The following is a 288,358-nucleotide window of genomic DNA, read 5'->3' on the forward strand; positions in this document are numbered from 1 at the left end:
CATGGGGCTGGTGATTACCCTGAAGGCTGAATAGCTGTAAATGGTACCACCCGGTTTTATCATAGTCTGCTATGACTTTGTAAACCGAGGGATTTGTATTGTCTACTATAGAATGTGGTCCACTATTTATGGGCAGTTTCTTGTTTGTGAATTTGGACAAAGAACAAAGGACAATACAGCACAGGAACAGGCTCTTCGGCCCTCCAAGCCTAACCTTGGCCAAAACCCTCAGCACTTCTTTGTGCTATATCCCTCTATGCCCATCCTATCCATGTATTTGTCAAGATGCCTTTTGAACGCATGACTTTTTTCCCAATCTCGTACTCCACAGTCTTGAACTTCTCATCAAAATGTGCTTCGCCACCTTTCTTTTCCTGTCCCATTTTCACTGCATCAGCTATAAGAGCAGCTTGGATATTATCCATCAATTGTTGTACAGCCTTCTCGTGGCTGACAGCTGCCAATTGTGGCTCTGACACATCTGACCCCAACAAAGGTTCCACCCCTCTCACGGAGCGTCCTATCATCAGGACATTGGGAGTAAAACCTGTTGAGCTGGATATTGCACTGTCTTTCGGACAAAGGGCAGGACTACATTCCAAGTGGAGGTATTTTGTTGGACAGTTATCCGAATCATGTTTTTCAAATCTGATTCCAATCTTTCCACTGTACCACTATACTGTGGGGGATAGGCTATGTGGAATTACTGTTTCATTCCGAATAGGGTCATTACATTCTGCATCAGCTGAGCAGTGAAATGAGTTCCTTGGTCTGATTCAATGCCACGGGAAGTCCCCATGTAGTGAACACCTGCTGTACCAGCACATTGGATGTTCCCTCTGCCGTGTTCGTCCTGGTAGGAATGCTTCAATCCATTTACTAAAGGTATCAATGATGACCAGAATGTATTTGTAACCCCCCTTACATGGTGGCAAGGGACCTACATAGTCTATTTGTAAATTTGTCCACCGCCCATTTACCGGCCTAAGGTGTCTAAACTCTCCTTTCTTGGCTTATTGGTCTGGATTATTTTGGGCACAATCCAGACAATTCTCCACATAATGCTTTCCATCTCCTTCTACTTTGGGCCACCAACATAAACCTTTAATTCATTCCGCAGTTGTTTCCACACCTTGGTGTCCCTGGAGGGAAACCGTGTCTTGCCTGCTGTCGGGGTGCACGACATAGGCGTATCGGGGGTTCGCATGTAGCAGTTGGACCCTCTCGACCAGGGGGTCCGTTTTATGGCTCCTCGCATGCCTCCGGAGAAGAACAGGTGCCGGAGTCGTCAGCCAAGGTGGAAGCGAGATCCCAGAGATGGACTTCCTGGGGAAGACAAACAAGCGGTTGTGAGGGGTCTCATTCGTGGCCGTGCAGAGGAGCGACCTAATGGAGTGGAGGGCATCGAGTGGGACCTCCTGCTAGCGGGTGGTTGGGAGATTCTTGACTGTAGGGCCAGAAGGACAGCCTTCCACACGGTCGCGTTCTCCCTCTCCACCTGCCCGTTTCCCCGTGGGTTATGACTGGTCGTTCTGCTCGAGGCGATGCCCTTGCTGAGCAGATACTGACGCAGCTCATCGCTCATGAACGATGTACCCCTGTGGATATAAGCGGGGAAACCAAACAGGGTGAAGATGCTGTGCAGTGCCTTTATCACGGTGGCCGAGGTCATGTCGGGACAGGGAACGGCGAATGGGAAGCGGGAGAACTCGTCGATGACGGTTAGGAAGTAGGTATTGCGGTTGGTGGACAGGAGGGGACCTTTGAAGTTCACGCTTAGTCGCTCAAAGGGCCCCGTGGCCTTTACAAGGCGAGCCTTGTCCGGCCGGTAGAAGTGCGGTTTGCACTCCGCGCAGATCTGGCAAGCCCTGGTCATGGCCTTGACCTCCTTGGTGGAGTAAGGTAGGTTACGGGACTTGATAAAGTGGGCGAGCCGGGTAACCCCCGGGTGACAGAGGTCATTGTAGATGGCCCGACGATCCTCCTGCGCGTTGGCGCACGTGCCGCGGGGCAGGGCATCTGGGGGCTTGTTGAGCTCCCCTGGATGATACTTAATATCGTACGCGTAGATGGAGAGTTCGATCCTCCACCTCAAGATTTTATCATTTTTAATATTGCCCCGTTGTGCGTTATCAAACATGAAGGCTCGGTAACGAGGGTGAACCTCCTACCGGCTAGGTCGTGCCGACAGTGCCGCACAGCCTCCACAATGGCCTGTGCCTCCTTTTCGACTGCAGAGTGTCGAATCTCGGAGGCGGTGAGGGTCCGGGAGAAGAATGCCACTGGCCTGCCCGCCTGGTTGAGGGTAGCAGCCAGGGCGATGTCTGATGCATCGCTCTCTACCTGGAAAGGGATGGTTTCGTCCACCACGTGCATAGCGGCCTTGATGATGTCGGCCTTGATGCGACTGAAGGCCGACTGGGCCTCAGTCGTCAGGGGAAATGTTGTGGTCTTTATGAGTGGGTGGGCTTTGTCCGCATATCTGGGGACCCACTGGGCGTAATTGCAGAAAAGCCCCAAGCACCGTTTGAGGGCCTTGAGGCTATGGGGGATGGGGAGTTCCTTCAGGGAGCGCATGCGGTCGGGGTCGGAACCTAGGACCCCGTTTTCCACAACGTAGCCAAGGATGGCTAATCGGGTTGTGTGGAAAACACATTTTTCCTTGTTGTAGGTCAGGTTGAGGGCCCGGGCGGTCTGGCGGAACCTTTCAAGGTTCGCGTCATGGTCCTGCTGATCATGGCCGCAGATGGTGACATTGTCCAAGTACGGGTAAGTAGCCCGCAGGCCATACTGGTCCACCATTTGGTCCATCGCCCTCTGGAAGACGGAGACCCCATTTGTGATGCCGAAGGGGACACTGAGGAAGTGGAAGAACTGGCCGGCTGCATCGAAAGCAGTATAGAGGCGGCATTTCGGTCGGATAGGGAGCTGGTGGTAGGCAGATTTTAGGTCGACAGTGGAGAATACACGGTATTGAGCGATCCGATTGACCATCTCTGCTATGCGGGAAAGGGGGTACGCATCGAGCTGCGTGAAACGGTTTATGGTCTGGCTGTAGTCCACGACCATCCGTTTCTTTTCCCCGGACCGCACTACCACCACTTGTGCTTTCCAGGGGCTGTTGCTAGCCTCGATGACCCCCTCTTCCAGTAAACGCTGGACCTCTGACTTGATAAAAGTCATGTCTTGGGCACTGTACCGCCGGCTCCTGGTGGCGACGGGCTTACAGTCGGGGGTGAGGTTCGCGAATAGTGAGGAAGTGTAACTTACAGTGTTGCAAGGCTGCATACCGTGAGGGGGGGGCAAGGGTCCGCCGAACTTCAGGGTCAGACTTCCGTGGCTGCATTGGAAATCCAGACCGAGCAGCAGGGGGGGGCGCAGAGGTGAGGGAGGATATAGAGCTTGAAACAAGCGTATTCGGCGCCCTGGATTGCGAGATACGCAATACGATACCCCTTGATTTTGACCGAGTGGGACCCATAGGCGAGGGCTATGGTTTGGGAAGCGGGATAGGTGCGCAAGGAGCAGCGCCTTACCGTTTCTGGGTGGACAAAGCTCTTACCTTACATACGGCTCCCTTGTGGGTGTAGTCCCCCAGGGTTCCAAACCCGGTCTTAAAGGGGCATCACCTCCATGGTGTTAAGGGTATAGTAACCATTCATCACTAACAGAAAGCAAGTTTTCTTAACAGAATTAGAAGAAAGAATGGTCATAAGATTTTCAGAAGACATTTTGAACAATTGGTGGAAACATGCTGTCCAGATAGCACAACTTCAGCAAGGCGTTTACATCAACAAATACTGTTCTGGAAGTGGACTTTCTACCAGCAAAAACTTGATATAAAAATTGTCACAAAAACATGAGAACAGGACAGGAGATTGTGCAGATTTAAAGTGCCTGCAGACCTTAGACTTTATAATAATTCAGAGAAGTTGTGGATTTTCATGAACTGCATGAAATATATGCACTGAGGGGAGGTTTACAGACACCTTAAACACTGCCTTGATGGGCGCTTTAATAAAGACAAGGGAGTCCACACCGAGTGAAATAAAGAAATGTTGTTTTATTTACAATGCACTATGTACACAGCCTGGTAGATCCGTACCGTGCTCCTTCTCTGGCCGACTTTATACAGAGATTAATCGAGATCTCCTACCCATAGTGGGGGAGCTCGTACTCTGTGAAGACCGTGGAGGAGATAATCATTCCCATCCCTTAGGTCTGTGCAGGCTATTACATTCCTCCGCCTCAAAGTCTGAACACCCCCGCGAAGACCGATGAGGCGGAGAAGGATAAGCAGGCAGTGGATTAGGGCTTGTTTCGGCCCTGGCAATTCATCATGCAGCTGATGCGCTGGATTAGTCGGTGTATACCATTCTGGGGAAAGCTGTCTGATGCAGGAACGCCGTGGTGGATCATCAGGAGAAAGTGGCTGATCGGTGTCCGAAACCTCAGGAGTCCTCATCTCCTTTTCAGAGTCTAACGATACGACGTCAAGAGAAACTGGAGGCATCGCAGCATGTCGGCACGGTAGCACAGTGGTTAGCACCGTTGCTTCACAGCGCCAGGGTCCCAGGTTAGATTCCTGGCTTGGGTCACTGTCTGTACGGAGTCTGCACGTTCTCCCCGTGTTTGCGTGGGTTTCCTCCGGTGTGGTGAACCACTGTAATAGGAGATGTAAGGTAGGACCTGCACTACAGGTTCGCCGGTAGCTCCTGCCTGCTGGCTCCGCCCACGGAGAACTGTATAAATATGCATGACCTCCAGTGCCCTGCCATTTCGCCAGCTGCAGCAGGAGGCCACGCATCTGACTGTAATAAAGCCACAGTTGTACCCAACTTTAGTCTTTGTGCAATTGATCGTGCATCATCCGGGTTCTCCAGTTTCCTCCCACAAGTCCCAAAAGACGTGCTGTTAGATAATTTGGACATCTGAATTCTCCATCCATGTATCAGAACAGGTGCCGGAATGTGGCGACTCGGAGCTTTTCAAAGTAACTTCATTGCAGTGTTAATGGAAGCCTACTTGTGACAATAAAGGTTATTATTATTATGGAGCCGGAGGATCCAGGAGGTATCTTTTGAGGAACTTCACAATGTTGCACCCTCCACAAGTGAAGGTAGTCCAAATGCTGTTGCATCAGTTGACCCCGGACCCGAACCCAGACCTGTTTGGCAGGCAACGATCCCAGAGAGCCAGCGAGCATCGTCATTAAAGTTACAAATGAACACTGCATCGTCAGTTGCAGAGTGTTTAAGAGATTGATGTGGAACTGGGCGACGTCCTTGCAAATCTTGGTTATGGCGCACCTTCACGCCAATGTCCGGAATAATCAAACTCAGTCATGTACAAAGCCGAAGACCCATTAACATCTCAGCGGGGGCCACCCCAGTGACTGCGTGCGACGTGGTTCTGGCTGAGAATAGAAATCTTGCCAGCCTGGTTTCCGTGGAGCCGGAAGTCTGTTTCTTTAGACCCGTTTACTTGTGCGAATGGCCCTTTCTGCCAAGTTATTTGATGCCGGATGGTATGGGCAGTGTGGACATGGCAAATCCCATTGCCCTTTACAAAAGCTGCAAACCTTTCACTGGACAAGAGGCCTGGTTGTCCATCATGAGCACCTCAGGGACCGTGGATGGAAAAAGAAATGCGCAATTGCTCGACAGTTGCTAGGGGGATGATTGTCACCATCTTGCGGACCTCCAGCCACTGAGTGGGTGTCCACCAGGATGAGAAACATCGAATGAGCAGTGAAATCAGCATGTACGGGAGCCCAAAGATGTCCCGGCCACTCCCAAAGGTGAAGGGGTGCCTCTGTGGGAGCTTCATGTGCTCTTGACAGATGGAGCACTGTTGGGTCAATGTCTCGATATCCATGTCTAAACCAGGTCACTAGATGTAGCTTCTCGCCAGCATCTTCATTTTAAATATTCTGAGGTGCCCGTTTTAAAGGTCCTTCAATGCGATTGCCTGTCCGTTCGTGCCCACAGAAGGACACCATCTTCCATGGACAGCTCTGAGAAGTTAGAGAAGGGCCCGGGTTCAATCCTGACCCCGGGCCGTTGTCCGTGTAGAGTTTGCACATTCTCCCAGTGTCTGCGTGAGTCTCACCCCCACAACCCAAAAGATGTGTAGGGTAGATGGATTGGCCACACTAAATTGCCCCTTAATTGAAAAACTGAATTGGATACTCTAAAATAAAAAAAGGAGCCCATAAAATTCAGGGCAGCGACCACTTTGTCTGCTGGGGAGGTTAGTGGTTTCAGTCTGTGGGGGAAGACAGCTCAATGTATCAGTGTGTGCAATCTGGGTCCCTGAGCGGTGCTGAAAAGAGTACTCGTAAGCAGCCAATAATAAGGTTCAGGGCTGAATACTTGCAGACACAATTGGCAGGATCATCTTGTCTTCATGGAAGAGGCCCAGCAGTGGCTTGTGATCCATGACGATAGAGAAATGGCGGCCATAGATGTATTGATGAAACCGCTTTCCATCGAATACGACCACCAGACCTTCTTTCTCTATCTGGGCATATTTTCTCTCATCCACGGCCAGCATCCAGGAGGCAAAAGCGATCGGCTGTTTACAACCATCGCTCATCCGATGAGACAGGACCGCCCCAATTCCTTACGGCAAAGCATTGCACGTGACATATAATGGTTTCAAGGGATTGAAATGCGTCAACACCCCTGAAGAGGACAAGTGCCGTTTTACCTTCTCAAATGCCTCATCCTGAGCCTTGCTCCATTTCCAGGGCTGGTGCTTCTTGAGGCGGCACGGTAGCACAGTGGTTAGCTCTGTTGCTTTACAGTGCCAGGGTCCCGGGTTTAATTCCCGCTTTGGTCACTGTCTGTGCGGAGTCTGCACGTTCTCCCAGTGTCTGCGTGGGTTTCCTCCGGGTGTTCCGGTTTCCTCCCACAAGTCTCGAAAGATGGCGGCATTCTCCGCCCCGCCACATTTCTGCCCCAACCCGCCGGCGGGATTCTCCGTTCCGCCAGCCGGTCAATGGGGTTTCCCATTGTGGGGCAGCCCCACGCCGTCGGGAAACCCCCGGGCGCCGGCATAACGGAGAATCACGCCGGCCGTGTTGTTGGGTAAATTGGACATTCTGAATTCTCCTGCTGTGTACCCGAACAGGCGCCAGAGTGTGGTGACTAGGGGCTTTTCACAGTAACTTCATTGCAGTGTTAATGTAAGCCTACTTGTGACAATATTAAAGATTATTATTATTGTAAAAAAGGAGCAAGTGAGGGGTTGGGGTTGAGTTAAAGTGTTGTGCCACAAGTACCACGAGCTGATCCAACGACTGTGTATCAAGTGCAGCCGGGTGTGTGAGACTTCGGATCACTCTGAAAGTGTGCACTCCACAGGCCGGCAACAGTATGATCGTCTGGCACTCATTCTCCGTGATGTTGTTGGCCCGGAAGAAGTAACGCATCCTTTCTGCGTACTGGTTCCAGTCTTCAACACAGGCGTAAAATGGCATCTAACTGCCCAAACAGAGGCATGGCGAATAAAATAAATTCAAACCTGGGTCCTGACAATCAGGGAAGTGGCTCAGTCGAGTAGGTTGCAACATCGACAGCAAACAGTTTACTTCTCATTGCCAGTTTAATAAGGAGAGTCCACGCTGGTAATAGAGATCCCTGCCCCTAGCCGGGAGCTCGTACTCTGCAAGACCAGTGTGGCCCTTTTAATTTGTCCCTGAGTTAATTTCTGTTATTCTATTGTGTTGATTGGACCTTGAAGCACACCACCGTGCGAGCTACTATAGGTTCACTTTCTCTAATCACAGATACCAGTATATAACTTGTACGAGTTCTCAAATTGCTATGTACTTTCCAAAAACCCATGACAAGAAGCAGATTGCTATGGGTGTGGCTCCTTGTCCTCTGTCGCCTTGACACGTCTCTTCCGAAGTTCAGCAGTTAAAGTGGGTGAAAATGGAGCAGCTTCAAAAAAATGACAGTTTTATTTAACTTTGAAAGAAAAATGCTTGGGCTGAAGTGGTTGATGAAAGCACATCATTTTTTAAAAAACAATTATTTGGCATTTTCAATGGAGCGAAACTGAACGAGGGAACTATCTCTTTAAACATTTTTTTTTTAAAAGCAAAAAAAAGATCAACAGATGTATTTGGGGGGAGGTTGTCTCAGGATGTGACATCATTGACAAGAGAATAGCCAGCCAGTTCTTATGTAACCCTCTCCTATCCCAGCACTGTGTCAAATGCCTTCTGCAGAGGAAAACGCAAATAATGGCTGTGTTAAATTGAGCCTCCGAACAATGTAAATCCCCCACAGCTGCAGCTTCCTGTAACAACTGGGAAGATCCTGTGTGCAGAAGAGAAAAACACTTCTTCCAGTGCGCGTGTGGGGTAAGTGATGGAAGTTTCAATTCTTTTCAAATAGCCCTCGTCCCAAACTTTTATTCTCTGATTTTTGGAGAAAAAAAACTTTAGCGTAAAATCTTGCATTCTTTTTCCGGAAAATGATCTGCCCAGTTCAACTCTGAATATCGGGAGGCTGGAATCAACTGTTCAGTGATCTATGGCCTGCCGGCTAAACAGAAAGACAGCTGTTTCAGTGCATTCATACTGCTGCAATGGAATTTAAACAACTTCTTTTTGGACTGTAACGAAAAAGGTTGGTGGGGGAAAGTGGCAACTTGCTTAAAACGGTTTTTAATATGCTTTATTTTTTTTCAATGAGGTTCATCTCTAGGATATTACTAACTATTAAAATTGGATTTTTGCCCAAGGGCGACTCTAGACAAAACACACGAGAGGAGACAGGATAGATAGGATCCAAATTCGGGATGCTAAACAATTCCTGACCTTCCACACTTGTTCAATGTTACTTATTTTACAGACGTGCATAAGCATTTTTCAAAGTTTCTGGGCTGCATTTTATGTGCTCCTGCTAGCTGTGTTTTTGGCGGGGGTGAGCATATAAAATAGGGTGGGTGCTCATCCCACAGGCCACCCCCACTGCCCCATAGTGTGTGTGTGTGTGTGTGGGGGGGGGGGGGGGGGGGGAGGTGCTGAAATTGGCAGCCTACCCACCATAACCTACCCACCAACCAGGGGCTAGTTTAGCACAGGGCTAAATCGCTGGCTTTGAAAGCAGACCAAGGCAGGCCAGCAGCATGGTTCAATTCCCGTACCAGCCTCCCGAACAGGTGCCGGAATGTGGCGACTAGGGGCTTTTCACAGTAACTTCATTTGAAGCCTACTTGTGACAAGTGATTTTTCATTTTTCATTTCATATTTAAATAGATAGTCAAGGGTTAATTCAGCTGGTTGTCAAGTCAGTTGACCTGATAGCATGCTGCCCAAGCCATAAAGCATGGGTAGCTGGGTGGGAGTGGGCAGCCTGATTTTTTTTTTTTTTTTTTTTTAATCCAATTTTAATAGTTAGTAATATCCTAGAGATGAACCTCATTGAAAAAAAATAAAGCATATTAAAAACCGTTTTAAGCAAGTTGCCACTTTCCCCCACCAACCTTTTTCGTTACAGTCCAAAAAGAAGTTGTTTAAATTCCATTGCAGCAGTATGAATGCACTGAAACAGCTGTCTTTCTGTTTAGCCGGCAGGCCATAGAAATCCCGGGGCTTTCTCCCTCTTGCAGGACCTACTAAAACATTCCTGGTGCTGCCAGGATGTGATGGAGCTGCTAGCCAAGCTGAGTGGCCGACAGCCCCCGAGGACAGGACTTCCTCCTCAGTGATGGGCAGAAGTCCATTTGGTCCTTGTTTAGCCCACCCAAGTGTGTTATGTCTACACCCACTTTGCTTCAGGGGAGGGGGTGTGGAGGACCCTCCCCAGACTCGCTCCCTGTAATATTAAGCTCCCTGAGCCTTGTCGGAGAGGAAATGTAGTTGTGCTGTAAAAATGAAAGAGAAAATTGACAGAATGCATTGATGGTTTTAATTTAAATAAATATATATATTTATTCAAATTTTCAACAACCACCCCCCAACAAGAAAAAAGAAGCAAAAACACAACAATCAGAAATTATACATTGGATTTCCCCCATATACAATAACCCCCCATATAACATTTTAATAGCACAAAATAGGGAAAAAAAACCACCTTCACCCAAACGCCCCCCCCCCCCCCCCCGCCCCTGGGCTGCTGCTGCTGCTGACCTCCTCCTAACGCTCCGCGAGATAGCCTAGGAATGGTTGCCACCGCCTGGAGAACCCTTGCACAGACCCTCGCAAGGCAAACTTTATCCTCTCCACCTTAATGAACCCTGCCATGTCATTGATCCAAGCTTCCACACTAGGGGGGCTTCGCATCTTTCCATAGTAGCAAAATCCTCCGCCGGGCTACCAGGGATGCAAAGGCCAGAATACCAGCCTCTTTCGCCTCCTGCACTCTTGGCTCATCCGATACCCCAAATAATGCCAATCCCCAGCTCGGCTAGACCCGGGCGTTCACCACCTTGGACATAGTCCTCGCAACACCCCTCCAAAACCCATCCAGCGCCGCACGACCAGAACGTATGGACGTGATTTGCCGGGCTCCCCGAGCACCTCCCACATCTGGCCTCCACCCCAAAGAACCTATTCAACCTCGCCCATGTCATATGCGCTCTGTAAGTAACTTTGAACTGTATTAGGCTGAGCCTGGCGCAAGAGGAGGAAGAATTAACCCTAGTCAGGGCATCAGCCCACAGACCCTCATCTATCTCCTCCCCAAGCTCCTCCTCCCACTTGCCCTTTAACTCCTCCACCGAGGCATCCTCCTCTTCCTTCAGCTCCTGGTAAATCGCCGAAACCTTGCCTTCTCCAACCCATACACCCGAAATCACCCTGTCCTGAATCCCATGTGCCAGAAGCAGCGGGAATTCCCTCACCTGCTGCCTCACAAACGCCCTCACTTGCATGTACCTGAAAGCGTTTCCCGGGGGTAGCCCAAACTTCTCCTCCAGCGCCCTTAGGCTCGCAAACGTCCCATTGATGAACAGGTCCCCCATTCTTCTAATCCCTGCCCGATGCCAGCTCCGAAACCCCCCATCCATCCTTCCCGGGACGAACAGATGATTCTCCCGAATCGGTGACCAAACCGAGGCTCCCACTTCACACTTGTGTCGCCTCCACTGCCCCCAGATCTTCAGCGTCGCCGCCACCACCGGACTTGTGGTGTACCTTGTCGACGAGAGCGGCAGCGGTGCCGTCACCAGCGCCCTCAGGCTCGTGCCCACACAGGACGCCATCTCTAGCCTCTTCCACGCCACCCCCTCTCTCTCCATTACCCACTTATGGATCATCACCACATTGGCAGCCCAATAATAGCCACACAAATTCGGCAGCGCCAGCCCCCCCCCCCTGTCCCTGCTACGCTCCAGAAACACTCTCTTCACCCTCGGGGTCTTATTCGCCCACACAAATCCTATGATGCTCCTGCTTACCCGTTTGAAAAAGGCCTTGGGGATCAAAATGGGAAGGCACTGGAACACAAAGAGGAACCTCGGGAGGACCGTCATTTTGACCGACTGCACCCTACCCGCTAGTGAGAGTGGCAGCATGTCCCATCTTTTAAAATCCTCCTCCATCTGCTCCACCAACCACGTCAAATTGAGCTTGTGCAGGGCCCCCCCAACTCCTAGCTACTTGGATCCCTAGGTACCGAAAGCTGCTTTCCGCCCTCTTCAGCGGTAGCTCATCTATCCCCCTTCCCTGGTCCCCTGAATGCACCACAAAGAGCTCACTCTTCCCTACGTTGAGTTTATACCCCGAAAAGCCCCCAAACTCCCTGAGGATCCGCATGACCTCCGCCATCCCCTCCACTGGATCCGCAACATACAACAACAGGTCATCGGCATACAACGACACCCGGTCTCTTCCCCCCCCCCACCCCGCACCGCCCCACCCCACCCCCCGCCAAACCAATCCCCTCCATTTCCCGGACTCCCTCAGTGCCATGGCCAGCGGCTCAATTGCCAGTGCAAACAACAAGGGGGATAGGTGGCACCCCTGCCTCATCCCCCGGTACAGCCGAAAGTACTCCGACCTCCGTCGGTTCGTAGCCACACTCGCCACCGGGGCTTTAGATAGCAGCCTGATCCAACTGATGAACCCCTCCCCGAACCTAATCCTCCGCAACACTTCCCAAAGATACTCCCACTCCACCCGATCAAAGGCCTTCTCCGCGTCCATAGCTGCCACTACCTCCGCTTCCCCCTCCACCGAGGGCATCATAATCACATTGAGGAGCCTCCGATTGATGGTTTTAATATGATGTGTCATGCTTCCTCATGGGTGTTAGTTCTACTAACATGCTTAATCTAAATTGAAATTTAAACGACCTCAACAAATAGCCTCACGCTGTGTTAGATGCTAAGCAGGGATTAGTTGAAGTGTTTTGATCAAAGAGCTTAATTTTGAAGAGATTTGCTAAAGGTGGGGAGAGATAAGAGGGCCTTAAGCAGAGAACTCCAGAGCACAGGTCCCGATAGCTTAAGCTCTGGTGTTAGTAGCAACGTGGGGAGAAGGCCATGCACCCTTGACCAGAGTTGGATGAATGGTTAATGTGAATTGGGGCAACAGGATGGGAGAATGGAGACAGAGGATGAAAATGTGGATTTAGAAGTCAAGGTGTTGGTGGCTAGACAGTCAGTGGAAATCCGAGATTAGAATGACATATGAGCCAGAATCCTCCAGCCGTTGGGATTCTCTTTTCCCACTGGCAGCGCACCCACACCCGTGGGTTTCCCGGTGGCTTTGGGGGGGGGATCGGTGCAATGGAAAATCCCATTGACAAGTGGCGGGAAGAGCAAATCCCGCCGCCAGCGAACGGCGCGCTGCAGAGAAACATGCGGCTGGGAGACAGGAGGATCTGACCCATGATCCTTCACAGAGAGAGGTAAATACCCATTAGTCCACCCAGCCTGTCCCACACAATTGTGATACCTTGTGTACAATATATACTCGGTCTATTCAATGCGGATTGATACTTCATACCAACATACCTGCTCTAAAATTCCAAAGTGTCTATTTTGCCCAACTTTCCTAACTCAGGTCAGATAAGATTCAGGCAGCGCAGAACGCCCCTAGCTCCAGCAGTGGTGTAAAAGAAGTGGAGCAAAGGAGGATATACCCTTTTTTTACAGCACTAGCTGTAGTGAATGGGATGTGGTGGGCCAGGGTCTGACATCAGAGGGAGGTGGAGGGGTCAGACACCTGGGGGTTGTGGAGCTTTAGACATTTGGGGGGGGGGGTGCTGGGTTTGGGCCAGGCTGTGGAGGTGTTGGGGATTGGGTTGGGGCATCTGGGTCTGGTGGGGAGTCGGTTTGGGTCTGGTGGTGGGGAGAGGTTAGGGGATGGTCTGTGGGGAGGGGGCAGGGGGGTGGTGAGGGGTGTCCAGTTGGGTCAGGGGATCAGGTTGAACAGGAATAGGTGGGAAATCCCATGCAGGCTTCCTAGGCCAGAGGTTTATGCTTCCCCACTGATGGGTTTTTAGATCCATGGGGGTGGCAAGTGTGAAATTGAAGGGACTTAATTCCCTCGAGGTTCACACAGCACCGCACAGCAATTTTACACAGATGGGAAAAGGCCTCAGATGGGAAGCCCATTCTTGCTCTAATCGAGACCCTTAAGTGGCCAACTGATGGTGTCTTGGTTTGCTCCAAAGGTGCTTTGTAATTCATACACAATAATTAAGAGAAGAACGACAGAAGTTTGTCTACTCTACTTTATTAGCAAAGAATAATACAAATAAGAATATAATATAATAAGAAGATAACACCAGAATCTCTTGCCCATCTGCTTGTCGGGGACCCCGGGGTCGACAGCGGCTTTGAGATTTGGCTCCTGGCACCTGTCGCAACTCTGGTCCGAGGTGAACTCCAACGAATGAGCAAAAAGGCCTGCTATTTAACCAGTGAAGTAAATAAGTCTAATAGATAAGATAAGCAGTTAGGAAAGTCAGCAAAATACATGAGACTGCCTGAGTTTGGACATCTGATGCCTCGTGTTCAAGTAAACATCCTGGCCCTGTAAGGCTGCCAAGTGAGCAGAATTAACCCATCCCTTATAGATGGCCTTTGGAGGGCCATTACCTGTCCAGCCTCAATTTTTTTAGGCTGGTGGAAAAATTGAACCTCCTTCGGGAACCCCAAAGTACAACAAATTTACAATGAGTCGGGCAGATAAGGGGATCCCGGATGTCAAATTGGAGGAGCTTTAGCCTTTGCCCTTAACCAACAGGTATGAGGTTCATGCCGCCTGTATGGATGAAGGCAAAAATCTGCAGGCTCTAAGAACAAACTGCCATAGCACCATTGTACAGGGGACCATTTAGGTGGGACTGTGAAAAGAAATTTAGTGCTGGGAGGGGACCGTATAGTCAGGGAATCTTTACTATTCTCTGTGGCCATGACCAGGATTTTCAAAGGTTTTGTTGCCTTCCTGGTGCCAGGGTTGAAGATATATCCTCATATCTGGAGAAGAACTTGGAATGGGAGGGAAGGATCCAGTTATTATGGTCCAAGTTGGGACCAATGACCTCTATCAAAGGAGGAATGAGGTTCTGCTAAGGAATAATATGAAAGCAAAATACTGCAGATGCTGGAAATCTGAAATAAAGAAAAGAAAATGTTGGAAACACCTATGATTTGATGAAACAGGCCTGAAATGTTAACAGCCTCTCTCTCTGCTGCCAGAACTATTGAATTTTAGGAGCCAATTCTATTGTTTTTATTTCTGCTGAATGAGTTTGAGGAGCAAGGTTCCGGAATATCAGAAGGTAATAATCTCGGCATTACTACCTGAGAAATGTGCAAATTGGCATAGCGTCAAACATATCGAAGTGTTGAATGTATGGCCCAGAGAATGGTGTGGAGACCAGGGTTCTGATTGATGGAACTGGCACCACTACAGGGGAAAGAGGGAACACCACTGTTGGGACAGGCTCCACTAAAACAGTGTCAGGCAAGTCATGTAACTCAGGTAGTAGATATGGCTTTAAACCAAAGAGGTTGGGTGAGGCCCTAGTGAGGAGAAAGGCATAAACTAAAGGGAAGGTCCAGGGCAGAGAGCAGTGTAACAATTTGAGTAAAAATAAATGTTATGACCGCCAAAGGGGCTTGAACATGCATTGTATTAGATTCCCCTCCTACACCTTGGAATATGAACTCCCCAGGTGAGTAGGGGGCGGAGCTTCCTCCCAATTAGAGGATCCTTCACAGGATATAAACCGCTGCCCGCGTTCAGGTCGGGGAAGTGGACCCTGAGGGGCAGTGGAGAGTGAGAGAGTATTGTGTTGAGGAGTAGTAGAATAAACTTAATTGTATCCTGTCTGTCTGGCTACGTGTGGATGTCCTTGCCTTCGGTCACAACACTTGGTGATGAGGATTAAGTGGAGCTGCCGCAACCACTGGGCTCTGCGCTTCCGGCCTACCTCCGATGGGCTTGGAGAGGCCTCCACTGCAGACAAACCAATGGCACTCATTGCTATGCTTGAAACCTTTGACGCTGATACTGACGATTGCGGAAAGGATGCAACTGTTTTTTCAAACCAATGCCTTTGTGAACAGCGAGTGGCAGACTGTGACTTTGCTAACTGCCGGGGGTGGCCCTACCTGCGCCTTGATTAAGAACCTTGCTTACCCAGACAAGCCTGACGAACTAGCATTCAAAGAACAAAGAAAAGTACAGCACAGGAACAGGCCCTTCGGCCCTCCAAGCCCGTGCCGACCATTCTGCCCGACTAAACTACAATCTTCTACACTTCCTGGGTCCATATCCCTCTATTCCCATCCTATTCATGTATTTGTCAAGATGCCCCTTAAGTGTCACTATCGTCCCTGCTTCCACCAGCTCCTCCGGTAGTGGGTTCCTGGCACCCACTACCTTCTGTGTAAAAAAAAAAAAAAAAAAAAAAAAAACTTGCCTCGTATGTCTACTCTAAACCTTGCCCCTCTCACCTTAAACCTATGCCCCCTAGTAATTGACTCCTCTACCCTGGGGAAAAGCCTCTGACTCTCCACTCTGTCTATGCCCCTCATAATTTTGTATACCTCTATCAGGTCGCCCCTCAACCTCCGTCGTTCCAGTGAGAACAAACCGAGTTTATTCAACCGCTCCTCATAGCTAACTAATGCCCTCCATACCAGGCAACATTCTGGTAAATCTCTTCTGCACCCTCTCTAAAGCCTCCACATCCTTCTGGTAGTGTGGCGACCAGAATTGAACACTATACTCCAAGTGTGGCCTAACTAAGGTTCTATACAGCTGCAACATGACTTGCCAATTCTTATACTCAATGCCTCGGCCAATGAGGGCAAGCATGCCGTATGCCTTTGTGACTACCTTCTCCACCTGTGTTGCCCCTTTCAGTGACCTGTGGACCTGTACACCTAGATCTCTTTGACTTTCAATATTTTTGAGGGTTCTACCATTCACTGTATATTCCCTACCTGCATTAGACCTTCCAAAATGCATTACCTCACATTTGTCCGGATTAAACTCCATCTGCCATCTCTCCGCCCAAGTCTCCAAACAATCTAAATCCTGCCGTATCCTCTGACAGTCCTCATCGCTATCCGCAATTCCACTAACCTTTGTGCCGTCTGCAAACTTACTAATCAGACCAGTTACATTTTCCTCCAAATCATTTATATATACTACAAACAGCAAAGGTCCCAGCACTGATCCCTGCGAACACCACTGGTCACAGCCCTCCAATTAGAAAAGCATCCTTCCATTGCTACTCTCTTGCCTTCTATGACCTAGCCAGTTCTGTATCCACCTTGCCAGCTCACCCCTGATCCCGTGTGACTTCACCTTTTGTACTAGTCTACCATGAGGGACCTTGTCAAAGGCCTTACTGAAGTCCATATAGACAACATCCACTGCCCTACCTGCATCAATCATCTTTGTGACCTCCTCGAAAAACCCTATCAAGTTAGTGAGACAAGACTTCCCCTTCACCATGCTGCCTCTCACTAATACGCCCATTTGCTTCCAAATGGGAGTAGATCCTGTCTCGAAGAATTCTCTCCAGTAATTTCCCTACCACTGAAGTAAGGCTCACCGGCCTGTAGTTCCCTGGATTATCCTTGCTACCCTTCTTAAACAGAGGATCAACATTGGCTATTCCCCAGTCCTCCGGGACATCACCTGAAGACAGTGAGGATCCAAAGATTTCTGTGAAGGCCTCAGCAATTTCCTCTACAGCCTCCTTCAGTATTCTGGGGTAGATCCCATCAGGCCCTGGGGACTTATCTACCTTAATATTTTTTAAGACGCTCAACACCGTGTCTTTTTGGATCTCAATGTGACCCAGGCTATCTCCACACCCTTCTCCAGACTCAACATTTACCAATTCCTTCTCTTTGGTGAATACTGATGCAAAGTATTCATTTAGTACCTTGCCCATTTCCTCTGGCTCCACACATAGATTCCCTTGCCTATCCTTCAGTGGGCCAACCCTTTCCCTGGCTACCCTCTTGCTTTTTATGTACATGTAAAAAGCCTTGGGATTTTCCTTAACCCTATTTGCCATTGACTTTTCGTGACCCCTTCTAGCCCTCCTGACTCCTTGCTTAAGTTCCTTCCTACTTTCCTTATATTCCACACAGGCTTTGTCTGTTCCCAGCCTTTTAGCCCTGACAAATGCCTCCTTTTTCGTTTTGACGAGGCCTACAATATCTCTCGTTATCCAAGGTTCGCGAAAATTGCCGCATTTATCCTTCTTCCTCACAGGAACATGCCGGTCCTGAATTCCTTTCAACTGACACTTGAAAGCCTCCCACATGTCAGATGTTGATTCGATACATTGGTTGATCTGGTTGGCCATTGCCTGAATCCGCAGCCCCCATTATAGCCCGCCGTTACTGGTTTCGTTCAGCTTTGCAGACCCCGACACCGTCGAACGGGGATTATTTGGCACGCCTATGGCATCCCTCTGCCCCCTGCGACTTCTGAGTCTCCCTGGATGAATCCCGAAGGCACTGCTTAATTTGTGGATTGCTGGACCTGGAAACTCAGCGAAATGGAATCACCCATAACCCTGAAGTGGACCGGAGATGTGGTGATTTCCAGGGAGAGCATCGAACGTGGGCTCCAGGGCATGGCAGTCCTTAACATCGGTGCTGGTGAGAACACCAGCAGGCAGCTACTGGAAATGAGCAAACAGGTTCATCGCAAGTTGCAAAATTGCCGCCGAAGCAACCCAACATGCCCAGCCAGTGGCAACCCACGTAGAGCTAGGAACAAGGCTCCTGGATGTCACATGAAGGAGCCTTTCCGAGGCAACAGACCAGTCATCATCCCTTCCCGAGAGGCAGCACGCACTTCGAGGAAGACCAGGAGGCTGAGGAACCACCTCTACCCCTACACTATGTCATGGGCCCCAGGATCGCCGAGTCCACATTTGGTCACATATCCTTGGTCACATATCCTGCACTGAGGAGCTCCAACGAGCTGAGTTCAGTGCAGGAAGAGATTGGGGTGCCATTTCTAAATGGTGTCCTGATCTCTTGACCCCCTAACATCCTCCAACTCACCTGTTGGGGGACCCTCGAGCCCCCCTGCATCCCACCACATAACGGCAGGGCGCACCGGTGCGAGCAGAATTCAGCCTAATCCCTGGTGCGAGCAGAATGCAGCCTCGCATCTTGGCACTCTGGCAGTGCCACTTGATAACTCTGGCAGTGCCAGGTTGACACCCAGGTGATAATGTCAGAGTGCAAGGTTGGCAGTGCCAAGGTTCGTGGGTGATATCAGCAGTGTCAGGGTGCCACGTTGCCAAGAGGCTGACCACCTGGGGGCCTCTGGTCACCTGAGAGACCCCCTCCCCAACTGCCATTCCACCTGGTCCTCATTTGTGGGGACCAGTGCTAAACAGCACCTAGCTGGTGTCTCCTCGGTGAGGCTGGTAGGTGCCGGATGGCCATTTGATCTGTAGCAGAATGTTAAGTGAGCTTTTAAACGCACTTAATTGTGCGAGACTGTGGGTAGGATCCAGATAGTGAGATCCCGCGAGACATAACAACGTTTGAGAATCCAGAAGAGGCCTCACCCGGCTGCCTCCCATCACGATTCTGGCGATAAGTGGCCGGTAGATCGCGCCCATTATAATCCCGCCCATTATAATCCCTCCCTAACAACTCTCTCACCCCTACCTTCTGAGTGACTGTGACCCATCCCTCTGTGACACACCTAACGACTTCCCCGCCCATTCTGGGGTCTGCGTGCATCCCCTTCCAGTCACAACTCTATTATCCCTTTGACTCCCTTGTGTGTCAGCATTTCATGTGCCTGTATTGAGCTCCAGCTTCCCACCCTTTGGTCTAGCTCCTGCCTTCCATTGTTCCTCGTCCCCCTCCACCTCCTGCCCCTTAACCTTCCATCGTGCCCACTTTTCCCCTTGCACAGTCTTCTTTCCCCATTGACCCCTTCTGTTCGTCATCCCTGATCTCCCCTCCTACCTCGTCCTCGGTTGAAATGCTCATTTCTGAAGGTGGAGTTATGTCTTGGTACCCATAGTCACTCCACGTCTGGAACATCCCGGGAGATTGTCCAGTTCATACAGTCAAAACTGCAGGTGCCTCATTCACGTTCCAATTGGCAGTGAGAAAAGCATGTTCTCTTCAAGAGCCTTCACAGAATTTAATATTTTTATTTTTACCTTGGGATTACACCATGTGAATGCAAGTTCTGATATAACGGAAGCTTTAATGTAAGTCGGTGCAACAATTAATCGGGGATCTTGATAAGTTTTGGAACCCCTTGAACAATAAATGCTTCTTCTCTCTTACAGAATACTCAGGTTGCTGAAGTACATTGTGGAGAACAAACTACCATCAAGATATCTGAAATTCATCAACGCTGTCAACTTAATCAAGAAAAATACACCTTTTTTGTATTAAATCGTGTTTAAGGAAGAGACGGTCGCAACTCGGTCATTTATGAAAGATGGCCCTTTGCCTGAAGCAAGTCTTTAATAAAGACAGGACTTTCCGACCCCGAAAGCGGTTTGAGCCTGGAACCCAACGCTTTGAGTTGTACAAAAAAGCACAGGCCTCACTTAAATCTGGTGTCGATCTCAAGACTGTGGTTCAGCTGCCTGCTGGGGAAAACCTGAATGATTGGATTGCAGTCAACACTGTAGATTTCTTCAACCGCATCAACCTAATCTACGGCACCATTTGTGAGTACTGCACCGAAAGGAGCTGTCCTGTCATGTCAGGTGGGCTGAAGTATGAATATCGGTGGCAGGATGAACACAAGTATAAGAAGCCAACCAAAGTAACTGCACCACGGTACATTAATTTGCTCATGGACTGGATTGAGGCCCTGATCAATAACGAGGACAACTTCCCCACTCGAGTTGGTAAGATTTCTGAGAGAAAAATAAGAATTTGTGATTGAAGAGATTAACGTTGATTGAGCTGTACAATTAGCTAAATGGTAAATAAGAAGCATAATGTGAATGTTTTAACGCCTTTGAAATAGAACTGCTGCTGGGTTACTCGGTGCTAACTATTAGTGGCGTGAATGTGATGAGAATGACAATTTCTGCCCAGGTTTTGGCTTGGTTCTTGCACTTTAAAAAAAAAAAATTCAGTCGTTATATATAGGTAAAGCCTGTCCTGATAAAAAGAGGGAGACTTTCAATTGACGGTTACCCATTTCTCACCTGATAAATGTATGACCAGCAGATGACTACCTGGTGGACACCTTGTGCACTCGTTCGCCCGCCTCAACAGAGTTTCAAACAGACTTCTTAAGTGGTCACATTTTACCTCTTCCCAAAATGGACAGAAGGACAGATGTAAATGAGGTTTCTACACCTGTTGGGTCCCGATTTATAGGGAGAAATACAGGAAACATGCCACAAAGTTAACAAACATGTTTTTCTATCTCAACCTAAGGACCAGACAGGTCCATTAGGTGGTTAGGGAGGGATCCATGGAAAGCTGAAGAGTAGATAACACTCGCTCTGCCCGGGTACACATGGCTTGTTTCATGTAAAATTTAAAATGGTCATGATCTAATGTAAACAATATGTTTTACTTGTGTAACCTATGTAACCATATTTGGTATAAATGTTACCTGATGCTGTACGCTGGCAGAGTCAGCTCCGGAGGTCTATCTCTGAAGCTGGGCTCTCCCAACGCGATGCTCAGTAAACAATCGTTCTGCACCCGAGACACCTTGTTTAGTGGAAAAGTGAAAGACCACAACAGAAGGCAGCCTCTCCCAATAGGTAGTTTTTTGTTATTTTACTCTTTTGTGGGGCCTGGAGGAGCAGGAGTGTCATCAAGCTGTTATTGGGCACCCATTAAGTACCCTTAAATATTTAAATTGCACTTCTGAATACTGCTGATCTGTTCTGCATGACTACATAGCTGGCAGCAACTTCTGCCATGGGACAGGGGTCACGCCACAGCTTGGGCATTTAGATGCCAATGAATTCCTAAGCTTCATTGCTTTTATTAAATCGTGGAATGTACTTCCAAAATTTTAAAATAGGTTACCTTAACTTCACAGAGTATGAATTTTGTGTATTGACTAAATTTCAGGTAGACTCAAAGCAGGCTATTTTAAATGTGAAAGGTCCCATCCCTGTTGTCGGACCCTGATCACAACTTCCAAGGAGAAGTGAGCGGAGCATGCTTATAAACCCTTCCTTCTCCAAATATCGAAAAGGGACACTGGAGGCCTCTTCCCACAGGCGGATTTTAAAAACAATTGTTTTGAGGGGTCAGAGAAAGTAGGAATGTTCTAGCCCCCTACAGTATTCCAGTCCACTGCCAAACTTTTCTCATTCCTTGGCATCTGTGTCCTTCCATTAGGCCTTTATCTGGCAACCATCTACGCGCATCAGCTAAACAATTTTCCCTCTGCAATGGGCATTGCTTTGGCAACTGTGGCTTGCTGAGAAACTGCTGCTGAAGCTAAAACCACAAAGTTATTTTGACTGCCATAGCCACTCCACTCAACCAAGGGCCATCCTCAAAATCATCTGCGGAATACAGTCTGAATGAATAACATGGTTTGCAGTTTGAGATTGCAATTTTAGAATTTCACTTCACTTTGCTATGGGTCACCTGGGAGCCGTATCTTTGTTCATTTGGGAATTTAAATAAATTGGAGAGTATATTTGGGAATTTGCTTCTTGGACAAATAGGCCTGGTACATGACTTATCTTTGCTTGTTCCATATTTAACTCTTGTATCTCTAAATCGAGCAACGTCAAAGAGTGACCAGAGGAAATAATACAAAACCACCTCTACTTCATCTCTTGGTTAGCCTATCATTTTCCAGTTGCATGTCATGGCACCATTTTATCAATGGAATTGTGTGCATAACTCTCCAGTCTGTCCAATGGTTTTGCAGACCTGATGCTGGCAAGCTACGTGTAATGACATTTGACCAAAGCAGAACGGAAAGTCTGTAATTTCTTTAAAATGACTGTGGAATCTGTAATCGTTATTCAGAATCTTTGAAAAGGACACTTAAAGTTTGCACCAATTGTAAATGGATCAATAGTAATTATTGTAGTCCGTGAGAAGCCCTGAAAAGGTGAGTTAAAAGTAATTTATTTGCTACCCCCAGCTAGAAAAGGAAATACAGCAACTGAGCAACAGTTCTAGCCCAAGCAAGGACCATCCTGAGATGCCGGCTTTTGTCTCGGAATTAATGATCCCGCTGTTGGCCTGCAACCCTCAGTGGGGAAGCGTACTCTATGAGCCCCACGGGGAGATCAATCGGGTCATCCCTGTGGGTGTTGTGGGGGCTATAACAGTAATTTTCTTGAATAATAAGGAACACTCTGATGTGTTAGGCAGGTAGGTTCGATGTGGACTGCACTCGATGCAGGGAAGATAGAAACAGACGTCTAACACTGGAGAAGATCCAACACTGTTTTATTCAACGATAGAATTGATATACATATTCAGCTGTGAGTCGACACTGTACTGAACTGACTGGAGACCTTGTAGTAGCCTGACCAGACTTACTAGCTACCGCATGGTGTTTGCACTTGCTAACTCGTGGACTCTGACTGTCTCAGTGGCTGGGTCCCGAGAGAGCGGGAAACCTAGTGGCCCTCTGGCTTTATAGTGGTAGTGACCTGTCTGGTGATTGGCTGCACTGTGTTGTGTGCTTACTGGTCATCCTGTGTGTCAATCACTGCCTGTCTGCATCTCATTATATACATGAGTGGATATTATGACCGGGGAGGGAGAATAAAAATTAGCAGCAAGATATTCTGGCTGTTCACACCAGTGGGATCTTCCAGTCTTGCCAACGTGTGCGCGTGTGTGCGCGTATCGACTACTTAAAGAGAAATTGACCTTTTTTATTTTGAAGTGATATTTGCCGGTCATGTCCATATGTTAATTCCTCTTCACTTTACATTGGTTCTGAATCATTGTCACGATATCCTGGCCTAGTGCACAGTCAATTCCAGCTCCACTTGACCCGGAGTCACAAGGATGCGAGGTTCCGGGGGTGGCGACAGGCAGGGATCGAGTGGTTTGGGGACCTGTTTGTGGGGGGCAACTTTGCGAGTTTAGAGGACTTCGAGGAGGAATATGAGCTGCCCAATGGGAACGGCTTCAGATACTTACCGGGACTTTGTGAGGAAGCAGGTGCCATCCTTTCCCGATTTGCGAGTGGGTGAGAGCAAGGTGTCTGCGATCCAAAAGGAGCTAATTGACTGGGGGTGGGGGGGGGGGGGGAATGGAGGTTCTGAGGAAGGTGAATGCATCCTAGTCATGCGCGAGACTCAACCTTATCCAGTTTAAGGTAGTTCATAGGGAGCACATGATGGTGGCTAGGATGAGCAGGTTCTTTGAGGACAAGTTTGAGCAGTGAGCAGAGAGGCCCACAAACCATGTTCACATGTTTTGGGCATGTCCGAAACTGAAGGGGTTCTGTCAGGGCTTGCAGACGTAATGTCCGAGGTGCTGAGGGTGAAGGTGTTCTGTCAGGGCTTGCAGACGTAATGTCCGAGGTGCTGAGGGTGAAGGTGGTCCCAAGTCCAGAAGTGGCGAAATTTGGTGTGTCGGAAGACCCGGGAGTCTAGGTGGCGAGAGAGGCCGATGTTCTGGCCTTTGCCTCCCTGCTAGCCCGGAGATGGATTTTGCTGGAACAGAGCCACCGAAACCAGGGGGGTGGGTGAGTGACCTGGCAGGGTTCCTAAGGTTGGAGAAAATAAAGTTCATCTTGAGAGGGTCGGTTGATGGGTTTGCCCAGAGGTGGAAGCCGTTCATCGACTTTGTCCAGGAGAATTTAGGAGTGGGGGGATAAAAGGGCTAAAATGGGGAAGGCAGGATGGGAGGAATTGAATGGCGGGGGATTGGGGCTTGGTTAGTTTATCATGAGGTTCCTGTTTGTTGTTGCTCGTGTTGGTTTGTATTTACTGTTCATACAAATGCCTTAAAAATATTTAATAAGACTTCCGGGTGCGGCGATGACCAGCTAAGTCGCACATTTCGGCAGCTCCCGGTGGAACGGACTTTTGGGCTCTTAATAAGAGCCCCAACGGCAAATTTAACGGCTAAAAGCACTGTGCGGTAAACCAGAAGGGAATCCCCCCTGGATACGGATGGAAAAAGGAGAGGAAAGTGGCCGGATTGCGGTGGATCCTTTAGAGCAGCGGCAAGGAAGGCAAGCAAAAACCAAGATGGCGTCGGAAGGTGGCAGTTTAATATGGGGCCCTGAACAACAAGAGTTCTTGAAACGCTGCGTGGAAGAGCTTAAAAAGGAGATGAAGAAGGAGCTGTTGGCCCCGATATTACAGGCGATTGAAGGGCTAAAAGATGAGCAAAAGACCCAGGAGCGGGAGCTTCGGGTCGTGAAGGCAAAGACTGCCGAGAACGAGGACTATATACAGGGCCTGGTGGTGAAGACGGAGATGCACGAGGCACACCATAAACGATGTGTGGAAAGGCTGGAGGTGCTGGAGAATAATGCGAGGAGGAAGAATTTAAGGATTCTTGGTCTTCCTGAAGGTGCAGAAGGGGCGGACGTCGGGGCATATGTGAGCACGATGCTGCACTCGTTAATGGGAGCGGAGGCCCCGACGGGTCCGTTGGAGGTGGAGGGAGCATACCGAGTGATGGCGCGAGGACCGAGAGCAGGAGAAATTCCCAGAGCCATAGTGGTGAGATTCCTCCGTTTTAAGGACAGAGAGATGGTCCTCAGATGGGCAAAGAAAATTCGGAGCAGTAGGTGGGAGAACGCGGTGATCCGCGTATATCAAGACTGGAGTGCGGAGGTGGCGAGAAGGAGGGCGAGCTTTAATCGGGCCAAGGCAGTGCTTCATAAAAAAGATTAAATTTGGAATGCTGCAGCCGGCAAGACTGTGGGTCACATATCAAGGGAAGCACCACTACTTTGAAACGGCGGATGAGGCGTGGACATTTATTGTTGAAGAGAAATTGGAATAAGCGGGTTATTAAAAAAGAACGTTTGAGACAAAGTGGTGGGGCGAAGAGGGGGGAAAAAGGGGGGAGAGATGATTTTTATGTTGTTAATCCTGCGACCCGGTAACTTTTCTCTCTTCCACAGGTTGTGGGGGAGGGAGGAAGGGAGGTGGAGGAGCTGGGGGCATTGGCCATTGGGGGCGGGGCCAAAAGGGAAGCGCGGGCTTTGTTCCCGCGCTATGATAATTATGGCGGGAATAGGGAAGCAGGAAGGAGGGGGCGTCGCACGGTGCGAGCCAAGGTCACGGGGGGAGGCCGAGGTCGGCCAGAGTTTGCTGACTTCTGGGAGCAACATGGGGGGTGTAACTACGCTAGTGGGGGATCTAGCGGGGGGGGGGGGGGAGGGGGGATTTACTGGGTTGCTGCTGCTGGGGAGAAGGGGGAGCTGGTATGGGGTGGGGTGGGCGGGGCGGGAGGGCACCGCCTGGGGGGGGGCACAGCTGCGTGGGAACCGGGTGAGGAGCTGGATAAAAGGGGATGGCTAATCGACAAGGGGGGGTGGGGGGGTAAAGAGCCCCCCAACCCGGCTGATCATGTGGAATGTGAGAGGGCTGAACGGGCCGATAAAGAGGGCACGGGTACTCGCACACCTAAAGAAACTTAAGACAGATGTGGTTATGTTGCAGGAGACGCATTTGAAACTGATACACCAGGTTAGACTTCGCAAAGGATGGGTGGGGCAGGTGTTTCATTCGGGGCTAGATGCGAAAAACAGGGGGGTGGCTATACTAGTGGGGAAGCGGGTAATGTTTGAGGCAAAGACCATAGTGGGGGCAGATACGTGATGGTGAGTGGCAAATTATAGGGGGAGGTGGTGGTCTTAGTGAACGTATATGCCCTGAACTGGGATGATGCCAACTTTATGAGGCGCATGTTAGGGCGTATCCCGGACCTAGAGGTGGGGAAGTTGGTAATGGGTGGAGATTTTAACACGGTGCTGGAACCAGGGCTGGACAGATCGAGGTCCAGGACTGGAAGGAGGCCGGCAGCAGCCAAGGTGCTTAAAGACTTTATGAAGCAGATGGGAGGAGTAAACCCATGGAGATTTAGCAGACCTAGGAGTAAGGAGTTTTCGTTTTTCTCCTATGTCCACAAAGTTTATTCGCGAATAGACTTTTTTGTTTTGGGAAGGGCGTTGATCCCGAAGGTGAGGGGGACGGGGTATACGGCTATAGCTATTTCGGATCACGCTCCACACTGGGTGGACTTGGAGATAGGGGAGGAAAAGAACGGCGTCCACCCTGGAGAATGGACATGGGACTAATGGCGGATGAGGGGGTGTGTCTAAGGGTGAGGGGGTGTATTAAAAAGTATTTGGAACTCAATGATAATGGGGCGGTCCAGGTGGGAGTGGTCTGGAAGGTGCTGAAGGCAGTGGTCAGAGGGGAGCTGATATCAATCAGGGCACATAAAGGAAAGCAGGAGAGTAGGGAACGGGAGCGGTTGCTGCAAGAACTTCTGAGGGTGGACAGGCAATATGCGGAGGCACCGGAGGAGGGACTGTACAGGGAAAGGCAAAGGCTACACGTAGAATTTGATTTGCTGACAACGGGTACTGCAGAGGCACAGTGGAGGAAGGCACAGGGTGTACAGTACGAATGTGGGGAGAAGGCGAGCAGGTTGCTGGCCCACCAATTGAGGAAAAGGGGAGCAGCGAGGGAAATAGGGGGAGTGAGGGATGAGGAGGGAGAGATGGAGCGGAGAGAGTGAATGGAGTGTTCAAGGCATTCTATGAAAGATTATATGAAGCTCAGCCCCCGGATGGGAAGGAGAGAATGATGTGTTTTCTGGACCAGCTGGAATTTCCTAAGGTGGAGGAGCAGGAGAGGGTGGGACTGGGAGCACAGATCGAAATGGAGGAAGTAGTGAAAGGAATTAGGAGCATGCAGGCGGGGAAGGCCACGGGACCGGATGGATTCCCAGTTGAATTTTACAGGAAATATGTGGACTTGCTCACCCTGCTACTGATGAGAACCTTTAATGAGGCGAGGGAAAGGGGACAGCTGCCCCCGACTATGTCAGAGGCAACGATATCGCTTCTCCTAAAGAAGGAAAAAGACCCGCTGCAATGCGGGTCCTATAGGCCTATTTCCCTCCTGAACGTAGACGGCAAGATTCTGGCCAAGGTAATGGCAATGAGGATAGAGGATTGTGTCCCGGGGGTGGTCCATGAGGACCAAACTGGGTTTGTGAAGGGGAGACAGCTGAATACGAATATACGGAGGCTGCTAGGGGTAATGATGATGCCCCCACCAGAGGGGGAAGCGGAGATAGTGGTGGCGATGGATGCCGAGAAAGCATTTGATAGAGTGGAGTGGGATTATTTGTGGGAGGTGTTGAGGAGATTTGGCATTGGAGATGAGTATATTAGATGGGTACAGCTGCTGTATAGGGCCCCGATGGCGAGCGTGGTCACGAATGGACGGGGGACTGCGTATTTTCGGCTCCATAGAGGGACGAGGCAGGGATGTCTTCTGTCCCCATTATTGTTTGCACTGGCGATTGAGCCCCTGGCAATAACATTGAGGGGTTCCAGGAAGTGGAGGGGAGTACTCAGGGGAGGAGAAGAACACCGGGTATCTCTGTATGCGGACGATTTGTTGTTGTATGTGGCGGACCCGGCGGAGGGGATGCCAGAGATAATGTGGATACTTGGGGAGTTTGGAGAATTTTCAGGATATAAACTGAACATGGGGAAAAGTGAGTTGTTTGTGGTGCATCCAGGGGAGCAGAGCAGAGAAATAGAGGACTTACCGCTGAGGAAGGTAACAAGGGACTTTCGCTACTTGGGGATCCAGATAGCCAAGAATTAGGGTACATTGCATAGGTTAAATTTAACGCGGTTGGTGGAACAGATGGAGGAAGACTTCAAGAGATGGGACATGGTATCCCTGTCACTGGCAGGGAGAGTGCAGGCGGTTAAAATGGTGGTCCTCCCGAGATTCCTCTTTGTGTTTCAGTGCCTCCCGGTGGTGATCACGAAGGCTTTTTTCAAAAGGATTGAGAAGAGTATCATGAGTTTTGTGTGGGCCGGGAAGACCCCGAGAGTGAGGAAGGGATTTTTGCAGCGTAGTAGGGATAGGGGGGGGGGCTGGCACTACCGAGCCTAAGTGAGTACTACTGGGCCGCCAATATCTCAATGGTATGTAAGTGGATGGGAGAAGAGGAGGGAGCGGCGTGGAAGAGATTGGAGAGGGCGTCCTGCAGGGGGACTAGCCTACAAGCTATGGTGACGGCGCCGTTGCCGTTCTCACCGAAGAAATACACCACAAGCCCGGTGGTGGTGGCTACTCTGAAAATTTGGGGGCAGTGGAGACGGCATAGGGGAAAGACGGGAGCCTCGGTGTGGTCCCCGATAAGAAATAACCATAGGTTTGCTCCGGGGAGAATGGATGGGGGATTTGGAACATGGCAAAGAGCAGGAGTAACACAATTGAGAGATCTGTTTGTAGATGGGACGTTTGCAAGTCTGGGAGCGCTAACCGAAAAATATGGGTTGCCCCAAGGGAATGCATTCCGGTATATGCAACTGAGGGCTTTTGCGAGGCAACAGGTGAGGGAATTCCCGCAGCTCCCGACGCAGGAGGTGCAGGACAGAGTGATATCAAAGACATGGGTGGGGGAACGGTAAGGTATCAGACATATATAGGGAAATGAGGGACGAGGGGGAGATTATGGTAGATGAGCTGAAAGGGAAATGGGAAGAAGAGCTGGGGGAGGAGATTGAGGAGGGGCTGTGGGCTGATGCCCTAAGTAGGGTAAACTCATCGTCCTCATGTGCCAGGCTAAGCCTGATACAATTTAAGGTGTTACACAGGGCGCATATGACTGGAGCACGGCTCAGTAAATTTTTTGGAGTAGAGGATAGGTGTGCGAGATGCTCGAGAAGCCCAGCGAATCACACCCACATGTTCTGGTCATGTCCGGCACTACAGGGGTTTTGGGTGGGGGTGACAAAGGTGCTTTCGAAGGTGGTGGGGGTCCAGGTCGAACCAAGCTGGGGGTTGGCTATATTCGGGGTTGCAGAAGAGCCGGGAGTGCAGGAGGCGAAAGAGGCTGATGTTTTGGCCTTTGCGTCCCTAGTAGCCCGGCGCAGGATACTGTTGATGGGGAAGGAAGCCAAGCCCCCGGGTGTGGAGACCTGGATAAATGACATGGCAGGGTTTATAAAGCTGGAACGGATTAAGTTCGTCCTAAGGGGATCGGCTCAAGGGTTCACCAGGCGGTGGCAACCGTTCGTCGAATACCTCACAGAAAGATAGAGGGAATGGAAAAGAAGAAGACAGCAGCAGCAACCCAGGGGGTGGGGGGAGGAGGGAGGAACCAGAAGGACTCTCAGGGATGTTAGTGTATAAGTATAATATGTATAGGTTGTTGTTATAGGTAATTGTATACTGGACTGCTGAATTGTATTTTTGGAGAGTATTTATTTGGGACAAAGCAGTTGCCATTTAGTTTTGTTTTTTAATTTTGATGCTGTTTATATATTTATTTCTTGTTTAAAAAAAACTGGCCATTGTTATTTATATTGTTATATTACTGTGTAAAAGATACACAATGTACTGTTATGGTTGGCCAAAAATTTTGAATAAAATATATATATTTTAAAAAAAATATTTAATAAAACAAAATTAGATATTATTTATAAATAACTGAGGGCCTTTGCTGAGCCCAATAAACTGCAGTCTCCAGGGACGGGATTCTCCGACCCCCCCCCCCCGACCGGGTCAGAGAATTGCTGGGGGCTGGTGTGACTCCCGTCCCCGGTGGTTGCCGAATTCTCTGGCACCGGATATTCGGTGGGGGTGGGAATCGCACCGCGCCGGTTGACGCCCCCCCCCCCCCCCCCCCCCCGGCGATTCTCCGGCCGCGATGGGCCGAAGTCCCGCTGCTGGAATGCCTGTCCCGCCGGCGAGAATCAAACCACCTCTCTTACCGGCGGGACAAGGCGGCGCGGGCGGGCTCCGAAGTCCTGAGGGGGGGGCGCGGGCCGATTTGGCCCGGGGGTGCCCCCACGGTGGCCTGGCCCGCGATCGGGGCCCACCGTCTTCGCCATGGTCTCCACTATGGCGGAGGCGGAAGAGACCCCCTTCACTGCGCATACGCGGGGATGCCGTGAGCTGCCGCTGATGCTCCCGCGCATGTGCTGCACGGCAAAGTCAGTTTCGCGCCAGCTGGCGGGCACCAAAGGCCTTTTTCCGGGGCGTAAATCAGTCCGGCGCGGGCCTAGCCCCTCAAGGTTAGGGCTCGGCCGCTCAAGATGCGGAGGATTCCGCACCTTTGGGGCGGCGCGATGTCGGACTGATTCGCGCCGTTTTTGGCGCCGATCGGCGGACATCGCGCCGATTGCGGAGAATCCCGCCCCAGGTTTGCAACTTTAACACAAAGTACAGAATACAAAACCTAGGAAGACCCTGACAAGCGTGCTACTTTAGCTGGAGTCCTCTGCTTAAAGGCACATTCCGAATATGGGTCCACGGAATAAAAAGAAAAGAAAATGAGAACAAAGGAAATAAACAGGAGGACACTCGCATCATGCTAAAGTAAAAGCTACAAACGTTGAATTTTGTTGGTGATTTCTTCATTTTACAAACTTTGTTATTTGGGTTACGGTTCCCCAATGGGAACAGTAAGAAAAATCTGTGTCTATGCTGTTGACTCAATGTTACCAGCTCTCTTCCCCCCCCCCCCCCCCCCCCCCCCCCCCCCCATTAATGTTGGTGAGCCAGGTCGCGGCATGGTGGTGCAGTGGTTAGCACTGCTGCCTCACGGCACCGAGGACCCGGGTTCAATCCCAATCCCGGGTTACTGTCCGTCTGGAGTTTGCACATTCTCCCCATGTCTGCGTGGGTCTCACCCCCACACCCCAAAAAGATGTACAGGGTAGGTGAATTGGCCACACTAAATTGCCCTTAATTGGGGAAAATAAAGAATTGGGTACTCTAAATTTATATTTAAAAATAAAACTGTTTGTGCCAGTGTAACACAACCAGGATGAACCACAATGCATACTCTGGACTGGGAAGACCCAAATGGACATGACAGTACAGCAAAACACAAAAGCAATTTGGTGCAGTAGCGATGATTCCTGGACCCATGGGTTGAGTTGATTATGAAAATACAAACACTGGCATCAGAAATATAACTTTAATATTCTTAATAAATAGGCTTGTATATGATCAGAATTCTGTATATTGTGCCATTTAAACTGATATAGGGCACTGATATTTATCAAATAATTGAAAAGGGAATGGTTTAGAATCATAGAATTTACAGTGCAGACGGAGGCCAATCGGCCCATCGAGTCTGCACCGGCCCTTACAAAGAGCACCCTGCTGAAGCCCACATATTGACCCTATCCCCTTAACCCAGTAACCCCCACTTAACATTTTTTGGACATTAAGGGCAATTTATCATGGCCAATCCACCTAACCTGCACATCTTTGGACTGTGGGAGGAAACCGGAGCACCTGGAGGAAACCCAGGCAGACACAGGGAGAATGTGCAGACTCCACACAGACAGTGACCCAGCCGGGAATCTAACCTGGGACCCTGGAGCTGTGAAGCAACTGTGCTAACCACCATGCTGCCCTTTAGAATTTGTGTAGATGCAATGGTTTTTTTTTTGTTCATGGTATTGAGAGATCAGGCAAATTGGGTCGGAGCACATGTTAATAATTTCATTTGGCAATGTAGATCTAATTTAATGATTGTCCACCTGGCAAGCACCTGACCTGAACACGTGTAAAGTTGCACTAGATGCCATCAGGTGTGCGAGTCATCCAAGGAGGTAAAGGCGCTCGGAGCACAAGCACATTAATTTTATTTGTTATTTTTGCTGCTGTCATATGCGTTTTGCCAGATTTCCTTTTGATCACATTAGCTTTCCAAGCTGGTTCACCTACAAGTGCCAAAGTTCTCACAAAATAGATCAGTCTGTGCAAACCATGGCGAGCACTGATGTTCACAAAAGATATTGGCTTGAAGTTCCATGGCCATTTAGTGTATTGCCAATTATATGAGGTGGGATAGGTAGTTGAGCTGAGAGTTGGGGCTGTCTGAACGTCACACTCCCCCATGAGCCAGGCTTTCATTATGACCCAGCGGAGGTGTCCCAATTGACCCAGTAAATGTAGGCTATGACCTGATCCCTGCATAATTTTTTTTTAAAAAGGATTCCCTTACAAAAGAGAACAACCATACTTTTTGTTTGCAGCCTCCAGAACCCCCTCCCTCACATTGCCATTAGCCCTAGCTGGGCAGACCAGACTGGCTTCAACAGCAGGTCGACCAGATGCACGCTTTATGGCATGGAGCATTTGGCTCTCTGGAGTTCAGTAGGTTATGGGTTTAAGTCACACTCCAGAGAGTTGGGTACATGAGCTTACAGTATCAATGTAGTACCAAAAGAGTGTTGCATTCTCTGTTCTACTAGTGTTCAGGTGAGATGTTAATCTGAGACCACCCTCTCAGGCAGATGTAAAAGATCCAACATGGCTGTCCACGGATGCTTGCTGTGTGCAAATTGGCTAACCGGCACATTTTCTGCATTATAGCAGTGACCACACTTCAAAAAGCGGTGAGGTAGTCTGGGACATACTGAAGTCATGAAAGTGCTGGAGAAATGCTTATTCATTATTTTGTCTTTCTTCACTGATTAGGTACATGAAGGGAACGCCCTCCTCAACTCTTTTTACCCCCTCTCCTATCCATAGCTTAGTTGGATCAGTGGCAAATGCTGGGTCGGACCTGTAGATTTTCGAAGGATATTTCAGAGCTGTTATAAACAAATACATTGAGTCAGTGTAGGTTTTAGTCAGGATCAGTTCACAGTCGAAAAGCCTCCGTATTAACACCAAATTTGTTTCCGTGGAACATAAGAAGCAGGAGCAGGCCATTCGGCCCTTCGTACTTGCTCCAATATTCAATATGATAATGGCTGAGCCTCCATCTCAATGCCATCGTGCTGCTTTCTCTCTCTATCCCTTGATGCCAATAAAAATCTAGAAAATTATCTATCCCTTTCTTGAATACATTCAGTGGCTTGGCCTCCACAGTCTTCTCTGGTTCACCACCCTCTTGGGTGAAGAAATCTTTCCTCATCTCAGTCCTAAATGGTCTACCCCATATCTTAAGACTTTGTCCCCTGGTTCAGGATTCCCAAACCAGGGAAAACATCCTCCCTGCATCTGGTCTGTCCAGACCTGTTAGAATTTCACATTTTGCATATCATGGTGTAACTGTGTAGACAGATCCACACACATCCTGTCACCAACACCAATCCTATGTCCATAATGTGTCTCAATGATATCAATCAGAAATCCTACATCATCCAACAAATCACAGTCAATAAAAAAAATCATAAAGGTAATTGTTTTTTAAGGCTCCCTAAAAAAAGAATTTAATCTGGTAGATTGAGAAAAACTTGGGGGGTGGGTTGGCAGAAAGACAGGGGATTGGCTCTCCTCGCAAACTCCTCACACAAACACTCCTCACCCCCTCCATTCCCCCTGCCAGGACCCTCGATCAGCCACTGAGTTTCAGCGAGGGACCCACTAAGTGGGCATTATCCATGAGGCCTAAATTGATGGCAGGGTGGGATAGCTGTTCACGGGCCTTCCTGACACTGACTTAATGGGGGTTGGTGACAGGAATGGACGGGGTCCCAACTAATATTCTCCACCTGATTAATTGTCTCCCACCACCAAACTTGCCACAGACTGAGAGAATTAAATACCATTCAGGGTCTGTCACTGTAGAAGTTTGTAAGGTTCCTTTTTCGGATGCCCTTGTCTCGCCTGCACTGACCTTGGTGATGTTTGCCCTGAGGCACATCCCCACGGACGATCTGCTTGGGGATTCTGTGGTCATCCATTCGGGAGATATGATCTGCCCCACTAAACAGATAAATTAAAAAAAGGAAAACTAATTCTCCATGTGATAATCACATTGAAGATCTCCCTCTTCCGCTCGGCAAATGTAATTCCACAAAGTTGTGTTGAAAGAATGTTATCTCAACGCAGCTCACAACTTGGAATTGTATTAAACTTCAACAATAAGCTTTGGATAACCTCAAGGATCCCCAGAATCGACCTTAATATTTTGAGGTTATTGGACCTAACCAAACGGTGCTTAAACCCCCCAAATCTGGAGAAATATCCTCTGTATCCTGAAGGCAAGGCAAGATCAAGCCATGTAGGCAGGATCAGACTATGTTGTGGGACTTATCTGTTTTTCCACTGGACATTTAATTGAATTTATCAGTGTCCCAGGGGACACCACTGGACTTGGTGTCCAACATCCTCCTAACCCCCCACCCCCTCCCGTTCCCATATCTTGTTGCACAGACTCAGCCAGCCGGTGTGTTACACACTGGGTGGGCCTTAATATGTCCTCCAGCGTGTTATCAATTTTTTTCAGGCATGTTGGGTGGAAATGGGTTTCGCAGCCACTTCCACTCCCTCGAGCACATGTCCAGAACCGGGGAAATTCAGCCTATAAATCCCAGAAGACAAATTTTGGAATCTCAGTATTTTTAACATGTCTGTGAACAAATCTGTTAAATGGCTGGAATTCCTTTCCTCCTAAGGATCGAGTTGTTAATTGAATCATTGTAGTTAACAGAGAAAGTAAAATCACCGACATTGTTTAAGTGGAGTCAATGAGGATTTCCATTCAGTAAATAGGCAAACAAAAATTTCTTGAATGCATGGAATATGGGATCCAAAATTGTACTGTGCTTGCTTGGCAGGTCTTTTGCCATGCATTTTGACAGGGTTAAGCAGGCTGGCGTCCTGGCCTCTGGTCATTACAACTATGAACTCCAGTAATAATAGCTTCATTGAGAATTTGGAGGCCGTTTTGCCAGCACTTCGGGTTGGGGGCAAGGTCAAGGGAAATGCCGATTCGATAGAACCACAGATTTGCCCAGGGAGGTGGGATGGAAATTTTCAGAAATGGGAGGAGAAGGGGATTAAGACACTAAAAGATTTGTTTCTTCGGGGTCGGTTTGCAGGATTGAAGGAGCTGGAAGCGAAGTATCGGCTGGAGCAGGGGGAAATGTTTAGATACATGCAGGTTCGAGATTTTGGCAGAAAGGAGATACAGATCTTCCCGGTGGAGCCGGCCTCCACATTGCTGGAGGAGGTGTTGACGACAGGGGGACTGGAGGAGGGGGTAGTGTCAGCGGTGTACGGAGCTATTTTGGAAGAGGAGAAGGCACCACTGGAAGGGATCAAAGCAAAGTGGGAGGAAGAGTTGGGAGAGGATATGGAGGAGGGGCTCTGGTGTGAGGTGCTCCGGAGAGTGAATGAAATGAAAAATGAACGAAAATCGCTTATTGTCGCAAGTAGGCTTCAAATAAAGTTACTGTGAAAAGCCCCTAGTCGCCACATTCCGGCGCCTGTTCGGGGAGGTTGTTACGGGAATGCCTCCACCTCGTGCGCGAGGTTGGGGCTGATACAGCTGAAGGTGGTATACAGAGCACACCTCACGAGGGCAAGGATGAGCCGATTCTTTGAAGGAGCAGAAGATGTGTGTGAACATTGCAGGGGTGGGGGGGAGGGGTGGGGGGGGGAGGGGTGGGGGGGGGGGGGCGCGGGGCGCTAATCACATTCATATGTTTTGGTCCTGTCCAAAGCTAGAGGATTACTGGAAGGAGGTTTTTAGGGTAATTTTTAAAGTGGTGCACGTGAAACTGGACCCGGGCCCCCAGGAGGCCATATTCGGGGTGTCGGACCAGCCAGGGTTGGAAACAGGTGCGGAGGCAGATGTTGTCGCCTTCGCCTCGATCGCCCAAAGGCGGATCCTGATAGGTTGGAGAGCTCCACCCTGTGCCCTGGCATGGCGGGGGGACCTGTTGGAATTCTTGACTCTTGAGAAGGTTAAGTTTGAACTGAGGGGAAGAATGGAGGGGTTCTACAATTCATGGGCATTATTCATTATGCACTTTCAAGAACTGGATAACATTGAACATTAGTTGGAGTGTGTGGGTGGGAGGGTTGGGGGGGGGGAGGGGGGCTGTGTGTGTTAATGGCGACTATGGGTGATCCCTAATTCCTTTTTTGTCATTTGTTTGTGTGAACATGCGGGCTAATGTTTGGTGGGAGGATGGGGTCGTTGTTATTGATATGGAGATTGACATATTTGTTCCTGATTATTGTTTATTGTTGGTGGGTGTAAATTTGGGAGAAAATGTGAAAAAGGAGGAGAATAAAAAAATATTGAAAATAAAAAAAACTCCATGAACTCCTACAAATAGGTGTGTGAGAAGTTTTGAAGTGACTACTGTTGTATTATGCTGCTTCGGATAACACTGGCTGCTACTTGATGCAGTCTTAACTAAAGGATGCTCCAGACTCTGAAATGAGTTCAACGTGTTTATTGAACTCCGTTCTCAAAGGAGTTCGACTCTGCTAATCTAACTGTAGTAACTCAGTCTAACTGTACCAGCTTGCTCTAAGCCACGTGCTGGGGTGTGATGCTGCTGATCAACCCTGTCTAACTCTCTGGATGTCTGCCTGTGGAAAGAAGCAGGGTGTGAGTGCCTCATCCCTTTTATAGTGTTTATGTCATGCCCCGTTGTGGTGATGCCACCTCAGAGTGTCCTGACTGCCCATTGGTTGTGTCCTATTCTGAGTGTTCATTGGTTGCATGTTTGCATGTCATGACAACTGCTACTTCAAATGGTCTTGCATTATGCTTTCCCTTTCTTAAAACAAAATGCTTGTCCTTTGCTCAGCTCTTCTAAGATTATCAACCAAAAGTGATGTACCGATGAGAATGCAGTCACTCGTCCTATTAATCTCCCTGTATAGCATTGTATCACCTAGCAGAAGTTCTTAATTCTTTCCTTGTTTCCACGCTAGGTGAACCTTCCTTACAAACACAATTGTTTTCAGCAGAACACCATCTCTGTGAACTTGCCCTGGGATTGAATCTAGTTTGTTTTTCATATCCTTTCTGGAATGATATTTTTTAAGTGATGGAATTCCAGTAATTAGGTTTGGCAGGAACCATATCAAGTGCCAAATTCTGATATTACACAAGACGCTGAGGATTTCCACTGTTACGTAGGTTTATAAAGTTATGCAAACCGCACATTAATTATTTTGTCACTGAGATTTCAGACAAACTGTTTGTGTGGCAGAAAATGACATCTGTAATTTTGAAAGCAATTCATCTTTCTGATTTCAAAAGTGGAATCAAATTAAATCTAATACTTGAACACAACTGCTTCCCTCAGGCAATTTAAATAAATTAGGTGGATTCCATAATGATATAAAATTGAACATGTTTCATGGAAGGGGCAGCTAGATGGCCTGAATGACGTTTGTTCTGTCTTCCAAATGGTGCTGTTTCAGGAGCAAAGTTGACTCCCCCCATCCCCCACTGGGCCATCTGTCACTTGTTCTTTAGTTTTGCTTTCACTGAGCACTGATCTTTGTTCTCCCATTAACCATTCTGATATCTCGCCTTTATGCCGCTACTAGAATATTCTAGCGCCCTTCACACTGCCATTAACATTTCTTCTGCCCCATGACCTACACATCTTTGTGGCAATCTCTCCTAGGTCCCACCTTCTCCTCTGCTCCACTCCCAATTATACAGCATGTAATCCATCACATTCCTCGCTGTCTTTAAATTTGAAGAATAGTCATACGAACTTGAAACATTAACTCGACAGATGCTGCCAGACGTGCTGGGTTTTTCCAAAATTTTCTGGGCTTTTTTCCAACTTCCAGCATCTGAAGTATTTTGCATTTACTTTACTTTGGGGATTCTGTCTCGTATGAGTGTGTTGTCTTGAGCCTTAATTGGCCACTGAGGGATCATCAACCAAGAGATTACACTTTGGAAGGCAAGAATAGCGTTCACCCACTATAAACACATATTTTTCCTTTATTTTTATGAACTAGTCCTCCTCAGAATCTGTTCAAAAGCACCTTGCTGTCCAACCACCAGCATAATCCACTTCTTTATGGTACCGAATTATTTCCCTGCCACTGTTCACTGCCCTTGAAACTGGCCTCTGCCAACTTCAACCGCTGCTGTGTAAATTGTGCAGTACAGTTGTTTGTTTTCTTCTCTGACAAGTTAATACTTTGGTATTTAAAGAAAAAGAAAGCAGTGTGATTAGTCAAGACAACATTGAGACCCGTGTTCAAGAGAAGAAGACTTATTGCAGGTGTGTGCCTGTTTCCCAGGGAGCGTCCACAATAGCTCCCAGATCCCAGCCATTTTCCAGGGTGACCAGCGGTTGGAGGGATGGCTCCTTGGGGACAAAGGGTACCCACTAAGAAAGTGCTGATGATACCATTGCAGAGACTCCAAACTCGAGCTGAGACCCAATATAACCAGGCTCATGCATCTATACATGTCGAGCAGGCAATAAGCCTGCGAAAGATGCGGTTCCAGTGCCTGGACTTCATTGCAATGTTCATGTGACCCTAATAAAGATAATTATTGATTGGACCAGTAAGGGAGAACCCTCCAGTAAGCCACCAGAGGGTGTCGCACATCATAGTGGTCTGCTGCGCTCTGGACAACCTGGCACTGCAGTGGGGCGAGCTGCTGGACCAGGAGGAAATGGAGGAGTGCCACATATCCTCAGCTGAGGAGGATGTTTAAAAGGTAGCAAGGAGCAATCTCCCGGAGGAGGTAGAGAAGGACCTTGTGCAATGACCAAGGGCCACAGGGCTATGGACACTAAGATTGTCTCCTGCTTTGGGGAGGATTGGGACTAAGAGTCGTCCGATATGTCTCCCCATGGGTTGTAAGACCATCTCATTTGCATCCTGCCAGGGGGAGGTCATCGTGTTAATCTTTCCTTTCATGGAAAGGGTGTAAAAATGATATGACTGAACCAGGATGACTTCAGTGAGGACTGACCAATGCTCCTCTTATCCTCTGCAACTGCTGACTCCTGCGCGACTGAAAGCTGAGCGTAACCTGCCACTGTACAGGGTGTTTGGAGGGTGATGAGATGCTGAATGATACATCTTGGCTGCTGCTGCTGCCTTCTCCAAGGTCAGGGTTGCCTCATGATGAAAGAATGCTGCTACAAATGAGAGGCCTGAGTGTTGCCCTGGTGTGTGGGCACAGCATCAGCATGACTGCATCGTCACAGTGGGAGGGGGGAGGGAGAACCATTGAAATGCCAGAGAAAATGGAGAATGCACCAGCATTGCTTAGGGGCTGGCAAAGCGTGCTGCTATGAAGAGAGTGGGGAGGCACTTTATGGTTGTCAACGTGACGCTTATTACAATTAATGGTGCTAACACCAGTGATTACCTCTACTTGTGTCTAAATTCACCCATGCCCACCAAGTGACTACCTGTTCTTTACCTTCCTCACCCTTGCACCACGTCTAGGTGTCTCCCAAGGAACCACTGCTAAGGTTGAGGCTGCCTGCTGACTTCTGTGCCCTGTTGCTTGAGATGACCTTGGTGTGCGTCCCCTGGAGGGCCAGGACCTTGAGAGTCCTGGCTAGCTTTTGGGCAGCATGGGTGTTGTTGTGCTGCCCTCCCCGGTGTGCAGGCTGGAGGTGTGTCAGTCAGAGTGAGGGGGGATTCAGATGGGCTGATCACCCCCCAGGGTCTCCTGGGTGGATGGCTGGACACCTACCAATCCTCTTCCCTGTGGGTGCCTGGGGGTCCCTGGGCTCCTCTGTGGGAGGGAGGGACAGCTGGAGTGAGATCCGGAAAGCCCACTGTCCTCTGGTGCTGACACTCCTGGATTCTCACCACTGCCTGAACCATGCAGCTCTTGCCCTCCGAAATGAAGTGCATGCCCTAGACCATGGAGTGGACATCCCCCTAATTGTGCTCACATCCTGTGCCAAGGTCTCCACGGCAGATGTCACCCTTGGACTGTTGGCCTTGTTGCTTTGGAGTGACACTACAATCTCACGGACAGAATGCAAAGGGATGACTCCAGCCTTGCAGTCCAAGGAGGGGTGCAGGTGCCACATCACCTGACCAGGACTCAAGAGTCCTGAGCTCTAGCATTCCTCGAGTGCCCGATCCCTGGGACATTCTGCCTGCTCTGGATCACCGGCTGTGACGTACTCACCATTGAGTGACCCAAGAGCCTTCCTATTAAATGTTTCCACTGAGATGTGAGCTATGTGCTCGTGGAGGGTGCGTGTGACTGCTCGATAATGCTGGCCTCCGAGATGTCTCCCTCAAAGCTGCTCGGGTCTGTCGTCTCCAGAAGGTGCAAGGATGGTCTGGTGGACTGATTGACCAACAGGAGAAGCAAGATGGCATTGGTCCATGACTGGGGCAGACTGATAGAAGAACGTTAACTCCTGTGAGGCTTGCGCCATGGCTGGGTGTGTTGGATTCTCACCTCACCGTCTGCACAGATGCAGTCCTACTCCTCAACGGTTAGCTCTCTCTCGAACGGGATGAAGGTCTTCAGCTCCGGCGTCAAATCGGCCGGCTGTGACAGCTCACGCCGGTTGTGATTGAGTTTATCCTGCAATGAGACAGATGGGGAGAAGGTAGGTAGGACTCGTGCCAGGTCAGGTGGTGATGAATTCTGGCTGAGTGGGAGCGGGGATGTGAGGCAGAAGGAGCCACTGGGAGGATAATGGGGGACGATGGGCGGGTGAGTGCTGGGATCCCATTGGGTAGCTGGGAGTGAGATCACCGTGGAAGTGTGATGGGTGTGTTGAGGGGTGCAGCTGGACATGAGGGGAAGACTTGCCCTGGCTGCACGAACAAGGTCATTCATTTTCTTTCAACGCTATCTGCCCGTCCTCTAATGGAGTGAGCGGGCACTCTCAATCGCGTCCACAGCCTCCCAGGCAAGGTTGGTCAATGTGAGAAATGTGCGGCTGTCATCCTGGCTGCTATTCACCCCCGAATGGACTTGGAACGAGTACTGGGTTTAAAAGAGCTCCCTCACTGATTGCTGAGATTAAGTAATTACAGGCGAGCATATCGGGGGCAGACTGCCATGAGAGTGGTGTGAAATTTCTTTTTCCCCAAGTGGCCGAAGGTATGGTGCTTTTTCAGGCCGGAGGGATTCTTTCTGGGTTTTTTCGTCAAAACTGACACTTTATCAGAAAATACTATCTGTAGTGTCAATAGGCTCAGACTAGGCAGCACTAATATGACTTATGAAAGGAAAATAATGTTTTAAGATAAGATTATCGCTTATTGTTAGAAGTAGGCTTCAATTAAGGCTTCCTCAGCTAGGAATGCCCAACTGTTAGAAGACAAGAGCACAGTAAGATTGGAGCTCCAAATCTAGAAATTCATCTGGTCTTATTTCCTATCCCAGATTTGACATATAAAAACAGAAAATGATGGATAAAACTCTGGTCTGACAGCATCTGTGAACCGAGAAATAAAGTTACCATTTCTAATCCATAGACCTCTTCAGAGCATTGACATTTGACACTGTGAGTAGCATACACAAGAACTAAAGAGACCTGAGCATGGGTGGAAATTGGTTCTGGGACTTCATCAATGTATTTGGGCTGTTGTTGAGGCAGCAATTGCTCGGGCGACTATCGGCAAGGTATGGGCATGAAATTGGTCGAATGCGACCCCTGTGGGATCGGCAGATCACTGTTCCTCCTGGTGTTTCTGTGACCTGGGTCCAGAGTTGATAGAACACCATTGTGAGCTAGGGCGAGTGGAATATTTGGATGTGGGGGACATGATCTGTTTATAATACGTTAGAAATCCAAATCTCAAGTTGATTTGTTTTTTTTTAAAAACGTATTAAAAATTGTTAGAGCATTTGAAATTAATCACAAAACATAATTTTTAAATGCACAAATTGAAAGTTTTCTAGGGAAAATGCCCCCAGACATGTATGCTTATCTTGGCTGTTCTCCCACTGTAGAGTTTCTTATTCGAATTCCTGCCAAATCCTTAGATTGGTGGAAATATTCAAATATATCGTAATGAGTGGATGCACGAACATGGGTGATCAGCCTCTATCTCAGCAGCCAATTACCCTCCTTGAGCACCTTTTAACTCTTTAACAACTTGACTTTGTTTTTTCTTTATATTGTTATCCAGTAATTTTCTAATTAGTGAATCTGTTTGCTTGACACATGCACTACAGGCGACATGACTTCATCTCATGACAGTTAAGGCGCTAAAATGTGATTATCATTGTCACGCTCTGATGAGTTAACTAAGTGTCCAACACCTACAGATCAGAAGATGGCACATTCTTGTGCGAATGGCAGTTGCATGGAAAATGACCTTGTAATGGATCACCCTCTGTAATATCAACTCAACTCCACTACATTTAAGTATTGAGCTTTGTAAAGTTAAAGTTGTTATTAACCAGATATCCAAATGCTCAATATATTTTGTGGATTTTTAAAGATGTTGAACTCAAATGTTCCATCCTGTAACCTGGAGTGAAATTTGGTATTGAGGAAATAATTGAAGGTTGCTATAGTGCGGTGTGTCATTTGTCAGAGTGGAGTGCCATCAGCCTTTCTTCATCACAACCGCCTGGCTAGATTTGGTCAGTGGATCTAACTATTTTATTGTCACATAAATGTAGCTTCTCATAGCTATATGCATTACTTGAAATAAATGTACTTGTTCAGGAAAATGTGCATTTAGCATTTAGTAATTAGAGGTGGTGGAAGCAGGGGCAATAGTGACGTTTAAGGGGCATCTTGACAAATACATGAATAGGATGGGAATAGAGAGATACGGACCCCAGAAGTGTAGAAGATTTTAGTTTAGACGGGCAGCATGGTCGGCGCAGGCTTGGAGGGCCGAAGGGCCTGTTCCTGTGCTGTATATTTCTTTGTTCTTTGTTAATTGGCTCAGGCTTTAAACTAGGGCATTCTGTCTCACATAATGTTGTGGGAGCTGTGGCCTAATGTTACTCACTGCTGGGCCACAGCTCCCATCTCATTCATGGGTGATTCAGCTGAAAGGCTGCTACTCCTACTTCATTCATTTGTGTTACCCAATACCCCAACACAAGTTCCTGGATAGCTTTGGCACCTGGACAAATCCTTAACTTTTTCTTGGCAGCTGGACAGTTATCCGGCAGCTGGATTGTTCCCAGACAGCTCCTTAATATTTCTTTGACAGCTGTACAGTTGCTTGACAGCTGGACAGCTCTTTAACAATTCCTGGACAATTTGACAGTTAATGAGTTTATGCACAATCATGATCACTACTATATATTTTCCTGTTAAACTGTTTAAAGATGAGTTCTCATACTCCTCAGAAAGTGGGGGGATGTATTCCATAGAGAGCCCGCATGAATCTGTTGAGCTGAATGCCCTCCTTCTACCTCATAATTTTTAAATGTACAAATTGAAAGTTTTCTAGGGAACATGCTCCCAGACATGTATGCTTATCTTGGTTGTTCTCCCACTGTAGAGTTCCTTATTAGAATTCCTGCCAAATCCTTAGATTGGTGGAAATAATCAAATATATCGTAATGAGTGGCTGTGATCGCCCATGTTAATTTATCTGATAACTTGGTAGGGAGTTACAGAAACATGACAGGGTGTAATTTAAACCCAATTAAATAGTTAGTTTGGGGCCAAATAGGGTGTTAATTTTATACCGCTGTCTGTATGGAGTTTGCATATTCTCCCCATGTCTGTGGGGGTCTCACCCCCATAACCCAAAGTTGTGCAGGGTAGGTGGATTGGCCACACTAAATTGCCTCTTAATTGGAAAAAGAATGAATTGGGTACTTTAAATTTAAAAAAAAAAAAAAAAATTATACCCAAACCTAACCCACCTCAAACCTGGAAGCGAGGAGGGGGAGTGTCCACCTAACTGTTTTTCGGAAGCAAGAACATCATTTTAATATTTTAATGAAGGCTTCCTGCCAAGCAGGAGATCTTCCCTTAGACTCCAAGCTAACCTGCTTCCCTGTTGGTGTTTGGATTCCTCCGGCTCTGCACACTGCAATGATCAGACAGTCACCTAATCATGTTCATTATTATATATTTTTCTGTTCGCTGTTTAAAGAAGAGTTGTCTTGCTCCTCAGGGAGTGATTGGGTGAGCCGATTTCTTCTGGGTGGGGAATCTAGGATTAAGGGCATGTATCCATGTCCATAGCATATATATGTAAAGTAATGGTCCTTTTGGGGTGAGGTGGTAGCACAGTGATATTGTCACTTGACCAGTAATCCAGAGACCAGGGTAATGCTCTGGGGACTCAGTTCGAATCCCAGTATTGCAGATGGTTGAGTTTTGAAAATCTGGAATGAAAAGTCTAATGATGACTGAAACTATTGTCAATTGTTGTAATAATAAAAAATAAAAACAACTGGTTCACTAATATCCTTTAGGGAAGGAAATCTACTGTCCTTGCCTGTTCTGGCCTACATTAGACTCCAGAACTACAGCAATGTGGTTGACTCTTAAATGCCCTCTTAAATGGCCTAGCACGCCACTCCGTTGTATTCAACTGCTTTAAATGGAACAAAATGAAATGAAATTGGACAGACCACCTGGCATTGACGTAGGCACTGGGAACAACAACGACAAACACAGCCAAGTCAATAATGCGAAGTCCTTCCTCCATACATCTGGGGCTCTTTGCCAAAATTGGGAGACGTGTGTCTAGTCAAGCAACAGCCTGATATTGTCATACTCACGGAATCATACCTCACAGATAATGTCCCAGACGCCACCATCACAATTCCTGGATATATGCTGTGTCACCAGCAGAACAGACCCAACAGAGGGGGTGGCACAGTGGTTGACCTGGGAGTCCTAAACATCGACTCTGGACCCCATGAAGTCTCAAGGCACCAGGTCAAACATGGACAAGGAAACCGCCTGCTGATTACCACATACCATCCCCCTCAGCTGATGAATTAGTTTTCCTCCACGTTGAACACCACTTCGAGGAGGCATTGAGGTTGACAAGAGCACAGAATATACTCTGGGTGGGGGATTTCAATGTCCGTCACCAAAGGTGACTCGACCGAGCTGGCCAGGTCCTAAAGGGCATAGCTGCTAGACTGGGACTGTGGCTGATGATGAGAGAACCAACAAGAAGGAAAAACATACTTGACCTCATCCTCGCCAACCTGCCTACCACAGATCCATCTGCCCATGACAGTATCAGCAGGAGTGACCACTGCACCGTCCTTGTGGAGACAAAGTCCTGTCTTCATATTGAGCATACCCTCCATGTGTCCCACTACCACCTTGCTAAATGGGATAGATTTTGAACCGATCTAGCAGCTCAAAGCTGGGCATCCATGAGGTGCTGCGGGCCATCAGCAGCAGAATTGTACTCAATCACAATCTGTACCCTCATGGCCCGGCATATCCCCAACTCCACCATGACTGCCAAGCCAGGGGATCAACTCTGGTTCAATAAAGAGGGCATGCCGGAAGCATCACGGACGTACCTAAAAATGAGTTGTCAACCTGGTGAAGCTGCCAAACAGGACTACTTGTGTGCCAAACAGCAAACGCAGCAAGTGATGGAGCTAACAAATCCCATAACTAATGGATCAGATCCAAGCTCTGCAGTCCTCCCACATCCATTCGTGAATGGTGGTGGACAACTGAACAACTCACTGGAGGAGAAGACTTCAAAAATATCCCCACCATCAATGATGGAGGTGCGCAGCATACCAGTGCAAAAACCAGGCTGAAGCGTTCACAACAATTTCAGAGTTGCAGGGTGGATGATCCATCTCGGACTCCTCAAGAGGTACCCAACATCGCAGGTGCCATTCTTCTACCAAAGCCATTCACTCCACGTGATATTAAAAAAATTGTTGAAGGTACTGGTTACTGCAAAGGTTACGGGCCCTGACAATATTCCGGCAATAGTACTGAAGACATGCTCCAGAACTTGCCGCACCCCTAGCCAAGCTGTTCCAGTACAGCTACAACACTGGCATCTACCCGGCAATGTGGAAAATTGCCCAGGTGTGTCCTGTACACGAGAAACAGGACAAATCCAACCCAGCCAATTACTACCCTATCAGCCTACTCTCCATCATCAGCAAAGTGATGCAAGGAGTCATCAACAGTGCTATCAAGCGGCTCTTACTCAGCAATAACCTGCTCATGGATGCTCAGTTTAGGTTCCGCCAGGGTCACTCCATTCCTGACCTCCATTATAGACTTGGTTCACAGAAAATGAACTGAATGTTAGAGGTGAGGTGAGAGTGACTGCCCTTGACATCAAGGCAGCATTTGATCAAGTACGGTATCAATAAGCCCTAGCAAAACTGGAATCAGGGGAACACCTCTGCTGCTTGGAGTCAAACCAGGCACAAGGAAGGTTGTGGTAGTTGGAGGTCAATCATCTCAGCTCCAGGACATCACTGCAGGAATTGCTTGGGGTAGTGTCCTAGGCTCAATCACCTTCAGCTGCTTCATCAATGGCCTGCCTTCTATCATTAGGTCAGACGAGGGGGTGGGAATGTTCACTGATAACTGCACAATACTCCGTATCATTCGTGACTACTCAAGTGCTTTAGCAGTCCATGTCCAAATGCAGTAAGACCTGAACAATGTCCAGGTTTGGGCTGACGAGTAACATTTGCGCCACACAAGTGTCAGGCAATGACCAACTCCAACAATAGAGGATCTAACCATCGCCCCTTGACATTCAATGGCATTACCATTGCTGAATCCCCCATTATCAACATTCTGGGGGTTACCATTGACCATAAATTGAACTAGACTAACCATTATAAATACTGTGGCTACCAGAGCAAGTCAAAGGCTAGGAAACATGCGGCGAGCAATTCGATTCCTGACTCCCCAGAGCAGTCCACCCTCTACAAGGCACAAGTCAAGAGTGTAATGGAATACATTCCACTTGGATGAGTGGAGCTCCAACAACATGATTAGTAAGTTTGCGGATGACACAAAGGTTGGTGGAATTGCGGATAGCGATGAGGACTGTCAGAGGGTACAGCAGGATTTAGATAGTTTGGAGACTTGGGCGGAGAGATGGCAGATGGAGTTTAATCTGGACAAATGTGAGGTAATGCATTTTAGAAGGTCTAATGCAGGTAGGGAATACACAGTGAATGGTAGAACCCTCAAGAGTATTGAAAGTCAAAGAGATCTAGGAGTACAGGTCCACAGGTCATTGAAAGGGGCAACACAGGTGGAGAAGGTAGTCAAGAAGGCATACGGCATGCTTGCCTTCATTGGCCGGGGCATTGAGTATAAAAATTGGCAAGTCACGTTGCAGCTCTATAGAAGCTTAGTTAGTGTCTCTGGTCGCCACACTACCAGAAGGATGTGGAGGCTTTAGAGCGGGTGCAGAAGAGATTTACCGGGATGTTGCCTGCTATGGAGGGCATTAGCGATGAAGAGAGGTTGAATAAACTTGGTTGTTCTCACTGTAACAAAGGCGGTTGAGGGGCGACATGATAGAGGTCTACAAAATTATGAGGGGTATAGAGAGTGGATAGTCAGAAACTTTTTCCCCAGGGTAGAGGGGTCAATTACTAGGGGGCATAGGTTTAAGGTGCGAGGGGCAAGTTTAGAGGAGATGTATGAGGCAGGTTTTTTACACAGAGGGTAATGGGTGCCTGGAACTCGCTGCCAGAGGAGGTGGTGGAAGTAGGGACGATAGTTACGTTTAAGGGGTATCTTGACAAATACATGACTAGGATGGGAATAAAGGGATATGGACCCTGGAAGTGTAGAAGATTTTAGTTTAGACGGGCAGCATGGTCGGCGCAGGCTTGGAGGGCCGAAGGGCCTGTTCCTGTGCTGTACTTTTTTTGTTCTTTGTTTTTTAACACTCCAGGTTGACACCAAACAAGGCAAAGCAGCTCACTTGCCGCCTCTTCCACAAACATTCACTCCCTCCACCACTGACGCAGAGTAGCAGCTGTGTGTACCATCTACAAGATGCACTGCAGGAACTCACCAAGGTTCCTTAGGCAGCACCTTCCAATCCCACGATCACTACCATCTAGAAGGACAAGGGTAGCTGATACCTGGGAACATGACCACCTGGAGGTTCCCATCCAAGTCGCTCACCAGCCTGCCTTTGAACTAAACCGTTGTTGCTTCAATGTCACTGGGTTAAAATCCTGGAACTCACTCCCTAACAGCACTGTGGGTGTATCTACCTACAGCATGGGGACTGCAGCTGGTCCAAGAAGGCAGCTCACCACCACCACCTTGAGGGCAACAATGGATGGGCAATATATGCAGGTCTAGCCAGTGACACTCACATCCTATAAATGAATAATAATAAAAATCCACCCTTGCGAATTCCCATCAATAATAATAATCTTTTATTGTCACAAGTATGAAGTTACTGTGAAAATCCCCTAGTCGCCACATTCCGGCACCTGTTCGGGTAAGTTGGTACGGGAATTGAACCCGCGCTGCTGGCCTTGTTCTGCATCAGAAACCAGGTCTAGCCCACTGAGCATTACATCCATTTCTCCAGTCCAGAAAACCTGTTCACCAGCACTCTCTGCCTTTATATCCCTGAACCAATTATGTAAGCAAGATACCACTGTCTTTTTAATAACAAGTGCTTTGAATTTCCAAATAAGTCTTATTTATCAATTTAAGAAATGCTTTTTGAAAGTCCATATCTACCACTCTCAACCCTACCACCCTCAACCCTGCCTGTTACTTCAGCGTAGAACTCAATAACGCACAAGCCTTTCCCAGCCATCAGTGAAATCAATAATTGCACCTTGTGAAATGGATCACCTTGTTTACAGGATGCGTGCTTTATTTAATAATGTGTGAAAATTAAACGTCACATGACAGTAATGATGAAGGAGGATTCATCCTATTATCACCGTCTGCTCAGTAAGTGTGAAAATATCCTGACCTATTTATTTTCTACATGTACTGTTCCCATCTGCACGTTACAATGTGGTCTCCACATCAGCACAAACAAGATAATAAATGTAAAAGCAAATAACAGTATTTGCACAAAGTGTGTCTGGAGGCACTGATTAAAATTAGTAGTTTAAGACGGGCACTAACTAGATTCTGAAAGAGGGAATAGGGATTTTTTTCCCCTTTGTTTAGATTATAGATGGTCATCTGAGATCTTGCAATTCATGTACCATGGGGTCACTACCCGGAACAACAGGGAGGCTGGATGCTTCCTCGACTTGTGGTCCAGGAAGTAGCCATTCCGCAGGGAGAATGAATTTGGGTTAGTAGATAAGTAGCCATGCAAAAGAGTAGGGAGCGTCCAAGTGTAGGAGTGCTTGCCACTCTCAAATCGGTGACCCAGCTTTGGAGACTGCAGGAAGTGACAACACCTTAAAGGAAATGCAGTCTGGACCATGGCACCATTGAACAAGGGACTGCACAATGGGGAACAATCAAACTTCGAAATGCAATCATTCTAGGAGATTCCTGAATTGGGAGACGGACAGATTTTTCTGTAACAATCCTCGTCAGCCTCATGTTGCTTCTGTGGTGTCAAAGTGAAGGACCACACCGGTGCAAAATATTCTGCAAGAGGAAGGAAGCAAGTCAGAAGTTGAGGTACATGTCAGTATCCGTGAGGGCAGGTATTGAGACCCCATGGCCAGACTTTCAGGAATTGCGGAGGAAGTTGGCAGCAATCTCTGGGTTACTCCCAGGGTCACGATTGAAATTATTTGGATACTGGAATATTGAGCAAAATTTCAAAGTTCGCCAATGATAACATATTTGGAGGTGTGGCAAACGGAGTATTTTAATAGTCAACTACAATAGGACATAGTCGAGCTGGAGGCAAGTGACAGATAGAATTTAATACCAAGAAACGCCATGAATTTTAACAGAATGGGTAGAAACACAATACAGACTTAGGCTACATTTCTAAAAATGTTCTGTGTTAGAGGTACCTGTGTATTCATGTGCATAGACATAGAATTTACAGTGCAGAAAGAGGCCATTCGGCCCATCGAGTCTGCACCTTTCCATGGAACGATCACCCTACCTAAGCCCATACCTCCACCCTATCCCCGCAACCCAGTAACCCCATCTAACCTTTTGGGCCAATTAAGCATGGCCAATCTGTCTAACCTGCACATCTTTGGACTCTGGGAGAAAACCGGAGCACCCGGAGGAAACCCAAGCAAACACTGGGAGAATGTGCAGACTCCATACAGACAGTGACCTGGGAATCGAACCTGGGACCCTGGAGCTGTGAAGCAACTGTGATATCCACTGTGCTACCATGCCGCCCCTCTTTGATCTTTGAAGGTGACTGGATGGAATGAGAGTGGTTAGCAAACCCGATGGGATCTTGAGTAAAAAAGGAGTGAAGTTATGCTGAATCTTTATAAAGTCCACAACTAGGGTGTTAATTCCAGTTTTGATCACCATGCTTTTAAGGAGGATGTAAGGCTCCTTGAAAGGATGACGCACAATGGTTTAAAAATTAGAATCTAGCTGCAATGTTACATTGGATAATCTGGGTTGTTCTCGTTGGACCGAAGGAGGTTAAGAGGAGATTTGATAGAACTATACAAGATTATGATAGTTTTCGATATGACAGACAAAAGAATATACAAGATTATGACAGCATTTGCTGATGGTATAAAGACGAGGGTACATAGATTAAATGGAAGGAAATAGATTAAAGGTACACAAAGATTAAATGGAGGGAAATAGATTAAAGGTCGACAAAGAAAAACTATTCTCATTAGCTGATTGTACAAGGATGGTTGATACAGATTTAAGATTTTTCACGCAAGTTACAGGCACATGTGAGGACAAATATTTTTATGCAGTGAGTGATACTTATCTGAATTGTGCTGCCATTGAGGGGTCTGGAAGTGGAGATGATCAATAATTTCAAAAGGAAATTGAATGGGCACTTGAGGGAAATAAAACTACAGGGCTATGGGAATAGAGCAGGAGTGTGAGACTGACTGGATTGCAGTAGAGAGCACAGGCATGGACTGAATAGCCGCCTTCTGTGGGCAGAATTTTATAGACCCTGCCAGCAGGCTTATGGGTGGGTGCAAGGGTGTGAGTGAGTGCCTGTAAAATTTCCAAGTGGTCTTCCCACCGCCTTCCCACCTAACCCCAACATGTCCATGATTTTATAGAGAAGGATGAGGCTGAGTACGACAGGAAGAGTTCGGGGACAGTGGGGTGCCCAGCAGGTAATCTGGTTCTGACTCGCCTCCCCCAGGTGGCCTTGCCACCATGGCTACCATCCAACTGTCCTCCTCCTGAGCCTCTCGTCCTCTACTTCCAGCAAGACCCTGCACCTACCAATGTACCCTGGCACTTTGACTGTGAGACTGCTTAGTCCCAGCAGTATCCAGCGCTCCAGGGTGGAGATTGGCCAGCAGCCCTCTGAGGCAGGGGCTTCTCACTGTGTGAGGGACAGACGTCCATACAGTGTTGCAAGGCTGCTGTGATTGGTAGGGATGCGTTCCCTGGCGACTGTGGGAAATTCCACTGTCCGAAAACCTTGCTCTATGACTCTATTCCAAATAAAGCAATTTGAAAGAGTCAAGTCAGAGCAAAGGCAATGACCTAGATTTTATACTGTCGTACTATGTGTAAAACTCTGATTAGCTCCATAGGAATGCAAGGGCATTTTTTTTAGGATCTTCTGAATGCTCACTCCTACCACTTTGATAGATGTCTAATATACGCACTCAATAATTAAGTGCAAATGACGAGAAAACGCATAATTGATTTACCATTGTTTACACCTTACCCGTGCATGTCGGTAATATTGTTACCGACAACCAATATTTTGATGGAATGCAGAGATCTCCAGTGGAAATCCAAGTCCAAATTTTCATATGGGTGAACCTTAAAATGACATGGACACAGGTTCCCTGTCCAATTAAGGGTGGCGTGTGGACCCTCGAAACTGGAGACCCAAACTAGATTTGGAGAAGCTCTTGGAGGGACCTTCAACATGAAGTTTAATAGAAAAAATGTAAACATCCTTCGGCCATCATTAGAGAGGAAAGGGGGTATGGTGGGAGGGGCCTCTCTACAGGACGTTCTATGGTTGTACCTCATCCAGAAAGGTATATAGTCCTGCCAGGAGTGCTGCAACCCCAGCTTGCTGCCCAACAACTGCCAGTTGATCACTGGTTAGCACTGTCGCTTCATAGTGCCTGGGACCTGGGTTTGATTCCCGGCTTGGGTCACTGTCTGTGCGGAGTCTGCATGTTCTCCCCGTCTCTGCGTGGGTTTCCTCCCGGGTTCTCCGGTTACCTCCCACAAGTCCCTAAAGATGTGTTGTTGGGTGAATTGGACATTCTGAATTCTCCCTCAGTGTGCCCGAACAGGCCAAAATGCAATGCAGAGTTTTCTCTTGTGAAGAAGGACAAAAGTAGCGACCATCAGTATAGTCATCTGCAAGAAATAGAGGGAATTCAGAAGATATTTCCTTCCTCGGAGAGTAATGAGAATGTACCACTTACTACCACAGGAGGTAGTTGAGGTTCGTAGTATAGATGCATCCAAGAAAAAGCTATATAAACATCTGAGGAAGGAAAAATGCTGATACAACGAGGAAGCATGGGAGGAGGCTCAAGTGGAATAAAAACGTTGGCATGGATTAGTTGGGCTGAATGACGGATGTAATATTAATTGATTTAAAAACCAGAACCAACCTCATCCTCCCTCTGGTTGACATCCTGGCAGACTTATCAGAAAATGGCTCTTGAGCTTGGAATATTGACTGGGTCAGTGGCAGGCCTGAGAAAGTTAGTGGAATACTCTGCACATGTTTGTGAATAAAGGGAAGCTACGGAATTCAATTTTCAGTTGTAGAAAACGGTAATGGACTTGCTCATTACAACCTCAAAAGGACACCAAGTTGTTTTTCATAGAAATAAGAAATGTGCTAAATCTGTATCTTTATTCAAGATATGAACCTGCCTTCACACTGGCATACACCATTGCCTCACGGTAATTCTATGGGAGCTCTGCCCACTCGATGTGTCCATGAAGTTGCAATTGGGTCTTCCTTTCTCACTTTTCCACTCGTAGCATTTAGCACGAGTTATCTATGTCCATGCCCTCACCTCCTCTTTGGGAAAAATCATGGATTGTTGTCTACTTTTAATTTATGCTGTGGGACAGCAGGTATGGAGGGTGTACACCCCCACTGATACTTCAACAACTTGCCCAGCTTCAGTACTGAAAATTAAGTCCAGGACTGCTTCCTCTCTTGTCGGTCCTTCTACGAAATCAGGGATCATGCTAAAGCCAAAGAGGATGACTATAAATTGGCCAGAAAAAGCGGCAAGCCTGAGGACTGGGAGAAATTTAAAATTCAGCAGAGGAGGACAAGAGGGTTTAATTTGTAAAGGGAAAATAGAATATGAGAGTAAGCTTGCAGAAAACATAGAAACTGACTGCACAAGCTTCTATAGATATGTGAAGAGAGAAGGACTGATGAAGACAAATGTTGGTCCCTTAAAGTTAGAATCAGATGAATTCATAATAGGCAACAAAGAGATGGCAGACCAGTTGTTCAATTACTTTGGATCTGGCTTCACTAAGGAGAACACCAATAACATTTCAGAAATACTAGGGGACAGAGGGTCTAGTATGAAGAGGAACTGAAGGAAATCCTTCGTAATCAGGAAATTGTATTGGGAAAATTGGATGGGATTAAAATCCGATAAGTCCCCAGGGCCTGATGCTCTGCACCCCAGAGTACTTAAGGAAGTGGCCCTAGAAATAGTAGACACATTGGTGACCTTTTTCCAGCATTCTATAGACTCTGGAAGAGTTCCAATAGGTTGCAGGGTAGCTAATGTAACCCCACTTTCTAAAAAAGGAAGGAGAGGGAAAACTGGGAATTATAGACCAGTTAGCCTGACATCAGTGGTGGGGAAAATGCTAGAATTCAGTATTAAGGATAAAATTACTTAGCATTTGGAAAGTGGGGACAGGCTCAGTCCATGGATTCACTAAAGGGATATCATGCTTGACAAATCTTCTGGAATTTTTTGAGGATGTGACCAGGAGAGTGGTCAAGGGTGAACCAGTGAATGTTATGTCTCTGGACTTGACAAGGTCCCACATGAGATTAGTGAGCAAATTCAAAGCTCAGGATATTGGGGGTAATGTATTGACATGGATAGAGAACTGGTTGGCAGACAGGAAGCTGAATTACTGAATTATGTTTGGTAGTACAGAACATGTACATTACAGTAACACCTTTTCAGCTAAACAGAATAAGTGACAGCCATTTGCTGGTTCATTTCTCAGGGCAATGCCTTGACCAATCGAGGTCAAGCTGCCTGGTTTAAATTTCAAAGCATGCTTGGTAGTTAGCTGTCAGTCACCATCAACTGGTGCATTCTCCATGGCAATGTCTCTACGAATCAGAGTCCACTTTCCAACCAATCAGCATGCTCTTCTCATAAAGTATAAATCTGTTGTTTCATTTGACATTGGCAGCACGGTAGCATAGTGGTTAGCACTGCTGCCTCACAGCGCAAGGGACCCAGGTTCAATTCCGACCTCTGGTGACTGTGTGGAGTTTGCACATTCTCCCCATGTCTGTGTGGGCTTTCTCTGGGTGCTCGGGTTTCCTCCCACAGTCCAAAGATGTACAGGTTAGGTGAATTGGCCATGCTAAATTGCTCCTTAGTGTCCAAAGATTAGGCGGGTTTCTGGGGAAAGGGCCGGGTATTGGGCCTAGGTAGGGTGTTCTTTTGGAGGGTTGGTGCAGACTTGATGGGCTGAATGACTTCTTTCTGGGCCGAATGACCTCTTTCTGCACTATAGGGATTCTATTCTTGCAAATTATCCTGATGAGTGCAAGATGAAAAGCTTCAACAAGAAAGGTCTCCTTTTTTTAGCAATGTTTACTGACATTTGTATGTATGCTGTTCCACAATCAACTTCAAATGATGTCATTAAAAAAATTGTCCATGAAGGTTTTTTCCAACAAAACAATTTTTTTTAACTTTGCTGTCTTCTTTTCTATAGGTGTCCCGTTCCCTAAGAATTTTATGCAGCTCTGTAAGAAGATTCTCACTAGACTTTTCCGAGTCTTTGTTCATGTTTACATCCATCATTTTGATCGGATTACCACCATGGGAGCTGAAGCCCATGTCAACACCTGCTACAAGCATTTTTACTACTTTGTGACAGAATTTAACTTGACTGACGAGCGGGAACTGGAGCCACTGGTAATGTTCGTTTACATGTATGGTTGTGTTTCTGTCCGTGAACTCCATGTTTCTGATGGCTTCAATGTATTGTATTGCCTTGTATTTTAGCCTTTTGTGAATCATGGATGTCATTCTCAGTTGCAGTCAGTGGTGGCTTTTTTTCAGTTAGAAGATAGCGTAATCCACAGCAGTGAGCTTCCATAGCAAAATAAGACATCAGAAATGTCCGCAACTTTCTCCCATCCAACCAATTCTCTTGGGTTAAACAAAGAACAAGGTAAGTTATGCACAGACCTACACACACACCTAGTACCCCTCCCCCTCAGTACTGGGTACTGCCTGGCCATGTCCCCAGCCCTCTGGGGGCTATTAATACCCGTGTGCCCACGGCGGGTTCTCTTTGCCTGGTTCCGGTTTCTCCAGAGCTGTTGTAACTCCTGCCGACCTGAAGTCACACCAGCGATGGGGGAAATCTGAATGTGGGGGAACGATACAGCAGGGAAATCTTTTTAAAAAGCACATCCTCGCATCACAGGCCAAGATAAAAACAAATTTTAAAAGGAGGGAAGACTGGAAGACTTCAGACAGACATACTTCAGGTGATTCAGAGGCTTTATATAAATCCAGGCGCTGGTTTAGCAATGTTGCTTGCCAATTACAAGCCAGTGCAAACATGGCAACAGTAAACTCACCAGATTCCCCCGACCGTAAATCAATCCAAGGATAAAGGAAAGTGAACCCAAGGAATGCTCCGGCGGTAGAACATCACAATCAATCTCCAGAAACTTCCATCCCTGTCCTATCCATTTGACCAGTATATTTTTTAACTTCCTGTTGTGGAACACATTCTAGTATCGGCATACAGAAAACTATGGGGCCAATTTTACAGTCCCTTGCAGGTGGGGGGTTTGGGTGGCTGTAAAATACCTTTGACCGACCTTCCTGTCCACAATTTGGCAAGGAGGTGTGAGGGCAGCCTCCATCACGGGGCCTCCATTTCTATGTCGTGCCTCCATTTCTATGTCGGGCGTCCCCCATTCCCTACACCTAGGACTCCACCACCTCGCTCCCTCGCCCACACCCCCTTTCCCACTCGGCCTGTTATCATGACTGCCACCCACCCTTGCCCTGGGCTTCCCCTCCTTTCCCTGCTGTGAGACCTTGCACCTACTTGGTCTGGGGGAACCTGGCACAAAGTGAGGGGAGAATGTCCTGCCTCCAACCAATTAACCCACTATGGAACATTAAATGGCTGCGGGACTGCCTTGATTGATAAGATAATGCCCCCGCCAACTCCTCAGGTGGCTGTGTGGGGAGCCCCACCATCTGAAAAATCTTGCCCTATACGTTTTCACACAAAGAATAAAAATATAGTTGTGGGGGCAGCTGTGCAAATCGAATGGCGCATTCAAGCTAATTACACGGTTGAATTAGCTGGAATTCAGTGAAAAGAAGGTTCCAATAACCCCATCAGAATTTAGACACACTGCACTGTCACCATGGGACAAATTGTTCAACCCATTCCCTGGTGCACTATTTTAACACTCTTGTTAACCAATTTAAAACAAATGGACTAACAACAGTACACAGGGGAACCCTACATGAATAATTAAACAGTGCACGATCAAGGGAAGTTATTGCAGTGGTTGCCGTCCACTCCGCACATAAACTATCATCAACAAATAATGGTACATTACAGTAGGAATATCTTTAACAACAGTACTGAAGTTAATCTAGGGCTGGAATCTCAAGTCTTCCAGCCATATGTAAGATCCTGGCATGGATAAAGGATTGGCTGACTGGCAGAAGGCAGAGAGTGGGGTAAAGGGGTCTTTTTCAGGATGGCAGCCGGTGACTAGTGGTGTACCTCCGTGGTCTGTGCTGGGACCACAACGTTTCACAATACACGTGCATCCGAGTGGGGAATCTTTGCTTCCGAATGGTGTTCAAGCTCATATGTGGCAAGTAACAGGGCCCAACGCTGGATCCGAGCATGGGGTAATCGCCCAATCCTCCACAACAGGTCTAATAAAGCCTTATGGTTTGTGAAAACCGTAAACACATAACCGTAGACATACTGGGGAAATTCTTTTACTCCAAAGACGACGGTCAAACCATCCCTTCTCGATTTGTGCGTAATTCTTCTCCGCGTCGGCGAGTGTCCTGGATGCAAACGTAATGGCGCGCTCCGGTCCATCTTTCTGCATTGGGCAAGGATGGCCCCAACCCGTCAAGGTAGCACAGTGATTTGCATTGTTGCTTCACAGCTCCAGGATCCCAGGTTCGATTCCCGGCTTGGTTCACTGTCTGTGCGGAGTCTGCACGTTCTCCCCGTGTCTGCATGGGACTGGTTGAGCACATAAATAGCGCAACTGCGCTAACGGATCAACACTAATCCAGGCCACTGTCCCCTTTACGGTGCCCAGGCCCTCCTAGAAAATGTTGGGGAATTTTGCTCAGACCTCTTCCGGTCCATGTGCGTATATGTGGAAGATCCTCTGCCAATCCAGACAGAGGTGCCGCAGCCAGTCGTGGCCCAGTAAACTCGGTTCGCTTCCATGCACCACTGCTAGCGGTAGACTTGCTGAATGCTGCCCATCTGTAACTGGGACCACTTTGAGGTACCAATGGCTCCCCAATGTATATGGCAAGTCGGGCGTCAGTGTCTCCGCTACGCAGTGTAGCTGCTTGTAGGACGTGTCTTCATTGTCCACTTAGTAAACCAGATCACGAGGGGGGGCGGTCGCATCTGGCGGAATGCGGGGGGGTGGGGGGGGAGATGGACCTTCACGGGATCATCTGTCACCTCGGTCTCGGCGTCCTGTTGCTGCTGGCCCATACCTGACATCCATGTCCCCTTGGTCAGGGGAGGCTGCGCGGCGGCTCTTTGGGCCTCGACCTCGACGGCCTGCATCCTTGTGGTAATGTCCCCATCATCGGGGGCCCTTCTCTTCCGGTCTCGGCAAGGCAGAATGGCATTCCGCCGGGCGGCCTAGGTTCAGGACCGCCATGCCTTGGAGTTCCTGGACTCCCGGCTCAGCGATTTCGAGGGAATGGCTATCTCGCCCAACCACTGCAATCCAGATGGGTCTCCACTAGGAGTTTGCATTGCATTGCCGTGTTGCAGATTCCACAGACCAAAAGATTTCTTAGGGCTCCATTCAATGTCACCCCAAACTCCAGTTTGCACAATCGGGGCAAGAAGTTATTAGTAGATTCGCCTTGGGCCTATGTGGCTGTATGAATCTTGAACCTGTGAACGATTATAGGAGGCTTGGGGTTAAAATGTTCTTCTAAAAGGGCCACTAAGGCGGCGAATGATCGTGTATCCGGGGCATCCGTGTGGGACAAACATTTTATACTGTAGGTTGGTACGCCACAAGTCGTAAGTAGTATTACCATTTGGTGTTCGTCCCCAATGATTGCATTGGTCAGATAAAAGTACTGCATGCTTTCGATGTACTGCCCCCAATCACCAGTACCTACACCAGATGGCTCCAAATTTTCCAATGGGAGGCATCTCTGCTAGTAGGTGGGAGGTCTCTTCAGGCCTAAAGGAAATGGTTCGGGTACGCCGTATTCGGCGCTCACGGCAAATCCATTTAACCATTGTCGCCAATGTAGAATCCGCGACAGAGTGAACAGACTTGGAATTGTAGGTAGGATGCAACAAATACTGGTTTATTTTTACACACAAATACACTCTGCTCCCTGAGGTGTCTCCTTCCCCAACCAAGGTGCAGGTGTACTATGAGGGCTCCCCTTGTTAAAACGGAAGCCCCGCCCCGTTACCGGGGAAGTTCGTATTCCATGAAGGTCACAAGGAACCGATGGTGCACACCCCGTGACCCCAGTGGGATTGTAACATGGCACATTTTTGGGTACTAAAGAGTAATTTACCATGGCCAATCCACCAGTTCATTGCTAGTGCAGGGAAGAATCTTAGAGGATATTTCACCCAGTGGGCCAGAGGAAGACAGGGTAGTAGTACAGGCGGCTGACTTTCAATCTTCGTGACAAAGAATCAAAGAATTATAGAATCCTTCAGTGCAGAAGGAGGACCTTCGGCCAATCGAGTTGACACCAACCCTCTGAAAGAGCACCCTAACTAGGCTCACTCCCCCACCCTATCCCAGTAACCTCATCCAACCTTTGGGCACTACGGGCAATTTAGCATAACCAATCCACTTAACCCGCACATTTTAGGATTGTGGGAGGAAACCGGAGCACCTGGAGGAAACCCACGCAGACTCTGGGGTGAAGGCACAAGCTCTACTGTCACCCAAGGTGGGAATTGAACCCTGGTCTCTGGCTCTGTGAGGCAGCAGTGCTGACCACTGTGCCAACTCTGTACATAATCGGTGTTTTTCCTCCATCATTAGTGGATAAGACATGGGAGCAGAATTAGGCCATTCGGCCCATCGATTCTGCTCTGCCATTCAATCATAGCTGATATGTCTCTCATTCCCATTTGTCTGCCCCCCCAATAACCCCTGATCTCTTTTCTCTGTCTTAAAGACACTCAGTGACTTGGCCTCCACAGCCTTCTGCGGCAATGAGTTCCACAAATTCACCACTCTCTGGCTGAAGACATTCCTCCTCAGCTCAGTTTTGAAGGATCGTCGCTTTAGTCTGAGATTGAGTCCTCTGGTTCTAGTTTTTCCTACAAGTGGAAACATCCTCTCCATGTCTACTCTATCCAGGCCTTGCAGCATTCTGTAAGTTTCAATAAGATTCCCCCCCCCTCTTCCTTCTAAACTTCAACGTGTATAGACCCAGACCACTCCTCATATGACAAGCTCTTCATTCCAGGGATCATTCTTGTGAATCTCCTCTGGACCCTTTCCAAGACCAGCACATCCTTCCTTTGATACGGGGCCCAAAACAGCTCACTTTACTCCAAATGGGTTCTGACCAGGGCCTTGCACAGCCTCAACAGCACATCCCTGCTCTAGTATTCCAGCCCCAAATCAGAAGCACAAAGGGAATTAGGAGTCCTTGTTCAAGATAGGTTAACGTGCAGGTTCAGTCGGTAGTTAGGAAGGCAAATGAAATGTTAGCATTCTATTTCCGAAGCCTTTTCCCATTTAGAAAATAGTCCATGCCCCCACTCTTCCTACCAAAATACATAACCTCACACTTTTCCACATTGTATTCCGTCTGCCACTTCTTTGCCCACTCTCCAAGCCTGTCCAAGTCCTTCTGCAGCCCCCCCTGCTTCCTCAATACTACCTGTCTTTGTATTGTCTGCAAACTTAGCAACAGCGCCCTCAGTTCCTCCTGCCAGATCGTTACTGTATATTACATAGATTACATAGAACATACAGTGCAGAAGGAGGCCATTCGGCCCATCGAGTCTGCACCGACCCACATTAATCCCTCACTTCCACCTTATCCCCGCAACCCAATAACCCCTCCCAACCCTTATGGACACTACGGGTAATTTAGCATGGCCAATCCACCTAACCTGCACGTCTTTGGACTGTGGGAGGAAACCGGAGCACCCGGAGGAAACCCACGCGGACACGGGGAGAACGTGCAAACTCCGCACAGACAGTGACCCAGCAGGGAATCGAACCTGGGACCCTGGCGCTGTGAAGCCACAGTGCTAATCACTTGTGCTACCGTGCTGCCCTATTGTGAAAAGTTGTGTTCCCAATGCTGACCCCTGAGGCACATCACTAGCCACCAGCTGCCATCCGAAAAAGACTCCTCTATCCCCACTCTCTGCCTTCTGCCAGTCAGCCTTATCCCCACTCTCTGCCTTCTGCCAGTCAGCCTATCTTCTATCCATGCCAGTGTCTTACCCTTAACACTCTTAACTTATTCAACGGCCTCCTATACGATAGATCACGTCCACTGGTTCTCCTTTGTCTAACTTCCTTGTTACCTCCTCAAAGAATTCCAACAGATTTGTCAGACATGACCTCCCTTTGACAAAGCCGTGCTGACTCGATCCTATTTTATCACGCACGTATCGGGGAGACAGTGGTGTAGTGGTATTGTCACTGGACTAGTAAACCAGGGGCCCAGAGAAATGTTCTGGGGACCCAGGTTCGAATCCCGCCATTGCAGATGGTGAAATTTGAATTCAATAAAAATCTGGAATTAAAATGGATGACAATGAAACCTTTGTCGATTGTTGTAAAAACCCAACAAGTTTACTAATGCCCTTTTGGGAATGAAATCTGCCATCCTTACCTGGTTTGGCCTACATGTGACTCCAGACCCACAGCAATGTGGTTGACTCTTAACTGCCCCTTCAAAGGCAATTAGGGATAGGCAATAAATGCTGGCACAGCCTGCGACGCCCACGTTCCATGAACCAATAAAAAACAAACTTCCAGGTTCTCCGCAATCTCAAATGGACTCCAGTCTTACCAATGACCGAAGTCAGGCTAACCGGCCTATAATTTCCTGTCTTCTACCTCCCTCCCTTCTTAAACAGCGGTGCTCTATTAGTCATTTTCCAGACATCTGGACCCTTCCTGCCTCCGTGATTCCTGAAAGATCACCACCAATGCCCCCACAATCTCCTCTGCTATCTCCTTCAGAACCTTGGGGTGTAATCCATCAGGCCAAGATGATTTTTATCCATCTTCAGACCCTTTCGTTTTCCCAGAACCTTCTCCCTAGTGATGGCCACTACACAAACCTCTGCCCCCGATTCTCCTGAAGTTCTGGTATCCCACTGGTGTCTTCCACCGGAACTATTCAGTTCCTCTGCCATTTCTTTGTTTCCTATTACAACTCCTCCAGCCTCATTTTCCAGTGGGCCAATGTCTATTCTTGCCCCTCTCTCACCTTTTTATATATTTTTTTTTAAAAAAATCTTGCTATCTTCTTTTATATTACTAGCTAGCTTATACTCACATATTTTATCTTCTCCCCCCTTATTAGTTTTTTAGTCATCCTCTGCTCGCTTTTCAAGGCTTCCTAATCCTCTGACTTCCCTTTAATCCTCAACACCTTGTATGCTTTTGACAAAGAATATGAGAATTTGGGGGATCAAAATCCTTTAGTGGATAATTTTACAAAGTGCAAAATTCCACTTTATCCTTGTTGTGAATGACTGGGATAATCCCAGTTTTTTTGAGTGTCACCATGCAAACAGCGTGCCATTAGTTTCTGAGCAATGATGCAAGCATATGGTTAGACAAAATACAACGATTGTGAAAACAGTGGCAGACTTCATTTCAAGTACTCCACTTCCTGCTCATTCCTTCAAAGATTTCAATTGAACTGTTATTTACCATTACCACTTTCTCGAAGGCAAACTACTTACCGTGCACACTTAATTTAAAAGCTTTCTGCACCAATGTCACTTATTCACTCATTGGCTCATTAATATTCAAATTTCCTCTATGATTTCTCAATCCGCTGCTAAAACTCGTTTCATGTGTGGGAGTTGTATGGCCATTGGGAGCAAATTAGTTCTGGTGGTAAAGATATTGACAGACAGCTTACTTGAAGAGATGCAAAAGGTGCACACTTTAACTTTTGAATATTCCATCTGATTTACTTTATGATGCTATTTTTAAAAAATATATATAATTTAATAGGATGTGGGCCATGTCCAATTGTCCTCAAACTGAGTGGTGATTTCAGAGGGCAGTTTAGAGTCAACAACGTACTATGGGCCTTATACCCACATGTAGGCCAGACCAGGTAAGGATGGCAGATTTCCTTCCCAAAAAGGTATTATTGAACCAGGTAGGTTTTTACGACAATCTGTGATCGTTTCACGGTACCGTTACTTAAACAAACTTTCAGTTCCACTATTTAACTGATTAATTACTTTGGTAACATTTGAACCCAGGTCCCAATATTAGACATTGTTAGCCTGGATTACTAGTCCAGTCACATGACCACTACACTACCATTCATTGGGTCAACATTAGGCCAATATACCTCCCAATACAATGCAACATTCTAGTAAACTTCCAGTAAACCTGTTCACCCCAAGGAATGGCTCGGCCTATTTGTTCACAGGATGGAAAGAAAACTAATTCATCCCAATCTCCACCCTCAGCTAATTGGATTGGATTGGTTTATTGTCATGTGTACTAAGGTACACTGAAAAGTATTTTTCTGCGAGCAGCTCAACAGATCATTAAGTACATGAAATGAAAAGAAAATAACAAGAAAATACATAATAGAGCAACACAAGGTACATAATGTAACTACATAAACACCGGCATCGGGCGAAGCATACAGTGGTGTAGTGCTAATCAGGTCAGACCATAAGAGGGTTGTTTAGGAATCTGGTAACAGCGGGAAGAAGTTGTTTTTGAGTCTGTTCGTGCGTGCTCTCAGACTTTTGTGTCTCCTGCCCAATGGAGGAAGTTGGAAGAGTGAGGAAGCCGGGTGAGAGGGGTCTTTGATTATGCTGCCCGCTTTCCCAAGGCAGTGGGAGGTGTAGATGGCCAATTATTGCCGATTACATGAAATTTAATCTTTTGGTACATTAAAATCACAGGGGTAATAATAACCATGGGCAGATGTAAAACATGCATTAGTTATTCAGCTGCCCATTATACATCTGTCCCTATCTTAATTTCCATTTGATATCACCCATTTTACGTTATCGTTCAAAGTCGCAATAAACCCCTTTCAGGTCCTCATTTGTAGTAAGATATTTGTTTTCCTGTTTGAATGCACAGCTGAGGATGGCTACCTGAGTTCGCAGGTAATGGTGTTGGCAAGCAAAAAAAAACTAATTGTCACTAATCCATATTGATACATTTTTGAAAAGAAAAGACCCCCCTCACACCATTTCAAAATCTAAATAAATAATTATTTCATGCATGGTACACATTGTGCATCACCACTCATATGTGCTAAAATAAGCAGGAGAGGAGGACGTGGACCAGAATCGTATGAAACAAAGTTCGGTCTTTTATAATTGACAGGTGTCAGCAACTTTATTAGCACCTGCAGGTACAGCTGGAGGAGTGCAACCGCCTTCAGGCTTAGGAGACGGTGCCGGCAGTGTGTGGGACCCAGGCCAACACTGAACAGGTGGCGTCTGTGGTGGAAGCCTTGGGTTTAAAAAGTCACAGCCATGGATCAAGATGTCCAAGGCTTGGGACACACCATGCAGTCGATGGCTGAGGCTCAGGACAGGGCAGCCCAGTCACAGGCAGACGTGTATCGGGACCACATGGATATTGTTGCAGAGCCTTGTCCCAGTCACAAAGGGTCATGGCTGAGAGTGTCGAGAGCATTGGCCGGGCACTGACTGACCTGGGCCAGGCACAGAGAGACAGGACCGAGATGCAGAGGGACATGACTCATTCGCTGAGGGAAGTGGCTCAGTCTTTGTGCTCCATGGTTGAGGGCATTGAGGCTCTGGTTGAAATGAGAGCCAGCCTCCAGGATTGGCACCAGCAGGTAATGATGGAGCCTTGGAGCTCTCTCCGGCCTCGTCTCCATCTCATGGAGTACCCCGAGGGAGGAGGAGGACGTGATGGGGCCTGTGGCGGGAGGTGCTGGTACACCTCAGCGCTTCTGAATCTCTTTTCCCCCACCTGACCCTGGCACATTTCATGGGCAGCGGGCAGAAGATGGTGACGCCTCATCACCTGTGGCACCTGAAAGTCAGCCAGGCCCATCCAGATCCAGACCCTCAAGAGGATGGCTGCAAAAGGCATCTCGGGTCAGAGGCGAAGATACGCTGCAGGCTGTCTCCACGTCTGATGTGCTGTCTCGGGTCACACCTAGAAGGAGTGGTAGGCCACGGAGGGTTTCCAGAGTGTCGGCCTGGGAGGGCTCCCAAATGACCAGAGGCTCGATTAACATTTAGAGGATACAGTGAGCAGTCAGCAGAGTTGAGCAGCCAGGGGCCTGTAACTTGTACCAAATCAGTGTGATAAGAACACTTTCTGCAACAATGGCAGGAGTCACCCCAATCTCAAGGGGGACACCCTGAATCCACAGACCCGTCAACAAGTCGCTCCCCGCTACTTCCTGCAGCCACGCCCTCCCCCAGCAAGCGTTACAATTTTAAAGTTTTTCATCCTTTGCTTATCTTCTCTCTCCCCCTCCGCAGCCATGGCGCCTAATCCCCATTTGTAAATACCTAAAGTAAACTGCTCCTGCGTGACTTCTGCCTGATCGGGCGCAGCATCACCGACCTCGATTTCGACTAGACACTCGATTCTCCGCCCAAGACCGGTTCCGCTCGCGAGGTGTAGAATTGCACCCAATATAATTGAATATGCTGCTTGAGAATGGTCATCTCTGAAAGTATATTTTCAAAGTTTTATATAGTGATACATGGGTCTGGTATTTTTAAAACAGGAAATAATTGCTCGTAAAAAGGTACATTTCGAAACCAGGCATTTCCAAACTTTCATTTGTTTCTTGCTGAGGAAAAACGAGCATTCTTCCATTGCCATTGTGGAATTTCAGACGTTGTAATTCTTTAGCAGGAAGGCATTTATTGAAAATGAAAAACCAACATCACACTAAAGTATAAACATAAAGGAATTCATCTCCATACCTGGAAATTACTCATCGGCGTTAATGATCTTCTATTAAATGGCGTAAGCTGAACCATCCAGTAATTGTTAATGAGATCAAAAGTGGCCACAAAACCCCAAACCAAGTAATTAATGTATAAAAGGTTACGTTGACTGTGGATAATGAGTAGTAATTGGCAAAGGGCTTCAATCAATGAATCCCTCTTTTTAAGGGGACAATCATCAAACCGTGGTGGATAAAGCACAAATGGCAGAAAACAACATCATAAAAGGGAAACCTGACGGAAACCTGACAATTTAAATAATAAATCCATTACCTGTGTTGACTATATACTTCAGTCTCTGTTTCAGCCTATGCTGTAGTTGACTTATTAATCACGCTGGTAATTTTTGAAATTTGTTTCACTTTTTTAAAATTCTTCTGTGAGCTTGTCAAACTGAAGAAGAATATTTTGCAGCAGTTTATATGATTGTGTTGGACAGCCACAATGTAACTAGTCTACCACATGAACAAATCTTTAAAAACCTCTTGGGCATAATTTTTGCCCCCATGGTAGGGCATATCTGGAAGCTGCTGGGTGCAAATATTTATTCCACCAACCGGTCTGCCAGGTTGCCGGCAGCATCACGCTCCGAGCCATCTCACCGGATGACTGTATCCCACATATTGCAGGATCAGGATTCCCAAATAACACTAACATCTGGGCTTCAACCCAAAATGGAGGTTGATGTAGGTTTCGGTGAATTCTTTTTAATCTAAGTTTCTGAGTGGTAGTGGTATAATCATATTGTAGTTGCTAAATATATTAAATGCCTTGGGATGTTTTGGTACATTAAAAGCGCTACCAAAATGCAAGCTGTTGTTGGTTGTGCAGTGACATTCATAGCATCCACTCCGATGCAGAATTTTCCAACGGCTTAGTTGCCCCAGAAATTGAATGTGCTTGAAAACACCCCGAACTGTAAAATGCCCCAGTTAATAAGAAAAAAAAAACTTAATTTTTCTTTTTCTCTCCCTTTCTCCCTAACAGAAAGTGATGACAGAGAAAATTTGCCACTAATTCCAGTTTGAGAGCTGCCAAAGCGCAACTCTCCCCGGTGCCAGAAAACCCAACAGCTGAGCCATGTACTCCCTCGTGCAAAGAGGGTGACCAAAAAATGAAAATCTACACTCCCAAGTTCCGGCAAAAGTTCACCAAGAGAAATCATTTCAAAGCCTAAATCAAGAATTCATTAATCTCTTCATGGAATCACATTGATGGTGATGGAATATACTCTACAATCAAAAGACCTTCATCTGAGGGAGATCATCCCCGATCTCCTCCCTTTTTATTCTCAAAGCGGATTCAATCCAGTCAACTGAAGGCAGTTGAGCAACTTCTGTGCAATTTTATTTGGATTCATCAAACAAAATACACTTGCTCCAAATCAAGGGAACTGATGTCTCTTCATCATGACTGTTTGGTTCACAAAAAAACTCTTGCTCAATCAGAGAAACCTGTGACCACATATTGTAGCCTAATTGGCCGCCATTATTCATTCTCCATAGTCTTCCTGGCCCGTCATATTGGCAGTGAATCTACATTTCATCACAGTACTCCATGGTCCACTCATCTATTACACAGCAAGAATATACTGCTCCAGAACCAGGGTACCACGAAGCAGAAAACCACATTAACTGCAAACCAAAAGATGTCAGGCATATTGGGTATATTCTGCCCCAGCACTGGACTAGGCATATAGCAATAGGATTAGACTGGACCACCAGGTATCATACAGGGGCTGTTTAGCACAGGGCTAAGTCGCTGGCTTTGAAAGCAGATCAAGGCAGGCCAGCAGCACGGTTCAATTCCCATACCAGCTTCCCCGAACAGGCGCTGGAATGTGGCGACTAGGGCCTTTTCACAGTAACTTCATTTGAAGCCTACTTGTGACAATAAGCGATTTTCATTTAATTTTCATTTTTCATATATCATATGAGCCTTGGCATTAAATACCAGCAGCATTATATCATCAGTGACTGGATAGATTGGTGTTTACACTGTTAATATGATGACTCAAAACATCTGATTATTTTTTAGTGTATAAACTAATTCTGTATGTCTCCCAAACAGTGAACAGGGTAATGTAGTACCATCACTGGTGGTACAGTGGTCTTAATGTGGCCTTCCTTGTTTTACAAGTAAAATAACATAGTAAAGACACAAGAGATACACAAGACATACGTTGCTGGGTCATGAAGAAAAATCACTCACCTCTGATAAATCAAGACTTGATGAGACGTACACTGAAATAATACAGTTTAACATGAGTGAAATGTTTGCTTTTATCCAGTATGTATTGTACTTTTACAGGATTTAAAATTGAGGCAATTTAGTCACGCACCACCAGATGAGAGTGAAATGCCAGTTTTTGCATTTTCTAAATCTAGAAAATAACTGCATGAAAGCACTTAGTATGAAACTTAAAATATCTACCCAACTTTTGAATTGGATAAAAGTCATTTCTTAAACTCTTGTTTTAAATGTACTGACAAGTGACATTCACGTTACACAAGCTCCAGGCAATGACTATCTCCAACAAGAGAGAATCTAACCATCGCCTCTTGAAATTCAATGGCATTACCATCGCTGAAATCCCCCACTATCAACATCCTTGGGGGGGTTACTATTGACCGGAAACTGAACTGAACTAGCCATATAAATACTGTGGTCAGAAGTTAGGAATCGTGCAGGGAGGAACTCGCCTCCTGACTCCCCAAAGCCTGTCCACCATCTACAAAGCACAAGTCAGGCGTGTAATGGCATATTCTCCATGTGCTTGGATTATTGCAGCTCCAACGACACTCAAGAAGCTCAGCGTCATACATGACAAAGCAGCCGCTGGACTGGGACCCTATCTGCAAACCCAGCCCCCCCCACCACAGATTCACAGTAGTAGCCGTGTGTATCATCGATGAGATGCATTGCAGGAACTCACCAAGCCTCTTTAGGTGACACCTTCCAAACTCATGACCACTACTATCTAGAAGGTCAATGGCAGCAGATACACGGGAGCACCACCATCTCGAGGTTCTCCTCCAAGCCACACACCACCCTGAGTTGGAAATATATCGCCATTCCTTCATTGTTGCTGAGTCAAATTCCTGGAATTCCCTCCCTAACAGCACTGTGGTGTATGTACACATCGCAGACTGCAGCTGTTCAAGAAGGCAGCTCACCATCACCTTCTCAAGGGCAATTAGCGATGGGCAATAAATGTTGGCCTAGCCAGCGACACCTAAATCCCATGAATGAATAATAATAAAAAATTGGGCTTCAGACCGCCCTAGAGCCTGGATTCAAAGTAGCTACAGGACCTTGTGAAAACCTGGCAATGATTGTGTCAGAATCATGCTTTTAGATAAATATCAACCAATAAATTCCAATATTTTAAAGAAAGAGAAATGAAATAAAATGCCAGTACTACTGTTCATTATTTTATCTTGGAATATTTTATGATTATTTCTAGTGAAACACCTAAACGAATTGCAGTTCTTTTAGAATGCCATTTAATCAAAATGCCAAATACATTAAAATGTTTTTCTGTACAATAGATTGAATGGATAATATAGGAAAAGCATTGGACCATACGACTCTTGAGCTTACTGTAACAGTCAGTATGATCAAAGCTGATCTTCTGCCTTCAACTTTACTTTCCTGCCTACTCCCCACATCCCTTGATTCCTCGAGAGAACAAAAGCTGCCTATCTCGCCTTGAATAAACTCACAATGGAGCATCCACAACCTTGCGAGTTGGACAATTCCAAAGATTCACAACCCTTTTAAGTTCAGAAATTTCTCTTCATCTCAGTTCTTAATGATTGACCCCTTATCCTGAGATTGTGCCCAGGTGGCCCAAGCCTGCTGAAACGGGTTTGTGTCTACCCCGACAAGCACCTTTGGAATTGTGTTTGTTTCAATGAGATCACCGCTTATTCTTCTATAATCCAGAGGTAGGTCTAATTTTCTCAGCCTCTCATCATAGGACAACCCTCTTATCCCGACAATGTTCAATGTACTGCCAGATACGCAATGTTGCTTATAACCAAGCTTGTACACAACGTGTAACTATTTGTTCACTGAAAATGAGATCCATACAGTCAGATTGCTGTGAATTCTAACATTAACCTGATTGGGAGGAAAAGCATCCAGATTACTTTGCAAGTGTGTCCAACTTGCTCAAATTTTTAGATACTGCATCAAATGATCCAGTTTACCCAAGGAGCATATCCAGGAATGTCTCCCCTTATATTCTTAGTCAGACATCAAATAACTTTGTTTAATATATTTTTGATGTAAAGTGAGACTTCTCTGACTCAAAAGCGCTTCGGCGAACTATGTTTTCTGCATCATTACAAATGACGTATCATCACAACAAAATTAAGTGACTTTGTTGGTTCCTTGCCTTGCTTTCTTTTGTTTTTGGTTGAGGAAACCATATTGCCCAGAATAATGGGAGGACTCTGTCATTTTTTATGCCTATCTGAACAGCCAGATGGAGCCCTGGTTTACTGTCTCAGTTCAGAGACAACACCTCTAACAAGGAAGCACTCCATCAGTACCTCACAGAAATCTCAGTCAAGGTTATGTGGTCAAGTCCTGTGGTGTAGTTTGAACCAACAATCTTTGGCTTAAAGATGAAAGTGATACAACTGAGCCATGCTGAAAAGATAATACTTTTCCAGTCCTCTATACAGAATTATTGATGAGACCAGGTTTGGCAAAATGATAGACACCTCAATGTTTACATAAGTCAAGCTGTATGATTTAATCATCTTCTGTGAGTCCAGTCATGACTGAAGAGTGTGATGTAGGATCACCATAGACATTCACAGATATGGCAGTGTTAGATTATCATAGAATTTACAGTGCAGAATATCTCATTATAGGTGAGATGTGGACAGCGATAGATTGTCTCAGACCATCCGGTAAAAAATAATTTGGTGAGAATTCCACACCACGTTAGTGAAATACTTACATTTGAAAAATTAGCTAAGAAAGATCCTCAACATGCACCAATCACACCCAATAAGTGTTATGGGGCACATTGGTGAAGAACCAGTTAGATTGTCAGCTAATAAGGTTTAACCTTGTTACTTATTTATACTTTTGAGTTCAGTTCAAGAGAACTGCGATGTGTACACCAGTCGTTGACAGGCTCCAATTGGTGATCATACTACATTACTCAATACGTGTCTTATCTGATGACTGAGCCTTAACTAAATTAGTCCCAGTTTTAAAAGAAATATCCATTTATCTTGGGACTTCAAGCAGACATTCAAAGAATCGCATTTTTAAAAAATGCATGCTTTATTTCTTATTCAAGTTTTATAATTTTATACGAGTAAATGCTTAGTAATTATTTCTGACTTTTTAAAACTATTAGTGGTTGAAAGTTTTAACTGTTTCTTTAATTTCAATGTTGTTGTGATGAGCTTACATAGATCACTTTTTAAAAAATAAATTTAGAGTACCCAATTAATTTTTTCCAATTAAGGGGCAATTTAGCATGGCCAATCCATCTACCCTGCACATCTTTGGGTTGTGGGGGTGAAACCCATGCAGACACAGGGAAAATGTGCAAACTCCACACGGACAGTGACCCAGAGCCGGGATCGAACGTGGGTCCTCGTTGCCGTGAGGGAGCAGTGCTAACCACTGCGCCACCATGCTGCCCTACATAGACCACTTTTAAAGATGTTTTTACTCACCAGTTTTCTCCCTCCTCCCAAGTTCTTGATTCCTTGATGGAATCATGTAGTCAATATTTAAATGCAAACGTGGAAGTAGATTGTTCAAGAATGGGGAAATCATGGCCAAGCCAGATACAGTCCTTACTGAATGACTATATACGTGCACAGATTTGAGAAATCAAGCTGGGAACCTTTCTGGTGTAAATAACTCTGGTGTGAATGACTGATATTTTGTATATGAACTTGCTGAACTATTAGTGAAATTCCACTATCTTAGTTTCAAAAGCTAATTTCATGTTAAATGTTTCAAAGGACAATTAGGGATGGGCAAACGTGCTGGCTTAGCCAGTGATGCCCACATCTCAGATGAAAATGTAAAAGAAATAGGAGATTTTTTCTTTTGATTTAAAAAAACTGACATGATCCATTGCAAAATCTTGAACTTTCAATGCATGCATACATACTTTCCATTTCTCTGTCAAACTCCTGTAAGTTAAAATCAGGTGAAACTGTATCTGTTTAATTTGATTTTATGCAGAATATTCACCTATAGAAATCTATTATTCACGAGGTTTTTTTAAATTTGAAATGCAAAAGATGCCATTGTCCAGAAATATTGCTTTTTATATCAAAAGTGAATGTGATTGTGAATGACTTTCCTACAAGAACTTCTGCTGGATTGGAGAATGGATAGAATTTGCAGCATGTTGTAAAAGACTTAAGGCAGGATTCTATGGTCGGCGACACCAAAATTGTGTTCGGCGATTGGGGCTGGAGAATCCCCGTTTGCGCCGGAATCGGGGGCGCCGCCGCTTTTGCAATGCTCCGCCCTCTCAAACGGCGTGCGCATGTGCGACCACAGACCTGGCAATTCTCCGGCCGTATCTGCAGGTAAAGCCGGGGCCTTTACGCTGCGTATCTGCTAGCTCCCCACCAGATGGAGGATTGGTGCAGCTTATGCCCCGTTTTTTTTTTCGGGCGTTAAACGCCACTGTTCCCACGTTAGTCTTCAAATCGGAGAATCCCGCCCTATTAGATTTTGTAATGGATAAAGATGTATGGACTTAAGACATTCTCATTATGTTTCCCTTACTTGTGCATTGTACAGATATTCTCATTATGTTTCTCTTACTTGTGCATTGTACTTTTAATACTGCTTTTGAGCTTTGTTATTCTGTTTGTTTGAAAATAAAGTTGTTGGTAACTACTTTGTAAATCATTGGTTTTCTCTGCCATTTTAAAGAGAATTGCTTAAAACTATGTTCTGTCGAAATTTACTGCATGTGGAGTAATATTAGGTATGACCCTCTGTGGGGAGAGATCATAGAATAGGTACAGTTCTCAAATCATATGTGCTTCCAAGTATCATTGTGGGCTGTTGTAGGTGGAGAGGGTTAAAACCTCCAGAATTGCAGCACTTAATGTACAATTCATTACAGAGTGGCTATCCAGTCCTCCAGTAAAATGTTCACCTAAAACAGCAGTCTATTAAGTCCAATTTGGGGTTAACGTGTGTTCCCATTGTCATGTTGTCTCCAGCTTCCCATATTCACCTGGTGTCAGCAGAATTTCACACCTAAACATTTGTCACCCAATTCAACTGAAAACTCTAGCAATTCTTTTTTAGCTGCTTACTAAAATAATTCACTTCAAAGAAGGTGTGAAATATTGCTTTTTTCCATATGACTAAAAATTCAATCTGCTGTGATTTAAAAGACATACATCAGTTTTACAGCTTGAACAGTCACAAGCTGTTTTCTTAACGCCTGTTTGATAAAGGCTATCTGCATTTCAAAACCTTCCTTTGCAGCTGCTGTTAACCCTTCGTGGGATTTTTCCCTACATTCTCTCATGTACTCTTAGGTCAGGTATTGCCAGATTTCCATGTTTCAAATGACATATTTCCCATTTTTTCTTTTACAGTACTCAAAAAATGTTGTGTGAAGGAACAACGTCTTGTCTTAATGATTGCCCAAACAATGAGTTCTGAATTACATTCAAGCTATCAGGGAACGTGTTCAGTAGTGACCAAGAATGTTTAGGGCAGCATGGTAGCACATGTGGATGGCACTGTGGCTTCACAGCACCAGGGTCCCAGGTTTGATTCCCTACTGTCACTGTCTGTGCGGAGTCTGCATGTTCTCCCTGTGTCTGCCTGGGTTTCCTCCCACAGTCCAAAGACGTGCAGGTTAGGTGGATTGCCCATGATAAATTGTCCTTAGTGACCAAAAAAGGTTAGGAGGGGTTATTGGGTTACGGGGAGAGGGTGGAAGTGAGGGCTTAAGGGGGTTGGTGCAGACTTGACGGGCCGAATGGCCTCCTTCTGCACTGTATGTTCTATGTACTCACGGAAGAAACAACATAACAGATTCACATGGCCAGTGGTGATATTTGTCCTGACCACATGCCCAATTAGGTAATTTGGTGACAACGTTCCAATAGGGGCATATAATGACAATTCCGGCTGCAACTGGGGACGGGGCATGCGGTGGCTGCCAGAACACTTGAGGACTTCCATAATTGGCAGGCAAAGAAGGAACTGGAAACTGGAGTATGTTGCGGAAGTTGTAAATAATAGTTCATTAATTAGCTTTCCTTCAATTTTACTTTAATTTGCATCCTATTATTATAAATAAAAGGTGCACTTTTTAAAACTTTGATTTCTGATTGGTGACACACAGGGTCACCAAAATTTCCAATCAAAAGAACAGAAATATCAGCGCATGAATCACATTGGGCCATTTGTTACACCAGGTAGCAATAGATTAGAGTGTCATTGCCTGCCCTATTGACTGTGCTCTTGGGGCTAAAGAATTATCAACGTTTACAGCACAGAAACAGACTTTTTGGCTCATTTTGTACAGGTTTCCAGTTTTCTAGAGCAACCCAAAAATTAATCTTCTTGGCCACATCATTGCTATTGGGGTCCTGGGGGGTGGGCTTCCACCCGCCTTGTCAATAATGACCCAGCAGTAGTTATTTTCCCAATTTGGGTGTGTTATATTACAGAGATGTAATATATATATTACTCATTTGTCTTGCCGAGTTGTATTTAACTTGATGATAAATAGTTGAAGTCTTGCAGTTGATGACAAATTATTTATTGAGTAACAATATAATATACTTGTGAGTCATTTTACTTTAATACTTTGACTAGTAATAGAATTAACTAAGATTAAATTAAATTAACAATTAATATAATGCACTACACTCTGAGCTGATCATTTCTATCCTCCAGCTGCAATACACACACACTAACCTAAAGAAAGAGCAGGAAACTCCTTATATAGTTCCTGTTATTATTGCCATCTAGTGGTGAACAGAACTACGGTTAATTCGACTCCGGGAGCTCAGAGAGCTTCATTCACCCGGACATGGTAAGACTTTGTTCGCTCCCAATAGTCCCGACGCGACAAACTATCTCCCTCGCCTCTGGGTCGCACTCGGTGTAAATCCAAGGGTGCACTGCTGCAACCCTCGCGATCCAGGGGGCTGAGTACGCTAATTTTAAACTATATGTGCTCCCAGACCTCTGTGCTCCCCTCCTCTTAGGACTTGATTTTCAGTGCAACCGCAGGAGCCTAACTCTTAAATTCGGGGGGGCCCTGCCCCCGCTCACTATATGCAGCCTCGCGACCCTAAAAATCGACCCTGCCCCCCTCTTTGCGAACCACACCGCCAATAGCCACCAGAAGCAGGTGGTTATAATATGCAGGACAGGACGTTCATTAGGTCCGAGGTCCAGCGTCTTTTGCGGGAAGGGGTCATAGAAGCCAGCAATAGCCCCTGGAGAGCTCAGGTGGTGGTCGTTCAGACCGGGGGAAAGTTCCGGATGGTGGTTGATTACAGCCAGACCATTAACCGCTTTACGCAACTCGATGCGTACCCCCTTCCCCGGATTGCAGACATGGTAAATCAGATTGTGCACTACCGCATGTTCTCTACGGTAGATCTGAAGTCTGCATATCACCAGCTCCCAATCCGCCCGGAGGACCGCCACTACATAGCGTTTGAGGCAGATGGCCGCCTTTTCCATTTCCTCCGGGTCCCCTTTGGCGTCACAAACGGGATTTCGGTGTTCCAACGAGCAATGGACCGAATGGTGGACCAGTACGGGCTGCGGGCCACGTTTCCGTACTTGGACAATGTAACCATCTGCGGCCATGATCAGCAGGACCACGACACCAACCTCCCCCGATTTCTCCAAACCGCCAAAAAACTCAACCTCACCTACAACAAGGAGAAATGTGTTTTCCGCACAACCAGGCTAGCCATCCTCGGCTACGTCATGGAAAACGGGGTCCTAGGGCCCGACTCTGACCGTATTCCAATTTCCTCCAATTCCCTCTCCCTCACTGCCCCAAGGCCCTGAAGAGGTGCCTTGGATTTTTCTCCTATTACGCCCAGTGGGTCCCCCAGTATGCAGACAAAGCCCGCCCACTATTTAAGGCCACCATTTTTCCACTGGCAGCCGAGGCTCGCCAGTCCTTCAACTGCATCAAGGCGGACATCGCCAAAGCTGCAATGCGCGTGGTGGACAAGTCCGCCCCCTTCCAGGTGGAGGGCGATGCCTCAGAGGTACCTCTGATACATTAACCAATCATGTATTTACATATACAGAGATCATTACACCCCCCTTTTTGTGTTACATTTTTCTATATATTACAAAGAAAATTGTACATAAAAATGAAGTATTCTGTCATGCATTGTACATCAGTTATGAATCAATCAGTCAACTGTTTATACATTTAATCTCTTAGGTTTCTTTCTTTCTTCTGTTTTCAAGTACTAACAAGTCATCATGAGGTGTTCAAATGGTTAAATCACTTTTGTTGTCTGACCTTGATTTTATTTCTGTGATTGTGGTATTGATTTTTTAATGTCATTTGTCTTAAAAACTGTTTTGCTTCTTTGTCTTGGAGCAAATATGAATGTAGAAACTTTGTTGGCATGACATTTATTTTGTCTGAATCATGTCCATGTTATGTTTCTACTCTTGCCATTATTTTGGACTGTACTGTTACGTTGCCCTTCAGTTGCAGAGTTGCACCATGTTGTACAGAACTGTTGTTTAAATAATTTCCAATTTAAATGTAAGTTAACGGTAATTTTCAGCTGCCATGGAGCTTGAACGTGGTCCAATCGAATCGATTTGTTGTCGAGGATTCATTTGCTGCGAGGACTTCCACAGTCAAACAGTCTGTATCGGAACTTTTTCTTTTCCCTCCTAATCTTACTACTTGTTGCTGTTAAAGCTTTTTTTAATCTGGTACCATGTTACATTACAACTCCTCGTAACATGTTATATTACAGAGATGCAATATATATATTCCTCATTTGTCTTGCCAAGTTGTATTTAACTTGGTGATAAACAGTCAAAGTCTTTGAATTGATGACAAATTATTTATTGAGTAACAATATAATATACTTGTGAGTTCTTTTACTTTAATATTTTGACTAGTAATAGAATTAACTAAGATTAGATTAAATTAACAATTAATATAATACACTACACTCTGAGCTGGTCACTTCTATCCTCTAGCTGCAATACACACACACTAACCTAAAAGGGCTGGAAACTCCTTGTATAGTTCCTGTTAGTGTTGCCATCTAGTGATCATCTGACTGTACATTAACCAATCATGTATTTACATATACAGAGATCACTACAGGGTGGAGAGGTCCTGTAAAGTTTCTGTATTTGCTCTCATGGTTCTTTCGGTCAGGGCAGTTGTGACATAGAGACTTTAATCTGTCTCCCTGGGTTGTGTTGAGCATATATCAGGCATTGCTGAAAATATGCAGCTACATCTCTTCCCATTCCTTGCCAGCACCAGCATCTACCTATCCTTCCTATCATGGCTTCTCCCCAGTGGTGAGAGTTCCTGAGGTATATTTTCAGAAGTTGTTCTTGAATGCAACGGGCAGCACTACATCCCCCTCCCTTTGCCAACTCCATTGGCGTCTTTGACTATCCCTTGCCTTTCCCACTGGCTCTTTTCTTCCTCTTCAATGTCCCTGTGCAAGTTCACCGTGGTCACCTCTTCCGACTCAATTGCTGCTGCCACCACTTGATACCCTAGGCCGGTTGTGGCTGCTTCTTTAGCTGCGTCATCTGCCCACTGGTTACCTAATTGGATGGAGCCTTTCCTCTCCGGCTTGCCTTCCCTTTTAATTTAGAACACCCAATTCATTTTTTTTCCAATTAAGGGACAGTTTTAGCGTAGCCAATCCACTACCCTACACATCTTTGGGTTGTGGGGGTGAGACCCATGCAGACACGGGGAGACCCTGGGGTCTACTTTGACCTTTATTACTGCCACCTCGAATGGCAGTTTTGTGACCTCCACTAACTCTTTGATTATTGTCTCATGCTGTATGTGGCCTCTGCCTGATGTAATATATCCCCTTTGGCTCAAGGCTACCATGCAATCGCACAACCCTGAAGGCGTATCTATTGTCGATATAAATGCTAACCCGTTTCCTTCCATGCACAAGGCCTCTTTTAATGCTACCAGCTCTGCTACCTGGGCTGAGAGGTAACCCATCAATTCTCCTTTACTAAGGACCTGTCCCTGGTCACCAACCACTATCCACCCAATACACAAAATTCCATCCACGTACCTGTGAGATCCGTCTTCAAATAGGGTCATGTCCTCCCCTGCTAACTCATTCTCCTTTAACGTTCCTGGAGTCTCTTTGTCTATCTATTGCAAACAGCTGTATTGTGGTATGAAGATATATGCCTGTCATGATATGCACACAGAGGGTAGTGGGTGCCTGGAACTCGCTGCCGAAGGAGGTGGTGGAAGCAGGGACGATAGTGACATTTAAGGGGCATCTTGACAAATACATGAATAAGATGGGAATAGAGGGATACGGACCCAGGAAGTGTAGAAGATTTTAGTTTAAACGGGCAGCATGGTCGGCATAGGCCCTCTGCTGTACTTTTCTTTGTTCTTTGTTCATACAATCAATGAACACTCAGAATAGGACACAGTCAATGGGCAGTCAGGACACTCAGAGGTGGCATCACCACAAGGGGCATGACATAAACACTATAAAAGAGATGAGGCACTCACACCCTGCCTCTTTTCACAGACAGACATCAAGAGAGTTAGACAGGGTTGATCAGCAGCGTCACACCCCATCACATGGCTTAGAGCAAGCTGGCACAGTTAGACTGAGTTACTACAGTTAGATTAGCAGAGAGTCGAACTCATTTGAGAACAGTGTTAATAGTTCAATAAACACGTTGAAGTCATTTCAGAGTCTGGAGCATCCTTTAGTTAAGACTGCATCAAGTAGCAGCCTGTGTTATCTGAAGCAGCATAACACAACATGATACCAGGAGTGACTGTTCAATCTATTTAGTTCAATTCAGCAAGATCCGTGACAACCAGCTCCTGAATACAGGCACAATGGACAAGATTCAGGCTCCTCAACAGCTCAGGACCACCGGCAATCTTAGTGCCAACTGGCGATCATTCAAACAGAAGCATCCGACCTCAATGGCACGACCGATGCTCTGAAGATAGCTCTTCTACTCACCACTGCGGGTGACCATGCGATAGAGATCTTCAACTCCTTTCACTTTTTCGAAGGGCAGGACAAAACAAAGTACCAAACCATCCTGGACAAATTCGACAGCCACTGCGAGGTGGACACCAACAAAATCTTCGAGCGTTACATCTTCAAGCAGAGGATGCAAGGTAAAGACGAATCCTTCAACTCTTATCTAACTAACCTTAGACTGCTAGCGCAATCCTGCAACTTTGGTGATATCACTGTATCACTGACTCCATGATCAGAGACCAAACCTTTTTTGATGTCCGCTCTGATCCTCTGCAAGAGCAATTGTTGAAAATCAAGCACATGACCCTGCCAGTCGCGATTGAAACGTGTACTGTGCATGCGCACTCTAAAAATCGCTATTCACAGTACAAAATGGCAGAAAGTGAAAAACAAGCCTCCCACAAGGTGGAGAGTGTTCAGGACATCTCCCGGATGCAGCGCCTCCACATTGACAAAAGCGGCCATTTTGCGCGCTCTTCCCAGGGCCCGAGGCATGCGCAATGCGATCGGGAACACGAAGCGGCCTAAAACTGCACTGCGCCGGTGCAGACGTCTGAGAACTGCACCGCGCATGCGCAACAACGCACTGTGCGTCATGACGCCGACATCATGACGTGTGCGCTCTGCGGCACTTCCCATTTTTTTAAAAACTGCCCTGCAAGAGGCAAACTCTGTTTAAATTGTGGGAAACCAAACCACTATGCAGCCCTGTGCAGAGCTGCACCACCAGTCAGGAGCCAGCACTCCCAATTCCGACAGCGGCACATCAGAAGTGTGCAACACCGAATGCATGACTCTGACCCAGGCAGTGCAACCGATCCAGATGATGAATACCTGGACAACACTTACCGAGTGGGCATTATTACAAAGTGCGAATACGCCACACCGGACACATCGCGAGTCCAGTCAATCCTGGCCGTGGATTCTGAGGACGAATGGCAGGCAGTGATGAAGGTCAACCACTGCCCCATCCAGTTCAAACTGGACACAGGTGCCTCCACCAACCTGATTTTGCAGGTGGACTTCAAGAGAATCAAGAAACCCCCCACAATCCTTCCAGCTGCCTGCAAACTCCTGGACTACAATGGAAACGCAATCAAGGCACTGGGGTCCTGCCATCTGCAGGTGTCCAGCCGACACACACAAGCAAGCTTACGCTTCGAGATTGTTAAACCAGACAGGGCGTCCCTGCTAGGTGCGCATGCCTGCAAGCAACTGAACCTCATTCAAAGGGTCTACACTACGATGCCGTCCCATTCGGATCTTCAGGCCAGCATCGACGACATCCTAACCCAGTATACAGATGTATTTAGCGGGATGGACACGCTGCCGTACGAGTACAAGATTCTACTGCGGCCTGATGCCAAGTCAGTGGTCCACACACCACGACCTGTCCCTGCCCAACTGAGAGAGCGCCTGAAGGCAGAGCTCACGAGTCTACAACAAAAAGGCCTCACCTCCAAGGTCACTGAACCAACTGACTGGGTCAGCTCGATGGTGTGCGTAAAGAAGCCTTTGGGGGACCTACGCATCTGCACTGACCCCAAGGATCTGAACAAAAATATTATGCGGGAACATTACCCCATCCCAAAGAGGGAAGAAATCATGAGCGAGATGGCACACGCTCGCTTCTTCACAAAATTGGACGCATCGCAAGGATTTTGGCAAATCCAGCTTAAAGAATCCAGCAGAAGGCTCTGCACCTTCAACACGCCTTTTGGCAGGTTCTGCTATCAACCGAATGCCATTTGGCATCATCTCAGCATCAGAGATTTTCCATCGCATCATGGAACAGATGATGGAGGGAATAGAAGGAGTTTGTGTCTCCGTTGACGATATCATAATCCGCACTATCCGCAGTCCAATGGCAAAGTCGAAAAAGGGGTGCACATCGTTAAGCAGCTCATCCACAAGGCCTCTGACTCTGCTTCTGACATACACCTTGCACTCCTTGCGTACCGGGCGACTCCCTTGTCCACTGGCATGTCGCCAGCTCAACTGCTGATGAACAGGGACCTGCGGACGACGCTTCCAGCCATACACCTGCCCAACCTTGATCACCTCTCGGTGCTGCAGAAGATGCAGCAGCTTTGCGACAGCCAAAAGCAGGGCTATGACGCACACGTCTGGACGTGCTATCCCCGGCAGACACGGTCAGGATCAAGATACTGGATGGTGGGTGGTCTGCTCTGGCTGCCGTTGTTCGACAGGCCACGCCCAGATCCTATGTCATACGTATGGCTGATGGCTCCATTGTGCGAAGGAATCGAAGGGCACTGCGAAAAGTTGCTTGCCCACAACCACTTTCCCCTCCATTTCCACATGTCGAATTGCCACCTCCAGACACCTCGAACCACGAGGCCACCAGTCGTGCCTCCCACTCGCCTGTCAAGACACCGTCATCCCTCCAACACCTCTCCGGCGGTCGACGAGGATCAGATGCAAGCCTCAGAGACTGGGCTTATGAGCATTTGTTTTGTTTGTTCTGTTCTGTATTCCTCAGTCAGTCACATTAGACAGACACATTCACATATATATATACACACATCTAAAAAAAAGGGAGATGTCATGACATGCAAACATGCAACCAATGAACACTCAGAATAGGACACAACCAATGGGCAGTCAGGACACACAGAGGTGGCATCACCACAACGGGGCATGACATAAACACTATAAAAGGGATGAGGCACTCGCACCCTGCTTCTTTCCACAGACAGACATCCAGAGAGTTAGACAGGGTTGATCAGCAGCATCACACCCCAGCACGTGGCTTAGAGCAAGCTGGTACAGTTAGACTGAGTTACTACAGTTAGATTAGCAGAGAGTCGAACTCCTTTGAGAATTGTGTTAATAGTTCAATAAACACGTTGAACACATTTCAGAGTCTGGAGCATCCTTTAGTTAAGACTGCATCAAGTAGCAGCCTGTGTTATCCAAAGCAGAATAACAGAACAATGCCTTCTCTCCTGGCAGAATGCCCTCTGCTGGATTAGCCCTAATATCATGAATTATCACAATTGATTTGTCCTTTGCCAACAACATAGTTTCCCATGCTGCCCACCTACTATCTGATACTGTTCTTAGCTTTTCTGTGTTAAGCAGCTCAATTGTGGTGTGCCTCATATGCAGGATTAATTCTCCTGTCACCCCAAAGGTTCGCAGGCCTTTACTGCCAATGACACAATCAATAGCTGCCACGCATCAAGACATCCCACTTACTACAGGGGATTGTCTCATGGATAAGTGGCCTACAGGTCTCATCTGGTCTCTGTGTTCCTACATTAGTACTGTACTGTCAAACCCCTTCCTCATTGTGAACATACAGTTTTCCCATACAAATTAATCCCAAAGTAGGTGCCCAGATGAGCGCTTGTTTTAATGCAATATATGATTGTTCCTAGTCCCCTCCCTATTCTATATAATTCTGTGATGATTTCCCCCCCCCCTTTTCTACGGGTGCTGCAATCCTTGCAAATTTATCCACTAAAATTCCTGTAGTAATTAAACAAGACATAAAACCTGCCCCCCCCCCCCCCCCCCCCCCCGCACATCTACGGGCCTTGGCATCCTTTCTATGGCCTCCTTCTGGCTACGGGGAGCACCTGTTTACCTTGTGTTATCAGGTATCTCAGATACTGAACTTCCTGCTTCTCCATTTGGGCCTTCTTTAAGCTCACTTTAAAGCCTGCTGATTCCAGCAACATTTGGATATAATAAAGCCCCAATGTGTCCCCTGGCCATTTCAGAGGTGATTAGGAGGTTGGGTCATCCACATATTGAATGACTGTACTGCCTTCACTATTGGTGTCATGCTAACTCTTCCACAATTATGTTTGTGTCATGCCCAGACCCTACTGATTTGCTGGCACAGTGTTCTCCATGCCCATGACGTTTCCATGGGTCCATTGCTTAGTTCGACATTGCTTAGTTCAGCTATGTTGCATAAGAGCATTGGTGTTTGATTCCTCTTGTTTTGTCAGAGTATCTGTCCCCATGATACTTCCCTCAGTAGTCTGACACACCCAGTTCCGATAGGCAACACTAGGCTTCCTACTTCTAGGGGAGTTATATCATGGATGCTTTTGGGACTTGTCTTTCCTCACACATCAGTGCAGTGGATAATTACAAGGCTTCCCTAGTTAACTTAATTAGTATCAATGAACATTGCAGTCACCTGCTGGCGGACATTCCCTCTAATTTGTTGTGTATGAGCATTTACTCACCTACACTACTATAAGTAGAGGGTGGTAATGATCACCATTCATGTATGCTCTTTCCCTTTTCTGCCTCCTCTCCTTGGCGCTTCCTGTCCTGAGTCCTCCTTTAGTTGTTTAGACACTCGGCCAGATCGTATTCGGGTTGGCTTACTGCTCTACCTAGATAACTGGACTCACCCATTGGCACGTCGCCCCAATGATACGACATGGGTATCCTGCTGACTATGCCAAACTGTTGGGGCGCAACATGACAAACAATCCGGAGGCTTAGGAACATGTTATCGGTCATTCATTCAAGCAAACACAGGGAGAGCCAGCTGCCTTAGGCAGTCTAAGACAAAAATGTTCTACTTCCAAAGATTTTCTTCCATTAATACACCTGGTGGTGTTTTGTAAGGGCCCCGAAGAATCCAGCACGAGTTTTAAGGATACAAAATAATAACGTTTATTTACTATAACAATATATACATAACAGTAGCAGTAACTTCCCTTGCTACCTTCTCCTTCCTCCTGGTTCCTGGACTGGCCAGCTTATTTATAGTAGGAGTTTCTCCGCCCCCCTCATTGGGGAAGTTCATACTCCCATAGGATTGTGGGATAGTCATTAGTCCCCAGCCAATCGTCAGTAGGCAGGTTATAACATCCCTCCCCCCCAAAGTCCAAGGAATCCACCATAAGCCCTGGCGAAGGAAGGCGTCAAACTCGTTTGGCCGCAGGCCGAACGCCATTTGCACGCGGCGCTGGATCAGGCGGCGTATAACGAGACAGAGACCGGCGCTTCCGCGATGAACGGCGCGGTTGTACATCCACGGCCTGTGGACCCGAGGATTCCCCCTCTGATTCATCCTGTGTCTCCATCTCGGAGTCAGAGTCTGCTGCCTCCGTCATGTCAGCGTCTCTATCCCCATTCGGTCCCGTCACGACCTGCGCAGGCTTCGAGTGAGGCACCAGTGGAAGATTTGGAGGACTACCTTCCCTTGTTTCTGGTCTTTGCCGCTGTTGAACTGAGCTCCGGGGGCGGGGAATCTTTTGCGGGGATGATCTTCTGGACCGGACGTGGTCTACATGTTTTCGCTGGAGACGACCCTGGGCTTGCACTTGGTACGATATAGGGCCCGTTTGGCGAAAGATTACACCAGGAACCCATTGGGCACCACCAGCAAAATTCCGCACGAATACTGGGTCACCGGGCGCAAACTGCCGAATCGGACGATGCCGAGACAATCCCGGTCCCTGCCGTTCTTGTGTGCGGCGTACTTTTGCGCCAATATCCGGGAAGACCATACTAAGGCGGGTGCGAAGTCTCCGGCCCATTAGGAGTTCTGCGGGAGCTACCCCAGTCACTGTATGGGGGGTGGTCCTGTACGTAAACAGAAACCGAGCCAGTCTCGTGTCCATTGATCCGGAAGACTGCTTCTTTAGGCCTCTTTTGAATGTTTGCACTGCACGCTCTGCCAACCCATTTGAAGCCGGGTGGTAAGGGGCAGTGCGGATATGGCGGATGCCGTTCGTCTTTGTAAACCTAGCAAACTCCTCACTCGTGAATGGGGTGCCATTATCCGTGACCAGCACCTCGGGGAGGCCATGCGTGCAAAATGATAAACGCATTTTTTCAATTGTTGTGCAGGACGTTGTCCCCTGCATCTTATGCACCTCCAGCCATTTGGACTGGGCGTCAATTAGTAGAAGGAACATGGATCCCTGAAAAGGGCCTGCGAAATCTGCATGTAAGCGTGCCCAAGGCCGCCCTGGCCATTCCCAGTGATGTAGGGGCGCGGCCGGCGGAAGCTTCTGATGCTCCTGGCAAATGGAGCAGTTTTGGGCCACCTTCTCAATGTCGGTGTCGAGGCCTGGCCACCAGACATAACTCCGGGCCAACATTTTCATCTTGGTCACGCCCGGATGCCCATTGTGCAAGTCTGATAATATCAGCTCCTGGCCTTTTTCCGGGACAATCACACGCGTCCCCCACAAGAGGATGCCGTCTTCCACGCTGAACTCTGACAGCTTGGAGGAAAATGCCCGCAACTCGCCTGGGAGCTGTCTATGCTGCCCACCATACAGGACTATGTGCCGAACCTTTGACAGGACTGGCTCCGTCTGGGTCCACTCACGGATCTGTGATGCCGTGACAGGCAAGGTGTCCATAAAATTTAGGGTTGCGACCACCTCACCGGTCGTGGGGGTCGACATGGGGCCGGTTGATAAAGGCAATCGGCTCAGTGCGTCGGCATTTGCTATCTGCGTACCTGGTTTGTGCTCCAGAGAATACTCATATGCAGCAAGCAACAAAGCCCAGCGCTGGATCCGTGCAGAAGCAATGGGCGGTATTGGCTTATCCTCTCTGAAGAGTCCCAGCAGGGGCTTATGATCAGTCACGATAGTGAAATGGCGGCCGTACACATACTGGTGGAAGCGTTTCACCGCAAAAACCACTGCCAGGCCCTCCTTCTCGATCTGCGCGTACTTTTTCTCCGCTGCAGTCAATGTGCGGGAGGCGAAAGCTATCGGTCGCTCGGCCCCGTTCTCCACCTTGTGGGACAGGACAGCCCCAATACCATACGGGGATGCATCACATGTGACGAGCAAAGGCTTTCCCGGATCATCGTGGGTTAGTAACCCAGACGACGACAATTGTTGCTTTACCCGCCGGAAAGCGGTTTCTTGCGGCTGACCCCAAACCCAGGTGTGATTTTTCTTTAGCAGCAGGTGTAAGGGGGCCAGCGTAGTTGCCAGATTGGGGAGGAACTTCCCGTAATAGTTTACGAGACCGAGAAAAGAACAAAGATGCGAAGTGTCAGTCGGGGGCATGTTGAATTGCACGCACCTTCTCTGCGACGGGGTGCAGACCCTCGCGGTCCACCCGATAACCTAGGTCGACTACTTCATTTGCCTGAAATACGCACTTTGTGTGACGTAAACGGACTCCAGCCTCCGAAAGGCGTTTAAGGACAACCTCCAGATTTTCCAAATGCTCTTGCTCCAACGTCCCTGTAATCAACACGTCATCTAGGTAGACAGCCACACGTGGTAAACCTCTCAAAATGCCCTCCATAACACGTTGAAAAATTGCGCAGGCAGAGGATACTCCAAAGGGCAACCGTGTATATTCATACAGGCCCCGGTGTGTGTTAATTGTTACATATGGTCGGGAGGCAGAGTCCAGCTCCAACTGCAGGTAGGCGTGACTCATATCTAATTTTGTGAATGAGAGTCCGCCTGCAAGTTTCGCGTAGAGATCCTCTATGCGAGGCATTGGGTATCGGTCGAGTCGGGAAACTGTATTCACTGTAAGTTTATAGTCGCCACACAAGCGAACTGTGGCACCTGGCTTCATTACTGGTACAATTGGTGCTGCCCAGTCAGCAAAACGGACGGGCCTGATAATACCCAAACTCTCCAAACGAGTGAGCTCCCCTTCTACCTTCTCGAGCAAAGCGTAAGGCACTGGGCGCGCCCGGAAATAGCGCGGCGTGGCTCCTGGTTCAACTTGGATACGGGCTACAGCCCCTTTTATTTTCCCCAAACCAGGCTGGAATACCTCTGGGTATCATCCTAGCACCTCAGTCAACCCTCCAGAAACTGTTTGGAGGATGTGCTGCCATTGCAACCGCAAATGGCGCAACCAGTCCCGACCCAACAGGTTGGGCCCATGGCCACGCACTACGATAAGTGGGAAACGCCCCTCCTGGCGTCCATAGACAACAGGGGTTATTGTAGTTCCTGCAATGTCCAGTGGTTCCCCCGTGTAGGTGGCCAACCTGGCCTGTGAGTCAGTTAATGTAAGGGTCTGTATACCCTGCTTGATGCGGTTGAATGCCCTCTGGGCGATCACGGAGACCGCTGCGCCAGTATCCAACTCCATCTCCAGCGGGTGGCCATTGACCCGTACTGTCACCTTAATGGGGGCCACACGGGGAGCTGCCACACAATGCAGCTGCAGGCAGTCGTCCTCCGTCTCCACGTCCTCAGGAGTGGTCGCCGCAGGTTCATCCACATGGAAGGTACGGCCTCTGGGCTGGTCCCAGTTACGGCCCCTGGGCTGGTCCCAGTTTCGGTCGGAACGACGGCGCCTCTGGCGTCCCCAGGACCGCCGTCCGCGACGGGGTCAGCGCCTACAAGTCTGACACGGACACGGCTCCTCATCCATTGGCTCTGGAGAAGGCTCCCTTCAGGGAGGAATGTCCGATGGCCACTGGCGTCGGTCTGGTCGTTGCCTCGCCCAAGGTACCGCAGGAGTGCGGGGGGACGTTTTTGGGCGGAAAGGGTTGCGCCCCAAGGCATGCACTTCCATTCCCTGTAGCTCCTGTACTCCTCGCTCTGCGCTCTCTCGGGACAAGACTATTTGTATTGCCTGTTGAAAAGTCAATGTTGGCTCCGCTAACAACTTTCTCTGGGTGGCCGCATTGTTAATACCGCAAACCAAGTGGTTGCGTAACATTTCTGACATGGTCTCACCATAGTCACAGTATTCCGCAATCCCGCGTAGCCTGGATTAAAAAATCGGCAAGGGATTCTGCAGGGGTCCTCTCAGCGGTATTAAACCGGTAACACTGGACTATCGTGGACGGGGTTGGGTTAAAGTGTTGCCCCACTATATTCACAAGTTCGTCAAACGTTTTGGTGTCCGGCGCAGCTGGGTACGTAAGGCTCCTAATCACCCCAAACGTATGCGGCCCGCAGGCGGTGAGCAATATGACCACCTGGTGCTCGTTTTCAGTGATATTGTTTGCCCGGAAATAGTAACGCATCCGTTGTGTGTACTGGTTCCAGCTTTCCAGCGCAGCATCAAAAACATCCAAACGTCCGTACAGAGGCATGGTATAATAGAAAACAACTTCCAACCTGTATCCACTGCTTCAGCAGTGTAGACAGCTATTCACTTTTACCTTCGTCGCCAGTTTTGTAAGGGCCCCGAAAAATCCAGCACGAGTTTTAAGGATACAAAATAATAACGTTTATTTACTATAACAATATATACATAACAGTAGCAGTAACTTCCCTTGCTACCTTCTCCTTCCTCCTGGTTCCTGGACTGGCCAGCTTATTTATAGTAGGAGTTTCTCCGCCCCCCTCATTGGGGAAGGTCATACTCCCATAGGATTGTGGGATAGTCATTAGTCCCCAGCCAATCGTCAGTAGGCAGGTTATAACATGGTGGTATGTATTAGGGGTAATACGGTACACCACGTGTCGACAGGCTATTGGTGGAGGGATGCCAGGTCCTGATAGGATCTGCCACCTACTGGATTCCACCCAGAAATGCCGGTATAAGAACCCAGTTTTTCCCTCCATTTCCCTCAGCAGCTGCATTCTGTAACCACGCTGCTGGGGATAAAGTTCTGCTTAATAAAGCCTTCAATTGACATTACCTCAACCTGCCTCGCGTCATTGTGACGGTGCTACACACCTTTGGTCATGTCAACCCCTTATTACTCAGTTACAGACTTGTCATATGCTGACCAGGTGTCTCCTGTTTGTCCGTTTCTGCTAATTGTGTAGTCTTGGTTATCTCTTATCAGTAATATTAATAATCTTTATTATTGTCACAAGTAGGCTACGTTAACACTGCAATGAAGTTGCTGTGAAAATTCTCTAGTCGCCACATTCCGGCGCCTGTTCGGCTACACAGAGGGAGAATTCAGAATGTCCAATTCACCTAACAAGCACATCTTTAGGGAATTGTGGGAGGAAACCGGAGCACCCGGCGGAAACCCACGCAGACACAGGGAGAATGTGCAGACTTCGCACAGACAGTGACTCAAGCCGGGAATCGAACCTGGGACCCTGGCACTGTGAAGAAACGGTGCTAACCACTGTGCTACTCGGTCTGTTTGTCTTTGTCATTATCTAGATCGAACATCTGATAATCTCATTCATTTGCTTTACAAATCACTTCATAAGACCCTCCTAGTTTTTGCTAATATGCACAATGACCCTCCGGGTTTCTGCTGTCATGTCCTTGTTTCTATTCGAACAGGACCCTTACAGACTTTCAGCTAAGTTTTCCTTTGTAGCCAACTAATTTTCCCATTTAACCTTTCCACTACCCTACTAGTTACATCCCAAAATAACTCGAATAACATTTTTTGTTTTGAAAAACCATGTTGACTTTGATCATCCAATGATTTTCTAAGTGCATCATGAAGACTTCCTTACCAATAGATTCCAGCACTTTCCCAATGGCTGATGTCAGGCTAACTGGCCTGTTGTTCCCTCTTCTCTTTCTTTGCTTTCTTGAATAGCGGTGTAGCCCATCAGGTCCTGGGGATTTGTCAAATATTAGTCCCTTATGTTTCTTCAGGACTTTTTCTTCGTGATATTAATTACCTTCATTTCCTTACTCTTTTTAACACCTAGATTTCCCTTACGCAACTTGTATTTTTGACTGTGAAAATAGATACAAACCTTGCTTTTTGTACATGACAGTGTTGAAAGCAGACATTGGACCTATTCTTTGATCCCATTCGCATTAATTAATTCCTCTCTTGCTCGCTGATGGAGAATCCACAGATTGATACTTAAGTCCAATTGTATGTGATTAATGTTTGCAACAGTGAGGTTGAGTGGACACACACAAGTGAATGAATATGTTGCAGGGGGTTTATAGTGAGTTTGAAAATGGCTTCCTGAATTGTCTATAATCCATTTTCTTGTCCACCATCTAAAACAAATGTGTGAATCACAGTGAAGGATTTCAACGTCATGAAATTGGAGACATATATTTTGATCAATAGTATGAACAACAAACTTTCCTAGCTCAGGTCAGTATGGTTTAGGTGAAGGTTAAGACTTTTTTTAAAGAAAATAATCGCATTGGTGGCAGCAATGAGCATAAGATTTTAATCATACATTTACAGGAGATGTTTGGAACAGTGCTTTCTGATGATACTCTGTGAGCTGAGCAGAACGTGTTGGCAATAACACTGTTAATTATCATTAGCCCGCAACTCCACACATTAAAATTTATTTTTCTACTTTACAAAGCTGTATATAGTAGATTCCATTATAATGAAAAGACAAACAAACTAGTTTTATAGCAGTCTTCTAATATTAAAAGCAATAAAAAATTAATATATTTTATTCCAGAGGTGGGCTAATTTATTTTCTCAAAGGTGATGGAAGTAGGGTAATGGGAAACCATTGATTTTGATTACTGCAAGGCTGATGATTTTTTTCTCTTTACTTGGTTTATGAGATGTGGGCACTGGGATCTGGAGTCACATGTAGGCCAGACGAGGTAAGGACAGCAGATTTCCTTCCCAAAAGGACATTAGTGAACCAGATGAGTTTTTATGACAATTGTTTCATGGTCATCGTTAGACTTTTTAAATTCTAGATTTTTTTATTGAATCTGCCCTGGTGGGATTTGAACCCAGGTCCCCTTGGTCGCTGGGTTACGAGTCCAGCGACATACCACTACACCACTGCATCTCCTGTGCTATTGGCTCTCGGAGAAGAATAATCTCCCAAAGGAAAATAGGTAAATTATTGAGTGGCTTTTTGTCATTATTGGCAGGGATCGGATTGCCTTCTTGTATTCTTAGGTTAAAAAAAAGTATGACTTAAAACTGCAATTCAAATGTAATTATAGAGTAGGGAGTTCAAGTAATAAGAAACAGGAAATCCTGTAAATACTCTGGCAGTACCTATGGAGATAGAAACAAAGTTAACAGGTGGAATTTTCCAGTCTTGCCTGTGCCAGGAATTGTAGTGGTGGGAGGGCAGAATTGGGCATGAGGCTAAATGTCAGATATCTGCCAGCAGGAAAACAAGTTGGAATTTTCCCCTCTGGACTTTCAAAGCGGTGTAATGGCGGCTTCAATTTCCTGTCAATCTATGTCAGAAAGCACCTTTGCATGCACTAGCATGTCATGAATACTCATCAAAACCACAACTCGCCAGAGTCGTGTTCTCCCTCTGAATTAACTGCCATGACAGCAGCAAACTGGTCTGATTCACATCAGGATATAAGTGGGGAATGCACCTCCCCCACTCCTTCATTTCATTCACAACTTTGAGGCGTGCACAACATTCAAAGCCTACTGGCCATCTCTCACCACTGCTCTGACTCACAGCACTGACCAAGCTGCTCTCAGGCGAGAAACTGTTGGGGTTCATATTCGCAGGTTGGGCTTCAGTGCCTCAGGTGAGAGTTTGGGTGAGATGGCAGGGTGCACTCTACCAGGCTAGGCAGGACGGGGAGGGGGGAGAGAGGGAATAGCGTGGAGCAGGGACAGCGAAAGTCATGCCAGGTGGGGGAAGGTTGGTGTGTGTTTGAAGGGATAAGGAGGAGGCAGACAGAGAGACTCACATGCACAGGAATAACTGGGGTGGCTGAGATTTGGTGGAACAAGAGAGGGAATGGCAGGTACAGGGATGACTGGGGGTGGAGTAGCTGGAGTTCGACGTGGAAGGAGTGCATGCAGACTAATGAGGGGAATGGATGAAGGTTAGTATTGCACGAGAGAGAAGGGTGCACAAAGACTCTTGATGTGGGAGGGGGTGGTCTGAAGGAAGCTGGGGGAGGGGGATAAGTGTCAGTCAGTCACATATTTGAGGAACTGTTGGCAGATGGGTGGGGTTAGAAATAGAAGCCATTTCAGAGACCAAGGCCATATGGTCATGGTTAGAAGTGAAAGCCAGTCTTGGGGCAGCATGCTCCATGGTTCTGGTCCAGGGAGGAGGAAGGTCTGTCTGTTCAACAGCGGTCATGCACAGCTTAGTATGCAGAATGTGGTCAGTCTTCCACACACGGGAGCCTTGCAGGTGAAGGATTGGTACTGAGCTGTGGATGGTACAGTCAGTGTCAGGGGAGGCATCTGCAGCCTGCAAATGAGAAACTGGTAATACAATGGGGGGTGGGGGGTTCATAGCTCTCATGCAGGGGGTGCACCAGTCGCTGAAGGTAAGTATGCAGATGCAGCAGGCGGTAAAGGAGGCTAATGGTATGTTGGCCTTCATTGCGCGAGGTTTCGAGTACAGGAGCAGGGATGTCTTGCTGCAATTATATAGGGCCTTGGTGAGGCCACGCCTGGAATAGTGTGGGCAGTTTTGGTCTCCTTTTCTGAGGAAGGATGTTCTTGCTCTCGAGGGAGTACAGTGAAGGTTTACCAGACTGATTCCAGGGATGGCGGGACTGTCCTATGAGGAGAGATTGACTAGGTTGGGATTATTCTCGCTGGAGTTCAGAAGAATGAGGGTGGATTTCAGGGAGACTTATAAAATTCTAACAGGACTAGACAGGGTAGATGCAGGGAAGATGTCCCCGATGATGGGTGTGTCCAGAATCAGGGGTCACAGTCTGAGGATTCAGGGTAAATCATTTCAGACAGAGGTGAGACATTTCTTCACCCAAAGAGTGGTGAGCCTGTGGAATTCATTACCACAGGACGTAGTTGATGCTAAAACATTGAATATATTCAAGAAGCAGCTAGGTATAGCACTTGGGGAGAATGGGATCAAAGGCTATGGAGAGAAAGCAAGATTGGGCGATTGAGTTGGGATGATCAGCCATGATCGTGATAAATGGTGGAGCAGGCTTGAAGGGCCAAAAGGCCGCCTCCTGCTCCTACCTCCTATGTATCTATGTAAGTTACAGTGCATACAGTCTCCAAGTGAGGTCCACAAGGGGAGGACAAGAATGTTGACCACAAAAGCTATGGTCTCCAGGGTTGAAGGGGGAGGAGCCTGGACAGTGACTGGAGGAAAGTATACTTTCAAGTCATGGGGTTTCAGGAAGTTGGGAGGGATGTGCATGATGACGGGGAGAGGTTCGAAGTTGGCCTCATGGTACATGGGCAGCACCACCATGTTGTTAGCCCGGTAAAATGACGCAGTTCAAAAACAACTTTGGCAAAAAGTACCAGGGGAAGGGGTCTGAGGTGTGTGGGAGGAGTCCATGCACTACTGGACAACTGGGTCTATTCAAGTGGCACCCTAATCCTTTTGGTGTGAAACCTTGGTCACCAAGGCTCAGTTATGAAATGTCATGAAAAGTCAAATGCAATGTATCTGATTTGGCCACCATGACTCATGGTGCGCTTTCCTATAGCAAGATGTCAGGGTTGGGGCAATATGTGAGTAGCTCTGGTTAGCCATATAACCAGCACCGAGTAACTGGAATATGGAGAAAATATCAAATGGAGCACAGCTGCAGGACAATGTTCCAGGGTGGCCAGCACATAGCCTTTGGGAATCACTTAGCTAATTGAGCAGAAGGCTTACAAGCATTAGTGTAAGGCACAGCTGTACTCACATCAAAAGGGGTCAGCCTGCCAGTGTCTGGAATGGGGCTGCTCTCACCCCTCTCTAAGATCTTTCATGCTGGTGGGGGAATGCTCAAGCACCTGTGATCCTTCAGGATGTGCTTCAGCTGCAAGTGCGAAACAGGGAGTGGCCTGCATGGATGAGCACAGTCCAGCATCTGGCTTGGCGATGGAGGATGATCATTGCAGGGTAAACTGCATTTATGTGTCTGACCTATTTGTCCACAGGGGCAAGGGTGAGTGAAGAGTGGAGGTTGCCTTCATGATGGTTTTCATGTGGCCCAGAAGGGCCAGTCATCGTCTGGCAGAGCTTAGACAGAGCTTCAGCCCAAGGTGCATAGTTCAGGGGGCCCCCAGGATGTCCCAGAGGCTGAGGAGCTCATACCCATTCCAACCAGGCAACTGGCGTGACCCAGGTTGTACTGAAGATGACTGTTATATTTGGAGATGAATGAGAGACAGTTTTGCAGATGCCTTAGTCTGTCAAGGGATGTAGTGGTTCACATCTACCACATTCTTTGGGAGAATCTGACGCTTCAAAGGGGACATCACTTGACAGAGGGAGACATTGAGGAGGCAGATTTTGTTGGACGAAGAGTAATTGGAATGGCTGGGATCTGGAGAGGGCCACGATGGAGACGTTCCACAGAAGGATGCCATTGCAGTGGCATGACATGGAAGACGTGTCCGTGACACATTGATTGACGCTAGGTTCCAGCAGGAGTAAGGTCCATAAGTGGCAAGTGCACAGTTCTTCCCAACGTAAGACGCATGAAGGTGATCAGGAAGTTCATCCCAATCATTCACATCTCCAGCAAGCTCATCATTCAGCCTGGGACCATAATTCTCAAGGATAAAGAGGGGATTAACGCTGGAAAGATCAGCATCCAAATGCTGCATGTGGCACCTGGACGATGTGAATACAGCACACCAGTGTGCAGCCTAAATCAACTGCACATTGTGCTATCATTTCCACCAGCAAGGGACACTTTCGGCAGGCACTGAGATGTGGATTTGATTGCAGTCAACATAATGCATTGAGGACAGGTTCTTTCAGATTCACAAGGAACACAGCTCAGTGCTGATGCCACAGTGCTAGATGTCATCCTCTAAGACACAGGAACATGCATATCATTCAGTTGTCTGTTGGTGGACTTAGAAGAGCATTTCTCTCTCCATGCACTTTCAGACTCTGGCTTGACACATCTCCCTTCGATGACACAAGGGGAGTAACACAACCTAGTTAAACATAACATGAATCTGAGACGCACAAAGGCAGACCATTGGGAGAGTAGATGAAAATGAAATGAATGAAAATCACTTATTGTCACAAGTAGGCTTCACCCTTGAAATAAGATGTTACATTGAACCATCTGCAAGAGACAAAGGCAACCTGAGACGTTGGGTCATGAAATAAAATTGTACTTACAAAGGTGCAGTTTATACACAGTGAAGGAATACCCATACCACCAGTGCGCAATCATAGTTTCTTAACATTATGCACTCTACCACCATGTTTAGGTGCAATCACGACATCCACAGCAGAGGTGGAGGCAGCCTGCTGACTGCTATGCCGTGTTGTCTGAAGTGGCTTTGACTGGTGTCCTCTGAAGACCTGGGGCCTGGAGGTCCCTGGTCTGTTTTGGGTCTCCTGTTGTGGGGCAGGTGCACCTTCCACGGCCTGAGAAGCTGTAGCTGATGGGGTCACATGCAGAGGGGATTGGGAACGGCTGGATACCCTTGGAGTGACTTGGGTGGAATACCCCAGCTTGTCTGGCAGATACTCCTCTTCCCTTTTGGATGCCTGAGGGCCCCTCCCTCCCTGACTTCCTAAGGTAAAGGGGCACCTGAAGGGAGATTGAGGTGCTTGTTCCACGTTCCCTGTTGCCGAGCCACTGACGATCTCCCTAAAAGCCTAGAGCGATGCAAGTGCAGGACCAAATACAAATCTAGCTGAAACAGTTGAAGTGTGGTCTCCAAGACAGCCACCACCGTTCCCCTGGAGATCTTGACGCCAGAGCCATAACATCAGAAAGAATATGGGCAGACTCCTCTACCTTTCATTCTAGTATGGTGATTGTCTTCGATAACTCTACCTGATGCCCCCCATGCCTTTCTTGGCATCTCCAGCACATGTGCAATAGCTGCTTGCAAAGGCTCATCATCAGACTCAGACTCATCAGAGGACTATTTTCCAGCAGTCCACTGAGTTCTCATGACCTGGGGTGTCACAGTCTTCGACTGCTGGGTAGACTCATCAGTGATTGTGACCCTGAGCCTAATTTAGATCTATCCCACCAAGGTGTGTGTTTCTGCGCTGGTGGAGGGTACAGAATGCAATGATGGCTATAGATCCATAGGCAGAATCCAACATTATACATAACTCACTGTAAAGGTCATGATATTTTTGACGAATGAAGGCGTCATCTGGACTGGATTGCTGGGGGAGGCTGACCTTGCCTTCAGTACAGGAGCTTTTCCCCTGGCAACCCAGTTGCTTCCTTTTCGAAGGGAGTCAGTTCCTGAATCTTGACTGTCCCACCATTAGTGGGATCTCTCCCTTTTCATGCAGGTTATCTTTGCCTGCATGTAGACAGATGGAATGTGATGAAAACATATGGAAGGGTATATTGAAGCTGCGCTCTGCCCAATAAGGGCGGATGTTGTTTACGCAGGATGATACGTGAGATGGCGGCGATGTTCAGTGCACAAATGTCCCTTCTGCTAATAATGTGTGAAATACCTGTGGAATATAACCCTTAGGGCCTGATGCGCCTGTGAGAGTTTAGAGTGATTGGAAGGTAGATTAACCCTGGAGGAACAGATGAGACCATTCATCCTGTGCCACGGGATGTTTCATTTTTCTGTGCCAAGCAGGCACAGACCTCCCTGGTGACCTCCTCCAGTAGTCACCAAAGTCAGGTTGGCCAATCTCCTGCTGCCATGTCTTGGGAAGAGGACATTGTGGCATTCTCAGATGTCCTGGAGCAGAATCACTGGGGAGCCGAGGCTGCTCATGGCACACTGGGCTTTGTTGTTAACTTTGGTTGGCTCTTAATTCGTTGCCCGTTGAGTCTTTACTGAATTTGCTCTGTTTCTATAGCCTTTGCTCTAGAGTCGCCAGGTATCTTTATGATACCGCCACAAGGTTCAAGTTCAAGTACTGATCAATAACTTAACACACCAATTAGTAAGATTCAAATTAAAACACATTTATTATACACAGTAAATCACTACTCATGCATAAACTCTACTTTCTAGACTATTCTCTATCACTAAAAGGCCTATACTTAGTTTCGGAATTGGCCCACCAGGTCAGGGGAACAAATGGCCTTTCATTCGATCTGAGTCTGCAGGATTCAAAAGCTGGTATGGACTGGTAGCTAGGAGCGCCTATCTCGTAGCGTGCATTGACTGGAGACTTACTTGGTTGATTTGGCAGCTTAGACAGTTCACTCTCAAGGGTTGATTCGAGTTGCTGAGTGACCCTGCCAAGAAGACCGAATAGAACTTGGGGGCTCTACTTTATAGTCCCCAGGGGCTTCCCGCCGTTCGGGGCTGACCCCGTACCTGGTTCCAAATGATTGGACTACGTTCCGATCACTTGGACCGATTTCTCCAATATTGGAGTTGTTCCCTGATCGCTGGGCGGTCCCTGGGTGTCCGTTGGCCTTCCTTTGTCTTGGCTCCTGCTAGCGCCGAGGAGTCTGGCTTGGCCTTATTCACCTTAAATGTTTTGATTGTTCCCTGGGGTCGCTTATTAGTATGCAGATGGCTGTGAGTTTCAGTGCTGTCTGGGCTTTTGCAAGTTCTAATACACAGGGTTTCTGCACTTGCTAGTTTTTGCCTGTGTTGGCTGTATTTCCCTGCAGCCTTTGCGGACCTCCATTTTAAGTCGGGAAGTGGCCAACCCAGGTGGCTACAGCTTACTTCTCTGGGAAGACAGTTCTTTACCACCACACAATGGGACTGCAGAGAGTGTATGTGTGTTTGGGTGCTGCTTAAATATTGTGCCACAGGAATCTCAAATCCATGAGGTAATTGCGAGTGAACAAATCAGTGCCTGCTCCACCACATGATTCAGCGAGCAGCTCCCTGATGCATATTTAATGCGCTGATTGACAGGAGACCTTGCCCTGCCATCCAGCGCAAGACACGCTGACTATTCTGCCCGTCACCGTACTTACTGAAAATTCCACCCAACTGTCTGATTGTGATCAGCATCCACAGTATTTTACTTACGGAGCTTAAGTGTTCGTCCCTGGGGAAACAATGTTGTAAACTTCATAAGTCAGCCTGTGCCACCCACATGTAATACAATATTGCATAATTAGTCAGAAGCTAATTTCCTGTTGTGGCAAGATTAGTCCTAATGATTTGTTTTGCCACTGTTGAGAAAACTGATGCGGAGCATTTAGTATTGGGGAAATGTTTCGTCGACAATTATCTACAATGACTCAGATAATAGCGACTTAATTGCAGTTATTATTTTAAAGCTCCATATACTGCCCTGACAATTCAATCTGTGTGCTTCTTCGAAAATCAGATGCATTTAATATTTTCAGAAATGTTATTCTCAGATGTTCCAACCTGAGTAAGTATTTGAAGGTGGAGATGCATACAACCAACTAGAAAAGGAAAGCGGGGGACCCACATGTATCATACTTAGAGCAATGGGTTGTTACGGTCCTAGTGTAGTGATATAGATTTTAAAAAGTCTAATGGAATAAATAGAATTGAAGGATTATTGAAATAACTTTACAGTGAGACCCAAAGAAATGTGGTCCCAACAACTGCTTGATTGTTGTCTGGGGCAGTCGACCTTCACGATATGGCGTTGCAGAGCGGTCCGCTTTGGCTGACTGACCTCCCCAACATGGTGGCGCTACGGCGGCTGACAGGCGCGGGGATCGGTCCAGAATTTCGAAAAGCCACCGGCGGTCGGCTCGCTGGAAGGAAGATGAGGGAAGCTGCGAACGCGGGGCCGAGTGCTCACGGCTGGGGTTTCAAGGGGGGGGGGGGAGTCGGGAAGGAGTTGGGAGTCTGCTGTCCGAGTCGCCGGTTCAGCGGGGAGGTGTAGCTTTGTGTTGTGTGTGGGATCGGGACGGAGGGAGCTGCAGTCCTGGCGGGAGCCGCCGCCGCTCGTCAACTTTCCCTCAGAGAGAGAGAGAGAGGCGCGGACGAGAATTTAAATCAATATGGTGAGGAACTTTCATACTCTCTTCCCTAACTTGCGTCGATCTGTTTGATTTAACGGTTGCTTCGTGTCCTGACTAGTTTGGGTCAAGTGTTCACAGTGGGACCGGTGAACAAGGGGGAGCTTTTTGGGCCGAGTCAGCGGCCAAGTGGCCCTCGAGAGAGAGAAAGCAGCCTTCAGTTTACAAACTGCTCCCGCCAAACGTGTAAACTACCGGGGGGGGAGGGGCGTCTAATTTTAAAATGCCCCCCCCCTCCCTTTGTGGAAATGGATGGGTTTTGCTTAGCCTGTTATCGTTGCCAAATCCCGGGTGATGCAACCCGCTGGGACAGTTGCAACATCCACTTAAGGAAGGAAGGGAATTCTGTCACTTGAACAGCCGGCGGAATTGGATTATTTGCCGCTCGGAGTTGGGGAGCGCGCTCTGCACATTGCAGCCGGACTGCCCCCCCCCGGGTGAAGCTGCCGGTTTTGTTTGAAAGCTATTTCGGTTGGGTGCTGGATCTATCCGCCCGGCGATGAACTCCCCCGGCGTGTGAAACTTTGTCTCGCACCCACACGGGGTAAGTGAGTGGCTGGCAAAGGTAATGTTGAGTTCTGCCAAACGGCAGGTTGGGCAAAACCCAAAAATAAACTCGTCCGCTTGGGGTCCGGTGCTTGGGTATTGTTTGTATTTACTCGGAGTGTTAAATACGCTGCCAGGACATGTACTCCGCCCAGCAGTGAATCTAAAGGGCGATAGGACATCTCCAACCACCGCCTGAAGCGATGTAGTCGAGGTGGAGAATTCGAGGACGTTCAAAAACCACCCAAGATTTATTTATACTGCAAACACGCGACTGTTGAACTGGCTGCAGTTCAAGTCTCAGCCAGACAATACAATGCCTGCATTTCTTGGCTTTTTCCTGAACTAATATCCTGCCCATACAAATAACCTGGCTCCAACCTCCAAACGTTAGCTCTGTTCTCTCTCCACAGATGCTGTCAGACCTGCTGAGGTTGTCCAGAATTTTCTGCTTTTGTATTCAGATTCCACAGTATTTTGCTTTTGTATTGTGTGTCTTGCTTTTTCATTGCCCATAAAGTTGTAGGATATATGTCAAATATATGAAAACGTATGTGTATTTATATGAACATTGGAAGTGTTGTGCTTTCGTTATGTCACCCCCCCTCCCCCCCCAAATCTTCACGATCAGCATTGGGATGGTGGAACTGTCAGCAATGGCACGGGAATGTCTGCTCGCAAATCCAGCATGCAAATCGATCTCCTTTCAGACTTTTATGAGCTGAAGCCAGGATTGCAAATCTTATTTCTGAGTGACCGTTTAAATCAATGGTACTGCTGGAGGGTACACGACTCCAAGGGGTACTTGTGTAATGGTGGATTTTCAGGGATGGGAAGTTGTTCTGACTTCCACCTCCCTCTGTAATCCAGGAGTTCCCAACTGCAAATGTCTCTGATAGTGTGGCTCATGCGCCACCATTCACCCACCACCCTGCTGCTTGCGTGAGTGAGAAGCAGTTGTGCCCATCAGCAGCAAGCACAATAACGACCTGTGATTCGGAAGAGCAGTGAGCAGCAGGAAGGTAAGTGAGGGAACATGAACCTGACCGGTGTGTGCGGGAGTAGCAGCTGCTGTTAAAATATTGGCCAAGTGGGAGAGGTGGTTGGGAAGAGGGCCTAGTGAGGGAGAGAGCTAGGGGAGCGGGGTTCGGAAGATGGGACTGGGAGTGCTGAGTAAGTGAGTGGGGGGAAACGGGGTTGAAAAAATGGGACTGTGACAAGAGAGGATCTAACCATCACCCCATGACATTCAGTGGCATTACCAATGCCAAATTCCTCACAGTCAACACCCTGGGGGGGGTTACCATTGATCAGAAACTGAACTGACTAGCCATATTGATACTGTGGCTACCAGGGCTGGTCAAATCCTAGGTACCCCACGAGGTAACTGACCTCCTGACCCCCAAAGCCATCTACAAGGCACAAGTCAGAAGTGTAATATAATACTCCACTTGCCTGGATGAGTGCAGCTCCAACAACAATCAAGAAGCTCAACACCACCCACGACAAAGCAGCCTGATTATTCCCCCTGCCACAAACATTCAAATCCTCTACCACCAACGAATGGTGGCAGCTGTGTGTACCATCTACAAGATGCCCTACAGTAACTCGCCAAGGTTCCTTCGACAGCACCTTCCAAACCCACAGCCGCTACCATTTAGAAGGACAAGAGCAACAGATAGCTGGGAACCCCACCAGCTGGAGGTTCCCCTCCAAGTCACCCGCAACCTGACTTGGAAATATATCGCTGCCCCTTCATTGTCGCTGGGTCAAAACCTTGGAACTCCCTCCCTAACAGCAGGGTGGGTGTATCTATACCCCAGGGACTGCAGCGGTTCAAGAAGGCAACTCACCACCATCTTCTGAAGGGCAACTAGGGATGGGCAATAAATGCTGGTCTAACCAGCGACACCCACATCCTGTAAATGACTAAAAAATAACTGGTGAGTTATGTTGGGGGGGGGGGGGGGGGTGTAACTGGGTTGGAAAGCTGGGACTGCTGAGTGAGTGGGGGGGGGGGGGGGGTGGGGTTAGGAAGATGGAACTGCTGAGAGAGTGAGTGTGGAGATACGTGGTTGGGAAGATGGGGCTCCTGAGTGAGCGATCAGGAGTCCGGGTTGCAATAGGGGTTGCTAAGTGAGTAAGGGATGCGGTGGTGTTGGGATGAGGGGCTTGTGAGTGAATGGGGTCGGTAAAGTGGCTGCTGAGTGAGTGAATTGGGGAGGGGGGGTCACATGTATGGGAGAAAGATTTGAGTGAGCAAATGGAAGGGGTTGGGAGGGCTGCTGAGTGAGTGGAGGTGGTCCAGGTTTTGTGAGTGGGGTTGCTGCCTGAGTGAAGGGGGAGAGAGGCTGTTGATGAATAAAGGGTGTTGGGAAGAGGGGTTGCTAACTAAGTGATATTGTAAAGGGAGGCGGTTCAGTGATATATTGTTGCCTCTATTCTCCAGGCAAGGTACCCCAATTGGTTATGATTCTGGACAAAATGCCCCCAAATTGTTGTGCTCCCATGTGAGAAGGGATGAAGTGGCTCCCCTTCTTTATTCAACCCCCTCGTGTGGTCACAACAAGGTTAGTTTGGAAAGGATCCCTTTCCTCTTGCATTCCAATCCCTGTCTGAATGTATATGTTTTAAAAGGAGCCAATTTAACCAGGGTTTCTTGAGTTAAAGAAAGAGTGAGTTTGTTAGTTACTAAAACTTTTAAAAACACAATAAACATACGCACAGTTTAAAAATGAGAAACAAATCCAAAAATAAAGGTAAAACATATACAATCAGTCTTTGCCTCGTCTGTGGAGTAGGTAGTGAAACATTGCGGCCGTTAAGTTCGGTGATTCCAGTAGCACTGACCTTTGCAGTTGAGCAGGTGGTTTGGAGATTCTTTAGTCTGCAGGTTAGCTGAAAGAAGTTGTTCTGTTTCCTTTTCATGATGTGGAGATGCCGGTGTTGGACTGGGGTGTGCACAGTAGAAGTCTTACAACACTAGGTTAAAGTCCAACAGGGTTTATTTGGAATCACAAGCTTTCGGAGCTTGTGATTTCTGATAAGCTCCAAAAGCTAGTGATTCCAAATAAGCCTGTTGGACTTTAACCTGGTGTTGTAAGACTTCTTACTGTTTCCTTTTCGACTGTGTCTTTGTTGACTTGTGACTAGCTTCCAGCAATTAGAGAGAGAGACATTTTTACCTGCAAGCGTAGAGATGTCTCATAGATGTCTCATCGATTTCGGTGGCGTGAGAGCAGCTGGTTAGTCAGTTTCAGCGGGAGCATTGCGGAAGGAGGGTGCTGGGAGGTAAGTCAACCTTTAAAAGCACTTCTCTTTGCAGGGGCAGGCCAGTCGATTTTGGTGGCGTGAGAGCAGCTGGTTAGTCAGTTTCAGCGGGAGCATTGCGGAAGGAGGGTGCTGGGAGGTAAGTCAACCTTTAAAAGTACTTCTCTTTGCAGGGGCAGGCCAGTCGATTTCGGTGGCGTGAGAGCAGCTGGTTAGTCAGTTTCAGCGGGAGCATTGCGGAAGGAGGGTGCTGGGAGGTAAGTCAACCTTTAAAAGTACTTCTCTTTGCAGGGGCAGGCCAGTCGATTTCGGTGGCGTGAGAGCAGCTGGTTAGTCAGTTTCAGCGGGAGCATTGCGGAAGGAGGGTGCTGGGAGGTAAGTCAACCTTTAAAAGTACTTCTCTTTGCAGGGGCAGGCCAGTCGATTTCGGTGGCGTGAGAGCAGCTGGTTAGTCAGTTTCAGCGGGAGCATTGCGGAAGGAGGGTGCTGGGAGGTAAGTCAACCTTTAAAAGTACTTCTCTTTGCAGGGGCAGGCCAGTCGATTTCGGTGGCGTGAGAGCAGCTGGTTAGTCAGTTTCAGCGGGAGCATTGCGGAAGGAGGGTGCTGGGAGGTAAGTCAACCTTTAAAAGCACTTCTCTTTGCAGGGGCAGGCCAGTCGATTTCGGCGGCGTGAGAGCAGCTGGTGAGTGGTGAGTCAGTTTCAGCAGGAGCTGAGACTTTTTCTCTTTTCTTTAAATTAGTTTTTTAGGCGGGATCAGGAAGTCGACCCGCGGACGTCTGGGAAGACCCTCACCAATAAATTCTGGTGGAGAGGAAACCCGAGACACTACACGTGTAGTGTCTCCCACCCGCCCTCCTCCTCTAACCTAATAATAAAACCCATTGGTCTGAGGTAAGTACCATATTTTTATTATATTATTATTATTTTTTATAAAAATTTAATTTAGTTGTTAGCCAGATCTTGGTAGAAAGTTAGAGGAATGGCAGGGAAGGGAGTACAATGTTCCTCCTGCAGGATGTTTGAGGTGAGGGATGCAGTTAGTGTCCCTGCTGATTTTACCTGCAGGAAGTGCTGCCATCTCCAGCTCCTCCAAGACCGAGTTAGGGAACTGGAGCTGGAGTTGGAAGAACTTCGGATCATTCGGGAGGCAGAAGGGGTCATAGATAGCAGCTTCAGGGAATTAGTTACACCAAAGATTGGAGATAGGTGGGTAACTGTAAGAGGGACTGGGAAAAAACAGTCAGTGCAGGGATCCCCTGCGGTCGTTCCCCTGAGAAACAAGTATACCGCTTTGGATACTTGTGGGGGGGACGACTTACCAGGGGTAAGCCATGGGGTACGGGCCTCTGGCACGGAGTCTGTCCCTGTTGCTCAGAAGGGAAGGGGGGAGAGGAGCAGAGCATTAGTAATTGGGGACTCTATAGTCAGGGGCACAGATAGGAGATTTTGTGGGAGCGTGAGAGACTCACGTTTGGTATGTTGCCTCCCAGGTGCAAGGGTACGTGATGTCTCGGATCGTGTTTTCCGGGTCCTTAGGGGGGAGGGGGAGCAGCCCCAAGTCGTGGTCCACATTGGCACCAACGACATAGGTAGGAAAGGGGACAAGGATGTCAGGCAGGCTTTCAGGGAGCTAGGATGGAAGCTCAGAACTAGAACAAACAGAGTTGTTATCTCTGGGTTGTTGCCCGTGCCACGTGATAGTGAGATGAGGAATAGGGAGAGAGAGCATTTAAACACGTGGCTACAGGGATGGTGCAGGCGGGAGGGTTTCAGATTTTTGGATAACTGGGGCTCTTTCTGGGGAAGGTGGGACCTCTACAGACAGGATGGTCTACACCTGAACCTGAGGGGCACAAATATCCTGGGGGGGAGATTTGTTAGAGCTCTTTGGGGGGGTTTAAACTAATGCAGCAGGGGCATGGGAACCTGGATTGTAGTTTTAGGGTAAGGGAGAATGAGAGTATAGAGGTCAGGAGCACAGATTTGACGTCGCAGGAGGGGGCCAGCGTTCAGGTAGGTGGTTTGAAGTGTGTCTACTTCAATGCCAGGAGTATACGAAACAAGGTAGGGGAACTGGCAGCGTGGGTTGGTACCTGGGACTTCGATGTTGTGGCCATTTCGGAGACATGGATAGAGCAGGGACAGGAATGGATGTTGCAGGTTCCGGGGTTTAGGTGTTTTAGTAAGCTCAGAGAAGGAGGCAAAAGAGGGGGAGGTGTGGCGCTGCTAGTCAAGAGCAGTATTACGGTGGCGGAGAGGATGCTAGATGGGGACTCTTCTTCCGAGGTAGTATTGGCTGAAGTTAGAAACAGGAAAGGAGAGGTCACCCTGTTGGGAGTTTTTTATAGGCCTCCTAATAGTTCTAGGGATGTAGAGGAAAGGATGGCGAAGATGATTCTGGATATGAGCGAAAGTAACAGGGTAGTTATTATGGGAGACTTTAACTTTCCAAATATTGAATGGAAAAGATATAGTTCGAGTACAATAGATGGGTCGTTTTTTGTACAGTGTGTGCAGGAGGGTTTCCTGAAACAATATGTTGACAGGCCAACAAGAGGCGAGGCCACGTTGGATTTGGTTTTGGGTAATGAACCAGGCCAGGTGTTGGATTTGGAGGTAGGAGAGCACTTTGGGGACAGTGACCACAATTCGGTGACGTTTACGTTAATGATGGAAAGGGATAAGTATACACCGCAGGGCAAGAGTTATAGCTGGGGGAAGGGCAATTATGATGCCATTAGACGTGACTTGGGGGGGATAAGGTGGAGAAGTAGGCTGCAAGTGTTGGGCACACTGGATAAGTGGGGCTTGTTCAAGGATCAGCTACTGCGTGTTCTTGATAAGTATGTACCGGTCAGACAGGGAGGAAGGCGTCGAGCGAGGGAACCGTGGTTTACCAGGGAAGTGGAATCTCTTGTTAAGAGGAAGAAGGAGGCCTATGTGAAGATGAAGTGTGAAGTTTCGGTTGGGGCGATGGATAGTTACAAGGTAGCGAGGAAGGATCTAAAGAGAGAGCTAAGACGAGCAAGGAGGGGACATGAGAAGTATTTGGCAGGAAGGATCAAGGAAAACCCAAAAGCTTTCTATAGGTATGTCAGGAATAAGCGAATGACTAGGGAAAGAGTAGGACCAGTCAAGGACAGGGATGGGAAATTGTGTGTGGAGTCTGAAGAGATAGGCGAGATACTAAATGAATATTTTTCGTCAGTATTCACTCAGGAAAAAGATAATGTTGTGGAGGAGAATGCTGAGTCCCAGGCTAATAGAATAGATGGCATTGAGGTACGTAGGGAAGAGGTGTTGGCAATTCTGGACAGGCTGAAAATAGATAAGTCCCCGGGACCTGATGGGATTTATCCTAGGATTCTCTGGGAGGCCAGGGAAGAGATTGCTGGACCTTTGGCTTTGATTTTTATGTCATCATTGGCTACAGGAATAGTGCCAGAGGACTGGAGGACAGCAAATGTGGTCCCTTTGTTCAAAAAGGGGAGCAGAGACAACCCCGGCAACTATAGACCGGTGAGCCTCACGTCTGTAGTGGGTAAAGTCTTGGAGGGGATTATAAGGGACAAGATTTATAATCATCTAGATAGGAATGATATGATCAGGGATAGTCAGCATGGCTTTGTGAAGGGTAGGTCATGCCTCACAAACCTTATTGAGTTCTTTGAGAAGGTGACTGAACAGGTAGACGAGGGTAGAGCAGTTGATGTGGTGTATATGGATTTCAGCAAAGCGTTTGATAAGGTTCCCCACGGTAGGCTATTGCAAAAAATACGGAGGCTGGGGATTGAGGGTGATTTAGAGATGTGGATCAGAAATTGGCTAGCTGAAAGAAGACAGAGGGTGGTGGTTGATGGGAAATGTTCAGAATGGAGTACAGTCACAAGTGGAGTACCACAAGGATCTGTTCTGGGGCCGTTGCTGTTTGTCATTTTTATCAATGACCTAGAGGAAGGCACAGAAGGGTGGGTGAGTAAATTTGCAGATGATACTAAAGTCGGTGGTGTTGTCGATAGTGTGGAAGGATGTAGCAGGTTACAGAGGGATATAGATAAGCTGCAGAGCTGGGCTGAGAGGTGGCAAATGGAGTTTAATGTAGAGAAGTGTGAGGTGATTCACTTTGGAAGGAATAACAGGAATGCGGAATATTTGGCTAATGGTAAAGTTCTTGAAAGTGTGGCTGAGCAGAGGGATCTAGGTGTCCATGTACATAGATCCCTGAAAGTTGCCACCCAGGTTGATAGGGTTGTGAAGAAGGCCTATGGAGTGTTGGCCTTTATTGGTAGAGGGATTGAGTTCCGGAGTCGAGAGGTCATGTTGCAGCTGTACAGAACTCTGGTACGGCCGCATTTGGAGTATTGCGTACAGTTCTGGTCACCGCATTATAGGAAGGACGTGGAGGCTTTGGAGCGGGTGCAGAGGAGATTTACCAGGATGTTGCCTGGTATGGAGGGAAAATCTTATGAGGAAAGGCTGACGGACTTGAGGTTGTTTTCGTTGGAGAGAAGAAGGTTAAGAGGAGACTTAATAGAGGCATACAAAATGATCAGGGGGTTGGATAGGGTGGACAGTGAGAGCCTTCTCCCGCGGATGGATATGGCTGGCACGAGGGGACATAACTTTAAACTGAGGGGTAATCGATATAGGACAGAGGTCAGAGGTGGGTTCTTTACGCAAAGAGTAGTGAGGCCGTGGAATGCCCTACCTGCTACAGTAGTGAACTCGCCAACATTGAGGGCATTTAAAAGTTTATTGGATAAACATATGGATGATAATGGCATAGTGTAGGTTAGATGGCTTTTGTTTCGGTGCAACATCGTGGGCCGAAGGGCCTGTACTGCGCTGTATTGTTCTATGTTCTATGTTCTATGTCTACAACTGTGACCTTCACAGTGCATGGTAGAACTAGAACACCAGACTAGCACACAGAGAGTGTGATTGCAGTGTCTTTTTAACTGCTTTACTTGTAAGGGGAAAATGATAAAGAAGTCTTTTGCCCAGAACTGTTTTCTTTCAACTCCTATTATGTCCACAGTCTGGGATATTACCCCAATGAGATGGTAATATGCCTCCATTATCTCCGCAGGAGATTACTGTTCAGTTTTTGTATTGCATCTCTTCCTTTGAAGTGTCTCTGTCTGGGGAAAAAGGTGCAACATTCTGTTCTCTCTGGGCGAGTTGGTCAAGTGTAATCCACATAGGAATTCCAGCAAGCGGTTGGTTACTTTGCAATTTCCGCCAGTTTTTGCTTGAAATGAAAATGAAATGAAAATTGCTTATTATCACAAGTAGGCTTTAAATGAAGTTACTGTGAAAAGCCCATAGTCGCCACACGGCGCCTGTTCAGGGAGGCTGGTACGGCTTGTATGTCCTTTTTGAAAAAATACATGCCGTAAAAGTTCAATAGATCTAAGTAACCCTGACTATGATCAGTTGCCATGACACTTGCCCCACATAACGAATGAAATGAAATTCATTCTCAAAACGGTGAAAAAAAAATTAAAAATAAAACAACAAACACAATCTCACACGCATTCATTCTCCTAATCTTGGATCAATATTATCTTTTCAGTTCTAACCGGGTCTCTAAGTTTTGGACAGGGCGCCTGCAATCACATTTGATTTCTGGGCAGTGTGGGTGATTTTTAGGTGGCGCGGTTGGAGAAACAAGCCTCCAATAGAATAACCTGGCATTGTGTGTTTTAACTTTTGTGGAAAGGTTTAACAGGTTGTCGCCAGTATAGTATATTTCAAAATGTTTGAGAGTGAATATAAGTTTCCTACTCCATTGTGGAGTACCATTTCTGATGCATGTTTAGTTTTTCAGAGAAGCACCTGATTGGTATTTCTCTATCTCGGATTCATCTTCCTGATAGAGTACAACCCAGGCGGGACAGTGATTAGCACTGTTGCCTCATAGTGCCAAGGACCCAGGTTCGATTCCGGCCTCGGGTGACTGTGGAGTTTGCACACACATTCTCCCTGTGTTGTCGTGGGTTCTTCCGGGTGCTCGGGTTTCCTCCCACAGTCCAAAAATGTGCAGGTTAGGTGGATTTATCATGATCAATGAGCACTGTTGTGGGGATGGGGCAGGGGAGTGGGTCTAGGTGGGGTACTGTTTTGCAGGGTCTGTGCAGACTCAATGAACTGAATGGCCTCCTTCTGCCCTGTAAGGATTCTATGAACCCAATATTTCTTGCATTGATAGCTCTTTTAAATGCTTGATTAAAGTTTGGAGCTGCAAGCAATCCTTCAGGTTTTTGAAAGATGTCTGGCATTCTTTAGTCTATAATACATTTGTTTTTTTTCTGTAGCAGGTCTGTCAGCGTGGCGGCTACTGTACTGAAGTTTGGAATGAACTTGCAGTAGAACCCACACATCCTCATGATTTTCTATTTCGTTGTGGGAATGGAGAACTGTGTTACTGCTTGTACCTTTGCGGTCCTGGGTAGTACCTGTCCTTTACCTCGTGGAGAAGGGCACCTGAGCCTTAGCAAACTCGCTTTGTGAGATTGACCACTCAGACAGCTGACTGTATTTTATGGAAGAGGTCTTCCAGTTGCTCTAAGTTGGTTTTCCATATGACATTTGTACACTAGGAGGTCGTCTCTAGCAAGTGGAAGATCCCAGAATGGAGCTCTGACGCAAAAGACTGTAACATTTACTTTTTTTGCATAAAGCATGGAAGAACAGAGTCACAAGACTGCTAATTAGTTTTAACAACAAGAAAGGAACATTTATTAAAGATGATTTAATAAATCACGGTAGTACAAGCGGATAGCACTGTGGCTTCACAGCGCCAGGGTCCTAGGCTTGATTCCCCGCTGGATCACTGTCCGTGCGGAGTCTGCACGTTCTCCCCGTATCTGCGTGGGTTTCCTCTGGGTGCTCCCGTTTCCTCCCACAGTCCAAAGACTTGCAGGTTAGGTGGATTGGCCATGATAAATTGCCCTTTGTGACCAAAATGTTTAGGAGGGGTTATTGGGTTTCGGGGATAGGGTGGAAGTGAGGGCTTAAGTGGGTCGGTGCAGACTCGATGGGCCGAATGGCCTCCTGCACTGTATTCTATGTTTTATGAAAAGTTGGATCATTACGCAATACTTCTTCTTTACTTCCTCTTAGTTTAACAATACATACAGATTTTAACATGGATTACAAAGTACATCTTAAGCTACAATAGTCTCTATCACACAAAGTCCCTTGTAAGCACACAAGATGACTGGTAAGACACACTCCTCTCTGAACCCAAATGATTCTGTGGATTTCTCCTCTAAATCCCCCTAGTTGATTCCTATACCACGAGCCACCTTGTCTCACTGGACTCTGGTTTCTGCTTTCAAAAGTCACACTTTTAACTCTTCTTTCAAATTATGCTTTCTCTCCATTGCTTCCATCAAGGTTTCACTTTCACTTTACACCTCACCCTTCAGGTTTCCTTTGTATCAAAGGCGTTTACATAAACTCTGTAGCCCTCTCTAGCACAATAGAGTCTCAGTTGGAATTAAAACCAACCCCTAACATACAAACTTTATCCAGCACGAATCGAAGTGTGGACTTTACCCTTCTAGGCACAGAAACATTAAATTAAACCCATTTAAAATTATACCTAATTTCTAATGTTTACCACTGCAAATAGAAACCCCTTAAAATTACCTTTGTTTTCCTAACAGGCTGCATTACCAACCCTATCTATTCAATCTTCCAGATGTGGTCTGGAGTAGGAGCTGGCACTGGTTACTGCATTGATCTTTTGGTAGTCAATGCAAAATCTTGTGGAACTGCCCGGTTTGGACATGAGCACAACTAGGGAGCTCCAGCATGCTAGTTAATTTCCTCCTGAGCCTGGGCCAGCTTTTCTGGGCCTGGATGAAAGGGATGTTGTCTTATGGGAGGGGCCTCTCCGACATCCACATCATGTAAAGCTGGGATGGTGCAGCCTGTCTGGTCCCTACCGAAGCCTTTAAATGTAGTGAGCAGACTCGCCAAGTCTGTTTGCTATTCTGCACCTATGTGGGTGAATTAGGAGTCTAAATTCGCTGGTATCTCTGGTTTGGTTGACTGGGTAGTAGGGCGTTCAATGTAGGTCTCATCCACGTCTCCCTCCAATCCATCCCCACTATTACCCTCATCCTCCAGGAAGATGGCAGTGGGACAGACTGTTACCTGCTTGTCCCCTTCTTGGCTCTGATGTTTCTTTGTCATGTTGGCATGATACAGCCATTGCTATTTCTCATGACCTGAGCTCTCAATTAGTTAGTTCGCTTCCTTGCTTCTCTGCCACTGAACCGGGCTTGTCAGGGTTCACCCAATATTGGTAAGGGCACTGGCACAAGACATGTTTGCCTGTCTTTTTTTATTCATAGCTGGCATTGGGTGAGTACTTGGTGGTGAACAGAAGGAAACCTAATCTTTTATCCCAGTCATGTGGGTACTCGTAGCAGTATGCCCTAACCATCCATAGGCAAAGTGGGGATGAATCCAACGGTCACTGGTCCAGACACAAGATTGCACTCCAAATGCACCGGTATAAGGGGGTGGCCATGTAACCTCTTTCAATCTCCGCTTTATCAACACCGTGAAACTTATAGCATTCACGCTTTGGAAGGCCAGCAGTAGAATTAGGCTGGCCTCTGTATCCCTCAGTATCACTCCAGGCTTGCTCGCCTCACCCTGTGGAAATGTGGTCACCCTTCCTTCAGATATAAAATGCACTCTCAGGGATTTGTTTAACTTTATCTGAAGTTTCAGGAGCGCTCCTACAGGGATTCACAGCCACAGTCTGATCCATAGCCTGGTCTACAAAGCTATCTGACTGACTCCTATTCTCTGCAGGGGGTGTATGTACCCCATTAAATCCCACTGGGTTTACCTGTAGCAATTAGCCCGGATGTGACCTACCTTTTAGGCTTCTTGGCCTCACTTTTCATTTCAGCACCACCCTTTCCGTCCTGTGGAGGGACCTCAGCATTTGCCTCTCCCATGGGTGCCCAGTTTTCGATCACTCTCCCCATCTCTATCCTTTCCAGTTGATTGGGTGTGACTAGGGGAATGTCTCTTCTGGAATAAGGGTTTATGGATGAGTTCATAGTTACCAGCCAGTGTGACTGGATGCCTGCCGAGCCCCTGTGACTCTGCTCTTCTAGGTGTGGTCCTTTTGGAAAGGATATGGAGTTTTTAAACTGCTCCAGGAGAATTATTTCACCGAGGTTTTGTAAGTGGGTTCTGTTCTAATAATATAGCTTATTGTCACAAATAGACTTATATTAACACTGCAATGAAGTTACTGTGAAAAGCCCCTAGTCGACACACATCTGTGCCTGTTCGGGTACACTGAGGGAAAATTCAGAATGTCCAATTCACCTAACAGCACATCTTTAGGGACTTGTGGGAGGAAACCGGAGCACCCGGAGGAAACCCGCGCAGACACGAGAAGAACGTGCAGACTCCGCACAGACAGTGACCCAAGCAGAATCGAACCTGGGACCCTGGTACTTTGAAGCAACCGTGCTTACCACTGTGCTACTGTGCAGGCAACCATTGGTAAAAGCAAGTTGCTTCAGTCTTTCAAATTCCAGGTACATCTGGTCAGGCCATTTCTTGAGGGTATGGAATTTCTGATGGTAATCGTCTGGCAGAAAGTGGTATGTGCTTAAAATAGCCTTTTTTGCTGCCTCAATTAGTGGCACCTTTTGCAGGCACGAGGGAGTAAACCGTGTGAGCTTTCCCTGAACCCGTACTCTGGTAATAAGGACCAATTTTGGACTGGCCACTTTAGCTGCTCAAAAAAGATACAGAAGGCTTCCACAGACTTGGGGATTAAATTAATGCACTGGGGTGCGTCCGCCCTTAATCTGAGCTAGAGCTCTGAGATCAAGTCTTGATGTTGAAACTCGGCTGACAAACAACGAGCAGAGATGGGTAGGTTTATTCTGATGTGGAGGGGTTGGTTTCCCAGGTGTAATAGTTGTACCATACGTACTGGTATTCACGTGAGTGCAGGCAGACTGGTTTAGGTCAGTTGGCTGCACAGCTGGTTCTGATGCAGAGCGAGGCCAACAGCGCTGGTTCAATTCATGAAGGCCCTGCCTTCTCAACCTTGCTCTTGTCTGAGGTGTGGTGATCCTAAGGCTAAATCACCACCAGTCAGCTCTCCCCCCTCAAAAGGGGAAAGCAGCCTATGGTCATCTGGGATAATGGCAACTTTACTTTACATTTGACGCTGGGGAATCACAGCTGAGTTCAATGTCAACCTCAGCAGGGTTATTGGTGTCCAACCAGGAATGAGAAACCTTGTTGAGCATATTTCTCCCCATCCCCAACATTAGCAAACTCATCACTGAATGGCGTTCAAATATCACTGTTTGTTTGTTCAGCCACTCTCCTGTATTGAGCTCTCCAGGGTAGCCAAGGGAATGTTTTTGTAGCAGAAAACTGGCAGCAAGTTGCTAAGAAGGCTTTGGCACTGTGAATTTGTGAAAATGTCGGTTCACTAGTTGTTGAGTCTCGCAGTGGGCAACAATCTCCCTGCGTGCTGATTTAATTATTTAATCTCCCTACCTAATCTTCTGATTCATCTAATCACATGATGAATACAGTGTGTGAAAGTGTGTCACCAAATGGATTAAGGGTGAGGTTGTCTTGTGATTCAGTATGCTGTTCACACCTGCTTGCTTGCATGTTTTAAAAAGAGGTCTTATTATGAACACTTCTCAGTATTAAATGAGTCAGTCTCCCCTGCCTTAACTTTTCATTTGGGTATATTATTTTGTACTGTCAAGGATAGAAAAATAACAAGTTTCACAAGAATGTGACAAGTTGAACTTATTTTTTTTTGTATAGCCCAAATGTTCAAAGTGGAGTGGATAGACGATCAAGACGGCAGGGATGGAAGAATCGCGGGTGTATGCTGCAGAATAGGACTGAGGAAGATCAATTTCTAAAGCCTTTTTTATGTTATGAAGCACATTGTGACTGAAGTAGTTACAACAATGTTTCAGCAGGAGCAAAAACCATTGAAGAAGATAAACTATTGCACGTCACCTTGGATACGATAAGCAATCAGGGTTGCAGTAAATTTAAGACAGAAACATGATCATTAGGTCCCAGTAACAATTCTACAAATCTTATATTTATCTGATTGGATTTTTCATCAATTAGATTAGTTCAGTGATTTTCTTGAAACCTATTTTATCATCCAATGTTACAAAGTATCCATCACTATTCTCTTGTCAGCTGTATAAAACCCCTCAGTAGAATTAATGCTGGTAATTCCCTAACAGATGCCATTACCCTATTACATAATTGAAACCTGGTTAGTTTCTCTGTGAGGCTATTGGTGACTTGGGAAATATCAGTAGTTGGAACACAAGACTATAGAGAATACTGGAGATATTAATGTTCACTGTGCAGCTGATTTAATATTTTTAAAACTTCAGAGGAAGGGGCATGAAAGCAAACTAATAATATCCTTGTTGAAATGTTAACGATTATTGATCGTCTCTGCCTGGGGATATACAGAGAATCAGGGCTTCTTGCTTCTGTGTTGAATAATTGTCTGCTGTAACCATATATTCAGTAGAGTTGCTTCTTTTTTGATTAGTTCTACTAAAATGCAACTAATTTTACTTTGTCATTCAGTTGGCAGATATGACGAAGCAGAGCAAGATAACAGATCTGAAAAGCTTTCAATGCTCCCTGAAGGTAAGCATTACAAAGGCAAATAATAGTTTCCTTAGGCAAAAACAGCTAATGGGGACATATTATTCAGAAGATTCATGCTATTCCTAAGAATCATGGAGTTACTGAAATGGTTGTGGGTCTGATATTTTGTGTATTTTGGAGGAAGAGGTTGCACCCATTAAGTGCTGACGAGAGGCGATTATGTACATGCTCTGCATGCAGGGGTATATTGTTAGGCATGCAGAGCATGTGATCTTGCAGTCCGTGGGATTGTTTTATCTTGGTGTATACCTAAACTAAATGAATAAAAGGAACTAGAGAGAAGCATGGGAAAATTATTAGATTTGAATACTACATAAATTGCAATAGTGCTTGATACAGAATTCCGATTGTTTCTCAATCAGTAATGAAAAAGTGTGACTATCCTTCACTTCTCAACCAGTAATGAAAAAGTGTGACTATCATTCACTTCACCTGGGACAATTTCCTCAAGAGTGAGAGTTTTTTGAAAGTTGCAAACTGCAAAACACAGTCATAGAACTTAACAATAACTGTAATGGTGATGTGATAGTACAGGACTTTGTTCTTTGACTGGGAAAAGGCTTTGAGTAAACTCTGGTATGCTTGATTTTTCAGCCAGATTGAAAAGTGCAGGGAAATGAATGTTTCATGTAAGCATGTACTTTTTAAATGTAATGAGTGCAGGGTGCTTCATTGTCCAATTCTAAGAAACAATTGTTTTAATTAAAAATTAGAGTACCCAGTTCTTTCTTTTCAAATTAAGGGGCAATTTAGTGTGGCCAATCCACGTACCCTGCACATCTTTGGGTTGTGGGGGGTAAGACCCACGCAGACAGGGGGAAAATGTCTTGATACAGTCTTGATTCCATCTTGTAAGATAGTTTGTGCTGTGGTGATCAAAACTCTTGTGCTGAGCATTGCCTGGTGTGGCTCAGGAGCCCAACCCTGGCACGGCAGTCTTGGCTGCATAAATTTCAAAGTGAGAAGCTTCCAACGCAAGGTTAAAGTCCAACAGGTTTATTTGGAATCACTAGCTTTTGGTGCGCAGCTCCTTTTATCAGGCAAATTTCAAAGGAAGACTGGGCTGAAAAGTTGCTCTATTGGCTGGCCTCTGTTTTCTCTGGGCCTTCTTGGCCAGTTGAGCATTTTGTTTCTGCTCACCTCTCCGAATGCCTTTCATGCAGCCAGCCTCCAGAGATCACGGCGGTCAGCAACTGCCTCCCAGTTGTCAGTTTCAGTGTCTGTCATCTTCATATCTCATTTGCATAGGTCCTTGTAGTGGGGGTACGGGTGCCCAGGAGGTCTTGTCCCAGTGACTAATTCACTGGTCTTTGGGCATGCAGCCATCATCCATTCGATGCACATGGTTGAGTCAGCGCAGGCATTGTTGAGTAAATGCTGATGGAATTAACAATCTCCAGGGCCTCTGAGTTGGTGACCTGCCCTGCCAAAAGATGCGGAAGATACGCATGAGACAGCAAAGGTGGAAACTGTTCAGCCTTTTCTCCTGTCTATGTTGTCCCAAGTCTCACCACTGTCGTGGAATACATGGAGGATGCAGGCTTGATTGACTCACAGTTTGGTGTTCCCTGTCAGTTAGCTGTTGCTCCCCACTTTCTTATTCAACTTGGACATTACATTTGCAATGTATTGATTTGTATTGATTTTCACATCAAGTGACAAGTGGCTGATGATTTTGGAGGTTAGATATGTGAAGCTGTCGAGAACTTCCACCTTCACAATGTCAGTACTAGTAGATGATGGTATGGCAACATCCTGAACCATGTCTTCCTGAGGCTGATGGTCTGGCCAAATCAAACTCTTTACAGGTGTGAGAGAGTCTGCCCATTTGCTGCTGCAGGCAGAGGCAGATTTACAGTTAGTGAGGCCCCGCGCTCATGTTCATTTCTGGCCCTCTCCACTCACCCACGTGAGTTCACTTCAACCATGATCACAGCGGTCTACATCCCATCCCAGGCAGAAGTGAAGAAGGCGCTTGACGAACTGTACACCGTTATAAACAACTGGGAAACAGAACACCTGGAGGCCTTGTTCATCATGGCCGGGGTCTTTAACAAGGCCAACCTCAAGAGTGTACAAAATTCCACCAGCACATCTCTTGTCCCACCAGGGGCGACAACACTCTTGACCACTGCTACTCAAAAATCAAGGGCGCCTACCGTTCCATCCCCCGACCGCACTTTGGAAAATCAGACCATAAGACGGTGCTCCTTCTCCTGGCATACAAACAAAAACTCAAGCAGGAGAAACCAGCTAAGACGGTCATACAGTGCTGGTCCGAGGAAACCGAAGAGCTCCTACGTGACTGCTCAGAGACAGTGGACTAGTCCATATTTAAGAATTCAGCGACCAACTTAAAAGAGTATGCCACCACCGTCACAGACTTCCATCAGCAAATGTGTGGACAACTGCATGCCAAAGAAGCAGTACGCACGTTCCCCAACCGGAAACCATGGCTCAATCGCGAGATTGACTCCCTACTGAAGGACAGATCTGAGGCGTTCAAGTCAGGCGACCCCGACCTATACAAGAAATCCAGGTACAACCTCCGCAAAGCCATCCGAGATGCCAAGAGAGAATATCAGACCAAGCTAGAATCACAGAGTAGCGTTGCAGACACTCGGCGGTTGTGGCAAGGCCTAAACAACAGAACGGGCTACAAAGCGAAGCTGAGCAATATGTCCAGCAGCAGCACGCCCCTCCTCGATGAACTCGATGCATTCTATGCTCGGTTCGAGCAGGAAAACAACGATCCGCTATTGACTGCCCCGGCAGCTCATAACACACCAATACCCATCCACCATTCAACAAGACCACCATCATACTGGTGCCAAAGAAGAACCAGGCAATGTGTCTCAATGACTACCGTCCGGTGGCCCTGACTTCAGTCGGAATGAAATGCTTTGAGAGGTTAGCCATGAAGCGCATCGCCTCCATACTTCCAGAACGCCTTGATGCACTGCAGTTCGCATACCACCGCAACCGGTCCACAGCAGTCGCACCTCCCTGGCCCTATACTCATCCCCAGAGCATCTCGACAACCAGGACTCCTACATCAGACTCCTGTTTATTGACTACAGCTTCACGTTCAACACCATAATCCCAGCCAAGCTCACATCAAAGCTCCAAAACCTAGGATTTGGCTCCTCACTCTGCAACTGGATCCTCGACTTCCTAACCCACAGACCGCAATCAGTAAGAATAAACAACAGTCCTCAATACCGGGGCCCCGCAAGGCTGCGTAATTAGCCCCCTACTATACTCCCTGTACACACATGACTGCGTGGCAAGCTTTGGTTCCAACTCCATTCTACAAGTTTTCTGACTATACGGCCATAGTGGGCCGGATCTTGAATAACGACGAGTCAGAATACAGGAGGGAGATAGAGAACCTAGTGGAGTGGTGCAGAGACAACAATCTATCCCTCAATGCCAGCAAAACTAAAGAGCTGGTAATTGACTTCCGGAAGCAAAGTACTGTACACACCCCTGTCAGCATCAACTGGGCCGAGGTGCAGATGGTTAGCAGTTTCAAATTCCTAGGGGTACACCTCTCCAAAAATCTGTCCTGGTCGACGCTACCACCAAGAAAGCACAACAGCACCTATACTTCAGGAAACTAAGGATATTTTACAAGCCCACACTGACTCTTACCAATTTTTACAGATGCACCATAGAAAACGTCCTATCTGGCTGCATCACAGCCTGGTATGGCAACTGCTCGGCCCAGGACCGCAAGAAACTTCAGAGAGTCGTGAACACCGCCCAGTCCATCACACGAACCTGCCTCCTATCCATTGACTCCATCTACTACTCCCGCTGCCTGGGGAAAGTGGGCAGCATAATCCAAGACCCCCCTCACCCAGCTTACTCACTCTTCCAACTAATTCCATCGGGCAGGAGATACAAAAGCCTGAGAACATACGCAAACAGACTCAAAAACAGCTTCTACCCCATTGTTACCAGACTCCTAAATGACCCTCTTATGGACTGACCTTATTAACACTACATCCTTGAATGCGTCACCCGATGCCAATGTTATGTAGTTATATTTTGTACCTTGTATTGCCCTATTATGTATTTTCTTTTATTTCCTTTTCATGTACTTAATGATCTGTTGAGATGCTCACAGAAAAATACTTTTCACTGTACGTTGGTATGCGTGACAATAAATAAATCCAACAATCCACCCTCGCCCCACAGAATGCAAAGACAGAACCCACAAAAATGTGCAAATTGATCACTGCCTTTTCACTTGTTAAAAACATGTCTGTATGAATAATTTCTGAATTGTTGAAATGCAAGCCGAAGCTCTTGTCAGAATGACTGTGAAGATGGTCAGTATTGTGATGTGAATTTTGAGGCGAGCAAACATGGGACTTGCTGATGTGCAACGAGATGGAAAGATAAGCCGATAACATCACTGTAGCACAGGCCAGAATGAGCCAGTCCAGTGCAGGAGCAATTAACAAGATGCATAGGCTGTCATTCAGTATATCTCACATAGGTCTCATTCAATTTCAAAAATATAAGTTACTTCCTCTCACACAAAATCAAGACGTATTGCTGTAAATTCAGGTGAGTGGAGTCCACGGAGTCCCAAGTCCAATATCCGGCTTTGTCTGGCAGGAGTCCATTCTTTGTCCTCGAGACTTTCTGAAGGCCAGTCTTGAGAGCAATGATGGCTAGAATTACCAGCATGTGACCAGTTGCAGCCATTATATCAGACCAGCAATGGTCCATTTTGAAAAAACAGAATTTAAACAAGAGAAAATGGAAGAGGGACAGATTTTTATGATTTTCTTGCTATGTCCCTTGTTGGCAAGGCAATTTGCATAGCTATTTTTCTACAATTTTTCCTTGCCACATCATCAATTACATCATCATAGATAAAATACTGTAAAGACACACTTTAAATTGTCAATATTGCTGAACTTGTCAAATGTTCCTGACTCATTGTACTTTACAAATTTTTTAACTCTTTTCAATACAGGAAAATAATGTTCAAAGGATGCATTTGTGATGAGTTTGATTAAAAAAATATTTTCATAATTGTTTCCACATTTGGAAAGGTTGCCTGCAAACCATCATGTACAAGTCTGTACAAATCAGCTGGTGATCTCCAAAGCACATTATCGTCATCATTATCGATGAAATGAAAGAATTGTTTCACTTCATCTTCAAAAAGACTATTGCCTATTTCTTTTTGGTAGAATTCGCTTAACTTCTTACTGCAGTGACTTTTAGCATTTTCATCTAAACCTCTTGTCAAAAAGCATGCAGAATAAATCAACAGTTTTCTTCAGAGATTCCCTTCGACTCTGCAATTGCACCATGATTGTGCCACAAATAGCATTGACAGTTTTAATGGTGATCTCTTACCTTTTAAATAATCTTTATTTGTGTCACAAGTAGGCTTACATGAACACTGCAATTAAGTTACTATGAAAATCCCCTAGTCGCCACATTACGGCACCTGTTCAGGTACACCGAAGGAGAATTCAGAATGTCCAATTCACCTAACAGCACATCTTTCGGGATTTGCGTGAGGAAACCGGAGGGCCGGGAGGAAACCCACGCTGATACTGGGATAGCGTGCAGACTCCACTTACACTGACCCAAGCCTGGAATCGAACCTGGGACCCTGGTGCTGTGAAGCAACAGTGCTAGCCACTGTGCTACTGTGCCGATTCCCAGCTCCCAATTCCCAGCTCCCAAACTCACTCTTCGATGTGTCTCACTCTGGATGTGTCTTCCCTGCCTCACTGGGAGTGCTCTTGTCAGCACATGGCACACGGAATAATCCTGAAATACTATCTTTAGAGTTCTGCTTTTTCATTTATTTCCTAGCTCCCTATATTCTCCTTGCTGGAGCTCATTCCTCTTTTTACCTATGCTGTTGGTACCAACATGGAACTTTAAGAAAAAAAAATAAAATTTAGAGTCCCCAATTCATTTTTTCCAATTAAGGGACAATTTAGTGTGTTCAGTCCACCTACCTTGCACATCTTTGGGTTGTGGGGGCGAAACCCACGCAAACACTGGGAGAATGTGCAAACTCCACACGGACAGTGACCCAGAACCAGTATCGAACCTGGGACCTCGGCGCCAAGAGACTACAGTGCTACCACTGCGCCACCGTGCTGCCCTCCAACATGGAACTTGACCTCGGGGGCGAGATTCTCCGACCCCCCGCCGTGTCGGAGAATCGCCAGGGGCTGGCGTGAATCCCGCCCCCGCCTGTTGCCGAATTCTCCACCACCGGATATTCGGTGGGGGTGGGAATCGCGCCGCGCCGGTTGCCCCCCCCCTCGCAATTTTCCGGCCCGGATGGGCTGAAGTCCCACCGCTAAAATGCCTGTCCCGCCGGCATAGATTAAACCACCTACCTTACCAGCGAGACAAGGTGGCGCGGGCGGGCTCCGGGGTCCTGGGGGGGGGGGCGCGGGGCGATCTGGCCCCGGGGGTTGCCCCCACGGTGGCCTGGCCCGCGATTGGGGCCCACCGATCCGCGGGCGGGCCTGTGCCGTGGGGGCACTCTTTCCCTTCCGCCTTCGCCACGGTCTCCACCATGGCGGAGGCGGATGAGACTCCCTCCACTGCGCATGCGCGGGAATGCCGTCAGCGGCTGCTGACGCTCCCGCGCATGGGCCGCCCGGAGATATCATTTCCGCGCCAGCTGGCGGGGCTCCAAAGGCCTTTTCCGCCAGCTGGCGGGGCGGAAATTCGTCCGGCGCGGGCCTAGCCCCATAAGGTTGGGGCTCGGCCCCCAAAGATGCGGAGCATTCCGCACCTCTGGGGCGGCGTGATGCCCGACTGATTTGCGCCATTATGGGCGCCAGTCGGCGGACATCGCGCCGATACCGGAGAATTTCGCCTCTGGTTGTTCATCCGCTTCCCTCAGAATGTTCTGCAGACCAGTCATTTTCAAACCCAGTGTCACGGGGCCATGCGTCGTGGTGTTACCGATCACGGGAAGTAATGCCCAACGGCTGCAACCGGCTTTAAAAATGTCGGCTGCGACCGGTTTTCAGAATACCAGCTGACTCACGGGTGCGTGCCCCCTCAGCAGTGCGCAGGCCCGGAGCCCAGCGGTGCAGACCGCCTCTTCCTGTCGTTAGTGCCATGACCCAGGAGCAGATTTTTTAAAAAATAAAAAAATTGATGATGTCTTCCTGCCTGGGGTGGCGGCAGCGAGCAGGTCATGTGCCCCATACAATGATGTCACGTGCCCTGGGCTGAAGAGGGATTCCTCCATTTTGTTAGCAGCAAGCAAACAACAGGACTGAAGAGTTTAAAATAGATTGTTTCATAATAAGGAAGAGAGGGCCAGAGATGCACACAGTCCAAAATCTCACGACTAAATCTGCTGGAGAGAGTTGCGCAGGAGAATCCACAGCAGGACAAAGCAGTGCTAGTGTGAGCTCCAGGGCCTTCGCTGAACAGCCCATTCAGAAGAAGCTGAAATCGGGAACAAAGCAGTATAAAAATGATTTTTTTAAGGCATGGCTTTATTAATTGTGCCAATGTAATTCAGGATGTGAAGCCCATGTATATTATATGCAGGGAAGTACTGGCAATTGGAAGTTTAAAACTGTCAAAACTTCAAAGGCATTTGAAGAGTTTGAGGGCAAACCTCTTGATTTCGTTCAATGAATGCAGTGAGAACTTAAATGGTCAGCTGAAGTCCTTAGCAGAAATGTAACATTGAATGGCAAAGCAAGTGAGATTGTGAGGACCGAAGCAGGCTCACCTGTCACATTAAAGGTAAGCAAAAACGGTGGATTGCGAAGGTCGGCTGGCATGGGTCACGAAGGTCAGCCAGCGTGGGTCCCAAAAGATGGCTGGTTGGTAAAAATAGGTCCTAGGCAAAAAAGGTTTGAAAAACAGTGCTGCAGACTTTCAGTGGCATCCTTGACCCTGGCACCAGGGAGATGACATACCATCTTGACGTAAGCAAAACTAAAAGCAAATTACTACGGATGCTGGAATCTGAAACAAAAACAGAAAATGCTGGAAAATCTCAGCCAATCTGACAGCATCTGTGGAGACCGACCTGAGCTTTTGCGTCTGGATGACTCAGCTATTCTCTATCCTTGTGTCCCGTCTGCGGCTGTAGAAACACCTATTATTCCCCTTACGATGGGATTCCCCCATCACTATTGCTCTCCTATTCTTTTATGTCTCACCTCTTGGCAGCTGAGCCACTCATAGTGCCACGGACATCGGTCTTGCGGCATTTCCAAGAAACCACCCCCCCAGCATGGTCAGTTAGCCTTACATCATGTGCTATGAAAGTTTACTTGTTTGGCGACACCTTTGCTCCAAAAAGATGAGGCACTTGGGAGAGAAGTGAAGGGCAAAAGGCAATGGATTCAGTCAGCTTTGACAGGAGATGGTTTGTTGTTTTAAAGTGACTAAAGTTACAGATATCCATTTTTCTCATGTTGTAACTCCTTTCCAAACTGTTCAATTCCATTGCTGGGGGTGAATACTATAAGGATTGCATGTGGAAATGAGACTTCCCTATTTTTAGTTGAAACTGAATTTGTGTTGGTCTATTTGGCTTCGTGAACTTTTATCAGTGAATAGCAGAGGATTTTGTGATCACTCTGTCTTTGCAGAGGCAGCTAGGACATTGCACAGAGCAGTGCAACTGGCATCACTTCCAGTGAGATGAAAGGGAAAATTGGTCAGGTATCCTCTTCCTGATTGCTGCATGGACCTTTGCTAGCAGAGAGTTTGTGTAGACATGGGGGAGGGCAGGATTGGGGTTTGTTGCAATGTCCTCACAACCGAATGCCTCACTGATTCTGCTGGCCACTTGGGCATGGGACCAGGCAGCAATTGTTGCAGATGGGACCATGTTCTAGAAAGGAATGATTCCCCATGGGAGGGAGGATGGATAGAAAATGAACGGAAAAAAATAATTTCAGTAAGCTGCTGCACTGCAATTGATGAGCAACTTCAATTGTGAATGAAGTGATGAGCATATGTAATGGGAGAGATTTTCTAGTGATGCTGAAGGAATATATTAAGTGTATATAAAAAACATAAAATATTCCATTTAACTGTAGCCATAAACAATTAAGCAGGTGAAACAGCAGATTACCAATTCTAACATTAAACTTTGCTGGCAAAATGGTTTTGTCTGCAGTTTCCCCATAGGGTGGGTTTCTGACTTTTAGCTTACAAAGATGGTGAATTGAGCATCTCCCTAGGAAGGAGAAAAGGGAAAGAGTCAAACAGGTGAGCCAACGTGAATATCTTTTTATGGGCTTATTGATTAAATAGTGCTAATAGAAAGAATTAGCTACTTCATTGCTACCTGGGTGGGATATCGGGGAGCTTGCATTGAGGGAAAGAAGGCAGTGCTTGAATGGAGAAACCTGGGATAAAGTTATTTTCCCCCTAAATACTATTGGACTGGAAAACCTTTTTTTGACTGGTCACTTGAGGAGGGACATTCAAGCTGAACTCTCATTTTAAGCCAGTGTTTTGGACAGTGAATCAATCTAGGCTGTTCAATATTTCAGCCTTGTTTGTTGCCTGAGATAAAACTCATTTGTTACAATTAAATCCTTTTTATTGTACTTAAGTAATTGATTGCTGCTTATAGTTGCAGAGCACTCGCCTCTCTCCAATCCCTGTGAGTGATTTCAACAGCAGCAGCAGCTCTTTTCATCCAAGAACCAACTACCCTGAAGACATTACTCAGAATTCACAAACAAGACCAGGTAGCAAATACGTTTTTCCTTTTAACAGCTATTTCAATACTTGAACAAAAATTGGAAATCTGAGCTAAAACTAGCAAATGCTGGAAACATTTAGCAGGTCAGGCAGCATCTGTGGAGAGTAAAATGTTTCAGCAGTAGCATATCTATACTTAATAGTATAGTTATTTCAATATCTTACTACTGGTTCAAAATATTACCTTGAGCCAAAAGAAACTTGTAAAGATGAAAAGCATAACATATCATTAAAGCATAACATTTCTCTTTCAAATGCTTATCAACCTGCTGTGCATTTCTATAAAGAATGTGCTTGTAAGTGCTCTACCAGCATTTGTTATTTAAAAAAATATTCTTTATGTTCTTAAGTGTACCTGGGGCTTCCCCACATTCCGTAATGGTGATGCTTGCAAACTCTAATGTTCACCATCTCATGTACAGTGGTTCTGCCAGTGCATGCACCTTGCTGTCCAGTTTCCCTGCTATCACATGCAGCCCCCTGCACATCACCCAGCAACCTCGATAACCCATGAAGAGATGAGAAAAATATCAGCCATGATTGAATGGCGGAGCAGAATCGATGGGCCGAATGGCCTAATTCTGCTCCTATGTCTTATGGTTTTATGGCACTCTTGACTACATGGGGCCCTGCTATGCACCTGGTTCTGCATCTGTGACCATGTAGCCTTGCTGAGCATTGATGAAATGTGTCCCATGTAGAATGGCTAGTTAAGACCTTGGATTGAGTTGCAAATCCTGAATTAGGGGTGGTGGGGGGTGTGGAATCACACTATTCCACCAGTAATCAGGTGGCAATTTGACATTTTTTTGAGTGCTACAGTGGTAAGTATGCACCATGTCATCTCTGGTGAACTGGTGCGCGTGCATTGATTATTTATATTCATTTCCATATGACTACCTGAATTTTTCCAAAATAGGATTGAAAAATTATTTTAAAATATTGCCCACTTTACATAATTTCCTTGCAATTTTATCAGGACTCCGAGATTTCAGATTGAAAATTACATGATTTACTTTTCACTGCACCAATGATTTAATTAAAATATTTTCCCTTGGGCATGATGGCACAGTGATTTAGAGTAGTACAACAGTGGTCTGTGTACACATTCCTCTCTGCAGCTAACTCCTGATTTTGTGACAGTGTTACAATGAAGTGGTCAAGCAAAGCTAAGCATTTTTGCTTCCTCTTAAGGAGAACATGTGGGCCATATTTTACTGTGACACACCTCCATATCTCTTGGTTAATTATAGATTAGCATAATCAGAAAGAAAACTTGAATTTAAATCTCAGGGTGAAAAAAGACTAGCAAGTAAAGTTAAAGAAAAACCAAAGATGTTTTACCAATATATTAATGGTAAAAGGTTGTTTGAGGGGAAAAAATGGGATGTATCAGACATGAAGAATTGTGTGTAGATGCAGAGGCTGTGGGAAGTGTTTTGTCTCTGTGTTTACAAAGGAAATGGATGATGCAGATGAAGTATTCCAGGAGGAACAGTTGAGATATTGGATGGGATAATCATAAAGAGAGGAAGTACTCGAAGGGCTGCAATCTGTTATAACCTGCCTGCTTACCATTGGCTGGGGACTAATGACAATCCCACAATCCTGTGGGAGTATGAGCTTCCCCAATGAGGGGGGCGGAGAAACCATTAGTAAACTCCAAGTATAAATAAAGCTGGCCAGTTTGGAACCACTAAACTGGCGACGAGGGTTAAAGTGAATAGCTGACTACACTGCTGAAGCCACCTCACTGGATTTTTGTTGGATACAGGTTGAAAGTTGTTTTCTATTATACCATGCCTCTGTACGGACGTTTGGATGTTTTTGATGCTGCGCTGGAAAGCTGGAACCAGTACACAACGGATGCGTTACTATTTCCGGGTAAACAATATCACCGAAAACGAGCCCCAGGTGGTCATATTGCTCACCGCCTGCGGCCTGCATACGTTTGGGGTGATTAGGAGCCTTGCGTACCCAGCTGCGCCGGACACCAAAACTTTTGATGAACTTGTGAATATAGTGAGGCAACATTTTAACCCAACCCCGTCCACGATAGTCCAGCGTTACCGGTTTAATACCGCTGAGAGGACCTCTGGAGAATCCCTTGCCGATTTTCTATCCAGGCTACGCTGGATTGCGGAGTACTGTGACTATGGTGAGACCTTGTCAGAAATGTTACGCGACCGTTTGGTTTGCGGTATTAACAATGCGGCCACCCAGAGAAAGCTGTTAGCTGAGCCAACATTGACTTTTCAACAGGCCATTCAAATAGTATTGTCCCGAGAGAGCGCAGAACGAGGAGTGCAGGAGCTACAGGGAATGGAAGTGCATGCTTTGGGGCGCAACCCCTTCCATCTGAAAACGTCCCCCCGCACTCCTGCGGTACCTTGGACGAGGCGACGTCCGGACCGACGCCAGTGGCCGTCGGACATTCCTCCCCGAAGGGAGCCTTCTCCAGAACCAATGGATGAGGAGCCATGCCCGTGTCAGACTTGTAGGCGCCGACCCCGTCGCGGACGCCGGTCCTGGGGGCGCCAGAGGCGCCGTTGTTCCGACCGAAACTGGGACCAGCCCAGGGGTTGTACCTTCCATGTGAATGAACCTGCGGCGACTACTCCTGAGGATGTGGAGACGGAGGACGACTGCCTGCAGCTGCATTGTGTGGCAGCTCCCCGTGTGGCCCCCAATAAGGTGACAGTACGGGTCAATGGGCACCCGCTTGAGATGGGAGTTGGACACCGGTGCAGCGGTCTCCGTGATCACCCAGAGGACATTCGACCGCATCAAGCAGGGTATACAGACCCTTTGATTAGCCGACTCACAGGCCAGGTTGGCCACCTACACGGGGGAACCACTGGACGTTGCAGGAACTACAATGACCCCTGTTGTTTATGGACACCAGGAGGGGCGTTTCCCGCTTATCGTGGTCGCAGCCATGGGCCCAGCCTGTTGGGTCGGGACTGGTTGCGCCATTTGCGGTTGCAATGTCAGCACATCCTCCAAACAGTTTCTGAAGGGTTGACTGAGGTGCTAGGACGATACCCAGATGTATTCCAGCCTGGTTTGGGGAAAATAAAAGGGGCCATAGTCGAACCAGGAGCCATGCCGCGCTATTTCCGGGAGCGCCCGGTGCCTTGCGCCTTGCTCGAGAAAGCAGAAGGGGAGCTCACTCGTTTGGAGAGTTTGGGTATTATCAGGCCCGTCCGTTTTGCTAACTGGGCAGCACCAATTGTACCTGTAATGAAGCCAGATGCCACAGTGCGCTTGTGTGGCGACTATAAACTTACAGTGAATACGGCTTCCCGACTCGACCGATATCCAATGCCTCGCATAGAGGATCTCTACGCGAAGCTTGCAGGTGGACTCTCGTTCACAAAATTAGATATGAGTCACGCCTACCTGCAGTTGGAGCTGGACCCTGCCTCCCGACCATATGTAACGATTAATACACACCAGGGCCTGTATGAATATACACGGTTGCCCTTTGGAGGATCCTCTGCCTGCGCAATTTTTCAACGTGTTATGGAGGGCATTTTGAGAGGTTTACCACGTGTGGCTGTCTACCTAGATGACGTTTTGATTACAGGGACGTCAGAGCAGGAACATTTGGAAAATCTGGAGGCTGTCCTTAGACGCTTTTCGGAGGCTGGAGTCCGTTTACGTCGCATAAAGTGCGCATTTCAGGCTAAGAAAGTAGTCTACCTAGATTATTGGGTGGACCGCGAAGGTTTGCACCCCGTCGCAGAGAAGGTGCGTGCGATTCAAAAGGCCCCCGCCCAGACTGACACTTCGCAGCTTCGTTCTTTTCTCGGTCTCGTAAACTATTACGGGAAGTTCCTCCCCAATCTGGCAACTACGCTGGCCCCGTTGCACCTTCTGCTAAAGAAAAATCACACCTGGGTTTGGGGTCAGCCGCAAGAAACCGCTTTCCGGCGGGTAAAGCAACAATTGTCGTCGTCTGGGTTACTAAGACGTTACTATGATCCTGGAAAGCCTTTGCTCGTCACATGTGATGCATCCCCGTATGGTATTGGGGCCATCCTGTCCCACAAGATGGAGAACGGGGCCGCGCGACCGATAGCTTTCGCCTCCCGCACATTGACTGCAGTGGAGAAAAAGTACGCGCAGATCGAGCAGGAGGGCCTGGCAGTCGTTTTTGCGGTGAAACGCTTGCACCAGTACGTGTATGGCTGCCATTTCACTATCGTGACTGATCATAAGCCTCTGCTGGGACATTTCAGAGAGGATAAGCCAATACCGCCCATTGCTTCCGCACGAATCCAGCGCTGGGCTTTGTTGCTTGCTGCATATGAGTATTCTCTGGAGCACAAACCAAGAACGCAGATAGCAAATGCCGACGCGCTGAGCCGATTGCCTTTATCGACTGGCCCCATGTCGACCCCCACGACTGGTGAGGTGGTTGCAACCCTAAATTTTATGGACACCTTGCCTGTCACGGCATCACAGATCCGTGAGTGGACTCAGACGGAGCCAGTCCTGTCAAAGGTTCGGCACATAGTCCTGTATGGTGGGCAGCACAGACAGCTCCCAGGCGAGTTGCGGGCGTTTTTCCTCCAAGCTGTCAGAATTCAGCGTGGAAGACGGCATCCTCTTGTGGGGGACGCGTGTGATTGTCCCGGAAAAAGGCCAGGAGCTGATACTTAACAGACTTGCACAATGGGCATCCAGGTGTGACCAAGATATAAATGTTGGCCCGGAGTTATGTCTGGTGGCCAGGCCTCGACACCGACATTGAGAAGGTGACCCAAAACTGCTCCATTTGCCAGGAGCATCAGATGCTTCCGCCGGCCGCGCCCCTACATCACTGAGAATGGCCAGGGCGGCCTTGGGCACGCTTGCATGCAGATTTCGCAGGCCCTTTTCAAGGATTCCTACATCTTTCTGTTGTAACTCCGCCAATTTTCCTGAACTGAAAATATCCGCCTCATCCTCCGCCTGTTCTTGTTCTTTTTCAACCATCTGATGTAGAAATAAAGCGGATAAATCAGAAAGCATATACGGAAGAGGAATCTGAGAGTTACCATTATTACTGTAAAAATGATGTATTGATGAGAAAATGGAGACCTGTACATATGCAGGCGGATGAAAAGTGGGTAGAAGTTCATCAAGTAATATTGCCGTTAGGGTATAGAAAGGAGGTGTTGCGAGTTGCACATGAGGTACCAGTGGGAGGTCATTTGGGAATAAGGAAAACTCCAGCTAAAATCCAAAAACATTTTTATTGGCCTGGACTACATAAAGATGTAGTTAAATTTTGTCAATCATGTCACACATGTCAAGTGATAGGGGAACCTCAAGCAGTGATGAAACCAGCGCCCTTAATACCCATTCCAGCGTTTGAGGAACCTTTTACAAGGGTCCTAATCGATTGTGTAGGACCGCTTCCTAAAACAAAAAGTGGGAATCAATATATTTTGACTGTAATGGATTAGTCTACTAGGTTTCCAGAGGCCATTCCAATACGTTACAGCACAGGAGGAGGCCATTTGCCCCATCTTCTCCGTGCCAGCCACAGGACACCCAGGTGCCCTTTCTAATCCCACCTTCTTGCACCCGGTCCATAGCCCTTATAGCTTATAGTATTTAGGGTGCCGATCCAGGTACTTTAAAAGAAAAAGAGTTTAGGGTCTCTGCCTCCACCACCTCGGGCAGCAAATTTCAGACTCCCACTATCCTTTGCAGAAAAAATTCTTCCTCATGTCCCCTCTACACCTTCTGCCACTTATCTTGAATCCATGTCCCCTGGTTCTAGAATTCTCCATGGGAAACAATTTTATCCTGTCCAGTCTATCTCTTATCCTCATGATTTTGTACACCTCAATTAAATCACCCCTCAGCCTTCTTTGTTCCATGGAAAATAACCCCAACCTATCCAATCTCTCCTCGTAGCTACACTTTTCTAGCCCTGGCAAAATTCTTGTAAACCTCTTCTGCACTCTCTCCAGAACAATTACTTCCTTCCAGTAATGTGGTGACCAAAATTGCGCACACTACTCCAGTTGTGACCTCACCAGCGTTGTACGCCGTACCAACATTATATCCTTACTGTTACATTCTATACCTTTGCCACTGAGCGGAAGCATTCCATATGCTTTCTTTACAACCTTGTCTACTTGAACTACTGCTTTTAGGGACCTGTGTACCTGCACACCAAGGTCTCTCACTTCATCTACCCCTCTTAGTATATTCCCATATATCGTGTATATAACTGTTTGACCTCCCTAAATGTCCTCACACTTCTCGGTGTTAAATTCCATATGCCACTTTATCGCCCACTTCACCAACACATCTACATCATTTTGGAGATTATAGCTATGCTCTTAACGCGATGAGGAAGAACTACTCCTCGCAGAGTGGTGAATTTGTGGAATTCGCTGCCCCATAGTGCGGTGGAATCGGAGTCATTAATTGGTTTCAAAGAGATAGATATAATTCTGATTTTTAAAAAAACAGGTTAAAGGATATGGGCAACAGATGGGGAGGTGGGTTTGAGACCAGGAAGAGTTCTGATTACATGAAGGTGCAGGCTCGAAGGACTGAATTGCCTACTTCTGCTCCTAATTCCTGTGTTCCTAAGTTCTACACCGTCCTCCACTCGGCCATTCTTTGTGTTGGATGCAAATTTCCCAATCGTGCCTCCCACGTTCACGTCAAATCATTAATATATAACACAAACAGTAAGAGTCCCAGGACTGAGCCCTGTGGAACATCACTTAAACAACTTTTCATTTGAGAGTGCAGCCATCAACCATTACCCTTTGTTTCCTGTTACTAAGCCAACTTTTTATCCTGTTATGGGCGAGGCGTTTTCAGAACCCCAAAATGTATCATTGAGTTCAACCAACCTCTCCCTTTAATGGATTTGTTGCTTTTCCTAGCTTTTTCCCTAGGTGTGGGATTACAATTATGGACACGTGGGTTTTTAAACACAAAACATTGTTTATTCCATGAACTCAACTTAACATCTTAAATAAACATTGGATCTTTTAACACCCCTTACTTCTAACATAACTCAGAAAATATTGCAACAGTACATAATTCCTTAAAATGTTCCTTCAAACTTCCAAGAGACTTAACACCTTTAAACAGTATCACATCAGGTTAAAGGCTTTACTTTAAATCACCCAAATGATCCAGAGATAGTCTTTCATGGCAGACATCAAAGCTCCCTGCAAAACACACCAGCTTTTTTAAAAAACTGAAACTAAAAACCTGCAAAACTAAACTGCAAAATGGCTGACCTGACCTCCGCCCCACCCACTCTCTGACATCACTGTTTTCTGAAAGGTATATTGCTTAAACATCCATGTCTTAAAAGTACTCTCACATGACACCGCCCCCCAAGAAAAAAAATAAACTATCAACTTCAAGATGGTTTCATTTTTCACTTTTGCATCATCCACTAAGAAATGTACACAGCAAATACACATTTTCGTTTTTAAAAAAACAACACATGCAAACAGGTATAATAATATAGTCCATGTTTCTTTGTTCTTCTTCCTCCAACCGAAATCCTTCTCAATTGATCACATTCGTGGCAAAGCATTGGCTATCACATTTTCCCGTCCTGCCACATGTACTATTTTTAAATGAAATGGCTGTAACAACAAACTCCAGCGAAACAGCCTTGCATTGTTATTCCGGAATCGCTCCAAAAACGTTAGTTCACAGTGAAATATTTTGTAGTGCAGTCATCGTTATATTGCACGGAAATGCAACACTTACTTTCTGCAAAATGAAAAACAAATAGCAGTGAGATAAGGGACAAACCAATCTATGCTTGGTAGTATTGGTTAAGGGACGGATATTGTCTAGGACTTCAGAAAGGTTTCTTGCAGTTCTTCAGATAGTGCCTTGAGACCTTTTGCGTTCACCTGATAGAGAAGTTAGGACGTTGGTTTAACATTGCTTCTGCAAATATACCACTTCTGACCAATACTACACTAATGTGTCAACCTAAATAACACATCCAAGTGGAGTGGGGCTTAAACCTACAACTGTCTGGCGGAGGACCCTCGCACTGAGAATCAACCTCCCTGCCTCTAATACCTGATGCTCCTATTGCAACAAGAACTATGTACATAGTCTGACTAGGGTGCTGTGTCTGAATTGTTTGAATAACTACAATCATTTGCATTTAGATAACACCTGTAATATGGTAAAATATCCCAAGGTGCTTTCATAGAATCATAGAATTTACAATGCAGAAGGAGGCCACTCAGCCCACCGGCTCTTGGAAAGAGCAGCCTACCCAATGTCAACACCTCCACCCTATCCCCATAACCCAGCAACCCCACCCAACACTAAGGGCAATTTTGGACACTAAGGGCAATTTAGCATAGCCAACCCACCTAACCTGCACATCTTTGGACTGTGGGAGGAAACCGGAGCACCCGGAGGAAACCCACGCGCACACTGGGAGGATGCGCAGACTCCGCACAGACAGTGACCCAAGCCGGAATCGAACCTGGGACCCTGGAGCTGTGAAGCAATTGTGCTATCCACAATGCTACCGTGCTTTACAGGAGAGATCAAACACAATTTGGCACCAAGTTACTTAAGGAGATAGTGAGTCAAAAACTTGGTCTAAGAGGTAGGCTTTAAGGAGGAGGGAGAGGTTGAGAAGTGGAAAGAGAACCTTGAGTGGGAGGCAAAACTGTTTTTCTTACCGCTCTTCTAGCTGATTCTATCTTTTCTCTTACTTCCTTCTGTATCGGGAGAAGAATGTGGTTTTATTTGCTTCACGAGCTCTTGTTAAAAGCAACTTGGTCAAGTTGCTAAAATATGCAATGAGATTAAATCTGCAGATGAACGCCACACTTGCTGATATGGTGAATTGAAAGGCTAAAAATAAAATTACAAACAGCAAAACTAGATTGGACCAACCTCATTTTATTTCTTAGCACTTTTATAGATTGTTGTGGATAAGAGAGTTTATTGTCTGCTAACAATCTTTTAAGAAAGAGGATAAAACTAAGAACTTGATGAAATTGTGTTGTATATGGGAGGGGCCTTTACCCTGTGACCTAATTTAGCGATCTGGTTGCTATTGAAATTATTAAATTGTTGCCGTAAAATGGCAACTTTTGTCACAAAGCATTTTTACTAGCAAGACGGTTGAATTTGTGTTAAAATCCCCGCTGCTATTAAATGTGAGGAGAGTATTCCAAATCCTGGAAGGGAAACTCGGATCACAGGTTCTTAACTGTTTATTTTGAAGTTTGGTATAATGTGATGAAGGAGATTAAACCAAGTGAGGAAAGTTCCAGACTTCTTGTAATCATTCAAATAAAAACATCTATTAAATTATAAAACACACAAGAAAGACAACAATACCGAATTGCACAGCCAAATCGCGCACATATCCTGTATCTTTCTTTTTGGAAATTTTCTTCTGGTTCTGAGTAGCAAATACCGAGGGTTTAAACAGCAGTCTCCAGGCAAGAGCTTGTTTTGTGAAAGAGCTCCGATTCCATCTGGGCGTGGCTATGATCTTTCTTGCCTCTGAGCTCTTCTGTTGATGGACCAACCCTACCCCGATTTACTATTTATTCCTTTTGATCTCCTCTTATCTGAACAATGTGTCTAAGAAGTCCTTCTTAGGGGTGGGGGGGGGGGTGGTGGTTGGGGGGCGGAGGAGGTAGGAAGGGCCAGTCGTAAGGGCATATCTTTTTTAAAATAAATTTAGAGTACTCAATAATTTTGTTTCCAATTAAGGGACAATTTAGTGTGGACAATCCACCTTCTCTGCACAGCTTTGGGTTGTTGGGGGTGAAACCCACGCAGACACGAGGAGAAAGTGCAAACTCCACACAGACCGTGACCGGGGCCGGGATCGAACCGTAGGCAGCAGTGCTAACCACTGGGCCACTGTGTTGCCCGTAAGGGCATATCTTAACCATCCACCATGGTGGGGATGATCCCATTATTGCGATGTCCTTTGCTGAGACTGAGACTGAAACCATGAAAGGTGATGGTACCGCGATATCTAATCCACCTTCTCGCATCCCATTTCCACCTTCTCCCACATTCATTTCTGATTTACAAGCTATAGATGGTGTAAACTTTAACCTGTTAACTCCCTGAGACCCCACCCTTCACCACTGCCAAACAAGCGGACTCTTGTAACTTTCACTTTTCAGATATTTGAGGTGCAACCTGGCCAGGGAATGGAGGAACACCCCAAAGAGAGTGATGAAGACACAGCACCATCACTTGATTTCGCCAGCTCAGATACTGACAACAGCATGTGTTTTACAGAATAGATTATCGGAACATAGGATTAAGGAGCTTGAGTAGGCCATTCGAGCCTGTTCCACCATTTAATAAGATCAACATTGATGTCACAACTCCACTTTCCTGTCCCCATAACCCTTGATTCCTTTTGCCTATCAAGAATCTGGCTAACACCCCTTGAATAAATTCAAAGATCCATCTTCCACTGCTCTCTGGGAAAGAGAATTCCATAGACAAACGGCCTTCAGGGAAAAGAATTCTCCTCATCTCAGTCTTACAAAATGTAAGATCTTGAGGGAACTTCAAAACATATAGGATCCTGAGGGGGCTTGACCAGGTGGATGGCTGGAGGATGTTTCCTCTTGTGGGGGAGATTAAAACTAGTGGCCACAGTTTAAAAATTTTAAGGCAGAAGAGGGGAAACGTTTTCTCCCAAAGCTGGATTGCTTTTCATGCAATTATATTGTTTTTCAAATAAGGTAACCAGAACTGTACACGGTATTCCAGTATTATAGAAAAGTGACCACTAGTTCTTGATTCTCTGATGAGAGGAAACCACCCTGTCAATACCCTTCAGGATCTTAAAGGTTTCAATCAAGTCACCTCTTACTCAGTGGATACAAACCTAACCTCTCCAGCCTTTCCTCATTAGACAACCCACCCATTCCTGGTATTAGTCTAGTAAATCTTCTCTGAACTGATTCCAATGCATTTCCATCTTGCCTTGAAGAGACCAAGACCATAAGACCTAGAGCAGAATTAAGCCATTCGGTCATCTCCCAATTCTCTTGCCTTCTCCCAATAACCCCAGATCCTCTTATTAATCAAGAACCTATCCATCTCTGTCTTAAAGACACTCAGTGATTTGCCCTTCACTGCCTTCTGCGGCAATGACTTCCACAGATTCACCACCATCTGACTGTAGAAATTCCTCCTCATCTCAGTTTTAAAGGATCGTTCCTTCAGTCTGAGACTGTGCCCTCGATTTCTGATTTCTCCTACTAGTGGAAACATCCACCCGGGTGGCACAGTGGTTAGCACTGCTGCCTCACAGCTCCAGAGTCCCAGGTTCAATTCTGGCCTCTGGTGACTGTCTGTGTGGAGTTTGCACTTTTTCCCCCAGTCTGCGTGGGTTTCTTCCTGGGGCTACGGTTTCCTCCCACTGTCGAAAGAAGTGCAGGTTAGTTGGATTGGCCATGCTAAATTACCCCTTAGTGTCCAAAAGGTTAGGTGGTGTTACTGGGTTACGGGGATAGGTTCGAGGCGTGGGCTTGGGTATGGTCCTCTTTCCAAGGGCTGGCGCAGACTTGATGGGGCCGAATGGCCTTCTTCACTGTAAATTCTAAGATTCTATGATCCTCTCCATGTTCACTCTATCTAGGCCTTTCAGTATTCTGTATGTTTCAATGAGATTCCCGCGTCATCCATCTAAACTCCATCGAGTACAGACCCCGAGTCCTCAACCGCTCCTCATATGAAAGTCCTTCATTCCTGGAATCATTCTTGTGAACCTCCTCTGGACCCTCTTCTGTACGCATTACTCCAGATGTGGTCTAACTAATGCCCTGTACAACAGAAGCATCACCTCTCTACATCTGTAATCAATTCCACTAGTTAGAGCCTGTTAACCTGAAAAAGACCCATTAGTTCTACACATTCTGCTTCCCATGAGCTAACCAATTATTTATCCATGCTCGTATCCCTACACCATGGGCTCTTATATTGGGTGGTAACATTTGATGTGACACCTTATCAGATGCCTTTTGGAAATCCAAGTATATCTACAGATTCCCCTTTATCCACCTTACACTTAACATCCCCCAAAAAATTAATGAACTAGCTAAATGCAATTTCCCTTTCACAAAGAAATGTTGACACTACCTGATCACATTATAATTTTTGTCGCATCCTGCTATAATTTAATTAATAATGGATTTTTAACAATTTCCTTATGACAGATGTTCGACTCACTGACTTTTAGTTTCCTGCCTTCTATTTACTGCTTTCTGTTTCCTGGGCAACATGGTGGCATAGTGGTTAGCACTGCTGCCTCACACGCCAGGGAACCGGGTTTGATTCCGGCCTTGGTTGACTGTCTGTGTGGAGTTTGCATGTTCTCTCCATGTCTCTGTCTGTTTCCTCCGGGTGCTCCAGTTTCCTCCCACAGACCAAAGATGTTCCAGTTAGGTGGATTGGCCATGATCAATGCGCGGGGTTACAGTGATAGGGTGGGAGAATTGGTCTAGGTGGAGTACTCGTTTGGATGTTTGATGCAGATTCAATGGGCCGAGAAGCCACCTTCTGCACTGTAGGTTTTCCATGGATCCCTTCTCGAAGAAAAATGGTATATTACCTATTTTCCAAGCCATAATTGCATGGAAAACAATCCAGAATCTAAGGAATTTGGGAAGATTAGGATTTCATAGAATTTACTTTCATAGAATTTACAGTGCAGAAGGAGGCCATTCAGCCCATCGAGTCTGCACCGGCTCTTTGAAAGAGCACCCTACCCAAGCCCACACCTCCACCCTATCCCCATAACCAGCAACCCCACCCAACACTAAGGGCAATTTTGAACACTAAGGGCAATTTAGCATGGCCAATCCACCTAATCTGCACATCTTTGGACTGTGGGAGGAAACCGGAGCACCCGGAGGAAACCCACGCATACACTGGGAGAACGTGCAGACTCCACACAGACAGTGACCCAAGCCAGGAATCGAACCTGGGACCCTGGAGCTGTGAAGCAATTGTGCTAACCACTATGCTACCGTGCTGCCCAGGATGGAAGATTAGGATGCAGAGATCCTACAGCATGATCCGGACAGGTTGGGTGAGTGGACAGATCAATGGCAGATGCAGTATAATGTGGATAAATGTGAGATTATTCACTTTGGAAGCAAAAGCAGGAATGCAGATTACTACCTGAACGGTTGTAAATTGGGAGAGGGGCTTATGTAGCGGGACCTATGTGTCCTTGTGCACCAGTCGATGAAGGTAAGCATGCAGGTGGAGCAGGCGGTAAAGAAGGCTAATGGTATGTTAGCCTACATTGAGAGGTTTCGTGTACAGAAGCAGGGATGCAGAACTGCAATTATACAGGGCCCTGGTGAGGCCACACCTAGAATATTAGACCATAAGACATAGGAGTGGAAATAAGGCCATTCGGCCCATCGAGTCCACTCCATTGTGTGCAGTTCTGGTCTCTTTCTGAGGAAGGATGTTCTTGCTCTCAAGGGAATACAGCGAAGGTTTGCCAGACTGATTCCAGGGATGGCGGGACTGTCATATGAGGAGAGATTAACTAGGTTAGGAATGTTCTCGCTGGAGTTCAGAAGAATGACGGGGGTTCTCCTAGAGACTTATAAAATTCTAACAGGACTAGACGCAGGGAAGATGGTGTGTGTGTCCAGAACCAGGGGTCCCAGTCAGGATTCGGGGTAGACCATTTCGGACAGAGATGAAACATTTCTTCACCCAAAGAGTGGCGAGCCTGTGGAATTCATTACCACAGGAAGTAGTTGATGCTAAAACATTGAATATATTCAGGAGGTGGCTAGATAAAGCACTTGGGGCGAATGGGATCAAAGGCTATGGGGAGAAAGCAGAATTAGGCTACTGAGTTGGATGATCAGCCATGATCATGATAAATGGCAGAGCAGGCTCGAAGGGTCAAAAGGGCTCCCCCTCCTCATATCTTCTATGTATCTATAATGGGTTCTAATCTGGAAACCCCAGCAGAGAACTTCTGAAGGCTAGGTGGAGCTCAGAGAAAGAGAGAAGGAATGCTGTTTGGAACAGTCGCAGAGAGGGAAGGCTTTGGAAATCAACTGAGAAGGTCATGAAAGTTGCCACCGAGGCAGGCTTTGGAAAAAGGGTTCAGAATGAATGCCCTACCAAAAGGAAAATTGCTTTGGAAATGCAAGTATTGCCTTTGACTGCCTGTGAAAGTGGCATGAGAGCTGCATGTTCTGTTAGTGTTGTTTAATGTGAAATAGTGTGTTAAGGTTCAGAAACTGCATGTAATCTGTTATTATTAGGGTTGAAGTTTAAAAGTTTAAATATTGTTTTTTCTTCTAATAAAGTTTGTTTATAAAACAACCAAGCCCTATTTCTTATATTTTCCCTCCTGGAACAAATCGATCTTTCCGCTCCGTCTTAAAACTTTCGGGTGGCATAGTGGTTAGCACAGTTGCTTAAGAGCTCCAGTGTCCCAGGTTCGATTCCCGGCCCTTGGGTCTAATAGTTTCCCAATACAATTTCCTTCATAATGCTGGTTTGAAATTTCTCCCTTCTGTTCACTTTTGATTTTCAAATAACTTTGGACAGTTTCAAAGTCCTCTAAGTGAAGACGACACTAAATACCTGTGCAATGCCTTCCCTTGTTTTCCACACTCCAGGCTCACTCTCGAGAACCAACACAAGCTTTAATAACTTTATTCCTATTAAATAATTGTACAAATTCTTGCTACCTGTTTTTATATCACAATCCGCTTTTTCCCTTTTATTATTGCTGGTTCTTAAAATTTGACCAATCTCCTGCAGATTTGTACAGTATTTCTTTCAATTTGATACAATCCTTATAACTTTTTTATTCAGCCACTTATGATGCATTGTTCACAGAGTCTCTCATTCTTTCTTACTGAACTAAACCTTTGCTGAGTTATTAAGTAGCTCCTTAAAAGACAGCCACTGCATCACTAATGTTCTACCTTTTAAACTAGCTTCCCAGTTCACCTTTAGCTAGCTCTGCTTTCTCACCTTTATAATTACCTTTTAAAATGCTAGTCACTTTAAACCTCATTTCACCCCTTAGGCTGAACATGAAGTTCTATCATCTTATGATCACTGTAACCTGAAGGCCCCATTACCATGAGGTTATTGATTAATACTGAGGGGGTGGTGTTCTCTGTCCAGCGACACCTGAATAGCGATCAGGCAGAGAATCGCTGGCATGCCCCAGTGCCTCGATGGCAGCGTGCTGCAGTCATCTGGCTGTGCACTCTGTAGACTGCCCACTGTGCCCCATAAACGTGCAGTGCGCCACCGGCCATATGATTACCTCCCCTAAGGGAATCATCGGAATGGGCCCCATCACCACCTCCTCCCTCGGGTTGCCCGATGGCCCCCGGGCTACTACTTGGGGCGGGGGTGCGGCTGGAGCGAGCTCCGGGGGCTCCACTGTTGTCTGGCGCTGCCAATCCTGGTGGCCCGCCCCTGTCTCTATGTTCGTAGCCATGGAGAACAGGGACTGTGACACGTCCCTTGGGGACTGTCTGGCTCAGGTCAGCTAGCGTCAGGCCAATGTTCTTGATGCCCGCAGCTATGGCCCATTATGACTGGGCCACGCTCTGGAACGCTGCAGCAATGTCCATTTGACCCTGGTACATGACCGCCTGTGACATGGCTGCCCTGCCCTGTGCATCAGCCATCGACCACACACCATGCCCCAGGCTTTGGACATCCTGATCCATGGCAGTGATCTTTGCGCCCAAGGCCTCCATTGCGGACACCACGGTGTTTGCCTGGGTGGCATGCATTGTCGGCAGCACCTTGTGCTCCTGCAGGCGGTTGGACTCCTCCAACTGCACCTGCAGACGCTGGATTGTTGCTGACACCCCACCTGTAGTCGCTGGCTCTGCGCCGGCATCTCCAACACTGATGAGACTGCCCTTTCCAGAAGCACTAAACCTGTCTGGACGACTGCTAGTCCTTGGGGTTGGATCATCCTCCGTTGGGCCACCCCCTCGGGGGTTCCTACCTCCACCTGATGCACCACTGCATTTGTGTCGTGCACACCAGATAGTGCCCCAGGAGCCTCTTCACTAAAATGCCCAACCAAGGTGAGTGTCTCTGGGATAGTGGAGGGTGCCGGTGACAGCAGTGACAAGAAGTTGATGTCGTTCCTCGACATGTGCTCCAGGGAGTTGAGGTGCTGGGGGCCCCGGATGATCTCACCTCGTCAGTGGTGCCCTTGCAAGTCACAACACAAGACGCATGGTGAGGTCAGCGTGCTTTGGGAGGGAGGAGTAACTCGCGTGCCGTAGGGCCATTGGAATGCATTGGGGGCTCACTTGGTTGTCCCATGCCGTCTTCTGCCTCTGCGACTGCCCCCTCTCCTACCCTGCGGACCGGATCCATCGCCCTCTGCTCCGCGATGATTAGGGGCCACAGGTATGGCGGGCCGTGTCCGATCTTCTGCCGCTCCTGGCGGTTGTGGGCTGCCTTCTGGGGGGACAGATAATGCACAATGTGAGACACTCGGATGTGGGCAGCACTGGGGGTCCACAGCAGGGCACCTGGGTATGGTGGGTGGCAAGGGTATTGGCATGTGGCGCAGGGTGGGGTGCAAGTGGACTGCCCCTGGGTAGGGTTTGGTCGCCCTCTAAGGGGGGCGGGAAAATGGGTGTGCGGAGTGTGGGATGGGGGTGGTGCCAGGAGCTCAGAGCTGGGGACTCACCCGGGCCACCCTGAGGAGGTTGTGGAGCTTCTTTCTGCACTGCTGTCTGGTCCTCGTGGTGAAGTTCATGGCCTCTGTCACCTTCGCCCAAACCCGGTTGACATCAGCGGGTGAACGTTGGGCAACTCCTTTAAGGGGTTTATCACTTGTCCACCACATCGGGGCCACGCTGAGAAGTACCAGTAGTAAATCCCAGCAACGTGATTACCGGCCCAGAGGACCGGAAAATTATGCGGGCCCAGAGAATATGGTGCCTGGCCCGCTAAGTGGATACAAATGGATCATTAAGATCCGTTTGCATCCTCCCACTGGCATGCAGGTGCGAACCCCGACCCCACTGTCAGCAGCTGGACGAAGCATTGCACACCGTTTTTACCCTGGCCGCCCGATTCTCTGCTGCATCGGGAACCCCGCTACTGGTGGTGGAGGATCCAGACCATTGTTAGCCATCATTTAACAGAGGGCCTCACTGAGTTCCTTTATGCAACAGTGGATGGCTTACTGAGAGATATTGAAAATATACCCAGCTCCAGCTACATTTATGTTGTCACAAAATTTGATCGGGTCCCCTTCAGAGGTGGCAGCTGTGACTGCAGCAGATGGCATATTTCAGTGAAAATGTTCTTGGAAAAGGAATCACTGTCGGGCATCTAATACTTGCCAATGGCAGAGCAATGTTAATTTAATCTTGGGAGTAAATTGCCCAACCTGTGGGTCACAGACGTGGGCTTTAATGATCTCTAAGAGAGTTAACGGAGATGGCGATAAAATTGGATGATTAGAGGAGGTGTTGTGTGAGTGTTCTTAATAGCAAATGATGGAACAAAAAATGTCCATCGAAGCCAACCTTTCCGAGAAACATAGTACAATTTGTACTCTTGCATGTCATCTATGATATACTTAAGAGTATATGGAGGTATAACTAATGGAAGATAAAGCGTTTGATAACACATTTTGCCCTGAGCCTCAAGAAAAATCGATTGTCAGTCATCTGTGACTTCCTAATTTCCATAAATTATATTTCCATGTTACTGTAGAACGTTCTGGGTTTTTATGTCTGATATCCCTCCATCTCTTCTGTTGGTGGCATTTATTACCTTCCCAGCAGTTTGTGGGGTGAGGGGGCAGAGTTGGTGGTTGGAGGGGCTGACCAAAGAGGAAATTCATTGCACTCGATTAATCATTTAAACAATAAATGTGCTGCATGTGCATTTACAAGTGTTTCTTTGTTTGGGATCCTGACAGAAATTATGTCCAGCCAGCCAGTCAATATTATTGATAGTGGCAAGCGCAACAAAAAAAAGAGAAGAACCAGGGCTACGGACAGCTTTACCGGGAGGTTTGAAGGTCGGTGACTTTATTTTGGTGACTTCTGATAGTTGTTGGTGTGGGAAGCTTAACCTACAGCATTTCCTTTAAGATCATGTTACAAACCACTTCCCTGTGTGATATTCGGTCACTGAGAATCCCTGTATGACGTGTCATACTCTGTTGTAACTCGCCACCTGAAATAATCCATTTGCTGAATTGCAGATGCAACTTTGTGAAACAGTGTTGAAAAAGATCTAAGGTCTAACATTGGCAAAACTATCAACTGGATCCAAATCTAACCGTAGACTCTCAATGTTTAAACCATGCTGAAAAAGAGACCAATTATTCAGACAGAAAAAGATAAATACACTGAGTAATTGATAGTCACTCCATTTGTGGAATACGGAAATTAAAACTTCACACTGGTAGCTAATGTCATGTTAAAAACTGTAAATATATTTATAACACGTAGTAATTTCTAGGGCATACGAAGATCATAAGTTCATCCGATCAATCCTCCCAAGACTCCAAATAGGATTCTCGAGGGAACAGTCAATCCTAAGCACTCATTTACCCAGTCCTTATCTGTAACATTTTCTGTACCATCATTTCTAATGATCGCCTCTTCCATAATTTTTATCCATGATGTGGAGATGCCGGCGTTGGACTGGGGTGAGCACAGTAAGAGTCTTACAACACCAGGTTAAAGTCCAACAGGTTTGTTTCGATGTCACTAGCTTTCAGAAAGCTGCTCCTTCCTCAGGTGAATCTTATTATAAAAAGTTGTCTACATTTCTTATTCTCCTTTGACACTCTTAACTAAAATGTTTTATTCTTTAACAAAGGAGAAAATGCTAAAAAAAATCTCAGCAGGTCTGGCAGCATCTTAGGGAGAGAAAAGAGCTAACATTTCGAGTCCGATGACCCTTTGTCAAAGCTATAAGACAAAGAAAGTGGGAAATATTTATGGAGTGAGAATGAAAGATGAGTCATAGCCACAGAAACCCAGGGAAACGGGGTGCTAATAGCCACAGAAACCACGGAGAAAGAGTGCTAATGGCAGTCTCCAGAGAGAACAAAAGGTGTGAAAGGCCAAACAGCAGAGAAACTAATATCAGAGGGTAAACTGTGACAAATGTAGATGTGGGGGAGGGGAAGGGGGTAGAAAGGGTAAGGAAGGGTGGATAAGATGGGGGGGGGGGGGTTAAATATATAAAAGAAAGACGAGAGAGAAAGAAATGGTAAAAAACAGTTGAAATGAAATGGGATGAAAACAAATGGTTCGAGGTGGGGTAGAGTTAATCATCTGAAGTCATTGCATTCGATGTTGAGACCGGAAGGCTGCAGTGTGATTAACCAGAAGATTGAGATGTTGTTCCTCCAGTTTGCGTTGAGCTTCACTGGAACATTGCAGCAGGCAAGGACAGACATGTGGGCATGGGAGCAGGGTCTTGTGTTAAAATGGCAAGCAACGGGAAGGTCAGGGTCTTGAATGCAATCACCCAGTCTGCGATTTGTCTCTCCGATATAGAGGAGACCACATTGGGAGCAGCGAATGCAATAGACCAGATTGAAAGAGGTGCAAGTGAAACGCTGCTTACCTGACATGAGTGTTTTGGGCCTGGGATGTTAAGCATGGAAGAGGTAAAGGGGCAGGTGTTACACCTTCTGCGATTGCATGGGAAGATGTGATGGGGGAGGAGTTGGGTATGGTAGAAGAGTGGACTAGATTATCTCGGAGGGAATGGTCTCTGCGGACTGCTGACAGAGTGAGTGAAGGGAAGGTGTGTTTGGTGGTGGCATCACGCTGAAGTTGGCGAAAATGGCGAGGATTATGCTTTGCATACAGAGGTTGATGGGGGTTCACATCCCTCCTACTTTAGCCTTCAGCCTTGGACTGTCTTCAATAACTTTACAATATGGAGACGAAAAAAAGCACCATTCTCCAAATTGTGCCTCACCCAGGTCTGATGATACTATAGTATCACCTTCTCTGACTTGGTCACATTCCTAACTATATACCTCAATAGTTCACATCATCAACATCCCCCAACCTCATTCTTGCTCTGGTACCTCGACACTTCACTATATGCCGTCACCTCTCTGCGCATTGACTTAGTCAATCTCTTTCGATAGCATTCGCTCAACTGTGTTCAATTCAATACCATCTTTAATGCTTTGAACAGCATTTTATTCTATAAATTATTTATCAAAGTGGTAAACAGCTGTCCTAATGCTAGCCCCCGTTGTACTCTGCTTGCAACTGGTTTCCACTGTTAGCTGTAATATTGTTTACCTTTCAGCTATACCACAATCCTTCCCAATTCTTGTCTCTTCTCTCAGTAAAGTGCACTTTGAACAGTCTGTTTTTGAAATACCAAATACCTCCTGAAATCCAATTAGATAATTCCACCATCTCACCCTCGTGTATTAGATTTGTAAACTTAAAGAGATCCAATCCTGCAGCTCTGTACCCATGTTAACATTCTCTAAGCAGATCTTTCCCTTCCAGATAGTTTCCTCTTCTCCCATCAAGGTGTTGAATATTTCCCCACAGGGAAGGCTTCTAGGTGTTGCATTCCTTGCATCCCCACTCTCCCTAAAAATAGATAAGGAATGCACATGGCAACATTCCAGTTGTAGCTGATCTAATGAATTTTGAAAGACCTATAATTACCGTGGGCAAACTTCACGACCAAGTGCCATTTGATTAAAACGTTAGAGCACTGGAGTTTTTGTATTATCTTATGCTTCCAAAACTTTTTACTATTTATTATAATATTTGTTTAAAAAAAAGGTAAATACTAAAGGTCAACAGCTTTTCCCCCCCTCTTTCTTTCTCTTGCATGCTCCCCTCAAATTGTCTTTCTCCCCCCCCCCCCCCCCCATAGTACAACAGACCCACAATAAAATTTCATACTTCTAACATTTCCCTCAGACACACCTCCTGACTGCTGCTAGTAAAACAACCCAATGTACAAAGAACAATACAGCACAGGAACAGGCCTTTCGGCCCTCCAAGTCTGCACCGGTCATGATACCAACCTTTGCCAAGCCCTCAACACTTCCTTGTGCCGTATCCCTCTATACCCATCCTACCCATGCCTTTTGAATGCCGTTAATGTATCTGCTTCCCCAACCTCTCCTGGCAATGCGTTCCAGGCACTCACCACCCTCAAAGTAAAAAGCTGCCGCGCACATCTCTAAACGTTGCCCCACGGACCTTAAACCTATGACCCCTGTTGACTGACCCCTCCACCCTGGGAAAGAGTGCCTCCCCATCCACTCTATCCATGCCCCTCATAATCTTGTAGACCTCTATCAGGTCACCCCTCAACCTCCGTCTTTTTAATGAAAACAGTCCGAGTCTATTTGCCCTCTCCACATAGTTAACACCCTCCACACCAGTACGTCTGCACCCTTGCTCTACTTAGAGCATGTTGTTTTTTTATATATGTCCATTATATATATATATTTCATATTCCATCTTGTACTTCAACAGTTTCAGATGTTCTGATGAAAGATTGTTGACATAAAATGTGAACTGTTTTTACTTTCCACAAATGGTACCTGCCCATGCTGAGTTTACCATCAATTTGTTTTTAATTCAGATTTCTAGCATTCACAGTATTTTGCTTTCCTTGTTTATGATATTTCACTGCTCAGATTTATAATTCATTGCATCCTGTTCCTTCTCTGTACAGTTCAGAGTTTTATGTGGCCATTCTTTTTCCCTTATACTGTCTATCTATGAGTCTTTAATTTGAAATAAACTGGCTCTCTAATGTAAAAACATTTCCTTTAATTATTTCCTTATTTTATCTCCACATTCTTGTCTTAAACAGTTATTCACTCCTTCACCTATTTTCTCCTAATTTCAACTTAAACATTCACAACTTCCTGATCTCTGGACCACAAACGTTCCCTTACTTAACTCATCTTCCTTCCTCATTGCAAATCCAATGTTGCCCCCATCCCATTGGTTTCTTTCCCTAATTAAGAAAAGTTTCTCAAAATACTTGATCATAAGCTTCTTGCTGAGGCTTTGGTACTTTCTTTATGATATCCCACAGAACTATATGATGACTAGTAAAAACAAACCCTGTTTTAGTTTTTCTCTCTTTCTCCTGGGCTTGGTTAAAGTCTCCCTTTGCTATTTCTTATTTCCTTTCCTTTTGCAATTATATAAATTTGCCCTGACATTGTGAGATCCCATGGTTTCTATTTCAGTCCTTACTGAACTGGACCGAGCCACTGCAGATTTGTTTCTCACTTATTTTATCCAGTTTTCATTATCTCTGACTGTTTATTGGCTCACTATTTATCACTGCTTCTAGCTCATTCATTATATTTCTTACAGTTCTTGCATTTATGTAAGTACCTCTTGGACTATTCCTTGCTCTCTTGTGAGGCGTGTCCGCATCCATGCTAATTGGTCTACGTTATTATCTTCCCTACATGCCTCCCTAGCTTACTTGTCTTATTGCCTGAGATCCATTGCGCCAATAATATGAATCTCTCTCTTCATGTCCATTGTGGAACAAATCATTGACCTGCTTCCTATGACTCCCTTGCTAATAGGCCCAGCAAGTGGTATAGGGAGTAACTAATGAATATGTGAATAATGTAATAGTGATCTATTAACAATTAGATTTTTATTTATCTAGCTCAAGTAGGCAAAATAAAAAAGAATAATGAAAGTAATCTGGAACTTTATATAATAGCCTTTTAATGGAGTATTTTTCTTATGGAGTATTTTTCTTATAATACTCCCTTCAGGATTTTAAATATACTCTTGGCTAATGGCTGTATGTTTAACTTAATTTCTCAAAGGATTTTTCAGCTTCCAAGGTTGTGTTATATCATGACTTTGAATATTATGTCTCAAATTTTAAAAAGTTATGGTTACTTAGTTGCAAATGAACCAGCCTAAAGTTGGTGCATATTTCAAAATAGTGTCAATATTCCTTCAAACTGTTACCAGGGAGATCGCAACAAAAAAGAAACCTTGCAATATTATGTCAGATCAGGTCATGGGCACCATTTTGGTTTCTGTGGTGCTCAAACTCTCTACAATGACTGAGGTTTAAAGAGGAAACTACAACAAAACAAATTGGCCGGACACAGAGTGACACAATCCTCGGTGGATTGCGACTCCGCTAAATGTTTTCCATGTCTTAAAATAAGAACTAGGAGCTGGAGTAGGCCATCTGGCCCTTCGAGCCTGGTCTGCCATTCAATGAGATCATGGCTGATCTTTTGTGGACTCAGCTCCACTTTCCGGCCCGAACACCATAACCCTTAATCCCTTTATTCTTCAAAAAACTATCTGTCTTTATCTTAAAAACATTTAATGAAGGAGCCTCAACTGCTTCACTGGGCAAAGAATTCCATAGATTCACAACACTTTGGGTGACGAAGTTCCTCCTAAGCTCAGTCTTAAATCTACTTCCCCTTTATTTTGAGACTATGCCCCTAGTTCTGCTTTCACCCGCCCGTGGAAACAACCTGCCCGCATCTATCCTATCTATTCCCTTCATAATTTTATATGTTTCTATAAGATCCCCCTGCATTCTTCTAAATTCCAACGAGTACAGTCCCAGTCTACTCAACCTCTCCTCGTAATCCAACCCCTTCAGCTCTGGGATTAACCTAGTCAATCTCCTCTGCACACCCTCCAGCACCAGTACGTCCTTTCTCAGGTAAGGAGACCAAAACTGATCACACTACTCCAGGTGTGGCCTCACTAACACCTTCTACAATTGCAGCATAACCTCCCTAGTCTTAAACTCCATCCCCCTAGCAATGAAAGACAAAATTCCATTTGCCTTCTTAATCACCTGTTGCACCTGTAAACCAACTTTTTGCGACTCATGCAGTAGCACACCCAGGTCTCTCTGCACAGCAGCATGTTTTAATATTTTATCATTTAAATAATAATCCCTTTTGCTGTTATCCCTACCAAAATGGATAACCTCACATTTGTCAACATTGTATTCCATCTGCCAGACCCTAGCCCATTCACTTAACCTATCCTTTGCAGGCTTCCGGTATCCTCTGTACCTTTTGCTTTTAACTCATCTTAGTGTCGTCTGCAAACCTGGACACATTGCACTTGGTCCCCCAACTCCAAACCATCTATGTAAATTGTGAACAATTGTGGGCCCAACACTAATCTCTGAGGGACACCACTAGCTACTGATTGCCAACCAGAGAAACATGCATTAATCCCCACTCTTTTGCTTTCTATTAATTAACCAATCCTCTATCCATGCTACTACTTTTCCCTTAATGCCATGCATCTTTATCTTATGCAGCAACCTTTTGTGTGGCATTTTGTCAAAAGCTTTCTGGAAATCCAGATATACCACATCCATTGGCTCCCCGTTATCTACCGCACTGGTAATGTCCTCAAAAAATTCCACTAAATTAGTTAGGCACGACCTGCCCTTTATGAACCCATGCTGCGTCTGCCCAATGGGACAATTTCCATCCAGATGCCTTTTGATGCTGCTCCACATTTCTTGCTGGGTCTTCTGAACCCAGTTTCTCCAGAAATGCAGACTTCAGCATCATAGAATCCCTACAGTGTAGAAGGAGGCCATTCTGCCCATCGACTCTGCACCAACCCTCCGAAAGAGCATCCTACCTAGGACCAATCCCCTGTATGCCGTAACCCCACCTAACCTTTGGCTATTTGGGGCATTTTAGCGTGGCCAATCCACAACCTGTACACCTTTGGACTGAATGAGGAACCGGAGCACCCGCAGGAAACCCATGCAGACACAGGGAGAATGTACAAACACCATACAGATAGTTACCCAAGGTTGGAATTTAACCCAGGTCCCTGATGCTGTGAGGCAACAGTGGTAATCACTGTGCCACCGTGCTGCCCCTGTGGCACCGTGCTGTATGTTGGAGAGTTACAGCGCAGCACTTCAGTGTCAGGGGGAAGTCAAGATACGCCTCCTTTTTACAGCACTAGCTGCAGTATGGTAAGTTTAAATGTCAGTGTGAATATTTGTGTGGGTAGGAGGGTGAGGTGGCTGGTGTTTGGGGTTGTAGGGCCGCGAGCAGGCGTGAGGTTGGAGACTGGTTAGGTCACTTGGGGGCGGACGTGTTAGTAGAGTCAGGTTGGGGTGCCGGTGTTGGGGGTGGGGGGGTGGCATCAGGTGGTAATTAGGAGGGAGGGGGGGTCAGTGTCAGTGATTGAGCGAGGGTGGAGGGGTAGAAGAGAGGTCAGTTTTGTAGTTACCCAGGAATTAGACTAGGATTTTTCTGACTAGCATTTCCTGGGTAATTATTCAGTTAAGTGCTACGGACCCGTCAAATCTCCGACTCTAGCTCGGAGTCAGAGACATTCATTAAGGATCCCATCGAGCAGGGGAATTGTCCGTCAGAAGTTGAAACTTCCTAGGCAGTTCCCACGGAAGTCAGATCATCAGGACCTCTATGGGGTGCGGGGTCCAACGTGCATCTTGGGTTGTATGTCCAGTCTTCGATGATCCAGAAGCACTCTTCTTCAGTTTTTCTAAGACCTCGGACTTTTCTGGACCTCCATTCTACCATACCTACATTTATGGTTACCCTGTGAACCACAGTTTATAATTTTTCCCTTTCCCAATGTCGAATCATATTCTCCCCTTCAGTTCCATTCTGAACTCTGGCACCTCGGAAGCAGTGTACCATTCTAGCCTCTTGGTCATGCTTGCATCAGATGATTTTATCAATTCACCTTACTATAGAGTCCCCTAAAGCTAGAATGTTGTCTTTAAACTACCTATTTTTTGACCCCCCTTCAGACCAACTACTTGCTGTCTTGGGCCACTTTGTCATCTATATCCACGGTAGTTCCGTTCTTTTTTACCACCAGTCTAAAAATGCGTTGAACAACTTTCACAGGTCCCCACTATTTTTGTCCATTTTTATATATGTAAACAAGAATTTGAGACAAGAGGCGAGATTCTCCGATCACCCCGCCGGGTCGGGGAATCGCCGGGGGCTGGCTTGAATCCCGCCCCCGCCGGTTGCCGAATTCTCAACCACCGGATATCCGGCGGGGGCGGGAATCGTGCCGTCCCGGTTGGCGGCCCGGATGGGCTGAAGTCCCGCTGCTAAAATGCCTGTCCCGCCGGCGTAGATTCAACCACCTACCTTTCTGGCGGGACAAGGCGGCGCGGGTGGGCTCCGGGGTCCTGGGGGGGGGCGCGGGGCGATCTGGCCCCGGTGGGTGCCCCCACGGTGGCCTGGCCCGCGATCGGGGCCCACCGGTCCTCGGGTGGACCTGTGCCGTGGGGGCACTCTTTTCCTTCCGCCTTCGCCATGGTCTCCACCATGGCGGAGGCGGAAGAGACTCCCTCCACTGCGCATACGCGGGAATGCCGTCAGCGGCCACTGACGCTCCCGCGCATGCGCCGCCCGGAGATGTCATTTCCACGCCAGCTGGCGGGGCACCAAAGGTCTTTTCCGCCAGCTGGCGGGGCGGAAATTAGTCCGGCCTAGCCCCTTAAGGTTGGAGCTCGGCCCCCAAAGATGCGGAGCATTCCGCACCTTTGGGGCGGCGCGATGCCCGACTGATTTGCGCCGTTTTGGGCGCATGTCGGTGGACATCGCGCCGTTTCCGGTGAATTTCGCCCAAGGTTTCAGAAATGTTCGATTGCCTTTATTGACTTTATTTAGCCGATATTTTTACTCATTTTCCTAAACATTCCCACTTTTTAAAAAATCAAACATTGAGAAAAAAAAAAGTTAGAAAATCAGTAAGTCAATATTAAGCTGAGCATGCAGATACAGATAAAAACTATCCAATTCTTGAGGTATTGGCCTCTCCTCAGTTGTTCTCTCGTACGCTTTTCTCAGTAGTTAGGGAATGTGGAATTTGGGTAGGAGGTATGGACATCAAAACTCATGCTGGTTCACAAAGCACCGAGCATGACAAAAGGTAAATTGAAATTATTTGATCAATTCTCAATAAAACCATTTATTTATCCTCAATATACAAGATGTTATTTTTGTCACTTTATTTAACGTCTGCCAAATGTAACAATATAAAACTGACCCTGGAGCAATGAATTTTCATTGCAAAAAGGTGGAGAGAAAAGTAAAATGGTGAACATTTGGGTGAGTATATGGCAGCAACCCAGTCTTTGGTTTCAGATAACCAATGAATTATGATACAAGATCAGGAGATAAATGCAGCTGATGAGTAAGGCTATTTGACCCATCTAGTGCATCTGCTTAAAAATAATTCAGTTTTTCCATCCTCCATTTTGGTGTTCGCTGCATTCCAGGAATCTTTACTTGTATCCTAATGGGAAATCTGTTTAAACAATGTAAGAACCTACACAGACTGTTCTGTTAGCAGAGTTTAACTTATGTACTGTTTCAAGTTTACCTTTCTTATCTTGTCAACTTGTGAGTTTCAAGACTACAAAACTCAGTTTTTCCAGGTTTTATTCATAACTCTATCCTCTGATACCATGAATTGGCTTCTTAAATTTGTGCCACCTTCTTGATTGCATTTCTTGAACTGAATGACCAAAATTGGATGCAGTACTCTGAGCTGAGCACAACACAGAACATTTTTCACATCATGTTCAATGATTTGCACTCTACAAATTTACCTGTGCGATTCATAATGCTGCATGCTTTTTGAATAGCTGCTCTGCTGGCATAAACACATCTCTAATTGGCAAGGAAGTTGGATCATGTGCCTTCCTTTTTCTAGTTCTGACAAAGGTTTAACTGTGAAAACATTAGCCTCTCTTCTCAGATGTTGATGGGCCTGCAGTGCTCTCCCAGAACTTTTAATATTTCATGTTTCCCTGATCAGGCACTCTGAGCACGTAAACTGTCTCCCTCAGCTCCATTCTCCAGGCTGTTGCTCACTCTTGTTGCTTGCTGATTTATTTTACTTTATTCTCTCAGCTTTGGGATGACACTTACCCTTGCTCACTGTGGAACTGAAAGGGGAATAAATAAATAACAGAACTGGCCATATGAGCACTGTGGCTGCAGAGGCTAGGAATCCTGCAGGGAGTAACTCATCTTCTGACTTCCCGAAGCCTGTCCATCATCTACAAAGCACAAGTCAAGAGTGTGATACAATACTCTCCACTTGTCTGGATGAGTGCAGCTCCAACAACACTCAAGAAGCCCAACACCATCCAGGACAAAGCAGCCCACCTGACTGGCAACCCTTCAACATATTTTCACTCCCTCCGCCACTGATGCACAGTATCTGCAGTGTGTACAACCTACAATATGCACTGCAGGTACTCACCAAGGCTCCTTAAGCAGCACCTTCCAAACCCATGACTGCTACCATCTGGAAGAACAAGGGCAGCAAACGCATGGGAACTCCACCACCTGGAAGTTCCCCTCCAAGTCACTCACCATACTGACTTGGAAATATGTCACTGTTCTTTCACTGTCACTGGATCAAAATCCAGGAGCTAACAGCACTTGGGTTGTACGTACACCATATGGACTGCAGCAGTTTAAGAAGGCAGCTCACCACCATTTTCTAAGGCCAATTGGGGATAGGCAATAAATGCTGGTCTAGTCTGTAACAATTGCATCACATAAACAAATAAAATATAAATGACACCAATATGGGGTGAGGGCCAAAGAGGATGCCTGTACCTCAGTCATCAGCAACATTTTATAGAAAATAGCTTTCCATTTTGATAATTGTGTTTCCAGTGCATTTTAATGTTTATTACTGCTGTTGCACCTAAGAAAATCCAGGGATCAGAGAAAGCTACTTGGCCTCTCAAATTTCTAAAAGTTTTGACTAGCCAGTGACTGCAATTCCTGAATGTTTTGACTGTTATTGTAAGCTATTCTTTTCCTATACAATTATTTATGATTGGTTAAGTTTTAGCCTCATTTTGATCAGTTCAATATGACTTTCCATGGTAATGTTATGTTAAATGTACTGACAATATTGGGACGACATGGTGGCGCAGTTGTTAGCACTGCTGCCTCACAGGAATCCGGGTTCAATTTTGGCCTTGGGTGACTGTGTGGAGTTTGCAGTTTCTCCCCATGTCTGTGTGGGTTTCCGTCGGGTGCTCCGGTATCTTCCCACAGTCCAAATTGTGCAGGCTAGATGGATTAGCCATGTTAAATAGCCCCTTAGTGTCCAAAAGGTTAGGTTGGGGGATCTTTCGCAGGGTCGGTGCAGACTCGATGGGCCGAATAGTGGTCTTACGCATTGTAGGGATTCTATGTGATTCACTGTGATGATTCTGAAGTCATTCTTTAGGAAATCATTTATTGCATTGGCAGATTTGTACAAGCTGACTGATGAACAACTAGGAGAAGGAGCCTACGCCAAGGTCCAAAGCTGTGTCAATTTGCACAGTGGCAAAGAATGTGCTGTAAAGGTAAGGAGCAGTAATGATATCGCTGCTACTGATGCATCACAAGCAATGGAGAATGTGACTCCTAAAGATTGTCAGAGTTCCATACTCCTGTCAATGTTGGAGTTATATCTATGCTTTAGTCTCAGTTGTTTGTAAGTTTTTTGTAGTGGCACAATTCACGATTCTTTGGAGATTATATACACTGCTAACATAGAAGATATTGGTTTAGTCGTGGAGTTTTGTGACAACAGATTCTGGTTCAAACCAGTCTTTGTAACAAAGGCAATATATTAATTGTAGGGGAACTTTCATTGTAATATAATTAAATTAAATTTGGCAAGATCGGTCTAATAGATGAGTTTGTAGAATTTATTGTGACAGTTTCTTGGAGCATGACATAAAGCAGGATTAATTAGTATCTATCCTGGTAAAAGATCCTCTTGGAATAGTGATCATAATGCTGTTAAATTCTGTTTGAAAGTATGATATTCCAATCTCAAACAAGAAATTTAAACCTAAACAAAGCCAATTACATGGGTATGAGGGGAGAACTGGCGACGGTTAATTGGAGAAATATGCTAAAAGATATCCAGCAAAAGAACAGTGGGAGACATTTTAAAAGAAATAAAACAAAAATACATTCCATTGAAAAATAAAAACTCCAGAAGAAAGACCCATTCGGGGCTCACGCAGGAAATTAAGGATGATATTACATTAAAATTGGCTTACAATGTTGCAAAAAAAAAACACATTAGCAAGTCTGAGGATTGGGAGTGTTTTAGAAACCAGCAGAGGGCCACCAAAAAGTTGGTTAAAAAGGGAAAAACTAGAATGCTTCTGGGCTAATAGAATTTTATTGTTTGTTTTGAGGGGAATTGATTGCAAAAGGTTATGCTTCAGTTGTACAGGGCATTGGTGAGACCATATCTGAAATGTGTACAGTATTGCACTGCCTATTTAAGTAAAAATGTAAATGCGTTAGAAGCAGTCCATAAAAGCTTGACAGGAATGGGTGGGTTTTATGAGGAAAGGTTGGGCGAGATTAGGTTTGTATCCATTAGCATTTAGAAGAGTTAAGAGGCGACTTGATGAGAACCTTGAGGATTCTGAGAGATATTGATGGGTGGATGTGGAGAGGATGTTTATTTCATCTTGTCAGAGAATCTTGAACTTGGGGACACTGTTTAAAAATAAGAGTTCACTCATTTTAAGATGGAGATGAGGACAAATTCTTTCTCTCGGAGGGTCATGAGTCTCTGGAACTCTTCCTCTTCCTCAAAAGGCAGTGGAATCAGTCTTTGAATATTTTTAAGGCAGAGTTAGACAGATTCTTGATTAATAAGCAAGTGAATGGTTATTGGGGGTAGACACACGTGTGGGGTTGAGGTTACAATCTGACCTGATATTTAATGGTGGAGCAGGTTCAAGGGGCTAAGTGGCCTACTCCTAATTCGTATGAGATAAACTAGCCAGGAATATAGAAATAGATTTGAAGAGCTTTCATAACTATATAAAGAGAAAGAGAGTATATAAAGGGCGCAATCAAACAAAAAAAACTACTCCGCCCTGGTCTGGATTAGAGGGGTCGTTCCCGGCACTTGTAGCGCCAAGGATGACTTGGTTTTCTTTTTTTTTTAATTAAATATTTTATTGAAAATTTTTGATCAACCAACACAGTACATTGTGCATTCTTTACACAATATTATAACAACACAAATAACAATGACCTATTTTATAAACAAAAAATGAATAAATAATAAATAACAAAAATGAAAACTAGCCCTAATTGGCAACTGCCTTGTCACAAGTAACACTCTCCAAAAATATAATTTAACAGTCCAATATATAATTATCTGTAGCAACGACCTATACATACTATACAGTATATATTAACAACCCTGAGAGTCCTTCTGGTTCCTCCTCTCCCCCCCCCCCCCCCCCCCCCCCCCGATCCTGGGCTGCTGCTGCTGCCTTCTTTTTCCCATTCCGTCTATCTTTCTGCGAGGTATTCGACGAACGGTTGCCACCGCCTGGTGAACCCTTGAGCCGACCCCCTTAGGACGAACTTAATCCGCTCTAGCTTTATAAACCCCGCCATGTCATTTATCCAGGTCTCCACCCCCGGGGGCTTGGCTTCTTTCCACATTAGCAATATCCTGCGCCGGGCTACTAGGGACGCAAAGGCCAAAACATCGGCCTCTCTCGCCTCCTGCACTCCCGGCTCTTGTGCAACCCCAAATATAGCCAACCCCCAGCTTGGTTCGACCCGGACTCCTACTACTTTTGAAAGCACCTTTGTCACCCCCATCCAAAACCTCTGTAGTGCCGGGCATGACCAAAACATATGGGTATGATTCGCTGGGCTTCTCGAGCACCTCGCACACCTATCCTCCACCCCAAAAAATTTACTGAGCCGTGCTCCAGTCATATGTGCCCTGTGTAATACCTTAAACTGAATCAGGCTTAGCCTGGCACACGAGGACGACGAGTTTACCCTGCTTAGGGCATCTGCCCACAGCCCCTCCTCGATCTCCTCCCCCAGCTCTTCTTCCCATTTCCCTTTTAGTTCATCTACCATAGTCTCCCCTTCGTCCCTCATTTCCCTATATATATCTGACACCTTACCATCCCCCACCCATGTCTTTGAGATCACTCTGTCCTGCACCTCTTGTGTCGGGAGCTGCGGGAATTCCCTCACCTGTTGCCTCGCAAAAGCCCTCAGTTGCATATACCTGAATGCATTCCCTTGGGGCAACCCATATTTCTCGGCAGCGCTCCCAGACTCGCGAACTTCCCATCCACAAACAGATCTTTCAGTTGCGTTATTCCTGCTCTTTGCCACATTCCATATCCCCCATCCATTCCCCCCGGGGCAAACCTATGGTTGTTTCTTATCGGGGACCCCCCCCAAGGCTCCAGTCTTTCCCCTATGCCGTCTCCACTGTCCCCAAATCTTCAGTGTAGCCACCACCACCGGGCTTGTGGTGTAGTTCCTCGGTGAGAACGGCAATGGGGCTGTCACCATAGCCTGTAGGCTAGTCCCCCTACAGGACGCCCTCTCTAATCTCTTCCACGCCGCTCCCTCCTCCTCTCCCATCCACTTACTCACCATTGAAATATTAGCGGCCCAATAATACTCACTTAGGCTCGGTAGTGCCAGCCCCCCCCCTATCCCTGCTACGCTGTAAGAATCCCTTCCTCACTCTCGGGGTCTTCCCGGCCCACACAAAACCCATGATGCTCTTTTCAATCCTTTTTAAAAAATAAAAGCCTTCGTGATCACCACCGGGAGGCACTGAAACACAAAGAGGAATCTCGGGAGGACCACCATCTTAACCGCCTGCACCCTCCCTGCCATTGACAGGGATACCATATCCCATCTCTTGAAATCCTCCTCCATCTGTTCCACCAACCGCGTTAAATTTAACCTATGCAATGTGCCCCAATTCTTAGCTATCTGGATCCCCAGGTAACGAAAGTCCCTTGTTACCTTCCTCAGCGGTAGGTCCTCTATTTCTCTACTCTGCTCCCCTGGATGCACCACAAACAACTCACTTTTCCCCATGTTCAATTTATACCCTGAAAAATCCCCAAACTCCCCAAGTATCCGCATTATTTCTGGCATCCCCTCCGCCGGGTCCGCCACGTATAGTAGCAAATCGTCCGCATACAAAGATACCCGGTGCTCTTCTCCTCCCCTAAGTACTCCCCTCCACTTCTTGGAACCCCTCAACGCTATCGCCAGGGGCTCAATCGCCAGTGCAAACAATAATGGGGACAGAGGGCATCCCTGCCTTGTCCCTCTATGGAGCCGAAAATATGCAGATCCCCGTCCATTCGTGACCACGCTCGCCACTGGGGCCCTATACAACAGCTGCACCCATCTAACACACCCCTCTCCAAAACCAAATCTCCTCAACACCTCCCACAAATAATCCCACTCCACTCTAACAAATGCTTTCTCGGCATCCATCGCCACTACTATCTCCGTTTCTCCCTCTGGTGGGGCCATCATCATTACCCCTAACAACCTCCGTATATTCGTGTTCAGCTGTCTCCCCTTCACAAACCCAGTTTGGTCCTCGTGGACCACCCCCGGGACACATTCCTCTATTCTCATTGCCATTACCTTGGCCAGGACCTTGGCATCTACATTTAGGAGGGAAATAGGTCTAAAGGACCCGCATTGTAGCGGGTCCTTTTCCTTCTTTAAGAGAAGCGATATCGTTGCTTCAGACATAGTCGGGGGCAGCTGTCCCCTTTCCTTTGCCTCATTAAAGGTCCTCGTCAGTACCGGGGCGAGCAAGTCCACATATTTTCTATAGAATTCGACTGGGAATCCATCCGGTCCCAGGGCCTTTCCCGCCTGCATGCTCCTAATTCCTTTCACCACTTCTTCTACCTCGATCTGTGCTCCCAGTCCCACCCTTTCCTGCTCTTCCACCTTGGGAAATTCCAGCCGATCCAAGAAGCCCATCATTCTCTCCCTCCCATCCGGGGGTTGAGCTTCATATAATTTTTTATAAAATGTCTTGAACACTCCGTTCACTCTCTCCGCTCCCCGCTCCATCTCTCCTTCCTCATCCCTCACTCCCCCTATTTCCCTCGCTGCTCCCCTTTTCCTCAATTGGTGTGCCAGCAACCTGCTCGCCTTCTCCCCATGTTCGTACTGTACACCCTGTGCCTTCCTCCATTGTGCCTCTGCATTGCCTGTAGTCAGCAAGTCAAATTCTACATGTAGCCTTTGCCTTTCCCTGTACAGTCCCTCCTCCGGTGCTTCCGCATATTGTCTGTCCACCCTCAAAAGTTCTTGCAGCAACCGCTCCCGTTCCTTACTCTCCTGCTTCCCTTTATGTGCCCTTATTGGTATCAGCTCCCCTCTAACCACCGCCTTCAACGCCTCCCAGACCACTCCCACCTGGACCTCCCCATTATCATTGAGTTCCAAGTACTTTTCAATGCACCCCCTCACCCTTAGACACCCCCTCATCTGCCATTAGTCCCATGTCCATTCTCCAGGGTGGGCGCCCTCCTGTTTCCTCCCCTATCTCCAAGTCCACCCAGTGTGGAGCGTGATCCGAAATGGCTATAGCCGTATACTCCGTTCCCCTCACCTTCGGGATCAATGCCCTACCCAGCACAAAAAAGTCTATTCGCGAGTAGACTTTATGGACATAGGAGAAAAACGAGAACTCCTTACTCCTAGGTCTGCTAAATCTCCACGGGTCTACACCTCCCATCTGCTCCATAAAATCTTTAAGCACCTTGGCTGCTGCCGGCCTCCTTCCAGTCCTGGACTTCGACCTATCCAGCCCTGGTTCCAACACCGTATTAAAATCTCCCCCCATTATCAGCTATCCCATCTCTAGGTCCGGAATGCGTCCTAGCATCCGCCTCATAAAATTGGCATCATCCCAGTTCGGGGCATATACGTTTACCAAAACCACCGTCTCCCCCTGTAGTTTGCCACTCACCATCACGTATCTGCCCCCGTTATCCGCCACTATAGTCTTTGCCTCGAACATTACCCGCTTCCCCACTAATATAGCCACCCCCCTGTTTTTCGCATCTAGCCCCGAATGGAACACCTGCCCCACCCATCCTTTGCGTAGCCTAACCTGGTCTATCAGTTTCAGGTGCGTTTCCTGTAACATAACCACATCTGCCTTAAGTTTCTTAAGGTGTGCGAGTACCCGTGCCCTCTTTATCGGCCCGTTCAGCCCTCTCACGTTCCACGTGATCAGCCGAGTTGGGGGGCTTCCTACCCCCCCCCCCCTTGTCGATTAGCCATCACCTTTTTCCAGCTCCTCACCCAGTTCCCACGCAGCTGTATCTCCCCCAGGCGGTGCCCCCCCCCGCCCATCCTCTCCCATACCAGCTCCCCCCTCTCCCCAGCAGCAGCAACCCAGTAATTCCCCCCTCCTACCCCCCCCCCCGCTAGATCCCCCGCTAGCGTAATTACTCCCCCCATGTTGCTCCCAGAAGTCAGCAAACTCTGGCTGACCTCGGCTTCCCCCCGTGACCTCGGCTCGCACCATGCGACGCCCCCTCCTTCCTGCTTCTCTATTCCCGCCATGATTATCATAGCGCGGGAACCAAGCCCGCGCTTCTCCCTTGGCCCCGCCCCCAATGGCCAACGCCCCATCTCCTCCACCTCCCCCTCCTCCCCCCATCACCACCTGTGGGAGAGAGAAAAGTTACCACATCGCAGGATTAGTACATAAAACCCCTCTTTGCCCCCCACATTCGCCCCACCACTTTGTTCGAACGTTCTTTTTAATGACCCGCTCATTCCAGTTTTTCTTCCACAATAAAAGTCCACGCTTCATCCGCCGTCTCAAAGTAGTGGTGCCTCCCTCGATATGTGACCCACAGTCTTGCCGGTTGCAGCATTCCAAATTTTATCTTCTTTTTATGAAGCACCGCCTTGGCCCGATTAAAGCTCGCCCTCCTTCTCGCCACCTCCGCACTCCAGTCTTGATAAACGCGGATCACCGCGTTCTCCCATTTACTGCTCCGAGTTTTCTTCGCCCATCTAAGGACCATTTCTCTATCCTTAAAACGGAGGAATCTCACCACTATGGCTCTGGGAATTTCTCCTGCTCTCGGTCCTCGCGCCATCACTCGGTATGCTCCCTCCACCTCCAACGGACCCGCCGGGGCCTCCGCTCCCATTAACGAGTGCAGCATCGTGCTCACATATGCCCCGACGTCCGCTCCCTCCACACCTTCAGGAAGACCAAGAATCCTCAGGTTGTTCCTCCTTGCGTTGTTTTCCAGTGCCTCCAACCTTTCCACACATCGTTTCTGATGTGCCTCCTGCGTCTCCGTCTTCACCACCAGGCCCTGTATATCGTCCTCATTCTCGGCTGCCTTTGCCTTCACGACCCGAAGCTCCCGCTCCTGGGTCTTTTGTTCCTCCTTTAGCCCTTCGATCGCCTGTAGTATCGGGGCCAACAGCTCTTTCTTCATTTCCTTTTTGATCTCTTCCACACAGTATTTCAAGAACTCTTGTTGTTCAGGGCCCCATGTTAAACTGCCACCTTCCGACGCCATCTTGGTTTTTGCTTGCCTTCCTTGCCGCTGTTCTAAAGGATCCACTGCAATCTGGCCACTCTCTCCTCCTTTTTCCATCCGTATCCAGGGGGGATTCCCTTCTGGTTTACCGCACAGTGTTTTTAGCCGTCAAAATTGCCGTTGGGGCTCCTATCAAGAGCCCAAAAGTCCGTTTCACAGGGAGCTGCCGAAACGTGCGACTCAGCTGGTCATCGCCGCACCCGGAAGTCATGACTTGGTTTTCTAACAGCGCTCTTTATTTTGGGCCTCAGCAGGGAACTTCTTACCGAGGCCGCACTCAGTTGCATTTCCTGCGATGACGGCCCGCTCTCTCGATCGCAACGCGAGCCCTGGACACCCCCCCCCCCATGCCCCAACCCACGTGTTAGGCGTCCTCGAGAACCCCTTGCAAACCACTTCATAAGATCAGGGCACCCCTGGGCCTGATCCTCGGCATGGGCAAAATGCCAGCTTGACACTGCCACAATGGCAGGGGCACTGTTAGGGTGTCAGGCTGGCAGTGCCACTTGGACACCCAGGTTGCAATGGCAGGGTGACACCCAGTTGGCAATGGCAGGCTGTCAGTGCCTTGGTGCCCTGGCGGCATCAGTAGTGCCAGGTACACTGCCCAGAGGCCAACCACCCAGAGGCCAACCACCCAGAGGCCTTTGCTTGCCTGGGAGGCCCCCCCCCCCACCCCAAGTGCCTTCCACCTGGTCCCCATTTGTGGAGACCAGCGCTCACATGAGGTCTCCAAGACTAAGGGATTCGATCCCAATGCCTTGGATAGATCCGGCGAGTGCATATTAAAGTGAGCAGCTAGTCGCACTTTAATATGGAAATTTGCCGAATATGGATCCCGTCTATTGTGGGCAGGACCCAGATCACGACGTCTCACGAGATCCTGTTAGACCTCACTAAGTGTATTGAGGCAGTTAAATCTTGCAAAAGGCCTCTTGCGAGATTTACTGGCCGCGTCTCACTCAGGTTGCGGCCATTAGATCGCACACAAAGGAAACATTAGCCTCTTAGAAGCAGAGACAGGAAAAGTTATCATGGGAAATGAGGAAATAGCAGGGACATTGAGCAGTTACTTTGTGTCTAGCCTCACATTAGAAGACTCATGTTTAATGCTGAAATGATGGTAATCTAGGGGTTATAAAGAGTGTGGAAATTAATGTCAGCAGGGAACAAGTATTAGGGAAACCTGAGGGACTAAAATATGACAAATTCCTGGGAACTGATGGCTAGGATTCTAAAAGAGATTGCTGCCGAGGTAGTTGATGTGCTGGCAACAAATTTTTATTTTTGGATTCTCTCCATATGGCTGCCTCTCTAGCATCGCAGCTGATTGGATTAAATTTTTGTCTCCTATCCTAACCACGTGCCATTTTCCAGTGGCAAGTCTAGTGTGCAAAACCCATCCCAGCTGAGGTTAGATTCCCGCTTAGAATGGGGGATGAAAATTGGATTTCCTCCCTTACACCATTTTCATCTGATGGTATGGGGTTTTAGAAGCACCAATTTAAACCCACAGTACACATGATCTCAGACTTTGTGAAGAAAATTGAAGGCCTGCAGAAGAATCTGGAACATTCTGAAATGTAAGTGTTTCGACATCTTCAAATGTCATTATTAAATGCTGCCTTGTCATGTAGATGTGGTTTTGATCTGGTAATTCACAATAAGGATCTGTCCTTTAAAGGTAAGTGGACCCTTACATTGACCTGCCTTTGTATGTTTGTTCACATGCATTACGGTGCTTTTCAAATGGAGAAAGCACCATAATGTAGTGAAAAATGTTTTTTAAAAATCCCTGTCAGCATCCCAATGCCTTGGAAGATCCGGCTAGTGCATATTGAAGTGAGCAGCAAGCATTGTGCGAGGACATTGTGCTGTCATCTTATTTTAATGAAATGCTTTAGGTTGATTTTTTTTTTTAAAGCTGGTTTGAAACTTGAAAAAAAAAATTACATTTGAGAAGAATCTAATCTGCTCTGTTACATTGACTGACAGGCATCCTGTTTTGAAATTGAAGTTAGCACCTTGTGTTCTTTCCTTCCTAGAAAAAGGACTATTGTTTGGACAGCTTTGGCCATTCTGAATGCTTGGTTTAGTGCTTAATAGGTTTCAGCACAGTAGCTGTCCCATGGTAAGGCAATTTGAGAGGGCCTGGCGAGCAGGGAGGCACATGGGGTGGTGAAGGAGGTGATGGGTGAAGTTTAGGAAGCCTTTAAACAGCGTTAGGAGCTTGAATACCATGTTGGAGAATCGAGGTGGGCTTTCTAACTGACCCACCTCCACAACCACACTGCTCATGCACTCCAATGAGGCTCATAAACTGTACTCCAATCCTGACCCCAGTGCAAAATGACAAAAGTGGCATGCAAAGTCACGTATGGGTTGGGTGCGCAGTTTGCAAGCTGTGAAAGTGCTCAGGTTGGATTTTCTCGAGCCCAATGTCGGATTTGGCCCTTAGTGTTTATAATACAGACTCAAAGCTTCCATCATCTCACTTCTTCCCTCTTTGGTTAGGCTTTCTATACTCTGGGGCACATGTGGTGTTTTGTCATAGTTACAATAATGAAGGCTATGAGGACAATTATAGCCTGGCAAACGTATGTGAGCAGAAGAATATACCTCCGTTATTGCTCAATGGACAACACTTTGTCCTCCTGAGTTAGAAGACTGGATTCAAGTTACACTCCAGAGACTTGAGCACAAAAATCTAGGCTGTAATGCAGCACTAGGGAGTACTATGTTGGAATGCTGTCCTGTTCTAATTCATCTCATTGTTTTAAACACCGGAGTACAGATGCGTCAGTTGGAGCAATGCAGAAGCAGCTCTTTATTGACACTTCAGGATTCCAATGTAAGTAAATAGTTTTTTTTTTTAGCTGTTATTACACAATCCAGAGGATACATACAGGGTTTACTCAGATCTCTAATACTAATTCTACCGTTGATCTTTACTTTGATTTGATGATAGAATGCATGCAAAATACATAAAAGATGTATTAAAGTGACATGGGCATGGAGTCAACAAAATGAACTTTGCTCTCCTCAATCGGCTCTGAACATTTTATTGTCATGGTTACATGGCCCACTTAACCATTTTGTTCCTGTAAACCAAATAACTGGAGCAACCTCTCCCAAACCAACAATGCATGGATGAGTAAGTTTCATACTTTCCATCAGCTCCTCATCCTTGCCTTAAGTTCACTTACACAATGCATCCCATGCTCAGGCGACAGTTGTTTTTACTTATTGTGTGTTAATCCAATAAACAGTCCAGGACATACAAGTTATGCAGGTAGCGTGAACTCTCCTTCCCACATGCTGCACTGTCAGAGATGCATTAAACCCTGTCCACTTTCTACGTGAGTCTAAAAGTTCCCAAGACAAATTTTGAAGAAGATCAGGGTAGTTATCTACATCAGTGTTTTTCAAACTTTTTTTCCAGGACCCACTTTTGCCAACTGGTCGACCTTGGCGACCTATGCCATTTCGCTTACCCAATCCTGCATCAAGGTAGTGTGCTGCACACTAAAGTTTTATTGCATCAGGCAAGGGAGGGAAATAAGATCATCTAGTTTTCCTGTTCTTAACCACTATCCAGTAGCCCCTGGTGCATTGAATTTATGTTAGCATTGTGCGAGGACAGGATCAGATATGCCTGTAGTATCCTCCTTTCTATAAAAGTTCACTCTTCAGGGTCACATATGAAGAATAGTTACTCTTGCACCCCCCGGTGTTGCAGGATAAGCTTCTGTCCGAGGATGAAATAGTGGAGGAGAGGATTGTGGACATGTATGGGGAGTTGATGGAGAGGGAGAGTCATCCTGTGGGAGAGGTTAGGTGTAAGTGGGAGGAGGAGTTTGATTGGATGTTGGGGACCGGAGTACGGAGCAAGGAGGCCGGTGAATCATGTGCATGTGTTTTGGGCTTGTCCGAGGTTGAGGGGGTTTTGGAAGGGATTTTCGCGTGTAATGACTTTTGGGGATAGCAGTCGCCCCAAGTCTGGAGGTGGCGTTATTTGGAGTTTCGGAGGATCTGGGAGTGCAGGTGGGGAGAGAGGCCGAGGTGTTGGCCTTTGCCTCCCTGACAGCTCGGAGACGGATTTTGGTGTGCTGGCGGGACTCGGAGCCGCCAACGACTGGGGTTTGAGTTAGTGATTTGGCAGAGTTCCTGTATTTCGAAAAAGATCCAAGTTTGCCGTTCGAGGCATGGAGGAGGGTTTCATCTCGAGATGGAAGTTGTTTGTTGCCTTCTTAGTATTGAGTCGTCAGTGGAGGAGGGGTGGGGGATTTTGTTTTATTTTCCATTTGGGTGGGGTGAAAAACTGGGAAAGGGGGACAGTTGCCAGGGTGGCAGCGGGTGAGTGGGAGGTGTTTGTTTCCTGTTACCGCGGTTGGTTTGTGTATTTCTTGGTTGTGCTTACATTGAAAATGCCTTCAATAAAATGTTTTTTTTATAAAAATGGTTACTCATGAGAGATGTTGGAGGGCTGTTAATAATTGTGAACCTGTATTCATCGTGGGACACTGCCTTGAGGGGAGAAAAAAGCAAAGGAAGAGGCGAACAAAGAACAGAGAGCCATGTGTGATTCTTGCAATTAAAATAGCCATAAATCTGAAGATTGTGGTATTACAATATTGAATTATAATTGGCTTAAATGCAATTCAATTACTTGATGCAAGTTTATTCAACTTCAAAGTGCACTATTAGAAATAAGTTCATCAATATTGATGAATGCTGACAACACTAAAAACTGCCCCACAGACAACTGACAAACTATTCTGCTTGTAATTAATCAGACAGAATGGACATTGAACAAAGTTTTAGAAAACTTATTTTCTCAGATATTCAGATGTGGCATCGTGATGTGCTCGTGTCTCCCCAACCAGAAGACATACCATTAATGGCAGCCGATTCCCTTCCATTGAAGGTGCCTTCATGGTGCCATTGACACACAAGCTGCTGGCCCCTCAGCAGCAACCACACTAAGGGTGGAAGCAGTCCTATGCATGCGGTGTGCAGAATGGACCCCATGATGTTGAAACCTGGACTCTCCCCCTATTTGGACACAGCTCCCAGAGGTGAAAATTTAATTGGGCACATCCAGAAGATTGCTTCCAACGTCCCCCTTCGACCTTTTCCGGGTCCCCAATCTAGGAACATTCACGGAGATGCGATGAAGTTACAGAAGCAAGCATCTGTGTTGGTAAACTCACTGCACTATTTATGTAATTTCCAATCAGAACACTCAATAAAGTTCTTACACTTTAATTGCAATAGGATAGGATTACGGAAAACTGCTTGGAATAGAATTTCAACAACAGAATGCGCAGAATGATACTGAAGATGATAGGCTGATTGCACTTGGTCTGAGTGTTAAAGGGGGAGCAGGAACAATTCATATTCCACAGCCTGATACATGATCTACTTTCAGTTATCAGGGAAAATTCTTAAGACAGTAGAACCAGATTTACATGGTGCTGCATGCACGGTACAATGTGTGCTGGCTGAAAATCTGATTATTGTAAGAGGGTTGAAGGACTTGGAAATGTACAGTAGCTAAGTAAAAACACACCACAGGACATTTCACAGCCTTATGTTATTACTAGCGCACAATCTGCCATAAAGGAAGATCCGGAAACATTAATTAGCACACACATATAGCAATAAACTCAATTGCTGGTGTGTCAGGGAATATATGAAATGTCTGTCAGTAAAGGCCGCTAGCAAGCTCAAGAGCTTGGGGAAGGTGGAATTGCAATGGCATCAATAACCAGTCCAAATTCAAACACCTCCACCAACATTCAACCTTTAAAAACATTGCATATATATCAGTACAGTAACTCGCGTCCTGATGGGGTGTTATATGGGGGAATGTTCTGGCTTTTGTTAATACATGGGACAGGATTGTGTGTGCTCTATACTTGCAGTAAATTCATTAATATTTGACGCTATATTTGTCAGTATTTGGAAATCGACAAGCATGCAGAGTATCAAACTTTTTTCTGTTGAAAACTATAGAGAAGTTTCATTTGAGGCTTGTGCGAGCTCTTTTTACAATTCAGATGGATAAAAACCTTTTCATGCTTTTTTTATTTTTGAAACGGAAGTAAGATCCCAGTTGGTTGTTGCGCTTGGAGCAGGGAAGTTCCAGTTTCCCAGACTTGTCCGCACCAAGCTGGAGCAAATTAGAAACAGTTCCTGTCCTGACACATAGTATAGGTAGCGTGGCCAGTCGTGTTATCTCTGAGCTTCATGTTGAGTCGATGGCTTGAAAAATTCTTGTTTTTACAGGGGAGCGGCTTCTCCCCGTGAATTGCAGCATTGTTACTGACCGCAGGCTCCACGACCCTTCTGGCACACAAAGTGGGTCGTGACCTGCATTTCCCTGATCTACATCATACCAGCCAACATTTATCTTCCAACTTCCCAAATCAGATTATCTGTTGATTATTGCATTGCTGTTTGTGGGAGCATGCTGTGTGGAAAGTAGCTGCCAGAGTAACTGACTATACTTCACCATGTAGTTAGCTGACTCTAGGGATGTGCTGAGGTCATGAAAGACACTATGCAAATGAAGTCTTTGTCTTTCTGTATTCTTTACACTGCTGCTTTGTTGTATTTTATATTATTATTGTAGAATGAATTTAGTAGAATGTATCAAATTGTAGATAGTTGCCATAAGTTAAGTTAAGTATACATTATTCCTCAGGTTCATCCTAAGACTTGTGTTCATCTTCAGTTAGGCAGAGAAAATGCACGCCTGCCTAAAAAGCGGAAAACTGTTATATTTTGCTAATATGGTTAAAGACTGTTGTAAATAAGACTGTTACCTAATACCGTCTATACCTAGGCAATAATATATTCACTGAGACATTCAATGAACTCATATGATTACTGTGACTTTATGGATCTTCCAAAATCAAGAGTGTTTGTACTGTTTCAACATATTGTCACAATCCCAGCTGATGTCACTTCTGGACAGTCATAGAACAGGTCCCAGAATGCAACCCTGGCTTAATAGACTATAAGGTTGTTTTTTTTTTTTTTTTTTGCAATGTGGATGAACAAAGTCACAGGACTGCTAATTAACTTTTAGCAAAAAAAATTATTAAACATGAAAAGATTGACTATGATTATTGCCAAAGGACTTGAGTATAAAAGTAAAGAAGTGTTATTGCAATTGTAGAGACCACATCTGGAGTATTGTGCCCAGTTTTGGTCTTGGATGTGGTGGCATTGGAGGTAGTTCATAGGAGGTTCCCCAGATTGATTCCGGGGATGAAAGAGTTGACATATTCCGAGAGATTAAACAGTTTGGGCTTAAGGATGTGAGGGAATCTGAATGAGGTATACAAAATACTAAAAGAGATTGATAAAGTAAATGTAGACCACATGTTCCCCTTGTGGGTGAATCTAGAATGAGAGGTCACATATAGGTCGAGAGGCGGCAGATTTAGAACTGAGATGAGGAGGAACTACTACTCGCAGAGGGTGGTGAATTTGTGGAACTTGCTGCCGCACAGTACGGTGGAATCTGAGTCATTAAATGGTTTCAAGGAGATGGATATATTTCTGGTTTTTAAAAAACGGTTAAAGGGATATGGGGAACAGGTAGGGTGGTGGATTTGAGACCAGGAAGAGATCAGCCATGATCTGATAGAATGGCAGTGCAGGCTCTAAGGGCTGAATTGTCTACTTCTGTTCCTAATTCCCACCCATAATACAATACTGCTTCATCCCCCCCCCCCCCCCCCCCCCCCCCGCCCGACATACATGCACAAGCTATATCTTATTTCTAAAACCCGCAAATACAAATAAAGATTACTTTTGTTTCCTGACACTATACAAGATGCAGGACAAGAAAACCGTGGTTTTGCTTATTTTATCATGATCAGAACAGTAATTGAAAGCACTTTGTCTTCTCCCCTGCAGATTATTGAGAAAAAAACAGGTCTGAGCCGAAGTAGGGTCTTCCGTGAAGTTGAGACTTTATATCAGTGTCAGGGAAACCGGTAAGTTTCAAATCCTGAAATATGAGAGCTGTGAACAGCGATATCTTATGGAACTAATGCCCTACTATACCTGACAAACATTAGTACAATCTTGAGTAATATTAGCAATACCGTTTTATTATAGATATTTCTCTGTCTTCCTTTCTCCTTTAACTTTCTGTTTCTGGTTCAATCTTCTTTTCCATTCAACTTATTTTCTCGCTCTTCTATTCTCTGTTCCTTACCACCCACTCTTCTGTTTATTTATTTGCAGGGTAGGAAGAAATGGTTCTGATGGGACTAGGCCAGACCATTAACCAGGGTGTAGGCCAGGGCTAATACATCAGTGGGAGAGTTTAACCTGGAATCAAGATGACCATTGACCAGGATAATCGAAGAGTTGTCCAGGACCAATGCTGAAGTGGGATTATGGCCGTAGGAAAACCGTAGGGAAACCTTATGAAGTTTCCATTGGAATAGGAAGGAAATACCAATTTTACGTAGCTGCGCTGAGAGGAGAAGATGGTTGCAGTCTAAGTTGGTCAGAAGGAACCAACTTCCCAGTACCAATTTCAGATTCAAATTCAGCTTGTATATTGTTCAAACCCTCACCATATCAAGGTGTGCATTTCAAAATGGCAGTTAAAGAGGTGTTCAACTCTGCAACTTTTGTGGTATGTTTTTAATGACATCATATTTCGAGCCTTGCTGCTGTGGTGACAACTTTGAGTGTTTGGTCATGTAATCTTGGGGGAGGCAGTGGCATTGTGGTATTGTCGCTGGAATAGTAATCCAGAAACCCAGGACAATGATCTGGGGACCTGGGTTCGAATCCCACCATGGCAGGTGGTGGAATCTAAACTCAGTAAAATATCTGGAATTAAAAGTCCATGATGACCATTGTCAATTGTTGTAAAAACCCACCTGGTTCACTCATGTCCTTTTGGGGAAGGAAATTTGCCATCCTTACCTGGTCTGGCCTACATGTGACTCCAGACCCACAGCAATGTGGTTGACTCTTAAATGCCCTCTGAAATGCCATTCAGTTGTATTCAACCGTTATGAAAACACAAAAAAAGGAATGAATCCGGATGGACCACTCAACATCAAATCAGGCACTGGAAACGACAACGGCAAACCCAGCCCTGCCGTTCCTGCAAAGTCCTCCTTACAAACTACAAACTTGTGTGTGAGCTGTCTCACACACAAGTTAAGCAACAGCCAATAGTCACACTCACAGAATCATACCCACTATCACCATTCTTGGATATCTCTTGTCTCATCAGCAGGACAGACCCAGCAGAGGTGGTGGCACAGTGGTATACAATCGGGAGGGATTTGCCTGGAGAGTCCTCCACATCGACTCTGGACTCCATGAAGCCATGTTTCATTTTAAACATGGGCAAGGAAACCTCCTGCTGATTACCAAGCACAGGTCACCATCAGCTGATCAATCAGTACTCCTCTATGTTGAACATCACTTGCAGGAAGCACTGAGGGTGACGAGGGTGCAGAATATGATCTGCGTGGGGGATTTCCATGTCCATCACCAAGAGTGGCTTGCTAGTACCATCACAGACCAAGGTGGCTGGGTCCTAAAGGACATAGCAGCAGGTGGTGAGGGAACCAACAAGAGGGAAAAACATGCTTGACCAATCTGCCTGCTGCAGATGCATCTGTCCATGACCGCGTCGGTTGAAGTGACCACTGCCAGTCTTTGTGGGCACAATGAGGATACCCTCCATCGTGTTGTGTGACATATGGGATAGACTAAGAACAGATCTAGCAACTCAAACTGGGCATCCATGAGGTGCTGTGAGCCTTCAGCAGCAGCAGAATTGTATTCAACCACCATCTGCAACCTCATGGATTGGCATATCCCCAGGTGTCGAGCTGATGAAGCTACAACACAGGACTACTTGTGTGCCAGACAGCAGAAGCAGCAAGTCATAGAATCATGGAATTTTCAGTGCAGAAGGAGGCCATTCGGCCCATCGAGTCTGCAATGGCCCTTGGAAAGAGAACCCGACTTAAGCCCACGCCGCCACCTTATCCCAGCTAACCTTTTGGACACTAAAGGGCCAATCCACCTAACGTGCACATCTTTGGACTGTGGGAGGAAACTGGAGCACCCGGAAGAAACCCACACAGCCATGGGAAGGAAGTGCAAACTCCACACAGATGGTCACCAGAGGCCGGAATTGAAACAGTGTGCTTGGAGCTGTTGAGGCGGCAGTACTAACCACTGTGCAACCTTGCCGCCCAGAGTTAAGTGATTCCACAACTAATGCACCAGATATAAGCTCTTGTCTTCCTGCCGCATCCAACAGTGAATGGTGGTGGACAATTAAACAACTTGAGGAGGCTCCACAAATATCCTCAATGATGGAGGAGCCCAGCACAATACAAGGCTGAGGCATTCACAACAATCTTCAGCCAGAAGTGCCGAGTGGATGATCCATCTCGGTCTCCTCCAGATGTCCCCAGCAAAACCGGTGTCCGTCTTCAGCCAATACGATTATTCACTCCACGTGATATCAAGAAACTGGCTGAAGACACTGGATATTGCAAAGGCTATGGACCTTGACAATATCCCGGCAATAGTACTGCAGACTTGTGGTCTCGAACTTGCCGCACGCCTAGCCAAGCTGTTCCAGTACAGCTACAACTCTGGCATCTACCCGGCAATGTGGAAAATTGCCCAGGTGTGTCCTGTGCAGAAGAAACAGGACACATCCAACCCAACCAATTACTGCCCTCTCAGTCTACTCCTCCAGCATCAACAAAGTGATGGAAGGAGCCATCAACAGTGCTATCAAGCGGCACTTACTCAGCAATAACTTGCTCACGAATGCTCAGCTTGGGATCTGCCAGGGTCACTTATCTCCTGACCTCATTATAGCCTTGGTTCAAACATGGACAAAAGAGCTGAATGCCAGAGGTGAGGTGAGAGTGACTGCCTTGATATCAAGGCAGCATTTGACCGAGTATGGCATCAAGGAGTCCGAGCTAAACTGGAGTCAATGGGAATCAGGGGGAAAACTCGCTGCTGGTTGGAGTCATACCTAGCACAAAAGAAGATGGTTGGGGTGGTTGGAGGTCAATCATTTCAGCTCCAGGACATCACTGCAGGAATTCCTCAGGGTAGTGTCCTAGGCCCAACCATCTTCAACTGCTTCATCAATGACCTCCCTTCCATCCTAAGATGAGAAGTGGGGGATGTCTGCGGATAACTGCACAATGTTCATCAGCATTCGTGAATCCTCAGATAATGACGCAGTCCATGTCCAAATGCAGCAAGATCTGGATATTTTCCAGGCTCGGGCTAACAAGTGGCAGGCAATGACCATCTCCTACAAGAAAGGATCTAACCACCTCTCTTTGACATTCAATGACATTACCATCGCTGATTCCCCCACAATCAACATCCTTGGGGTTACCATTGGTCAGAAACTGAACTGGACTAGCCACATTAATACTGTGGCTACCAGGGCAGGTCCAAGGCTAGGAATCCTACGGTGAGTTACCGCCCCCCCCCCCCCCCAAAAAGCCTGTCAAACATTTACAAGGCACAATTCAGGAGTGTAATGGAATACACTCTACTTGCCTGGATGAGTGCAGCTCCAACAACACTCAAGAATCTCAACACCATCCAGGACAAAGCAGCCCAAGTGATTGCTCCCCCTTCCACAAACATTCAAACCCTCCACCACCGACAAACAGTGGCAGCCATGTGCGGCATCTACAAGATGGACTGCAGTAACTCCCAAGGTTCCTTGGACAACACCTTCCCAACCCATGACCACTACTATCTAAAAGGTCAAGAGCAGCAGATACCTGGGAACCCCACTACCTGGAGGTTCCCCTCCAAGTCATTCACCACCTTGACTTGGAAATATATCGCCGTTCCTTCACTGTCACTGGGGAACGTCCTGAAACTCTCTCCCTTACAGCATAAGGACTGCAGCAGTTGAAGAAGGCAACCCATCACCACCTTCTGAAGGGCTGTGCAATAAATGCTGGCCTAACTAGCGATGCCAACATCCCGTAAATGAATTTTTAAAAATATATTATTCTTGCTATCCTCTACATTTTAACGGGTATAAATAATTCTCAATTTTACCTTATTCAAGATGAGCTGCTATTTACCAAAAGGTTAGGTGGGGTTACGGGGATAAGGCATAGAGAGTGTATAAAAACTTTCCAAAAGCCAGAATATATATTAGTCACAAGTTTTTAAAAAAAAAAAAAAAAAAAAAAAAAAAATTTTTATATCAAGCCAAACCAGAGAAACATGCACATCCTATTAATTCCTACTAAAAATGTGTGGCCATGTTCATATTGCTTTACAGGAGCAACAACAAAATGACCTGAGCAGGTACCCCACAATGGCATTGAGGGCAAGGGAAGAGAGAAGGGTCTTGCATGGTATTATTTGTGAATGTGCGTTGAGCCTTCAAAATGATGACTTTTCATCAAACTGATGGTTTGTATATCTTACTAATCTGTGAGCTGTAAATGGGCATGAGTGTAGGAATCTAATTGCGCTTCCAAGATTTAACCTGAGTGCCAGCAAAACCAATTCTAGATAAACTTGCATTGTAGCTTTAGTAACAAGAGATAGTTTTGTTGGAAGTTTGAAACTGGGAAATGGTTTGTGGCTAATGAGGTAGAAAAATTATTCTTAGCAGCCAATCTGAGAGTGTAAGGCTACACATGAATGAAATGTGTATGGAAAAAGCTAATTATGTTTTCAAATATCATAGAAAAATGTACTGTATAAAGAAAGAAAATCCATATTTGATAAAATGTTTTCATTTGTTTCCTATTCACTTGGGACAGGAAGCATTTTTTCCTGGTTTTATGATCTGTACGAAGAGCCCTTGAGACTTGAATTTGTTTTCTCTCTTTTTCTGTAGGAACATTTTAGAACTGATTGAATTTTTTGAGGATGAAGCACAGTTTTTCCTGGTGTTTGAAAAAATGCGTGGAGGTAGGTCAATATCCATTACCTCTGCAACAAATAATGTGCTGCAAAATGTTGCATTTTTGCTTGGTGGCAAAGCATGTAAATGAGTTAACGCATAATTGCACAAACCAGGTTCTGTGGCTTTTATTTCTCTTCCTTCCTTCCAGTTGTGAACCCCTTTTAGAAGGAAAGATTAAACGCAGAGTTAGAAGTTGGTTGCTAAGAAGAAGGGTGAGGAGAAAAGGAATGAGCAAATTTTTCTCTTTACCCCATCTACCTGTTCAGATGGATGATAAATGTACACTAATTAAAGGTGTTCGGACCAATATTCCTCCATTGATCAACACTAAGAGGACCTCGCCTTTCACCTTCGAGTAATTCATGAACTCTTTCGACATACAGAATTTTCTGAATTTCAGGCACTGCCATCTGCATAATTTTTCACATACAATGAACTATTTCAGTGTTTTGATTGTGACACCGTGCTAAATACATGTAAATCCATCCATCCGCCCTTCGACCGTCCCCTTGAGTGGTCTGCTCTTCCATTCTCCCATAATTAATATTTGGCACAAGAGCTTTGGAAACACAGAAGCTTGCTGTGTTTTTATTACTGATTAGGGCTTAGTATGGGCAGGTGGAGAAGAGGAGGATATGAATAAATGCTGAGTCGGCTGAAAAGAGATCAATAGATTTCTTCAGCTCACCGTTCCATAAAATGTATGGTCTGTACTCCCTGTTCATCACTGCTTGTTATGATTCAATAATTCCGGAGATTTTGCCTTTACTAGCTTATCTGAAACACCAAAAATAGTATTTATCATTCTGTTAGGAGAATTAATGACTCAAATCCACTCCGAAGATTTATTTTTGACCAGGCACTTTTTGTCTCCTTATCCTGCAGCATGTTTTAGTTGAAAAATGGTTTGGCTTAACATTTTTCTATTCCACTTAATCTTGTAGACAAGGCATGTTAAGAGGTTATTATCACTGTACTAGTTATTATGTATTATAGTTGGTGCATGTAGAATCAGCCAAAGTAGTACGCAGGTCCAAAACAAAAGTAAAGTTTATTTACGCTATACAAGAATCTCCACTCCCCGAAGGGACGCCCTCCCGAACCAGCACTGAAGTCAGGGTTTTTATACAAGTGAGCTTGTCCTTTGTTAAGGGAAAGACCAGCCTCTTATCGGGGAAATTTGTACTCTCTGAAAGTCACAGAGAATCTTATAGTTCTTATGCTGTGACCTTCGTGAGGGTTATAACACCCCACCCACCCCCGTACTCCCGAAAAGTCCGGAGAGATATCCATGGGTGGTTCCAAAGAACCTTTAGTTTTCTTAGCCTGGTAACAGCCTTCAGGGGTTGACCCTTGGCATCCGGAGGCATATACCGATATGGGGACTGGCGTTTTTGGTGGAGCATCTGGGTGGGGTCAGCAGAGCAGAGGTGGTAGTGGGCGTCAACGCGATCGGCTCTGCCGTTGGCAATGTAGCCATGTCGTTCTCTGAATCTTGGCGGGACTTCATCCGGCATCTCGACATCCAAACCCGGCTTCCCCACTGCTGGCGCAACCTGAGCCAACAGCAGTGTCTGCGATGGAGGTGGCAAAGCGAGTTGTGGTCGGGTCCGTTCCGGAACCTCTGGAATCGGATCTGGCATGTCGGGAATGAGCCCAGGGAGGTGATCCATGCGCTAATTAGACTCCCGCCCTTGTGCCTGTACTCGATAAGTGTCTGGGCTAACACGATGCCCGGGATCCACATGGCACCTTAACAAAAGTTGTGGATGTACACCAGATCTCCCAAAGCAAATGTGCCGAAGAGTGTACGCCGGCCTGCGTCAGCCTCGAGCTGTTGTTACCTGCATTTTATGAACCTCCATCCACTTTGAGTGGGTGTCCACGATGGTGAGGAACATCCCTCCTTGGAACGGCTCGGAAAATCGATGTGGAGGTAGGACTAAAGACGGCCGGGCCAACCCCATCCTCGTCGTCAGTGTAGAATCCGCTGAAGTAGTACATATAGACCAAGACGGTAGAAAACAAAAGTAAGGTTTCTTACATTCCCTCCGTGACCTGCATCCAGGTCGGGGATTTTATACTAGTGAGCCTGTCCCTTGTTAAGGGGGAAGCTCTGCTCCCGTTACTGGGGAAGTTCATACTCTGTGGAGGTCACAGATCTGATGTTCTTATGCTGTGACCTCCGTGAGGGTTATAATAGTGTGTGCTATGTTTGGGGAGTGTCCCTTTATTGGTGAGTCACGTGAGCACTGGTGACATCATCGGTCAAGCGCACAAGCTTTAACCGAGTCTTATATTTAAGCCTGTGAGAGTGCGTAGCATAAAATAAATAAAAACCTACCTGCTGTGTTACAGCAATCCATGAGTTGTGTGTTCTTTAGTTCTGACTGCGGCCAAGGCCCAGTATAAAATATTGTGTTCTTGAGGTCAGGACTAATGATCTAGAGAGATGTCCAAATCTCACCAAAGAAGATTTAAATTTTGTAAATCAAATCAATGGGGAATAAAAAAATGATCTCCATAATAGTGTCCAAGGAGCTACTGGTGCCGAGAAAATAATTCATCTGGTTCACTGATGTCCTTTAGGAAACAAAATCTGCTGAATTTACCTGGCCTGTCCTGTGTGTCCTCAGAGCCACGACAATGCCCCTTTGCAGGGGCAGGCCAGTCGATTTCGGCGGGAGAATCAGCTGGTGAGTCAGTTTCAGCGGGAGCAGTGCGGAAGTGGCTGCTGGGAGGTAAGTCTGTCCTTTAAAAGCACTTGTCTTTGCAGGGGCAGGCCAGTCGATTTCGGCGGGAGAATCAGCTGGTGAGTCAGTTTCAGCGGGAGCAGTGCGGAAGTGGCTGCTGGGAGGTAAGTCTGGCCTTTAAAAGCACTTGTCTTTGCAGGGGCAGGCCAGTTGATTTCGGCGGGAGAATCAGCTGGTGAGTCAGTTTCAGCGGGAGCAGTGCGGAAGTGGCTGCTGGGAGGTAAGTCTGTCCTTTAAAAGCACTTGTCTTTGCAGGGGCAGGCCAGTCGATTTCGGTGGGAGAATCAGCTGGTGAGTTAGTTTCAGCGGGAGCAGTGCGGAAGTGGCTGCTGGGAGGTAGGTCTGTTCTTTAAAAGCACTTGTCTTTGCAGGGGCAGGCCAGTCGATTTCGGCGGGAGAATCAGCTGGTGAGTCAGTTTCAGCGGGAGCAGTGCGGAAGTGGCTGCTGGGAGGTAAGTCTGTCCTTTAAAAGCACTTGTCTTTGCAGGGGCAGGCCAGTCGATTTCGGCGGGAGTGGAGCTGGCCGGTTAGTCAATTTCAGCAGGAGCTGAGAATTTTTTTTTTTTAATTAGTGTTTTAGGCAGGAACAGGAAGTCGACCCGCGGACGTCTGGGAAGACCCTCACCAATAAATTCTGGTGGAGAGGAAACCCGAGACACTACACGTGTAGTGTCTCCCACCCGCCCTCCTCCTCTAACCTAATAATAAAACCCATTGGTCTGAGGTAAGTACCATATTTTATTATATTATTATTATTTTTTATAAAAATTTAATTTAGTTGTTAGCCAGATCTTGGTAGAAAGTTAGAGGAATGGCAGGGAAGGGAGTGCAATGTTCCTCCTGCAGGATGTTTGAGGTGAGGGATGCAGTTAGTGTCCCTGCTGATTTTACCTGCAGGAAGTGCTGCCATCTCCAGCTCCTCCAAGACCGAGTTAGGGAACTGGAGCTGGAGTTGGAAGAACTTCGGATCATTCGGGAGGCAGAAGGGGTCATAGATAGCAGCTTCAGGGAATTAGTTACACCAAAGATTGGAGATAGGTGGGTAACTGTAAGAGGGACTGGGAAAAAGCAGTCAGTGCAGGGATCCCCTGCGGTCGTTCCCCTGAGAAACAAGTATACCGCTTTGGATACTTGTGGGGGGGACGACTTACCAGGGGTAAGCCATGGGGTACGGGCCTCTGGCACGGAGCCTGTCCCTGTTGCTCAGAAGGGAAGGGGGGAGAGGAGCAGAGCATTAGTAATTGGGGACTCTATAGTCAGGGGCACAGATAGGAGATTTTGTGGGAGCGTGAGAGACTCATGTTTGGTATGTTGCCTCCCAGGTGCAAGGGTACGTGATGTCTCGGATCGTGTTTTCCGGGTCCTTAGGGGGGGGGGGGGGGGAGCAGTCCCAAGTCGTGGTCCACATTGGCACTAACGACATAGGTAGGAAAGGGGACAAGGATGTCAGGCAGGCTTTCAGGGAGCTAGGATGGAAGCTCAGAACTAGAACAAACAGAGTTGTTATCTCTGGGTTGTTGCCCGTGCCACGTGATAGTGAGATGAGGAATAGGGAGAGAGAGCATTTAAACACGTGGCTACAGGGATGGTGCAGGCGAGAGGGATTCAGATTTCTGGATAACTGGGGCTCTTTCTGGGGAAGGTGGGACCTCTACAGACAGGATGGTCTACATCTGAACCTGAGGAGCACAAATATCCTGGGGGGGAGATTTGTTAGTGCTCTTTGGGGGGGTTTAAACTAATGCAGCAGGGGCATGGGAACCTGGATTGTAGTTTTAGGGTAAGGGAGAATGAGAGTATAGAGGTCAGGAACACAGATTTGGCGTTGCAGGAGGGGGCCAGTGTTCAGGTAGGTGGTTTGAAGTGTCTACTTCAATGCCAGGAGTACACGAAACAAGGTAGGGGAACTGGCAGCATGGGTTGGTACCTGGGACTTCGATGTTGTGGCCATTTCGGAGACATGGATAGAGCAGGGACAGGAATGGATGTTGCAGGTTCCGGGGTTTAGGTGTTTTAGTAAGCTCAGAGAAGGAGGCAAAAGAGGGGGAGGTGTGGCGCTGCTAGTCAAGAGCAGTATTACGGTGGCGGAGAGGATGCTAGATGGGGACTCTTCTTCCGAGGTAGTATGGGCTGAAGTTAGAAACAGGAAAGGAGAGGTCACCCTGTTGGGAGTTTTTTATAGGCCCCCTAATAGTTCTAGGGATGTAGAGGAAAGGATGGCGAAGATGATTCTGGATAAGAGCGAAAGTAACAGGGTAGTTATTATGGGAGACTTTAACTTTCCAAATATTGACTGGAAAAGATATAGTTCGAGTACAATAGATGGGTCGTTTTTTTGTACTGTGTGTGCAGGAGGGTTCCCTGAAACAATATGTTGACAGGCCAACAAGAGGCGAGGCCACGTTGGATTTGGTTTTGGGTAATGAACCAGGCCAGGTGTTGGATTTGGAGGTAGGAGAGCACTTTGGGGACAGTGACCACAATTCGGTGACGTTTACGTTAATGATGGAAAGGGATAAGTATACACCGCAGGGCAAGAGTTATAGCTGGGGGAAGGGCAATTATGATGCCATTAGACGTGACTTGGGGGGGATAAGGTGGAGAAGTGGGCTGCAAGTGTTGGGCACACTGGATAAGTGGGGCTTGTTCAAGGATCAGCTACTGCGTGTTCTTGATAAGTATGTACCGGTCAGGCAGGGAGGAAGACGTCGAGCGAGGGAACCGTGGTTTACCAAGGAAGTGGAATCTCTTGTTAAGAGGAAGAAGGAGGCCTATGTGAAGATGAGGTGTGAAGTTTCAGTTGGGGCGATGGATAGTTACAAGGTAGCGAGGAAGGATCTAAAGAGAGAGCTAAGACGAGCAAGGAGGGGACATGAGAAGTATTTGGCAGGAAGGATCAAGGAAAACCCAAAAGCTTTCTATAGGTATGTCAGGAATAAGCGAATGACTAGGGAAAGAGTAGGACCAGTCAAGGACAGGGATGGGAAGTTGTGTGTGGAGTCTGAAGAGATAGGCGACATACTAAATGAATATTTTTCGTCAGTATTCACTCAGGAAAAAGATAATGTTGTGGAGGAGAATGCTGAGCCCCAGGCTAATAGAATAGATGGCATTGAGGTACGTAGCGAAGAGGTGTTGGCAATTCTGGACAGGCTGAAAATAGATAAGTCCCCGGGACCTGATGGGATTTATCCTAGGATTCTCTGGGAGGCCAGGGAAGAGATTGCTGGACCTTTGGCTTTGATTTTTATGTCATCATTGGCTACAGGAATAGTGCCAGAGGACAGCAAATGTGGTCCCTTTGTTCAAAAAGGGGAGCAGAGACAACCCCGGCAACTATAGACCGGTGAGCCTCACTTCTGTAGTGGGTAAAGTCTTGGAGGGGATTATAAGAGACAAGATTTATAATCATCTAGATAGGAATAATATGATCAGGGATAGTCAGCATGGCTTTGTGAAGGGTAGGTCATGCCTCACAGACCTTATTGAGTTCTTTGAGAAGGTGACTGAACAGGTAGATGAGGGTAGAGCAGTTGATGTGGTGTATATGGATTTCAGCAAAGCGTTTGATAAGGTTCCCCACGGTAGGCTATTGCAGAAAATACGGAGGCTGGGGATTGAGGGTGATTTAGAGATGTGGATCAGAAATTGGCTAGCTGAAAGAAGACAGAGGGTGGTGGTTGATGGGAAATGTTCAGAATGGAGTACAGTCACAAGTGGAGTACCGCAAGGATCTGTTCTGGGGCCGTTGCTGTTTGTCATTTTTATCAATGACCTAGAGGAAGGCGCAGAAGGGTGGGTGAGTAAATTTGCAGACGATACTAAAGTCGGTGGTGTTGTCGACAGTGTGGAAGGATGTAGCAGGTTACAGAGGGATATAGATAAGCTGCAGAGCTGGGCTGAGAGGTGGCAAATGGAGTTTAATGTAGAGAAGTGTGAGGTGATTCACTTTGGAAGGAATAACAGGAATGTGGAATATTTGGCTAATGGTAAAGATCTTGAAAGTGTGGATGAGCAGAGGGATCTAGGTGTCCATGTACATAGATCCCTGAAAGTTGCCACCCAGGTTGATAGGGTTGTGAAGAAGGCCTATGGAGTGTTGGCCTTTATTGGTAGAGGGATTGAGTTCCGGAGTCAGGAGGTCATGTTGCAGCTGTACAGAACTCTGGTTCGGCCGCCTTTGGAGTATTGCGTACAGTTCTGGTCACTGCATTATAGGAAGGACGTGGAGGCTTTGGAGCGGGTGCAGAGGAGATTTACCAGGATGTTGCCTGGTATGGAGGGAAAATCTTATGAGGAAAGGCTGATGGACTTGAGGTTGTTTTCGTTGGAGAGAAGAAGGTTAAGAGGAGACTTAATAGAGGCATACAAAATGATCAGGGGGTTAGATAGGGTGGACAGTGAGAGCCTTCTTCCGCGGATGGAAATGGCTGGCACGAGGGGACATAACTTTAAACTGAGGGGTAATAGATATAGGACAGAGGTCAGAGGTAGGTTCTTTACGCAAAGAGTAGTGAGGCCGTGGAATGCCCTACCTGCTACAGTAGTGAACTCGCCAACATTGAGGGCATTTAAAAGTTTATTGGATAAACATATGGATGATAATGGCATAGTGTAGGTTAGATGGCTTTTGTTTCGGTGCAACATCGTGGGCCGAAGGGCCTGTACTGCGCTGTATTGTTCTATGTTCTAATGTGGTTGACTTCTATTTTCACAGTAACTTTATTAATGTAAGCCTACTTGTGACACTGATAAAGATTACTGGGTTATGGGGATGGGGTGGTAGTGTGGACTTGGGTGGGGTGCTCTTTCCAAGAGCTGGTGCAGACTCGATGGGCCGAATGGCGTCCTTCTGCCCTGTAAATTCTATCATATTATTATTGTTAACTGAGACCATCTATTATGTTGTGTGGTACTACCATTTTTTAAAAATGGAATAGATTCTGAATACAAGTAGCAGCACAAAACTGGGAGGCCATTAGCAGCATCATATGCCATGACAATCTGTGACCTCGGGACATGTTACTTCCTCTGCCATTACCAGAAAATGAGGGGGTCAACTCCGGTTCAATGACTGCAGAAAAGTATGGCAGGACCAGCGGCAGGCATATCTAAAAATGAGGTGCCTATCGGGTTTCTTTTTGCAAATGGGGTAACCACCAAGCCAGGCAACAGCTTTTGCAGTGGCTAAATGGAGCTCCCTGAGCCCTCTTGTTGAATTTTGTCAGGGGGCAGCCTTCAATGATGTGATCTGAGTCATTGATTGGGGTCTACCACAAGCTGCAGTCCAATTGAGTGAACCTATATAGTATAGAAATGTACAATGCAGCCTGCTATAGCCAGAGCTCTCCGATTCCACAACCAATGGATTAGATTAAAGCTCTGCTGTCCTACCGCAACCAATCGTGAATGATGGTGGATAATTAAACAACTAATGGGAGGAGGCACCTTTCCCACCTTCAGTGATGGTGGGACCCAGAATGTGAAAAAGAGAAGGCTGAAACCATTGCATTGTTCTCGGTCAGAAATGCAAGTGGCTGATACATCTTGGCCTCCTCCTGAGGCCCACATCAACACCGAAGCCAACCTTCAGCCAATTTGATTCCGCCCGATTCTGTGCTATCAGGGAACAGCTGAATGCAATGGCTACAAAAGACAATGGGCTGTAACAACATCTCCGCAGTGGTACTGAAGATTCTTCAGAACGAACTGGGCTCCTCGCCATGTTATTCCAGTGGAATTACTACCCTGGTACATACCTGACAAAGTGAACATTTCCCAGCTGTTTTCCTGGCAAAACAAAATGCAGGTTGGAGAAGCTGGGTTGTTCTCCTTGGAGCAAGAGAGATTTGATGGATGTATACAAAGTTTTTGACAGGTTTAGATCAGATAGACAAAGAAAAGCTGATAGTGTAATAACTACGGGATATAGATTAAAAATGTTTGAACAGGCTAGATTTACTTTCTCTAGAAAAGAGGAGACTGAGAGGTAACCTGATAGAAGTCATTAACCTTATGGACGGGTTTAATAGGGTAGACCAAGAGGCCCTATTTCCATTGGTGGGCAAGACCAGAACTAGGCATTGTAAGTATGAGATGGTCACTCGTACATCCAGTAGAGAATTTAGGAGAAACTACTTTAACCAGAGAGTGGTTAGAATTTGGAACTCTGTATCACGAGGTGCAGTTGAAGTGAGTAACATAAATGTGTTTAAGCACATGAGAGAGAAAGGAATAGAAGTTTATGCCGAGAGGGTTAGATGAAGAAGCTTATGTGAAGCATAAGCACATGCACAGACCTTTTGGGATGAATGCCTATTTCTGTTCTTGAAATGCTTGGAAAACGTCAACACATTTGTCTTCCTGTATGTGCAATACTGCTTTTAGGAATCTATAAATTTGAACTTGTAGTTTTTTCTCTCCTGTTTTGAGAGTTTCCGTAACTGAAGAGTATGTGCTGATAATAACACTACGAATTATGCATTTTTTGCTCTATGCTCGTTGAGAATGTAGAATAAGCAGGCTCTCGGTTCAAACGTTTTGTTTTGTTTTTTTTAAAATAACTTTAGAATAACAAATTATTTTTTTTCCCCAATTAAGGGGCAATTTAACGTGGCCAATCCACCTAACCTGCACATCTTTGGGTTGTGGGGGTGAAACCCATGTAGACATGGGGAGAATGTGCAAACTCCACAAGGACAGTGACCCAGGGCCGGGATTCGAATCCGGGTCCTCAGCGCAGCAGTCCCAGTGCTAACCACTGCGCCACATGCCACCCTTCAGTTCAAAAGTTAACCAAATGCAATAACTTATCCACATTAAATTTAAACCATACTATGGGAAATAATGAGATCAGCAACTGATTTCTGTATAATTTCAGGCTTTGGATGAATAACTGCTCAGCTTTGCTATCATGGATTGTGACATCATTCAAGTCCTCGAGTAGAGTAGTGCTTAATGGATAGTTCTTTGTTACACTGTGCAAAGCAGATTCATCGGTTCCTTATCTGAGCTGTAGGTTTTGTAATTATTATAATTTCTCTCAACCTCAAGTAATATCTTGCAGTGGCAGTTACAATCTGTCCCTGCATACATCATGCAGCTATTGTGGTATTGGAATATATGTGTGGAAAACATCATCTAGGTGGTAATGTCACAGGCTAAATTAGATTATCATTAGATGTGGGACACAGATTATCGGTTCCACAAGCAAAATGTAAATAAAAGATTTGATGCAATGCCCAATAATTGAGTCATTGTTCAGAAGAACAATTGCGACAAATAGTAAGCAGTTGATAGGTCCCTCCTTCACAATTTGTTTTGCTGAATCTTGTATCACTTGTGACTAATCCTATTGTAAATTAATTAGCTTAAGTGGCTGGAAAGGTTGCATTTGTTCGCTCCTACATTAAAATCCAATTTTATTGCTGTACTGCATTTTCTTCTCATTTTTAATGATTTAGGAAAAATAAACTATTGACGTACGAAATTATCGTATAAACTCAATTCCATTGCTTTTACCCTTGTCAGCAATTAATAAAGTAGCACACAATTTCTATCACACACCATGTTAGCAGCAGAATGAGGACTCATGTCACTTGTGTTCCTTCCAGTTAAAGATTAATCATACTGATGAGGAAAGTTACACTGGTCAGCTGGTGTAATCGGATGAGGCAAAATGTAGATTAATGTTTTGAGACCACCAGAAACGTTGTTTAACTGCTTAAAGTGCTTAATGTAGGATTGTCGTTAACAAAAATTTGCTAGGGTTTTACCTCAATTAAGATTATTTCATGATTAAGGTTTCTATTAACAAGAGATTACAGCAGGGTGTGACGAGTAACCCAGAAGGGACAGTGTTGGGCCCTCAACTATGTTACATTTGTTGTTTTTTATATATATTTTTCTTAGTGTTCTATTGATAATGCAACAGATTTTCAAAACACAGCTGGTATAAATATTTCTGCAAACTTAAGAACAGAGAAAGACTGGATAAATTCAGTCCTTTAAAAACGCATGCCTCCATTTATAGACTGGATCAATCAGAAAACGGGAGGGGGGGAGGGGAAGAGACAGAGAGATGGGGGGGAATAAGGCTATATATGTGCATATACATGTATAGCAAACCCCGTGTCTGCGTGAGTTTCCTCCGGGTGCTCCGGTTTCCTCCCACAAGTCCCGAAACACGTGCTTATTAGGTGAATTGGGTTATGGGCCAGGGTTTAGAGAACCCCAAAGTGTATCATGGAGTTCACCTGACCCACGACTTTTACTATATTGTGGTATGGGGAGCACACGGCCCACTCTACAGCTGTGGTGCAGCAGAGTAATTACAAAAAAAGTAATTTTTAAAGCAAAACAATGTTTATTCTATGAACTCCGTTAACCTTTTTAAAACATACAGTGAACATCTTAGCAACCATCAATTCAAATACACCCCCCAAAGAATACAACACCCTAAGTAATCCTTATACTCTCCTTTTAACATCCATAAGACAAAAATCCTTTTTACAGAAGCATATCGGGTTTAAATTCTCTACTGAAAGCACTTATCACTCTGAATTCACCAAATGATCTAGAGATAGTCTTTAGATGGCAGTGAGATCAAAATTACCCCTTCTTTGGCTGGCTTCAGCTCCAACACTAAAACGAAACCAAAAAAACACAGACACACCCAAGCTTTGCCTCAAAGCGAAACTAAAAAGCAGAGCCAGAGCTCAGCTCTACCCACACTCTGACATCACTGCAGCCACTTGAGCAGACAAACATTTCTTAAAGTGACATTCCCATGACAATTGGACATTCTGAATTCTCATTCCGTGTACCCGGACAGGCGCCAGAGTGTGGTGACTAGGGGATTTTCACAGTAACTTCATTGCAGTGTTAATGTAAGCCTACTTGTGACACTAATAAAGATTACTATTACTGTAAGCATGATAGGAAAATCATATCAAGATGCACACCTTTAGTGAGATCGTGACTTGCGATATGGCTCATGGAAAACCTTGCAGGAGCAGGTTGGACAAAGTGGGGCCTAGAAATTTGAGATGGGAGTCTCACACTTCACTTCACTTCACTTTACCGAAAGTATCAGACTTAGAATGGGGCAAAGACATCAGGAATTCCATAAGAATACATTCCATGACTATTTTATGCAAGTTTTGAATTGAAGGATACTTGTCACTTACCCAGGAGCAGAGGGTATTTTTACGAGCTGCAAAGGTTAGGATCTTACACAGCCCTTTTTAATTGACTTGAATAATTTTCCTATCTGGAAGACCTGGCATTAGGAAGAAAGGATCAAATTCTAAGGCTCGTCCCAAATATACTCTCGAGCTCCTTAACCCCACCAGACCAATAGGATTGAATCTTGGCAGGTCCATATACAGTGCATATAATCACTCCTGGCAGGTCCATATACAGTGTATATAATCACCCTTGACTATCATGCACTTTAGACATTGGGATATAACAGGATCAAACCTGTCTCTGAAACTCAGTGTGATATGCAAGCGGTCAATGCAGTATCTTGAACTGATTCTCCTTCATTCTATTGCACCGATCCCACATACTAGGGCAGCACGGTAGCGCAGTGGTTAGCACTGTGGCTTCACAGCGCCAGAGTCCCAGGTTCGATTCCCAGCTTAGGTCACTGTCTGTGCAGAGTCTGCACGTTCTCCCGAAAGACGTGCTTGTTAGGTGAATTGGACATTCTGAATTCTCCATCTGTGTACCCGAACAGGTGCTGGAATGTGGCGACTAGAGGTAGATTTTACATCATAGAATTTACAGTGCAGAAGAAGGCCATTTGCCCATCGAGTCTGCCCAGCTCTTGGAAAGAGCACTCTACTTAACTCCACAGCTCCACATTATCCCCGTAACCCTGCAACCCCATCTAACCTAAGGGCAATTTAGCATGGCCAATCCACCTAACCTGCACATCTTTGGACTGTGGGAGGAAACCGGAGCACCCGGAGGAAACCCACGCAGACACGGGAAGAACGTGACCCAAGCGGGAATCGAACCTGGGTACCTGGCGCTGTGATGCCATAGTGGCTAACCACTATGCTACCGTGCTGCCCTAGTAATGTTCACAGTAACTTCGTTGCATTGTTAATGTAAGCCTACTTGTGACAATAAACGATTATACAAAAGATTTTGTGTGTGTGTGTATATACACACTACCCCATGTCTCTCCAATATTAGTTGCCAAGTCTCTCTCCCAAGACTGCAAGATACCCAGTGGACTAACACAGGATCTAGAACACAAGGTATCATAAAATGTGCTAATTAACTGTTTAGGTTCCACAGAAATCAAGATTTGTTTTTCATTGGGGTAATAGAAGAGGCAAAGGTGTCTTGTGAAGGATAAAGTCTCTAAGTTGCAGATACTTAAAAAAGAGTGCTTCAGAATGTTACATTACTGACATAGCTGCTCAAAGGATGGCAAGGAGGCAGCACTGAGCATAGATCCCAGCTTGTAATGCCTCTTATCTCTCCAATTATCAAATTCATAGTTCATAAAATCTGGGAGGAAGTCCAAGCTGCCCTGGACGGGATAGAGAGCGGAAGTCAGTTTAGATCTCCCTTCTAATTGACAGACCGTTCTCCATGCTTTCAGAGTATTAATAATTGTAGGGTTTTAGCACCTAGCAGAACCCGACCGAAGTCCCCATAAAATAACGACCAGTAAAGGATATACCGACTGGTCTTCTTCAAAGTGGGAACTGCAACTTGAACTTCAAACAAGGCTTATTTTTATTCCATATAAACAAACTGATCATTGCAAACTCCACAAAGTTACCCAAGATTAACCCTAACCAGTCTGGTCCTGGTGCCTTCCCTGACTGCATGGAGTTAATGCACTCCTTGCAGAAAGAAATATTGGCAACATCTGGAAGGGATACAACAATCTAGGCAAAACATTCATCTTAATCAATGCAATCCTACCCAGCCACGATACTGGAAGACCAACGAGTCCGGTCCCACCTAACAGACAAAATCAACTGAGGAAAATTAGCCCCAAAGAACAAACAAAGAACAAAGAAATGTACAGCACAGGAACAGGCCCTTTGGCCCTCCAAGCCCGTGCCGACCATGCTGCCCGACTAAACTACAATCTTCTACACTTCCTGGGTCCGTATCCCTCTATTCCCATCCTATTCATGTATTTGTCAAGATGCCCCTTAAATGTCACTATCGTCCCTGCTTCCACCACCTCCTCCGGTAGCGTGTTCCAGGCACCCACTACCCTCTGCGTAAAAAACTTGCCTCGTACATCTACTCTAAACCTTGCCCCTCTCACCTTAAACCTATGCCCCCTAGTAATTGACCCATCTACCCTGGGGAAAAGCCTCTGACTATCCACTCTGTCTATGCCCCTCATAATTTTGTATACCTCTATCAGGTCTCCCCTCAACCTCCTTCGTTCCAGTGAGAACAAACCGAGTTTATTCAACCGCTCCTCATAGCTAATGCCCTCCATACCAGGCAACATTCTGGTAAATCTCTTCTGCACCCTCTCTAAAGCCTCCACATCCTTCTGGTAGTGTGGCGACCAGAATTGAACACTATACTCCAAGTGTGGCCTAACTAAGGTTCTATACAGCTGCAACATGACTTGCCAATTCTTATACTCAATGCCCCGGCCAATGAAGGCAAGCATGCCGTATGCCTTCTTGACTACCTTCTCCACCTGTGTTGCCCCTTTCAGTGACCTGTGGACCTGTACTCCTAGATCTCTTTGACTTTCAATACTAACCATTCACCGTATATTCCCTACCTGCATTAGACCTTCCAAAATGCATTACCTCACATTTGTCCGGATTAAACTCCATCTGCCATCTCTCCGCCCAAGTCTCCAAACAACCTAAATCCTGCTGTATCCTCCGACAGTCCTCATCGCTATCCGCAATTCCACCAACCTTTGTGTCGTCTGCAAACTTACTAATCAGACCAGTTACATTTTCCTCCAAATCATTTATATATACTACAAAGAGCAAAGGCCCCAGCACTGATCCCTGTGGAACACCACTGGTCACAGCCCTCCAATGAGAAAAGCATCCTTCCATTGCTACTCTCTGCCTTCTATGGCCTAGCCAGTTCTGTATCCACCTTGCCAGCTCACCCCTGATCCCGTGTGACTTCACCTTTTGTACTAGTCTACCATGAGGGACCTTGTCAAAGGCCTTACTGAAGTCCATATAGACAACATCCACTGCCCTACCTGCATCAATCATCTTAGTGACCCCCTCGAAAAACTCTTATCAAGTTAGTGAGACACGACCTCCCCTTCACAAAACCGTGCTGCCTTTCACTAATACGTCCATTTGCTTCCAAATAGGAGTAGATCCTGTCTCGAAGAATTCTCTCCAGTAATTTCCCTACCACTGAAGTAAGGCTCACCGGCCTGTAGTTCCCGGGATTATCCTTGCTACCCTTCTTAAACAGAGGAACAACATTGGCTATTCTCCAGTCCTCCGGGACATCCCCCGAAGACAGCGAGGATCCAAAGATTTCCGTCAAGGCCTCAGCAATTTCCTCTCCAGCCTCCTTCAGTATTCTGGGGTAGATCCCATCAGGCCCTGGGGACTTATCTACCTTAATATTTTTTAAGACACCCAACACCTCTTCTTTTTGGATCTCAATGTGACCCAGGCTATCTCCACACCCTTCTCCAGACTCAACATCTACCAATTCCTTCTCTTTGGTGAATACTGATGCAAAGTATTCATTTAGTACCTCGCCCATTTCCTCTGGCTCCACACATAGATTCCCTTGCCTATCCTTCAGTGGGCCAACCCTTTCCCTGGCTACCCGTTTGCTTTTTATGTACGTGTAAAAAGCCTTGGGATTTTCCTTAACCCTATTTGCCAATGACTTTTCGTGACCCCTTCTAGCCCTCCTGACTCCTTGCTTAAGTTCCTTCCTACTTTCCTTATATTCCACGCAGGCTTCGCCTGTTCCCAGCCTTTTAGCCCTGATAAATGCCTCCTTTTTCTTTTTGACGAGGCCTACAATATCTCTCGTCATCCAAGGTTCCCGAAAATTGCCATATAGTTGTTTGAAAAAGGGAGTAATTATAACACCCAGATAAGTAAACTCTGACGGAGACTACTTGAAAGGGCAATTTGCAAGGGAAGTTGGTCAATCTCTCAACCCTCCCACCAGCATAGCATCAGACTCTGTAAAGTTAATCTTATAATCAGAGAAGGTACTAAATCTATCTACCATGTCAACGGGAACTTTAATGTCCTGCTTCGATACAAACATCACACAATAAGTGTGATCTTATGCTATTTCTTCCCCCTCCACAGTGCAGCCCAAATATCAAAGTGTCTTGCCTAATTGGACATAGCCAGATGCTCTATGAGCCAGATGCTCTATGGCCAATGTAAACGATAAGGGGCAGCCATAGAACCGTAGAATAACTGCAGTGCATTAAGAGGCCATTCAGCCAATTGAAGCTGAACTGACCCTCTGAAAGAGCACCCTTCCTAGGCCCATTACCCTGCCCTATCCCTGTAATCCCATAACCCCACATAACCTACACACACCTGTATACGAAGGGGAAATTTAGCATGGCCAATCCACCTAAGCTGCACATGTTTGGACTGTCGGAGGAAACCGGAGCACCCGGAGGAAGCCCATGCAGGCACGTGGGGAAATTGCAAACTCCATACAGTTACCCAAGGTTGACCCTAACGCATCCGGTTCCAGTGCCTTCCCTGACTGCATGGAGTTAATGCACCCCCTTCATGAAGTTAATGCACTCCCATGACCTCCCCCAGTCCTAATGGTGCTTCCAGTCCCTGGGCGGGGTTCTCCCCTACCCGGCGGGGCGTGGGGTCCCGGCGGGATGGAGTTGCGTGAACCACTCCGGCATCGGGCCGCCCCTAAAGGTGCGGATCCGCACCTTTAGGGGCCAGGCCCGCACCTTTCGGGGCTAGGCCCGCCCCGGAGTGGTTGGCCCCCCCCCCCGGCTGATGTGGAAGGCCTTTGGTGTCACGCCAGCCGGGGCCGAAGCCCCGCAGCCCGCGCATGCGTGGGAGCGTCAGCGGCTGCTGACGTCATCCCCGCGCATGCGCAGGGGGGGTCACCTACACGTTGGCCATCGCGGAGACCTACACGGCCGACGTGTAGTAAAAGAGTGCCCCCATGGCACAGGCCCTCCCGCGGATCAGCTGGCCCCGATTGCGGGCCAGGCCACCGTGGAGGCACCCCCCATGACCCTAGAGCCTGCTTGCGCCGCCAGGTCCCGCCGGTAAGGGACTTGGTTCAATTCACGCCGGCGAGACCGGCATAGCAGCAACGGGACTTCGGCCCATTGCGGGCCGGAGAATCACCGGGGAGGGGGGCCCACCGACCAGCACGGCGCGATTCCCGCCCCAGCCGAATCTCCGGTGCCGGAGAATTTGGCGGCTGGCGGGGCGGGATTCATGCCGCCCCCCCCGGCGATTCTCCGACCCGGCGGGGGGTTGAAGAATCCCACTCCCTGTCTCTTTTCCTCCTCAGAAGCCGATATGTCCAGCCTCCAGGGGCGCTGAGGTGTACAGTCTCCAGTAGAAGGCTGCGAATGCCGCTTTGATCTCATCTGGCGCTGTTTCCAGCCTACCATTCCGGTCCTTTACCTGTGTATCTCCAGGTTGCTACCTGCTTTCCTCAGCTGGCCTAGTCCCCATGCTCATAAAAGGTCTCCTGTGTCTGGCGGAGCTAATTCACTGCTTTCCCAGTGTAGAGCAGGTCAATTTCCAAGTGTAGCTTTTTTAGTATTGGGGCCATGGAATCTCGCCGGTCCACTTTCAATATGGAGTCAATCAGCCGTTGTCTGGTAGCCTATCCTTCCTATCCCTCAAGTACACTATTATTTCCCCCATTATCACTGCCTTCATTGCCTCCCAGAATGTGGAGGGTAAAACCTCCCCATTTTGGTTGCAGGTTGCATATCCATCAATGGCTTGTGACATTTTTTTGACGAACGCCTCATCGGCGAGAAGGGGTGTGTCCAGCCTTCAGCTGGGCTCGCCTGTCTCAAAGCCCACATCCATGTAATTTGAGATTGATATTGCAGAGTATTCCGCCCTTACCACTCCTGGAAGCACCCCCAATCTGCTTCATGAAGATGTTTAGTTCTTTTGTCATTCCTGATTTCTCCCCCAATCTGGGTCTGATCTTGTCTGTCACTGGGTCCTGCACACAGTTGAAGTCTCGCCCCATGATTAATTGGTGGGGATCTCCGCCGTCGTCTTTTTAATGACCTCGGAAGCATCCGAGTACGAGTATGCCCCTTCTAGAATCCCACTAACCAATACGTAATGTCTCTCTGGGTCAGTCACTGTGTTCGTCGCTGTGAAGGCTGTCCTTTTATTTAACATATGGCCTTTCACCCTCGCCCTTGTGTCGAAGCACACCTGTTTTTTCTGTCCTACCCAGCTTTTCCGTGCCCTCAGTCAGTCCTTCTCTCTTAAATGTGTCTCCTGAAGAAAGGCTATGCCGACCCTCAGACCTTTGAGATGAGCAAAGACTCTGGATCTTTTCACTGGTCCATTAAGTCCCCAAACATTACAGGTGACAATTCTAATGGGGGGGTTTCTGTTCTCTTCTCCCTCCTCCCCCCCCCCCAAAAAAAAATTCTGTGGGGTAAGCCACCCTAGTGAACGTGCCTCTGCATGCCATGGTTTCCCTTTGTTCATGGGCCACCATCGCCCTCCTCTTTCCAACTGTCTCAATGTGTGACCCGTTGTAACCAGGATTCTACAACTTGCCCTCTGCCCTCCCCACATCTATCCCCTGAACCCCCTCTGTCCGTGCAGTCCCCCGCTCCCTCTCTCGGGAAACATGATGCGCTGCCTCCCTTTTTTTTTACATCTGTACACCAACCTGCTTGCTAGTGTGGTGGCTCTCCCCTGGAAACTGATTTTTTTTTGTGCCCGATCTATCTGGATCCCACCACAAAATTCTCCACCTTTTCAATAAACCCTCAGCTTCCACTACAGCTCCAAACCACAGAGTTCAAGTTCTTGTAGCTGTGGGTGGCACAGTGGTTAACATTGCTGACTCACAGCACCAGGGACCCTTGTTCGATTCTGACCTTGGGTGACTGTGTGGAGTTTGCACATTCTCCCTGTGTCTACGTGGGTTTCCTCCAGCTGCCCCAGTTTCCTTCCACAGTCCAAAGGTGTGCAGGTTAGGTGTGCAGGTTAGGTTATCAGGATAGGGTAGGGGAATGGACTTGTGTGGAGTGCTCTTTCAGAGGGCCAGTACCGACTTGATGGGCGAAATGGCCGCCTCCTGCACTGTAGGAATTCTATAACACTTCCTGCACCTGTAGTTGCCCAGAACACGAGAAGCATTTTGGAATGCACACTTGGAACAGGATGTGTATTCCATAGGACTGAGATGTCCTACCAAAATTATATTTATTAAACTATTAACTGACATGAGAGAAATAAACGTAGAAGCCAATGCTCTTCATTTTATAGGGAGCTAATTTAAATGTTTTACTCGACTCTTATTAGTCACTTACCTCAGATTTTAATTTACTGAAAAATTCAGTGTTGCCAGCCCTCTATTTAATTTTAACTTTATCCCTAGGTTTGGTTAATTAACCACTAATTATGATAAATTATCGAATTGGCTTTAGTTTTATGCTCGTTATTTGATTATGTCTACTTTATAATTTAATTTATTTCAATCGAAGGAAAATTAAAAGCTTACCAAGTGTACTCGCACCACTTGACTCTTGTCCTGTGACGTTACTTTGTGATGCATCCCTGCCTCTCCCCATTGCTCCTCTCCCATTGTGATTTGCTGCCCTGCCACTGCCATTGTTTCCTGTGTTGATTGTTTTTTAAAGATTCTTCTCTCCCGCTGTTCTGCTGCCAGTTAAGTGGCCTTCTCCTGTTCTTGTGCTCTTAAAAATAGAAAACTCAGGAAATCTTTATTGTGAAGCTGTTTAATTCCCTGGTCAGCAGGTGAATAAATATTGAATATGTATTTGGTACTGCAATGGAAGCAGCATTGATTTTGTTGCTACAAGCTAGTTGCTATAGGGCGGCACGTTAGCACAGTGGTTAGCACTGTTGCTTCACAACGCCAGGGACCCGGGTTCGATTCCCGGCTTGGGTCACTGTCTGTGCGGAGTCTGCATGTTCTCCCTGTGTCTGCGTGGGTTTCCTCCGGGCGCTCTGGTTTCCTCCCACAAGTCCCAAAGGACGTGTTTGTTAGGTGAATTGAACAATCTGAATTCTCCCTCCGTGTGCCCAAACAGGCGTCGGAGTGTGGCGAGTAGGGGATTTTCACAGTAACTTCATTGCAGTGTTAATGTAAGCTTACTGGTGACAATAATAAAGATTATTATTATCTTCTCATCCTGTTTCTGGACCTCTTGCAAAGTCCTATTTGAGTATGGGTCACAAAGTTCCCAATGATTTAAAAAGTAACATCCGTTTGGGAATTTTGACTCTAGCCTAATTTTAAAAGAGATGACATAAAAAGGTTCAGGAAATACTCAGCAATCTGGCAGCATCTATGGAGAAAGAAACAGAGTTAAAATTTTGATTTATGTGTGTCACTTCTTCCAACAAAAATGAATTTATTTTCCTATTTGGAAGCACTTGTAGCGTTCTATGCGAGCATAGTTGAGATCAATAGTTTGCCCTGTGAGAAATGCAGATACAAACAGCCATTTCATTACTCTAATCCAACCTTTCTCTGATTCTTAGGTTAGAGTTGCACGCAAAATCAAATATCCTGGCTGTATCCTAGAAGCATAGAAATTAGGAGTGGGTGGAGGCCATTCAGTCCTTCGAGTCTGCCACGCCATTCAGAATGATGATGGCTAATCTATCTCAATAACATACTCTCAAGCTCTCCCCATTCCCTTTGACACCTTTAATGTCTGGAAATCTATCTATTTCCTTCTGAAATGTGTTCAGTGATTTGGCCTCCACAGCCTTCTGTGGTACAGAATTCCATAGCCTCACCACCCTCAGTTTATCCTCATCTCAGTCCTAAATGGCCTACCATATCCTGAGACTGTGACTCCTTATGACTGTGACTTCCAAGCCAAAGGAAACAACATCCCTGCATCCAGTCTGTCCAGCCCTGTCGAATTTTACACATTTCAATTAGATCCCTTCTCATTCTTCTAACATTCAGTGAACATAGGCCCAGTGACTCGATCTCTCTTCATACCACAATCCTGCTATCCCAGGAATCAGACTAGTGAACCTTTGCTGCGTTCCCTGGATTGCAAGTATATCCTTCTTTGATAAGGAGATCAAACCTGTGCACAGTAATCCAGGTGTGATCTTAACCAAGGCCCTGTATGTCTGCAGGAAGACATCCTAGTTCCTGTGTTCAAATCTTCTTACAAAAAAGCCCAACATACTATTTGTTTTCTAACTGCCTGCTGTACCTGCATGATTGCTTTCAGCGACTGGTGCACAAAGACACCCAGGTCTCTTTGCATGTCTGCATTTCCTCATCTATCATCATTTAAATAATACTCTGCCATTTTGTTTCTCTGTCTGAAGTGGATAACTTTGCATTTATTCACGTTATTCTACATTGCCACATATTTGCCCAGTCACTCAACTTGTCTACATCACCTTGAAGCCTCTTAACGTCCTCCACACCACTCACATGCCTACCAAGTTTTGTGTTGTCGGCAAACCTGGAAATATTACTTTTGGTTCCCTCATCCAAACATTGATGTATATTGTGAATAACTGGGGCCCAAGCCAGCACTGACCCATTTGTGACCCCACTAGTCCCCGCCTGTCATTTTGAAAAAGATCCATTTATTCCTACTCTGTTTCCTATCTGCTAAGCAATTATTTCCTGCCAACATATTACACCCAATCACATGTGATTTAATTTTGCACACTAACCTCTTATGTGGAATGTTATAACCCGCATGAACCTATGGGGATGGGCCAATTAGCCTCCCCATAAGCCGCGTGGAATACGAGCTTCCCCAGTGAGAGACGGGGCCTATATCAATAGAGTAATGCACTCTAACCTAAAAGCCTCTCCAGATAGAGCTAGAGTAGTCCCTGAATGTTATGTCCTAGAGCTGGGACCTGAATGTTATGTGTATGTATAGTTTCTTAAAATAATAAATGGTTTTTCTTTATATTCACAAAACGGACTCCTCTGACCATTAAATAGGACTTTATCAAAAACATTTGAAAATCCAAACACACCACATCCACTGGTTCTATTCTTCTAGTTACATCTTCAAAAAAACTCCAGCAGGTTTGTCAAACATGATTTCCATTTCATAAATCCATGTTGACATTGTCTAATCCCGTTGATATTTTCTATATGTCCTTTTATCACATCCTTTATAATGAACTCTAACATTGTCATGTGAGAGTACCTTTAAGACATGGATGTTTAAGCAATGTACCTTTAAGAAAACAGTGATGTCAGAGAGTGGGTGGGGCTGAGCTCAGGTCAGCTATTTTGAGGTTTCAGTTTAGTTTTGCAGTTTTGAAAAGAGCTGGTGTGTGTCTGTGTTTGCAGTGAGCTGAATTTGTTATGATGTCTGCCATAAAAGACAATCTCTGGATCATTTGGGTGATTTAAACTCATAATTGTAAAGCCTTTAACCTGATGTGAATTTGTTTAAAGGTGTTGAGTCTCTTGGAAGTTTGAAGGAACATTTTGAGGAATTATTTACTGTTGTAATATTTTCTGAGTTATCTTTGAAGTAAAGGGTGTTAAGAGAGCCAATGTTTACTTAAGATGTTAAGTTGAGTTCATGGAATAAACAGTGTTTTGTGTTTAAAAACCCACGTGTCCATAATTGTAATCCCACACCCAGGGAAAAAGCCGTGTGCTAGGAAAAGCACCAAATCCATTAAAGGGCGAAGTTGGTTGAACTCCATGATACATTTTGGGGTTCTGAAAATGCCTCGCCCATAACAATTGGGGGCTCGTCCGGGATAAAAGTCTATCTATTGGATTGGCTTTTGTGAACTTAAAGACAGTGAAGGATTGTTGCTTTTCCGGTGTGGTATTTTAGTTTAAGTGGGGACAGTGTTGTGAACAATGGCTCTTTCAGAGGCTCAGAAGTTTTTGGGGGTGGAGAATGTCACACGTAGTACTTTACGGGCAGAAATGAAAAGCAGACTGTTAGTTTTGGCAAGAACATTGCAGTTAATATTACCTGAAAAACTACGAAAAGATGAGGTAATTATGGTGGTGGTTAAGCATTTAAAGTTGCCTGAGATAGAGTTTGACTCATTGGATATGGCAAAAATTCAGTTGCAAATTAAACAAATGGAACATGAGAAAGAATTAAAGCAGCTTGAATACAAGAGTGAGAGAGAGGAAAAAGAAAAGGAGAGAGAAGAAAGGAGAAAAGAAAGAACAGCCCTAGCAGAACAAAAAGAAAAGAAAGGGAGATACAGATCAGGGATAAAGAGAGGGAGTTTGAACTTCAGAAAATGGCCATGAAACATGACAATCAGTTAAAATTGGCAGACGTAAAGGGAAATGTACAGTTGGATGATAGTGATGAGGATAGTGAGAAAGAGCGTCATAGTCGAAGGCTTGGTGGGGATCTATTTAAATATGTCCAAGCATTGCCACGGTTTGGTGAGAAGGAAGTGGAAGCCTTTTTCATTTCATTTGAGAAGGTAGCTAAACAAATGAAATGGCCACAGGACATGTGGCTGTTACTGATTCAAACAAAGCTGGTAGGTAGAGCTAGTGAAGTGTTTGCAACACTACCGGAGGAGGTATCTGAAACGTATGAGGAAGTGAAGAAATCTATCTTAAGTGCATATGAGCTAGTGCCTGAAGCTGACAGACAAAGGTTTAGAAATTTAAGGAAAGAATTTGGTCAAACATACTTGGAGTTTGAAAGGCTGAAACAGAGTAATTTTGATAGGTGGATAAGGGCTTTGAAAATAGACCAAACGTATGAAGCTCTCAGAGAAATTATACTTTTGGAGGAGTTTAAAAATTCAATTCCTGATGTAGTGAGAACTCGTGTGGAAGAACAGAGGGTTAAAACTGCGAGATTAGCAGCGGAAATGGCAAGTGGTAAAAGTAAAGGTGATCTGATGGGAGACAATAAAGAGTGTGCCTCAGATTAAAAAAGAAATCCAGGAGGGTGGAAAAGAAATGAAAAGTTTCAAATGTTTTCACTGTAATAAACTAGGCCATGTAAAGTCACAGTGTTGGGTGGTTGGAGAAAAGCACTGGGAAGGCTGATGTGGTAAAACAGGATAAGACCGTGGGGTTTGTTAGTGTGGTAAAGGAAGGCCCAAGGGAAGCGAAGGAGGTGCAAACGATTGTACAGCCTGTTCACGAAGTAATTGTTAAGAAGGTGCCAGATGTATTTAAAGAATTTACTTGTGTGGGTAAAGTTTACTCATGTGTATCAGGAGGAGCAGGTAAAGAAGTCACAATTTTAAGAGATACAGGGGCTGGTCAATCTTTAATGGTAAGAGATGAGGAATTATGTAGTTTGGGAAGAATGTTGCCAGAAAAGGTGGTGATATGTGGAATACGGGGTGAGAGGAGTAGCGTTCCATTATATAAGGTAAGGTTGGAAAGTCCAGTGAAGTGTGGTGAAGTGGTAGTAGGAGTAATAGATAAATTGTATTCTACCTTGTCCAGGAATACAATTTATCTTGGGCAATGATATAGCTGGATCTCAGGTGGGAGTGATGCCTACTGTGGTTGATAAGCCATTGGAAAATCAGCCAACTGAAGTGTTGAAGGACGAATATCCTTGGATTATTTCGGATTGTGTAGTAACAAGGTCGCAAAGTCACAGGTTAAGACAGGAGGAGAAATCAAAGAGTGAAGATGAAGTTGAAGTGCAATTATCAGAAACAATTTTTGACCAGATGGTTGAAAAAGAACAAGAACAGGCGGAGGATGAGGCGGATATTTTTAGTTCCGGAAAATTGGCGGAGTTACAACAGAAAGATGTAGAAATAAAACGGATAAATTAGAAAGCATATACGGAAGAGGAATCTGAGAGTTACCAGAGTATTATTACTGTAAAAATGGTGTCTTGATGAGAAAATGGAGACCTGTACATAGGCAGGCGGATGAAAAGTGGGTAGAAGTTCATCAAGTAGTATTGCCGGTAGGGTATAGAAAAGAGGTGTTGGGAGTTGCACATGAGGTACCAGTTTGGGAATAAGGAAAACTCAAGCTAAAATCCAGAAACATTTTTATTGGCCTGGACTACATAAAGATGTAGTTACATTTTGTCAATCATGTCACACATGTCAAGTGATGGGGAAACCTCAAGCAGTGATAAAACCAGCGCCCTTAATACCCATTCCAGCATTTGAGGAACCTTTTACAAGAGTCCTAATCGATTGTGTAGAACCGCTTCCGAAAACAAAGTTGGAATCAATATCTTTTGACTGTAATGGATGTGTCTACTAGGTTTCCAGAGGCCATTCCAGTACGTAATATTAGGGTCCAGGATGTCTCCGAACGGGTAGAGGGCATCCTGAAGGGGGAGGGCAAACAGGCAGAGGTTGTTGTACATATTGGTACTAACGACATAGGCAGGAAGGGGCATGAGGTCCTGCAGCAGGAGTTCAGGGAGCTAGGCAGAAAGTTAAAAGACAGGACCTCGAGGGTTGTAATCTCGGGATTACTCCCTGTGCCACGTGCCAGTGAGGCTAGAAATAGGAAGATAGAGCAGCTAAACACGTGGCTAAACAGCTGGTGTAGGAGGGAGGGTTTCCATTATCTGGACCACTGGGAGCTCTACCGGGGCAGGTGTGACCTGTATAAGAAGGACGGGTTGCATCTAAACCGGAGAGGCATAAATATCCTGGCCGCGAGGTTTGCTAGTGTCACACGGGAGGGTTTAAACTAGTATGGCGGGGGGTGGGCAAGGGAGCAATAGGTCAGAAGGTGAGAGCATTGAGGGAGAACTAGGGAATAGGGACAGTGTGGCTCTGAGGCAGAGCAGACAGGGAGAAGTTGCTGAACACAGCGGGTCTGGTGGCCTGAAGTGCATATGTTTTAATGCAAGGAGCATTACGGGTAAGGCAGATGAACTTAGAGCTTGGATTAGTACTTGGAACTATGATGTTGTTGCCATTACAGAGACCTGGTTGAGGGAAGGGCAGGATTGGCAGCTAAACGTTCCAGGATTTAGATGTTTCAGGCGGGATAGAGGGGGATGTAAAAGGGGAGGTGGAGTTGCGCTACTTGTTCGGGAGAATATCACAGCTGTACTGCGAGAGGACACCTCAGAGGGCAGTGAGGCTATATGGGTAGAGATCAGGAATAAGAAGGGTGCAGTCACAATGTTGGGGGTATACCACAGGCCTCCCAACAGCCAGCGGGAGATAGAGGAGCAGATAGGTAGACAGATTTTGGAAAAGAGTAAAAACAACAGGGTTGTGGTGATGGGAGACTTCAACTTCCCCAATATTGACTGGGACTCACTTAGTGCCAGGGGCTTAGACGGGGCAGAGTTTGTAAGGAGCATCCAGGAGGGCTTCTTAAAACAATATGTAGACAGTCCAACTAGGGAAGGGGCGCTACTGGACCTGGTATTGGGGAATGAGCCCGGCCAGGTGGTAGATGTTTCAATAGGGGAGCATTTCGGTAACAGTGACCACAATTCAGTAAGTTTTTAAAGTACTGGTGGACAAGGATAAGAGTGGTCCGAGGATGAATGTGCTAAATTGGGGGAAGGCTAATTATAACAATATTAGGCGGGAACTGAAGAACATAGATTGGGGGCGGATGTTTGAGGGCAAATCAACATCTGACATGTGGGAGGCTTTCAAGTGGCAGTTGAAAGGAATACAGGACCGGCATGTTCCTGTGAGGAAGAAAGATAAATACGGCAATTTTCGGGAACCTTGGATGACGAGTGATATTGTAGGCCTCGTCAAAAAGAAAAAGGAGGCATTTGTCAGGGCTAAAAGGCTGGGAACAGACGAAGCCTGCGTGGAATATAAGGAAAGTAGGAAGGAACTTAAGCAAGGAGTCAGGAGGGCTAGAAGGGGTCACGAAAAGTCATTGGCAAATAGGGTTAAGGAAAATCCCAAGGCTTTTTACACGTACATAAAAAGCAAGAGGGTAGCCAGGGAAAGGGTTGGCCCACTGAAGGATAGGCAAGGGAATCTATGTGTGGAGCCAAAGGAAATGGGTGAGGTACTAAATGAATACTTTGCATTCACCAAAAAGAAGGAATTGGTAGATGTTGAGTCTGGAGAAGGGGGTGTAGATAGCCTGGGTCACATTGTGATCCAAAAAGACGAGGTGTTGGGTGTCTTAAAAAATATTAAGGTAGATAAGTCCCCAGGGCCTGATGGGATCTACCCCAGAATACTGAAGGAGGCTGGAGAGGAAATTGCTGAGGCCTTGACAGAAATCTTTGGATCCTCGCTGTCTTCAGGGGATGTCCCGGAGGACTGGAGAATAGCTAATGTTGTTCCTCTGTTTAAGAAGGGTAGCAAGGATAATCCCAGGAACTACAGGCCGGTGAGCCTTACTTCAGTGGTAGGGAAATTACTGGAGAGAATTCTTCGAGACATGATCTACTACCATTTGGAAGCAAATGGACGTATTAGTGAGAGGCAGTACGGTTTTGTGAAGGGGAGGTCGTGTCTCACTAACTTGATAAGAGTTTTTCGAGGAGGTCACTAAGATGATTGATGCAGGTAGGGCAGTAGATGTTGTCTATATGGACTTCAGTAAGGCCTTTGACAAGGTCCCTCATGGTAGACTATTACAAAAGGTGAAGTCACACGGGATCAGGGGTGAGCTGGCAAGGTGGATACAGAACTGGCTAGGCCATAGAAGGCAGAGAGTAGCAATGGAGGGATGCTTTTCTAATTGGAGGGCTGTGACCAGTGGTGTTCCACAGGGATCAGTGCTGGGACCTTTGCTCTTTGTAGTATATATAAATGATTTGGAGGAAAATGTAACTGGTCTGATTAGTAAGTTTGCAGACGACACAAAGGTTGGTGGAATTGCGGATAGCGATGAGGACTGTCGGAGGATACAGCAGGATTTAGATTGTCTGGAGACTTGGGCGGAGAGATGGCAGATGGAGTTTAATCCGGACAAATGTGAGGTAATGCATTTTGGAAGGTCTAATGCAGGTAGGGAATATACAGTGAATGGTAGAACCCTCAAGAGTATTGAAAGTCAAAGAGATCTAGGAGTACAGGTCCACAGGTCATTGAAAGGGGCAACACAGGTGGAGAAGGTAGTCAAGAAGGCATACGGCATGCTTGCCTTCATTGGCCGGGGCATTGAGTATAAGAATTGGCAAGTCATGTTGCAGCTGTATAGAACCTTAGTTAGGCCACACTTGGAGTATAGTGTTCAATTCTGGTCGCCACACTACCAGAAGGATGTGGAGGCTTTAGAGAGGGTGCAGAAGAGATTTACCAGAATGTTGCCTGGTATGGAGGGCATTAGCTATGAGGAGCGGTTGAATAAACTCGGTTTGTTCTCACTGGAACGAAGGAGGTTGAGGGGAGACCTGATAGAGGTATACAAAATTATGAGGGGCATAGACAGAGTGGATAGTCAGAGGCTTTTCCCCAGGGTAGAGGGGTCAATTACTAGGGGGCATAGGTTTAAGGTGAGAGGGGCAAGGTTTAGAGTAGATGTACGAGGCAAGTTTTTTACGCAGAGGGTAGTGGGTGCCTGGAACTCGCTACCGGAGGAGGTAGTGGAAGCAGGGACGATAGGGACATTTAAGGGGCATCTTGACAAATATTTGAATAGGATGGGAATAGAAGGATACGGACCCAGGAAGTGTAGAAGATTGTAGTTTAGTCGGGCAGCATGGTCGGCACGGGCTTGGAGGGCCTGTTCCTGTGCTGTACATTTCTTTGTTCTTTGTTTTGTTCTTTGTATTACAGCTAAAATTGTGGAGGAGATACTTAAATTCTTTCCTTGATATGGACTACCCACAGAAATTCAATCGGATCAAGGAACGAATTTTACTTCAAAGTTATTCAAAGAAGTTATGGATAGCTTAGGAATAAAACAATTTAAATCAATTGCGAACCATCCAGAATCGCAGGGAGCATTAGAAAGGTGTCATCAGACATTAAAGACCATGTTGAGGGCGTATTGTCAAGATTATCCAGAGGATTGGGATAAACAAATTCCATTCGTATTGTTTGCAATTAGGGATGCACCTAATGAGTCCACCAAATGTAGTCCTTTTGAACTAATTTTTGGTCATGGGGTAAGAGGACCACATAAATTGATTAAGTGAGAAATCGGAAATTACACTATTGGATTACGTGTTAAATTTTAGGGAACGATTAAATAGAGCAGGTGAATTGCCTAGACAACATTTGAAAGTTGCACAAAGTGTGATGAAACTGGTAGCGGACAAGAAATCCAAAGTTCGTAGTTTTGCCAGTGGGGATAAAGTTTTAGCGTTGTTACCAGTGGTAGGGGAGCCTTTAAAAGCTATATTTTGTGGACCGTATCAGATTGAAAGGAAATTAAGTGAGGTGAATTGTGTGGTAAAAACACCAGATAGAAGGAAGACTCACCGAGTGTGTCATGTGAATATGCTTAAAAGGTACTTGGGAAGGAGAGGAAAAGGAGGTTTTAATGATTCTAACTCAAAGTGACAAACCAAATCCAGATAACTATGAATTTGACATACCTCAAATTAAATTGGAAAATGAGGATGTTCTTAAAAATTGGGATGAATTGTTAAGTCACCTTCCAGAGGAAAAACAAACTGACCTGAAAGAGTTATTGATATCACATGGGCAAGTTTGTAGAGATAAATTGGGAAGTACTAAAATGGCTATACATGATGTTGATGTGGGAAATGCTGTTCCGATCAAACAACATCCATATAGACTTAATCCTTTAAAATTGGCACAGGTTAACAGAGAGATTGAGAGTATGCTGATGAATGGCATAATTGAAGTGGGTCGCAGCCAATGGAGCTCACCCATAGTGATGGTACCTAAACCAGACGGTACCCAACGGTTGTATGTGGACTATCGAAAGGTGAATGCAGTTACAAGAATGGACTCTTATCCTATCCCACGTTTCAAGGATTGCATTGAGAAAGTGGGACAATCTGCTTTTATTTCCAACTTCCAGACATGGAAAGAACATTTAAAACATCGTATGGAGTACTTCGATCGACTTCAGGAGGCGGGTTTGGTGATGAACCTAGCCGAAAGTGAATTTGGAGAAGCCCAAATCACTTTCCTTGCGGCGTTTCCGTTATCCTCAAGACAAAGGGAAATAATGCGATTTCTTAGCATGAGTGGATTTGATCAAACAGCTGTGCAAAAGTTTTGTGGCCTGATTACTCCACTGATGGAATTGCTAAAGAAACGTAAAAAAATTCAATGGACAGCGGACTTTCAACAGGCATTTGACTGCCTGAACGCTGTGATCACAATGCTCCTGTATTGGAGAATTGCAAGGGACTGTTGCTCTTACTAGCCTTAGTTTTATTAGCTCTAATTCTGTCACCTTTGCTCACGAGTCGCCAGGTATCTTTCTGATACCGACACGTGGTTCAAGCTCAAGTAATGATTAATAATGAAACACACCGCTTAGTAAAAGTTAAATCAACGATCATTTATTATATACAGCAATAAATACTTATGCAATAATCCTACTTCTAGACTACTACCTACCACTTAAAGGCCAATACTTAACTTTGGAAATGGCCCACCAAGTCAGGGAAACGAATGGTCTTTCGAATTGGTCCTGAGCCTGTGGGATTCAAAGCTGGCACAAGTCGATAGTCAGGAGCGCCTATCGGGTAGCGATCGCTGGAGTAAGACTTACTGTTTTCTTTGTTGAAGGGTCTCGAAGGTTGCGAGCAGGAAGAGAAGGGTCGAGTTGAACTTGGCCCCTATTCTTATAGTCCCCAGGGGCTTCCCGCCTCTCTGGGTGGACCTCGTACTTGGTTCCAAGCGATTGGACTTGGTCCCAATCACTTGGTTCGATATGCTCCAATAATGGGGCGATTTCTTGATCGGGGGGTGGTCGTTTACCTTTCTTTGTCTCAGCCCCTGCTGGCGCCGAAAGGTCTGGATCGGCTTTATGTTGCTAATGTGTAGCAATTGTTCCCGGGGATGGCTGCTTAATATGCAGATGGCTGGGTTGTTGTGATGTTGATGGCTGCAGGAATCGGCCTGGGCCGATTTCCCCAGAGGCGAATACACTGTTTTACCTGCAGCTGTCCGTTTGAGTCCTGTTGGCTGATTTTCCCATCAGCCTCTTCCATTTGCCATTTTAAATCGGGATTTGACCATTCTAATCGGGAATCAGCCATTTTAGGTGGCTACAGGACTCTGTGGTCAGATTGAACTAAAGTATCTGATTCTAAAGAGGAATGCCGAGGAGTAGAGGAATGGATGGATCGTGCAGAGACTTTGTTCAAAGAGACTGTCAATCGAGAAGGATTTCGGTTGGAGGAAGAAGAACAAAGAAAAATGGACTATATTATTATACCTGTTTGCATGTGTTGTTTTTTTAAAAAAATATATATATTTATTGTGTATATTTCTTAGTGGAAGGTGCAAAAGTGAAAAATGAAACCACCTTGAAGTTGATGGTTTATTTTTTTTTCTTGGGGGAGGTGTCATGTGAGAGTACCTTTAAGACATGGATGTTTAAGCAATGTACCTTTAAGAAAACAGTGATGTCAGAGAGTGGGTATGGCTGAGCTCAGGTCAGCCATTTTGAGGTTTCAGTTTAGTTTTGCAGTTTTGAAAAGAGCTGGTGTGTGTCTGTTTGCAGTGAGCTGAATTCGCTGTGATGTCTGCCATAATGAAATGAAAATCGCTTATTGTCACAAGTAGGCTTCAAATGAAGTTACTGTGAAAAGCCCCTAGTCACATTCCGGCGCATGTTCGGGGAGGCTGGTACGGGAATTGAACCGTGCTGCTGGCCTGCCTGGGTCTGCTTTCAAAGCCAGCGATTTAGCCCTGTGCTAAACCAGCCCCTCTGGATCATTTGGGTGATTTAAACTCATAATTGTAAAGCCTTTAACCTGATGTGATTTTGTTTAAAGGTGTTAAGCCTCTTGGAAGTTTGAAGGAACATTTTAATGAATTATTTACTGTTGTAATATTTTCTGAGTTATCTTTGAAGTAAGGGGTGTTAAGAGATCCAATGTTTATTTAAGATGTTAAGTTGAGTTCATGAAATAAACAGTGTTTTGTGTTTAAAAACCCATGTGTCCATAATTGTAATCCCACACCTAGGGGAAAAGCCGTGTGCTAGGAAAAGCAACAAATCCATTAAAGGGAGAGGTTGATTGAACTCCATGATACATTTTGGGGTTCTGAAAACGCTTCGCCTATAACAAACATATTCCCTGCTCCTGCTCTTGGACTAACCAGTCTGTAATTCCCTATTTTCTCCCCTCCATTTTTTAAATAGTGGCATAATGTATACAACCCTCCAATCTACTGGGACTGTTTCAGAATCTGCAGAATTTTGGAAGCTGACAGCCAATGATTCCATTATTTCCATGGCCACCCCCTTTACCCTGGGATGTAGATTATCAGGTCCTGGGGAATGAAAAGCTTTCATTCCCGTTCATTTCTACAGTATTTTTCTAGCAACATTAATTTCCTTCAACTCCTTCTCGTTAGACCCTTGGATTTTTCACATTTCTAGGGAGTTATATGTGTCTTCCTCCGTGAAGACAGATCTAAAATTGTTGTTTCATTGCTCTGCCATTTCCTTGTTCTTAAGTTCTCCTGTTTTGGACTGTAAGAGACCTACATTTGTCTTCACTAATCTTTTTATTTTTATTTTAGAAGCTTTTACAGTCCGCTTTTACGTTACTTGCAGGTTTACCCTACTGCTTTATTTTCCCCTTCTTAATCAATCTCTTGGTCTTCTTCTGTTGAATTCGGAACTGTTCCCTAATGCACAAGATTATTAATTGACACTTTCTGATTGCATAGCACTAAATCTAGGGTAGCATGCTCCCTCGTTGATTCCTCAAAATACTGGCCTTAAAAGCATCTTATACATACTCCAGGAATTCATCTGCCACAGTATTGTTGCTAATTTGGTTTGCCCAATCTGTATGTAGGTTAAAGTCACCCATATTTGCTGTAGCACTCTTTTTACATGCATCTCTAATCCCTGTTTAATGCCATCACCTACCTTTCCACTACTGTTTGAAGGCCTGTGGACAGCTCCCACTATTGTTTTCCGCCCCTTGTTGCTTCATAGCTCCACCCAGACTGATTCTACATCTAGATTTTCTGAGCCAATATGCTCTGTCACAATTGCACTGATTTCATCCTTTACTAATAATGCCTCCCCACCTCCTTTCCCTTTATGCCTATCTTTCCTAAATATCGAATGCCCTTGGATATTCAGTTCCCAGCCTTGGTCACCCTACAGCTATGCTTCTGTAATTGCAATCATTTGTATTGTGTATACCAATTTGCCCTGTTAATTCATCTTCCTTATTATGAATGCTCTGCATTCAGATACAGTGCCTTTAGACTTGTCTTTTTAACATATTTACACCGTATTTTGTACTGTGGCCCTATTTGCTGCTAGCCCTTGTTTCCTCTGCCTTACACTTTTGCTTCCTACTTTTCTATTTTTTATTTCTATCTTTGTTTTCTTCTCCACGTTTCGGTTCCAGTCCCCTTGCCACTATAGTTTAAATCCTCTCCAACAGCACACTCACAAATACCTCTGCAAAGATATTGTTCCTGGCCCTGCTGGGGTGGAACTCATCCAGCTTGGACAGGTTCCATCTTCCCCAGAATCGATGCCAGGGCTTCAGGAATCCTAAACCTTCCTCTATTGCTCTTTGAAAAATTCCATGAATGTAATACTAGCAATTAAAAATAAACTCTGCTTTCTAGGTTCCATCTTAACCCACATCCAAAGACGAAAGCACTTTAATGAAAGAGAAGCAAGTATTGTTGTGAAAGACATTGCATCTGCCTTGGATTTTCTGCACACCAAAGGTAAGGACAGTCAATACTAAAATAAATAATCAAATATGTTGAGACCTGCGTGATTTTAATGGAGGTCAGTACTTGGAAGTATCCATTGAAATGTGTAGGAGACAGCAGGAGTAGTGATAACGTCACTGGACTAGTTATCCGGAGACCCAGTCTAATGCTCCGGGGACATGGATTAAAATCCCACCACAGCAGCTGGTGCAATTTAAATTAAGTTGGTCAGTAACAAATCTGGAATTGAAAGCTAGCCACCGTGATGGTGACCATCGATTTTTGTAAAAATACATCTGGTTCACTAATGTCCTTTAGGGAAGGAAATCTGCCGTCCTTACCTGGTCTGGCCTACACGTGGCTTCAGGTCTTCAGCAGTGTGGTTGACTCATAACTGCCCTCTGCAGCCATTCAGTTTGGGATGGGCAACAAATGTTTTTACTCTTTCATGTAATGAAAACAAAGACTTGATCTGAAGGAATCAGTGTAAAAACTGCTCACTGTAAGTAAGTTATGATGAAAGTGAAGTTGAAGAAAACAAAAATGCTGCCATATGAGAAAGGAATAAAGATGGGAATAGCCCAATTGGATCAAACAAGTCTTTGATTTGGTTCGGTCTATTTATAGTCATGTGTACCAAGGTACAGTGAAAAGTATTGTTCTGCGTACAGTCCAGGCAGATCGCTCCACACGTGAATACATAGAACATACTATAAATACACATAGAACATACTATAAATACACAATGTAAATACATAAACATAGACATCGGGTGCAGCTTACAGAATATAGTGCTGCAACTGTAGAGAAGATTTGATTTGATTCATTGTCCATCGGTACACAGTGAAAAGTATTGTTCTGCGTACAGTCCAGGCTGATCATTCCATACATGAAAAAAACATAGGACGTGCATAAATACACAATGTAAATAGATAGACACAGACATCGGGTGAAGCATACAGGACCGTAGTGCTACTCAGTAGAGAAAATGTGTGAAGAGATCAGTCCAGCCCATAAGAGGGTCATTCAGGAGTCTGGTAACAGAGAGGAAGAAGCTGTTTTTGAACCTGTTAGTGCATGTTCTCAAGACGTTTGAATCTCCTGCCCGATGGAAGAGAGAATAACCTGGGTGGGAGGGGTCTTTGATTATGCTGCCCACTTTCCCAAGGCAGCAGGAGGTGTAGACAGAGTCAATGGATGGGAGGTCGGTTCGCATGATGAACTGGGCTGTGTTCATAACTCTTTGTATTTTCGTAGTGTCGTAGTGACCCTCTAGTGTCACACGGGAGGGTTTAAACTAGTATGGCAGGGGGGTGGGCGCGGGAGCAATAGGTCAGAAGGTGAGAGCATTGAGGGAGAACTAGGGAATAGGGACAGTGTGGCTCTGAGGCAGAGCAGACGGGGAGAAGTTGCTGAACACAGCGGGTCTGGTGGCCTGAAGTGCATATGTTTTAATGCAAGGAGCATTACGGATAAGGCAGATGAACTTAGAGCTTGGATTAGTACTTGGAACTATGATGTTGTTGCCATTACAGAGACCTGGTTGAGGGAAGGGCAGGATTGGCAGCTAAACGTTCCAGGATTTAGATGTTTCAGGCGGGATAGAGGGGGATGTAAAAGGGGAGGCGGAGTTGCGCTACTTGTTCGGGAGAATATCACAGCTATACTGCGAGAGGACACCTCAGAGGGCAGTGAGGCTATATGGGTAGAGATCAGGAATAAGAAGGGTGCAGTCACAATGTTGGGGGTATACTACAGGCCTCCCAACAGCCAGCGGGAGATAGAGGAGCAGATAGGTAGACAGATTTTGGAAAAGAGTAAAAACAACAGGGTTGTGGTGATGGGAGACTTCAACTTCCCCAATATTGACTGGGACTCACTTAGTGCCAGGGGCTTAGATGGGGCGGAGTTTGTAAGGAGCATCCAGGAGGGCTTCTTAAAACAATATGTAAACAGTCCAACTAGGGAAGGGGCGGTACTGGACCTGGTATTGGGGAATGAGCCCGGCCAGGTGGTAGATGTTTCAGTAGGGGAGCATTTCGGTAACAGTGACCACAATTCAGTAAGTTTTTAAGTACTGGTGGACAAGGATAAGAGTGGTCCGAGGATGAATGTGCTAAATTGGGGGAAGGCTAATTATAACAATATTAGGCGGGAACTGAAGAACATAGATCGGGGGCGGATGTTTGAGGGCAAATCAACATCTGACATGTGGGAGGCTTTCAAGTGTCAGTTGAAAGGAATACAGGACAGGCATGTTCCTGTGAGGAAGAAAGATAAATACGGCAATTTTCGGGAACCTTGGATGACGAGTGATATTGTAGGCCTCGTCAAAAAGAAAAAGGAGGCATTTGTCAGGGCTAAAAGGCTGGGAACAGACGAAGCCTGTGTGGCATATAAGGAAAGTAGGAAGGAACTTAAGCAAGGAGTCAGGAGGGCTAGAAGGGGTCATGAAAAGTCATTGGCAAATAGGGTTAAGGAAAATCCCAAGGCTTTTTACACGTACATAAAAAGCAAGAGGGTAGCCAGGGAAAGGGTTGGCCCACTGAAGGATAGGCAAGGGAATCTATGTGTGGAGCCAGAGGAAATGGGCGAGGTACTAAATGAATACTTTGCATCAGTATTCACCAAAGAGAAGGAATTGGTAGATGTTGAGTCTGGAGTAGGGGGTGTAGATAGCCTGGGTCACATTGTGATCCAAAAAGACGAGGTGTTGGGTGTCTTAAAAAATATTAAGGTAGATAAGTCCCCAGGGCCTGATGGGATCTACCCCAGAATACTGAAGGAAGCTGGAGAGGAAATTGCTGAGGCCTTGACAGAAATCTTTGGATCCTCGCTGTCTTCAGGGGATGTCCCGGAGGACTGGAGAATAGCCAATGTTGTTCCTCTGTTTAAGAAGGGTAGCAAGGATAATCCCGGGAACTACAGGCCGGTGAGCCTTACTTCAGTGGTAGGGAAATTACTGGAGAGAATTCTTCGAGACAGGATCTACTCCCATTTGGAAGCAAATGGACGTATTAGTGAGAGGCAGCACGGTTTTGTGAAGGGGAGGTCGTGTCTCACTAACTTGATAGAGTTTTTCGAGGAGGTCACTAAGATGATTGATGCAGGTAGGGCAGTAGATGTTGTCTATATGGACTTCAGTAAGGCCTTTGACAAGGTCCCTCATGGTAGACTAGTACAAAAGGTGAAGTCACACGGGATCAGGGGTGAACTGGCAAGGTGGATACAGAACTGGCTAGGCCATAGAAGGCAGAGGGTAGCAATGGAGGGATGCTTTTCTAATTGGAGGGCTGTGACCAGTGGTGTTCCGCAGGGATCAGTGTTGGGATCTTTGCTGTTTGTAGTATATATAAATGATTTGGAGGAAAATGTAACTGGTCTGATTAGTAAGTTTGCAGACGACACAAAGGTTGGTGGAATTGCGGATAGCGATGAGGACTGTCAGAGGATACAGCAGGATTTAGATTGTCTGGAGACTTGGGCGGAGAGATGGCAGATGGAGTTTAATCCGGACAAATGTGAGGTAATGCATTTTGGAAGGGCTAATGCAGGTAGGGAATATACAGTGAATGGTAGAACCCTCAAGAGTATTGAAAGTCAAAGAGATCTAGGAGTACAGATCCACAGGTCATTGAAAGGGGCAACACAGGTGGAGAACGTAGTCAAGAAGGCATACGGCATGCTTGCCTTCATTGGCCGGGGCATTGAGTATAAGAATTGGCAAGTCATGTTGCAGCTGTATAGAACCTTAGTTAGGCCACACTTGGAGTATAGTGTTCAATTCTGGTCGCCACACTACCAGAAGGATGTGGAGGCTTTAGAGAGGGTGCAGAAGAGATTTACCAGAATGTTGCCTGGTATGGAGGGCATAAGCTATGAGGAGCGATTGAATAAACTTGGTTTGTTCTCACTGGAACGAAGGAGGTTGAGGGGTGACCTGATAGAGGTATACAAAATTATGAGGGGCATAGACAGAGTGGATAGTCAGAGGCTTTTCCCCAGGGTAGAGGGGTCAATTACTAGGGGGCATAGGTTTAAGGTGAGAGGGGCAAGGTTTAGAGTAGATGTACGAGGCAAGTTTTTTACGCAGAGGGTAGTGGGTGCCTGGAACTCACTACCGGAGGAGGTAGTGGAAGCAGGGACGATGGGGACATTTAAGGGGCATCTTGACAAATATATGAATAGGATGGGAATAGAAGGATACGGACCCAGGAAGTGTAGAAGATTGTAGTTTAGTTGGGCAGTATGGTCGGCATGGGCTTGGAGGGCCGAAGGGCCTGTTCCTGTGCTGTACATTTTTTTGTTCTTTGTTCTCTTTGTATGGTCTTGGGCCAAGCAGTTGCAATACCAAGCTGTCAGATAGGATGATTTCTGTGGTACATCTATAAAAATTGGAAAGAATCATTGTGGAATGCCGAATATTATATTTGGCTCAGAGGTCACAAATCACAGGGAATGATCGGAAGAGATGAGAACTGCACTACTGTACAAGAACAGCAGTTGAAAGGTATGTTTGGAAGGATAGGAAGAATAGGTGTTAGCTGGAAACTGTGTTCGACAGATATGGACACTGAGAAAGAAGGAAACAAAATGTTGTACATCTTTCGATGTGGTCAAATGAAAACTAATTATAGAGGTGGATGTAAAGGGAGTAAGGAAACTCTCATGCTTTTCCCATAGAGCCGGGGAGAAAGGAGACCACCTTAGCGAGACCAACATGTTGGGAGAAATGAAAGATTGAAGACCAAAAGGGGAATTGACAAACAAATTGAATAGGAATTCCAATGTGACAGTGTGAGCAGCACATGCCAGGCAACATTCAGCAGGATTGTGGACTTTGCAATTAAACTCTGATGTGAAGACAACACGTGAAAGCAGTAGGATATGTTGAAAAATGAGATGTTCTAACAGCTAAACAGTTCAGAATTTCATTTTAATTAAAGAAAGTGGTTAAGGAATATAATGAAAGGTAGGTAGATTTATTAATAAGTGAAAAACTGTTTGGCCTAACTTCCCTTTTCTGTTTCTATTAGCTCCCCTGTTTTAACATCTGTAAAACGAGCAAATGCATATTTCTAAAATACATATCTGGTTTTTGGCAAAAATTGAAATGCTTTGTGATTGCTTTCTTAACTTGAGACTGTTTGCTTTCTCAAAACAATCGCTGACTGTTCTTCTACATAATACATCAGAGAGAGTTGGGGCTTTTATTTATTTGAGTGGTGGGTGGCAACCCTGTACTTAAAGCAAGTTGATGGAGCTGAAATAATTCTTTATCATTTACTGAGTGTTGTAGGTGAATAGTATAACTTGAATGTATTTTTGCCCTATAGTTAAAGGCTGGTCATTATTTATTCCCCTGATTGCTCGGCTTTGTTAGTGCTGGGGCATCTGATTTTAACTCTGGGCAGCAGATAGCTACACACACACGGATATTGATGGCGGGTGACACATATGCTGCCAGCTGCTTAGCCGTTAACATGGCCCCCATTCGCAAACTTGTCAAGGACAGTGTTTTAAGCATCTGACTATATTGTAACAATCTGTCCACCCTAGTCTTGCCGTTTGGGCAGTTAATTTTTGTCTTATGGTTCTTGACTCCATTCAGTGTGCTGTGGAATGTCTAGCTGCTGTATCTTGCCCCACCTGAGTTTAAAACTTCAACACTTCGTAGAGTTTGCAGATTGTAACTGGAACACATCCATGACTCCTGCTGACCTGTCCCAGTAAATTAGGTGTTAGAGTGTAAACTCCAAGAGATGCGGGACGAGTTGCACCTGAACTTTCCCAAGTTGGATTGGATTGGATTGGATTTGTTTATTGTCACGTGTACCGAGGTACAGTGAAAAGTATTTTTCTGCGAGCAGCTCAACAGATCATTAAATACATGGGAAGTAAAGGGAATTTTAAAAAAATACATAATAGGGCAACACAACATATACAATGTAACTACATAAGCACTGGCATCGGATGAAGCATACAGGGTGTAGTGTTAATGAAGTCAGTCCATAAGAGGGTCATTTAGGAGTCTGGTGACAGTGGGGAAGAAGCTGTTTTTGAGTCTGTTCGTGCGCATTCTCAGACTTCTGTATCTCCTGCCCGATGGAAGAAGTCGGAAGAGTGAGTAAGCCGGGTGGTAGGGATCTTTGATTATGCTGCCCGCTTTCCCCAGGCAGCGGGAGTAGTAGACGGAGTCAATGGATGGGAGGCAGGTTCGTGTGAGGGACTGGGCGGTGTTCGCGACTCTCTGAAGTTTCTTGCGGTCCTGGGCCGAGCAGTTGCCATACCAGGCTGTGATGCAGCCCGATAGGATGCTTTCTATGGTGCATCTGTAAAAGTTGGTACGGGTTAATGTGGACATGCCAAATTTCCTTAGTTTCCTGAGGTGCTGTTGTGCTTTCTTAGTGGTAGCGTCGACGTGGGTGGACCAGGACAGATTTTTGGAAATGTGCACCCCTAGGAATTTGAAACTGCTAACCATCTCCACCTCAGCCCCGTTGACCCTGACAGGGGTGTGCACAGTACTTTGCTTCCTGAAGTCAATGACCAGCTCTTTAGTTTTGCTGGCATTGAGGGAGAGATTGTTGTCGCTACACCACTCCACTAGGTTCTCTATCTCCCGCCTGTATTCTGACTCGTCGTTATTCGAGATCCGGCCCACTATGGTTGTATCGTCAGCAAACTTGTAGATGGAGTTGGAGCCAAATTTTGACCGCAGCCGTGTGTGTACAGGGAGTAGAGTAGGGGGCTAAATACGCAGCCTTGCGAGGCCCGGTGTTGAGGACTATTGTGGAGGAGGAGTTGTTGTTCATTTTTACTGGTTGTGGTCTGTTGCTCAGAAAATCGAGGATTCAGTTGCAGAGTGGGGCGCCAAGTCCTAGATTTATGAACTTTGATATGAGCTTGGCTGGGATTATGGTGTTGAAGGCGGAGCTGTAGTCAATAAATAGGAGTTTGATGTAGGAGTCCTTGTTTTCGAGATGCTCTAGGGATGAGTGTAGGGCCAGGGAAATGGCGTCTGATGTGGACCGGTTGCAGCGGTATGCGAATTGCAGTGGATCAAGGCGTTCTGGGAGTATGGAGGTGATGCGCTTCATGATCAACCTCTCGAAGCATTTGATTACGACTGAAGTCAGGGCCACTGGATGCTAGTCATTGAGGCACGTTGCCTGGTTCTTCTTTGGTAGCGGTATGATGGTGGTCTTCTTGAAGCAGGCGGGGACCTCGGAGTGGAGTAGGGACAGGTTAAAGATGTCCGCGAATACCTCTGCCAGCTGGTCCGCGCAGGCTCTGAGTGCATGACCAGGGATCCCGTCCGGGCCCGTCGCTTTCCAAGGGTCTACTTTCAGGAAGGCCGATCTGACTTCGGAAGCTGTGATGGTGGGTATGGGTGAATTATGGGCTGCTGGGGCACTCGACAGCGGATTGTTGGTTACCTGCTTGAACCGAGCATAGAATGCATTGAGTTCATCGGGGTGGGGTGCGCTGCTGCCAGAGATACTGTTCGGCTTCGCTTTGTAGCCCGTTATGTTGTTTAGTCCTTGCCACAACCGCCGAGAGTCTGTCTGTGACTCTAGCTTGGTTTGATGTTCTCTCTTGGCATCTCGGATGGCTTTGCGGAGGTCGTACCTGGATTTCTTGTATAGGTCAGGATCGTCTGGATTTCTTGTATAGGTCAGGATCGACCGGAGGATTCAGACAGGTATGATCCGAGAAGCTGATCATGTACAAGGCCACAGGTGGCAATGGGGACTTGATACTCCAGATTGGAAAGCAACAAAGGGCAACAAATGTACCATAGGATGAAGCATTGCAGAATTAGCTTCCTAGAAATGTCAGTGCTATCGGTGGCTGAGCCTATCCAGGCAGCTGATTCCAACCTGTGTGCCCTCATTGAGAGTCACCAGAGATCTGTCATCTCTTGTGATAATGCCTTAGCTGTTACATCATGGTATCATTGAACTTTGCACCTGACTTGATTCCCAAGGGTTGTCAGCAAACCTAGTTGGAATTTCTCAAGTGACTATTCATGATTGCTTGAGATAGTTCATGGATGTACTGTTCGCCAGCATAGAGGATTATATCGAGTTCTACACTGAAAAAGCCACAAAGGCAGAAAGAGCAGGGCAGTTTGCCTCCTTGCTGGATTCCCTCAAGACGACCCTCTAGGGCTCACTGATTGCACCCCTGTGGCCATCAAGTCACTGACTGAATAAACGGGAAAATTCCCCAAGGGGAAGGAATTCCACTCCATTAACAGACAACTGGTCTGCAACACAGCAAGAGCTTCATGCAGGTGTGTGCATGCTGACTTGGCAACAACAATGACTCCTTCATTCTAATCCAATTGTTATGGGCCAGGGTTTAGATAGCCCCAAAGTGTATCATGGAGTTCACCTGACCCACAACGTTTACTAGATTGTGGTATGGGGAGCACTGGGCCCACTCTACAGGTGTGGTACAGAAGAAATGGAAAAGTACTTTTTAAAGCAAAACAATGTTTATTCTATGAACTCAAGTTAACCTTTTTAAAACATACAGTGAACATCTTAGCAACCATTAATTCAAATACGACCCCCAAGGAATACAACATTAAGTAATACTTACTTTCCTTTTAACATCCATAAGACTTAAAACAAAACCTTTCAACAGCAGCACACAGGTTAAAGTCACTACTGAGAGCAGTTATTAGTTTTAAATCACCAAAGGATCGATTTACAGTCTTTAGATTACAGAGAGAGACTCTAATACACCTTCTGGCTGTGACTGCAGCTATCCAGCTCTGAAAAAGAAACTAAAACACACCCTGCAGCAAACAGCCTAAAACAAAAGTAAAAAGCTGACAGACAGCCCAGCTCCACCCACTCTCTGACATCACTGCAGTAATAATGGTACTCTCACTACAGATACTTCTATAAACACCCATTTCTTAAAGGTACTCTCACATGACACAATTGAGAGTGCCAGAACTTGTGTGTGCCAACAAACACTTTGTGGATACTGCTTGGAGACTAGGTTGTGTATTGAGGAGATTGCTACGAACCTGTATGCACAACCCTGCAAAAGGTGCAAGAACAAATGTTGGCTCATCACAAGGACCACCTCAAGCAGGCCATCGGACGGGCTGCATGTCCAGTGTCTTGAACAGTTGCTGGCACCCTCCTACCTTAGGGGGTGTCTCAAATTTGGTGGTGTGCTGCATTCTCCATAACACAGAGATTCAGATGTGTGGACTTTGAAGAGGGAGAGTCACAGGAAAGGTACACTTCCTCGGAGGAGGAGGAGAATGCCCATGTGGTGCAAGGTGCTCCACAAGTTTGGCTGAGGAGTCAAAAGGCCTGATCGGGGTGGTAGGGAAGCTTGGCGGCTCCCTCCCTGAGTGTTCCTAATTCTGGAAATAACCTGGATCTTGAGGCTCACCTTCAGGATGCAAACAATGCTGATTTCTTACCTAGACCCACACATTGAGTGGAACAAAAGTTTCCAATGGCCACACGTCAAACCCGAACAAAAATATTTGTGACCCGTCTCCACTTTTTCCTTCTGTTACCTTAATGTCATCAAAGATTTGAAACACAATTTTGGGGTCATTCAACAACTTCATTAGATTGCGACCACATGACATTACGTTACCATAACAAATGTAATCTCGTGCCTGCGCTGCGGCTGCTCCACCTGGGTGCTCTCCCTGCCTCTGGACCGTGTGTCTCTCGCCCTCCCCCCCTCTCTCTCTCTCTCTCTCTCTCTTCCCCTCCCTCCTCTCTCTCTCTCTCTCCCCCTCCTCTCTCTCTCTCTTCCTCTCTTTCCCCCCCCCCCTCTCTCCCTGTCTCTGTCCCCCTCTCTCTGTCCATCGGTCTCTCTCTCCTCCCCTCACCCCCTCTCTCTCTTCCCCCGCTCTCTCTTCCCCCGCTCTCTCTTCCCCCGCTCTCTCTTCCCCCGCTCTCTCTTCCCCCGCTCTCTCTTCCCCCGCTCTCTCTTCCCCCGCTCTCTCTTCCCCCGCTCTCTCTTCCCCCGCTCTCTCTTCCCCCGCTCTCTCTTCCCCCGCTCTCTCTTCCCCCGCTCTCTCTTCCCCCGCTCTCTCTTCCCCCGCTCTCTCTTCCCCCGCTCTCTCTTCCCCCCGCTCTCTCTTCCCCCGCTCTCTCTTCCCCCGCTCTCTCTTCCCCCGCTCTCTCTTCCCCCGCTCTCTCTTCCCCCGCTCTCTCTTCCCCCGCTCTCTCTTCCCCCGCTCTCTCTTCCCCCGCTCTCTCTTCCCCCGCTCTCTCTTCCCCCGCTCTCTCTTCCCCCGCTCTCTCTTCCCCCGCTCTCTCTCTCAACCCCTCTCTCTCAACCCCCCCTCCCTTTCTCTCTCCCTCCCATCTCCCCCAATCTTTGATCAATGTAACAATTTCAGCTATATTGTATGATAAGTATTTGATGAAGTAAGGGTTAAAAGCCTGTGTTAGAGCATGTTTGACTGCTGAAATCTTGTTTTAAAAGATTTATAGTTGAAAGGCAACAAAGTTTTTTTTTTTTTGAGCCAGTGTTATAATTAACGTTCGTAGAAAGCTTGGGTTAATGCAATTTTGTTTTGATTAAGGGGATTCCCTGGGGAATTGATCAGTTTTAAGCTTGGTGAGATGATGCCATTGCTGGGTGGAATTAAGGCACGAGGCTTTGTGAGAAACCATTTTTCAGTTCAGCTCTGAGCTGAACGAAGCAGTGTCAAAAGTGAGGCAGTTCTGTTCTCACTATAGGTTAGTTAAAAGAGATCAACAGTATTTAAAGTAGTGCAGGCTTGCCTGACGACAAGGGAAGCTGAAGCAAGCCAGTTGAAACAGCTTTTGAAGACACAGCCAGATGTTTTGTAGGAGTCAGATCTTTTCAGTAAAGTAGTGTCAAGAGATCTCTTTCTCAAATAATAACTCTTGAAAAACAAGTATTCCTCTGTGCTTGAAGTCATTGGCACTGTACCTAGCTCCTAACCATGCTTTGGTACATCCAGTGTTGCCCCTCTGGTCTGGCTGGTTGGCCTCCTGCTGCTCTCCAGGAGCAGGACACTCATCTGTGATGCCAATGCCTCCAAGAGCACCAAAATGGAGGCACTGCATCTAAAATTGCCTGACTTGCTGACCCACTTCTCGCCTCTCTGTTCCATCACTAGGTGAATTTGCAACCACACTAGTCACTCCTGGATTCCCTTTATATTGAGCCTAGTTCCAGGTTCCTCCCTATCATTGTCTCTGTTAATTGGACAACCATTGGGCCACTAATTGGCCTGCTCATTTTTTAAAAAAAATTGTCAGATAAGAAAAGATGAGAAAAAGAAAAACAATTGTCAGGCTCTGATGAAGCGCAAGGTCAGGATTCAAAAATGCCCCCAATGTCGGGGTCCTGATCCAGACTCATGCAAAACATAATAACTAAGAAATACAGCTCCCCTGGGCTTGCAAAAAACAGACTGCCTCTAATTTAAACAATTAACATTTCATATTAGTCTCAACTAATTATAGATGAATGCCAATTGTAACTCCTCCAGTTAGACTGTTGACCTTTATGATTGCCAAAGGAAGCAAGTTTACTATCAACTTTTTATTCAAGTATATTTGAGGTGGCCATGGTCTATCTGAGCATACTTTTCAACCTCCCGTTTATCCAAACTATCCTGCATCTGCCATTCACTAACCTTGTCCAAATCACACTGGAGGATCTCTGCATGCTCCTCATTGTTCACCCTCCCACCCAACTTTGTGTTATCTGAAAATTTACCAGGAACCTGTCTCCTGATTGTAATGACGGTATGGCCGTAGGGATAGTCTTACGGATCCTCATGTTTGTTGAGAAATGTCCCCTTAGAACTATTGCCGTTGTGATTCTTTTGCATTTTTTTTTGTGTTTGGAAATTGTTGACTGGAACCTACAGTGGTACAGGCAGGTCTCTTATCCGAGAAAAGGAAATTATATGGAGTCCATGGTGCCTCTCGTGTGACTGGAGATGGGGGGGGGGGGACAGTAGACATAGCCTTGTTGCAGGAGGCTCATTTAAGGAATCCTGGGTAGGGCTGCTTTTCCTCACCTCGTTCTTGACCAGTAGTAGGAGGGTAGCAATTTTGGCCAATAAGGAGGTTCCCTCCAAGGTAGGAAATTGTGCGGAGGGCAAGAGGAATGGATAGATATCTGATGGTTAAGGGACTTGTTACTGGAGAATCTGTTTCGATAATGTATGTGTACGGCCGTCCAAATCATTCCCCGGAGATTGTTACTAACATCTTCATGGATTTTGCAGAGTGGCCTCAGCTAATTCTTTTGTTGGTGGGGACTTTGATTGTCACCTAAGCCTCTTGGAGGATAAACTCCCAGTAACCAGAAATCTTCCCACCCTACAGGCAAGGGCATTAGCATTGGTATGTGAGGAGGTGGGGTATTTAGATGTGAAGGCACTGCATTCTAGAGGTAAAGAATTAACTTTTTTTCGCTGATCCTCATCAGTGTCATACTAGAATTGACTATCTCTGCATGCCAAAAACAATCCTACATTTCGTGTCCTCCTGCTCTATCGATAGCATTGTGATCTCTGATCATGCTCCTGTTTTCCTCGAATTTGACTCAAGGCCCCACCCCCCAAACTGATCTAGGTCATGTCTTTTTGATGCGTCCTTCTTGCTAAGGGATAAATCATTTACTGCATACTTTAAGAAGGAATTTGAGGATCAGTGGTTAGTCCTGAATGCTCCTATCTAATGAGGGAGTGGTTATGGCCATTAGGGAGCTCCAACCTGGCAAGACTCCAGGGCCACATGGCTCTGGATGTGAATTCTCCAAGGGATTGAAGGACTTGCTGATAGATCCATTGACTGGCATGTATAGTAATTCATGTGAGGCTAATCTGCTACTGCTGACACTACAAGAACCAAATATTTCCTTGATTTTGAAGGCAGGCAAGAATCCTGAGGAGTGTGCTTCCTTTAGGCCTATCTCATTTCTGAATGTTGATTTGCTGTTTAAGGTGGTGCCTAGAGGGAATTCTCCTGTTGATCATCTGGGAAGATCCTAAAAGGTCGGAATTCTTGCAACAATGTTAGAAGGTTACTGAATTCTGGTCTTCCAGAAACGGGTGTTAGATAGGTTAGTGATTTCCTTGGACGCGAAGAAAGCTTTTGATTGGGTGGAATGGAATTACTTGTTTTATACGCTGCAGAGATTTGGGTTGGGAGGGAAATATGTTTAGTGGCTACAGGTGCTGTTCATAGACCTCTGGCGACAGGGCTTACGAACGGTTATAGATCTGAGAATTTTAGCCTCCAGTGATGGACTAGGCAGGGATGCCCCTCACCCTCCTTGTTATTCGCACTGGCTACAGAGCCCTTGACAGACGCAATTGGGAAGGATCCTTTGGTTTTTGGGCTGCACAGTGGGGGGAAAGCAGCATAAGATCACGCTGTATGCTGATTATGTGCTGATGTTTGTAGCTAAGCCGGTCGTCTCGGTTCCCACTGTTATTGTTGTGGTAGACAGATTTAGCATTTTCTCCAGTTACAAGTTTAATTTTACAAAGTCTGAGGCTATGCCAGTCGGTGGGCCACACAACTAACTTCCCATTCAGTGGTCCCCCTTGGCGTTTACATACCTGGATGTTGTAATTACCCTCTTTAAGCAAGTGTAAGGGGCCAATTTCCTTCAGTTGATTGCATCTATTAGGTGAGACCTGACGCGTTGGTCTTCCCTGCGAGTATCGTGACTGGGCAGGATCGCATTGATTGCAATTAATGTGTCACCTAGATTAGTGTCTCCCTTGCAGTGTTGCCAATCTTGTTGTTTGCTCGGGTCTTAAAGGAGATCAATGGAATGATCAATTAATTTATATGGAATATAAAGAACCTGGTTTGGAGTGGGCCAAGTTGCAGCTCCCAGGTTTAAAGAGGAGATTGGGGGTGCCGAACATTAAAATGTACCAATTAGCCTCTCGTTGTGGGTTTATAAAGGATTGGGTTCGAAAGGACCCTTCCTTCATTTGGTTCAAAACGGAAACAGGTCAGTTGTTGTATCCTTTACAGATCCTGTTCTTTTACGGGGACTTTAGATCAGGCTCTGCTACGTGTGAGATTATTAACACTCTTAGAGCGTGGAGGATGGTCCATCTATTAAAAGATAGATCAAAATGTCTGCTCTCTCTCCCATTCAGTGCAACCCGGATTTCCCACCATGTCTTATGGACCATGTATTCAATGCCTATAGAGACAGAGGCATTTGTAGGATGGGAGATATGTTCAGTGGTGCATCCTTGTCATCCTTCGCGCAACTATGCCAACAATTTGACAACCCAAGATACACCTTTTTTTAATATCTGCAACTTAGCGACTCTATTCTTAATAAGAGAACTATGCACCTCGACTCTTCAGTTAGCCCGGTGGAAAGAATCCTGATTTATGTAGATTACAGTTAATTAGCAACTTTTATGACACTTTGTGTTCTAGATCCTGTGCGAATATATTGGGTTATGTTCTCGATCCTATGCGAGTTTATTGGGTACCCTGCAGTCTTGGGAAAGAGACTTGGCAGTCAATATTGATGAGGAGACATTGAATGGTGTATGGGAATACGGCAATAAAATTTCAGTATGTAACAGAATGAAGGGGCAGCACGGTAGCATAGTGGTTAGCACAATTGCTTCACAGCTCCAGGGTCCCAGGTTCGGTTCCCAGCTTGGGTCACTGTCTGTGCGGAGTCTGCACGTTCTCCCCGTGTGTGCGTGGGTTTCCTCCGGGTGCTCCGGTTTCCTCCCACAGTCCAAAGATGTGCAGGTTAGGTGGATTGGCCAAGCTAAATTGCCCTTAGTGTTGGGTGGGGTTACTGGGTTATGGGGATAGGGTGGGTGTGTGGGCTTGGGTAGGGTGCTCTTTCCAAGAGCCGGTACAGACTCGATGGGCCGAATGGCCTCCTTCTGCACTGTAAATTCTATGATTCTATGAAAGCGACTCCGTTCAATATATTACACAATTTTGTACACCACACTCCGTAAAAATGAAAAAACTTTAATAAAAATGTCTTTAAAAAATTACAAATTAGCTTCTAAAACTCACTCGTGCCTGCCACAAGGTAAATTTTATTGAAACCATCTATCATGATGGGTTTTAATCCAGGGACCCCAGAGCATTGCCCTAGATTTGTGAATCACCAATTCAGTGACCTATACCACTAGGCCACAGGGATCCCCAGTGCATTTAAATCTACTTAGATTCTGGACCAGCTGAATGAGTCTACCGTGTTTGCCACAGGTGGACAGGAAAAGATGGATGCGTCAACTGAGCAAGCCATTGTCTGTGCATCATAGGAAGTGTATGACTATCTGCCAATTTGCTTAATTGCGTTTTCAAGTTTCGTCTCATCTGTGAACATTGAAATAATGCCCTCTATGTTAAAGCCCAGATTTTAGGTGGATTGGCCATGCTAAATTGCCCCTCAGTGTCCGAAGATGTGTAGTTTAGGTGAGGTTACGGCGGGGGAGTGGGCTGAGGTAGGGTGCTCATTCAGAGGTTCAATGCAGACTTGATGGGCCGAATAGCCTCCTGCACTGTAGGGATTCTATGATACTACTGACTCCTGGCAGAACACAGCTCTATTCCTTTCTGTGTGAAAAACAATTTTTTCTTTCCCTTAGTCAATTTTGTATCCATGCTGCTACTTCTCTTTAAATTCATAGGCATTAATTTTGCTCAAAGTCTATTATGTGGAACTTTATCAAATGCCTTTTGAAAGTCTATCAAACGCCTTTTGAAATTCCCAGGTTTGATCCCAGCTCTGGGTCACTGTCCGTGTGGAGTTTGCACATTCTCCCCATGTTTGCGTGGTTTTCGCCCCCACAACCCAAAGATCTGCAGGGTAGGTGGATTGAACAAGTCAAATTGACCCTTAATTGGGAAAAATGAATTGGGAACACTTTCTTTAAAACATTTTTTTTTTTTAAATTTCCCCCCTATTGTTTCAAAAGATTCCCCACACTGGGCTGACTAATTTATAATTCCAGGTTTCTACCCCTCCCTTTTTCAAATGAAATAACGTTTTCAATCTTCCAGTCTGGACACCAGTCGAAACTCCAAAGAAGTTTGGACGATTATGGCCAGCCCAATTTCCACCCTTGCTTTCCTCATAAACCTTCCATCAGATTGGGCGACTGTTCCACTTTGAGGACTTTCAACCTTTCCAGTACCTTTCAGGGGCGGCCCAGTGGTTAGCACTGCTTCCTCACAACACCAGGGATCCAGGTTCAATTCTGGTCTCTGGGTGAATGTCTGTGTGGAGTTCGCACTTTTTCCCTGTGTCTGTGTGGGTTTCTTCGGGTGCTCCGGTTTCCTCCCACAGTCCAGAGCTTTTAGATTAGATGGATTGGCCATGCTAAATTGCCCCTTCGTGCCCAAAAGGTTAGTTGAGGTTACTGGGATAGGTACGGTACTCTTTCCAAGGGTCAGTGCAGACTCAATGGGCCGAATGACCTCCTCCTGCAGTGTAGAGATTCTATTGGTGACTAGGGGCTTTTCGCAGTGACTTCATTTGAAGCCTACTTGTGACAAGCGATTTTCGTTTCATTTCTATTCTACCTGCTCCTTGTTTTTATCCTAGTCAATATAACTATCATGTCCTGCTTTGCTACTACATTGACTGCATCTGGGTAGTGATGGTGGCAGGGCGTTAGGAATGGTGCTGTATATAAAATATAGAAAATAATAAAAGCAAAATAGTGCCGGGGGGGGGGGGGGGGGGGGGGGGGGGGGGTGACATTAAAATTGATAGATTGCTCATAGTAAAATAGAATTACTGATGAGTTGGGCAACAACACAGCAAACTTATACTGTAAATACAAAGGGGAAATGAATTCCATACAGTGCAAAATTTAAGGTGTTCTGACTGAGACTTCTGGTGCAAGGTATTCTCTCATGCAATTGACTTTTTATTCTTCTTGTAAAGGTATAGCACACAGAGATCTGAAGCCAGAGAATATCCTTTGTGAATTCCCAGAACAGGTAAATGTCTATTGCACTATTTTACCAGTTACAACTTGAGTGTCTCTTAACAAAAGGTTATGCTGCTTGGTTGTGTCGTTGAGGCGTTCTGGAAAGTCTGGCTCATGGCTTCCATTCTCTATGCTTCCATTGAGTGCAGCTTCCTGCTCATTGAAATGAGCTGATGATATGGTGAGCTCTCTTGATCGTTAATACATGACTGCTCATTTAATAGGTTGTTGTGTCTTTTTTTAAACTTTCAATATACTTTATTTCACAGACTTCACATCATTTGCCAGTTTCAACTTAGTCAGAAGGAAAATGCTGAGATGAACAACAATAGGGATAGGAAATATGAAATGAATGAGGTAGATTAAAAGAGACCGGCTGCAAACGGGCGGCTTATGCAGTGTCAATGGGCTTGATGTCAATTTCCTTGTTTGTTTTCCAACTTCTTTGACTTGTGATTTCAAAGGAAACAAAAATGTTGTTCATCCAGGAGTATTAGATTAAACTAAACACCAATATGTTTCTTGCCCATTTTACCATATTGTGCTATAAAACCAATGGTTGGATTCAGCCAGTGTGGCTATCTGTATAGAATTGTGATATGATATATCAAGATGGAACATAGTCATTCCCTTACATCCATATTATCATTTGGATGAAATGTAGTGATATGTCATGGCGGTGCTTTATGTACTGAGTAATGCTCTTAACTGTCATTCTACATTGTTATTACCCCAGCAGAGTTCATGTGATAGGAACCATCAGGTTCCCCATGCCCTCCAGGGAATATGAACTTCCCCTTAACCGGTGTAGCCCCTCTAGTATAAAAACCCCGACCTGCACTCAGCTGGTGGTGATTTGATTGTAAGTAATAATAAACCTCGATGCGCTGTAACCAATGGCTTAAGCGTGGCTGCTTACCTTGGATCTAACACTGGCGACGAGGCTTCAATGGAGCTGCCATCGACACTGGTTGTTACACACCCGATCTATCTCAGGTAGGCATCGTCATTCAATGCAGGTGCGGATGGTTGGGGTCAATACATAGAGAGCATGCAATTCCTCTTCACACAAATGCCAAATTGTAGCCTTGCTGGCATCTTGTGGGGGGCCCACATACAGCATTATTAAAAAGCCTAACCCACCCGGAACCCGCTCGTTCACGTTCCTGGTAGCCTTGGTAGGGGAACATTTTGAATCAAAGCCGCTCCTGAGTGCACCATTTTTGTTTTCATATGGCCTCCAAGGCAAAGGTATCAGTGAATTTCTGGCTTGCCTCAAGAAACCTGGGGCAACACGGTAGCATTGTGGATAGCACAATTGCTTCACAGCTCCAGGGTCCCAGGTTCGATCCCGGCTTGGGTCACTGTCTGTGCGGAGTCTGCACATCCTCCCCGTGTGTGCGTGGGTTTCCTCCGGGTGCTCCGGTTTCCTCCCACAGTCCAAAGATGTGCAGGTTAGGTGGATTGGCCATAATAAATTGCCCTTAGTGTCCAAAATTGCCCTTAGTGTCGGGTGGGGTTACTGGGTTATGGGGATATGGTGGAGGTGCTGACCTTGGGTAGGGTGCTCTTTCCAAGAGCCGGTGCAGACCCGATGGGCCGAATGGCCTCCTTCTGCACTGTAAATTCTATGAGAAAAAACTAGTTGAGACCTGTAAGTTTGGTCCAACCCTGGATGAAGCACTACGCGACCGGTTGGTATGTGGGATCTGCGATGCGGCTGCACAAAGAAAACTACTAGTCGATGCTCATTTAGATCTCCAAAGAGCCATGGAAATTGTAGTATCCAGGGAAAGTGCCGAACAGAGAGTCCAAGAAATCAAGGAGATGGTGGTTTAGGGTGCCAAAACAGGCCCCGCGCACAGCCTGCTGGGGTCGAAGAACCTATTCCCCAGCATTGGGACGCCTACTAGCAAGGGGCTAGATGGCGAAAACATCGGCAAACGTTTTCCCCTGACCAAGAGGACCAAGGGTATAAGTACTGGCCTGCGGCCATAGCAACGGGACGCAGGTATCTGGGGCTAGGAGTCATCCACCACCACACTGCCAGGCGTGGTCCCCCCACCCATGACAGGACCACTATGTGGAGGATGATGACGATCAGTACCGACAAAGACATTGTGTGGCAGCACCAAGAAATGCTCCCATCCAAACCTCGCTCCAGGTGAACGGCCACACGACCTGCATGGAACTCGATACGGGGGCTGCCGTGTCTGTCATTAGTCGGCACATCGTAAACCGCATACGATCCTGGATTCGTCTGCTGACTCTCCAGGATACCAATGCAAGGTTAGCGACCTATATGGGGGAACCTCTCGCAATTGCGTACACGACGACCGTCCCCGCTGAATATGGCAGCCGGTTAGCAAATTTAACACTGGTCAAGGTACATGGGAGTGGCCCTAGCCTGTTGGGGCGCGACTGACTCCAGCACCTTTGTTATGGGGTTTAATCCGGACAAATGTGAGGAAATGCATTTTGGAAGGTCTAATATAGGTAGGGAATATACAGTGAATGGTAGAACCCTCAAGAGTATTGACAGTCCGAGAGATCTAGGTTTACAGGTCCACAGGTCACTGAAAGTGGCAACACAGGTGGGGAAGGTAGTCAAGAAGGCTTACGGCATGCTTGCCTTCATTGGCCGGGACATTGAGTATAAGAATTGGCAAATCATGTTGCAGCTGTATACAACCTTAGTTAGGCCACACTTGGAGTATAGTGTTCAATTCTGGTCGCCACACTACCAGAAGGATGTGGAGGCTTTGGAGAGGGTGCAGAAGAGATTTACCAGGATGTTGTCTGGTATGGAGGGCATTAGCTATGAGGAAAGGTTGAATAAACTTGGTTTGTTCTCACTGGAACAACGGAGGTTGAGGAATGACCTGATAAAGGTCTACAAAATTATGAGGGGCATAGACAGAGTGGATAGTCAGAGGCTTTTTCCCAGGGTAGAGGGGTCGATTACTAGGGGGCATAGGTTTAAGGTGCAAGGGGCAAGGTTTAGAGGAGATGTACGAGGCAAGTTTTTTTTACACAGAGGGTAGTGGGTGCCTGGAACTCGCTGCCGGAGGACGTGGTGGAAGCAGGGACGATAGTGACATTTAAGGGGCGTCTTGACAAATACATGAATAGGATGGGAATAGAGGGATACGGACCCTGGAAGTGTAGAAGATTTTAGTTTAGACAGGCAGAATGGTCGGCGCAGGCTTGGAGGGCCGAAGGGCCTGTTCCTGTGCTATACTTTTCTTTGTTCTTTGTTCTATACTGGCAAATTCACCCACATGTCCCCAAAGGCATATTGGCCAGATTCCGACCGTATTCCAGGAAGGAGGATCAAAGCTACACTATTTCTGCGCCCGTCCCATTTCACAAGCCTTGCGTCCAAAGGTAGTTGCGGAGTTGGACCACATGGAGAACCTGGGGATCATAAGACCAGCACAATTTTCCGACTGGATGGTGCCGGTTGTACCGGTAATGAAGCCCGATGGGTTGGCACGTCTCTGAGGGGATTATAAAATTACAGTAAACCGTTTGTTATACTTATACAAACCATAAGTATGGATTATGCATACTTAGACCATAATCCAGTTCCCAGGAAAGGAGGACCTGTATGTCAAGCTCAGCAAAGGACTTACATTCACCAGCTACATATGAGACATGCATATCTCCAGCTGGCCCTGGTCCCCGAGTCAAAAAGATTTGTCACCATAAACACACACCGGGGACTCTGAATATACCCAGCTACCATTCCACAACTTGGCAGGAGTGCTACAGCGCTTCGGGGGTATTGGCGTCGCCTCCACTGAGAAAAGAGCATAAACAAGAACAAAGAATAAAGAAATGTACAGCACAGGAACAGGCCCTTCAGCCCTCCAAGCCCGTGCCGACCATGCAGCCCGACTAAACTACAATCTTCTACACTTCCTGGGTCCGTATCCCTCTATTCCCATCCTATTCATGTATTTGTCAAGATGCCCCTTAAATGTCACTATCGTCCCTGCTTCCACCACCTCCTCCGGTAGCGAGTTCCAGGCACCCACTACCCTCTGTGTAAAAAAACTTGCCTCGTACATCTACTCTAAACCTTGCCCCTCTCACCTTAAACCTATGCCCCCTAGTAATTGACCCCTCTACCCCGGGGAAAAGCCTCTGACTATCCACTCTGTCTATGCCCCTCATAATTTTGTAGACCTCTAACAGGTCGCCCCTCAACCTCCTTCGTTCCAGTGAGAACAAACCAAGTTTATTCAACCGCTCCTCATAGCTAATGCCCTCCATACCAGGCAACATTCTGATAAATCTCTTCTGCACCCTCTCCAAAGCCTCCACATCCTTCTGGTAGTGTGGCGACCAGAATTGAACACTATACTCCAAGTGTGGCCTAACTAAGGTTGTATACAGCAGCAACATGACTTGCCAATTCTTATACTCAATGCCCCGGCCAATGAAGGCAAGCATGCCGTATGCCTTCTTGACTACCTTCTCCACCTGTGTTGCCACTCTCAGTGACAACGCAGCAGAGGTGGTGTACCTCGGGACCGTGTGGACCGCCATGGTCTGCACCCCATGGGGGAGAAGGTCCAGGCCTTTCGCCAAGCCCCGGGACCAGGGGGCAACGGAACGTCGGGCTTTTCTGGGGCTCATCAATTATTATGGGACGTTCTTCCCACAATTAGCTACGACATTGGATCCCCTCCATAAACTACCGAAGAATAGACAACTCTGGACGTGGGGCACCGAGCAAGAAGCAGCATTTGCCAGAACAGCTGCTTTTCTCTTCAAGATTGCTTATTTCTTTTGACCTTTCTAAGCCACTCTTACTGACCTATGATGCATCCCTTATGGCGTCGAGGCTGTGATACCCCACGTAATGGAAGATGGTTCCGGAGACCTACCTAATTTGCATCCAGGACATTGGCCGATGCTGAGAAACAGTATGCGCAATTAGAGAAAGAAGGACTAGCCGTGGTATTCGGTGTAAAGAAATTCCACCAGTACGTCTACAGGCACCACTTCCTCACCCTGACCGACCCTTCTGGGGCTCTTCAAACGGGACCATGTGATTCCTCCCATAGCATCCGCCCGCATCTAGTATTGAGCACTATTACTAGCAGTGTCCATGTCTACATATTGGAACACTGCTCCAGGGCCCACATATCCCATGCGGACGCTTTGAGCCACCTACCACTACCCACTGAGCCACCTACTTCCGCCATGACCATTGAGATAATAGCTGCCCTCCATTTCATGGACTCACGACATCTCGCATCCACGGCTGGGCCCAGACCGACCCACAGCTCTCCCTCGTCAGGCACATGGGGGGGCCAAGCACTGGGCTCTGCCCGAGGACCTGAAAGCTCACATGGGAAAGATGCGAGAACTGAACATCGAAGACTGTGTGCTCTTATGGGGCACCTGCGTGGTGGTCCCCGGGCGTGGACATGCAACGCACTTACTAGATCTCCAAAATGGATACGCGCTAGTGTCTAAAATGAAGATGCTCACCCAGAGATGCGTCTGGTAACCCGACATTGAGACGGTCATTGAGCAAGTAGCCCAGCGATGCCCCCAATATCAGGCGCACCGATTACCCCCAGCAGCCCAAACCCAAACTTGGTAATGGCACGCGAGGCCTTGGGTCTGGGTTCATATCGACTTTGCGGGCCCTTTCCAGAAGGCAATGTTCTTCTTCCTAGTAGACACTCTAGTGGCTGGACGTGGTGCGGAAGCAGGCGACAACCGCCTGTGCCACCATGGAAAAACTATGCCAGATTTTCCGTACGCATGGAATCCGTTTGTGTCCGATAATGGTGCAGAGTTTGAGGCGTTCACCTCCGCCAATGGGATTTGACATATGAAGACTGCTCCCTACCACCCGGCTTCGAACAGACTGGCCGAAAGAGCAGTCCAAACATTTAAGCTGGGCACGAAGAAACAAGCAGCTGGATCCTGGGACACTCGTCGGCCATGTTTTCTTTTTTCAATTGCACGACACCGCATGCCATGACAGGCGTCGTGCCAGCAGAGCTCTTGATGAGCCGTCGCTTACGCAACTGCCTGAGCTTGGCCGTCCCCGATCTAGGCGGGAGGGTCAACCAGGACCAGTCCGAGATCCATGCCGGTCGCTGCCTGCAGACCCGCACACTCGCCCCCAGCAACCCCATGCATGTACAAAAGTTTGATGATGATCATTTGGGTCCCAGGTGTCACCTTAGCGGCCACCAAGCCGGTATCCTACAAGGGTGGGAATCCAATCGCCGTGTGAATCATCTTCAGAGCCGTGTGCCGGATGACCCTGCCGAAGAGCCCCCCCCCCCCCCCCCCCCCCCATCCCGCTGTTCCAGCTTCGCCAGGCTCACCGATGGCCCTACCACCTCTAATGCCATCACCACAGGACCCAATTGTGGCCGCAGACAAACGTGGCCAACTGAGATGGCAAGATGTTGGACGAGGCTCTGACTGAGATCCCCAAATGGACACATTGCCCTAGCACTGGCTGCCGCGCCGACAACACGGCCTCTATGGTGGTCGTGACGCAAGTGTTCTCCATTCTGGTAAACGCCGATACAGACCGTGCCAGAGCGTTAGCAGACCAGATGTCCAGGAGAGGTTCCAACAGATGTGGAGACATCTCCGGACTTGAGGGAGGGGGTTGTTAACCCCAGAGGAGGTCACGGGATAGAAACCAACAGGTTTCCCGTGCCCTCCAGGGAATATGAACTTCCCCGGTAAAGGGGTGGGACTTCCCCTTAACAGATGTCGTCCATCTGGTATAAAAGCTCTGACCTGGGTGCAGGTCGGGGAAGGAGACACTACGGGGAGTGGCGCTGATTTGATTGTAAGTAATAATAAACCTTGCGTTCTAACCTGCGGCTTGTGCGCGGCTGCTTACCTCGGATCTAACACAAATGCAGGTTGACTTCTTTTCCCTCCCTATCTCCTTGTGTTTTCAATTTCCAGAGATGTGTTTTAGTGATATGCCCAATGAAGTCTCCTTTTGCAAATTTCACTATTCTGCTTTGAAGCAGGCTTGCTTGAGGATGGGTCAGAACATGCAGGTCATGTAGTTCAGTCACCAGCTTATTGTTGTGGATGGAGTATTTTAAGTATCTTTAAAGCCACCTTTAATTAGCATTTCATTTGTACCACGGGATACACTAGAACATTGCTTTTCTGGTTTCAGTAACTGCTCCCAATATTTGATTTAACTTTAAGGCCTTACTGGAATAAGTTGGTTCATTCCCTAGTCTCATAAGAGATTTTTATTCAGTTTTAGTTAGCCGCCGCACCCAAGCATCAAATGTTTAATTAAAAGTGAAGAGTGAAAAGGGAACATGTTGATGGAATCTCTGGAGGTTTTTCATCACAATCATCATTTCTTTCATCTACAATGCAGGAGAAAGGTTTTTTTGAAATAAATCTTGTCTTTTTGATTAAATACAATAGACTGTGATAACTTGTTAGAGATGCAAAATTGCACTTTGTTAAAAATAGGAGAAATCAATCAATTAGTAACCAAACAATTACTAAAGTAAATACTGTTGTTCTTGTGAATTAAGATTATAATTAATCCTCCCCATGTCTGCGTGGGCCTCACCCCCACAACCCAAAGATGTGCAGGATAGGTAGATTGGCCATGCTGAATTGCCCCTTAATTGGAAAAAAAAAGATTATAATTAATCCTTGTTAAAATGATACTGCATTTTGGTTAAATATGCATAATTTCTTGCATAGTGAGATATTTACAGCTGGATGAATGGATTTTCACATGACCATTCATTCGCCAGTGCTGGGAATGTTTGTACTTTTGTTCCATAATGTTTGGGGTCCATTAGCTCATTTGGCGTGTGTGGTGCAGAATGACACCAATGGCACAGGTTCAAACCCCATACCAACTGTGCTAGTTCATGCCTCCTTGCCTTCCCCATGCTTGATGTGGAATGGTGCCACTTAAGCTATATGCCAATGGTCCCCTGTAGACTGTGGCAAATTATCTTAATGTCGGAAAGTGAACTGCTTCAGGGCATATTCTTTCTGAAGAGATTTTGCAATTTTTGCAAATCAGGAGAGCTGAGACCATTATATTTGTTCTGCAGGTTATGAAGTAGCAATTTGAAGTGCCTGAGCCTGTTAACAGTTAAGTTGAGCCGGAATCTGCATCTTTGCTGTTCTTGATGCTGTTTTATGAGCTTGAAAATGTCATTGTCAATTCCTGCTGGTACCCATGTCATTTTGACAGCTTGATACTAAATAGAAATGGTGTTCCTTTCTCTCTCCCTCTCTCTCCGTCTCTGGCTTGCTTTCTCTCTCCCTCTTTTTCTTGCTCAATCTCTCCATCTCTGCCTCCCTCTGCACTCTGGGTCTCCCCTCATGCTCTGGGTGTCTCTATCCCCCCCACACGCGCGCGCACGCGCGCGCGCGCGCGCACACACACACACACACACTGTGTCGTCGGCCCCCTCCCAAACCACGCTCTGGGTCTTTACCTGCTCACCCCTACACATGCCATGCTCTGGGTGCTCCGCTCCCCACACACACACCCCGGGGGCAATCTGGGTCATCCCTGTCGGGCTCTGTGTCACCCCTCGCCTCGTGCTCTGTCCCCCCCGTCCCCCCCTGCTCTGGGTCTTTCTCTTCTTTACTCGCTTTCTCCACCCGCCTTGACCCCCATCGCCCCCTCTCACTCTCAACCCTCTCTCATCCCGACCTCCCCCATCTCTCTCTGACCCCCCTCTCTGATGCTCTCTCTCATCTCACGCTCTCAACCCCCGCTCTCACCTCGCGCTCTCCCTTGCTCTCACATCCCTAGATATCCCCGGTGAAGATTTGTGATTTTGATCTTGGTAGTGGAGTGAAGTTGAGCAGTGCCTGTATTCCTATATCAACTCCTGAGCTGATGACTCCGGTAAGTAAATGTGATTTCAGCTTCTGTTTTTAATCTATGCTGCATTTCCTGATCTAAATTACTGCAATTATTTCTGGCATTCAGTGTAATAAATATCTTGAATTTTCAACGGTAATGATGACATGTTTTTTATATCCCTATCTGTAACTTGCCAGACTGTTATATAAGTACACCTTGCTTCAAATACTTTCTTGTAAAACATCTTTCTGATTTTTGTTCCTGTGTCGTGTGCGCCAAGTTGGGAGAATTCTAGGCTCCGCATACCTGACCTTTGAAAATGGCAGCCCACCGTTCTGTTTTTGTTGTGTATGGGAGCGGGCTGGATTAGAAGTTGGGTCCACCACCCCTGGAATGAATGCAGAGGCTGCTGGGTGCAGCAGGGGCGGGGGAAGAGGAAAAAGGCCCAGATCCCCGCTGTTGTGGCAAATGTCTTGGCCTTGATGTTCGTCTCCCTTTAAACCTGGACACATTTTGTTAAATATGTCATGATTTTACAAAATATGTCATGATATTGAGTGCTTAAGAATAATGAGTCCATCATTAGGTAGCAAATATCACTGTACAGGTTGTCAGAAATTAGATATTAGCCCCATATGGACGGTATGGTGGCATAGTTGTTTGCACTGCTGCCTCAAAGCGCTGGAGACCCAGGTTTGATTCCGATGTTGGGTGACTGTGTGGCGTTTGCACATTCTTCCCATTCCCCGTGATTTGCTCCAGGCCCTCCCACAGTCCAAAGATGTGCAGGTTAGGTGGATTGGCAATACTAAATTGCCCCTAGGAGGGATTGCGGGGGCAGAGTGCGGGATTGGGTCTGGGTAGGGTGCTCTTTCTGAGGGTCGGTGCAGACCCGATGGGCCGAATGGCCACCTTCTGCACTATAGGGATTCTATGATGAGTTTTTGTGGTATAACTAATGGGGAAGTTGTTGGCATGATCATTATCAAAGACTATCTCAAGTGCACCTGCACAGTTAAATGCAGAAATCAGGAAGTTGCTGTCCAAGTTGCCCTGGTGCTCCAGAAATTTTGCTATAATGGTATCTTGCCAAGGAATTCGGCATTGAAACACAGAGACAAATTAAAATACAATATATGCAAGTAAAAGCTAGAGCATAAGAGAATATTAATTGAGTGCCAAGTCCCAATTATTGCCAAACAACATCTCTGGCGCTGCCAATTGACTTTTATAATGAGTATTCTTATTCCTTCAGATCTAAATTATTGTCGGAGATCTATTCAAAATTCCACTTTTCTTTCTGTCTTATTTCTCTCGGTCTTCATTCTTTCTCTCTTTGCACTTTCTGTACATGATCTGACTATGAATTAAGTATTCAAACTTAATTCCTGATTTACACTCTGCAGATCTCAGGAAGAGTCTTCAGTCTGGTTAAGGGGTCACACCTTTGCTTGCCCCATTCACACAGGTTTCAGATACACTGCAGAGAACACCACGTTGATTTGGATTTCTAATAACCACAATTTCCACTCCAAGCGCCCCATAGAATGTCTGGGGCAAGTGTACAAGTAGTGCCATTTTTCACAGCCGACCTCAAAATCCTGGACATTGGCTGGGAGTTTCCTGGAATCGCTATTAGTGAGACCGGAAAACCTGGAGAGCAGTCCAAAGTCTGTTCCTGGAATCCGCTATCTTTTTTTGCCCCAGCTACTTCACTAGTCGGTGCAGACTTGATGGGCCAAAGGGCTCTTCTGCACTGTATCTTTCTGTGATTCTATGAGTATGTTCTTTGCCAAGGGTTAACAGTGGAAGAATCCGCTACTGGAGCGCAACAGTATTTGGTAGACCCATTTAAAGTTCATGCTGACAGGTCTGCCTTTGTGCAGTCTGGTTTAACATAGCTTTTCCTCTTTGACTCCATTCTATCAAATTGCCCTGTGGTGGGCACTCATGCTGAATAAATCTCACTTTCCATCTGTAGACATCAATTGTGTTCATGACAAATTGAATATGGTGTGTTTAGTTTTTTTACTGCATGTTCTTACGTAAATTTGGTTGACCAGATTTATTGCAAAATAAATTGTATAAAAAATATAATCACCATCTATATGTTGGGTGTATTGAGGGAAAGTTATTTTTGGGCAGATTTTCTACCTCCAGCTCCAAATCGCCAAAATACTACTCAACCTAGATTAATGGCATGCTCAAACCCAGTCTTAATTTTTGAGCTGGGTTAGAAATTAATGCTGAACTATTGTGGGTTTTAATTTCTAATAATTGCATTAATATTCTCAGTGTGGTTCTGCGGAATACATGGCTCCTGAAGTGGTAGAGACGTTTACAGAGGATGCGTCATTTTATGATAAGCGTTGCGATTTGTGGAGTCTTGGAGTAATTCTGTACATCATGCTGAGTGGCAACCCACCGTTTGTGGGGAATTGTGGGACAGACTGTGGCTGGGACAGAGGAGAGGCGTGTATGGCCTGTCGGGTAAGGCAGCATAACATGTCTGCAGGTGATGATTTATCAAAGAATAGAAAATGATGTGTGTGTGTATATATATGTGTAAACTCTGTGTTTATTAAGGTGGAGGATGAAAAAATGAAAATTGCTTATTGTCACAAGTAGGCTTCAAACGAAGTTACTGTGAAAAGCCCCTAGTCGCCACATTCCGGCGCCTGTTCGGGGAGGCTGGTACGGGAATTGAACAGTGCTGCTGGCCTGCCTTAGTCTGCTTTAAAAGCCAGCGATTTAGCCCAGTGTGCTAAACCAGCCCCTAGCGTTGCAGAAATGTGATGCTCTATTTGACATTAATATTCTCAAGTCGGATTTCATGGTACAGGTGTCACAGTATTCCACAAAACAGATTCTCAATCACACTGATCAAATTAATACCATTCATATTATTGCAGTCCCTTTAGTTTCCCTGGAAACTGCAGTGTATTACTGCCAATGTCCGAAGCTGAGTTACATTTCAACCTCTTCAGTCTCCTCATGTTTAGATAGTTAGACATCAATTCTATGCACTCTTGGGAGCTTTTTCCATCACCTGTGCTGCAGCCTTTAACGCTGTTTTCTCTGTAAATTGTTTGCTAACTTGACTAGTGCTGGAGTGTCCCCTTTCTCCTCAACCTTTGAACAATACCATTGGCGGGAAGTTCACAATAGCCTCCCTGAGACACATTATATTTCTCTCTCTGTTCTTCAGTAGTTTTGATCCAATGATCTTTCCACGGAGCTTGTTTAGAATTGTAAAATATTTCTTACTGTGAGCTCATAAATTTGCTTCTTCAATACTTGGTCATCTAGGGTTTTAAGGGCACCTTTCTTCAACTTCTCAGTGCTTGCTGTCTTTTCTGAAGTATTCCCTGTGTTTCCAAAGTGAATGTATTTTTTTAAAGAACGTTGCCATTCAAACAAAGAAGAAACAAAGCAAAAAGATCCTTTAAAAAAAATTTTTTAAAAATCAAACAAATCCAGTGAAGAAAAACACTATAACATGAGTAACATTCTTGAAAAAGTAAAAAAGAAGTTGCAAAGGTACTGAGTTGAGAATCCAAGAGAGACAAATGTGCCAGTTGGATGTCCAAGCCACAAACTGCATAGGGGTTGGCACTGAGTTAATTCGCAAAGCTTTTGTGTAGCTCTCAAAGAGTATCAAGGACCTGTAAACAGATTGTCTCTTTGCTATTGGAGTTGGGAAATGTTTGATCAGGTTAAAAGTTTTTAAAATGGGGGTATTTGGAAATAAATAACCAACCTTATCAAATTTGTGGAGTTTAGAAGTTCTTATCGGAATTCCATTTCTCAGTAGTATTATTAATATCATTTTGCAATATCAGTATGTTCTGATGGAATAAGTAAACAAAGCATTTTGTTCAGCGAGAGGGGAACGACTGAATGAAAATGTGAATTTTGTATCTGTCATTGTGTAGGGATCTGGCCATAACGAGGGGTTATAAGATTAAAAGAGCTATTTTCCTAGGAATGAGGTTTAAATTTTGTTTTTAAAAGAGTTGATTTTCCTAAAAGGTTAAAAATGTTCATCTCCCTAATGCTGAATGATCGTGAGCCTGTGAGTGAAAAAGCTTACCTCATTTTAAAGCCATATGGGCAACTCCTGATAAGATGGTTTCACCCCTACAGTCATGAAGCTGACCACATGGTAAAACATTGATAAAATGGTTTTGCAAACCATTGCAAAAGCTACCACAGTGCAATATTTGATAAGATAGTTTTATGCTGATAACCCTAAACCACAATCAACGGAGGTTTTGACAAAACTGACCAAGTCCAAACTGAATTATAACTGACTCCCTAATCTTGAAACACAGTGAACTGAATCATGAAAATTGATCATTACAGGCACTTGCAACTATCCTGGCTTTCTTAGAAATAAAAGCAGGACAAATTTCCTTGAAAATTAGCAGTTATATAATGGTCCATAACATCCGTTCCCTGGGGCGCTATATATGGACCAGACCTGAAAGATATGCTGGGGATTTCTCCCTTATATCTCCACTTGAGGATCGCGTGGCAATTGCCCGGAGGTTTCAACCTCCCTGCACTAGAAACCATCCGATACTGTGATCCAAATCTAAAACTTCACGTGGTTCCAACTGTCTTACATCAATAGTTACCCAGAAAAAGGCAGAAAAACTAAAGCCACTTAAAACATCTGAGTAACTTATAGTACTGATCTCCACCACCACTGCCACCACAGGACCCTCCGCACCCTTCCCCCATGGAGCTTCAACCTGCCCACCGCCATGAAAATTGAGGCTGGATAGGGAAAAGGCCCTTAGGTGGCCATCAATTGGCCACTTAGGGGCTTCAATTAAGACAAAAGCGGGGTTCCTATCTGAAGCCTTGCCTGCTCCAGCATAAAATCGCTGTGCAGTCAGGGCAGGCGTAAACCTGGAAGGATCTTGTCCATGCTTACAATTCCAGCCCTGAAGTTTCTCCTAGCAGTTTTTGATGCAAGTAAGTGATTACTAGGCCATTTCAGAGGGAAGTTAAGAGTCAACCATGTTTTCAAGGGTCTGGAGTCACATATAGGCTGGATCGAAGAAGGTCAGCAGACCTTCTTCCCTAAAAGGCGTTAGTGAGCAACTTGGGTTTTTAATTACAATCTTGTAGGTCAGTGCTGAAGAGTCACACAGACTCAAAACATTAACTCTGTTTCTTTCTGTTCCATGGTCAACATTACGGATGCCAGCGTTTTATTCACTATTTTTCCACATCTGTTAGCATTTGTGTTTGAATCCCAGTCTCTAGATTATTATTATCTGAATTATTAGACTACTATAATAATCACCATGCTATCATACCCAGGTAGGACTATGGTTCCATTAGTGCTACATTTTACTTAGTTCAACTGGTCATTTTTTATGTATGTGCCTAAACAGTTGGCATCAATGCAGGGTCTCACAGCCAAACCATGTCTTGATGTTCATACAGATGAAAACACCATAGGGGTCATGAGGTAATGACTGATGTTTCCCTTTACTACCCCTGAGCTCCTGGTACCCAGCTCTGAATAGGGAATAATGATGACAAGAATTAGGTCTGATTTTTGTGACTCAGCTACTCTGTTTCTTTGCTAATTGAACCATTGAAAGAGCTTTGATTTTACTATGGTACATTCTGTTAAAGGTGCACCACCCAATTCAAATATAATGAAATGAAAACCAAAAATGCTGAAAAAACTCAGCAGGCCTGACCGAATGCGCGGTGAGAGAAACAGAGTTAACGTTTTGAGCCTGTGTGACTCTTCAGCACTGAGTGCACCTACACTACACAGATTGTAGCTGTTGGAGTGGTTCGCCTTGTCATGAGCATGTTGGAATGGGCAATAACTGCTGGCAGTTACACTGAAGCTGACATCCCCAGAAGGAATTTTTAAAACATTTCTGAAGAAATATGGGTTGAAAATGTTAACTCTGTTTTTCTCTCCACAGATGCTGCCAGACCTGCTGAGCTTATCCAGCCATTTCTATTTTCATTTCAGATTTCCAGCATTCGTAGTATTTTGCTTTTAGAGTATAATAAATGTTTCTTTGCCCGTAGAACATACTGTTTGAGAGCATACAGAAAGGCAAATATGAGTTCCCTGAGAAGGACTGGGCTCACATCTCTAATGAGGCGAAGGATTTGATTTGCAAGTTGTTGATGCGTGATGCAAAAGATAGACTCAGTGCTGCACAAGTTCTTCAACATCCTTGGGTGCAGGGGGTAAGTGTGTATAGTTAAAATTGAGTTAAAATGGGATTATTTGACTGTGTGGAGTTTGCATGTTCTCCCCATGTCTGCACGGGTTTCCTCCGGGTGCTCCAGTTTCTCCCACAGTCCAAAGAAGCGCAGGTTAGGTGGATTGGCCGTGTTATATTGCCCCTTAGTGTCACAAAGATATGCAGGTTAGGTGGGTTATGGGGATAGGGCGCGGGAGTGGGCCTAGATAGGGCGCTCTTTCAGAAGGTTGGTGCAGACTCGATGGGCCGAATGTCTGCACTGTAGGAATTCTGTGTGCAGTGATTCTATAACACATGCCCCTCTGTGAAGTATCACACATTAAGTTTAACAAAAGTTGGAAGAGAGAGGTCTAGAAAAAATTCTTTGCAACAAAAACTAAATATATATTCCAGTGATAATTCTCTCTTTTGTCATAGAATGCACCAGAAAGACGTCTGCCCACACCACAGCTACTACAAAGGTAAGGAACTTTCTAATCCTGCTTATTAATCTGATACTAGGGGTGGGATTTTCTGGTTTCTCGGCGCAGGAGGTTGTGCACCATTCGCTGTGGCGGAATTCTCTGCTCCTGCCATTGTCAATGGGAATTGCCATTGAAGCTAATCTTGGCCGCCAAGAACCCCCGGGTTTGGATGCACTGTGGGCAGGACCAGAACGGTTCACTGCCAGTGAACGGTGGGAGAATCCCGCCCTAAGAATTAGCCTCCTGATTCTTTGTACTGCTTCCATTACTTGACTGTACCTTTAGGGACTGGAAATAGATGTGGTATTCACAGTGGAGTTTGACCAGAGAACTAACCGTTTCATTGTGACTTTCCCTGACTTGTACTCTACTGTGTGGTTAAAGAATTATACCTTCTATTAGTTTTGTTAATTCATTTTCAATTATACTTGCGCTATTTTAATGCCATTCAACAGTGTTGCCCATTTGTCCTCATGTGCAATCCTTTGCATTTGCTCACTTACATATTTTGTCCAGCTGATTATATAATTTCCTCCCTGTCTCATCCAATTTTACCGTGCGTTCTATTTTGGCTTAATCTGCAAATTTGACCAGTTTGCAGCCAGTTTCTGAAGCCCAGGTCACTCCCTGCGAAGTGCTGTAGTTGCCTGTGTCTGTTTTGCCAGCCTGAGAATATGGGCACCATGTCAGACTGTTTCTAATGTAGAGGCACAGTGTTCAGTAATTCCCCTGTATACTGATCATCAATGCTGAAAAAGCACCTTTCCAATTTCTCTTGGTCTCCTGCGAAAAATATCATGTTTTTTTGGAGATTTATTTGTTTGGGAGCTCTTGCAGCCTGTCCAAGACTTCGATCTATCTCATTTATATCAAACTCATTCATTCTGTTTCGTTTCTCTGCTCAGTGAAAGCATATTGTTCATTACTTCCCCCAAGTATTCACAAGGGAAGACATCATTCAGAATATTAATGATCTTGTGCACATCCTCTTTCAAGTCTGTTTACATCTTTTATGGTTCTCACATCTTCTCTGGCTGCCCTTCTACAATTGAATTAGTGCAAACATACAGGCTACTTGTAATTTTCTGTTTGATCTGATGCGTTTGTAATGGCAGATATTAAATCACATGGCTAAATTAGCACTCGGATTTAATAATAGGGCAATGTCTTGACTTGTACAATGTTATACAGTATTGTCCTTTTGCTTTATATGCATTTTGAGGTTATATTATGCAGTGTTGTTCACCAGTTTATAGACATATTTAAAGTTTAGACTTGTTCCTCCTCCAGAAATAGCAGCACAAAGGACCTGACTGATTTTGCTGCAGAAGCTATTGCCTTCAACAGGCAGCTTTCACAGCAGGACGAGGAAATGCAAGGGGAACAGGAGGCTATCATCAAGACTGTTTGTTCCATGCGACTGTCCCCTCCCTCCAATTCCAGGCTTGCTAAGCGCAGGGCCAAAGCACAGGCTGGAAAGACCCCACAGCGGCAGCTATCCACCCCAACGATGAGTATCAGTGATGGGACTTCCTGATCGCATGTCTTGATAGATTTCACCCAATGAAGAGATGCTCTGACATAACTCATCTAATGGAGCAGAGCTTCAATCTGTGAAAATTTTATTTAAAATGAAACATGACCTTGCTACTCCCTCTACAGCAGTTAGCTCTGTTATTTTTATATAAGGAGAGGTTATGGAATAATATTTTTAAACATTGTAACAAATATATTTATTTTTTATCTTAACATCTGTCCATTGTTTGAAATGTTTTGATGTTGAACATGCCTGAAAGATATAAATAAACCTAAGTTGACTCAGGGATTCTCATTGAAAAGGAGGTAACTTAACTCTTCAGGTTAGTGTGAAACATTAACTTACAGATGGATGTTTTATATAAATCAGTGTTGATATTCACCCTCCCCGTGTATATAAAACTGCACTTATCCAAATTGCACATCATTTGCCAGTCAACGCCCCAATCTCCCAATACACCAGGCCCGCCTGACACAAATGAGCATTGTCCACCATCCTAACACTCATACAGATCTGGGCACAGTCTGCAAACTTGCAGATTGTGTCCCCCAACACCTACCTCCAGATCACATATATTCGTTTTTGAGAGATTTAGAGGTATATTTCAGTGGAAGGAATCCCGATTGGACACATCATGCAGTATTAGCATGATTGGGCTACTGGGACTGAAGGCTCCAATCATCTTTATATTAAAATGGAATCAAAGACGGTTTTCTAAGATGTACATTCATGCCAAAATTAATAGAAAGGACACATCTGGCAGTTGAATTGTTGCCAACCCCTGCATTTGTATATGGCATTATTATCTCCTTTAGACAGTATTGGACATGTGTTGAGTGAGCTCCTGTCAACTGAGAAAATATGAAGTTGGGCTTTTTGGCAAACCTTAAGTTTGCAAGACCGTGCAGTAGGTGTTCTTGTAATGTGATAATAATGCTGTTCTTCGAGGAAGCTAGGTTTGTATTATGAAAGGATGCAATGTTTCAAATGATAATACTGTTTCCAGAAGCCCAGTACATTCAACAAATTATTCAATTTCTGTGTATTTCAATGATGTATGTCATTGAATATCATAAATAGACATCATTATATAAAAAAATGTGCATGCAGTGTGATTGATACCTCTTTGCCATTCTTGAAACTCTTCTAGTGTAAGTTGTTCGGTAATGTGTGCCATTTCTCATTTGTGTCAAATTGCTCTCCCTTGTGCTACCGGGCACATTTGATAATATTTGTAAAAACTGCAGGTGCGATCATCAGGTTCTTCCACCTCGAGCTATTCATATTTGCTGATCCTGGGACTTGCGGCCAAAGCATTGGATTGTCTGCAGTGTTCTTTCCAGATTAAATACTGCAATATGAGGAAATGATTAGATTTCCTTCACATCATTAGGATCTACACAGCAGAATACTGGAATTAGCAAGTATTTCTTCCCTCTCGACCTCTCCAAGAAAAATTGTTGATCTAAAAATGGCTGGGAAAAGAAAATGAGCAAAAAGAGAGATTCAGTAGAGTAACTGAGCAAGGTGAATAAAAGTCAGCCTGTTCAAACACTCATTAAAATTCCTACATGAGAAGTGTTTCAACAATCTAAGAATGCTTTTCTTTAAAACAAAGTTTTTGTCAGATTAAAAATAAAGGCATCTACACTTGTGAATAAAAAATTACCTCAGCTCCATGTTACAGTGCTTTTATTGTAGCTCACATATTACACCCTGCACAGCATTTTCTAACCTTATTCATTGGCAATTGTTTATTAATAGGCCTTTTTTATTCTTTCATGGGATGTGGGCATTGCTGGCTAGAGCAGCATTGTTTTTATTGCTTATCCCTAACTGCCCTTGAAAAGTTGGTCGGACGCTGCTGCCTTGAACCGCTGCAGTTCATGTGGTGCTGTTAGTGTAATTAAAATGAATTTATGTGGTTTCTGCGATTGACGGTTGTAATGAGAATGTTGGAGGATGGATAAGGGGTGAAGGTACTGCAAGTTTTCCAATTTCCTACCTTAATTTTGTTGCAAGTTAATTTCAATTATTAATGGGCACGGTCACCGCATCACAATTTAAGGGGAACAAACATGTTTATGCGATGCTGGGATTGTGGATTTCTTTTCAAAACCAAAAGGATTGCCACAGGTACCTTATTTTTCCTAAGCTATACACAGATCTGACATCTTAAAATTTGATTGAACCATGTTTGTGAGTGTAGCTGTGCCTCCCTATCTTGGATTGCAATGCCAAAATGCTGCTGCTTGAACCAGACTCACCATTTTGGAAGTTAAGCAAGGTCCACAAACAGCAAATGATTTTTAAAAATCCGTTCGGGGATGTGGTTGGCGGAGACTAGATCATTCATTGCCCATCCTTGATTGCCCTTGAGAAGATGGAGGTGCCTTCTTTAACCGCTGCAGCCCCTATGGTGGAGGTATATCCACAGTGCTGTTAGGGAATATTGACCCAAAGAGTGAAGAAATGGTGATATATTTTTAAGTCAGGATGGTAAGTGGCTTGGATGGGAACCTCCAGGTGGTCGTGTTCCTAGGTATCTGCTGCCCTTGTCATTCTAGTTGGTAGTGGTCGTGGATTTGAAAGACGTTACCGAAGGATTCTTGGTGAGTTCCTGCAGTGCCTCTTGTAGATGGTATATACTGCTACTACTGTGTCGGTGGTGGAGGAGTGAATGGTTGTGTAAGGGATGCCAACCAAATGGGCTGCTTTGACTTGGATGGCGTAAAGCATCTTGAATGTCGTTGGAGCTGCACTCATCCCTTAAAAGTGGAGAGTATTCCATCAAAAATCTGACGTGCCTTGTAGATTGGGGAGTCGGAAGGTGAGTTACTCGCCACAGGATTCCGAGCCTCCAACCTGCTCTTGTGGCCACAATATTTATATGGCTGGCTCAGTTCCCTTTCTGGTCAATGGTAAGCCTGCAGGATGTTGATTTCACCAGTACACTGTTCCTCATTGTTGTGTTTGATTCATACATGGCATGGGAATGGTAGGTCCAGTCAGAAGGTACATTTTGTCAGGAAAACAAAGCTGACATTTTTATTTTCATAATTTCATGAAGGTGCAAATAAGTCCCCTTTTTAGTCCTATTTAAAATGAAGAGTTCCATTTAAAATAGTTATTTTCCGTGATTGTATAGTACAGAATAGAAACAAGTTCACATTGTTACAATCAAGTTATGCTGTTGTAAAGTGGGCCCCAGGTTCTTGGTCATTAAAAAAAGGAAGCTTCACTCATTGCCCTTGTTTATTTTTCTCCAATTAGAGGATGTGGGCTTCACTGGCAAAGTTAGCATTTATTGCCCATTCCTAATTGCCCCTGAGATACAATTGAGTGATTTGTTAAGCCATTTTAGAGTTACCCACAATGCTGTGAGCCAGCAGTCGGATATAGGCAAGTTGGGATATGGTTGGTGAATTTCCTTCCCTAAAGGAAATTTTGAGGCGCAGTGGATAGCACTGGGACTGCGGCGCTGATTACCCAGGTTCGAATCCTGGCCCCGGGTCGCTGTCCGTGTGGAGTTTGCGCATTCTCCCCATGTCTGCGTGGGTTTCAACCCCACAACCCAAAGATGTGCAGGTTAGGTGTGAAGGGGAGGTTCAGCAATGATCCCTCTTAAAACTGAATAGTTAGCATGTCACTAGAGTAGTTTTAAATAAGTTACTTTATTAAGGATTGAGATGAATTATAGGAAGAGTACCGAGTAATCATTATTAACCATTAAACATGTATTTTTAGGACATTTCAGTAATAAATAATCAATAGTGAAACAATCCAGGATGCTGGTTCTGTTTCTCACAAACAATCAGCACAGGATGCTGTGATTGTACATATCTGTCAGGATGAGGATCCTGGCATCAATCATGGGTTGCTTGCGATTCTATTGGGTGAAGTTGAAATATTGCTTGTGATTCTATTGGATAAGTTTAAACATAGCAACTTCAGGAATTCGATCGCGTCCAACTGGGTAGGGCTATTAATTTTTGAAAGTTGTATATGTGCTGGGTTTGTGTCTTTGTTCTGTAGAAGGATCTTGGCAGCTATCCAGGTCTTGCCTCTCATGTACATGAATGCATGCTTATAGAAAATAAAAACCGTCTTCAGATTGTTGATGTGTCTGCTGCTCTTTGTACTGAGTTGAGCCACAGGCGAAAAGCCCATGTGGAAGCCGACTCAATACACAGGCCTTGAAACCACTCCTACAAGGTGGATTGGCCATGCTAAATTACCCCTTAATTGGAAAAAAAAAAAAATCGGGTACTCTAAATTTAAAAAAAAAAAGAAGGAAATTTGTCATCAATCCAGTAGTTTCATGGTTGCCATTGTTTTTTTTAATAAATGTATTGAATTATCAAATATAAACAGTAACAATATTAAATAAGTAAACATAGATATGGAATCAAGTAAACATAGATACTGAATCAAAGACGTGAATAACAAATACAGTGGTTTAAGCAGCTCTGGTATTTAAACTAATCCTGTATAACTCAACCCCCTTAAATCTCAACCGTGTCTAGTTCTTTAAAGAATAAAATGAATGGCTACCACCTTGGTGGAACCTCTCCAGCGACCCTCAAATGGTATACTCCGATTATGTCTTCCATCCATGCCGATGCTTTGGATGGCGTGGGAGATCTCCAATTAAGCAGTATTTGCCTCTTGGCTATTAAAGAGTGTTGCTCCCTTTGGTGTCTCTTAATTTGGCTCTGTTTAATTACGTTTGCTCAAGAGTCACCAGGTATCTTTCGACACCGCCACAAGGTTCAGAGCCGAATACTCATCAAAGACTCGATACACCAGTTAGTAAGTTCAAAAGCAATGCTCATTTATTTACACCCAGTCAAATCTACTCATGCATAAAACTCTACAACCTAAACTATCACTATTACTAAAGCTTCGGGTGCCCACTCAGTCAGAGGAACAATAGCCGTTGCTCGGTTCTGAGGCTGCTGGGTTGAGCTGTTTACAGGATAGCAACTAGGAACGTCTTATCTCGTAGCGTGCGTTGACTTGGAACTTACTTGGTCTGGCGTAGCTGCTAGGCTGGTCTCTCTTCACTGTGAGCCAAGGCCAAAGAAGAAAGATCCTCTCTTGGGGAATACTTTTTATACCTAAAAGGGTTTTGGGCGGGCCTTGAACCTGGCCTCAATTAATTGGGCCTTTCCCAATCATTCTTATCGATCTTCCTCCAATAAAGGGGTGGGTTCCCTGGTTGCTGGGCGTGTCTTAGGTGGGCGTGGTTTGCTTTGTTTGAGTCCTCTGGCGCCGGGGTGTCTGCCTTAACATTGTTTATCTAAATGTTTCCCTTTTGTCCCCGGAGATGGCTCATTAGTATGAAGATGGCTTCGCAGTTTCTGTCCTGTCTGAGAGCCAAGGCTCTAATCAACAGACAGACCTTGCACCTGCTTGTTTCTCAGTATTGTCCAATTTTCCCTGCATTTTTTTGCAAGTGTCCATTTTGTAATCGGGACATGGCCATCCCAGATGGCTACAAGAGGCAAAGGCAAGAATGTACATTCCCACCCCTACATGGAATGCCGGGGAGCCCAATGCTCCAAATATTGTTACCAGTGGGCAAGAGTCTAGGGTTACCTGCAAAATCTTAGATATCATAGCAAAAAAGACAACCCCGTATCCATCAAGCTTAGGACAAGATCATGACAGGTGTGTGTGGTTAGCCGGTGTAAGTGAGCAGTGAAGACACTTGTTCTCCACATCTTGAAAGAATCCACTCGTCTTCGCCTTTGTTCAATGTGCTCTCCGTAACACTTTGAACTGAATCAAACAAGATGAGGTGGAATTCACCCTGTAGAGGGCTTCACTCCATGCCTCAGTAAGTACCCATTTCTCATATACACTACCCAAAGGGGCAGGATCCAAAGAAAGAATAAGCTTTGAGATAGACCCTCTTCTGTTGTGCCAAGGACAGGACATTCTCCAGTAAGGAAGAAGGTTGGTTCAGGAGGAAGGAAGAAAACACTTGTGAGAAATCTCTAATTTGAAAGAAACAAAAAAGGTTGGAGCCGGTCAGGCTATATTTGTCTGTGAGTCTATCAAGGCTGGCAAAACCTTCTAGAAACAAGTCCCCGAAGTGCACAAGACCTCCTGTTTTCCAAGACCTGAACGATGGGCCCAAGCTCGAAGGCACAAAAAGGTGATTGTCGCAAATTGGGGCAAGCGAGGACAGTGAGAGAAGGTTGAAGGGTTGCCGGAACTGCTTTGAAATACTGAGGAGATAACCCCAGGACTCGAAAGACCCACAGAAGTAGATCAGTGGTGTAGAGTGAGACTTTACAAAACGTAAACCTATCAAGACTATATTTTAATCTATTTGATAATTATAATAATCTTTATTGTCACAAGTAAGCTTACATTAACACTGCAATGAAGTTACTGTGAAAAGCCCCTGGTCGCCACATTCCGGCGCCTGTTCGGGTAGGGGGAGAATTCAGACTGTCCAAATTACCTAACAGCACGTCTTTTGGGACATGGGGGAGGAAACCGGAGGAAACCCACGCAGACACAGGGAGAACGTGCATATGAATGGTCAAGACCGAAAATGGATCTCCAAAGGCCTTATACCACTAACTGCTCCACTAGACTCATACATTCCCATCACGCACATACCAATTATGATTTAAACCTAACATTAATATGCCTCACAACCCTCACCTCTGTTGCACTGCTGTAAGACTCACACCCACATGTTGGCGCACAGCTAACTATTCAACCATAACAATCAAACATTATGACTAGCTAGTTCATACTTCATGTTAATATTTTGGAGGTAATGATTAGCTTTAGGAAGAATAAAGTTCAAAGCCTTAAGACATATGGGTCAAAGGCTTATGGAGTTCATTGCAGATCAGCCATGATCTCGTTGAATGATGGAAAAGAAGGTTTGAGGAACTAAATGACCTACTTCTGTTCATATTCACCTTTGTTCAAACAGATTGCACCATGCTCACTACATTATTCCCTTCTCCCTTGTAGGACAGCATTGTGTATAACTAGAGGAATAATAATCTTTATTGTCACAGCTAACTGATGGAGGAAAATCATTGCATGAATGTCCTGATACTCAGAAGAGATGGTGCTCATCTTCACAGGAGCACACATGCCTGAGGCCATGTACAGTGACCTCACTAAAACTATTGAAGATGATATGCTCATACCTAATCCTGCTCCTCATTACCACTTCCCCTTCCTCCCACAATCCTATCCAATTTACAAGCTGCTGATGGTGTAATTATGCGCCTGTTGTTTCCCTCCTCCCATCAACAGAATCCTTCCCTTGTGCTTTTTTCCTTTCAGATACCCAAGAACCAGGCAGCAGTGAAAGAGAATCAAGTGGAAGAACCAGCTAAAGATGTGCAGGTTAGGTGGATTGGCCATGCAAAATTGCTGCTTAGGCTGGGGTTACAGGGAGGGGGATTGGCCATGCAAAATTGCTCCTTAGGCTGAGGTTACAGGGAGGGGGATTGGCCATGCAAAATTGCTCCTTAGGCTGGGGTTACAGGGAGGGGGATTGGACATGCAAAATTGCTCCTTCGGCTGGGGTTACAGGGAGGGGGATTGGGCCTAGGTAGGGTGGTCTTTTAACGGATTGGTACAGACCAGATGGGCAGAATGGCCTCCTTCTGCACTGTCGTGATTCTATGACAGTGTTTAGTAAAGGTGTTTGCGATGTAAAAACTTCTAGGGCTGGATTCTCCGCACCCTGACGCCAAAATCAAGTTTGGCGACGGCGGAGAATCCAGTTTCACGCATGAAATTGGGACTGGCGGCGCTTCCGCGATTCTCCGCCCCCGAAAAGCAATGCGCCGGGCTTCCACCACCTGAGGCCACTGCCTGAGTCCCGCCCCACTATTATCCGTCCCCCACCATTTGGTCCTGCCATTCGGGAAACTCGCGAGACTGCTGCGGACTCAGTCCACGGCCGCCACAGTCGGGGGTGGGCCGTTTGCAGGGCAGGGATGCCTCATTCAGGACTGGGGTTTGTTTGTGCGGGTGGTCCTGGTCGGGCGAGCAGCCGATCAGAGGCACTATTTTCGCGGTCCAGGTCCGCGGTTTGAGTCCGCCATGGAGCACGCCGCGGCCGCAGGAGGCTGCTGCCGTGAGCATGCACGGCCTCTGACCTGGAAGTGCGGGGGGCCGTATCGGCAGCTGGAGCTGCAAGCTCCACGACTGCTGTTTGTTAGCCCCCAGCAAAACGGGGAATCTGTGGCCTTTTGATGCCCAGTTTTCCTGGCGTAAAAGACCAGTTTTCATGACGGCGTGGGGACATAGTCCCAAAAACGGAGAATCCAGCCCCTGAACTTCAAAACACACATTAACCTCAACATGTATTATTAAAAAAAGAAAGAATTAAACAGAGTTCAAACTGAGCGTCTGGACAAATACGTTTGCCTCTTCTGAGGAGTCAGAAAAGCGATCTTTCTTGGCAGTCACCCGGAGGCACGCTGGGTATAATAGACCAACCGAGGACCCTTATATAGAGCAAATTTCACCCTTTTGAAAGCCGCTCTCTTTGCCACGTCAGCACTGAGGTCTTGACACAACCAGATGGAGTGGCCTTCTATTTTGTATCCCAGTGATGCCTGGTCCATCAAAAGACCTGTTCCTTGAAATTGTGAAATTTTCTAATGATCGCCTACGGAGATTCTTCTGCGCGATGTCTTGATCACAGTATCCGATGAGCAGGATCGAGCTCCGGGGGTGGGGATGTAAAAACTCCTTCACCCACCATTTTGGACACTATGTTGGACAAATATTCTGTAGCGATGTTGCCCCCCAACTCCTCCGACAAACCCACGAGGCGGATATTCTGAATTCGGGATCTGTTTTGAGGTCATTTAATTTGGCCTTTAAATTTTTATTTGACTCCATTACTGAAGACAGATCATTCTCCATTACTGAAGACAGATCATTCTTCATTACTGAAGACAGATCATTCTCTAGTACTGAAGACAGATCATTCTCTGGTACATAAATCCGATTACTGTGATCGGAAAGGGCCTTTTTCATGTTTTTCCACTGTAGCCCCACGTGCTTCCATAACTCTATTCATACTTTCTCATTTACTTGATACCGGGACCTGGGCTTCATCCATTGATCTTTTCACCTCATATGCCAGGCTTTGATGCGATTAGACGTCACGGTAGCACAATGGTTAGCACTATTGCTTCACAGCGCCAGGGACCCGGGTTCGATTACCGGCTAGGGTCACTGTTCGGAGTCTGCATGTTCTCCCAGTGTCTGCCTGGCTTCATCCCAGGTGCTCTGGTTTACCCCCATAAGTCCTGAAAGAAGTGCTTTCTGTACTTCTAAATTCTCCCTCAGTGTACCCGATCAGGTGCTGTAATGTGGTGACGAGGGGATTTTCACAGTAACTTTGTTGCAGTGTTAAGGTAAGCCTACTTGTGACACTAAGAAATATTATTTTACTTTTCTTTGTTCAGACGGCACGTTGCAGCTGATGCCGTCGGCCACGCAGCCGCCTGGAGGAAAGAGAGCCTGCCGCCTCCATTTTGCCGCCTGTCGAGTCTTGTGCAGCTTTGGTGTCCGTAGAACCAGAATTACCTGTTTCCTTTCTGCTCTTCCTCTTACTAAGCATATTTTGTAGTCCTGGTGTTTAGTATCAATTCTCCGGTTTTAAAACGTTGTGCTGTAAAAGTTGGGATCAGTACGGGGAGCCTCCACGTGTGTCTTTCCCCACTACATCCGCCACCAGAAGTCCATGGTTGCCATTGCTGATGTTATTTTATTCCAGATTAATTAGCTGAATTGATATTTTCCAACTGCTGTGTGTGAATTGATCTCATTTTTCTAGGCCATTGCCCAGGCTGCTAGATTATTAGTCCAGTAGTATAGACGCCATGACTAATTGAAGTTGTACTGAAAGAGCAAGGGGACTAGTTGCCTGCCTGTGCACTCAGTCAAAGTCCAGAGTCTGCCAAAGAAAACCAGGGGAGTAGTAAAGTAATATGATTGTAAGGCTAGTTAGGCACATCAGCCTCTCATTAGATTACATGGTTTTGAAACGTTATCACATTATGATGCCCAGGGGAGAGTGGAAATAAATGTGTTTAATAATCCAATGCTCCTGCTTTGATTGAAATCCACTTTTTCCAATAAACTGAAATTACTTGTTCGATAGTGTCCTTTAATAAAATACAATTGCATTTTAAGGAAAAGTTGTACTTGAATATCCAATAAAGTGCGATTGTTCTTTTTCACAGAGTCCCATTATTCAAGCATTGGGTAACCTGCAACCTTGATGGTGATTTAAGTTTTATTAGTCTGGAGGAAGGAGTTGAAGAATGTGTGTACTGTTATGACCCCAGCTAATGTTATCACTGGACAAATCAAGCCCCAGGGTGGAACCTGGCTTGACAGATCCTAACTTCTATTTTTTGTTCAGGAATGTCACAGGAGTCTGCTGATTAACTTTAAAGGGAATAAAACATTTATTAAACTAAAAAGATGAACGATATGACATTACTCGCATCACCCCAACTATACCTTTACAGATATATACAGATTTGCAAGAATAACATAAGGTACAAAATCAATTTTATACTCTACTGTTCACGGTAAGTATACAGTCCATGTAAACTAACAGATGAACTGTGGTTGGTCACACTACACTCCAAGACCAAATGATAGATGCCACAACAGCAACTTCTATAGATCGCTCATCAACTCCCTGTAGATGCTTGTCACACTGAGCCAACTGGTGTCATGGAAACTCTGCCCTATCCACAATGATTTCTGATCTCCACTCTCGAAGAACTCACTTTAGACTCTTCCGCCGAATGACACTTGGGCTTAAGAAAGAATAAAGGATCATTCTCCAGGGTTTTGATCTCCCTTTGCAATGTCCCTTTCCCTTAGGTTGCCACCTGCGTTCAAGCTTCACCATCCAGGCAATCTCCCACAGATACTCAGCCAGACAATCCGGACACCACTTCTTCACAGGCCCATAGTAAGGAGTCAACAACCGGTGGATCTTCTGGCTTCTCGCGAGCCCACATTAAGTCTGCTTCCTGCCGACGCTCTGATTCAGAGCCTTTTCTCTGCTCCTTTATCTTCACTGAACAGGACTTGTTTTGACCCCTGTCCTTGTTCCTTGACTTCACTGTTTACCTGGGACTTTCTTTTATCCCCACTCCCTGGTTTCTGTAACTTCCTTCAGTTGTTTTGGGAAATCAGCACTCTACAGTTCCTTCCCCTGTGTCCATCTTCCCCTAGCACCTGCTTCTAACTGGACTAAAACTGCTTTCTGTTTCTTCCTGTTGCTGTAGGTCTCATGTTGCTCGGCAACAGCCCAGCTTTTCTACTTTTTGTTTTAATTTCCACTTAAACCACTTCAAGACTCATAAAACCTCATTAAAATGCTGGTGTATACAGAACTTTAGTCTTGCTGGTTCCACTTCACAGAAACACTCTAAATGAAACTAAAACAAGGTCCAATCATTTTAACCCACAAATACAAAAAATTAATTAAACTTAAAGCTATAACTTGTTCCTAACACCCATAAATACAAATTACTCTAGTTCCTTACTGTATGCCTACATAATCTATATAGTTGCTGCTCTGGGTAGATTTTCCATGGCCAGCTGGGTGCTGACCTGAATGGAAGTCCATACTGCTTGAGTCTCCAAAGTAAAATATTGTGAAATCACAGAAGTTGAGTCTTCATTTGCCGAATCATATGTGCACTGTCTCCCCATTGGAACACATGGCCAGAAAATATTAGGGTATAGATTAGCAAGGATTGAGATTTAGAAAATCCAGCATGCATAGGAATACAGCTGGAGTTTAAATAACTAACATCAACCAGGTTATGGGCACAAAGAATTGGTGAGTTTCCCACTCATTATTCTGTTAGGACCATTCCACAAGAATCACTGCTGGTTCATGGCAGCCCAGTGGTACAGTGGTTAGCACTGTTGCCTCACAGCGCCAAAGACCTGGGTTCCGTTCCGATCTCTGGTTACTGTCTTTGTGGCGTTTACACATTGGATTGGATTTGTTTATTGTCACGTACACCGACGTACAGTGAAAAGTATTGTTCTGCGTGCAGCTCAGACAGATCATTCCATACATGAAAAGAAAATACATAAGGCAAAGAGAAAATACACAATGTAAATACATAGACACAGGCATCGGGTGAAGCATACAGTAGTGTAGTACTACTCAGTAGGTACGATGTGTGAAGAGATCAGATCAGTCCATAAGAGGGTCATTTATGAGACTGGTAACAGTGGGAAAGAAGCAGTTTTTGAATCTGTTAGTGCGTGTTCTCAGACTTTTGTGTCTCCTGCCCAATGGAAGAAGTTGGAAGAGTGAATAAGCTGGGTAGGAGGGGTCTTTGATTATGCTGCCCGCTTTCCCAAGGCAGCGGAAGGTGTAGATAGAGTCAATGGATGGGAGGCGGGTTTGTATGATGGACTGGGCTGTGTTCACAACTCTCAGAAGTTCCTTTGATTTTGATTTGATTTATTATTGTCACGTGCATTAGTATACAGTGAAAAGTATTGTTTCTTGGATGCGATACAGACAACGTATACTGTACATTGGGAAAGAAGGAGAGACTGCAGAATGTAATGTTACAGTCATAGCTAGGGTGTAGAGAAAAGATAAACTTAATACGAGATAGGTCCATTCAAAAGTTTGATGGCAGTAGGGAAGAAGCTGTTCTTGAGTCGGTTGGTACGTGACCTCAAACTTGTATCTTTTTTCTGACAGAAGAAGGTGGAAGTGAGTATGTCCGTGGAGTGTGGGGTCCTTAATTATGCTGGCTGCCTTTCCGAGGCAACGGGAATTGTAGAGTCAATTGATGCAAGGCTGGTTTGCATTGGGCTACATTCACAACCTTGCGGTCCTGGGCCGAGCAGTTGCCATACCAGGCTGTGATTCAGCCAGATAGAATGCTTTCTATGGTGCATCTGTAAAAGTTGGTAAGAGTTAATATGGACATGCCGAATTTCCTTAGTTTCCTGAGAAAGTATAGGTGCTGTTGTTCTTTCCTAGTCGTAGAGTCGACATGGGTGGAGCAGGACAGATTGTTGGTGAAGTGCACACCTAGGAATTTGAAGCTGTCAACCATCTCCACCTCAGTCCCGCAGACTGGGGTGTGTAGAATACTTTGCTTTGTGAAGTCAATGACCAGCTCTTTAGTTTCTCTGACATCGAGGGAGAGATTATTGTCATTGCACCACTGCACTAGGTTCTCTATCTCCCTCCTGTACTCTGATCAGCAAACTTGTAGATGGAGTTGGAGCCACATTTTGCCATGCAGTCGTGTGTGTATAGGGTGTATTGTAGGGGGCTAAGTAGGCAACCTTGCAGGGCCCCCCAGTATTGAGGACTATCATGGAGGAGGTGATTTTCTTTATCCTTACTGATGGTGGTCTATGGGTCAGAAAGTCGAGGATCCAGTTTCAGAGTGAGGAGCCATGTCCTAGGTTTTGGATTCTCCCCGTGTTTGCATAAGTTTCCTCCGGGTGCTCCGGTTTCCTCCCACAATCCAAAAATGTGCAGGCTCGGTGGATTGGCCATACCAAATTGGCCCTAAGGTTGTGTGGTTGTGGGGATAGAGTGGGGGATTGGGCCTAGGTAGGGTGGTCTATCGAAGGGTAGGTGTGGACACAATGAACAAAGAATAAAGAAAAGTACATCACAGGAATAGGCCCTTCGGCCCTCCAAGCCTGCACCGACCATGCTGCCCATCTAAACTAACATCTTCTACACTTCCCGGGTCTGTATCCGTCTATTCCCATCATATTCATGTATTTGTCAAGATGCCCCTTCAACGTCACTATCGTCCCTGTTTCCACCACCTCCTCCGCCAGCAAGTTCCAGGCACCCACTACCTTCTGTGTAAAAACCTTGCCTCGTACATCTCTAAATCTTGCCCCTCGCATCTTAAACCTATGCCCCCTAGTAATTGACCCCTCTACCCTGGGAAAAAGCCTCTGACTATCCACTCTGTTTATGCCCCTCATAACCTTGTAGACATCTATCAGGTCGCCTCTCAACCTCCTTCGTTCCAGTGAGAACAAACCAAGTTTATTCAACCTTTCCTTATAGCTAATGCCCTCCATACCAGGCAACATCCTGGTAAATCACTTCTGCACTCTCTCTAAAGCCTCCACATCCTTCTGGTAGTGCGGCGACCAGAATTGAACACTATACTCCAAGTGTGGCCTAACTAAGGTTCTATTCAGCTGCAACATGATTTGCCAATTTTTATATTCTATGCCCCGTTCAATGAAGGCAAGCATGCCATATGCCTTCTTGACTACCTTCTCCAGCTGTGTTGCCCCTTTCATTGACCTGTGGACCTGTACACTTAGATCTCTCTGACTGTCAATACTCTTGAGGGTTCTACCATTCACTGAATATTCCCTACCTACATTAGACCTTCCAAAATGCATTACCTCACATTTGTCCAGATTAAACTCCATCTGCCATCTATCCGCCGAAGTCTCCTAACGATCTAAATCCTGCTGTATCCTCTGACAGTCCTTATCGCTGTCCGCAATTCCACCAACCTTTGTGTCGTCCGCAAACTTACTAATCAGACCAGTTACATTTTCCTCCAAAATCAATTATATATACTACTGTAGCCACTTAAAATGGCTAACTCCCGATTTAAAATGGCGAACGGCAAAGGCTGATGGGAAAGTCAGCCAACAGGACACAAATGAGCAGCTGGAGGTTGAGTGCGTATTTACTTCTGGAAAGGCCAGACAAGATCGATACCAGCAACCATCAGCATAACAAAACACCAGCCATCTGCATACTAATGAGCAATCCCCGGGAACAATGAGCAACATTTAGACACACAAAGCAAAACCAGACTCTTCGGCGCCAGCAGAAGCCTACACAAAGGGAGGTGAACGACCACCTCAGGACCGCCCATCGATCAGGGAACCGCTCCAGCATTGGAGAAAATCGAACCAAATGATTGGGACAAAGTCCAATCACTTGGAACCAGGTACAGGGTCCACCCCGAAAGGCGGGAAGCCCCTGGGGACTATAAGAATTAAGCCCAAGTTCAAATCGTTCTGCTTGACCGGGTCACTCAGCAATGCAAACCAACCCTTGACAGTGACCGGTTCAGCCGCCGCCGATATCCTGTAAGTCTTACTTCAACACTCGCTACGAGATAGGCGCTCCTAGCTACCAACCTGTACCAACTTCAAATCCCGCAGGCTCAGAACCCGAACGAAAGGCCATTTGTTTCCCTGACCTGGTGGGCCAGTTCCAAGTTAAGTCTTGGCCTGTTAGCTGTAGAAGTAGCTTAGACGTAGAATTTGCACATGAGTAGTGATTACTGTGTATAATAAATGTGCTTTGAGTTAAATCTTACTAAGCGGTGTATTGGATTATTGATCAGTACTCTGACTTGAACCACCTGGCGGTATCATAAAGATACCTGGCGACTCAAGAGCAAAGGTGATAAAACAGAGCAATTAAACTAAGGCAAAAATTAGCAACACTATGAACAGCAAAGGTCGTAGCACTGAACCCTGCGGAACAGCACTAGTCATAGCCCTCCAATCAGAAAAGCACCCTTTCATTGCTACTCTCTGCTTTCTATGACCTAGCCAGTTCTATATCCATCTTGCCAACTCACCTCTGATCCCGTGTGACTTCACCTTTAGTACCAGTCTGCCATGAGGGACCTTGTCAAAGGCCTTACTGAAGTCCATATAGACAACATCCACTGCATCAATCATCTTTGTGACCTCCTCGAAACTCTATCAAGTTTGTGAGACACGACCTCCCCTTCACTAAACCGTGCTGCCTCTCGCTAATACGTCCACTTGCTTCCAAATGGGAGTAGATCCTGTCTCGAAGAATTCTCTCCAGTAATTTCCCTTCCACTGACGTAAGGCTCACCGGCCTGTAGTTCCCTGAATAATCCTTGCTACCCTTCTTAATAAAAAAGTAACAACATTGGCTATTCTCCAGTCCTCTGGGATATCACCTGAAGACAGTGAGGATCCAAAGATTTCTGTCAAGGCCTCAGCAATTTCCTCTCCAGCCTCCTTCAGTATTCTGGGGTAGATCCCATCAGGCCCTGGCGACTTATCCACCTTAATATTTTTCAAGACACCCAACACCTCGTCTTTTTGGATCTCAATGTGACCCAGGCTATCTATACACCCTTCTCCAGACTCAACATCCACCAATTTCTTCTTTTTGGTGAATACTGATGCAAAGTATTCATTTCGCACCTTGCCCCTTTCCTCTGGCTCCACACATAGATTCCTTCCCCTGTCCTTCAGTGGGCCAACCCTTTCCCTGGCTACCCTCTTGCTTTTTATATACACGTGTAAAAAGCCTTGGGGGGGGGGGTAGTTTTTTAATTTTCATGAAATAGTCCCTTTAAAACTAAGTTTCACTTGGGAGTTGATTTCTGGTAAAGTACCTCACTTGCAATAAATGATCATGTGACCAAGTTACCCAGGTGATAAACGATAAAATAGCAAAGGATCAACAAGACGTTAATTATAGGGTGAGTAGATTGTGAGTGTGGCTTTAGTCTCAGGCAGGGCTTCTCGTTTTAGAGCACTCTGACTGCACAGCAAGGAACATCTCATTCTAGCAGGGTCCTTTTGAAATTTGGTGTGCTAACTACAATAGTTTAAAGCCCTTGTTAATGGAAAATACTCCTAATAGTGATTAAGACTTCTGAGATAGCCAAGCTGAGAACAGAGAGCGAGGTCTAAATAAAAGACTATAGCAGCCGACTTCCGGTTGCGGCGATGACCAGCTGAGCCGCACGTTTCGGCACCTCCCGTTTTAACGGACTTTTGGGCTCTTATCGGGAGCCCCAACGGAAATTTTTCACGCCCAAACTCAGTGTGAGGTGACAAAGGAAGGAATCCCCCCAGGTGTGGATGGAAAGAAGCGATAGGAGTGGCCAGATTGCGGAGGATCCTCTGGAGCAGCGGCAGAGAAGAGAAGGGAGAAGCAAGATGGCGGCTGAGGGAGCCCAGATGGTGTGGGGCCCGGAACAGCAGGAGTTCCTCCGGCGATGTGTGGAGGAGCTCAAGAAGGAGGTGCTGGCGTCGATGTTGCTGGCGATTGAGGGATTGAAGGAGACGCAAAAGACCCAGGCGATGGAGCTCCGTGGAGTGAAGGCAAAGGCAGCCGAGAATGAAGACGAGATACAGGGCTTGGTGGTGAAGACGGAGACGCACAAGGCACTACATAAGAGGTGCATAGAAAGGCTGGAAGCCCTGGAAAATAGCTCAAGGAGGAAGAATTTAAGGATTTTGTGTCTTCCCGAAGGGTCAGAGGGAGCGGATGTTGGGGCGTATGTGAGTACGATGCTCCATACTTTAATGGGAGCTGAGGCCCCGACGGGCCCCCTGGAAGTGGAGGGAGCATACCGGGTCCTCGTGAGAAGACCGAAGGCAGGGGAAATACCGCGAGCAATAGTGGTGAGGTTCCCCCGCTACAAAGACAGAGAGATGGTCCTGAGATGGGCTAAGAAGACACGGAGTAGCAGGTGAGAGAACGCAGTGATCCGCGTGTATCAAGATTGGAGTGCGGAGGTGGCGAGAAGGAGGGCGAGTTTCAATCAGGCCAAGGCGGTGCTCCACAGGAAAAAAGTGAAATTTGGAATGTTGCAGCCGGCAAGACTGTGGGTTACACACCAGGGCAAACACCACTACTTCGAGACGGCGGAGGAGGCGTGGGCATTTATTCAAGAAGAGAAGTTGGACTAGATTTGAGGAATGGATGTTTGGAAAGAAGTAGCGAGGTGGTGGCAAGGAATTGTAAAGGGGGGAGAGGGGGATGGCTTATCTGTAAAAATGTTGGACGGGAGAATTTTTTCTCCCCCACCCCCAGAGGGGGGGGACACGAAGAAATGTGGGTGCCGGTGGGGAAGGGGACAGGGAAGGGGAGAGGGAACTGCGCCATTAGGGGCGGGGCCGAGAGGGAAGCGCGGGCTTTTCTCCCGCGCTATGGAAATTGTGGCGGGAAAAGTGGGCGCAGGCAGGAAGGGGGCTCCACACGCAGGGAGGCCAAGGGTAAACGGGGGAAGCCGAGGTCAGCCAGTGTTTGCTGACTCCCGGAAACAATATGGGGGGAGCAATCAAGCTAGAAGGGAATCTAGCGGCGGGGGGGGGCGGGGGGATTAACTGGGTTGCTGCTGCTGAGGGTAAGGGGGAGCTGATATGGGATTGGATGGTCGGGACGGGAGGGCGCCGTCTGGGGGACAAACAGGTGCGTGGGACCCGGGTGAGGAGCTGGTTTAAAAAGGGGGATGGCTAGTCGATGATAGGGGGGGGGGGGGTATAGGGCCCCCCAACCCGGTTGATCACGTGGAACGTGAGAGGGTTGAACGGGCCGATTAAGAGGGCAAGGGTATTTGCGCACCTAAAGAGACTGAAGGCGGATGTGGTTATGCTTCAAGAGACGCACCTGAAAGTGACAGATCAGGTCAGATTAAGGAAAGGATGGGTGGGACAGGTTTTCCACTCAGGATTAGATGCGAAAAATAGAGGGGTGGCAATACTGGTGGGGAAACGGGTACCGTTTGAGGCTAAGACCATAGTGGCAGACAGTGGGGGCAGGTACGTGATGGTGAGTGGCAGATTGCAAGGTGAGGCGGTGGTGCTGGTGAACATATACGCCCCGAACTGGGATGACGCGGGTTTTATGAAGCGTATGTTGGGGCGCATCCCGGACCTAGAGATGAGAAATTTGGTATTGGGGGGGGGGACTTCAACACGGTGCTGGACCCAGGGCTGGACCGGTCCAGATCTAGGACCGGGAGGAGGCCGGCAGCGGCCAAGGTGCTTAAGGGGTTTATGGAACAGATGGGAGGAGTAGATCCCTGGAGATTTGCTAGACCGAGGAGTAAGGAGTTTTCCTTCTTCTCCCACGTCCATAAAGTATACTCCCGGATAGACCTTTTTGTCCTGGGAAGGGCGCTGATCCCGAAAGTGGCAGGAACGGAATATTCGGCTATAGCCGTTTCAGATCACGCCCCACACTGGGTGGATCTGGATCTAGGAGAGGAGAAGGAGCAGCGCCCACTTTGGAGATTAGACATGGGACTGTTGGCAGATGAGGGGGTATGTGGAAGGGTGAGGGGATGTATTGAAAGGTACCTAGAGGTCAATGATGATGGAGAAGTCCAGGTGGGAGTAGTATGGGAGGCGCTGAAAGCGGTGGTTAGGGGGGAGCTGATTTCCATAAGAACCCACAAGGGGAAACAAGAGGGTAAAGAAAGGGAGAGACTGATGGGGGAGATTCTGAGGGTGGATAGGCAATACGCGGAGGCCCCGGATGAAGGGTTATACAGGGAAAGACGGAGGCTACAGACGGAGTTTGACCTGCTGACCACGGGTAAGGCGGAGACGCAGTGGAGGAAGGCACAGGGAATACAATACGAGTATGGGGAAAAGGCGAGCCGACTGCTGGCCCAACAACTTAGGAAGAGGGGGGCGGCGAGAGAGATTGGAGGAATTAGGGACGGGGAGGGACGGATGGAACAGAGGGCGGAGAGGGTGAACGGGGTGTTTAAGTCATTCTATGAGAGGCTGTATAAGCCCCAACCCCCGGAGGGGAAAGAGCGAATGATGCACTTCTTGGACCAGTTGGAGTTCCCGAGGGTTGAGGAGCAGGAGGTGACAGGTCTGGGAGCGCAGATTGAGGTGGAGGAGGTGGTAAAAGTAATCGAGAACATGCAGGCAGGAAAGGCCCCGGGACCAGATGGGTTCCCGGTGGAATTTTACAGGAAATATGTGGACCTACTGGCCCCACTCCTGGCGAGAACCTTCAATGAGGCTAAGGAAAGGGGGACACTACCCCCGACGATGTCGGAGGCGATGATATCGTTGATCCTGAAACGAGACAAAGACCCGCTGCAGTGCGGGTCATACAGGCCCATCTCCCTCCTAAATGTAGACGCCAAGTTACTGGCCAAGGTGATGGCGACTAGGATAGAGGACTGTGTCCCAGGGGTGGTACATGACGACCAGACAGGGTTTGTTAAAGGGATGCAATTGAATGCCAATATACGAAGGTTGCTGGGGGTAATGATGATGCCCCCACCGGAGGGGGAGGCGGAGATAGTGGTGGCCATGGATGCAGAGAAGGCATTCGATAGAGTGGCGTGGGACTACCTGTGGGAGGTACTGAAGAAATTTGGATTTGGAGAGGGATTTATCAGATGGGTTCAACTCCTGTACGGGGCCCTGGTGGCAAGCGTGGTTACAAACAGGCAACGATCCGACTATTTCCGATTACATAGGGGCACAAGACAGGGGTGTCCCTTGTCCCCGTTACTGTTCGCGTTGGCAATCGAGCCATTGGCCATAGCGCTGAGAGGTTCTAAGAAGTGGAGAGGGGTGCTTAGAGGAGGAGAGGAACATCGGGTGTCATTATATGCGGATGATCTGCTGCTATATGTGGTGGACCCAGTGGAGGGGATGCCTGAGATAATGCAGACACTCAGGGAGTTTGGAGAGTTCTCGGGATACAAAATTGAACATGGGAAAGAGTGAACTATTTGTGATGCACCCCGGGGAACAGGGCAGGGGAATAGACGATCTGCCGCTGAGGAGAGTAGCAAGGGACGTTCGATATCTAGGGATCCAGGTGGCTAGGAACTGGGGAACCTTGCATAAACTTAACTTGACACGACAGGTAGAGCAGATGGAGGAGGACTTTAAAAGGTGGGACATGGTGCCCCTGTCATTGACGGGTAGGGTACAGGCGGTCAAAATGGTGGTCCTCCCGAGGTTTCTTTTCGTGTTTCAGTGCCTCCCCATACTGATTACAAAGGCCTTCTTCAAGAAAGTGGATAGGAGTATTATGAGCTTTGTGTGGGCAGGAAAGACCCCAAGGGTAAAGAGGGGGTTCCTGCAGCGTAGGGGGGACAGAGGGGGACTGGCACTGCCGAGCCTGAGTGATTACTATTGGGCCGCCAACGTGTCTATGATATGTAAGTGGATGAGGGAAGAAGAAGGAGCGGCGTGGAAAAGGCTGGAGATGGCATCCTGTAGGGGAACAAGTTTAAAAGCACTGGCGACGGCGCCGTTACCGTTTTCCCCGAAACAATACACCACAAACCCAGTGGGGGTGGCGACTTTGAAGATTTGGGGGCAGTGGAGACGACATAGGGGAGTGACGGGTGCCTCGGTGTGGTCCCCGATAAGGAACAACCACAGGTTCGTCCCGGGAAGGATAGATGGGGGATTCCAATCTTGGCAACGAACAGGAATTGTGAAATTGAAGGACTTGTTCTTGGACGGGACGTTCGCGAGTCTGGGAGCACTGGTAGAAAAATACGAGTTGCCACCTGGGAATGCCTTCCGATATATGCAAGTGAGGGCATTTGCAAGGCAACAGGTGAGGGAATTTCCGCAGCTCCCGGTGCAGGGGATCCAGGACAGAGTGATCTCGGGGGCATGGGTCGGTGATGGTAAAGTGTCCGATATGTACAGGGAAATGAGAGATGAGGGGGAGACGATGGTAGAGGAGCTAAAGGGTAAATGGGAGGAGGAGCTGGGGGAAGAGATTGAGGAGGGGCTGTGGGCAGATGCCCTAAGTAGGGTAAGTTCCTCGTCCTCGTGTGCCAGGCTCAGCCTGATTCAATTCAAGGTTCTACACAGGGCGCATATGACGGGAGCAAGGCTGAGTAGATTTTTTGGAGTGGAGGATAGGTGCGGGAGATGCGTGGGAAGCCCGGCGAACCACACCCACATGTTTTGGTTATGTCCGGTATTGTATGGGTTCTGGCTGGGTGTGGCAAGAGTGATCTCAAAGGTGGTGGGGGTCCGGGTCGAACCAAGCTGGGGGTTGGCTATATTCGGGGTTGCAGAAGAGACTGGAGTGCTGGAGGCGAGAGAGGCCGATGTTTTGGCCTTTGCGTCCCTAGTAGCCTGGCGAAGGATTCTACTTATGTGGAAAGAAGCTAAACCCCCGGGCGTGGAGGCCTGGATAAACGACATGGCAGGGTTTATAAAATTGGAGCGAATAAAGTACGCACTAAGAGGTTCGGCTCAAGGGTTCACCAGGCAGTGGCAACCATTCCTTGACTATCTCGCAGAGCGATAAGGGAAAACAGGAAAGACAGCAGCAGCAACCCAGGGGGGAGGGGGGAGGGGGGGGGGGGGGAGGGTACATGTGGGTCCCTGTTTTTTTTTTGTTCTTTTCCATGCTAGTTGTTTATATTTATTTTTTCAATGTTACTATTTCTTTTTCTGCACTTGTTAGTTAATATATTGTTTAAATAACGGTCAATGTACATTTTGTTACAAAGTTGTAAAAATGGAAAATTCTTTTTGATCGAAAAACTTTAATAAAATATATTTTTTAAAAATAAGAATATAACAGCCATAAGAATTCTGGCTCAAAGTGGCTATGCTTAAGTTGCTAGCTATACCTCTATTGAACTGGACGTCAACAACCGTGGGATGGTTGGATGAGATTTGAAGTGAAATCTTGCCAGCAGTAAGCTAAAGACCCAAGAAATTATAGAATTTTTCATCAAGATAGAGAATGAAGTAGTTGATTCTGAGACGAGGGGCGAAATTCTCTGGTATCGGTGCGATGTCTGCCGAACGGTGCAAATCAGTCCGGCATCGCGCCGCCCCAAATGTGCGGAATCCTCCGCATCTTGGGGGGCCGAGCCCTAACCTTGAGGGGCTAGGCCCGCACTGGACTGATTTCAACCCCGCCAGCTGGCGGAAAAGGCCTTTGGTGCCCCGCCAGCTGGCGTGGAAATGACATTGCCAGGTGGCGCATGCGCGGGAGCGTTAGCGGCCGCTCACGGCATCCCTGCGCATGCACTGTGGAGGGAGTCTCTTCCGCCTCCGCCATGGTGGAGACCGTGGCGAAGGCGGAAGGAAAAGAGTGTCCCCACGGCATAGGCCCGCCCGCGGATCGGTGGGCCCCGATCGCGGGCCAGGCCGCCGTGGGGGCACCCCCCAGGGCCAGATCGCCCCGTGCCCCCCAGGACCCCGGAGCCCACCCGCCTTGTCCCGCCGGTAAGAGAGGTGGTTTAATCCACGCCAGCGGGACAGGCATTCTAGCAGTGGGACTTCGGCCCATCCGGGAGAACCGACGCAGCGCGATTTCCGCCCTCGCCGAATCTCAGATGCTGGAGAATTCGGCAACCGGCGGGGGCGGGATTCACGCCAGCCCCCAGCGATTCTCCGACCCGGCGGGGGGGTCGGAGAATCTCGCCCCAGGGTCCTGAATCTTAACAAAGGAAACAATGATAAAATGAAGCATGAGTTGGCTATGATTGATTGGGGAATGTTAGTTAAATGGATGACAGTGGATAGGCAATGGCAAACATTTAAAGAGCGCATGGAGGAACTGCAATAATTGTTTACTCCTGTCTGACAGAAAAGTAAAATGGAAAGGTGGCTAATCCATGGTTTACAAGGGAAATTAGGGATAGTATTCGATCCAAGGAAGTAGCATACAAATTGGACAAGAAAAACAACAGGTCTAAGGACTGGAAGCTGTTTAGAATTCAGCAAAGAAGGACCAAGCAATTGATTAAGAAGGGGAAAATAGAGTACGGAAGTAAGCTAGCAGGGAACGTAAAAACTGACTGTAAAAGTTTCTAGAGATACATGAAAAGAAACAGATTGGTGAAGACTAGTACAGGTCCCTTACAGTCAGAAACAAGGGAATGTATTATAGGGAACAAGGAAATGGCTGAGCAACAAAATACATACTTTGGTTCTGTATTCACAAATGAGGACACAAATAAGATACCAGAATTGTTGGGAAATGCAGGGTTTAGTGAGGAGGAACTGAAGGTGATCAATATCAGTAGAGAAATGGTGTTGGGAAAATTGATGGGATTGAAGGTTGATAAATCCCCAGGGCCTGATAATCTACATCCCAGGGTACTGAAGGAGGTGGCTTTAGAAACAGTGGATGCATTGGTGGTCATCGTCCAGGATTCTATAGACTGCGGAACAGTTCCTGCAGATTGGAGCGTGGCTAATGTAAATCCACAATTTAAAAAGGGAGATTGAGAGAAAGCAGGGAATTGCCTGATGTCAGTGGTGGGGAAAATTCAAGAATTATTTATCAAAGATTTTATAGCAGAGCACTTAGAAAACAGTGGCAGGATCGGACAGAGTCAGCATGGATTTATGGAGGGGACATCATGCTTGACAAATCTACTGGAATTCTTTCAGGATGTAACTAGTAAAATTGATGAAGGGGAGCCAGTTGGATGTGCTGTATTTGGACTTTCAGAAGGCTTTTCACAAAGTCCCACATAAAAGATTAGTGTGTAAAATTAAAGCGCATGAGATTGGGGATAGTATTGAGATGGATAGAAAACTGGTTGGCAGATAGGAAACCTAAGAATAGGAATTAACGGGTCTTTTTCAAATTGGCAGGCAGTGACTAGTGGGATACTGCAGGGATCTGTGCTAGGACCCCAGCTATTCAAGCTGGGTGGGAGGTTGAGCTGTGAGGAGGATGCAGAAATCCTTCAGTGTGATTTGGACAAGTTGAGAGAGTGGGCAAATGAATGGCAGATACAGTATAATTTGGATAAATGCGAGGTTATCCACTTTGGTAGCAAATACTGGAAGGCAGACTATTATCTGAATGGCCATAAATAAGGAGAAGGTAACGTGCAACGAGACCTGGGTATCCTCGTATACCAGTCGCTGAAGGTAAGCAAGCAGGTGCAGCAGGCAGTAAAGAAGGCAAACCTTATGATACAACAATCACTATCCCCTAAATGCTCTCCCACTGTTATTTGATCCAAACCATTCCCCAGTACCAGGTCCAACAACACTTCTAGCCAGAGAGATTTTGCTCTTGAGCCCCCTGAAACATCCTCACTCTCCAGTACTATAATGCAGTGTTTTTCAAACTTTCTTTCCTGGGACCCATAATTGCCAACTGGCTGACGTTCAGGACCCACGATGGCCAATCTTTGGGAACCACGCTGGCTGACCTTTGGGACCTATACCACGTTTGCTTTCCTCGTCTATCCTGCATCAAGGCAGTGTTTAGGGAACTAACATTTTCTTGCCCCAGGAAAGGAAAATCATCTAGTTTTCCTGTTCATAATCACTATGCAGTAGCCCCTGGTGCAGTGAATTTATTTCAGCATTATCATAGAATCCCGACAGTGCAGGGCCCATTGAGACTGCACCAGCCCTTGGCAAGAGCACCCTACTTAAGCCCACGCCCCCACCCTATCCTCATAACCCAGTAACCCGCTTAACCTTTTGGACACTAAGGGGCAATTTAGTATGGACAATCCAACTAACCTGCACATATTTGGATTGTGGGAGGAAACCGGAGCACCGAGAGGAAGCCCACACAGTCTCAGCAACCACCGTGCCCGCCAGGACCCCATTCACAGCGGTCTACAGCCCACCCCAGGCAGAAGTGAAGAAGGCGTTTGGTGAATTATACACCACTATGAATAACAATGAAACAGAAGACCCGGAGGCCTTGTTCATCGTGGCCGGGGATTTCATCCAGGCCAGCCTCAAGAATGTACTGTCAAACTTCCACCAACACATCTCCTGTCCCACCAGGGGCCCCAACACCTTGACCACTGCTACACAAACATCAAGGGTGCCTACCGATCCATCCCCCGACTGCACTTCAGAAAATCGGACCACAAGATGGTGCTCCCTGCAGGAGAATCCAGTTAAGAAGGTTGTGCGATGCTCATCTGAGGCAACAGAAGAGTTCCTATACAACTGCTTGGAGTCAATGGACTGGTCCATATTCAGGAACTCAGCGGCCAGCTTAAACGAGTATGCCACTAGCGTCACAGACTTCATCAGTAAGTGTGTAGAAGATTGGGTGCCAAAGAAGCCAACGTGCGTTCCTCAACCGGAAACCATGGTTTAGCCGAGAGGTTCACTCCCTACTGAAGGCCAGGTCTGAGACGTTCAAGACAGGCGACGCTGATCTATACAACAAATCTAGGTACGGCCTCTGCAAAGCCAAAAGGGATGCCAAGAGATAATACAAAACGAAGCTAGAGTCACAGACTAATGACACAGACTCTTGGCGGTTGTGGCAAGGCTTAAACAACAAAACAGGCTACAAAGCAAAACAAAGTAGAATCTCCAGCAAAAGTGCACCCCGCCCCACTGAACTCAATGCATTCAATTCTTGTTTCGAGCACGAAACCAACAAACCGTTGTCAACTGCCCCGACAACCTCAGACACACCTATACCTACCGTCACAGCCTCCAAAGTCAGATCGGCCTTCTTGAAAGTGTAGCACACAAACACTCACGAGAGACGAATAGAGATGAAGTCAATGAGGCTTTATTAAGCATGACTTGTTCCCCGCAGTTCAGTAGCAGACTGGCCTGCGGGGGAGAACTCCTGGTTCTTATACTCCGCCTTCAGGGCGGAGCTAGAGGTCAACAGCCAACCAGGACCCGGGATCTGTCAGCCAATGACATCACGGCTTCACAGTCCCACATGACCCCTAATGCATACTACCACAGAAAGCGAACCCTCAAAAAGCAATGGGTTCTGACAGAATCCCTGTCATGCGCTCAGATCCTGTGCGGACCAACTGTTGGGTGTGTTTGTGAACATGTTCAACCTCTCTCTACTCTGTTGCGAGGTTTCCACCTGCTTCAAGACGACCACCATCATACTGGTGCCAAAGAAGAGCCAGGCAATGTGACTCAATAACTACCGTCCGGTGGCCTTGACATAGAATCATAGCATCCCTACAGTGCAGAAGGAGGCCATTCAACCCATCTAGTCTGCACCGAACCTCAGAAAGAGTACTTCACCCAAGCTCACTTCCCTCCCTATCCTATTAATTCAACCTACACATCTTTTTGGACACTAAGGGGCAATTTAGAATGGTCAATGCACGCACCTAACATGCGCATCTTTGGACTGCGGGACGAAACCGGAGCACCCCGCAGACATGGGGAGAAAGTTCAAACTCCACATAGACAGTGACTCAAGGCCGGAATTGAATCCGGGTCCCTGGAGCTGTGAGGCAGCAATGCGAACCGCGTGCCACTGTGGCGTACCCGCAATGTGACAGACCACTGGTTAACAGCACATTTGATGAGGCTGCAATAGAGGAAATCTGCAGGGTGAAAGGCATCTTATACATTGGCAGTGACTGGAGAAAACGTTTGTGAAGACAGATGCAGTCAACTTGGTTTGCAAGAGGCAGGCCAGAATCTTGAATATTAGAAAGGGCGGAAACAGAGAGTAAAAATTGTGAGCAATGGCCGTTACTTAAATGGGCTGGCTGTGGAGGAGAAAAGTTCAGAATGACTGACATCTATCATTATGAAGTGCTTCGAGAGGTTGGTCATGAGACATATCAACTCGATACTCCTAGAATTCCTTGATCCACTGCAATTCACATACTGCCACAACCGGTCCACAGCAGACACTATCTCCCTATCCCTACACTCATCCCTGGAGCATCTCAACAACAAGGACTCCTACGTCAGACTCCTATTCATTAACTACAGCTCCGCCTTCAACACCATAATCCCAGCCAAGCTCATATGAAAACTCCAAATCCTAAGACTTGGCTCTTCCCTCTGCAATTGGATCCTCGACTTCCTGACCTATAGACCAAAGTTAGTAAGAATAAAGAACAGTACCTCCTCCACAATAGTCCTCAATAGCAGGGCTCCACAAGGCTGCGTACTTAGCCCCCGAATATAGTCCCTATACACACATGACTGCATAGCAAAATTTGGCTCCAACTCCATCTATAAATTTGCTGATGACACGACCGTAGTGGGTCAGTCCTCGAACAACGATGAGTCAGAGTACAGGAGGGAGATAGAGTACCTAGTGGAGTGGTGCAATGACATCAATCTCTCCCTCAATGTCAGCAAACTAAAGAGCTGGTCATTGACTTCAGGAAGGAAAGTGTTGCACACAATCCTGTCAGCATCAACGGGGCCGAGGTGGAGATGGTTAGCATTTTCAAATTCCTAGGGGTGCACGTCACTAACAATCTGTCCTGGTCCACCCACGTCGACGCTACCACCAAGAAAGCATAGCAGCGCCTATACATTCTCAGGAAACTAAGGAAATTTGGCATGTCCACATTGACTCCTACCAACTTTTACAGATGCACCATAGAAAGCATCCTATCCGGCTGCATCACAGCCTGGTATGGCAACTGCTCGGCCCAAAACCGTAAAACCACAGAGAGTCGTGAACACAGCCCAGTCCGTCACACAAACCCACCTCCCATCAACTGACTCTGTCTACACCTCCCACTGCCTTGGCAAAGTGGGCAGCATAATCAAAGACTCCTCCCACCCAGGTTATTCTCCCTTCCAACTTCTTCCATCGGGCAGGAAATACAAAAGTCTGAGAACAGGCATTAACAGATTCAAAAGCCGCTTCTATCCCGCTGTTACCAGACTCCTGAATGACCCTCTGATGGACTGAACAGATCTCTCCACGCACCTTCTCTACTTAGTAGTACTACATTCCGTGTGCTTCACCTGATGTCTGTGTCTATGTATTTACATTGTGTATTTATGCAAGTCCTATGTTTTTCATGTATGGAATGAACTCTCTGGACAGTACGCAGAGCAATACTTTTCATTGTATCTCGGTACACGCGACAATAAACCCAAATCCAATCCAAGCTCAAAGCAGTGAAAAGGAAACATGCTGTGAAAATGTTATTTTATTCCAATGTGTTGCAAGTGAAGCATGTTAGAAAAATCTGCCAATGATGGAATAAGTTGCTCAATGTCAGGCAAACCCGTGACCAGGGATTGAGTGAAAAATCAAGTGGATCCATTGAATTTGATACTTGGTCTCAAAATTCGGCGCAGTTGTGAGGACAAGAAAGATCTTTCTACCTGGCTTTCAATCAAAGATTCCTTTGTGCTTCATCAAAAAATGCTGACACCTAGGGATTGTTGCTATGCTAACTGAGAGGAGGGTAGGGAGGGGGGGGGGGGGGGGAAGAGAACGGGTTTTTAATGCAGCATTCATGTGGCAGCTTACAGCTGGAGCTGGCCAGTCGCTGGGAGAAACGTTTGGAGCTCGTCAGGTAGCTTGATACGAGGGCGCGTGCACAGGAGTGCTGGTGACCACGGCACACTTGTACCCTTCACCTCTGAGCATCGTATTGAGTCAATGGCTTGTTAAATTCTTGTCAGACTCCATCATACCAAAAGCTAAAATCAGAATGACAGAAGAAGACGATCCCCGAGAACCTCTGTACTAAGGGTAATTCGCTAACTCTTACAGCGCAATTAGAACTCTTCTCTAGACCCAGGCAGGTAGCCACCCTCATATTCAAGAAGGCAAAAGGCAAAGACAAATTCAAGGAGAGGCCCGGGCACATCCAGACACATGTTACATGGTTTCCCACAGTAGAAGTAAAAAGAGAACAAGAACAAGAGCTAAGAGTGAGGAATCGAACCCCCGCAACCCCATCTCCCAGCCCCAGGACCAAAGGCAAAACAGATGATAGAGTTCTAACACCAACAGCGCCCCCAACAGGACACAAAGCAACCTCGGGGTCAAGACCCAAAAGGTAAACAGCCTGGTCCCAGTCGGAGAGTCAGGGGATAAACCCACACCAGGCTGGGAGCGCTATCAGAAGCCTAGGAGGGAGGGATTGCCTGCCTCCTCCCTCTGGAACTGCAGGACACCCAATCCCCACGATCACTGAGACCGTCAAATCAAGGACAGGATTAGGCCACCTGAAATCCAACACAAACCGATCTCTGTCTGCCCGTGCCACCAAGGTCCATCTCCCAATCTACCACCACTAACCGTGACAACATCAAAATTGAGAAGGATACAGGGTAAAGCTCATAACACCTCGCCGGGCCTGAGGAAAAATGAGGAAGAAGAACAAGGACTGTCTGAACTAACCCCTCGGATTACCACATTATAACAAAACAAAGACCTGCCAACCAATTGCCAAGTGGGCCCGCCTAACTCTCAGGAGGAATTCACCAAGGATAAAGGCTAGGGCCCACCTTCAGACCTACCCCATCACAATGCATCTCCGAATGTGGATCACCCACCTCGGGTGTCCCCGCCACCCCGGCTCCCCCAAAGGATGTGTCATCACCTGAGGAGCAACAGGATAATGACCGTGACACAGGGCCTGGCTAAGCCCAGCACTGCCACAAGAATAAAGACCTGAAAGAACGAGCCCCGAGGTTACAATTAGCCCCCCGCTCTTACACCCCCCACAAGGCTAGGGCTGTCCGATCGTACACAGAACACGGCACCCAAACAAATAAACCCTCTCAAGAGGGAACACCCCACCAGACACATCATCCCTCACCACAAATAGAGGACACTAAGGCTGACCTCACCACAAGGTTCTGACAGCAGAAGAAGTCAATTCAGAATTGCTGACCAACGTCCCCTTAAAGGGGAGTTTGACAAACCCCTGTCCCAACAGGATAAAACAAAATCCACCTGACCCCCAAAAAGGATTAGATCTGACTATGGGGGACCTTCCTTGAACATTGCGAGGACAAAGCTAACCCTACCACCCACACCCTCATCCCGCTCCAGCTCTGTTCATCCTCCCCCCAAGGATTCAGCAGAACAAAGAAACTGGGCACAAATCCCACAAATGATATCCAGTTTAACATGGCAAACGCATAATCATTTAGGGTAACTGATGGTGCAAGACATCACCCCCAAAGAATTCACTACCTGGCAAGCAAATAAAATAACAGCATTAACAGACAATATCATGATTATCAGGGAGTAAAGTTTAGGATCACCACCGAGAAGCGAGGTAGTTATCAGGATAAATGATCACTCCACTGGTGCATGAAGAGAGTCGATATCAAGGAGAAAGCAGGATCTACAATGGAGAGTTTCCTTCAAGGTCTTTGAAGGATTTCAAGAATCGGAACACAAACTTCATTACTTCCAGCCTGCTGACTCGACCGGGCCCAGGCGGTTAACAACCCAGGTTCCAGTAGGGGGGACAGCCTGTCTGGCTCGGTCAACCCCCACCCCTCAATTCCCACCAGGAACAGGACCATACAGAACCAAAGGTTGGCAGGCCGCCCTAACTCCAGGTTTTGAAGACAGGATTCATTGTGCTCCATTGAATTTGAGCTGTCCTCCCTCTCGACTGAGATTCTCAAAACATGGCTGCCAGTTCTCAAAACTTGGCCGGGAAGCTCTCTACCACCTCACCAGAGAAACCAGACTCAACAGGGCTCCTCACCGGCTCCGGTTCCCCCTTGTCCTAATCCAAACCCCTCAGGATGGATGACAGGCCATGCAACAGGACCTGGACCGGAGGTAGGAGCGCTCAAAGGACAATGCTCCCTCTGTCACAAGAACCTCTTCATGCACCACCACTGCTTTCACAAAGACACCTCTGATGCACAATCAATTACTCTCGAGACGAGGTGAGTCATAACTAATAGGCTTTAATCAGCTAGAACTGTACCCAGCAGCTTCGATACAGAAAGTGAAGGCTGCTGGGACAGCATTGGTTCTTATACCCCGCCTCTCAGGGCGGAGCTATGTACGTTAGCCAATGGTAGACTCCTAGGTCTAGCCAATGGTCATCCACCTCTCAGGTACTGCAATACCTGGTATTACCACAACCTCACAACTCCTGAAACTGGGTTTTACGTCTCGCATTACGGAGTCAAGTCATTCAGCTAGATTAACTTCATTGCTCGGAGCCATCATCCGTTGGTGAACACATTACTGTCGGGGGCGAGCACCCTCCAAAAAGTAGTTGTGTCACCAAAGACAAGACCCCATCCCGACTCCTTCCATCTGCCACAAATCAGCAAGGATGAAAGACTTTCAACTCGCCTCCATAAAGCTGAAACGCTGACCAACAATTCTTAGCACATCACATAACCATGCAGATCAAGAAAAGACAAAGAAAAGATGTGCACAAGGATAAAAATAACGGTTGAAAGATGAGCAGAACCCTAGTTCGTGAAAACGCAGCCTTTCCCGTGCTCACATCACGTGATCCTCAGGTAATTAGAAGTGGAGCGCCCGAAGGATTGGTGTTCAGATACTTATTTCAATTTACATAGATTACTGATTCGAAAATCCAATTTGCAAATTATCCTAAATAAGGAGAGCCAGTTCAATTCAATTAATTAATTTAATTAAATAAATCTGGAATAAAAAGGTTATTATCAGTAATCCCATTCTGAGTGCTCAGCCTGCAGGAAGGTCCTTGGCTCATTGTCTGCTGATGTTACAGCCTGAGCTGTATTCTTGGCACTGGTGATTTACCAGTGCCTTCCACTCTCAGCGGAAGGGTAAGGCGGCACCTCCCAAGTCAACCTCAGCCTGAACCAAATCTGGGCTGCTGAAATTGTTCTGAAACAAGGGGAGTCACGGCGGCACAGTGGTTAGCATTGCTGCCTCATAGTGCCAGGGATCTGGGTTCGATTCCAGCCTTGGGTGACTGTCTGTGTGGAGTTTGCACTTTCTCCCCATGTCTTTGTGGGTTTCCTCCTGGTGCTCCACTTTCCTCCCACAGTCCAAAGATGTGCAGGTTGGGTGAATTGGCCATGCTAAATTGCCCCTTAGTGTCCAGAGATGTGCTGGTTAGGCCAATTAGCCATGATCAATCAGGGAGGGGAGATGAGATAAGATAAGATAATGGGGATAGGGCAGGGAGAGGGCCTTGGTAGAGTTCTCCTTCAGAGGGTCATTGCAGACTCGATGGGCCGAGTGGCTTTGTTCTGGACTGTAGGGATTCTATGGATTCACATACTCGCTAACTGAAATAACTGGCCTATGCATTATCAATAACAGTCACCATGCAACTACCTGGTTGTCATAAAGCCTTCTGAACTAAATATTGATTTCAACAACTTCAAACTATGAACTTCCTCCTCCATCTTGAACCCTTCCTTTTAAATACCTTTTTTTTGTCCAAACACTGCTTGCCCTCCCCAGAGAGCCACCTGTCCCTTGTTCTAAAGTGTTGCATTCACAAAGCGCTAACCTTTGTTCTGCTATTAACACATTCTGCTATCTTACATTTATGGTACTAACAGCCTCTCCTTTAGTCTTTAACACTTTAAAAAACATTCCTTTTTTCTCCCAAGTTCCCACCTATCTCGATCCTCTACTCTGCCCCACCTGCTCCACCCTCCCTTATAGAGTATAAAATCCATCACATATCTCTCTCTCAGGCGGGATTCTCTGACCGCCTGCCGGGTCGGAGAATCGCCGGGGGGCGGCGTGAATCCCGCCCTGCCGCTCCGACGCCGGCTGCCGAATTCTCCGGCGTAGGTTTTTTGGCGGGGGCGGGGAACCCGTCGTGCCGGCCGGGGGCCATTGGCAGTGCCCCCCCCCCCCCCCCGACGATTCTCCAGGCCCCGGTGGGCCAAGCGGCCACCCACTTTTGGCCAGTCCCGCCGGCGTGGATTAGACATGGTCCATACTGGCGGGACCTGGCTCTGAGGGTGGCCTGCGGAGTCCTTGGGGGGGAAGGGGGGGGGAGGGGCAAGGGGACAGGGGGAGGGCAGGGGGGAAGGGGGAGGGGCGGGGTGGTGGGGAGGGGTGGGGGAGGGGGAGGGGGGGTGGCCTGGCCCGCGATCGGGGCCCACCGATCTGCGGGCGGGCCTGTGCCATGGGGGCACTCTTTCCCTGCGCGCCGGCGTGTTATTTGTTGGTGTTGGTCCGTGACCCAGATCCACCATGCCGCTCGGTGCGCCTGCTGGAGGCCGCCACCGTGTGCATGCGCGGACTCGGAACCGGATGTGCGGGGGCCCGCATCCGCAGCCAAAGCTGCGTGAAGCTCCCCGGGTCCCTGCTAGCCCCCTGCACATAAGTAAATTACCTTTTATTTTTTTGCAGGAAACTGGGGAGTGCAACACTTGCGTTTTTATGCCGGCGTGGGGACATTGCCCCATTTTGGGAGAAACCAGCACGGTAGCCTTGTGGATAGCACAATTGCTTCACAGCTCCAGGGTCCCATGTTCGATTCCGGCTTGGGTCACTGTCTGTGCGGAGTCTGCACATCCTCCCCGTGTGTGCGTGGGTTTCCTCCGGGTGCTCTGGTTTCCTCCCACAGTCCAAAGGTGTGCAGGTTAGGTGGATTGGCCATGATAAATTGTCCCTTAGTGTACAAAATTGCCCTTAGTGTTGGGTGGGGTTACTGGGTTATGGGGATAGGGTGGAGGTATTGACCTTGGGTAGGGTGCTCTTTCCAAGAGCCGGTGCAGACTCGATGGGCCGAATGGCCTCCTTCTGCACTGTAAATTCTATGATAATCTATGATAACTTTGTTTTTTTAGAGAAATTGTGGAGATCGATTTCTGAACACACTCACAAGAGTCTGGCAGTATACTTCTAACACAAAGAATAAAAATGGTTAATAACCAAGAAAACAATGAAGTATATCACACTAGGGAAACAATTTTGTGAGTATGGAAGTGAGTTACTTGCCACATAAATGTTCAGCTTCTGACTTTGCCCATCATTGGTGGCTCTGGCTTCTGCCATTTAAACTCCAAGCTGTGGGATGTTCTGTCTAAACCTCCCAACATCTCCCTCCTCCTTTAAAACACTCCTTAAAAACACACTTTTTTTTGTCCAAGATGTTGGGCATCCCTCCTAATAACTCCTTCTTTGACATGACAGCTGGTGTGGAAAGATGGTGAGTAGACAAATAGTTGAAGGAGCTTGGCGTAGAAATTTCACAGAATTGTTCTGGTGCAGAAGGAGGCCATTTGGCCCATTGTTTCTGCACCAGCTCTCCAAACAAATACCTTGGCTCCGTGCCATTCCCCTGACTTTCCCCCGTAACCCTGCACATTGTTTCGATTCAAATAATCATCTCATGCCTCGATCGAACCTGCCTCCACCACACTTCTAGGCAGTGCATTCCCGACCTGAACCACTTGCTGTGTGAAAAATATGCTAGAGATGTGTGAGTGAGGGGAAACATATACCTTCGGTAGCCTTCAACTTCAGAATTTTAGAAGATTGAAGCATTGAATGAATAGTTTGGAAGCGGCATCGCAAATCTTGTAGTATATTGTCAATTGTGATCTGAGTGCTGAGTGCATGCATTGTCCATTATCTGCCCCCATCTCAAGGTCCCTCTCAAAGACATTTAGGAATGAGCAAGAAATGCTGGCTTCGCCGACAACATCACTCACACACACACATGTAAGAAGTATTAAAAAATACACTGAATTAACCTGATTGTCAAAATTCGTGCTATATTCCAGCCCTCGAGGATTAACAATTTGCTCAGGGCTCTGTTTTCCAGTAAAATCTCGAGCTTTCTTTACACAGAACAGGGCAGCTCTGGGAGCTCCTACAGTCATACTGGCCAGTAACACAGATTGCTTCCTCTTGTTAAGAATACAATGGACTTTCCAGAACGTCTGCAACCCTGATTCTCCATCTTCAGTCCCAACCCCAGACGACGCAGCATTTTCTGTGCATGAGAAAACCATGCAGGGGATTTATTCAAGTTATGTAAATGAACTTATCCGGTGGAATCTGGCGTGATTGGATCATTGCCCCATGGCGCAGGTAAGCATTGAAAATGTAAGCTATTTTTTAACCCAACCATGAAATAGACCCGGATATGTTTAGCTTTGGTCACCAAGCCACAAAAATATATACAGTGTTTACATTTGAAATGACTGAAAAGGGTAAGTAAAGTTTCCCAGTATGATAGCGCTAACTACGTTGGCAATGTGCCACTGACAAAATGGGCTCTTCTGTGTGACATGGTTTTACACAGTTGTGCAGCTTCGGAATGTCTGTTGCTTTAAATCAGCAGTGCGTCTCCATGCTCATGTACAGAGAGGAGAAGCGTGCTTCCCGACAAGTGTAATGTGTGATTTGAAACTCACAGCCCAAGATATATGAAATTAATAAAACATTGTGAATGTAAAATATATATTCGCATCTGTGGGATATAAATTGACGCACAGGAGAACAGCTAATTTATTGCAGAAAAAAGTCACAAAAATTCTCTAAACCCATCTGTCATGATATGCAGGCATGCAGATAATGATATACAGACAGGCACAGACAGGCAGCTAATGAACACAGAGAACAGGACATGACCAATGAGCAGGCAGGACACTCATGGGTGGTATCTCACTGTAAAAGGCACGAGGCACTCACACTCCACCTCGTTCCACTGATGAACATCTACAGAGTGAGTCAGGGAGTATGTACAGTATCACACCTCCAGCACGTGGCTAAGAGCTAGTCTGGTTCAGTCAGACAGAGTAACCACACTTAGGTTAGCAGAGAGTCGAACTCATAGAGAACTGCGCTAACTGCTACTGGTTCAATAAATCAGGTTGAACTAACTTCAAGGTCTGGAGTATCTTTTGGTTAAAGCTGCATCCAGTTGCAGCCTGTGTTATCCCAGAGTACATAACACATCATGCTACCAGGAGACTGCTTAATCTAGGTGGTTTACCTCAGTCCATTCTGTGATGACCAGCGAATTGAGAAGATTCAGGCTCCTCACTAGCTCAGGACATCCGACAATCTCAGTGCCAAATGGCGAACATTCAACCAAAAGTTTCTGCTGTACATCGAAGCTTCGGACCTCGTGGGTGCGTCTGATGCAAGGAAGATTGCGCTTCTCCTCTCAACAGCGGGTGATCAAGCCATCGAACTCTTCAACTCTTTTCACTTCACCGAAGGCCAGGACAAGACAAAGTTTCAGACATCCTGGACAAGTTTGACAGTCACTGTGAAGTGGACACCAATGAAATCTTCAAGCGCTACATATTCAAACAGCGTATACAAGGTAAAGATGAATCTTTCAACTCCTTCTTAACTAACCTCCGCCTGCTAGCGCTGCCCTGCAACTTTGGTGATATTGCTGACTCCATGATCAAAGACCAAATCATTTTTGGAGTACACTCTGATCCTCTGTGAGAGCAGCTAATGAAAATCAAAGACATGACCGTGCCAGTCGCGATTGAAACATGCACAGTGCATGAGCACACCAAAAATCGCTTTGCCCAAGTACAAATCAGCTGAAAATGAGAAACTTGCTGTGGTAAACACCACTAGTAACACATTGCATATATTACGGTACTGATACTGTATTACAGGTACAACGGTAAATCCCAGCCTGCTGGCTCCTCCTAGCAGGCCCTATATAGAAGTGTATGCCCACCTGCGCTGCTCCCGTTCTGGTTCCAGCTGCAGGAGGCACAACATCTTGTGCAATAAAGCCTCAATTGTTTCACCATTCTCGTCTCGCGGTAATTGACGGTACATCACTTGCCTCCCACGAGGCAGAGAGTGTGCAGGCCATCTCCCGGACGCAACACCTCAGCATTGATGAAAGCGGCCATTTCACGAGCTTTTCCCGGGGCCCCACGCATGCGCGATGCGAACGGGATAACGAAGCGGCCGACATCCGCACTGCGCATGCGCAACGACACGCGTAGCGTCAGGACGCCGACGTCATGACGTGCTCGAACTGCGGCAACGGCCACTTAAAGAAACACTGCCCTGCAAGAGGCAGGCGATGTTTAAACTGAGGGAAGCCTGAACACTATGCAGCCTTGTGCAGGACTGCACCACCAGTCAGGGGCCAGCGCTCCCAATTCCGACGATGGTGCGTTCAGATTGTGCAACAACGATTATAGGATTCTGCTCCTGGCAGCACAATGGATCCAGAGGAAGAATGCCTGGTCTCCGCCTACTGTGTGGGCATCATTACCAAATGTGAATATGCCACATCCAACTCATCACAACTTCAATCCATCCTCGCTGTGAATTCTGCGGACGAATGGCGTGCGGTGATGCAGGTCAACCACTGCTCCATCCAGTTCAAGCTGGACACAGGTTCTGCTGCCAACCTCCTCTCACAGGCTCCTGGACTACATCAGAAATGCCATCACGGCACTGGGATCCTGCCATCTACTTGTCTCAAACCGGAGCACCCATGCACAGCTAAGCTTTGAAATTGTCAAGCCAGACAGAGCATCCCTACTTGGCGCGCATGCCTGCAAGCAGCTGAACCTCGTGCAGCAGTTTTACACAACGACATCCTTCAATGTGGATCTTCAGGCCGGCATTGACGACATCCTCGCTCAGTATCTGGATGTGTTCGACGGGATGGGCACGCTGCCATATCAATACAAGATTCTGCTACGACCTGATGCCAAGCCAGTGGTCCACGCACCACGCCGGGTCCCGGCCCCGCTGTGGGAGCGCCTGAAGGCACAACTCAAGGATCTTCAGCAACAGGGCATCATTTCCAAGGTAACCAAACTGACTGACTGGGTCAGCTCGATGGTATGTGTTAGAAAGCCTTCGGGACACCTACGCATCTGCATGGATCCCAGGGATCTCAATAAGAATATAATGTGTGAACACTACCCATCCCGAAGCGGGAGGAACTCACCAGTGAGATGGCACACACGCGCCTTTTCACCAAGTTAGATGCGTCACATGGATTTTGGCAAATCCAGCTGGATGAGTCCAGCAGAAGGGTCTGCACCTTCAACACACCGTTTGGCAGATACTACTATAATTGCATGCCGTTTGGCATTGTCTCAGGCATCGGAGATCTTCCATCGCATCATGGAGCAGATGATGGAGGGCTTTGAAGGGGTTCGTGTGTATGTGGACAACATCATCATATGGTCCATGACCCCTGAAGAACATGTTTCCCGTCTCCAGCAGGTATTGCGCCATGTCCATGCCAATGGCCTGAAGCTGAACGGGTCCAAATGTTGCTTTGGCATGTCGACACTCAAGTTCCTAGGTGACCAGATCTCTCAGCAGGGCGTGTGCCCGGACACAGACAAGGTCAAGGCCATCGAAGCCATGAAGGTCCCTGAGGACAAGAAGGCGGTGTTGCGCTTCCTGGGCATGGTCAATTTTCTGGGCAAGTTCATCCCAAACATGGCCCCACACACCACAGCCCTACGAAACCTAGTGAAGAAGTCCACTGCCTTCGAGTGGAAGACGGCCCATCAGGCAGAGTGGCTGGAACTGAAAGCCAAGCTCACCATTGCACCCGTCTTGGCATTTTTCGGCCCACGCATGGAGACAAAGATCTCAACAGATGCGAGCCAGGATGGCATTGGTGCGGTGCTGCTTCAACACGATGACACTTCATCCTGGGCACCGGTAGCCTACGCATCGAGGGCCATGACGCTCACCGAAACAAGGTGTGCACAAATAGAGAAGGAATGCCTGGGTCTTCTCACTGGCATTCTCAAGTTTCACGACTATGTCTACGACCTGCCGACGTTCACTGTCAAGACGGATCATAGGCCTCTGGTCCACATTATCCTCAAGGACCTGAATGACATGATGCCTCGGTTGCAGCACATCCTCCTCAAACTCAGAAGGTACGACTTTGACTTAGTGTACACGCCTGGCAAGGAGCTCATCATCGCTGATGCATTGTCCCGCTCCATCACCTTACCTAGTGAACCGCTTGAAATCATCCGGCAGATTGAAGCACAGGTGCAGCTGTGTGCTAGCACCCTCCCGGCGTCTGATGAGAAAGTGGTTCGTATCCGCGAGGAGACAGCCAAAGACCCCCTCTTGCAGCGTGTCATGCACCACCTCGCCAATGGCTGGCAGAAAGGGCAGTGCCCACAATTTTACAATATAAAGGATGACCTGACGGTGATTGATGGTATCCTCCTCAAGCTAGACTGGATTGTCATTCCACTCAGTCTCCAGAGCTTGGTGCTCCGCCAAATCCATGAGGGACACCTGGGCGTTGAGAAGTGCAGACGCAGAGCCAGGCAGGCTGTCAACTGGCCCGGTATTAGCCAGGACATCTCGAACATGGTCCTCAACTGTGCGACCTATCAACGCTTCCAGCCAGCGCAGAGCAAGGAGACGCTCCAGCAGCATGAAATAGAGACCTCCCCGTGGTCCAAGGTTGGCATCGACCTCTTTCGTGTGAATGGTCGTGACTGCGTGTTGATTATTGACTATTTCTCCAACTACCCTGAAGTCGTGAAGCTCTCAGACCTCACATCTCGGACCATCATCAAGGCCTGTAAGGAGACGTTCTCCAGGCATTGTATCCCACTCACTCTCATGAGTGACAATGGACCATGCTTCAACAGCCACGAGTGGTCTATGTTTGCCAAGTCATACCATTTCAAACATGTCACATCCAGCCCACACTATCCGCTGTCCAATGGGAAGCTTGAAAGGCTTGTTTAGCACAGGGCTAAATCGCTGACTTTGAAAGCAGACCAAGGCAGGCAGGCAGCACGGTTCAGTTCCCGTACCAGCCTCCCCGAACAGGCGCCGGAATGTGGCGACTAGGGGCTTTTCACAGTAACTTCATTTGAAGCCTACTTGTGACAATAAGCGATTTTCATTTTCATTTTCATTGTGAAACAGCTCACCTTCAAGGCCGCGGATTCTGCTTCTGATATCTACCTAGCGCTGCTTGCGTACAGGGCGACCCCACTGTCCACTGGCATGTCACCGGCTCAATTCCTGATGAACAGGGAACTGTGGACAACACTTCCAGCCATGCACTTGCCCAACCTGGATCACCTCCCGGTGCTGCAGAAGGTGCAGCAGCTCCGAAACCAGCAAAAGCAGGGCTATGATGCTCATGCCCCCGATTTGCCCGTGTTATCCCCGGCAGACACTGTCAGGATCAAGATACCGGATGGTGGCTGGTCTGCTCCAGCTGTCGTTGTTCGACAGGCTGCGCCCCGCTCATATGTTGTACGTATGGCTGATGGTTCTGTTGTGCGACTAAACAGACGGGCACTGCGCAAAGTTTCCTGCCCGCAACCGCTTTCTTCTCCCTTTCCGTCTGTTGTTTTGCCACCTCCTGATACCTTGAACTACGAGGCAACCAGTCAGGCTTCCATCCTGCCTGTCAAGGCGCCGTCATCCCCACCACCACCTCTCCGGCAGTCGACAAGGATCAGACGCAAGCCCCAGAGACAGGACATTTGAAGAACAAAGAACAAAGAAAAATCACAGCACAGGAACAGGCCCTTCGGCCCTCCAAGCCTGCGCTGATTCAGATCCTCTATCTAAAACTGTCGCCTACTTTCTGAGGACCTGTATCCCTCTGCTCCCTGCCCATTCATGGATCTGCCTAGATACATCTTAAATGATGCTATCGTGCCCGCCTCTACCACCTTTGAGGGTGCCACGTTGAAACTTACTTCATTCAAATTTGTGGCATTTGGAACCTGCTAATCAAAGACAGTACCAGATTAAGCCATTTGTTCTGCTCAGCGCGTTTGTATTGAAAGTTACACATATTGAAAGACTTGGGTAGGAACTATTGCCTCCTTTCCAATTTCCTTCCTTTTCCAAAGTTCGAAATGCTCCAATTAGGTTTTGGCCCAAATTGAAACCACTCCGGTCAAATTCACAAACACTGTGATTATGAGTAAAGTGTACTATCCCTCTTTGTTCTTCTAAACCTCTCTGCAGCTGTTGACGTTTTCTTTTTTTTAATATAAATTTAGAGTGCCCAATTCATTTGTTCCAATTAAGGGACAATTTAGTGTGGCCAATCCACCTACCCTGCACATCTTTGGGTTGTGGGGGCGAAACCCACGCAAACACTGGGAGAATGTGCAAACTCGACACGCACAGTGACCCAGAACCGGGATCGAACCTGGGACCTCGGCGCCGTGAGGCAGCAGTGTTAACCACTGTGCCACCGTGCTACTCTCGCTGTTGACATTTTCAACCACACTATCCCCATTTCCAGCTCAGTGCAGGGTATATCTGGACATGGTTTCTCCTCCTACGCCTGTAATGTTAACTTTGGAATCTCCAAAGATCTATCCTTGGCCCTCAGCATTCAAACTCCTTTATCTACATGCTCTCAGTTGGTAGCATCTTCCAAAGATAGGAAGTGTATGTACATTGAAGACACTCAACGCTAATTCTCCACCACCTCCCTCAATTTCCCCATTATCTCTCGGCTGCTTGTCCAGTCCTGGGTGAGCTGGAGTGTGCTTCAGGTAAACATTGGGATGACCAGTGCCAGTGTCTTTGCCCCACCCACAGAGGCCATACCTTGCCACTGATTCCATTCCCTCATTGCCACGTATCTCCTCCATTCCAAGATTGTCTTCTACAGTCTCCAGCAGATCATCCATTTTCATCCCAGATGTCGCCCGCCTGTTGACAAAACCATCAGCCATACCTCTCCACCTCCAGCATTAATGTTTTCCCCAAGTTCATGCAGCATTTCTCTGCTCACTGATCTACATTGGCTCTCAGTCTCCTGATGCATTGAATCCTCATCTTTGTGCTTAATTCCTTTCCTGGCCTCCACCCTCTTTATTTCACTGACTTTCTCCAGTCTTACAATCCTGCAAGAATTCTGCGTTCAAATCTGGCCTCATGTGCCTTTCTCATTCACCTCATCCCTATCATGAAGCTGTGTCTTCTCTTCCGGGTGCGGCTATGCAGAGCTAGGTTGCATATTCGGCAGCTCCTGCTTGGAACGGACTTTTGGGCTCTTTTACAGGGCCGCCACGGCATTTGTTTGACATTTCCCGGTGTGGGAAGAAGGCTGCATTATTCCCCCGACAGTGTCCCCCAGGAAGGGTATGTCTCTGGGTTGCCAGACACGGCAGAAACAGTAAAACATTTGGCTGCAACTGCAGGATAAACAGGGCCTCTTCCAGCATGCAGGCGGGGGAAGGGCAAGCTTAAAGCTGCAAGCTGACCTGAGGGCCTGTATCAAAGGTGAATTCTAGCAGCAGAGGGAACAACTGTGAAAAGACCTCATCAAGGCCACTGAAGGGACTTCCGGTTGCGGTGATGCCTAGCTAGCCGCACGCTTCGGCGGCTCCAGCTCCGACGGACCTTCGGGCTCTTTTAAGAGCCCCAACAGGGAATTTTTCGACGACGCAACCCGGTGTGGGGTGTGTGAGAAGGGAGTCCCCCCCAAACGAAGGAGGAAAAAACCGGCGGCGGCGGCTGCAGCGCGAGGAATCGTCGACCAAAGGGTCAGAAAGAGAGAAGTACAAGATGGCGGCGGAGAAAGCGCAGGCGACATGGGGGCCTGAGCAGGATGAAATTGTGAGACGGTGCGTGGAGCTGCTGAAGAGGGAGGTGCTGACCCCGTTGCTACAGGCAATTGAGGGGCTCAAGGAGACATTAAAGACCCAGGAGACAGAGCTCCGCGTGGTGGAGCAGAAGGTGACAGATATTGAGGACGAGATCCTGGGCCTGGCGGTTAAGACACAGACGCACGAGGCACTTCATAAAAAGTGTACTGAAAGGATCGAAGCCCTAGAAAATGGAGCGCGAAGGAAGAACCTTCGGATACTGGGTCTCCCTGAGGGTGTGGAAGGAGTGGACTGTGGAGCGTACGCAAGTACGATGCTGAGCTCACTGATGGGTGCTGAGGCCCCTACGGGCCCCTTGGAGGTGGAGTGGGCAAATCAGATTCAGGCGAGAAGACCAAAAGCGGGAGAACCACCCAGGGCGATAATCGTGCGATTTTACCGCCTTAAGGATAGAGAAGAGGTCCTGAGATGGGCTAAAAAGGTGCGGAGTAGCAGATGGGAGAATGCAGTGGTACGGGTATACCAGGATTGGAGTGCGGAGGTGGCGAGAAGGAGGGCGAGCTTCAACCGAGCCAAAGAGGTGTTGCATAAAAGGAAGGTGAAGTTCGGGATGCTGCAGCCGGCAAGACTATGGGTCACGTATCAGGAGAGACACCATTATTTTGAGACGGCGGAGGAAGCATGGACCTTCATCAAAGAAGAGAAATTGGATCGGAACTGAGGGACTGATGCTGCAGGAAATGTTATTGTTAATGTTATGGTTGAAGTTAATTGAGAAGTAAATTGGGAAGGGGGGAGACATTGGGGAAATGTGGGCGCTGGTGAGGGGGGAAAGACGGGACATAGTTGGAGAATGGGGAAGGGGAGGGGGAGGGGAAAGGGAGCTGCGCCATAAGAGGCGGGTCAGGTAAAGGGATGTTCCCGCGCCAGAAAGAATAAGGCGGGCAGACAGGCGCAAGGGGGGGTCGAGGAGTGAGCAGGAGTAGCCGGGGTCAGTTGAAGTCAGCTGACTTACGTAAGTAATATGGGGGAGCAATCATGCTAGAAAGAGATCTAGCGGGGAGGGGGGGAGGGAGGGGGAGGGGGGGGGACACAACTGGGTTGCAGCTGCGGAAATCCAAAAGGAAATGGCTAAAGAGTGGGTGGGCGGGGATGGTGTGCGACGCTGGGGGAGCGAGCGGGAGCGCGGAGGCGGGATATGGGACTGGCCTAGAGAAGGTAATGGCTAGTCGACACGGGAGGGGGGCAGGTAGCCCCCTAGTGAGGCTGATCACGTGGAACGTGAGAGGCCTGAACGGACCGATAAAAAGGGCCCGAGTGCTCGCGCATTTGAAAGGACTAAGGGCAGACGTGGTTATGCTCCAAGAGACGCATCTAAAGGTGGCGGACCAAGTTAGGCTAAGGAAAGGATGGGTGGGACAGATGTTCCACTCAGGACTGGACGCAAAGAATAGAGGGGTGGCCATTTTGGTGGGGAAACGGGTAGCATTTGAAGCAAAGAACATCGTAGCAGATAGCGGAGGTAGATATGTAATGGTGAGTGGCAGGCTGGAGGGAATGGAGGTCGTGTTGGTTAATGTGTATGCCCCAAACTGGGACGATGCGGGATTTATGAGACGGATGCTGGGGCGTATACCGGACCTGGAGGTAGGAAACTTGATTTTAGGAGGGGACTTTAATACGGTGCTGGACCCGGGGCTAGATAGATCCAGCTCAAGGACCGGAAGAAGGCCGGCAGCGGCCAAGGTACTTAAGGGGTTTATGGACCAAATGGGGGGAGTGGATCCATGGCGATTTCTTAGACCTAGGGCTAGGGAGTTTTCCTTCTTCTCCCATGTCCATAAAGTGTACTCCCGGATGGATTTTTTTGTTTTGGGAAGGTCGTTAATCTCTAGGGTGGAAGAAGCTGAGTACTCAGCCATAGCGGTTTCGGATCATGCCCCACATTGGGTGGACCTGGAATTAGGAGAGGAAAGGGAGCAGAGAACACTCTGGCGATTAGATGTGGGACTGATGGCGGATGAGGGAGTGTGTGCAAGAGTGCGGGGGTGTATTGAGAGATACCTGGAGGTCAATGACGACGGCGAGGTCCCTGTGGGAGTGATATGGGAAGCACTAAAAGCGGTGGTCAGAGGAGAGCTGATCTCCATTGGGGCCCACAAAAGGAAAACAGAGGCCAAGGAAAGGGAAAGATTACTGGGGGAGATTTTAAGGGTGGATAGGGAATTTGCAGAGACCCCGGAGGAGGAATTGTACAGGGAGAGGAGACGACTCCAGACGGAATTTGACCTTCTGACCACCAGAAAGGCGGAGGTGCTGTGGAGGAAAGCACAGGGGAGGAGGTATGAATATGGGGAAAAGGCTAGTCGCCTGCTGGCTCATCAGTTGCGAAAGAGGGCAGCAGCGGGGAGATAGGAGGAATTAGAGACGAAAGGGGAGACACGGTGCGAAGGGCAGGAAAGATAAATGAGGTGTTCAAGACCTTCTATGAAGAACTGTATAGGTCTCAACCCTCAGAGGGAGAGGAGGGGATGCGGCAGTTCCTGGACCAATTGAGGTTCCCGAAAGTGGAGGAGCGGGGGGTGGTAGGCCTGGGGGCACCGATTGGGGTGGACGAGGTTATTAAGGGACTGGGAAGCATGCAAGCAGGGAAGGCCCCAGGACCAGACGGGTTCCCGGTGGAGTATTACAGAAAATATGTGGACTTGTTGGCCCCGTTGATGGTGAGGACATTCAATGAGGCCAGGAAAGGGGGGACTCTACCCCCGACGATGTCGGAGGCGACGATATCGTTAATTTTGAAGAGGGATAAAGATCCGTTGCAGTGCGGGTCCTATAGACCCATTTCATTATTGAACGTGGACGCCAAATTGTTGGCAAAGGTACTGGCATCGAGGATAGAGGACTGTGTCCCGGGGGTGGTGCACGAAGACCAGACAGGGTTCGTAAAAGGGAGACAACTGAATGTTAACGTGCGATGACTATTAGGGGTGATAATGATGCCCCCAGTGGAGTGGGAGGCAGAGATAGTGGCGGCAATAGACGCAGAGAAGGCATTTGATAGGGTGGAGTGGGAGTATTTATGGGAAGTGTTAAGGAGGTTTGGGTTTGGGAACGGGTTTATTAGCTGGGTTATACTTCTTTATGGGGCTCCAACGGCAAGCATAGTTGTCCAACAGGTCGACATAGATCGGAGTATTTCCGACTATATAGGGGAACAAGGCAGGGATGCCCGCTGTCTCCATTGTTGTTCGCGTTGGCAATTGAACCTCTGGCCATGGCGTTGAGAGACTCCAGGAAATGGAGAGGGGTGATTAGAGGGGGAGAAGAACACCGAGTCTCGTGATACGCGGATGACCTATTGTTATACGTGTCGGACCCAGCGGGGGGGATGATAGAGGTTATGCAAATTTTGAGGGGGTTCAGGGATTTCTCGGGGTATAGGCTAAACATGGGGAAGAGTGAATTATTTGTGATACATCCAGGGGACCAGAGTAGAGAGATAGAAGGCTTGCCTCTAAGGAAAGTGGAAAGAAACTTCCGATACCTGGGGATTCAGATCGCTAAGAGCTGGGGAACCTTGCACAGACTTAATCTGACACGGTTGGTAGAACAAATGGAGGAGGACTTCAAGAGGTGGGACATGCAGCCTCTATCGCTGGCGGGCAGGGTGCAAGCAATTAAGATGATGGTCCTCCCGAGGTTCTTATTTGTATTTCAATGTCTCCCTATACTAATCA

At 46.5% G+C, this 288,358-nt stretch overlaps 2 protein-coding genes across 8 annotated transcripts; both read left to right on the forward strand.

Moving 5' to 3' along the window:
- Nucleotides 1-7,833: 7,833 nt before the first annotated feature.
- LOC140426191 (MOB kinase activator 3C-like) lies at nt 7,834-72,958 on the forward strand. Its single transcript, XM_072510662.1, has 4 exons — nt 7,834-8,374; nt 19,770-20,342; nt 55,349-55,551; nt 67,049-72,958. The coding sequence occupies exons 2-4, from the start codon at nt 19,925-19,927 to the stop codon at nt 67,076-67,078; spliced, it is 651 nt and encodes a 216-aa protein (XP_072366763.1). The 5' UTR covers nt 7,834-8,374; nt 19,770-19,924; the 3' UTR covers nt 67,079-72,958.
- Nucleotides 72,959-98,817: 25,859 nt separating this feature from the next.
- LOC140426192 (MAP kinase-interacting serine/threonine-protein kinase 1-like) lies at nt 98,818-243,260 on the forward strand. 7 transcript variants are annotated; one of them, XM_072510663.1, is made up of 14 exons: nt 98,820-99,015; nt 114,489-114,551; nt 124,192-124,309; nt 142,288-142,389; nt 153,646-153,743; nt 168,732-168,811; nt 173,710-173,783; nt 207,392-207,496; nt 224,426-224,481; nt 233,281-233,376; nt 235,630-235,824; nt 239,404-239,568; nt 240,003-240,046; nt 241,340-243,260. In XM_072510663.1, exons 1-14 carry the CDS (start codon nt 99,013-99,015, stop codon nt 241,584-241,586), a joined length of 1,446 nt encoding a protein of 481 aa, XP_072366764.1. In that variant the 5' UTR covers nt 98,820-99,012; the 3' UTR covers nt 241,587-243,260. The 7 variants fall into 7 exon arrangements, with proteins under 7 accessions (XP_072366767.1, XP_072366764.1, XP_072366768.1 ...); XM_072510665.1 differs by lacking the exon at nt 98,820-99,015 and adding an exon at nt 99,338-99,595; XM_072510664.1 differs by lacking the exon at nt 98,820-99,015 and adding an exon at nt 99,339-99,574.
- Nucleotides 243,261-288,358: the final 45,098 nt, after the last annotated feature.

The sequence above is a fragment of the Scyliorhinus torazame genome, chromosome 7 (assembly GCF_047496885.1).
Source record: "Scyliorhinus torazame isolate Kashiwa2021f chromosome 7, sScyTor2.1, whole genome shotgun sequence".
NCBI classification, from domain to species: domain Eukaryota; kingdom Metazoa; phylum Chordata; class Chondrichthyes; order Carcharhiniformes; family Scyliorhinidae; genus Scyliorhinus; species Scyliorhinus torazame.

What these genes read in the sequence shown, in the direction of transcription:
- LOC140426191 (XM_072510662.1), top strand. Translation starts at nt 19,925, where the DNA reads ATGGCCCTTTGCCTGAAGCAAGTCTTTAATAAAGACAGGACTTTCCGA. An exon ending in CAACTTCCCCACTCGAGTTG is followed by an intron (nt 20,343 to 55,348) that starts GTAAGATTTCTG and finishes TCTTTTCTATAG; the next exon opens with GTGTCCCGTTCCCTAAGAAT. An exon ending in AGCGGGAACTGGAGCCACTG is followed by an intron (nt 55,552 to 67,048) that starts GTAATGTTCGTT and finishes TCTCCCTAACAG; the next exon opens with AAAGTGATGACAGAGAAAAT.
- LOC140426192 (XM_072510663.1), top strand. An exon ending in TTTGTGAATTCCCAGAACAG is followed by an intron (nt 224,482 to 233,280) that starts GTAAATGTCTAT and finishes TCACATCCCTAG; the next exon opens with ATATCCCCGGTGAAGATTTG. An exon ending in AGGCGTGTATGGCCTGTCGG is followed by an intron (nt 235,825 to 239,403) that starts GTAAGGCAGCAT and finishes CTTTGCCCGTAG; the next exon opens with AACATACTGTTTGAGAGCAT.